This window comes from Phyllopteryx taeniolatus, chromosome 7 (assembly GCF_024500385.1).
Source record: "Phyllopteryx taeniolatus isolate TA_2022b chromosome 7, UOR_Ptae_1.2, whole genome shotgun sequence".
Taxonomy (NCBI): domain Eukaryota; kingdom Metazoa; phylum Chordata; class Actinopteri; order Syngnathiformes; family Syngnathidae; genus Phyllopteryx; species Phyllopteryx taeniolatus.
Genome location: NC_084508.1, coordinates 26,629,568 through 26,853,276, shown reverse-complemented (window position 1 = coordinate 26,853,276; position 223,709 = coordinate 26,629,568). Strand labels below are relative to the sequence as shown.

At 41.6% G+C, this 223,709-nt stretch overlaps 4 protein-coding genes and 1 long non-coding RNA gene across 6 annotated transcripts in view; 4 read left to right on the top strand and 1 right to left on the bottom strand.

Moving 5' to 3' along the window:
• Nucleotides 1-13,697, top strand: part of LOC133481186 (glypican-5-like) — a 71,413-nt gene extending 57,716 nt beyond the window's left edge. Inside the window, exons 10-11 of one of the 2 annotated variants that reach the window (XM_061780263.1) lie at nucleotides 2,825-2,934; nucleotides 3,537-5,927. In XM_061780263.1, coding sequence (XP_061636247.1) covers nucleotides 2,825-2,934; nucleotides 3,537-3,626 — 200 coding nt within the window. In that variant the 3' untranslated portion in view covers nucleotides 3,627-5,927. Of the gene's footprint in view, nucleotides 1-2,824; nucleotides 2,935-3,536; nucleotides 5,928-12,498 lie in introns of those variants that run through there. The other variant, XM_061780262.1, reaches the window with a different exon arrangement.
• A 9,123-nt stretch (nucleotides 13,698-22,820) lies between these two features.
• Nucleotides 22,821-66,012, top strand: LOC133481060 (glypican-1-like). Its single transcript, XM_061779947.1, has 10 exons — nucleotides 22,821-23,365; nucleotides 53,964-54,122; nucleotides 55,189-55,406; nucleotides 55,956-56,129; nucleotides 56,801-56,966; nucleotides 57,046-57,176; nucleotides 58,819-58,959; nucleotides 59,321-59,451; nucleotides 59,782-59,957; nucleotides 61,892-66,012. The coding sequence occupies exons 1-10, from the start codon at nucleotides 23,023-23,025 to the stop codon at nucleotides 62,074-62,076; spliced, it is 1,824 nt and encodes a 607-aa protein (XP_061635931.1). The 5' UTR covers nucleotides 22,821-23,022; the 3' UTR covers nucleotides 62,077-66,012.
• Nucleotides 66,013-66,244: 232 nt separating this feature from the next.
• LOC133480967 (ephrin type-B receptor 1-like) lies at nucleotides 66,245-173,517 on the top strand. The gene is made up of 20 exons (XM_061779760.1): nucleotides 66,245-66,685; nucleotides 101,804-101,868; nucleotides 102,890-103,180; nucleotides 104,014-104,232; nucleotides 104,337-104,517; nucleotides 117,948-118,103; nucleotides 119,976-120,238; nucleotides 125,966-126,041; nucleotides 127,249-127,373; nucleotides 138,806-138,971; nucleotides 139,250-139,355; nucleotides 140,391-140,452; nucleotides 143,163-143,360; nucleotides 152,823-153,070; nucleotides 156,438-156,505; nucleotides 156,976-157,123; nucleotides 159,554-159,703; nucleotides 166,312-166,508; nucleotides 166,598-166,756; nucleotides 168,017-173,517. The coding sequence occupies exons 1-20, from the start codon at nucleotides 66,592-66,594 to the stop codon at nucleotides 168,126-168,128; spliced, it is 3,084 nt and encodes a 1,027-aa protein (XP_061635744.1). The 5' UTR covers nucleotides 66,245-66,591; the 3' UTR covers nucleotides 168,129-173,517.
• On the bottom strand, nucleotides 133,813-157,073 carry LOC133480968 (uncharacterized). The gene is made up of 3 exons (XR_009789408.1): nucleotides 156,980-157,073; nucleotides 147,907-147,936; nucleotides 133,813-135,248 (listed from the first exon to the last, which is right to left on the bottom strand). It is a non-coding gene; the product is annotated as an uncharacterized LOC133480968 (long non-coding RNA).
• Nucleotides 173,518-215,085: 41,568 nt separating the features above from the next.
• Nucleotides 215,086-222,947, top strand: si:ch211-262h13.5 (uncharacterized protein LOC571127 homolog). The gene is made up of 7 exons (XM_061780437.1): nucleotides 215,086-215,401; nucleotides 216,055-216,165; nucleotides 217,364-217,451; nucleotides 217,821-217,987; nucleotides 220,205-220,312; nucleotides 220,622-220,708; nucleotides 222,230-222,947. Exons 1-7 carry the CDS (start codon nucleotides 215,165-215,167, stop codon nucleotides 222,710-222,712), a joined length of 1,281 nt encoding a protein of 426 aa, XP_061636421.1. The 5' UTR covers nucleotides 215,086-215,164; the 3' UTR covers nucleotides 222,713-222,947.
• The last annotated feature ends 762 nt before the right edge of the window (nucleotides 222,948-223,709 follow it).

Genomic DNA, 223,709 nt, shown 5'->3' with positions numbered 1-223,709 from the left:
ATACGTGAGGAGTGTGGTTGGGGAGCTGCTCCATATGTAAAGTGCACTGAGACTTGGGGGAAAGGCAGACTACACCCTCAACTGGTTGCCAGTCAGTCGCAGGGCACATACAGAGACAGACAACCATTCAGACTCACATTCACGTTATTACTTAGTTACTCTTTCAGCAAGCAAGCCTATTTCTTAAAGCTTTAAAATGTGTGTGTGTGTGGGTGTGTGTGGGTGTGTGTGTGTGTGTGTGTGTGTGAAGTTGCCGCATTGGTGTTTTCTTGTTCCCACCATCTGTCCTCCTTAACCAGTATAAAGTTTGTCGCAAGTACTGCTGTCCTTCATTTGAACCTTCATGCCAGCTCCTCTGGGGATGCCAGCTGCGCCAGAACGGAGGTGTTAACTAATATGTGAGGCAGAAACTTTTGGCTGGCCTGAACTAAAAGTGACCTGGAGGCTGCAGGCTACAAATAAAATATACTCAGTAGCGTAAATTGTTATTTTATCAATGTAGAACTTCCTCCTCTCTCATTACTCATGTTGCGAAGGTCTTTACTACATCATGTGCAAGGCCTGTGACAGTGTTCATCACTCATCTAAGGTCATTTTTGTCTGCTCCATGTGGGTTATACAAGCTTGTTGCTAAGATGTAAGCCGACGCAAGGGCATATCAGAAGAGATTCAATGTTATCACCTGCTTTGGAGCAAATACAAAAAGATAATTAATGACTAATTAGAATTCCTATTACACTGTTGCATGTCTAACTTGAAACTAATGTTTTTAGATGTGATTAGTTGTTACATAAAGGATCAAGAATAAAATTACTTTATATCTATCTCAAGTATGATTAACCCTGATTTAAAAGTGTTGTAATGTAATAAATAATATACAGTATAATGCGTTATCACTACCTCCAGCAAGTGCCTAGGTTAGGTGTATTATATTTATCTGTTAGTTAATTTATTTAATTTGTGAATAGGGTTACACTAAACTCACACAGACAACGTGATGTGTCAATCAATACTAAATGTTCCCATTAATCGAGGGTGGTTCTGAATAAAAATGATGATACAAGAATTTATGGAAATGTTCCACCCCAGAATGCAAATGGAGCTGTCTGTACTGTATAATAGACATATAATCATATAATGACATGTAACTAGACAACAGCAAAACTATACTGTGCTGCAGATTTATTTGTTTGGGCTGTCATCTAGTAATGATAATGGAGAGGCAGTAGCCGCAAATATAATATGTTAAGAGTGCAAAGGCGGTACCTCAATAAATAAATATCCCATCACAATATCTTATTTATGTTTCCTACACACATACGTACAGTGGGTATGGAAAGTGTTCAGACCCCCCTCTTTTTTACATTGCAGCCATTTGCTAAAATCATTTAAGTTATTTTTTTCCCACATTAATGTACACACAGCACCCCATATTGTTAGGAAAAAAAACGGAAGTGTTGAAATTTTTGCAGATTTATTAAAAAAGAAAAACTGAAATATCACACAGCCATAAGTATTCAGACCCTTTGCTCAGTTTTTAGTAGAAGCAAGTATTGAGACTCCTCTTTGTCTGCTGTTATAGCTAGGTGAAAAGGTCTGAAATTCAAATCGGAAAGGTAATTTCCTTCAGATTTTGACAAACGGGTTTCTCGTAGGTCACTCATGGTGTAGTGGTACACTCGCCTGACTTTGGTGCAGGCAGCGTGGGTTCAGTTCCCACGCAGTGACTGTGTGAATGTGAGTCCGAATGGTTGTCCGTGTCTATATGTGCCCTGCGACTGACTGGCGACCAGTTCACGGTGTAGCCCGCCGTTCGCTCGAAGTCAGCTGGGATAGGCTCCAGTGCCCCGTGACCCTAACCAGGATAAGCAGTGTTGAGAATGGATGGATGGATGGGTTTATTGTATGTAAAATAGATCTGTTTTTAATTGTGTGATATAATCCATCCATCTATTGTCTGAGCTGTTTAACTTCACAAGAGTCTCGGGAGCGCTGGAGCCTATCACTGCTATCATCGGGCAGGAGGCGGGGTACACTCTGAAATGGTTGCCAGCCAATCGCAGGGCACACATAAACACACAACCATTCACATTCACACCTACGGGCAATTTAGAGTCAATGAACCTACCATGCATGTTTTTAGGATGTGTGAGAAAACCAGAGTGCCCGGAAAAAACCCACGCAGGCACGGGGAGAACATGCAAACTCCACACAGGCAGGGCCGGGGATTGAACCCCGGTCCTCAGAACTTTGAGGTAGATGCTCTAACCAGTCGTCCACCGTGCCACGATGTATGAAAACAATTTAATCAAAATATCTTTAAAATGTTTATCTTTTTTTTTTTTTTTTTTAAGGATAGGAAAAAAAATGGCCGCACTGTGATTGTAGGCTATGTCAACCACTACATTACCGAAGCCCACTCATCTTTTCATTTTACACACCACACCATTGCAAAGAATAGCCACAATAATACCATTTTTATTAAATTAATACATCACCCACACCGTAAGCCAAAACTGACTACTGGAACAGGCATTTTTATATATAGTACAACTCTTGTATTGCTCTCCTTCAGAGCTGACCCAATGGAATAGTGTACTTAAGAGGAAATTACTGTAATCAGCTGACGAGGGGTGGTTTGGATCCGCTTATGTTGCTGTGTTGTCAGCTGAGTCGTTGACTTTGTTGTATGTCTGACCTTAAATGCTTATGCTCAGTCGTTTTCTTTATCGCTGTGTGGTGTGAGTAAACAAACAAAAGTGCAGCTAAGAAGCTACTTAAACAGACAAATAATCATGTTCTCCTTGGCTATTTATGTGCTTAGGTATTGACACCGATGATTTATCCAGTGGTCACAGTCCAGTGATGAAGGACAGAGCGCCTCTTCATCCTCGTCATCACCGCATTCCTACTCATCTCAACTCTCCCCCACTGGTAGGCCATCCCTCGCATCCTCATCATAATTGGGAAAATGCAATTATGGATTTTGACCCGCGGCACGGTGGCCGACTGGTTAGAGCGTCAGCCTCACAGTTCTGAGGTGCGGGGTTCAATCCCCGTCCCCGCCTGTGTGGAGTTTGCATGTTCTCCCCGTGCCTGCGTGGGTTTTCTCCGGGCACTCCGGTTTCCTCCCACATCCCAAAAACATGCATGAACTGGAGACTCTAAATTGCCCATAGGCATGACTGTGAGTGCGAATGGTTGTTTGTTTCGATGTGCCCTGTGATTGGCTGGCAACCAGTTCAGGGTGTACCCCGCCTCCTGCCCGATGACAGCTGGGATAGGCTCCAGCACGCCCGCGACCCTAGTGAGGAGAAGCGGCTCAGAAAATGGATGGATGGATGGATGGATTTTGACCCTGGACTTCAGCTACATTCAGTCACATTGGGCCCTTTAAAATTGGGTCCTTTATCCTTTTCACATAAATTTGGTAGGCTGGTTAAGCAGTGAATATAGTATCTCATGTGTACATATATATTCATGGCATTCATCCATTATTCCCTTCCTTTCTCTCCACTTTATATCTCCTCCATCAGGTGCCTGTTACCGGTTCAGCCAGCATGCTAACTGTTGAACTACTACATTTGAGCCTGGTGACTGTCCCGTTGCTGCTGTCACCATGGTAACCCCGTTGACATCTGAGTGACAGCTTCAGAGACTGAGAAACAACCACGTTCTATGTGTGGTTGTTTAGTGTTTAAAATAACTTTGAGCACAGTTCAGCCTCTCACTGTTACTTTGTGGACAACAACGATGATTGATGATGATGATGATGGAAGATGGACGACTGAGTGAGCGTGAGCATTTTATATTACCTGCACTGACCTCATGTGTGCTCACTTGTATTTAACTTTCATAGCATAGATGGCACAGCACTACTTTTTTTCAAGAGGTGTAAATACAAATCTATATATTATATATTTATATAAAGAATTTATGTAGATGGATTTTTGTATAAATAGTGCTTAATATAGAAGACAGCAGACTGACTTGTAGATATTAATTGCATTTTTTTTTATCATCCACTGACAAGACAGCTATAGTTAGTAGTCATAGTAGCATAGTCACTATTAACACGACAGTGATGATTGATTAATTAATGCAAAAGAAGACAGAGACCCAGACATTGCTACGAAAAGGTGTGGAACATGTTTTCAAAATAGGGAAAACCGCCATTCACAGTGCTTTTATACTTGTACTTATGTCAAATAATTTAAGTATAAGTCTGTCCACGCAATTCCAACTACAATTTTCTTTACAAGCATGATAAATGTTTGAATGCTTCTAAAATGTGGGATGCATACGCCTTTTACTTAAATTAACGCACAAAATTGTACCTCCTCCAACAAATGGCTCATTAGTAGTGAAGTCTCTCAGTCGTCTCTCAGAAAAAGTTTTACTTTTCTTGTCATAGAACTCAATTACTATTTTCTCCTCAGTTTTATATGAACCTACTGTACTTTATATTGGGATGACAACACAACATCCCTCTTCATCAAAAAGTTAAAAATATGCATACTGAAGAATAGCATGCACTCTGTAGAAGAAAGGACATTAAATAATTAGGACAGGTAGCTATTCAGGGTAAAACACAGCCATCTGTCTGACAAATTTGTCTGCATTACAGTCATGTTTTCTTTTATTTCAATGGCTGGCTGGTTTCCAAAATGAATTAATAAAACACCAGGGAGAGATATTTGTCAGACTCAGCCAACATAATAAGGCTTTTCCTCAAATTTGGTGAACTTTATCAGCTTGTCCTAGTTTTCCAGAATACAATGGAGCATAATTGAAGTCACACTGAATCTATATATGGTAATATAAACTGAATGTAATTCACATTAATTAGGATTATTCCAGCCTTCTGGGTCTTTGTTACGTTCCCAAACTGTGCACAGCACAAGTGGAATGCTGATGAATATATTCAAAAGACTTGCAAGTTAACCAACAGAAGGACACTTTGCATATCTGTCAGTGGGTGACTGACTTTCTTTTTAAAGGTATCACACTGTTCTGCATGTATTATCGTACTGGGAGTACTAACATGACTATAAATGATTTACCAGAGATGCATGTAGAATAATTTCTGCTCCTATTAGTTGCTTTGCCTGAAAATCAACCTGCCAATACTATCAAAAATAAGAAATGTCTGGCTCTGAATTAATTAGCCCACATTTCATTTGATGTTCACAAATTAGGTGATTGAAACTGTTTGCCCAAATTATATTTCAGATTCAAGCCACACATCTTTTGCCAGGTGACTCCATGACTAAAATACCATTACTATTATCATAAAATACCTGGACACAACACACCATGTTAAATTCAACTTAAATTGATTTGGTTGTTTGATTGATGGCGGCACAGTGAACAACTGGTTAGCACATCTGCCTCACATTTCTGAGGACCGGGATTCGAATCCCGGCCTCGTCTGTGTGGAGTTTGCCTGTTCTCCCCGTGCCTGCGTGAGTTTTCTCCGGGTACTCCGGTTTCCTCCCGCATCCCCAAAAGGTTAAGTGAAGACACTAAATTGCTCGTAGGTGTGAATGTGAGTGCGAATGCTTGTTTGTTTATATGTGCCCTGCGATTGGCTGGCGACCAGTTCAGGGTGTACCCCGCCTCTCGCCCGATGATAGCTGGGATAGGCTCCAGCACGCCCGCGACCCTAGTGAGGAAAAGCAGATGTACAGAAAATGAATGGATGGATGGATGTTTGATTGTTTGTTGGTTTCTGATGCGGCTGCCACTGTATGGTAAGACATGTAAGGCAGGTGATGTAAAATACAAAGGACTTCTGAACGTGCATATAAATATAACCAAACACCAACTACAGGTATTGAAATGACCAGTCTTTCCACAATGCAAAAATACATTGCTTCTTGTGCCAATGTGATATTCTACATTAATAAACTTTTTTAGAGAAACAATTGCATTTTGTCATTCATACATTCTACATATTTGACACAAACTGACAAAAAAATCTTAAAACTGATTAAGCTTCAGTTGATGATTCCTTTCTATAGAAAAACGTACATAACTAAAACAAACAAAAGACTGTGTCATGTTTTGTTGACCTTTTGGATTTTCTTTTGGATTGTGTTTTGTCAGTTTACCAGTCAGTTTATTGTTTCCAGCCAGTCTTATTAGTTCGCTCTGTAATAGACATGCTCTCGTCAGATGGCACCATAACCCCCAACCTCGGACTGGGGCGGCATCCCTGTCTCCGCTCCCCCGCCAAGACAGACGGCTACGGGCATGCCTGGTTTATTTCACACGGACGCTAAATGAATTACCAGCCAGTCCGAAGGAAGTCATCAAAGCGGAGACTAGGAATCCTGACTCCTCACCCGGACTTTAAATCAATTAGCAGCTACCCCAGAGTACCATCAGAAGACCCCCTGTGTGCAGGGCCCAAGATACCGACCCAAAAAGCTTGAAAATCTACTGGTCACGCATGCCACGATAAAAGTTCAAAAGGCCATTTGTCCTTTTGAAATGCAACTCGTTAAGACCTCTGGGACAATGGATGGGACACGAGCAACACCCACAGGCGGTGGATAGCTACTGCAACTCCGGGAGAACTAATCACAATCTGCACCGAATTTGAATGTTGCATGATATTTTAAGAACTTTGCATAAACGCTCCCAGTGTTTATCATTACAACAGTGCAAAATTAGTGATTGTATTTCTGCAAATTTCATGTGCACGTGACAATGCAAAGCTGGAAACTGGTCTCATCTCTCACCTCACCTTGCCGAAGACTGAAAGCCCCACCTCTGCCACGAGGTGGTGAGGACACATCAGACGTCTCCCCGCTGCAGGGCACCCTGCCAGCGCCCCGAGCTATCCTTTTGGGTGACTGGGGAGCTCACGTGCAAGCTCCGCTGGGAAGGAAATGGGCGGTGCACGTCCGCTTCGAGCATCTTGCGAACAGCGCACCCGGGCTTCTTTCGTGTCCTGCCCTCTGTTGTTTATTGTTGTATGACTCATGTCATGTCGCTTGTCGTCTGCGGTGGTGAATCTAACACAGTATTTGTTTTTGGGATATGTTGATTATCATTTTTTTTCTATCCCTTTTGTCTAGTACCTCTTTATTTACCTGTAGTACAATTGCATTTTTATTTTGGATTCCCCTGCATTCCTGTCTTGCGTTGCCTGCCTCCCTGGGCAAGGGTCCACCTAATCTTTTTACCTCCTCTCCAAAAAATCTAAACCCAGCTGACACTAATACCATAGCTCATACCTGGTGTAGTTTAGTTTGTAGCGCATCATCAAGCAAATTATTATCAGTATTAAAACATTATTCACATGAAAATACATGTGGAAATGCTAACAGCTAAAACATATATTGTTTTTATATATTTGTTTTCTTTGTTTTACCATTGGAACATTCATTCATCTTACATTCCGCTTATCCTCACTAGGGTTGCGGGCATGCTGAAGCCTATCCCAGCTATCCCAGGGCGAGAGGCGGGGTACACCCTGAACTGGTCGCCAGCCAATCCTAGGGCACATATAAAGAAACAACCATTCACACTCACATTCACACCTGCGGGCAATTTAGAATCTTCAATTAACCTACCATGCATGTTTTTGGAATGTGGGAGGAAACTGGAGTACCCGGAGAAAACCCACGCAGGCACGGGGAGAACATGCAAACTCCACACAGGCGGAGCCGGGATTTGAACCCCGGTCCTCAGAACTGTGAGGCAGTCGTCCACCGTGCCGCCACTATTGGAACATTTAAATTTTAAATTATTACGCTTAAGAGAGTTTAAGCTGACAACCTTACATACTTTATATACTGAATACCACAAAAGGGAATCCGCACCCAGCTCTTTCACCTTTGGTCATTTGAAAGAGTAGTGTGAATGGATTGGCATAGTCAGGAAGCTGGCAAAGATTGCCAGGCTGGCACAGGAAGCTGAGTCAGTTCCTCTGTATTCGGGTGGAGAGACACCTTGTTTGTGCCCATGCTCCAAATGACTGCTCAAAGTACCTACACTTATTGGCGTCATTGGAGGAGAGCACTTCCTCATTCTACTGGTTCTCTATTGCTCATGTAGGAAATGACAGTAAGGCCGGGACGGGCATAATTGGGAGGAATGCCACACCTGAACCTGAACCCAAGTGAAACTCTCTTATTGGACTGTGTTTGTTATGAATTGTCCATAACAAACACCATGTTCAAGCATATCAGTGTCAATACATGCACTTGATTCCAGGGCACCTTAAGACACAGTTCAATGATCGATTTCATTGACTTCATAAGGCAATATAACTCAGGCGTGAGAGGAGTTCTGGTCCACCATCTGGCGGCTGAGGAAGGGGAAGCATTTCAACATCAAGACTGTATAATGCAGATGGGACACTACTGACCTTGACTGGGGACACTGTGGGTCGGTCGGTGGCGAGTATATTTTGAACACCTCCACAATTCCACAGATATGTCTTTGAATGAGGAAACAGAGTCAAGGGACTCTGAGGTGGGCTCTCCTATCTCTTGGGTTGAGGTGGTTAAAAACCTAACCGGTGGCAGGGCCCCAGGGGTGGATGGGATCTACTCGGAGTCCCTAAGGGCTCCGAATGTTTTGAGGCTGTCTTGGTTGACATGGCTCTGTAACATCGTGTTGACATCCGGGACAGTGCCTCTGGATTGGCTGACCGGGGATGGTGGATCCCATTTTTAAGAAGTGGGGCCAAAGGGTGAGTTCCAAGTACATTCTGGAGGTCCAGCGTGGTTTTCATCCTGGCCGTGGAGCAGTGGACCAGCTCTACACACTCACCACAGTCCTTGAGGGTGCATGGGAGTTCGTCCAACAGTCTAAATGTGCTTTGTAGACCCGGAGAAGGCGTTTGACCGTGTCCCTCGGGGAGACCTATGGAGGGTGCTTTGGGACTATGGGGTACCAGACCCCTGATATGGGAATTTCTGTTGTTCTACAATGAGTGTCAGAGTTTGGTCTGCATTGTCAGCAGTAAGTCGGGTTCATTTTCAGTGGGCTTTGGCCAAGGCTGCCTTTTCCACTCATTCTGTTCAAGTCTTTATGGACCACCGTAATGATAATGAATAATGATGAAAACGCTATCAAGATCGTCAACAAATTGTAATCATTTATTTGAATGATTCCTAGGAAACACCCCTCCTTGTAATTTTATGAAAAGCAGCGCGTTTCAGTACTCAATTCAAAAATATTATTAAGACATAACTTTAATTAAATGCAGAACTAATTAAAAGTAATGCATAAAGCTCACTGTGACTTGTTAGGCTTTCTTACTAAAACTTAAGTAAAACTGTACAAAACTTTTAGACGAATGTGACCCAGTTATGATCTCAAATGTCCTTTTCCTATATTTATATTCATTCACGACAGTGCCTTCGTTCAAGCTTTGAGAGGAAAACAGCTGATGCAAGAGAACAAGGGAACACTATCCTGCTGAATAAGAGAAGACAAAGGCTGATAGAAGGAGGGCTGAGAGTTGAAGAAGGTATACAAGAAACAAGGACGATTGCATTAATGATTGACAAGGAAAAGATGGAGAGAAAATAAGCGCTGCAGCATGACATCACATCACACATGAAATTAGAGCTCATAGCAAATTAAGCCTCCCAGTGTCATTTTAATGTCAGTTCTCATGATTTTAGGGTAAATTGAGGAACAAAATATCTAACATGGCGGCACCGTGGATGACTGGTTAGCACATCTGTCTCACAGTTCTGACGACCCGGGTTCAAATGCGGCCTCGCCTGTATGGAGGTTGCATGTTCTCCCTGTACCTACTGCGGATTTTACTCTGGTTTCCTCTCAAATCCCCGAAACATGCATGGTAGGCTAATTGAAGAATCTAAATTGGCTGTATGTAAATCTATAGTCCGTGCCAGTGGTTGTTTGTTTATATGTGCCCTGCAATTGGCTGGCGACCGGTTCAGGGTGTACCCTGCCTCTTGCCCAAAGATAGCTGGGATAGGCTCCAGCACGCTTGCGACCCTAGTGAGCATAAGCGATATGGAAAATGGATGGATTGAATATCTAACATTACTTTGTACAAGCACTGTATCTCCTTGTATAGAAAAGCCAATTAGTCTAAATAGTGTCAGGATTACATCCTGGCGACACACAGGAACCTTTTAGTCTTGTTCTCCACATAGCTGATTTCCATCTGGAGTTTTGCATTTTGCATTTTACGTTTACTTGATGGATCTCTAAATTGGAGATTTACATTACATTTTTTGGAGGGTGCTGGCGAGAGAGAATACGGCGTCCGTGTGGAAGGGTGGTTAGCACGCCTGTCTCACAGTTAAGAGGTCCCAGGTTCGAATCCCTCCTTGCGTGGCTTTTGTCCTGGTACTGTGGCTTCCTCTCACATTCCAAAAAGATGAAAGTCAGTTTAACAGAAGACTATAGATTTGTCATATGTGTGTGTGTTCCGGGTTTTGTCTTCCCCCCCTGTTTCACACACACCTGCTCCTGTGAGCATCTTCACCACCTGTGCCTCGTTCACCCTAATTACCCCTTGTATATAACCTCGTGTCTCATTTCCTCTCGTTGCCAGTTCGTTGTACCTTGTCGTCGCGTTCCAGAATTCCTTGTTTCCACGTCATAGATTCACAGTAAGACTTGACCCTGTTCCGATTATCGACCTTGTCTCTTTGCCTCATATTTTTGGATACTGTTGCCTCTCTTGGATTGCCTGCCTGTGTACCGACCTATGCCCGTCTATTAAACCTCTCTTTTTGGAAACTGTCCATTTGTTTTGGAGTCGTGCATTTTTGGGTCCTATCCTCTGTTCCGTTCATGACAGAACGAACTGGCCAGAACATGGATCCAGCAGACTCAGACCCGGTGCGCAAAGCCCTTCAAGCGCAGGGTCAAAGCCTCTCGAAGCAGGATGAGCAGATTGCCGCCCTCCACCTTCATCTAGAGAGACTGTCAAGGAATCAGGACAAAATGATGAGACAGGTGGCCTCGCAGTTTGAACTTCTTTTGAAATTTTTTCAAGAGAAGGAACCAGTTGGCACCACACCCAGTACTGCCACGGTATTTCCGTGTGAAGTAGTCACCATGCAGCCACCTGCCACCTCCGCTGCTGTCTGCCCACAGCTCTCTCGACCGGAGAGGTTCTCTGGAGAATCTGGGAACATTAAGCCGTTCATCACGCAGTGCGAACTCCACTTTGAGCTGCAGGCAGCTGTATTCCCCACCGAGCGGGCAAAGATCGCATTCGTCATTTCCCACCTGACTGGTCGTGCGGAGGCGTGGGCTACTGCTGAATGGAGCCGCAATTCCGCCGCGCGTCATTCATGGGCTTTTTTCGTCAAGACTATGGAGCAAATTTTTTAATTTTCCACTCCTGATCGTGAGGCAGCTCACTCCCTTGTCACCTTACAACAAGGCAAGCGCAGGGTGTCAGATTACGCGATTGAGTTTCGCATTCTAGCAGCTGAGACTCATTGGAATAATCGGGCGCTACTCGATGCCTTTTTTCAAGGACTATCCCCCGTCGTCAAGGATCATTTAGTCTCGCTAGACCTGCCAACCGACTTGGACACTCTCATCGCTCTCGCCCTCAAGATCGACAGAAGGCTTTTGGATCGCGAGCTGGATGGAGATCGGCGGAGGGATGCATCACCGCGCACTTGGAGGACGAGCCTCGGTGAGCAACAAGGCAGATTCCCTGCTGCCAGTCTCAATCCACTGGCTAGCGTCACCACGGATGAGCCCATGCAACTGGGCAGGTTCCGTCTCTCCCCTGAGGAACGTCAACGCCGGCTGAGGGAAGGGCGGTGCTTCTACTGCGGTCAGTTGGGTCATTCCGTGAGCAACTGTCACGTCAAAGTTGCCGGTAGCCAGGGCACGGGAGAGGTGAGTCTGAATTTCATTAAGGAAGACCCTACACGGGTTCTTCCTAAAGTGACACTATGCTCTCCTGATCAAGAAATTCATACACCTGTATTAATTGACTCTGGTTCTGATGCAAACTTACTCAACTCCATCCTTGTTAGACGTATGCACCTTAGAACCTTTGGAATAAAACGCCACCGCAACACCTATGCTGCAGACGGCAGTTTTATGGGCAAGATCACTCACCGCACCCAAACACTCACATTGACATTCCCTGATTCTCACTCGGAACGTATTAGTTTTCATGTTTTTGACGCCATGAATCATGACGTTATCTTAGGGAACCCATGGTTGAAATTACATAACCCCCACATTGACTGGTCCTCTGGGCAGGTTATGTCATGGGGCAGCAATTGCGCCCGAAACTGTTTCAAGCCGCCACGTGATGTTCAGGGTCGATAGGTTCGCAGGACACTCCACAGACCCCATCTGGGGATCCTGATTTATCTCAAGTGCCCACCTGTTATCAGGATATTAAAGATGGTTTTTCCAAGTCCAAGGCCAAATCCCTTCCACCCCACAGACCTTACGACTGTGCTATTGACTTGCTGCCTGGAACCACACCCCCACGAGGGAGGTTGTTCTCTCTTTCAGGGCCGGAACACAAGGCCATGAAGGAATACGTAGAAGAATCACTGGCAGCCGGGATCATTCGCCCATCTTCATCCCCTGCGGGAGCAGGATTTTTCTTCGTGGACAAGAAAGACAAGACCCTGCGACCCTGTATCGATTACCGGGGTCTCAATGAGATCACGGTAAAAAACAGGTACCCTCTTCCTCTCATCTCCACCGCCTTTGAGTTCCTGGAGGGAGCCAAGATTTTCACAAAACTGGACTTAAGAAATGCATATCATCTAGTCAGGATAAGGGAGGGGGATGAATGGAAAACAGCATTCAACACACCAACGGGACATTATGAATATTTGGTAATGCCTTTTGGGCTTACTAACGCTCCAGCTGTTTTCCAGAACCTTGTCAACGATGTCCTGCGCGACATGTTGAATGTTTATGTTTTTGTTTATTTAGATGATATTCTGATATTCTCCCCGGATGAGGAGACTCACATTATTCATGTCCGCTCTGTTTTGCAGCAGTTACTGCAGAATCAACTCTATGTCAAGGCTGAGAAATGTGAGTTCCACCAGGCGTCCGTTTCTTTTCTTGGTTTCGTCCTGGCTCAAGGTAAAGTCAAGATGGACCCTTGCAAAGTCGATGGCGTTATTAATTGGCCTACTCCCACGTCACGCAAAGATGTACAAAGGTTCTTAGGGTTCGCTAACTTCTACAGGAAATTCATCAGGAATTTCAGTTCTATAGCCTCTCCTTTGCATGATCTTACCTCGCCACACAAACCTTTTGTATGGAACCCGCTTTGTCATGCAGCTTTTCAAAGACTTAAGTCGAGCTTTACCTCCGCTCCCATCCTTACTTTGCCAGATCTCAAACAGCAGTTTGTGGTAGAAGTCGATGCGTCTGATGCCGGAATAGGAGCAGTGCTCTCCCAGAAATCTCTCAAGGGTGAGAAGTTACATCCTTGAGCGTTTCTCTCCAAAAAATTTACCCCAGCTGAAAAAAATTATGACATTGGCGACCGTGAACTGTTGGCAGTCAAGATGGCTTTGATGGAGTGGAGGCACTGGCTAGAGGGGGCACATACTCCGTATTTAGTATGGACAGATCACAAGAACCTTGAATATATTAAAACTGCCAAAAGATTAAATGCGAGGCAGGCTAGATGGGCTCTTTTCTTCTCTAGATTTAATTTTACGTTATCATACCGACCGGGTTCTAAAAATGGTAAGCCAGATGCTTTGTCACGCATTTTCTCCGAGGAGAGTTCTTTGTCCGACCCTAAGACTATTTTGCCTAAGTCATGCTTCATTTCCGCTTTTGTTTGGGACATTGAGACTGCGGTTGAAGGGGCTCTGAAAGACACTCCTAGCCCTGAAGATTGCCCCGAGAACAGGCTTTATGTGGTTCCGACCTTAAGGGGAAAAGTCATCCACTGGGCTCACACGAACCGAACGGTATGTCACCCAGGCATTGCCAAGACGCTATCAGTGGTCGAACAGCGCTTTTGGTGGCCTAATGTTAGGAGGGATGTTAGCGATTACGTCAATGCGTGCCAGGTATGTGCTGCTAACAAGGCCTTTCATCAACGTCCTTCTGGGGAGTTGCGACCCCTGCCAATACCACAACGTCCTTGGTCAGACATTTCCGTATACTTTGTTACAGGATTACCGGCCTCTAAAGGCAATACCACCATTCTTACAGTTGTTGACAGGTTCTCTAAGATGGCGCACTTCATTGCACTTCCAAAACTCCCCTCAGCTAAAGACACTGCCGAGCTAATGATTAATCAGGTTTTTAAGTTCCATGGTTTCCCCAAGAATGTGGTGTCTGATAGGGGTCCCCAATTCATTTGGAAGGAGTTTTGTAATCTCATAGGTGCTACCGTCAGTCTGTCATCCGGGTTTCATCCTGAAACCAACGGCCAAACCGAGAGGCTGAACCAGGACCTGGAGACGGGGCTCCGATGTCTCTCTTCACAGGAGCCGCGATCCTGGTCTCAGAAACTGGTTTGGGTCGAATTCTCCCACAATTCCCTCCCCTCTGCATCCACTGGTCTATCGCCTTTTCACGTTGTGCATGGTTACCAACCATCTCTGTTTCCTGCCATAGCCCCAGAATCCACAGTTCCAGCGGCATTAACCTTGGTGAGACGCTGCAGGAGGACCTGGGAGCGAGCCCGCCAGATGCTGCTGCGCCAGGGACGGTCCTACAAAGCCGCTGCTGACCGTCGGAGGACACCGGCCCCGAACTACAAAGTGGGTCAGCGAGTTTGGCTTTCGACCAAACATATTCCACTCCGGGTGGAGTCCAAGAAGCTCGCTCCCAGGTTCGTTGGGCCCTTCCCCATCACAAAAATCATCAACCCTGTCACCGTGAAGCTGAGGCTCCCAAGGTCTATGCGGGTCCACCCTACTTTTCACGTCAGCCTACTCAAGCCAGCCCGGGAGTCCCCTCTGGTCCCGCCTTCCAGGCCCCCTCCTCCCCCCCGGTTTATGGATGGGGGCCCTGTCTTCTCTGTGAAGCGGCTGTTGTCATCTCGTCGGAGGGGCAGGGGGTTTCAATATCTGGTGGACTGGGAGGGCTATGGGCCTGAGGAGCGTTGCTGGGTACCGTCTGCATTTATCGTGGATGATTAACTCATTCGGGACTTCCACGTTGCGCATCCAGGGGCCCCAGGGCCGTCTGGGGCCGGCCGTTAAGGGGGGGTACTGTCATATGTGTGTGTGTTCCGGGTTTTGTCTTCCCCCCCCCTGTTTCACACACACCTGCTCCTGTGAGCATCTTCACCACCTGTGCCTCGTTCACCCTAATTACCCCTTGTATATAACCTCGTGTCTCATTTCCTCTCGTTGCCAGTTCGTTGTACCTTGTCGTCGCGTTCCAGCATTCCTTGTTTCCACGTCATAGATTCACAGTAAGACTTGACCCTGTTCCGATTATCGACCTTGTCTCTTTGCCTCATGTTTTTGGATACTGTTGCCTCTCTTGGATTGCCTGCCTGTGTACCGACCTATGCCCGTCTATTAAACCTCTCTTTTTGGAAACTGTCCATTTGTTTTGGAGTCGTGCATTTTTGGGTCCTATCCTCTGTTCCGTTCATGACAAGATTAGATTGATAGATTATAGAATGTGGTTATGAATGGTTGTTTGTCTATGTGTACCCTGCGATTGACTGGCGACCAGTCCAAGGCGTACCCCTCCCCCACCCACCCCGTTCATTCAAAGGTTCTAGCTCACCCTCAACTCTAATGAGGACAAGCGGTATAGGAAATGGATAGATGGATAAAACATAGATAAATACTATAATCAGCATTCATTTCAAAGGGGTTTAATATTGTTTGGAGGGGGGTAACAGAATGTGTTTTTCACATTGCATACGTTTTTCCACTTCAACAAATGCTGTTAACTAACACTTAAACAAAACAAATAGTCCATATTCACCAAAACAAAAGTAGTTAAACATATGGGGGGACTGCTAACATTTAGGGCACCAAAGAAGTATTAACATCTTAATCCATGCTCCATTTCAGCAGGCATTAATGTGCACCAAAGCATCAACGAACAACAGAAGAAGAAAAAGGACCCCCTTTTGCAGACTAGACCAAGGTCGATTCCTCTCAAAAAGTCACTGACAAACTTTGCTCTTTAAGTAGGTGAAATTCAAAATACATTTAACATTTTTAATTATACTATGTGATCAATTAGCGATGAAATAAATGAATGAAATAGTTGACCAAATTACAATCTGTGTTATAAATGCCAACTACGGCTTTAAAAGAAAAGAAAAAGACACAACAACAGTATTAAACAGCTTTAGAATTCAAGAAAACACAACACCCAACTGCTCAGCTCTGTGTATCATTCTTATCCATGAGTGCTGAAGATACAGTTTGTAAGTCCGGTGATAATTACCCATCACACTCGCTCATTTTAGTCCTTCAACCCTGAAGGCAAATCAAGTTGAAGGAGTTTGACAGTCCATCATCTGCCACGTGCGCGTAAGAGAAATATACAGGATTTACTGAAGCAATCAGGCATGTTTTGCTGAAGGGCAATGCAACAGTTTCTGTGTGAACGTCTTGAATCATCCCAATTCACCCAAACACTCTTATTATTACGCCCATCCCCGAAATAGTTCAAATTCCTTAAAACTTCTATGTCATCTTTGTTGTTATGCCGCTTTAAAGTTGACCACATTGTTTATTTATGCATGATGTTGTTGTAAAGCCGAGTCTGATGACAAAATCATCAGTTGCAGATATTTGGTTATAAATTGATAGGAGAGTTAGCATTCGTTTTTGTCTTTGAGAGGGGATGATCCAATGGGAGCAAAATACGTACTGTAATAAGTAAAATCTTAATAAAAATATAGAAGAAGTCAAACAAAAAAAGAACAAAAGGTGATTGGATGACTGACCGTGACATGATTTTGAAACATTGTTTGTCATTACTGTATATGGAAATTATACATTCATGTACAAAACTGAACTCAGTGACAGTGTATGAATGCATTTTGAATGCATGGTGAGAGGTAATTTAAATAATTCAAGATTTACATAAAGCTTTTCTACACAACTTTAAGATGCTTCTTTTAAATAATGAAAATATTTTATTAGTTCCCTATGTGTCTGAAAAGCTACACTTTATTATTATTATTATTCCTCTCTTACATTTACAATAACTTTCTACTGCATAGCGATCTGAATTAAGATGAGATTTTTCAGGTTGGAGCCAGTTTGTGTTGGCCTGGACCCCAGCCAGTAATTCACTCCAGTGCCATTATGTCAATGTTTATTGGTAGTGGCCTAGTGATTTTATCTTGAGTGGCAGATAGTTTGGACTGGGAGTGGCAGGTAAGCTATTAAAAGAGACATGGCTTCATCATTTATATGATTTATTGTTTATAGGTGTGTGTGTGTGTGTGTGTGTGTGTGTGCGTGTGTGCTTTATACCAGCCAATGATTATGGACCGTTTCTGCTGTCTCTGCAATGATAGTATATACAGTATACTATCACTATATTTCATTGATGTTTACTTTCTTTTACCCATGACAGATGCTACCAAAAATGACTGATGAATGAGCTTGTGAAAGATATATTTGTCATTTTGACTACCAAGCTTGATAGTAGACTGACTACTTACAAGTAAAGGGCGAAGAAGAAAAAAAAAAACAGGTTCTAGCAGGCTTCCCAGCTTTGATTATCTTTCTCTTCCTGACATCTTCATGCTTTGGTGCTTCACAGGTATGAACTTGGAAACAGAGAGCCCATTATGTCTGCATAATAATTACATTTGAGAACATGTGTGAGCAAGGTCTCAAGTATGCATTGAGAATAAATTCTAAATCTTGGATTAGTAATTTATAATTTACTCACTTTGACACGATAGCCTGAGCCAACATTAAGATGATTGCAGACAGTTGGGACTCCTCAATATTCACATTGTTACATGAACATCAGTTTCGATTCATTTGCAGGGAGGTTTTAATCTGGTAAGAGATTGGGCTCATATTGAATTTCTGTTGATGAGAAACACAGCCAACTCATCCTTGGGATGATGAATTAAATTACTGTTTTTATTTTCCCATGACAGCAAATCTGGATATGCATCTCATCATAAGATGGCAGCATTGTGAGGGTGTCTTTAATTTCACAATGTCCTCGGTAGGGATGGGGATTGAAACCCAAGAATCGGTGAGAACTGGTTCCAACGTTTACGATTCCATGGACCCATTTGCTGATAAGTGATTCTTTCTTCAATCTTATTCAGAATAATGACATCAACGTCCACAATGTGCAGCAAATGCAACACGTGGACCAACTGACAATTGTAGAGCTCTATGTCTGCAACTAATCTTGCTATTTCTAGATAATAATACTACTAGTATTAATTGTCAGGGTGCCAGATTGCCACCAAAAGCAACAGTAAACACGACTAACATCGACAGCAATTTAATCATAAACAACTAAAAACAACACCACTTTAAATATTATACCCTGTCTGTACAAACAAAAATGTGAATTTTAACACAGTCAAAACACGATACAATTGTTTTAACTATGGCAATGCACTCTGGGAAACAGCACAGGCAAATTTTCCGGACTTTTGACTGAAATCGGCCCTGTCAGAAACTGCGACTGCCATAATCACCATATGGCCCAGCTAGCCTTCATGGAACCCTAAGCGATATTTATTTTGGGGGTACACTGCTGCAACTGTGCCACCCTGACAGTATTGTTTACATTACCCCAGGTGCGTCATGCAGAGTCAATCGGGCCACATAGCTACCCTACAGCTAATTTAATGCCAGACCAGTAATTATAGCATAATTAAAGAATGCATTTTCTGTAGAAATTCCATTTGAATGCTGAACATCTGTCAGCAAACTGAAATACTGTACTATGGAAATGATTGAATTGTTGAAATATAGAATCTGAAACTTGAACTTCAAGTTTCTTGGGGTGGTTCAAATCTGTGAAGAAATATGTACAGAGGAGGTAAATACAGCATTTAAAACATCCCACTAACAAGCAAACAGGTACTGGGTGGAAAAACGCTGCTTACTTCCCAATGAAACTTGCTCTAACATTTCTGGAAGAGGCGCAATATGGCTTGACAACCAATAGTTTCAAGGATTCCTTATAGCTGTATGTATCACATGAGGAAAGTGCTATCCTTTTGAAGGCTTTTGAAGACTTTAATTCAGTGGACACATGAATTACTGGATGCAATTGATGTACAAGAATGCAAGCAAGTCCCTACCAAGGACACTGCTCTCCATTTTGACTCAAATAGGACACAAGGTAATTATTCAGGCCCCATTGTATGTAATTAAGTGCTGGCGTCCTGTTGTGGGTTATGTAGCTACTTTACTCCCACCAGAAGGTCTGCATCATTTCATTGCACACAAAAAAACTAATGCAAAAACATTGAAGGAGCTCCTAAACTTTCCAGAGGAGATGACAGCAGCCCAGTTAACAGTTTCTTGTTACCTAAAAGGTACACCAGGGAAATTGATTGCAACACTCTCCAGCGTTTTCCTGCGGTTCTGGACTGGGTCCGATCTCTGGGACAAAACCATATTCATCGAGTTCATAGAAACCACAGATTTCCTCCACCGTCCAACGTCTCAAACGTGGATGTGTATTAAAGCTTCCCATTGGTTAATACAGCTATCCAGATTTTCGCAGCCAATTTAACAACATTCTCACAAACTCGACGTGGTGTAGGTAGTTGTAACAATAACTTCAACACCTATGTAACCTGTTGTATGAGGAGCTGTCACTCAAAACTGAAATACTCTCAAACATACAGAAATACTATTATACACAGTACTGAAATGCACACACACACACTATGGAAACTACCAAAAACACTCACTCACTACTTCTCTCTCCATAATCTTGAATTATGTCCGTAACAATCACTCTTACCCTTGTGCCTTTTTTTATTATTATTATTTTTTAATGTGGTCCATTTTATTTCACCTGCTTTTAAAGTGGTGTGTTTTTGTTTTGAACTGTTTTAGTCAACCAAGTTTGTACAAATTGTTCTTATGTTCTATTTTTTAATTTCTTGATTGTATCCATCTGCACTTAAACATTTATGAAACCCATCCATCGATCCATCCATCCATCCATCCATTTTCTTTACCGCTTATCTTCACCAGGGTCGCTGGCTGCTGGAGCCTATCCCAGCTATCTTCGGGCGGGAGGCGGGGTACACCCTGAACCGGTCGCCAGCCAATCGCAGGGCACATACAAACAAACAACCATTCGCACCTACGGGCAATTTAGTCTTCAATCAAACTACCACGCATGTTTTTGGGATGCGGGAGGAAACCGGAGTGCTCGGAGAAAACCCACGCAGGCACACATGCAAACTCCACACAGACGGGGCCGGGATTCGAACCCCAGTCCTCAGAACTGTGAGGCAGATATGCTAACCAGTCGCTCACCGTGCTAGTTTATAATGAGACCAACCATAGTTATTTGACAGTTTATAGTATTGGAAATGTGTGATTTGTTATAGAAGACAATTCTTGAGCAAACATTGGATTGTTTTAATTTCTTCCACAGTTGTTAAAACGGAAGCACAGAAAAAAAAACATTAACAATAGAATCATGTTCAAGCCTGCTTGGTCTTCTTGTGTAATTTGTTTTAATATCAGATTTATGATGCCATTGCGGCGGCACGGTGGCCGACTGGTTAGAGCGTTAGCCTCACAGTTCTGAGGTGCAGGGTTCAATCCCCGTCCCCGCCTGTGTGGAGTTTGCATGTTCTCCCCGTGCCTGCGTGGGTTTTCTCCGGGCACTCCGGTTTCCTCCCACATCCCAAAAACATGCATTAATTGGAGACTCTAAATTGCCCGTAGGCATGACTGTGAGTGCGAATGGTTGTTAGTTTCTATGTGCCCTGCGATTGGCTGGCAACCAGTTCAGGGTGTACCCCGCCTCCTGCCCGATGACAGCTGGGATAGGCTCCAGCACGCCCGCAACCCTAGTGAGGAGAAGTGGCTCAGAAAATGGATGGATGGATGATGCCATTGCCAGTCAACAAAATCGATCCCAGCTTCCAAGTCATAACTGGAGCCAACCTGGCTCGCAATAGTCTATTTAAATGTCTCTCGGTAATAGTGATTCCTTGCAATGCCAAACATTTCAGGATGTTTTTGTAGCTCATCCACAGCCGAAAATAAAGTTTGCTCACGCTATCACTGTCCATTTTGTAGCTTACGACCTTTAGCCTCGCCTCGACCTTCAACTTCGATAGAGGGTGCGCTCGATTTGCTTACCCTGCTGTCCAGTGTGGAGCCGCCGCTACTTTGTGCACACCCCTAACACTATTTCGTGACCACAAACAACTACTTCGTTCAGAAAAAAATAAAATACAATCAAAATAGAATACAGCAAACTGTAAGCAGCTTCAATTTTATCAGCAGATTGTTTGGGATTTCTGCATTTCTAAGGTGTCAGTCAGACTTCAGGGTTGCCGTTTGACCTTTCCGAGTGCTGCTGCTGGAAGGAGGAGAACAATGCGAACTACACAGAGTTTGAACCCAGCTTGAAGATTTCAAGCCTCTTGACTGTGAGGCATACATGCTAACCAGGTCACTGCGCTGCCCAATAAGAAGAATATAACAATAAGAAGAATTGTTAAATTTATTCCAAAGCAGCTCAATGGATTACTGGTTAGCACGGCTGCCACACAGTTTTGAGGTTCAGGGTTAGAATCCCGGCTCGGTTGGGATGGGCTCCGCCCCACCCTAACAAAGACAAGTGGTAAACAAATGACTGACATAAAATGAATTGCATAGGTATTACTTATTTTTTCAAGATGGTTGTATTTCTGAGATGCTGTCTGGTATGAGCATTGATTTATTTATTTTATTTATTATTAGCATTTATTCAATATCTTTGATATCCAACTGAAGGTCCATGTACTAGTTCACTCTTTGTCCTCACTAGAAAATCAAAAATGCAGTAGTAGAACCACTGTGTCTTACAGTTAATGTCCCCCCCCACTGCTGCATACACTACTATATGATATTTATGTACATTGTTAGGGCAACTTTGTCAAACTAGTAGGACAATTACATGTTACTAGTGAGGAAAACAGTGCAATAGTTGACAAAAAAGTGCACTAGTTGACAGCTGTGTGCTATTAGTACAGCTAGCACTTCACTAGTAGTACTAGTAGCACACAGATGTCAACTAGTGCAGTTTTGCCTCACTAACAACATGTAGTTGTTCTACTAGTAGGCCAAAGTTCTCCTACTAGTGAGGACCAAGAGCATACTACACGGTTCTTGATTTGGATAACAAAGATATATTGAAGCCATGTATTCGACATTAAGGATATCAAAGCTGTTTGAACATTTGTTCGATATCGTTTAATGTCGTACTAGTAGTCCAAAAGTGGCGAGTGTGGTGGGGGAAAAAAAACGTTCCTACTACATCATCGGTTTACTAGTGCGCCCTTGTCGTTGTACACTGGAAAAAAGAAGTCATTTTACACCTGCTTGTTCGAATTAAGTCAATTCAATTGATTTGACTGAATTCCAGCATGAATAGTCTTAAGGACAAATAGCATACTAGTACAGTACATGGACTTTCAATACTTTTTTGGGGGGGGATATCAAATTAATGATCACCCAGCTTTCGATAATCGGGAACAGACAGGATGAGTCATTGGAAAATGTGATGAGAATACAGATCCATTTATCACGGCATCTAAAATCCTGAGAACCTGCAGAGAGACAGAGAGAGAGAGAGAGAGAGAGAGAGAGAGAGAGAGACGAGCATGGCACCGCACTAATTCTCAGCACCAACTCGCATTCGTCGACTTCATCTCAAAAGTCGAACGTTATTAGCACAACATATCCGTAAAGCAGCAGGGTTCAAGGCGACTGTGACAGAGGAACACCTACTCTCTCTCTCTCTCTCTCTTTGTCTCCGACATCCCTCCAGCCCCCGAAGGAAGAAAGAGAAGAAGAGGAGGTGTACCTGACACCTTAGCCGCGCCTCGTTGTTCCTCCAGCCGCCATGTCATCTCGCCCCGCCCAGTATTCCACTCCACACTCTGCTTATCCCTCCGCTAGTTCCACTATCGGGGCACATCGCCAGTTGATCGGCCGCCGCCCCACAGTGCTCTCACTCAGGCGGGGACTCTTTGAAGGACTGCCGACGTGTCCAGAAATGCTTTTTTCCCCCCCTGGCGGATTTTCTTGGACTCCGCTCGAGAAGATGCTCGTCCCGCTGCTCTCTCTGCTGCTGGGTCTGACCGGAGCAGCGGGGCCGGCACCGGACAGGAGCTGCGCCGACCTGCGCCAGTTCTACACCGGGAAGGGCTTCACCCTGGCCGGAGTACCTCAAACGGAGACCTCCGGTGAGATTAGAAAGGAAACATTGATGTTTCTACACAGCCACCCTTTCTTTAAATGACGTCTCTATTGACAAGTGTGACTGAGTCGCATTATCTGACTTTATAATTCCAATTGCGATTTCTCTGACCAGCACCCTGAGGTCGCACCGTGCTCAGACGCGATAGTAGGAGTAACCCATGTAAATAAATAACAATCTGATTATTGCCTTTTACTCTGGGCTTTTTTTTTTTAAACTGTATGCAAAATAACATGACCATTGATTAAATAGAGAGGAAACATTTATTATACATTTAGTTTCTTTTTTATGACTCAGTTGGAATTGCAGCAGTGTGTAAGCCAATGTCCCTGTATGTGCACATTTGGACATACAGTATATCCTGTATTAGTGATCTCTGACTGAGGCATAAAGTCATACAGTAAGTGATGTTTGTCTGTGCTAGCACTAACTCATTATAAGCAACAAAAGCCAAGCTGGGCTGAACAGGAAATGGTGGTTCTACTGGGCCATCATTTTCAATCACTCTTCAATAATTATTTTATATTCTTGAATCAATCAGTCAATTACCCTCCATGCCAGGTAATCAATCTGACTGAGAACTGGTCAGTCAACCTGTCAGTGACACACCAGTCACAGTTCACACGTTTGGATTAAACTGTGAGAAGAGAACACATAGGACATTAGAATGGCTTTTGGCTTGAAGGCAATCATCTGTGTCTTCCGTCATTTAAAGGTGGACAGCGGCAGAAGCCCGGGAAGAAGGAGACAAAAGACTGTGATACGCTTGTGTGCAAGCTGTGTATGATGCGGAAGGTCATTCACATATGTCTTGTGTGGTGGGATATGAAGTAGTCGGTGTGCGTGGGTGGTTGATGCCGAACCAGATACCAACACTCAGACAAGAGGGAAGTGTACAAATGCGGCGAGAACAAGTAATTCATGGGCAGACGGAGGCAGGAGGGAAAAAGACCAGAGGATTGGCAGAGGGATGAAGCCAGAGAAAGGGAGGGGGGGACAGAGAGAGAGAGAGAAAGAAAAAAGTGAGTCACTCAAGGTCTCAGTGGGTGCTTCAGGGATTGCCAAGGAGGAGTCCAGACACAGCTCGCACCCTTTCTCTCCATTAAAAACTCATCTTTTATTGACAGAGGAAGAACACAATGCCTTAGTCCCTCGGACCACGATCTGCTCTAGTTATTTGAGCAAGACTTCTGCCTCCCTTTGAAAAAATTGAAACTGACAAGCAGATAGGCATAGAATGTTAGCGACAGGCAGTAGAATTCCCCAAAAGAGAGGCGGCTGCCCATATCGCCCATATGAGAAACCGCCCCTGAGCATGTGACTGCCTTCGAGATTAACTAATCACATTCAAACTCATGTTAAATGGGAGTGACCACATACCTGCCCACATTTAAAGTGCCTCTGATGAACCCCAAATAAAGTTGAGATGTTCTAATATGCGTTTCCTGACATTTTTGTAGTCACATCTTACAGCATGACCCATGGTGTGCAAATACCTTCCACAGCATCAGAGGAATTTCATCGTTCAAAGGTATCAGTGAGAAGAAAAACAATCATTTTTAAGGCATTAAATAAACAATCCAACACAGTGAACAGTCATCATCAAGTGGAGAAAATATGGCACAACAGTGACATTGCCATAACTGGATGTCCCTCTAAAAGTGAAATAAAAAACAAAAAGAAAACTCCTCAGGGAGGCTGGCAAGAGCCCAGGAGCAACATTGAAAGAGCTTCAGGAATTTCTGGCAAGTAATGGCTGTTTTGCACAGGTGACAACAATCTCCCATCTTCTTCATATGTGTGAGATATGGGGTAGGGCTTCAAAAAGGGAAGCCTTTTCTTACAAAGAAAAATTAAACTGTCTTGAAATCTCCGAATAGCATGTAGGAAAATGCACTGAAAAAATAATAATGTTGACCATTTTGGCCAGAATTCCAAAAGAACACCATACCTACAGTGAAACATGGTGGTCACAGCGTCATGCTTTGGGGCCAATTATCTTCAGCTGGAACTGAGGCCTTTGTAAGGGCGGAGGGAATTATGAACGCTTCCAAATACCAGTCAGTGTGAGCACAAAACCTTCAGGCTTATTGAGGGTTAATCAGAGGCCCTTTAAATGGTGTGCAAATAGTTGTGTGTTAGCTCTTATTTAACATGAGTTTGAATGTGATTTGTTGATTCTAAACACAGCCACATCTCCAGTTACAAGAGGGTGTTCACACTTGTGGAACCACATTATCTCAGTCGTCTATCTGTACTTCCCGTGTCTAAAAGATTTTTCATGGGTGTTACCAAATGTCCCTCCCCCCCCCCTCCCATGCTTTGCAAATGGCACCCTTTGAAAAGAACACTTAAACATACTCATCATCAAACTCAAATCTGGTGGAAACGCTTCCCAAAGTGTCTTTTCTTCCTTTCAAAACGCCTAACAAAGCAGTAAACAAATGCACAGATGTTGCAGCCCTGTGCCCTTCCTGTGCGTGGAATTTAGAGGAACAAACAGCCTCCTAAATATTTGGGACAAGATCCAGCTGTTGCCAGGTATGCTGCTCCCTGAATTTGAGAAGCATTTAGGTCATGTTAAGAAATGTAGATATACAGAGATCCTCCACTTAATTTACACCATGAAAAAAAAAAAACATAAATTCAATTTCAATCAAACAAATGCAGTGTACAATACAGAGGTGCAGTTAAAACATCTGGGAACAATTTATCCTCCATGAAAACAATCATTTTCACAAGTGATTTACAGTCAAGTAGTCAGACTACCAACTGTAGTAGCTCTAACAGTCAAGGATCTTGGAGAGTATTTTTAGCTCTCTTCATGGGTTTGCTTTTGGCAAAAGCAATGAAGATTGTAGTTGTCCTGTTCAAAAAATGGTGTCAAGCCTGTCTATTAGTGACCAGTGATGGGAGTAACAGTGTTATAAATAAACAGCATTACTAACTGCATTACTTTTTTTTCAGTAAAGCATAATCTAATTATGGTAATTAATATATATTTTTTAATAATGATAATGCCATTACCAAATAGTGTGGCACGTTATTTCAATTATGAGATAATTGAAGCTGTTTTCATCAGACCAGCAGGATCTCTAAACCGAGAAACATTTTTTGGTGCTATTTTTACTGTTTTTCTTCGTGAAACGGCACAAGACAACCACATAAGTGATGATGACTGGCTGAGGTAGAGTTGAACTTCACTGTGAAACCTCCGAGATGGCGGGTGTTGTTGACACAAGTGCAAGCAAGCAGTCACACACCCAGCGAGTTGAGAAAAGTACAGTAAGTGAGTTGTGAGGACTGAGGAAATGATAAACAACATGCATGATGAGCCTGGTTAAATCTACAGGTAAGTAGCTTTCTTTAAGTAGAATTACAGACATTACTTTTCCATGAACAAAATTAATGGAGAATGTAGGAAATGCATAGTATGCTGTCGACAAAAGTTCTTCTCCATGTCAGAGCAGAGCAATTTCAACCTGATGAAACATATTTAACCGGCACATTCTTCTACAGAATTAGTGACCATTAATGCTGACGACGAAGACAGGTGACAACCAAAACAAATGAAGCATAGTTTTTCGACCCCACATTTTGTCCCAGATTGAGCCTAACAAATGTGGCAGGAATGTATAATGGAAAGGACGTATTGCCGTTGACCACCAGTGAGTCGGACTCATTCAAAGCACTATTCCAACAATACCGGTCAGAGTAGGGGTACGCATGCCATATAAACAGACATTCTCGAATTATATAGACGCTCAATAACATACAATAATATACAAATTTCTAAAACATCTATTGTGTTTTATTAATATTGATCCACGTTATGTTGTGGTTTCAAGTCCAATAAATATTACGTTAAATGGAGTACTGGTCTATGCAGTAATTTACATTATTTATACTATCAGTAATTAAATTAACACTGTTAGGGACGAACTGAGTTTAATGTGGCATGCATGCTGTAAATACATGCCTCAAGGGTTTCTTCTCACTCCCTACTCACATAGCCATTGTCACACACGTTTAATGCTATGTGAATGGAAGTCATCCTATTTCCTGTTGTCTGTCCGTTTGTCTTTGTGCCCGCAAGCATTTTTTTACGTTCACACATTGTAGCCTTCACTTGCCAATGGTTAAGTTGAGTTCATCTTTTAGTGTGTGTGTGTGTGTGTGTGTGTGTTTAAAAGTCAGTGAAAGCCAACATCTCCAAAGAAATTTCATTCACAAATGCATTATATTGCAGAAAAGCGTACACCCATGTGATCAGATGACCCGCAGCAACAAAATGAGACCATTTTGTTTCCTGCTTACTGAGAATTCGACAGTGGGTTGCACTGGATTGTGTTTGTTTATTGGATGTTGGTTTTATGAAGAACCACAAAAGATTAGATAATTTCAATTAAAATTTAAGATGATAGTACTTGTTTTATGACCATTAATACTTACAGGTTTGGTCACAAGTGCAATAAGACTTAATAAGGCCTGTCAACTCGAGAGCCTTCATTTTTTTTATTGTGATCGGTTGCAATTTTATAAAAGTACCCAATATAATTTTTAAGGATCAAAATCTGGTATTCTGGTACCCAACTACTCTAATTGTATTGATTAACTGTCTGAATAAATATGTTTCAGTTCCCACTCAGATGTGAATGTGAGTGTGAATGGCCGAAGTCAGCTAGGATACACCCCCCACCTCTCTGTGACATTTAACATGATAACATATATATATATATATATATATATATATATATATATATATATATATATATATATATATATATATATATATACATATATATATATATATATATATATATATATATATATCCCAGCTATTGCAACCAGCAATATATATATATATATATATATGGTTGTAGAATATATCATTAATGTCCTGTGGTGGTTGAATAAATTTGCCATTTGAATCTTGTATGGGCACGGTGGGCGACTGGTTAACACATCTACCTCACAGTTCAGAGGAGCGGGGGTGCAAAATCCTGGCCTCACCTGTGTGGAGTTTGCATGTTCTTCCCGTGCCTGCGTGGGTTTTATCTTGGTACTCTGGTTTCCTCCCACATCCCAAAAAACATGCTTGGTCGGTTGATTGAAGACTCTAAATTGCCCGTAGGTGTGAATGTGAGTGCCAATGGGTGTTTGTTTATATGTGCCCTGTGATTGGCTGTCGACCAGTTCAGTGTATCCCGCCTCCCGCCTGACGATAGCTGGGATAGGGTCCAGCACAACCACAAGCCGAGTGAGGATGAGTGGTTAAGAGAATGGATGGATGGATTGTTTTAACTTTTACTAAAAAAAAGCAACATTCTGTTCATGTTTGGAATTGTTATCATTTTGACAGATATTTTTTTCTGTGCGCCAAGCAAGTTATTTTAAGATAAAGTCTGGTTTTATTCGCATTTATGTGTACCCCACCTCTTGCCAGAAGCCATCTCAGTTACCCTTAACCCTAATGAAGACAAGGACTTAGAAAATGAATGGATTGACTTGACAAGATTTTGAACAGTATTACCAGTATTATTGAGGAGAATATACATATATATACCGGTATATCTCATTGCAGTTACTGTATCTCAGTACATATTAATTGAAGAGGGTTTCCCCTTAATTAAAGATTTATATAAGGTGTGGCTCTTATCTCATAATAATTAAATAAAATTTGTAATCATTATGAATTATATTCATTGCGTGGAAATAATTTTTGATAAATCATGCTTTGAAGCATGTCTGGCAATATTGGGTGCATGACAGAATATGGCTGCAGCCAGCAGAGTTGCTGTTTATTTAGTGTCAACTAGTTTGTGGTCTGAAAAATCAGCCATCAGAAGATAAGCTAAGGATGTTGAGCTACAGCAATAATGAGAGTTGATGTGCCACTTTTTGTTTAGTGTTATTTCATTTAAAATGGAATATTTGACATTTTTCAAGATTATGTGATTAATGTGTGAACATCAAACATTAAATTGTGGTACATCAGGTGGCTTTATCTGCATAGTATCTCTAAATATCCCTTTTCCCTATTTCAGCAACTGCATTTTGTCCTCTAGAGAGGGTGAGGTCTGCAATTAATGTTTGTGAAATTGACAGGTCTGGGTCTTTTTTTCTCAGAATATTAAAAATAGATTGCATTTTAAAAATAACCTCTTCATTTATTTAAACATACTGTCGTACTTTGTACTTTGCTATATATTTGTTGCTGCCGTTGCTTCAAGACACAGCAAGGACACAACGCAACCTCATTAATTTAAATTAAACAAACCGTGTTCTTAAGGGTACTGTATCAATGGATCATGCCAATCCTCAAAATATAAACAATATATTATATGAATATACAAACTATATGTAAAATATCCTTTGCACTTGCAGTCTTGAACTTGGTCCCGCTCCCATCCCCCTTTTCAATGTAAGAAACCAAATGATTAAAACAATATTTATTAGAGTGTGACAAATACACAGCATAGTGAACTAACATGGAGTGTTGCATACAGTAAATGTAAAAAAAAGATTGTTGCTGTATGTGATTGTGGTACTGATTACCAATTGCTGATTAGATTTTTGCACGATAGCAACAATTAATCTCAGAACGAGAAATATCAGAACCACCCTAGCAGCATCCATATTATCACAGAACTGAGAATCTTTGCACTAAAATTGAAATGAGTAAAAACCCATTATGTTTCTGTCTCAAGTTCATGCCTCCTTACGTTGTTTCCTTACTTTTTACCTCCACCTCCTTATCACAAGCAATTTATACTGTCTCCTTCTCATCCATACCCTTCACTTAGCTCAATTATTTCCAATGCAAAACCAGGTTTTAATTGTTGTGAAATGTTTGAAAACTTCTATTCATAGGCTTAGTAAGCACAGTTGGGTAGAGTAGCCAAATGTTGTACTCAAGTAAGAGTATTGGTACTTTAGAATAATATGACTCAAGTAAAAGTAAAAAGTAGTCATCCAAATATTTACTTGAGGAAGCGTAAGAAAGTACTCAATGCAAACCTACTTGTAACTTGTGAGTAACTTCTGATTTTTTTTTTTTTTTAATCAGAGCATGAACATCAAATAAAATAATAATATATGGGAGTCGACACACACCTACCACCATTTAAAATTTTAAATGCCCAGAAACCAACAACACATGCATTGGGCCCTACAGAAACATTATTTGCTTTATTCATTTAAAGGACTTCATGAAGAAGCTGTTTGCTGACAAGATTTAGGGATTGTGTGTGTGTGCGTGTGTGACACCATAGGATAGTGCTAATGTTGCCAATATCATTTAAAGTACTCTGACAAGTACAGTTTATCAAAAATGTTTCTTGAGTAAATGTAGCGCATTACTACCCACCTCTGTTAGTTAGAGCTCTCTGTGCCATGAGAGGTACACATAGGATGCACACAAGCTGCAACTGCAGTTTCTGTAATCTGTACGTTTTTATGGGAGCGGGTGATTGGCCTACCGCCCACCCCCAGCATTCCTAGGTGGTCACCCATCCAAGTACTAACCAGGACCGAGCTTCTGAGATCAGATGAGATCGGCCACTCCCAGGGTACAACACGGGGACACATCCCTGTTAGTAAATATTGTTTGTGTTTATGTTGACAATCGATGGATTTGTGCAACTGCTAACAGACGAAACTGGTCAAATAATACATATTTTAGCTTTATATATACACACACACTATTGCCAAAAATATTAGCTCACCTGCCTTGACTCACATATGATTTTAAGTGATATCCCATTCTAAACCCATATGCTTTAATATGGTGTTTATCCACCCTTTGCATCTATAACAGCTTCAACTCTTTTGGGAAGTCTTTCAACAAGGTTTAGGTGTGAGTTTATGGGAATTCTTGCCCATTATTCCAGGAGCATATTTGTGATGTCACACACTGATGTTGGACAAGAAGGCCTGACTCACTGTCCAGTCGAAGTCAACCCAAAGGTGTTCTATCGGTTTGGGGGAAGGACTCTGTGCGGCCCAGTCAAGTTCATCCATGTTTATGGACCTTGCTTTGTGCACTGGTGTACAGACAAGTTGGAACAAGAAGAAGACATTTCTTAGTATGCTGAAGCATTCAGAGTTCCCTTCACTGGCGCTCAGGGGCTAATATTTTGGACATTTCTGTCATGAATTGGCCAAAAGCCAGTGAATGGACTTCAACGCAGAACAGCTTGAAACAGTTACACAAGATTTATTCAAAAAATTTGCACATCACAGAATACAGCAAAAACGAAAAACAGCAACAGCAAATGGCTGTCGCGAACAACTAGAATCAACAATACCAAAACCTATGCGCGCCTGTGTGCTAAAGTAAAACTAACATGAAACAAAAACCAACGCAGACAACTTGCAGAGGTGAGAACAAAAGAATACGAGGAGATCTACTCAAACAAAAGGTGGTGGACGGCAGCTGAAGGGACGTACCAATGAAGCAAAAACAAAAATCTATCTACAGTACAAAAAGTCAAACCAAAAATCACAGAAGTGCTTAAAACCCAAAACTAGTAGTACTTATGGTACACCGAGGCAAGCAAAAAACAGGAACACAAAATCACAGTAGTTCTTAACAAAACACAAAACTTAAGCACCACTGGAAGCGACAAGCTATGGAACGACAGGAACAAAGACTGGGAGTTAGAGAATGACCACAAGCAAAATGGCTATAAAGGCAATACGCCAGCACATTCCTTCAGCATGAGCCAAACTTAAATACACCAACAGCTGTTTGAAATCAGGTGTGACTGTGGCTCCGCCCAACATCACCTAGGCAATGCTGCGGGCAGAGACGGGAAAGCATTACCAGTCAGGCACAAAAAAGAACATTTCCAACTTTGTGGGAACAGTTTGGAGATGGCCCCTTCCTGTTCCCACATGACTGTGCATCAGTGCAAATATCAAAGTTCATAAAGACATAGATAAGAGAGTTTGATGTGGATGAACTTGACTGGCCTGAAGAATCCTGACCTCAACCCGATAGAACACTTTTGGATGAATTAGAGCAGAGACAGAGCCAGGCCTTCTCTCCCAACGTCAGTGTATAACCTCACAAATGCACTTGGAGAAAAATGGTCATAAATTCCCATAAACACACTCCTAAACCTTGTGGAAAACCTTTCCACAAGACTTAAAGCTGCTGAGGGTGGACCGATGTCATTAAACTTGATGGATCAAGTATTGGATGTCACTTAAATTCATATCTGACTGAGTCAAGGCAGGTGAGCGAATACTTTTGGAAATAAAGTGCCTACTGTCAACAGAATAAAGATGCACATTTTTCTGCAATTATATTCCATTATTTCGATTATCTCAAGCAAAAAGTCCTTGTGTAAGTACAATGAAGGATGCTACTTCAGCAGACTGTTTGTATGACATCTTTGCATTTAGATGTACCGGTACTTTTTTTTTGTTGCAAAATAAGGAATAATAGTTGGTGAATCTTGTTCAGAAATAGTCATGTCAATACTATATGTGATTGATGGATTTTCTGTGTGTGTGTGTGTGCCTGCGTGCATGCATGCGTGTGTGTGCATGTGTGTGTATGCATGTGTGAGATAGTGGAACAGACAGGGAGGTGCTTATATATTTGTGTGAAACATTACCAGACTAAAAATACCCTTTTCTACCACAGACCAGCCCTGTCTGCTGCCCACCAAGTGCGTGTGTAGTGTGTATGTGTGTGTTCAAATTGTACCAACCTCACGTATAATACTGTAATTTTAGGTCATTTCTGGGAGTAGGCAAATGCACTCGCATTAACTATTGCATTTACTTTATTTCACTCTGTAAAACTGCCAAATGTGCCAAATGTTATGAGCCACACTGGGGAAACATCTGACTGTGCAAATTTGTGCAGTCATAGGTGTATCACTCAGGATGGGGCATCGGTCACAGTGGCTATTTTTGATTTAGCATTTATTAGCAGCAGACTGCAACCAACCAACAGACTGCAATTTGTGTTTCTGTCCAGACAAAAGTATGAAGAGACCAGGCACTGCTGTGTGTGTATATTTCAAGATACAAACACAAAGTGACAAATGTGAAAACTAGTGAGCTTGTATATTCTGTTGCAAGGTCAGCATGTGTTTGATGCCAGGTTGTGAACTAGAAACTGCTCACACATAGATTAACTGATCAGGGATTAGTAGGAGATTAGACATCAACCCTTAATCCAACAGCACTGTTATAGTCCTGGTGGTGGAGAGGTGGCAAATAAAATGTGGGAGTATGGGTGTTTTTGTGTGTGTGCCTGGGTGTGTCACTGAACTATCCACAACACATTTGCCAGCAGTTTAGTACTTGTTTGGGTGTGGTTGGCATGAGAATGTGTGCGGTAAAAACATGAATATGGGCACATCAGAGGCAGATTGTTCATCGCTGTTGGGGGCATCAAATCTCTTGGACAAGAAGAACATTATAGGTCACAGTATGAGGGTAGCCATTTCCAGGTCGAGTAAAGAAACTTGAAATGCACAACTGCCTGATCACAGACACGTGGGCTGAAGGACTTGTACTGAAGCCTAAGCAGAAAGTCTTAACACTTGCAGATCAACCTCTGCTGCATGATGCTGATTCACACGCTGGGCTGGTCTCAACCCTACTATTACTAAAATATTTGCACTATAAGTACTATGTAGCAATGCAATTGATTAACATTATTTTGTGGGGTAGTGGGTTATTAAGCAGCAAAAAAAAAATAAAAATTTTCCTATGAACCACACAGGAGCTACCATGATTGGCTGTGACATCCTAATCTCTCGGTGAAGGTGTGTTCATTTTCGGAGAACCACAAACAGCTTCAAATTGTTCTGATTGTTGGATAGATTTGATTGTTGCGATAAAATAATAATGACAAATATGACACACAGGGAGTAAAAATGAGACACTACATGGATGCGTTTCTGTGCATAGCGACAAACAAAAACATCTGGTGCACTTCTAGTTTGTGTTATCACAGTAATGCGTTTAATAGACCTCCCCGTGTGGGCGTTAAAATCGCAGACAGATAAACACAGTATGCAGTGACAAATCATTGTTCATTACATAGCAGAGGACAGAGGCTCTCTCAATATGCAATTTTAATGATTAAATAAAAAGAACTCTGTGGTAAAAAGGATGGCAGCCTTATTGAAATACAAATTACAGATATAACATAGAAGAGTGCAGTTACCTAAACCGCAGCTTTTAATTTCCATCTTCAGTAATTGTTAAAGCTTGTTTAATTACACCACAGAGGTTTGAGGGAAATAATTATAAACTGCATCATTAGCTGAAATGTCTCCCATGACAACTGTACAGTTTGGTATATAGATGTTCATGCAATAATATGATATGTGAAACATTTTTAACTGCCAAAATACTGTACTCAAAGAATTGAATAAGAGGGAAAGTGTCACATGTACTCATTATTTGTTGTGTCTTTACTAAATAATTTGTAGCTGCAGAGATGGCCTGATCGGTTCAAGTTGTTACAATATAATAGACTGTGCTGTATTTTACCTGAATAAAGTTTGGTAATTGTTTTAACCTCCACAGCCCCAAAGGTTTGGAACTTCACCAACATTTTTGGGATAAATATGCTTCTTAAACCAAGAAGTGTCCAGTTGCCTCTATTCAACTTTCGCAGATACCTCTAAAACCACAACAAAAAAATTGAAGGTCAAACTGTCATGGTTTATGACATCATGCAAGATCAGTGTATCTTGCAGGACTTCAGCAAATGTTGCAGGACATCTCATGAGGCTTGATTTTAATGCGCATCTATTATATGCTATTAACTTCAGAAATGCATTTTGTGTTTTCTTCCTGACATGATTGTCAGTTTTTATTTTGTGAAGCCACAACAGAAGGGCACCAGTTATGGGAGCGATAGCTATGATACACGATGAAGACCTGATGAGAACTCAACGCACAATGTGGAAAAGCAATATAAATGCCTCGATCCTGGCTGCTCAGTACAATTTTGTTATTCGTATCTATGAAGCATAAACCTTTTCCCATCAAGGCAATGTCAAGTCAGCTTGGTTTCTTATGCAAATGAGTCAAGGGGTCTGTCATTTGGTATGAATAACTGTTTGGAATGTACACCACAAAGTCAGGAGCGTAAATGCAAGGGGATTGCATCCCTCACATGCATGATCATCACTGCATTTGTTGTACGTCAAAGGGTTAACTTAGCACACATTTAACAGAAGTTTTAACCTACAACTACACTTGCATTGCATTTAAAAATGTCAAAATGTTACATAAAACATACCATACACACATGTACAGTTAAAGGTTTTATTATGGCGACTGTTTAATTCTGTAACACATGCTTTCATTGATAATTCATCTCTACATGGGGATTTTGGGGGGGATGGGAATTAAAAACAAATTTGAAGTTGACCAGTTTCACGGGACCTATAGATTTGGATTTTGAAGGATTTTATACGATAATCACAGTACCGCATCCTTTCAGTTAACAGTTTGAGCCACTCTGCACTAGCTTGAGGGAGGACTGAGGTTAGTGAAATGGAAAGTAGGGCACTGTGACGACTATGCACACCCTCTAGTATGGGTGTAGATAACCACTAAGGAGACTGTCCACATGCCCTTGCCTAAAATTATCAAAAACCACAGTGGATGACAATGAAGTGCTGTCTGAAAGGAAATGGAAGATGAGTGCGCCACCACTTTTCCACCTCTCTATTTAAAGACCTTGTTTCTTAAATGAGATATAATGATGATCTTTCCATGCCATTTATTGTTTAGAGACTCTTATTAACTGGCATATTAATTGATGAAAGCAGCACAATTGTGTAGTGGTGATTTTATCTAGTCCCTGTATCAGTCTATCAATTTAAATCTGAGGGAGCCATATAAATATACAGTATAAATATATAATATTTGTGTAAATTGTATGAAGCTGTGTCTGCATACACATACTACCATTGTAATATGCAGTAACTCTGACCCTCATTGTAATTTGGCATGAAGTTATACAATAATCCTACTAACCATACACATGATTAGCAAGCAATAATGATAATGAAGAAAAGCGGCATAGAAAATGGCTGCATGGACTGTAAAAATGAATTTGTGGCATTTTATAGAGAGCTCTTCACTGTTACTCACGGTCATAAATACCTGTTTATATATATATATATATATATATATATATATATATATATATATATATATATATAAAGAGAGAGAAAGAGATATATACCGGGTGATTTAAAAGTAACTCCCTATTTTTAAGTACTTGTAATTTATTTCTGAACTATAATTCTGACAAGAAATGAACATGAGAAGAAAGTGTATTGCATGGAGTTTTATTTAAAATTCGATATGGGCGCCAGCATTAGCCACCAGTTTCTCAGGACGCATTAACTGATTTCACAAGGAACTCTTGTGGGGTGGAAGACATAACTTCTAACCCTTCAAGTTCTTCCAAAGTTGTTGGTTTGGTCGAATAGACTTGCTCCTTTAATCAAGGAACATACACAAAAAATTGAGAAAAATATTACAACATATGAATAAATTATAAGTATTTTAAAATAGGGAGTTACTTTTCAATCACCATATATATATATACTATTTTATTAAAATATCGTTAGTCAAATTGTATTAAGAAATGTATATATATATATATCCATCCATCCATTTTCTGAGCGGCTTCTCCTCACGAGGGTCGCGGCTGTGCTGGAGCCTATCCCAGCTATCATCGGGCAGGAGGCGGGGTACACCCTGGACTGGTTGCCAGTCAATCGCAGGGCACATACAAACAAACGACCATTCGCACTCACATTCACACCTACGGGCAATTTAGAGTCTCCAATTAATGCATGTTTTTGGGATGTGGGAGGAAACCGGAGTGCCCGGAGAAAACCCACGCAGGCATGGGGAGAACATGTAAACTCCATACAGGCGGGGCCGGGGATTGAACTCCAGTCCTCAGAACTGTGAGGCTGACGCTCTAACCAGTCGTCCACAATGCCGCCATATATATGTATATATATATATATATATATATCACTAATTCATACAAACATACAAAAACATACAATTTCCTCAATCCTTTATCAAAATATCGTTAGTCAAATTGTATTAAGAAATGTTTGCTACAGAATTACATGAGTGGGAGTATTTAGTACTGGATTTTCATCATTTTGTGAAATGTGAACATATAGTATGAACACCAAACAGTACACACTTGAGAGTTCTTGAACTTTGCGTCAATGACAGTCCTGATGGTTCTTTTCCTCTGGCCCGGAGGACACAACTTCCACAATTTCCAAAAACAATTTGAAATGTGGACTCGTCAGACCACAGAACACTTTTCCACTTTGCATCAGTCCATATTAGAGGAGCTTGGGCTCAGAGAAGCTGGCGGAGTTTCTGGGTGTTGTTGATAAATGGCTTTTGCTTTGCATAGAAGAGTTTCTAGTTGCACAGTTGGATGTAGTGCCGAACTGTATTTACTGACACTGGTTTTCTGAAGTGTTCCTGAGCCCATGCGGTGATATCCTTTACACATTGATGTCGGTTTTTGATGCAGTGCCGCCCGAGGTATCGAAGGTCACGGGCATTCAATGTTGGTTTTCGGTCTTGCCGCTTACATGCAGTGATTTCTGCAGATTCTTTGAGCCTTTTGATGATATTATGGACCGTAGATGATGAAATCCCTAAATTCCTTGCAATTGTACATTGAGGAACATTGTCCTTAAACTGTTCGACTATTTTCTCACGCACTTGTTCACAAAGAGGTGAACTTCACCCCATCTTTGCTTGTGAATGACTGAGCAATTCAGGGAAGCTCCTTTTATACCCAATCATGGCACCCACCTGTTCCCAATTAGCCTGTTCACCTGTGGGATGTTCCAAACAGGTGTTTGATGAGCATTCCTCAACTTTCTCAGTCTTTTTTGCCATCTGTCCCAACTTTCTTGGAACGTGTTGCAGCCATAAACTTCATAGTTCATGATTATTTGCTAAAAACAATAAAGTTTTATCATTTTGACCATCAAGTATCTTGTCGTTGTAGTGTATTTAATCAAATATAAGTCAAACATGATTTGCAAATAATTGTATTCTGTTTTTATTTATGTTTAACACAACGTCCCAACTTCATTGGAATTGGGGTTGTAGAACTATTGGATGCTAGGTTGTAAACCTTGTGTATTAAAAGTCATGACGTACTCTCTTGATGAGGCGTTGTAGGATGTCCTTCTCCAGTGTTGTTACATAGCACACTAGTGAGTTGGATGAAGCAGGTGATAGTTTAAAATGGTAGAAATGTGTCATACATAAGTACACATTAATACATTTTGTGTTTTGTATCAATCCACTGATTTTATTTGAAATAATTAAGGTAAAAATGGGTCATATTTTATGTTATATTGGAAAATATATTGGCAGGTCAATAAAAGAGAAAATGAGACATTACTAGATACTTAGCTGCAGATAACAGCTTTTTAATGCTCTTGTTCACCCATTTCATTTTGCTACTCTCTTTACAATTGAGCTTTCTCACCTTGTCATCCTGCTTTCATTTTCATTATATTGCTTTGTCATCTCACCTCTCCCTTGCTGTTTCATCATCACGCCTTTGTACCGCTTCGCTCACTTCCCTTTTCGGTGGCTGTTAAAGGAACGTTTGCAGGAAGGTTGTGTGGGACGTTGAATCACATACAGGTTTCTTTAAAGGCTGCAGAAAGTGCACGATGGACAAACTGGCACAAACATCGGTATCTCATTTAGGTAATAAGTTGCCATAATCAGTGACAGGTTTATTGTAATACACTCATTAGGAAAGGGAAGCAGTGAATAAACTGAAGGGAATCAATTCAAACCATTGCTCCATTTTTACTGCTCGGCTACTTTGATGTGATGTATGATGGCTGAGCCAGTCCAGACCCCTTCAATCAGAGTGCTAGAGTTCTGAAGTGGTTCTTATTCTCTGCTGCTGTTTATCACTGATTTTATTTTCCATTGGTCATACAATAACTATCTGCTGATTTTTTGTTTTTTTGTTTGTGTGTGTAAGACTTAAGTAATCACTGCCTTGTATTAATTCCCTTCCCAAGGGGGAAATCAGTTAAGTTACGATACAGACTGTTAAATAGTGCAAAGTCACTTCCTCCCTGACATGATTTTATCTCAGCATGCGCTCACAAGTTGGAAAATTTTGAAGCTTTTAAATAATGTCATGAAATTTTATCAAATCCCCCAGCAGTAGGATCCAAGACATTTTAGGCCATAATGATATTTATGTGTCAATATAGTTTTTTCCAGCTTCACACTCTTGCTCTCATTAAAGCTCCCATCAAGTGTACATACTGTCATGCAACTTTAGAAGCATACAGTATCATTCAGAACTTTGAATTGTATGACCTTGCACATTCTACCAAATTGATTTTTTCAGTAAATGCAGTAATTTGTATTACTTCACACCACTAGTTACAGTACTTTAAACTGTAACTAAATTTAAAAAAGCAAAGTAAGATCTCTTGAGCAGTACCGACCAGCCATTTAAGAGATTTGTCAATTATTATCTATATGCAGCAGCTGAAATAAGTATTTAACACATCACCATTTTTCTCACTAAATATATTTCCAAAGGTGCTATTGACATGAAAATTTCACCAGATGTTGAGAACAGCCCAAGTAATCCATACATACAAAGAAAGTAGAACAAATAAGCTCATAAATTAAGTTATATGTAATAATATGAAATGACACAGGGAAAAGGTATTGAACAGGCTAACTGGTATTTATTTAAAAGCGTTTGTTTGCAATGACTGGTTCAAGACGCCTGCTGTATGGAGAAACTAGTCACATGCATTGCTCTGGTGTGATTTTGGCCCATTTCTCCACACAAGCAGTCTTCAAATCTTGAAGGTTCCGTGAGCTTCTTTTATGGACCTTGAGTTTCAGTTCTTACCATAGATTTTCGATTGCACTCAAGTCAGGTGATTGGCTGGGCCACTCTAGCAGCTTTGTTTTTGTTCTTTAAAACCAATCCAGTTTCCTTGGCAGTATGTTTTGCATCATTATCCTGATGAAATGTCCACCCTGGTTTCATTTTCATCATTCTCGTAGATGGCAGCATAATTTTGTCAAGATGGTCTCAGTAGATTTTCCCATTCAACCTTCCTTCAATAATGTGAAGTTTACCAGTGCCATTTGCTAAAAAACAACCCCACATCATCATGTTCCCAACTCCGACCTTCACTGTTGGTATAGTTTTTAGGGTGATGTGCAGTGCCATTTCTCCTCCAAACATGGTGTGCATTATGGCATCCAAAGAGTTAAATTTTACTCTCTGCAGACCAGACTACGTTCTCGCAGTATTTAACTGGCTTGTCCAAATGTTGTTCAACAAACTTTAAATGAGCTTTGACATGCTTTCTTTTTCAGCAATGGGGTCTTGCGTGTTGAGCGTGCATATTTTCCCTGTTTTGCTTGTGTTAACAATACCTGCTAATTCCAGGTCTTTATGAAGGTCTCCACAGGTGATCCTGGGCTCTTTGACAACTCTTCTGAATATTATTTGCACTCCTCTGTCAGAAATCTTGCGAGGAGCACGATGACGTGAGTGTTCACACGCACTCGCTTCGGATACATACTGTATCCGATTTATATCCACATATAAAAGGGTCAGATATAAAGAACATGAAAAAAAATCATACACGTGTCACATTGGACAAAAAAAATAATTATTGACCTGCAGTGTGAACATAGCCCAAGTGTTGCCATGCCAATGTAATCTGCCCAGGGCCGTCAGAATCCCGAACGCTGGCATAGGACACATAGACACTATAAACTATTGCTGTCTTTTTTAACCAATCAGATGTTAGATTCACAACTTTCACGTCTCTCTCCGCCTTCGCTGAGGTGCAGAGTGATGTCACAATTTTTCCATCCTCTGAGTGGTTGTTCAGAATTAATTCGTCTCATGGCGTGTCCAACCTCAAACTCGGTAGGATTCATTAGGATTCGTGTGGTTGCCTTAAAGATGGACGAATATCATACATGATTAAAAATGTGCTTTCAAAGTGGACTTTTCAAGAAAACCTGGAAACGGTTATTTGCTTCACTTCCAGAGCAGCAAAACTTGCTAGTTTTGACTTCTAGCTAGCTCTGACTACCCAACAGAAATATAGCTTTGTGCAGCAAAGTATTATGGAGTTTGTTTCAGAGTCGGGTTTTCGTGGTGTTGGAAGCAACATGGTGGAGGAAGCAGGGGAAGACAAAGCAGGGAGACAAGGCAGGAGTGCAAGAATCTCAAAATGGCATTTAATTTAAAAACTAATAAAGGCAAACAAGGATCATGGAGGGAAAAAAACATTAAATTAACACAGTACAAAAAAACAAGATTCCAAGTAACAAAGAAACACTAGGCGTAAACTCACGACATAAAACATAACATGACGAGAGAAACGTGACTCACAGCAACAGACTACAAATAAAAATAAACCAACAAGGACTGAAAGACACCAGCGAACTAAATACAAGTAAACTGACAAGACAACAAGGAACACCTGGACAAGACACAAGTGGCTGGAGGGGGCCGATAGGTTGACACAAGGTAGAGGGCTATCGAGAACAGGTGGGAGACAATAACCAAATGAGCAAACAAGATGTGAACATGTGACACAGGAGAATTTGACAAAAGCATGAAACAAACTAAATAATCAGAACCAAGTCAACAAAAACACAGACCATGACAGTTTTTCTATAAATAATATGCATCTCTGGTGAGTATGATGTTACTAATGGTTTTTATGCTTTTGTCATGTTATTAGAACTGCTATATTATCGTGTATAGGTTGTACTTTTTGGGAGATGATGTATTAGAAGAACGGTTTAATTATGTTTCTTGCTTTAGTAATATTGGCATTAATCCTCAAATACACTAAACACCTCTCTGTCTCTCTCTCTCTCTCGCTTTCTGTAATGCCACGCATAGTTATGTTGCCTTGTTGTACATTAATTTGCGACATGATAGCGGTGGTATGAAGAAGTGAATTTGGACACTTAAGGCTGAGGTCTGAAATGCACTCCACACCACTGGTGAGCGGGTACCCTTATTAAATACAGAATGAGCTGGTGCTCACCGCTGGCAACTTAAATATGTCTGTGAACCTCATGTATTTATCCTCATCCCTGATCATTCGTGTGCCCCCAAATAAATGTGTAATAATGATGAAGGTAATAATAATAATAAGGATATTGCGTTCAATGAATTTATTTCTACAATGATTCAGGGGGTTTGATGCCCACTGTTCACATATTTATGAATGGAATGTATCTGACATCCACCACACATGTCCGTGAAGCTCATGTATCTGTCTGACGGTGCCCTGGTTGAATTCACCAAAATCGCATAAGCCAGCGGTTTACCTACTGTGACAGACACAGGTATCTGCCTGTGCCTAGGGCGACGCTAAGCTAGGGAGGTCATAGTCATCAGTGCATTCCATGTGTGCTGACGGCAAGAAAACTAAAAGACCAAAGATGCCGGTACATTGTACAATGCGGTACAGTCAAAACAAGGTAACTGGGAGTAACCTTTCAAAGGTTACTAAAAAAAACATGTTTTTGCTTCTTTTCAAATAGTGATAGCACACACTTTGGTGTTGAACAAAAAGTAAACCTCACAAAAATCAGTTGAGAAATTAGCAAGTTACGACTCAATTTCAATCAGAATCAGAATCAGAATCAGAATCATCTTTATTTGCCAAGTATGTCCAAAACACACAAGGAATTTGTCTCCGGTAGTTGGAGCCGCTCTAGTACAACATACAGTCAATTTACAGAACACTTTGGAGACATAAAGACATTGACAAAAAACAACAACAAACAACAATTGTGCAAAAAGATGCAGAGTCCTCTAGCACTTAGAGCAGTTTGAATGGGTAATATCGCAATAGTCCAGTGCAATGACCATTGTGCAAAGGGCACTGAGACTTCAAGGAGTGTACGCGGTTTAAAGTGACGAGTAGTGCGATAATCTGGGACAATGGTTGTGCAAATGTTACAGATACTCCTCAATCATTGTGCAAATGGAGCAGATGCTACTCTGGCATGAGTGGCCACTATATGCAAATAGTGCAGCACGGCGAGACAACTACAGTGAGTGCACGAGTAATACATAATTGGCCCCACAGAAATGTGACAACGAACTGAAGTCAAAAAAAATAAAATTGCCAGCTTGTTGTAATGGAATTGTAAGTTAGCTGTTTAAGAAGTTGATTGCAAGAGGGAAGAAGCTGTTGGAATGTCTACTAGTTCTAGTTTGCAATGATCGGTAGCGCCTACCTGAGGGAAGGAGCTGGAAGAGCCGGTGACCGGGGTGGGGAGGGTCCGAGAGGATTTTGCACGCCCTTGTCTTAGTTCTGGCAGCGTGCAAGTCCTCAAGGGTGGGTAGGGGGGTACCGACAATCCTTTCAGCAGTTTTGATTGTCCGTTGCAGTCGGAGTTTGTCCTTTTTTGTAGCAGCACCAAACCAGACTGTGATGGAAGAACACAGGACTGATTCGATGACCGCTGTGTAGAACTGTCTCAGCAGCTCCGGTGGCAGGCCGTGCTTTCTCAGAAGCCGCAGGAAGTACATCCTCTGCTGGGCCTTTTTGAGGACGGAGTTGATGTTGGTCGCCCACTTCAGGTCCTGGGAGATTGTAATTCCCAGGAACTTGAAGGTCTCGACGGTTGACACAAGGCAGCTGGACAACGTGAGGGGCAGCTGTGGCGAAGGATGCCTCCTGAAGTCCACGATCATCTCTACAGTCTTGAGCGTGTTCAGCTCCAGGTTGTGTCGGCCGCACCACAGCTCCAGCCGCTCCGCTTCCTGTCGATATGCAGACTCGTCACCGTACTTGATGAGGCCGATGACAGTGGTGTCATCTGCAAACTTCAGGAGTTTGACAGTCGGGTTCGCTGAGGTGCAGTCGTTCGTGTAGAGAGAGAAGAGCAGCGGAGAGAGGACACAACCTTGGGGCGCCCCAGTGCTGATGCTGCGTGTGGATGAGGTGGCCTCCCCCAGCCTGACCTGCTGTGTCCTGCCCGTCAGAAAGCTGTAAATCCACTGGCAGATGGCAGGTGAGACGCTGAGATGGAGAAGCTTGGATGAAAGGAGTTCAGGGATGATGGTGTTGAACGCTGAGCTGAAGTCCACGAACAGGATCCTCGCGTAGGTCCCTGCACTGTCGAGGTGTTCTAGGATGAAGTGCAATCCCATGTTGACTGCATCATCCGCAGATCTGTTCGCTTGGTAGGCAAACTGCAGGGGGTCCAGCAGGGGACCTGTGACACTCTTGAGGTGGTCCAGCACAAGACGTTCAAAGGACTTCATGACCACAGATGTCAAAGCGACAGGCCTGTAGTCATTCAGACCCGAGATTGCAGGTTTCTTGGGGACTGGGATGATGGTGGAGCGTTTGAAACAGGATGGAACTTCGCACATTTCCAGTGATCTGTTGAAGATCTGAGTGAAGACTGGCGCGAGCTGGTCCGCGCAGACTTTGAGGCAGGATGGGGACACGTGGTCCAGGCCTGCCGCTTTGTTAATCTTTTGTTGTTTGAAGATGCGTGTCACATCCTGTTCATGGATGGTTAACGCAGTGGTCAGAGGTGTGATTGTGGTCGCGGGTGCGGCCGGGTTGGTGTGTGGTGTGAAACTGTCCTTTTCAAATCTGCAGTAGAAGGTATTCAAGTCGTTGGCTAGTGTGCTATTGTTCTCAGCTTGGGGGGATCGTCGCTTGTAATTAGTCAGCGACTGGAATGCATGCCAGACTGATTTAGAGTCGTTTGCGCTAAACTGTTTTTCCAACTTTGCTGTATAGATCCTCTTTGCAATGTTAATTTCTTTGGTCAGCTGGTTTCTAGCTCGATTATACAGGGCCCTGTACCCGCTCTGATATGCGTCCTCCTTAGCTTGGCGAAGCTGCTTAAGTTTAGCAGTGAACCACGGCTTATTGTTGTTGAATGTGCGAAATGATTTTGTTGGTACACAGACCTCTTCACAGAAACTGATATAGGATGTGACAGTGTCCGTATATTCATCCAGGCTGCCAGCTGAATTTTCAAAGACACTCCAGTCTGTGCAGTCTAAGCAGCTTTGAAGTTCCATCTTGGCTTCATTTGTCCACTTTTTGACTGTTTTCACTGTAGGCTTCGCACATTTAAGTTCTTGCCTGTACGTCGGTATTAAGTGAATTAAGCAGTGATCAGACGAGCCCAAGGCTGCACGAGGTATAGCACGGTATGCGTTTTTTACCGTAGTGTAGCAGTGGTCTAAAGTATTATTTTCCCTGGTAGGACAGTCGATGTGCTGCTTGTATTTAGGGAGTTCGTGGTTGAGTTTAGCTTTGTTAAAGTCCCCGAGAATAATGAGGGGTGAGTCGGGGTGTTTTTTTTCAATTTCGTTGACTTGATCGGCGAGCGTTAGCAATGCGGCGTTCGTGTTAGCTTGAGGGGGAATATAGACGCCAGCGAGAATGAATGATGCGAACTCACGTGGGGAGTAGAATGTCAATGCATTGCCTTTGATGGGATCGTCTACCTCCCCAACATGGCTGCCATGTAGTCACGTCGATGAGCCGGGCTGCTATAGTGCGCTTCAGTATCTAGTTTTCATATTTATGGCGACGGACTTTGACGTGGGCCAAACAGGCTAAAATTCAGACTGACTTCGCCAAGGCCACACCCTCATTACACCAGTATGCCCAGCTTGGTGGAGACCAATCTCCCTAATTGGCAAACACACGCAGCAAGCCTTGCGCTTGCACGAAAATCAGGATAAGCCAGAAGTTGTGCCCCGCCGCAGATGCCGTGTCGACGAAAATAAAGCCCTCAGTGTGTGTCTGTGTGTTAGGACAGTCTACAGACTAACACACATAAATTCTACTTGTTTTAATGTACAGCCTAAGAGTATTTAACATCAAATATCTATGAGCCTTTTTGGTGTGTGTTTAGAAGGATTAAAACTCCCAGATACATTTTCCCAACCAGTGTGTTTGTGGCATGAACTGCAGTGACCTGATCTTCTAAATTGCATGTCTGGTGACCTTGATCCACCTAATTAAGACCACAAAGGAAAGTGGGGGTTAGGATTAATTGTAAAGCTTTTTTTGTGTTTCACAGCAGTGTGCCTTAGTTGGATCAAATACACGTTTCACCGTGACAGTTTCTCCTTCATCACAAGAAAAGAAAAATATTGCCAGAGACAACGACCACAAAAGTATGTACTGATACAACCTGTAGTGTCAGCTTGTACAGTGTATAACATGAACATGCCCTTATTAGTAGAACTTGATAATACTGAAGACCCTGCGTAAAGTTTTGCATTTGCTTTCCAGTGTGTGGGTTTCTCCCATGTCCAGTTTATCCCACATTCGAAAACATTTAGAGGAGACAAATTATGCTTCACAATTGAAAATAGTTCACAACTGTTGAATAACATGGCTGGAATTTCCCTTAAGATTCTAGCATTTCCCTCGGGATTAATAAAGGATCCATCTGTCTGTCTGTCCGTCTGTCTGCTTGTCTGTCTGTGTGTCTGTGTGTCTATCTGTGACATACTTTTGTCAAAATACACTGACGATTAATAATTTTAGCATGCTACACACCCTATGTATTGCCTAGCTGAAATTTGTTGAGCCTTATCGCAATTCAAGTAAGTGAATGACTGTAAATTTCACCCCATATACTCCTGGGCCATTGGTGAGTCCATCCATTGTAGTTAACAGGATAGCCAGGGGTGGTGTTAGGGCGCTACAACAAGGTGAGTGACTTCTATGTGCTGAATCTGAGCCCAGAGTGTGGAATAAAGCACGCACCCCTAAAGACAAAACAATAATTTCCACTAGTGGAGGCATCACTTTAGACGCAAGACTCTGTACACTTAAAAAAATATTTTTGGGATCTTAGAATGTGTTGCATGCAGCTGAAAAACTGGCAAACACAAATACCAAAATCTTTTTGGCTCTGACATAATAGTGGTACACACTGCGTCCGGTCGGGATCTTTGCCTCGGAAGCTAGGCTGGCTTCCAAGCCATGGGCAGAGAAAGTTGGTATGGGGACAGATTGTTGGATTTATCTTACCCAACATTATAAAAAATAGACACAAAAGGAATGAAGACACTGGTTTCTTTTTCTCATGAGGAGGGCGTATGGGAGATTGTTCAGATCACAGCCTCTCAACACGCTCTAACCAATCTCTCCTGTCGCTCCTGCATTTATTTGAAAATAGGAGGGTTTTTCCCAGACATAATGTTCTAAACAATAAGACACAACACAAAACATTGGACCAACACCTGTCACGTCCCCGACCACATCCGATCACGTCCTTGGTCCAGGCGCCCTTCCATCGGATGATGCTGAGTCATCTTTTTGAAGGCGAGACATCTAAAATCGTCCATAATACTAATGCAAGCTAAGCAAATAAATGATAACTTCTAGAATATATTTAACACAGATATTATGTAATTCTGTGGAATAGACAAAACTTGCAAAAGAATGGCTCGCTCTGAGACACATTTTCAGAAATAAATGCCAGTTTGACAAAGTAGAAATGTCAAATAGCTTTTTTTTAAATCACATTGCAGTATTTCTTGAGCTTGTCATCACAAAAAATATATATTTTCAATGACCTCAAGACATTTTGATACCATGAATGCTTTGGTGGGGGATTTAGTTTAGCTCTGCTCAGCCAGGGAGTATTAGTAAAGGTAGGCCTGCTGTCCTTTATGTGTCACATAGTCAATGCAGAATTTGTTCTCTGCATTTACCAATCCCTGACTCGGAAGCAACTATAATTGTTGTAGTTCATACAATTCTCCAGAAGAATATCAGCGCTATCCCAAATTCTGAGTCCACTTTTCAACATTATGGGCTCTATTTGCATTGGAGCACAAAAACTGGGGCTATCGGTGCAGCGAGGGTATGCCGTTGGAGAGGTGCCTGGCGGAGTGAGGTTTTGGCTGCAAAAGGTCGGTTTACACTTACGCCTGGTCGTACCACATCAAAATTTTGGCACAGCTGGTCAATTTTGGTGAATTTGATCAGGGAACATGCAGGAAAACAGATGTGTGGTGGATGAGAGAAGTCGTTCAACAGCGTGCATCGAACCCTCTGAATCATAGTGCAAACCCCAATTGCAAAGAAGTTGGGATGTTGTGTAAAACCGAAATAAAAACAAAATACAATGACTTGCAAATCCTTTTGAACCTATATTCAATTTAATACACTATAAAGACAAGATATTAAATGTTCAAACTGATAAACTTGAATGTTTTTATCCATCCATCCATCCATTTTCTGAGCCGCTTCTCCTCACTAGGGTCGTGGGCGTGCTGGAGCCTATCCCACCTGTCATCGGGCAGGAGGCAGGGTACACCCTGAACTGGTTGCCAGCCAATCACAGGGCACATAGAAACAAACAACCATTCGCACTCACAGTCATGCCTGCGGGCAATTTAGAGTCTCCAATTCATGCATGTTTTTGGGATGTGGGAGGAAACCGGAGTGCCCGGAGAAAACTCACGCAGGCACGGGGAGAACATGCAAACTCCACACATGCGGGGACGGGGATTGAACCCCACACCTCAGAACTGTGAGGCTGACGCTCTAACCAGTCGGCCACCGTGCCGCCTGATTGTTTTTAGAAAATAATTATTATCTTAGAATTTTATTATATATTTTTTTTTTTTCAAATTTTCACTCATTTTGAATTTGATGCCTGCAACCAAAAAATCTGGCACAGGGGCATTTTTCCTTTCCTTTTAACAACACTCAATAAGCGTTTGGAACTGAGCACACTAATTCCATTTGATTTGTAGTTGGAATTCTTTCCCATTCTTGCTTGATGTACAACTTCATTTGCTCAACAATCTGGGGTCTTCGTTGTCATATTTCCCCCTTCATAATGCACCACACATTTTTAATGGGAGACAGGTCTGGACTGCTGGCACGCCAGTTCAGTACTTGCACTCTTTTACTATGAAGCCACGCTGTTGTAACACATGCAGAATGTGGCTTGGCTTTGTCTTGTCGAAATAAGCAGTGAAGTACCAACTAAGACGTTGCTTGGATGGCAGAATATGTTGCCCCATAACCTTTATGTAGCTTTTAGCATTAATGGTGGCTTCACAGATGTGCAAGTTTCCCATGCCATGGACACGAACACCCCCCAATACCATCACAGAGGCTGGCTTTTAACATTCCTGATGGTCCTTTTCTTCTGTGCCCTTGAGGACTCGACATCCATGATTTCCAAAAACAATTTGAAATGTGGACTCATCACCACAGCACACATTTCCACTTCCATCAGTCAGTCCATCTCAGGTCCAGAGAAGCCAGTAGTGTTTCTGTTTTTTTTTTGATGAATGGCTTTCACTTTGCATGGTAGTTTTAACTTACATTTGTACAAGTTGTAGATGTAACGACAAACTGGGTTCACTGACAGTGGTTTTCTGAAGTGTTCCTGAGCCCACGTGAGACTCTCCACATTGATGCAAAATTTTTTTGCAGTGCCACCTGTGGGATCGAAAGTACGAGCATTCAATGTTGGTTTTCCGCCTTGCCTCTTACGTGCGGAGATTTCTTCAGATTCTCTGAAATATTTTTATGATATTATGGACCATAGATGATGAAATCCCTAAATTCCTTGCAATTGTTTGTTGAGAAATGTTGTTCTTAAACTGTTGGACAATTTGCTCACGCAGTTGTTCACAAGGTGGTGAAACCTGCCCCATCCTTGCTTCTGAACAACTGGGCCTTTTGAGGATACTCTTTTTATACCTAATCATGAGACTCACCAAATGTTTTTTAAGCATTCCTCAACTCTTTTTTTGCCACTGTCCCAGCTTTTTTGGAATGTGTTGCAGGCATCAAATTCAAAATGAGTGAATATTTGCAAAAAACAATCAAGTTTATCAGTTTGAACATTACATATCTTGTCTTTGTAGTGTATTCAATTGAATTTAGATTGAAAAGGATTTGCAAAATCAGTGTATTCTGTTTTTTATAATGTTTTACACAACGTACCAATTGGGGTTTGTAGAAGTCAATGTATTGAGTGCACTATTATTATTATTATTATTGTCATCATTATTATTATCATCTTTATTGCATTTTTAAAAACGATTTCATGTACATTTCATGTAGTCTTCTATCATGGTGGCTTTTATTTGGTAAACCCATTCAATCAAACTGAAGCATCAAGGAGTGACAAGGTTACCAATAGTTTTACTTCCACCCTTATCACTTTCCTCTTTCTGTTTACCTACGAATGGTTTCTATCTTCATGTATCCTGCAATGCTTATTCATTTCATCTAAACAAGACGAGAGGCAGGAGAGACTAAATTATGTAAACCAAACGAGTTGTGGACCTAATTGAATACATGCTGACACTGGAGAGCAGCAACAATATGAGCAACACAATCGGATACAGAAATAAGATTTTACTCAAGCTAAAACCTGTCCCCTCCTGTCTTATTTCTTTTCGCTGTTCACACACTCTACCCGCACTTAGATGAGTTTTTTCTTCACCTCTTTACATTTAAGAGACAACCATTTATAACCTTTTTTATCATAATTTATTGTGTAATGACAACAACACAAACTTATTACATTACAAAGTACATGCCTAAATCATGTAATCTCAAAGACTCCCTTACAGAAACAGCTGTGTTCAATTTTCCAGTCTTGCCAGCTACCATTAAAGCACTAGCATGTGTTAGCAGATTTTTGGCTGTGCCACATCTATGCTTAGTTCTGTCTTTCTTAATAACTTGAGGGTTTATGGCATTACACTCACTCCTTCTTTTACCCAGCAAACCAAAAAATGCAAAAAGGCATCAATATGAGTCTGCGGGGAAACGCCCAGTGTGTTCTGGGGTTTCATGCAGAACCAAACAACCAAATGCTGACATTAGCATATGAGCAACCAGAAATGGTGTCTGTGAGGCACATATGTAACACTGATGGTGGAGTTTTCAACCTCATGGGAGGTCTTTCTCTTCCCTCTAACAAAACCAAATTGCCAAACTGATCAAAGTGAACGTTTAACTCAGTATTTGACAGTGTTGATGACTGAAAGGGGAGACTTCAGATGTGTTACTCAACTCCCATCTATAATCAGATAATAAGGGATACCTGTTTAAACTGGTATCAGATGGTATCAAGCAACTCACACTCTTATAAGATTTTCTGCATAAATACTGTACATACATTGTGAGGTGGAAAAACAACATATGTATCCATCATATATGTGCAGGGCACATCTAAACTAACAACCATTTGCACTCACATTCACACCTACGGGCAATTTAGAGTCTTCAATCAACTTACCACGGATTTTTTTTTGGGATGTGGGAGGAAACCGGAGAACCCGGAGAAACCCCACGCACGCACGGGGAGAACATGCAAACTCCACACAGGCAAGGCCAGGGATTGAACGCTGGCCCTCAGAACTGTGAGGCAGACGCTCTAACCAGGCCACCACCGCGCCGCCCCATTCGTTCATGTCCTCTGGTATTTGGAAGATATCTGCACTATTCTAAAACATCCTAGCCAAATAGAACAAAATAAAATGGTATTCCTTGTGTAATGACTCATATTCCAACGGGCTCGGCAGCCAGAGATTCTATGAAAGATTTATGGAGCAACAATGATGAAGGCATCTCCTCTTCTGCTCCACTTCTCGTGTTGGACAATTTATAGTCCCCCCCCCCCAAAAAAACCCACCCACTCATTCACATTTCCCAAGAAAATTGTACATTGCGACCCAAGATCTGTAGGACAGAAGTGCCGGATGATGCACAACGCTTTGGGCGTCTTTCTCACCCGTACCCTTCCCCAGACGTAGGCGCACTTCCACACATGAACACACATCATCCCTCAAGCTACTACCCTTCAAGAGGCTGATGCAATAGACAGCTTTCTCGACTGTCTGGCAGAATTGGTGTTATGTGAACATTTATTCTTCTCCTCCCAGACAAGCCTCAATAATCCCTGAAAAATCGAGCAAATATTTATGAATGCCAAATAATCTTTGATATTGTTTTTTTAGGTTACCATTTGGCTAATCAGTTTTAACCATCCAAACTACTGTTAACACCAAAAGATTAACATCACTTTTAGTTTTGTGTGATGTTTGATTTTTTAATACAATTGGGAAAATTCCTATCGGAAGTAAACCACGTAGTTTCTTTATTCTACGGCTACTTCATTGTCAGCACTTCACTGTAACTTCAGTTATGTTGACCATAAGAGAATGTAACAGTAATAACTGTAGTACTTTCTTTGCACAAAAATGATCAATTCTTTAAATACAATTGTTACTTCATAATTGGCTCAGTGTCCTCTAAAATTTTGGTTTATTTTGATAAAAGTGGACCACAGCTAGTTTGGTTATATGAAGGAAGTCATAAACTTATTGAGTGAAACCATCATAGTAGATAAAATACATATGTCTGCTTAAGTGTCCTGCTGGAAAAAAAGCAGTGATATTGATAGCTTTCTGCAGGGAAAGAATACTGTTTTAATCCAACTCTAGTTCTTTTCCACCGTTGAAGTGGTTTATTTGGACAGGTAAGAACACAGCAAACAAACTCTAGTGTGGACGTCATCAACCTCGGAATAGTTGCAAACACAGTCTAACGCGGTTCGCACGAAATGTGAATGTCACCCAACTTTGCTCGTTCCCTAAACCGCACTGCAGGTGCTCTTTGTATTGTGGGCATTGTTTACAAAGTGATCAACCAATTCAGATAAGAGAAAGTAAACTAAACGGGATCTGGGAGGAAGTACCTAGAAAAAAACCACAAAACACGAGCAGAAACACAGAACACAAAGACAGACCTTTAACCTCTCGACTGTGAGGCTGAAATGTCAGTTCACGCATCCACCACCATGCCGACCCTCAGTTAACGTGTTAAACAAATAAAAACAGAATACAATGATTTTTGGAACGTGTTGCAGCCATAAAACTCTAAGTTAATGATTATTTGCTAAAACAATCAATTTTTTCAGTTCGAACATTAAATATCTTGTCTTTGTAGTGTATTCAATTAAATATAGTTTGAACATGATTTGCAAATCATTGTATTGTGTTTTTATTTACGTTTAACACAATGTCCCAACTTCATTGGAATTGGGGTTGTAAGTGTTCCTCAATTATCCATCCATTTTCTGACCCACTTATCCTCACAAGGGTCGCAGGAGTGCTGGAGCCTATCCCAGCTATCATCGGGCAGGAGGCGGGGCACACCCGGAACTGGTCGTCAGCCAATCGCAGGGCACATATAAACAAACAACCATTCGCACTTACATTCACACCTATGGGCAATTTAGAGTCTACATTTAACCTACCATGCCTGTTTTTGGGATGTGGGAGGAAACCGGAGTGCCGAAGACCCACGCAGGCACGGGGAGAACATGCAAACTCCACATAGGCGAGGCCGGGGATTGAACCCCAGACCTCAGAGCTGTGAGGCAGACGCTCTAACCAGTCGTCCAACGTGCCACCGTCGTTCCTCAATTAATCAAATGTACTTTTTTCTCACCAGGTGAACATCTGAGGACCTGTCCCCAAGGTCCAACGTGTTGTACTAACAGAATGGAGGAAAACCTGGAGGGTCTAAGTGCACGAGAGACAGAGGCGCTGATCAGGGAGGCCGGCAGGTCACTGCAGGCTGCCTTCAACACTCTCTATAGAAGCTTTGACAGTAAGTAGGGTGTGTGTGTATGTGTGTGTGTTTTAGAATGAACTCATTACTAGATGAGCTTGACGAGTTTGTGTTTGCTACAAGCTCTTGGATGTGCTCTGCTTCAATCGTAATGGTGCATGTGTGAGGGGAGGATGTGTATGTCAAGTCCGTCAAGGGGACCCCTGACTGGGTGTTATAATGAGGGCAGAGTCAGGCAGACACAATGAAACATGATAAGCCGATCCCCTGAGCTCGAGGGGCACACACACACAGAGACGCACACAAACACGGGATGTCCCCTGGGGCAGGAGCTGGTTCAGCTAATGAGCAGTTGACCCACTGAGGTGGCAACACAGCAGATCTTAGAAATAAAGGAATGAAGAGAGGAAAGGGAACGAAAGAGAAAAAAGACATGACTGCAGGAAGACGGATGAATGCTGCAGGTGAAAAATGTGTTGTCTTTTCTGAGTGGGTCAAGATGAAGCAAAAACAACAAGAACAGGAATTAGGAGAGCAGGGGAAAGCCTGACCAGTCTGCATCAATCTGATGGCTTTTGGCAAAATTGATCGGACTTCAGTATGTACCCATCCAACTGTTTCAATGCGTCACAGCTTTGGATCACATGGAAAAAGACCACTTCTAACGCTGAGACCATGACCACCTGTCTATGTCCAAATCTATTTTCTAGTTTACAAACATATTGCAGATCTGAGTCACTGATGGTGCAGTAATGGTACATTTGCCTGATTTCAGTGTGGGTTCAAGTTCCCACTCAGTGACTGTGGGAATGGGAATGTGGATGGTTGTCTGTCTCTATATGTGCCCAGTCCCAGGTGTAGTCCACCTTTCGGGCGAGGTTCTAGCTCCCCGTGACCCTGAACAGGATAGAAAATGGATATAAGGATGGAGGGTTGTATACTGTATATGACAGTCTCTAGTTGTGAACTTAATTCAAGCCTTTAAACACGCTAAATTATACTTTCATTAATTTAAATTAAATGTTGAAATTTTTAATTAAAAAAAAAAAACTATTCATCAGAATCATGTCTGCCATTAATGGATTTGTCTTTGTCCTCCTACCAGCCTATTTCACTGAACTTCACCGTCGCTCTGAACGCTCCCTCCAGGAGGCGCTATCTCCCCTTGGTGCCCTATACTCCCAGAATACAAGACTCTATGGTGATTTGTACTCCGACTTGAAACGGTACTACCGCGGCTCTGCTCTTAATTTGGATGACACTTTGACTGAATTCTGGTCACACCTTCTGGAACGCACCTTTAAAAGCTCCACCCCCAGAGATGTGAGTAAGAACTCCATCCTTATAAGACATTTGAGGGTGGGCAAAGCGAAAAGGAAAACAGTACAATTATATTTGCAGAGCTCTTTTCCATATGAGATACAAGCCAATGCCATTCATTGTGTACATACCCTATTATCTTGAGACAGTCAATTGTTTTAATATGATGAAATTGTAAAAATGTGTAGGTCTAGGTAAATATATTTCATTTCACCAATAATAACCAAAGTGGAATTACAGTATAGTGTTTTGAAAAAGAGCTCTTCGTGTGGACTGCTGAGTTTGAATTAAAGAGGATGAGGTGTTAACAATAAGAATCAGACTCAGTCTTATTTGAATATAAAAATTTCCCTTTACAGAACAATTGCATCGCATGTAAAATTGGATAAATTGAACATAATCTTGTATTGCCACAAACACCTAACTCGGTACATTTCACTCGCACAAAAACAAAACATATATATATATATATATATATATATATATATATATATTTCACAAAATAGAAATGATGAACCTATATTATATGCGCCTCTGTCACCACCCTTGCAGGTCACCCTGTCCGAGGACTACCTTGAGTGTGTTGCTAAGCAACAGGAGACCTTGCGACCATTCGGAGACATCCCCCGGGATATGAAAGCAAAGGTTATACGGGCTTTTGTCACAGCCAGGTCATTTGTCCAGGGCCTGATCATCAGTGGGGAGGTTGTCAGAAAGGTTTCACAGGTGAGTGTGTGGGTTCTTGTATTACCGGCACTGTGGGAACATCAGTTCACATGCCAGCACTTACTTTTTGACTTGAAGGTTTGGGTTTGTGTTAGGGATGAGACTAGGTTATGACCCCAGAATAAACTGTGTTTAGCTGTATTCTGTTAAATTCAAAATACTTTAGTTATCATAGTTAGTAGTTATCATTAATCACAAGTATGTATGTATGTAGGTAGGTAGGTATTTATACGTCATGAAGTTCTGATTCAACAGAGCCATTCACATTTAGTTGTTTGTGTAGTGCAAAAAAACAAAAAACAGCTGAATTCAAACTTTAAATAATGTAATTTGCTAATTTCTTAAATTGAGAAGTTGCGCAATCTTAAAATAAGAAAAAGTCTTGCTCTTCTCTGGATTTTATGCAAATCCTTGTGCAACACATAATTCTTGCTTGTTACTAGCAATTAGATCTTAAAATTCGCTATACTGTAATTTCTTATTAAGAAAAGTTAGATATTTTTTTACTTAATTTGAGATAAAAATTTTCTAATGCAAAATTTGCTCATTAAGATTATATTTCTTTTTAGGCTTAAAATAAGAAAAATTTCCCATAAAAAAGTTTTTTTAGTTTTTTTTTAACTTTCTTATAAATCCTTTTTTTGCAGTGTAAATATGTAATTCCTCCCCAGGTTTCTCTGAGTCCAGAATGTGTTAAGGCCTTAACGAAGCTGGTTTATTGCCCGCACTGTCGCGGCCTTGCCTCTGTCAAACCATGTGCCAACTACTGCTCCAACGTTATGAAGGGCTGCCTCGCAAACCAAGCTGATCTGAACCCCGAGTGGCAGAATCTTATAGGTAAAAATAGCAAAATGTACAGAAACAACATGGAGGATAAAACCAGAGCGTATTCTCTTAATTAAAATTGTATCCTCAGATACCATGATCCAGGTGGCATCTAGTTTCAGCACAGAGCCCAGCCTCGATGTGGTTTTGTCATCCATCCCCGCTCAGATCTTTGAGGGGGTTCGCTTGCTCAAGGAAAACATTGACACCTTTTCAGCCAAAGTAAGTTTGTTTTATTGCTCTTGTCTTTATACAAGTAGAATATTCTTTTACGAACATTCTGCAACAGTTCGAATCAAGGCAACTGGACTGTTCTTTTTTGTTGAAGACCTTTCACCTTTCTCAACATTACGCCTTCCGTCAGATATTATGTCTGCAAGTATAAACCATCATGGTTAGTTTTTGTAGTTTTAATTTGATGTCTAATGATTCATCTGAATTTTTCCTCTTCTTATATTCTTACTTTGTAAAAACTTAAAATTAGCCGAGATCGGTGGTTGAACTCAAAGTACCACCAGAATGACCAAAATTTAAATACCAAAGCATTGTAGGCCAAAGTGTTCATCCTAAACCAGACAGATGTTTTATTTCCAAAAAGTGTGCTTTATATTACTGTAAGCCACTGTAACTATCCACAGTTTGAACATTGACACTGCACTTAAATATAGGAGGAAAAAAGTATTAAAATGTATTGCACATACAAGTAAAAAAATAAAAAATATTGAACCTAAATAGATGATTAAATGCAAATGTATTGATCTCAAAAGTTCAATACAACTGAACTGTACTTGGTCAGTGATTTCTTTTTTCATGTATCACTAGAGGGATTTACAGAATCACTGGCCTCGATAACAGCCAGGAAATCCACCTTTGACTGTGTCAGTTTCCCTCGTAAATCAGAACACTTTTTTTTTTTATCTGGCAGAGATGAAGCAGATAAGTCACTCTTAGTTAATTTAGGATTGTGAGTTGATTTATTTAGAATAATGACTATATAAATAGGCCGACTGGTTAGAGCGTCAGCCTCACAGTTCTGAGGACCCGGGTTCAATCCCCGTCCCCGCCAGTGTGGAGTTTGCATGTTCTCCCCGTGCCTGCGTGGGTTTTCTCCGGGCACTCCGGTTTCCTCCCACATCCCAAAAACATGCATTGATTGGAGACTCTAAATTGCCCGTAGGTGTGAGTGCGAATGGTTGTTTGTTTGTATGTGCCCTGCGATTGGCTGGCAACCAGTTCAGGGTGTACCCCGCCTCCTGCCCGATCATAGCTGGGATAGGCTCCAGCACGCCCGCGACCCTAGTGAGGAGAAGCGGCTCAGAAAATGGATGGATGGATGGACTATATAAATATTGACACACCTAATTTGATTTATACTCTTGAAATGTGAAAAAAAATAACATTGTCAATGTGCTTATGGTGACATCTAGTGGCGAATCATATACTTTATTTTTTTTCATAAACGTGTTCATACAGTAATCCCAGCGTTCCATGACAATATGAAGGGAAACGCACCATTACAACTAATAAATACACTATCTATCTATCTATCTATCTATCTATCTATCTATCTATCTATCTATCTATCTATCTATCTATCTATCTATCTATCTATCTATCTATCTATCTATCTATCTGTCTGTCCGTCCGTCTGTCTTGCTATTCTGCTATCTATCTGTAATTTGATCTTCCTATTTAACACAATTCTACTCTTCTACTTTGCAATTGTGTATTTGACCTAAGATACAATACCTCTGATACTGTAACACTGCTGGTCCAGACATACAGTACGTCAAGATCTCCTTTATGTATTTTGCAGTGAAATGCTTTAATGTGCTTTAAAAAAAACCTGTTTGTCCATCCATAGTTGTACCAAACATGTGGAAGTCCAGTTGAGCCAGGCACAGGAAGCCTGACGCTTGACGAGCCAAAGAGAACGAAAAGCGTCTCTCTGACTGCTTCAGAATACAAACCCTCTCCCGCTGCGGGCCTCGGACTCGAGATGCAGGTGTGTTCAGAATGTGAATTTCGGGATGAATGATTATTGTCATTGTGAGAGTCGTTACGGCTCAATTCTACCTCATAGCAAGACAGTTGCCTTTCTGTATGAACTTTACACGTTCTTCGTTTCTTCCCTGGCCTCTTTCCCACGGAAACATTCATACATATCTTAGATTACTGAAGACTACCATTTTTCTGTTAGTTTGACTGTCAACATGAATGATTGTCTGCAGCCTGCCTCTGATTTACTACTTTAGGTCAGATTGGACAGACTTCCCCTCCAGTGCTAAAACCGGATGGAAACATAGAGAGATTGATGTTTTCATTTGAATTTTCCTGTTATGATTCCATCGTTGTGCCATTCTCAGGTGTCAGATCTCTCCAGTAAATTAAGGGAAAGGAGGCAATATTGGCTCCAGCTTCCCATAGCACTTTGCAGCAAATTGGCAGCAGGTGGCGCCAACAAGGATAAATGCTGGAATGGCATTACCAAAGCCAGGTGGGAAAGAAACATGCAACGTACCATGAGCATAATTGTATATCTTTTTTTGAACTTACATAATTTCTTTGAAACACTTAAAGACACTTTTGCACATGATTGCAAACACATGCACATGCATGCACAAAGACGCACGAATACGCACACACATACGGGCATACTTACAGTATGTACATTAAGTGAAGGCTCCCACAAGATATTACATGCCAGCCCATTTTCAAATGTCAATTAGAAGTCTTCTTGGGCTTTTATGATATTTAATTACACTCAAAACAGCACCAGTTCCTCCTGTAAAATCACTTATATTCCCATCGTTTGTGCTCCCTGAAGATACCTTCCCGAGGTGATGGGGGATGGCTTGGCCAACCAGATCAACAATCCAGAGGTGGAGCTTGACATCACCAAGCCAGACATGACGATCCGGCAACAAATCATGCAACTAAAAATTATGAGCAACAGGCTAAAGAATGCCATGGATGGGAATGATGTGGATTTCCAGGATGCGAGTGAGTGGATTTTTGAAGGAAAAAAGATTTCATGTATTGATAATTTCCACATATAGTACATGGCACTTGACAACACACACGGTAGGTTAAATACAGAATGATGAATTGTCCAGACGTGTGAATTTGAGTGTGAATGGTTGACTGTCTGTACTGTATGTGCCCCTTGATTGGCTAGCGACAAGTTCAGGGCGTACCCTGCCTCTCGCCCGAAATCAGATGAGATAGGCTCCAGCACACCCCCAATCCCAGTGAGGATACGAAAGTTGAAGCTTAAATCTGCTTTGCTTGTTGACACGGAATTTATCGACTATGGCGAATTGACATTAAGGGTATGCTAATTACTATAGCGATCTGGCAGTCTAATCCTCTTATAGAGGTGTGAAAACACCACGAGTGTTTGGAATAAATTGCTCTACATTGCAGCAGTCCCAAATTCACAGAAATCAGTACAGCACTGTTCAAACCAAACTGCAGCTAGCTAATTTACACATTTTGTTAACCGTGAAAATGACCATTGTCATGATCGGAACCACTGTGGGAACAAAGGACAAAGTAATTTTAATTTGTCAAAAAAATCTGAAACTAAAAGTTTATGTAAGACTATTTCTCTGTTGTAACAATACTTTCATACTTTTGGAAAGCCTATTTATTTTCCTTGATGATGATGCCCTATCAGCATTTGTGGGATGTTCACCACAACTGAGTACGTGCATTGTGGGCCATGTAAAATGTACTAAATCGTCATTGCCTACTGTCTGCCAAACAGCTTATTCTGCTGTTGATGTGGACTGTTTCGGGCTCCGTACCCACCTGGGTGCTGATTTCCTGATTGGTACCTCAAGAAGACCAGTTTGTCACCGTTTCTGCACTTAAGATCCATGTCTTCTTCAGAATTGCAGTCAGTGTTTGCAGGACGCTATCGCACATTGATCTCTGCCTTCTTGCACTGGAACCTTAATGTGGACGAACGTCCAGATGCTGCATTTACTGTAGAAATTTGAGAAGGAAGGAAGAACGCTATGTTGATTCCTGCACTGAGTGACACCTATTGGTGGATGTGTTGCGATCGTGTGGGGCGGCAGCTGCATCACTGGAAAACGAAGTCTGTCGTCATTGGAGACAATCTCAATACAGAGATATCGAGATGAGATTCTGCAATCAGCGGCAATATCATATCTCTACAGTCTGGGATCGTAAACCGCCCTCCAAGAAGACAACACTCACAGGGCATTCTTCTCCAGCGACTACCTCCAGAGCTTGGGAGTAGAAAGAATGGAGTGTCCTGCCAGACAGTCTCGTCCTCAACCTAAGTGAACACTCGCAACACACAACCGCGTTTTATGTCTTGCGACGCATAAGATGGTTAGCACAAGCAGTGAAGATTCGGCACATTTTACAACATCACACCGTACTCTGCTGTGCTACTCACCCCACAAATTCATGTTCCTTACAAATGTGACATCCCGTAAAATAAACATGTTTTCCCAACCTTATAAAATGTATAAAGTCACATGATATGGTTTAGTAATGCCACTTCAACATAGTTTCTTGGCACCAAGATGCCACAAGATGACATCAAAGCTCTACTATTGTCTAGAGATGAAGCGCCTCAATTCATTCAAGATGCTACAAGATGGTGCCAAAGTAATGATTTAATTGCTTTGGCCACAGCACAAAAACAACAAATAGGTGAGTTTTTCAGTGAATAACAGAGGATAGAAAATCCACAAATAATGCAGGTGAATTCACAAGAGCCGAAACGCGAATAGCGGGGATTCATTATAATCAAAACTGTACATACAGTATCTGTGTCAAGAAGCTCAAAAGATGAGAGGGTGTCAACTTGAGCCAAAACATTTCCCAATACAACAGAGTGCACATTTATGATGGCGATTCAATACAGTACAAATGAAAAATGTGCTGTTTTCGCCTAGGTGATGACATCAGCGGCTCGGGAAGTGGTACGTGCCTAAGTGGTCAGTGTCCTCAAAGCAGACCAGGACTGTACGCCTACCCTCAAGACAACGAACAAGTCACAGGTGCAACCACATGTCCAAGCTGCCCGTCTAGCCTCCTATCGCTGCTCCCACTAGCTGTCCTGCTACTTTTTTGTCGATGATGCTCTGCCTTCTGCCAGACTCTGAAGCCCAGAGAAGAACTAGCTCATCGCACGGCGGCTAGAGTCAAGAGGAGGGAACATTGGATTAACTTTGCCAAATATGAAAAGAAAGTTTTAGGAATGATTTTGTGAAGAGGAACAAAAACTGGCAGTAACAACAGTCTTTGTTTGGTTTTGCTGTGTTCTACTATAGTTTGATTGCATTTGTTGAGCTGGTTTCAATGAATTCCAAGGAAGAAGATGAAGAAGATAATGAGGCAAGATGACTGACGATGAAAAATCAAGTGAATGTTCATAATTATGATTTATTGACTTCCTCCAAGGTCCATTGTGGTCCGACTCACCAGGAACTGAGCTTGGTGACAAATGCTGTGGTTATGTGGTGCATTCAAGGCTTTTTCATTTGATTTTGTTTTTATTCTACAACCCCAATTCTAATGAAGCTGGGACATTGTGTTAAACATAAATAAAAACAGAATACAATGATTTGCAAATCATGTTCAACCTATATTTAATGGAATACTCTACAAAGACAAGATATTTAATGTTCATACTGATAAACTTTATTGTTTTTAGCAAATAATCATTAACTTAGAATTTTATGGCTGCAACACGCTCCAAAAAAGCTGGGACAGTTGGCAAAAAAGACTGAGAAAGTTGAGGAATGCTCATCAAAAACCTGTTTGGAACATCCCACAGGTGAAGGCTAATTGGGAACAGCTGGGTGCCATGATTGGGTATAAAAGGAGCTTCCCTGAATTGCTCAGTCATTCACAAGCAAAGATGGGGTGAGGTTCATCTCTTTGTGAACAAGTGCGTGAGAAAAGAGTGGAACAGTTTAAGGACAATGTTCCTCAACGTACAATTGCAAGGAATTTAGGGATTTCATCATCTATGGTCCATAATATCATCAAAAAGTTCAGAGATTCTGGAGAAATCACTGCATGTAAGCGGCAAGACCGAAAACCAACATTGAATGCCCGTGACCTTCGATCCCTCAGGCGGCACTGCATCAAAAACCAACATCAATTGTATAGGATATCACCACGCAGGCTTAGGAACACTTCAGGAAACCAATGTCAGTAAATACAGTTCGGCGCTACATCCAACTGTGCAACTAGAAACTCTTCTATGCAAAGCAAAAGCCATTTATCAACAACACCCAGAAACGCTGCCGGCTTCTCTGGGCCCGAGCTCATCTAAGATGGACTGATGCAAAGTGGAAAAGTGTTCTGTGGTCCGACGAGTCCACATTTCAAATTGTTTTTGGAAATTGTGGACGTTGTGTCCTCCGGGCCAGAGGAAAAGAACCATCAGGACTGTCATGGACGCAAAGTTCAAAAGCCAGCATCTGTGATGGTATGGGGCTGTGTTAGTGCCAATGGCATGAGTAACTTACACATCTGTGAAGGCACCATTAATGCTGAAAGGTACATACAGGTTTTGGAGAAACATATGCTGCCATCCAAACAACGTCTTTTTCATGGACGCCCCTGCTTATTTTATTTCAGCAAGACAATGCAAACCACATTCTGCACGTGTTACAACTGCGTGACTTCGTACTAAAAGAGTGCGGGTACTAGACTGGCCTGCCTGCAGTCCAGACCTGTCTCCCATTGAAAATGTGTGGCGCATTATGAAGCGTAAAACACGACAACGGAGACCTCGGACTGTTGAACGGCTGAAGCTGTACATCAAGCAAGAATGGGAAAGAATTCCACCTACAAAGCTTCAACAATTAGTGTCCTCAGTTCCCAAACGTTTATTGAATGTTGTTAAAAGAAAAGATGATGTAACACAGTGGTAAACATGACCCTGTCCCAGCTTTTTGGGAACGTATTGCAGCCATAAAATCCTAAATTAATGATTATTTTCTAAAAACAATCAAGTTTATCAGTTTGAACATTAAATATCTTGTCTTTGTAGTGTATTCAATTAAATATAGGTTTAACATGATTTGCAAATCATTCTATTCTATTTTTATTTATGTTTAACACAACGTCCCAACTTCATTGGAATTGGAGTTGTATTACATATTGATTTTATCTGGTGATGAGGGTGTTTACTTAAATAACATTGTGTAAGATGTAAATTTCTGTATAGCCAGTATGCCTTATGCTTGCATACAGTACATTGGAAACAAGACGGGCACCATGGATGTACATTTATAGGTTAATACTAGAAATGAATCCCCTATAACCTGTGATGTAATTGTCAAGATTTCGTGGTGTGTGTTGGCTTAACAAATATTTGGTAGGATTTGTTTGGATTCCAGAACAATGATCCCCCTCCTTAAATGTACGAGATGTTGCGATTGCAAATGTTACTGTTTGAATCACCTTTGAAATAAGCAGTCGACACCAAAATCCATAAACAAAGCACAGACTAGCAATTTCCTGGAATCTATGATTTTATTTTGCTGTTATTACAGCAAACGTCACATTATTCTGCCACTTAGTTACCACACTGAGCGCATGTCACAACACACAACTCAAGAGGGTTTTTTTTCATTGAATGCACACGTGTGTTAATCCACCGATCCATATGATGTTTTACAAGTAGAAGCGACACATCAGGATTAGCGGAGGATAAGGGCACAGCAAAGTATTTCTTCCTTTAAAAAAAAATAAAATAAAATAAAAAATATAAATAAATAACTTGACTAAAGAGAGATTATGTTCCATACTTGTAACCACATGTTTGAGCAGAACGCCAGCAGTGGAAAGCCTCAAAGTTAATATCATCAATGGTAAAGAGTTTAGACTGGATAAACTAAAACAGATCATTATAGTCATTGCTGGAAGATATTTTCCCGTGATGCACAGCAAGAAAAAAAATGGACAATAATAATAATAATCTGTGCAGGACCAAATAAAACAAATAATTATTGTACAGCTAAAGCTTTCTGAACACATAAGTACATCTGTTTAAAATTTAAATTACATTTGACATCCAAAAGCTGATTTTTTTCTTTTCTTTTACACACATTGCCCTTCATGTTGTATCGCGGACTGTTTTTTTTTTTTTTTTTAAATAAAGATATGACAAATAACTATACTACATTTATTTTTCTTTTCAAAATAATGACAATGTTTTTGTGCCAGAAAATATATCATGGACTTGGCTGCCTTAATTTCAGTCTGCATGTTTGCAAAATATAGACTACTGTGGTTCTCCCAAACGTATGAGCCTCATCATGGAAATGGATATTTGATAGGGCTGGTTATTAAACTTTTTTTTTTTTTTTTTCAACAAATCTGTGTTCCAAATCACACATTCCAGTCATTAAACTTTCATTGTCGCAGTAAATTTTGTCAAGGCCAGTTTGAATGAAAACTGTTGTGTCCTTACAGTCATAACTGATGAGTCTCACGCAAGAAGATGCACACCAGCATAACTAGAAAAGTGAATAATGTGAGTAGGTCTGAAAAATTTCAGTCTGCAGGGTTCGTGTTTAATTTGGTCTGAAACAGTGAGTGGGCAGACCTAAATTAAAAGTGTGATCATGCATCTTGTTCTCCCATGCAAGAAAAAAGGTCAAATAGGATGTGAACAATGTGGCACTCATGGTATCATGTGGACTGTTTGTTTGAAGTTTTTGACCCTGATCATAGCTCAATTAACTTTGGTGTGCCTCGGCCTCTCTTATTCTCTGTAACAAATCAGCATTTGTCAGAAAACCTGTGTTGTTGTTTTTTTCAAAATTAATCATTCATAGGACAGGCGGTTTATAAAAAAAACAACAACAGATACTATATTGATGAAATACGTTGCCGTCTGTATGTCCAATTGATGTTTTTTTCATACGTACAATATAATGTGGATGTTCCAGGACTTATTTTATGCTCATGCCGTGAATTTCTGATGAGTATTTTATTTTCCCATTATTGTGGATTTTTTGAGCCACTGGTTGGACAATAAAACGTATGAATTGCTTATTTTAAAATGTAATTACTGCATCTTTTGAAAACTGCACAGTTAGACAAGAACTTTATGTGCGAAACATATGAAAATTGAAACCATGTGCCAAGATGCGTTTGTCGATTAATATATTTAGAATTTTTAGGAATTTCCTTTTCCAAGATGAAAATATAGTCATTTGATTGGTTTACGGAATAAAAGTTACTTAGTCACCAGGTGTCACTCGGGAGTCGCTCAACTGAATTTCCAGTCGACAGGCGTCTCGGCGCTTGTTGCTTTTCTTCCGTTTGACCACTTGGCGTCGCTGTGCCTGCAAGTGCTACCATGCGGGATCTGTCCATTGGGCTTTGAGTGGAGGTCAGGCGCCAAAAGGATGGTGATTGGTTAACGAGCCGCCATCGTCTTCTCTGATTGGCCAGAAAGGTGTGAGAGAGGCGATAATGGCAGGAGAGGGAGCAGAGCAGCGGTGAACAGTGTGTGCCTATTTGCGCTTCTGTGGACGTCCAGCACAGTGCTGCCGCTTCCCCCTCTGTCACGATGGAGATGTGAGTCTTCCAGTGGAATCAGTGGGATTTGGTTCGAGCTAGCCGGATAATGGTAGACGACAGGCAGATGCTGACTGTGGCCATGCTGGCCACTTTCGCTGCCGGTCTTCTGTGTGTGATCCCTTCAGTGTGTGCAGAGGAAGGTAAGGCTGCTGCTCACACACATTCTCTGACTGGAAACAAATTGGAATTTAAGGAGAAGAATGGGACCCTCAGACAATTCAATTCGTGATTTATTATTATTATTATAATAATTGTATTTTTATTTTTTTTTCCCCGCTGAGAAAATGTCAAAGAAATGTTAAAAAGCGCAAATCCAACTTTATATGGATTATATTGTTCACTTGTTCACTATCCTAATGTTCATGGGTGCTTTGTGTTGTATAGAACAGTTTGGCTACACAATTTAATGAAATCAAATTACAAGAGCTGTATCACATATTCTGCCTTTTTTAAAGAAAAAGAATGCAAATGTTTGATTGACATGTCATAGAGGTCTTAAATCAATGTTTATTATTGTAGCTTACATTGCTGTGAAACGGCCCTGCAGAATATAAGCTCTTGTCGAGACTAAATTAAGACAAAATGGAGTGCAGCATTTACCTTGACCTGGAATGATGCTGTTGATTCAATTTCAACTAGTAGGCGGCCGGAAGAACAATGTGAAGTCAGCTCAGGTCTGCATTTTGGATGGTGAGGTATTGACTGGTGTTTAATCGGGTCTTGAAGTAATGGTGGTTAAAATAGGGCGCACAACGCCTACTTGATTCGGTGTCAACTGCTGTACTTTGGAGTCACAACATGGACATCAGTTCTAGGTAGTTGCGATCTAATCTACAGGCAGACTGCCGCTGTGTCACAACTCCACCACTGTGGTCAATGTAACACTAACATCAAAACAGGAGTTCAGAACATTCGGAGCTTCTCTCATCCCTTCAGAAATTGTGCTTAAAAATCATAGACTGGTTATTGCTTGCTTGATTGATTGATTCTCATAGTTATTCAAAGAAAATGTACGCAAATGCCAATCCCTACTACCGGCAATTGCGAATTCACCTATTTGCGGATTTTTGGAGGGAACTATTCGTTACCCATAATTCACCTAGTCACTGTTTGTTTGTTCAGGTCAAAGCAATAAAAAGTAATACTTTGGTGGGAAGGAGTTTCATTCATTCATTCATTTCATGCCAAGTAGTTTCATTTTCACAAGTGTAGTGCTTTGCTGCCATCTTTTGTGAAACCTGTCGAAGGGGGGCAATTACTATTTTCACTCTTTGCGACAAGGTTGGGTCCCGAACACTGTAACTATTCCCGCTCTTAACTTTCACCTTCCTGCTGTTCCCTCTCCTTTAGACAATTTAACAAAAGAAAGCGGACAGATTTCTAGAGATGAAACTATGAAAATGTCATATCACAAGTATTGTGACCAAAATGGTCACAGTTATCGGTATTATCACAATATTACTAAATGCGAACAAACAAACCAGCTATTGCACCATTTATTTATTTCAATAATTCATATGGATTTAATTTGTTGTACGTGTTCTCAGTCCTTCCACCTCTAACACTCCTCCATCTTCTTACATGTAAACTGCCTCAGCAGCCTTCCCTGGTTTTTCCTCCTCTTCCTGCTGCTGACTTAAATAAAAATGTGAGATAAGTCCTCGGTGGTGTTCTAATGGTGTGTGTAATGACAGACTCTGGCGAGGTGCCCCCATTAGGGGGCATGTAAATGCATTGCGGGGCAGGTCTATATTCCTTGAACAGAACACACTTGTGTGTAGGAGACAGGTAGGAGGATTAGAGGAAGAGGTGCAATGTAGGTGATGGCTTGTTATGCAATTCCATGCTAGGTAGTTTGCCTAATAAACACATCAAAGCTAAACTGGCAGTTGGTATGCAACAAGATGTTTGGACAGAAACGTTAATAAATAAGGATACATGAGCTACCTCTGAGCCTCAGGTTTAGATGTTGGGATGTGCACCGTTGCCTTGAAATATGACACAGTAACAAAAGATGATTCATTACATATTGCAGGGCACAAAAGAGTCGGTCCAAATTATTTCATTCTCTTTTTAACAAGGCAATATTTTGAGCAGGAGGATGTTATGCAAGGCAGCTTGTTAAAAATGATTTATCTGGATCTGGAATTTGTGTGGGCCCGCTTTGTTTCCAGTATTGCATTTCTTTTTTCCTCCGCACATTTTGCTCTGATGTGCCCATATACGATTTCATCCCCAAATCAAATAATGTTTCTGCACTCCCATATGGGCGTGGTCATGAGAATTAGAAACACTGTGGTCCAAAGTTGGAACTTTTATCCCATGCTTGAACATTCATTCATTGAAAATGTCTGTGTAACATGTTGGAAAGTGACTTTAGCAGTCTTGCAGACACACTGGGTTGTTGATTGCAGTCCAAAAAGGAGAACAGGTGTCCTCACACATCTCCCGAGAATCTGTTGTTGGCAGAGCTTAAGCAAATTTAATGTTCTCCTAAATTGTCTGATCTGTTTTAGGAATGTGTTTTACAGATTCACTCAGTATTAAATAAAGAAAATATCAAAAAATGACAATGTTAATGTGTGTGTAGTCAGTTCTAAATGAACCCATTCCTTGAATATGTGCACATTCATGGAGGGCAATAACTGTACAGTATTCTAGAATATAAGCTTCAGTGTAAAAATGATCACGGAAGCATTTATGAATGGGTTGTTGTTTTCGTTAATATACTAATTGTAGTGTTGTGTTCTGTTATCTGCCGTTCAAAAAGATTTGATAAGATTGATCCGAAGAGGCGGCACGGTGGACGACTGCTTCGAGTCTCACAGTTCTGAGGACTGGGGTTCAATCCCCGGCCCCGCCTGTGTGGAGTTTGCATGTTCTTCCCGTGCCTGCATGGGTTTTCTCCGGCCACTCCGGTTTCCTCCCACATCCCACAAACATGCATGGTAGGTTAATTGACAACTCTAAATTGCCCGTAGGTGAATTTGAATGTGAGTGCAAATGGTTGTTTGTTTCTATGTGCCCTGCGATTGGCTAGCAACCAGCTCAGGGTGTACCCCGCCTCCTGCCCGTTGATAGCTGGGATAGGCTCCAGCATGCCCGCGACCCTTGTGAGCAGAAGTTGCTCAGAAAATAGATGGATGGATGATCCGAAGAGCTTTTACTGCATACCAAACAAACCTGAAACTCGTCAAAAGCTTGAAATCGCAGCAGGAATTCAAGGTGGAGGTGGGACAGCATCAGGGATCAGCCCTGAGCCCCTTCCTGTTTGCAGTGGTGATGGATAGGCTTACAGATGAGGGGAAAGTGGAATCCACATGGACCATGATGTTTGTGGATGACATTGTGATCTGCATTGAAAGCAGGGAGCAGGTGGAGGAACAGTTAGAAAGGTGGAGGTATGCACCGGAAAGGAGAGGAATGAAGATTAGTAGAAGTAAGACAATATATGTGCATGAATGAGAGGGGTGGAGGGGGAAGGTTACAGTAAGAAGAGATAGCAAGGGTGGAGGACTTGAAATACATGGGGTCAACAGTCCAGAGCAATGGTGAGTGTGGTAAGGAAGTGAAGAAACGGGTCCAAGCGGGTTGGAATAGGTGGAGGAAGGTGTCAGGTGTGTTATGTAACAGAAGAGTCTCTGCTAGGATGAAGGGCAAAGTTTATAAGACAGTGGTGAGGCCAGCCATGATGGACGGATTAGAGACGGTGGCACTGAAGAGAGAACACGAAGCAGAGCTGGAGGTGGCGGAAATGGAGATGTTCGCTCTAGGAGTGACCAGGTTGGATAAAATTAGAAATGAGCTCATCAGAGGGACAGCCAAAGTTAGAGAGCGCAGACTTCGATGGTTTGGAGACCTCCAGAGGAGAAATTGTGAGTATATTGGTAGAAGGATGATGAGGATGGAGCTGCCAAAATGTAATCGAATGTAATTAGTTGTATTACTTTGAGAAATGAATTGAAATAATTACACTACTATTACATTTTCAACAAGGTAACTTATAATCATAACCAATGACATTTTCTTCCCAACCCTGTAAGACAAATAACTTGTTTTACAATATATTATATTATCAATATTATATATATATATATATATATATATATTATATTGTTCTTATTCTATTTGTATATTAATATTACCTTTGTCTAAGTGGAGAGAGACTAGCAAAGTAAGAATTTCATTTTTTTTTATTTTTTTTTTTACTGTGCATATGACAATAATCATCTAATATTGTTCATATTGTGCACAAATAGCAATGACAAAATCAGTCTTGACCACACTCCATATGTAAATATAATCCATCCATCCATTCTCAACACCGTCTATCCTGTTCAGGGTCACGGGGCGCTGGAGCCTATCCCAGTTGACTTCGTGCGAAAGGCGGACTACACCCAGAAATGGTCGCCAGTCAGTCGCAGGGCACATGTAAATATAATATATATAATATAAAATCAAGTTGCATTTAGATTTCATTTATAAGTAATTCATTGTTATGCATGTACAAATCGTTTGGAGTAAAACCTTACACAACATCAGTCTGGATTCTGCAGGCTGGACAAGAAGTGGGGATACGTTTATCTTTGCTTGCCATTAGCTGGCAATGAACTTGCATACTGTGATAAGTCGCCACGCAAACTAGGTGAGGATGCGTCTTTCTTTCTTAAGTTAATTACTTGTTGTCCTCCTTTAGTAATTACAATACTTTCATAAATGTTGCTTGTTACTTGCCATGGAGGCTCTCCGGCGAGTATTAGTGAGTACACCAGCGCGAACTCCCAGACTTTTTTTTTTTTTTTTTTTTTTCACCTCCCAACATCCGCGCTGCTCTGTGAGTTTGCAGCTACTTCTGTCTATGTTTGTGTACAGTATTTGTGCGACTTGGACACCAACACGCTGGGCGCCGCCCTCATTTTGACACAGAGTTGGAGGCTCATGTTTTAAAGATGCCGTTTCTATATTCATGTAGTGACACATTATCATTGTGACAGACAGTTGAACTGAGGAAAAGTGGTAGCTTGGAAAATCCTTCACACGAGCACTCAAGCTTTTATGCCAGTGGGTCCTATGCAGTCTGTTTTCTAAGGCCTTAAGAATTCAATATTTATTTCCTTTCAGAATTTTGAGTAAACATGTTTGTGTTCTCCCATCAGGTACTTAAAACCCCGAGGGAATATTTACTTATTGCCTATAGAGACTCGTGGTCAATGCATTGAGCTGGGAATCAAATATGTCTTGTATTTGAAGCAGTACTCATTTATAAATAATTAGTTATTTCCAAGAAGACACATCCAATGTTAACTGTGATGTGATTAATGAGTTCTAGTTGTGTGAAAATATTTCCTTAACTACGAATCTTCACATCTTTGCTGTGAATTTTCACACAACTTAGCAACTTTTTCTAGGCACTGTTCAAATGATGATTCATGCACATTTTCAGAAATTCAAGAATTAATTAATGATTATATTATTTAAACTATTGTATTTTTCGAGTACACAAAACACAGCGTATGTTCTTTAAAACCAATGATGCTCTATTTGTGGTTGCAGTCTCATTTAAGTCCTTATTAAGGATGATAACAAAGTGAATACCAAGATGCAGTCAATTTAAAGATGCTTTAATAGTTATTTTACAAAAGTTCATGCCCTTTTAGTGCTTAGGCTACCTAAGAAAATATTCATGTTAGTAAGCAATTCAAACCATGACAATGTCTTTTTAATTTTTTTGTCATTACACGACTTTATAGTTCAGAGGTAAGAGGTTGACATCATGACAGAGAGATCATCTACTTTATAATGAGACTGAGTAAAATGTTCTCAATAGTTTGTTAGAATTCAGATTTTGTGCATTTGATTCAAAATGAGCAAATAGTATTTATTTTTGCCACATTTAGCCAACATATTAATATTTTGAGGTAGGTCTGCACGATTATGGCCCAAAAATAATCACAATTATTTTGATCAATATTGTAATCATGATTATCAATCACGATTACTTCTCATGTTAGGGAAAATGTATTGCACTAATTTGCACTAATTTTTAACAAACAATATGTGACAGTTTTTAGTTCAAAACTAATCTTTAAATAAGAATAAATGATAGATAAAAATTTTAAAAATAAATTTACCATGAAAGAATTCTACTTTTCCAAGGGCAAACTGAATAAATATGCTATTACAAAGTGCAATCACGAATTGCAACTTAATGGAAGCAAATGCAGTTGATGCACAGAAGGCAATAACATTAGGCTGTTAGCACCGACTTTTCATTTGAAAATCCCCTTTAGCCTGCTTGACCGTTGGTCAGTCGTGAAGTCGAAAAGTTGAAGTCAAGGCAGCCGCGACAATTGTTAATAGTGTCTTACCGTGACACGCCGCCTCTCCGCCAACGTGCTGAGAGAGCCAACTTCAAAATAAAAGCTTCATATATTACTACATTGGACATCAATGCAATTTCAGACTTTTATTTTGAAGTCGGCCTTAACCATACGTTCGCCCCCTGGTGGCTGGCTGACTATGTTGCGGGCACTGCTGCGAATAAAGCACTTTTCATATGCAGCCGTACCCGCATTTTAAATGTAAAAAAATAATAAAAAATCATTGACAATCAGGGTCATTTAATCATGGCAGCCAAAATCGCAATCACAATTCAAATGTGATTAATTATGCAGTCCTATTTTGAGGGTATGTGTTATCATCTGAGCTTTGTTGCGCTGCCATTAATTGAAGACTCTGTTGGAGTGTGAAACAGCAGAATCGATCACTGAAATGAGTTTTATTCTCGATTATTTCTCATAAAAAATAATTAGTGTTCATATACAGTTATACATCCATCCATCCATTTTCTGAGCCGCTTCTCCTCACTAGGGTCGCGGGGATGCTGGAGCCTATCCCAGCTGTCATCGGGCAGGAGGCGGGGTACACCCTGAACTGGTTGCCAGCCAATCGCAGGGCACATAGAAACAAACAACCATTCACACTCACAGTCATGCCTACGGGCAATTTAGAGTCTCCAATTAATGCATGATTTTGGGATGTGGGAGGAAACCGAAGTGCCCGGAGAAAACCCACGCAGGCACGGGGAGAACATGCAAACTCCACACAGGCGGGGACGGGGATTGAACCCCGCACCTCAAAACTGTGAGGCTGACGCTCTAACCAGTCGGCCACCGTGCCGCCCAGTTATACATGGACGCAAATTATACACCTGCGCATTCTGCATCAGGCATTGCATTATAAACCAGGGCAAATAGATTGTCTTCCAAAAAAATATATATATTATTGATATGGAACACAGCAGTGCTTAGCATGAAAAGGAAAGAAAAAAGATGAAAAATTTGGCACCATTGTTTTCTAACGTCAATTAATTTTATGCTCAAAGAACCACATCAATATGTCACCATGTTAGACTTTAAGGCAATGCCTTAGTCCTTAAGCCGCTAAGTCTTTAATTTTGATTGCATTTTCAACATGCAAAGGAAGCATCAGTTGCCCTTTGTTCAAGTCAAAGGGAAAATAATATTGCCGTACTCATAGACTTCCATCCATCCATTTTCTGAACCGCTTCTCCTCACTAGGGTCGCGGGCGTGCTGGAGCCTATCCCAGTTGTCATCGGGCAGGAGGCGGGGTACACCCTGAACTGGTTGCCAGCCAATCGCAGGGCACATAGAAACAAACAACCATTCGCACTCACAGTCATGCCTACGGGTAATTTAGAGTCTCCAATTAATGCATGTTTTTGGGATGTGGGAGGAAACCGGAGTGCCCGGAGAAAACCCACGCAGGCACGGGGAGAACATGCAAACTCCACACAGGCGGGGACGGGGATTGAACCCCGCACCTCAGAACTGTGAGGCTGACACTCTAATACTCATAGACTTACGTACCTAAATATATGTTTACCTCTTGGACTTCCCGCCAACGGGTTCAAAAGAAGAACAAAAGAGGCAGCTCCTTCTCGCCAGCACAATGGATGCATGTTCAAGTTCGTTAACCGCATCAACGGATGCAAAACCCAAAAACTGTTTTTGCTGTCATTTTGCCAATTTTGTTTTAACACACACACACCATTGTTGATTTTTGCAATGATGACTCTCTAAAAGACTCTTCCCCATGTTGTTTTAATAAAAGATGACAGAACTAATTACAGCTGTAATTTATCATGCCAGTATAGGTAAATACAAATATTATAAGCAATAAATAAGGGGGAAAAAAATTCAATTTTGACGCATCAATAATAATTAAATTGAATCATAGCCTTGTAAATTATGATTGGATTGAACAGGAACTGTCACATGTGCAGGTAATGGTGAGCAGGTGCGTTGTCATGGCGAAGCAGCCACAAGTTTTCCTGCCACAACTCTCACCTCAGGTCACTGATGGTGTAGTGGTGCACTCGGCTGACTGGTGCGGGCAGCGTGGAACCAGTTCCCACTCAGTGACGGTGTGAATGTGAGTGAAAAGGTTTACAGCCATCCATTTTCCGTACCGCTTATCCTCACTAGGGTCGCGGGCGTGCTGGAGCCCATCCCAGCTGACTCCGGGCGAAAGGGGGGTTGCACCCTGAACTGGTCGCCAGCCCATCGCAGCCGGGGTCACATATGAACAAACAACCATTCGCACTCACATTCACACCTACGGGCAGTTTAGAGTCTTCAATCAACCTAGCACGCATGTTTTTTAGGATTTGGGACGAAACCGGAGCAGCTGGAGAAAACCCACGCAGGCGCGGGGAGAACATGCAAACTCCACACAGGGAGGCCGGATTTGAACCCGGGTCTTCAGAATTGTGAGACAGATGTGCTAACCAGTCGTCCACCATGCTGCCAAAAGGTGTATATTAAGTGTAAATTGTTTTATAAACAGTAGGGTATTATGTATTTGCAGCAAAATATTAATTTAATAGTACCATCATTTTTGTCCAGGCCAGTTTATTTATTTGTTTATTGAAATTATGATGGACCACAAAAAAATAATGGCTTAGTTTCATTAGTTAATTTTCAGCAAATTAATCAGTTTCAAGTGATTTCAGTAACCATTGTGGCTTTTCCTTTCTTTAACAGAAGGTGACCAATAATTTATTCTACATGGGTAAATAAATTCAAATTCAAAGGAAGGCTATATTGTTGAAATAGCTGTCATTTTGACAGCGGCGATTCAAACGTGTCAAACATTTTCAGTTTTTCAAATCGTTTTATTTGTAATGAACAAAAAACCGTTAGTTGATCATTAAATGTAGTTGGTAGAAAACATAAGCATTAAAAGGTTTAATGAAAGATTACATTCATATTAAGTCCAATACTAGGTACAGTATATTGTGGGAGCAATTCATTCGTAAATAACCCAACCTGTGTACAAAATCTATGCGACCTCAATGGGTTTCAGTCACACTCTACTATATTGTACTTGAGATCTTTACATATAAGTCATCAAAGGGTTATACAATAGTGGCCATTTATTTATGTGCTACTTGTGAGTGGGCCCACTGCCAGCCTCTTTAGGACTTCTGTCATGGGCATATGGTCTCACAGGGAGCCATGCTGCATCATGACGTCTGTGTCAACAAAAGGAAAGGAAATGAGGACAAAATGGGTGTGAGATGTTAAAGAAATAACTGTGTGTATATATATATATATATATATATATGTATATATAAGGGGCACTGGGTTTCCCATAGATATGCATAAAATAAGAACTAAAATACTGAGAACAATTCATGTTAAATACTTTTAAAACAAAAAAGCAAGAAAAAAATTTGTAATAATTCCTTATTGTGTTTTTATATTTCATATGCCAATGACAGGGTATACCTGCCATGTTCTTGGTTCTACCAGTTAAGAATGTACCCCGCCTCTCGCCCAAAGATAGCTGGGATAGGCTCCAGCACGCCCGCGACTGTAGTGAGGATAAGCCGTACCAAAAATGGATGGATGGATCTTTATTTTCTTGATCATGATTTGATTTCAAAGTTTGTACAATGCTGAACGGTAACATTAGCAGTTACACCAGTGATAACATGAGAGGTGCACAATGGACCCCAATACAGTATTAACAACCACTAATGTAGTCCATCAGGGGTCACCGTGACAATGACAGAAATGCACTTTTCCTAATTATTACAAGGCACTGTAATAATGACTATTAAGCTGCTATTTAAGGATAATTATGCAACTTATTTGTGCAGAATTCTGAAGCTGTTCCTCGTCTGGTTTATACACAGCAAAACCAGGACAGCGTTGACAGTCAGGGGATTGACAATGAACATTTTACTTTGGCAGCTTTTCTCAGCACGACAGTACAAATGTCACATTTCCATCAAAGGTACAAAAAAAAAAAAAAAAAAAAATTGGTTCGATGCAAGATTCATGAAGACAATCAACTTTCAGTGCAATGTTTGAGTGGCTTTTTACTAGCTTGTAATTTAGTCGGGCAAATTGTCACTGCTGTGGCATTTTAATACAAACCAATTAAGAGCAAAAATGATGCGCTTAATTAATTTCAAGAGCCGATGTGCCCACATGTCCACTTTTTGAGACCTACACTGGTAGACATTTCATAGGATTTTACAGTAAATTACTGTAAACTTCAATTACAGTAATTTACGGGCAATGCAAATTGCAATCTTGTTCAAATTATCTGATGTTGCTCCAATGATAGGTCTCAAAATTACATTGTATCTTGCTTGTTTGTTTTTAATCATTTTAACTTTGCTAAAGGACTATGTTTTTTATTTGTTAATATTTCATTACATAAAAGAAAAAGAAGACGTTTACAAGAAGAATGCAAAATTGTAATGAAAAGAAGTACAGAGACAAATAAATTTCATACTTTTGGCCCCTTTTAAACATTTACTTACACCCCTCCTGGAAGCTGTCACCTTATCGTGGTGGAGGGGTTTGTGTGTCCTAATGATCCTAGGAGCCAAGTTGTCTGGGGCTTTATGCCCCTGGCAGGATCACCCATGACAAACAGGTCCTAGGTGAGGGACCAGACAAAGCACGGCTCAAAGACCCCTTATGATGACGACAAACTATGGACTCAGTTTTCCCTTGCCCGGTCGCTGGTCACCGGGACCCCCCTATGGAGCCAGGCTTGGAGGTGGGGCTTTAAGGTGACGGCCTGGTGGCCGGGCCTGCACCCATGGGGCCTGGCCGGGCACAGCACACTGCAGTGATGCGGACTTTGTATCGGTCCGTTGTGGTGAAGAAGGAGCTAAGACGAAGCTCTCAATTTACCGGTCAATCTATATTCCTACACTCACCTATGGTCACGAGCTGTGGGTCGTGACCGAAAAAACAAGATCCCGGATAGCCGCCTGACATGAGTTTCCGCCGCAGGGTATCCGGGCTCTCTCTTTGGAGAAGCTCGGTCATCTGGGAGAATCTCAGAGTTGAGCCACTGCTCCTCCACATCGAGAGGAGCCAGATGAGGTGGCTGGGGACTCCTGGACGCCTCCCTGGTGAGGTGTTCCGGGCACGTCCCACCGGGAGTAGACCCCGGGGACGATCCAGGACACGCTGGAGAGACTACGTCTTTCGGCTGGCCTGGGAACGCCTCGGGATCTGGGGAGATGGAAGTCTGGGCGTCCCTGCTTAAGCTACTGTCCCCGTGACCGACCTCGGATAATAGGTAGAAAATGGATGGATGGATGGCATTTACATACAGCGTGGCACGGTGGGAAACTTGTTAGCACATCAGTTTGCATGTTCTCCCCGTGGCTGTGAGGATTTTCTCCCGGTGTTCCGGTTTCCTCCCACATTCCAAGCACATGCATGTGAATGTGAGTGCAAATGGTTGTTTGTTTATATGTGCCCTGCCATTGGCTGGCGACCAATTCAGGGTGTACCCCGACTCTCGCCCGAAGATAGCTGGGTTAGGGTTTTTGTAAGCACCGTTTTGGAAGCAAATTCTTCACCTGTCAGCGGGGGCGGTGTCCCATACGCCTCACCTTCAAGTGAGCTCTCTGACCACACTTGGTTTCAAGGGCTACAGACCCGTTCGTCTAAGCCCTTCCCTGTGGAATTGGGATAAGACGAAGTAGAAGGCCTAAGGGGTAGAATTGGGATTCGCCCTATCTATCCACGCAGGCATGGAGAGAACATGGAAACTCCGCACAGGCGAGGCTGGATTTGAACCCGGTTCTCAGAACTGTTAGGCAGATGTGGTAGCCACTAGTGAACCGTGCCGCCTCTGCTTATTTTTAATTTTTTATTATTATTCTGATGTTTATTGAAAATGCAGTTGATAAGTGAAATACCTTGAAAAAATATTTTAAAAATGAAAAACCACCAATATTTCTGTATTTTCCAAACTATCCATCCATCCATCCATTTTCTGAGCCCCTTCTCCTCACTAGGGTCGCGGGCGTGCTGCAGCCTATCCCAGCTATCATCGGGCAGGAGGCGGGGTACACCCTGAACTGGTTGCCAGCCAATCGCAGTTTCCAAACTAGGTCAACACTAAAACGTTGGGAGTATCCAGACATGTTCATTTTATATGCAGTGGGTTTCAGGAGGATAGGAAATAGTAGACATTTAAAAGCATACATTTACACTGTGGGGTCTTGCCTCCCTTTTGGCCTCAATAGTAGCGCCTCCAGCAATACAGTATGTCACCCTGCAGTATATCAGTCTTCATATTGGCATGTTCAGGCTTCACACCGTGCAAGCATGTGTCTCTCTGTCTCCCCTGTTGCACCCTCTGAGATAGCACAGTTTCTCATTGAGCTACCGGATGCCTCCAAGACTGGTGTCGGTGGAACATCTGTCAACTGATTGACCCTCTGATAGATAAAAGCTGTCAGGGGAGATGGAGAAGATGCATGGTGGCACCTCTCGCATTTTCCCTTTATTCATGTCCAGCCTTCTCGATCTGTCTCAGAGGAGACTAACTGACACACATACTGACATAATTAAGACTTTTTAAACAGTTGACGCCTCTATTTCAAAGTCAGGGATGTCAGTTATTAATGAAGAGACAAAAGTACACCTACTAGGCAGTATGGGCAGTTTAAAAAAAAATAGCTAAAAAAAAAAAAAACAGACATAATATTGGCTGGTGGCACGTTGGCCGACTGGTTAGAGCGTCTCACAGTTCTGAGGACCGGGGTTCAATCCCCGGCCCCGCCTATGTGGAGTTTGCCTGTGTGGATTTTCTCCGGGCACTCCGGTTTCTCCGGAATAGGCTCCAGCACACCTGCCATCTCAATGAGGATAAGAGGTATAGAAAATGTTTGGATGGATGGTGATGCCGATCTACAAATATTTTAACAATTTTTAAACAAACTTTAATCCTAATTTGCACTGATTTGGCAAACATTTAGAAATTTTCTGAGATTAGAAAACCTGTGATTGGCTGGCGACCAGTTCAGGGTGTACCCCACCTCTCGCCCGAAGATAGCTGGGGTAGGCTCCAGCACGCCCGTGACCCGTGTGTATAAGCGGTACATAGAATGGATTGATGCATGGAGATTAGAAAACAGTGTGTCATTGATGGGGTAGTGGTGCATTTGCCTGACTTCGGTACAGGCAGTGTGGGTTCAGTTCCCACTCAATATGAACCTGAGTTGTTGTCCTTGTCCATATGTGACCTGCGCCTGACTGGCAACCACTTTGGGGTCTAGTCCGCCTTTCGCCCAAAGTCAGCTGGAATAGTCTCCAGCATCCCGTGACCCTGAACAGGATAAGCGGTATTGAGAATGGATGGATGGAAAACAAATTAGTGAATTGCAAACTCATTTATAGAACAAGAGAAAACTAGTTTAAAAAAAGAAAGGGGCCTCAAAGTGGAAGTCAGAATCAGAATGCTCTTTTGTTTTTGCCATGTATGTCAAAAACACACAAGGAATTTCTTTCCGGTAGTTGCAGCCGCTCTAGTACGACAATAGACAGCTATTGTTACAAAAAATTATTTTGAGACATACCATAAAAACAGACTAAAGAGAGTCACTTAGCAATAAAATGGTACCGGTAATGCTGATACAATTACAGTTGTGGAAATGATGCAGAGTCCTCTAGCAATTTAATGGCAAGAGGGAAGAAGCTGTTGGAATGTCTGCTTGTTTTAGTTTGCATTGTTTGATAGCGCCTACCTGAGGGGAGGAGCTGGAAGAGGTGGTGACCAAGATGTGGAGGGTCCAAGAGGATTTTGCACGCTCTTGTCTTAGTTCTGGCAGCATGCAACTCCTCAAGGGTGAGTAGGGGGTACCGACCATTTTTTTCGGCAGTCCTTATTGTCCGGAGTTTGTCCTTTTTTGTGGCAACACCAAACCAGACTGTGATTGATGAACACAGGACTGCTTCTACAGCAATACAGGAAACATGGAAATGTCTGTGGTCTCGTCGAGTTGGCGGCTGAATTTTGCCGGGATTGAAATCAGATCTGTAACTACTTGAGCCAAGATGTCTTTGCTCATGTCCTCTATTCTGTCGCTGATGGTGAAAGAGGAATTTAGGATAACTTCAACTTTTCCCAGCATGATATTCGCCATCTTCAACACAGCTGGTTTTATGAGTGTTTCACCAATGGTGTATGGTTTGCACGGCTTTGCGATCAGGTAAGCAACTTCGTACGATGCTGTGAGGATCGGTTTGCTGATGGGTACAAAGCCGAGAACAGGCAGAGTAGCCTTTTCATCGAATCTGGCTCTCTTCAACTTGAATTCAGCAAGTGTTGTGTTCTCTAGCATGGCGGGAGAAGCGAGTGCGGAACATAACATTTTACACAAAATATAATTGAGAATTTATAAGAAAAACACGTTTTTGTGCACATGAAACACATTCTTATGCACACAAAACACGTACTTGTACATTCAAAACATGTTTTTGCGATCGGCATTTATTATTACCATCCATTTCCATCCATCCATTTTCTACCGCTTATCCGAGGTCGGGTCGCAGGGGCAGTAGCTTTAGCAGGGACGCCCAGACTTCCCTCTCCCCAGCCACTTCATCCAGCTTTTCCTGGGGGGTCCGAGGCGTTTATTATGACGTAGATGGTATTTCCCATTACGTATATAGACAAGTCGACTACAGAGCGCACCAAATTCCCTGCAGAACAAGCAATGTAGCGTGTTCACCTGCAGCCAATGATGGCCAAGCAGGGCGTGTCATCACGACTCATATGAGTCGGGTGTGTGTCTTGACCATCTTATTCTTGACCTCCGCCTAACCCCTGAGACTGACTCACCGAACCCCTGGGGTTCGATCGAACCCAGCTTGAGAACCACTGATCTAGATCGTTCATGTGTAAACGTACCGTTTTAGTTTACAACCTCCTTCAGGACAGCAGTGGGTCTGAGAGAGACTTAAAAAAAAACCTGGACTCATACTTGTAAGTAAATGTATCATTCCTTTTTTATGGTGGTCTACTGTCTGTATTTTCTTTTTTGCTGTCTATCTATGTACATTTACCTTCAAGTAACCCATATCCAAAACAAATGTGCTCACATTTATTGAACACTTTCAACACAACCCTTATGCAGACGACACCAAAATGACACTGTGATCATTTACATTATGGTACAAATGCATTGAACTTTAAGTGGAAGAATGGACATCGCTCCCTTGTCGGAACATTTTTTTATGGACTGTTGCCACCAGTCAGCTTGAGAAGCCACTCGTTGCCTCCAGCAGTTGCCATCACTTCTGGTTCAGGGATTCCTAGCATCTGCTAGCATTTTTAAGTGCCAACTTGCAACGACAAGTGACGACTGCTTGCAGTGACAAGTGAAGCAGCAAATTGTTCAAGGACCTCAAAAATCTTCAGTCCCTGAATCAATTAGATTACTTGATTTATGTTTGAAACAGTTATGTTAAGGGTCATTGCTATAAATATATCGTGAAGTGGAGGTGCAAAAATATGATAGAAATAAACAAGTTTACTATGAGTAATTATGCTTCCACCAACAGGAGGCTTTTGGTCTCTTTAAAATATTATCTTTGGTGGATTAAAACAAAATACTATAGGAGAAGTTTATTGGGAGTCTGAAATCATCGCAAGTCAAGTTTTCTAACAGCTTGCATGTAGATGTACAATTACAGAAGGTCGAGCAGCATAAATTAATTTGTTCCAAAGCCTATAATGAAGGCTATAATGAACATTTTAGATTCAAGCTAGATGAACAAGGCCATCCTGCTAACACCAAACGAGCTTGTAATATGTCGAATTTGGATGAAGTCGCACCAAAAACTGACAACACAACATAAACCTCAAAGGGACAAAATCCATTTAAAACTAGGGCTGTCAAAGTTAAAGCGTTATCTCATGATTAATCACAAAAAATATTGAATTAATCATGTTTCAACTTTATTTTGACCATTTATGCTCCTTTACCTGTTTGGAACCACGGATGGATATCTGAAATGAGGTGCAGGTTGCTTTAAGGTCAGCGATCAGGTCAACGCTTACGCGACTACAATGATGAGTGAGGAGACTTCGACTGGTGTGCTCGGTGGCAAATTTTGCTTTGGAAGTCACCCCGATGGGACTTTCGAAAAAGCAAAGGTAATATGCATATATTGCAGTGCTGAACTCTATTCATCGGACCACAGGTTTGATATCAAAGCAAAATGTGGTACGATTTGTGGTATATTCGGCGCCTGTAAGTAATCGTGATAAAGACAAGTTCAAAAGTGTGATTGAACTGATTACAAAAATTAATCAATTGACACTAGGGCTGCACAATATTGGAAAAAAAGGACATTGCAATTTTTTAAAAACCTGCAATACATATTGCGATGTGAAATAATATAGGATTAGTGTTGGGGAAGTTCATTTACTACGTAAACGAGTTCACAGTTAAGTTCATCATTCCAAAAATGAACTTGTTCAGTTCATAGTAATTTTGAACTAAGTTCACTGGTCCAAAAACAAACTACTTCATATTTATTTATGTATTTATTTTCATTATGATGGTCTATTAGCCTCAAAATACCGGCATTTCATTTCCCGACTGTTGCCACCGATTCAGTCCACACTAGTAGCCAGCTGCAGCTTTCACCCTACAATTGAAAAAACATGAGGAAAAACTTTTATAGAATTGGGTTAAGTCAAGTCATTTTATGATTAGCACATGTGCAAATGTTAACTATCGCATTTTTTTCCGCACCAAATCGAATCGAGAATTGTATCACTCACATACTGAATTGAAAAGCCCGTAAAGATATTGTTTTTGAATCGAATCTAGATATTTATCAAATTGGCCTCATGCCAGAGAGTCCCAACCCTACTTGTTTATTAACTAGGACTGGGCGACATGGCCCAAAGTTGTATGGCAATACTTTTTTATTTATTTTAATTTTTTTTAGCTGAATGCTGATACATAATGTACATCCTGATATTTTGTCAGTGTTTATATTTAAGTAAAAAAAAAAAAAGACTTGTAAAATATACTGTAAGAAATATATTTTAGTTTGGTTTTTTTGTACAATGTTTTTTGGAGGAAAAAAGCAAGGGCAAAGACAGAGTTTCCAATTTGGTAGAATATGCAGCTGCACATCAAATGTAAATTAAAAGTAAAAAATAGTAACATCTCTGGGTCATGTTTTTAGTTTTTGCACCAATAACAGACTGATAGAGTGCAATAATGGGCTTTCCTCCCCTTCAAAACAAGTGCAACAGAGCAAATAGCAACAATAGGGCTTAAAGATTAAATACATCCTAAATCTGAAATGTTGACGCCCCTGCACATTTTCCCCATCTGAAGAAGATATTTCCTATCTGGTATTCTAGTAGCATATACATGGCTACTGATATAGATGTACAGTATGTACTTAATGTATATTTGTATGAATACATTTGAACCTTTATTCAGTTCACATAACAAAATACATGATTGTAAAACATTTCATGCCACAGTTTTGCCATAAACAGTTTTGTTTAATTTAACCAATTAGAATTTCACATTGTCAGCTTCATATAAACATGTATCTATGGCAACACATAATATAACTAGCCATTTAACACAGTAGCAATTTGCCCCCGACATGTGCCGCAAAGAGAGATCCACACACTAATTGACAAGTATAATTCAGCAGCTTGGTGATGAAGTGCTGACTCCAAGAAATGCAAGCCATGCTTTTACCGTCTCTGCAGAGACTGCTGTGCGCAGTTTGCACTTGTTTTTTTTTTAGATTCGTTGCTCTGCTCAACATGCAACCCTATATAACTATCTCTTTTCATCATCAATAAAAACAGGGCGTGTAAAGTATACTGTCATTATTAATACTTTTTATAGTTCCTGAAGAACCAAATTCAGTATTTTGAACATAATATTCACTTATATACAATACAGTGGTACCTTGATTTACAAGAGCACCAACCTAGGAGTACCTGTGTATATCAATAGATTGTAAAAGCACCGCCTACTCTGAACCATGTGTGTGCACTTTTTTGTACTAGTAGCAGTGTCAGGCAAGGTTTTCATAGAGAAAACAGAAACACAATACAGTATGTCATTTTCTTTATGTCTACTTTCTAAATGGCAGTACTTATTTATTTACAGTTAATAGCACACTGTTGTCTGCAATCTCAGTATTATAGTTTAACTGAAATGTGACAGAAGTAGCCAATCACAATCATATTGAGAAGAATCATAATGCTCAGTCGAACAGAGACATCTGCAACAGACATTCATCCATCTACACTTTTTTTCCATTTGTCCCGTTCAGCTTTGCTTCAGGTGAGCTGAATCTTATCACAGCTGTTTTTGTTTTTGGGTGTACTACAACCCCAATTCCAATGAAGTTGGGACGTTGTGTTAAACATAAATAAAAACAGAATGCAATGATTTGCAAATCATGTTCAACTTATATTTAATTGAATACACTACAAAGACAAGATATTTAATGTTCAAACTGATAAACTATTGCTTTTACCAAATAATCTTTAACTTGGAATTTTATGGCTGTAACACATTCCAAAAACGCTGGGACAGGTGGCAAAAAAGACTGAGGAAGTTGAGGAATGCTCATCAAACACCTGTTTGGAACATCCCACAGGTGAACAGGCTAATTGGGAACAGGTAGGGGCCATGATTGGGTATAAAAGGAGCTTCCCTAATTGCTCAGTCATTCACAAGCAAAAATGGGGCGAGGTTCACATCTTTGTGAACAAGTGCGTGAGAAAATAGTTTAAGGACAATGTTCCTCAACGTACAATTGCAAGGAATTTTGGGATTTCATCATCTACGGTCCATAATATCATCAAATCTGGAGAAATCACTGCATGTAAGCGGCAAGGCCGAAAGCCAACATTGAATGCCCGTGACCTTCGATCTCTCAGGCGGCACTGCATCAAAAGCTGACATCAATGTGTCAAGGATATCACCACATGGGCTCAGGAACACTTCAGAAAACCAATGTCAGTAAATACAGTTTGGCGCTACATCCGTAAGTGCAACTTGAAACTCTACTATGAAAAGGGTCATGTTTTTTGCATGACCGCTGGCGTTTCTGGGCCCGAGCTCATCTCAGATGGACTGATGCAAAGTGGAAAAGTGTTCTGTGGTCCGACGAGTCCGCATTTCAAATTGTTTTTGGAAATTGGGGACGTCGTGTCCTCCGGGCCAAAGAGGAAAAGAACCATCCGGACTATTATGGACGCAAAGTTCAAAAGCCAGCATCCGTGATTGTATAGGGCTGTGTTAGTGCCAATGGCATGGGTAACTTACACATCTGTGAAGGCACCATTAATGCTGAAAGGTACATACAGGTTTTGGAGAAACATGCTGCCATCCAAGCAACGTCTTTTTCATGGACAGCCCTGCTTATTTCAGCAAGACAATGCCAAACCACATTCTGCACGTGTTACAACAGTGTGGCTACGTAGTAAAAGAGTGCGAATGTTGTTAAAAGAAAAGGTGATGTAACACAGTGGTAAACATGACCTTGTCCCAGCTTTTTTGGAACGTGTTGCAGCCATAAAATTCTAAGATTATGATTATTTGCTAAAAACAATCAAGTTTATCAGTTTGAACATAAAATATCTTGTCTTTCTAGTGTATTCAATTAAATATAGGTTGATGATTTGCAAATCATTGTATTCTGTTTTTACTTGTTTAACACAACGTCCCAACTTCATTGGAAGTGGGGTTTTATCTCAATGGTATTACACCAGAACACAATGAGCAATTTTGATTTGCTTTCGCGGGCCACATAAAATGATGTGGCGGGCTGGCAGTTTGACACCCGTGTTCTCCGTGTTTGATAGTTTTGAATCTCAGCTCTGGCCTTCCTGTGTGGAGTTTGGATGTTCTCCTGTGCTTGCATGAGTTTTCAGCACTCGGGCTTCCTCACAAAAAAACAAAACAAAAACATGCATGTTAGGTTGATTGAACACTAAAACTGACGGCCAGTCCGGGGTGTACCGAGCCTCTTGCCCAAAGTCAGCGGGAATACTGCAGGGTCCAGCTCACCTGTGATCCTTAACAGATCAAGTGGTAGAAAATGAGTGGATGGATGATTGATGGTCTTTCAGATTGTATGAAACGGATAGATTTCTGCATTGAGCTGCCAGATATCCTCTTTTATCAAGTGAATACATGAGATCAGATTTTTTCTAGGTCATGAATGTTTTTACGCAAATATTAAGTGAATGAGATGGGAGGTCTGAGGCTTAGATTGACGCACAGAGAGAAAAGAAGGTCAAAGATCTGAGGGTGACTGCTTGCGTGCGAGGCTTTAAACAGCTTGAAAACAAAAAGTATATCATCGCTCTCTACGGCTCCTTTGCCATCATCTCAGCAATATAACCTCAAGGCAGAGGTTGGTGACTTGACTTGACTCAAGTGAGACTTACAGTGGGTACGGAAAGTATTCAGACCCCCTTACATTTTTCACTCTTTGTTATATTGCAGCCATTTGCTAAAATTATTTAAGTTCATTTTTTCCCCTCATTAATGTACACACAGCACACCATATTGACAGAAAAAAAACTGAATTGTTGAAATTTTTGCAGATTTATTAAAAAAGAAAAACTGAAATATCACAGCCATAAGTATTCAGACCCTTTTGTTCAGTATTAGTAGAAGCATCCTTTTGAGCTAATACATGAGTCTTTTTGGGAATGATGCAACAAGTTTTTCACACTTGGATTTGGGGATCCTCTGCCATTCCTCCTTGCAGATTTCCAGTTCTGTCAGGTTGTATGGTGAACATTGGTGGACAGCCATTTTCAGGTCTCTCTCAGAGATGCGCAATTGGGTTTAAATCAGGGCTCTGGCTGAGCCATTTCGTCCAGGATATCCCTGTACTTGGCCACATTCATCTTTACTTCGATTGCAACAAGTCGTCCTGTCCCTGCAGCTGAAAAACACCCCCACAGCATGACGCTGCCACCACCATGCTTCACTGTTGGGACTGTATTGGACAGGTGATGAGCAGTGCTTGGTTTTCTCCACACATACCACTTAGAATTAAGGCCAAAAAGTTATATCTTGGTCTCATCAGACCAGAGAATCTTATTTCTCACAATCTTGGAGTCCTTCAGGTGTTCTTTTTTTTTGTGGCAAACTCTATGCAGGCTTTCATGTGTCTTGCACTGAGGAGAGGCTTCCGTCGGGCAACTCTGCCATTAGGCACCGACTGGTGGAGGGCTGCAGTGATGGTTGACCTAGAACTTTTTTCCATCTCCCGCATGCATCTCTGGAGCTCAGCCACAGTGATCTTTGGGTTCTTCTTTACCTCTCACACCAAGGCTCTTCTCCCCCGTTCTGGTCCTCCCAAATGTCTTTCATTTCAGGATTATGGAGGCCACTGTGCTCTTAGGAATCTTAAGTGTAGCAGAAATGTTTTTGTAATCTTGGCCAGATCTGTGCTTTGCCACAATTCTGTCTCTGAGCTCTTCAGGCACTTCCTTTGACCTCATTATTCTCATTTGCTCTGACATGCACTGTGAGCTGTAAGGTGTGTGGCTTTCCTCATCAAATCTAATCAGTATAATCAAACACAGCTGGACTCCAATGAAGGTGTAGAACCATCTCAAGGATGATCAGAAGAAATTGACAGAAATCTGAATACTTATGGCTATGTGATGTTTCAGTTTTTCTTTTTTAATAAATCTGCAAAAATTCCAACAATTCTGTTTTTTTTCCGTCAATATGGGGTACTGTGTGTACATTAATGATGAAAAAAATGAACTTAAATGATTTTAGCAAATGGCTGCAATATATCAAAGACTGAAAATTTCTAAGAGGGTCTAAATACTTTCCATACCCACTGTAAATCGGCAATCGAAGGGCTTGGGACTTGCTTTGCTAAAATTTATGAATAACTCGATTTTACTTAAACTCCAGTCAAACATTAACTTAGCTTCATGCCGATGATGCGTTTGATTGCGAAGATGATTGTCAGTCTGAAAAGAGTTACAGAGGCATTTCTCAAGCTTTAGGAGGCCAGTGAACCACAAGGAGAGCCATTATCCTCAAATAAAAAACACATGGAGCAGTGGTGACCCTTTCCAGGATTGGCCTGCCTGCAAAAATTACCCCAAGAGCACAGCGACGACTCGCGCAGGAAGTCACAATAGAACTAGGGATGTCCCGATCCAACCTTTTCACTGCCGATTCGATATCGATATTGCAGCCTTGAATTTCGGCCGATACTAATACCTGTTGGAACTGATATCAGCAATAATCATACATACTTTACTTATTTTGTAGTATGGAAGGTTAGAAATGGCTTGATGAAGTGATATTACTCAAACAGAGAACAATAATCAGCAACAGTAGGTATGAGGAAAAACTGACCCATACTTTATGTAACCCATCGGTTCATAAAATAACTTTAAAAATACGACTGTAATACAATTGAATAAAATAAATAATATCAGGCGATCATTTCAGGGTGTACCCCGCCTCTCACCCGAAGATAGCTGGGATAGGCTCCAGCACGCCCGCGACCCTTGTGAGGATAAGCGGTACAGAAAATGGATGGATGGAAATAAAAAATATATTAGGAAATCCTGAAAAATAACTTCCATAAAACCAAATGTTAAATTGCAACATGACCACAGCTTAACTTAACATGAGCATAGTCTACATTTGAATAAATTAAATAAACAAATAAATTAGAAAACCAAGAAAAATAATCTAGAGTTTGAAGAATATATGCCAGGGAGTATTCTTAGATTGCCTGTTTGTATGTGTTTATACAGCGGTTGTGTACCAGTAGTCATTATTTTGAGAGCTTATTTTGTGCTGCAACTTTAAGGTTAATTTTTGTTAGCTCGTCAATAGTGTTTTTTATTCATTGTGTTAGCTTTGAGCTTGTGATTTTTGTGAACAAAAACAAAAAAAAACAAAGTCCGCGATGTATTTGAACATTCCGTAGGTGTAATTCTTTTTGTGATGTGAGTTTATTTTTACAGTGAACTTAAATTGAAGTGTGAAGAAGCAAGAAACATTCACTTTTACTCCTTGCTACTATGTTAGCATCTTAGCAACCTGTTGTTGTGATCACGTGATCTCTGCATGCTGTCCATGCGCTGCTGGATAGAAGTGCTGGAGCGGCGCATGGACTGGACTGCATGTATTAGAGTGGTAAAATTGGAACTTTTAGATCCAGTCTGGTCAAATCCGATACTCGTTTTTTTTTTTTTTTTGCTGACATCATACCGATTTCCGATCTTAAAGATCAAAATGAAAATAAAGGCTTGTCCTACTTTTGAAAAAATAAAAAAAAATAAAAATAAAAAAATATCTGAATGATTCCCAAGACTTTTGGGAGAATATTGTATGGACTGATGAGACGAAAGTTGAATTTTTTTTAGAAGGTATGTGTCTCGTTATATCTATCATATATGTAATGCAGCAAGAACATCATACCAACAGACAAACATGGAGGTAGTGTGATGGTCAGGCTGTTTTGCTCCTTCGGATCTGGGCGACTTGTTGTGATTGATGGAACCATGAGTCCTGCTCTTTACCAGAAAATCCTAAAGGAGAATGTTTGGCCATTAGCTTTTGACCTTAAGTTGACGTGTACTTGGGTTCTGCAGCACGACAACGATCCAAATCACACCAGCAAGTCAACTTCTCAATGGCTTTAAAAAAAAAAAAATTAAGGTTTTGGAGTGGCCTCATCTAAGTCTTGACTTGAATCCGATTTAAATGCTGTGGCATGACCTTAAAAGGCCATTCCTGGTCGAAGACCCTCCAGTGTTGCTGAATGAACACGATTCTACAAGGAAGAGTGTGCCATAATATCGCCACAGAGATGTGAAAGACTCATTACCAGTTATAGAAAAGGCTTGATTACAGTTGTTGCTGCTGAGGATGGCCCAGCCAGTTATTAGGTTTAGGGTGCCATAACTTTTCACACAGGACCAAGTAGCTATGAATACTTTTTTTCCTCTTTAATAAAATTAGTATTTACAGGTAAAAACTGCATTTTATGTTTAATGGGGTTCTCTTTGTCTGATATTTCCATTTATTTGATGATCTTAAACATTAAAGTGGCAAAACTATGCAAAAAAAAAAAAAAAGAGGTTCCCGCCTTGAGTGTTGGCCAATACCGATATTGATCCGATACAATATCAGCAAAAATCGTACATACTTGTATTACTTATTTTGTAGTATGGAAATAATCAATGCATGTATGTAGTCTATATTATTATGCATCAGTAATTTAAAAGTACATAAACAGTCAGATTTTTAGAACTGCAGTCATGTACAGCATAAAGGAGCGTTGCCATTTACTGTAGTTTCGCTGTTACTCCACCCGACAGCAGCGGGCACACCGCCTCCGCTTGCTCCTCAGTCGGCTTAAGCTGCTAAGCTGAAGCTCTCCGAGGCTTGTAAACACTCCCGAGTACGCTACGAGCCCAAAGTTACTGGATGATCGTAAATTTAACAAGTGCTGGCAATCATATGTTATTTTGCTGTGGATATTGAATATTTTTGGTTTTGTAGGCAAAGAAGATAGAAATACAGGAGTTAGGGCTGCATTACTTTGGAAACAAGTGACATTGGGATTTTCTTTAACCATGCGATATACTGTATATTCCAAAGTTAAAAAATAGGATGGGATAACACACACGTAATGTGAAAACCAGCTCAGATTTCTCTTTTTCCCTCTCTAGAAAAACTATGCTCAGTAGAGTACAAAAGTATACAGTCATTTGTATGAAGTCTACCTGTATTTAAATGCACTGTAGCATTGAGCAACAGTCCAGCCAGAGATCAAGTTAAAATCATATCTTTTCATGCCCAGTTAGGTGCTAATGTTATTAGCATGGCCAACCAGGTCCCTCTGTTGGTCACTTACAGTACCTGTATTAATATTACAGTTGATTGACTGCATATCAATACACCAACATTGTGCAGGACCCTGCAATGATAACACATATATGCATTTCGAGGACGATGCTCAAAAGATATATTTTGCAGCCCTAGCTGGAGTCGAGACTGGAATAGACTGCTTGTATCAGAGTGCTTTTGTCGGACATTTTAGGTCTCTTCTGATTTAATCCAGTACTTGTTTTGTGCTGAAATTGGACCGTTATCCGATATCAAATATCAGATCGGGACACCCCTACTTGTTTACGGCACTGTATGTGTTTGCTCAGTCAAAAGATCAGATTTGTAAGCAAATGTGCCAGGTCTCTGCTGGGTGCAGTTTTCATAAGAACCTCTTCCACTTCACTGAAAACAAAGCAAGAAAAACACTGATTATGCACTGCCGTGCTCTTTACAGTATTTGCACCACATTGATCACAGCATGCTACACTTCAGCTTCCTCTGTTTTTTTTTTATTTATTTGTAGCAGCATTACATGATAGATCAGAATCCTTGTGCATCTGTGATGCATCTAAAATTCTATTTCTTCCGCCATGGGCCATCATGGCATTTGGAACTGATCAAAAATCATAATGAAAACACCTGAAACCTTCAAATTACATTGTTAGATGCAGTTGTCTTGTTCTTGTTGCGTACACGTAATTTTCTCCACAGTGTTTTAAAATTATGCTTATTTTCTGCTGATACAATGTTTTAAAACTGCTGAATAGACTCTTGTGAGAGATCAGGGTGAACCTATTAGCTGATGTAGAATGTGAACATTAATGGATCAGACTTTGTACTTTTTGTACAAGGGGTAGTTCTTGTTGCTGAAGGGGCCTGGGGGCAGAAAATCTGGATTATTTTTTCTAAAGGCACCAGAGCACCAGTCCAGAGTAAATGCGCCGTAGTCTGTCTCTGCATTCTTACTATACATCGACCAGTTACAACATTATGATCCCTTGCACAATATACTGAAATTGTCCCAAATACAAGAAATGTATCAAATATATATATATATATATACATTAAATATTCTGCCTTTAGAACGATAATAATGTTCCGTTTTGATTAATACTGTCAAGTACAGTGAGGCCTTCTCTGCTAGCCTAAAAACTATCATTAGCACTCACCTTCATTTCCAACCTACATTTTTAACAATTGTACCATGGAATTGTATTTTTTTTTTTCTCTGACTCTCTGTTCTCTTTATTTTGTAACGTTTCTCTTGGCTGCACTGCTTCCAATACTTGGACGTTTGATTTAAAAAAAAATATATATATATATATTTTTTTTTTTAAATGTCCAATGAGATTTCAGCCTCTTTGTGTTGCAATATCAATGTAATTCTCCTGGCTGATTAGCAATGGGACTGTTGTTTCTTTAACCAATAAGATTTAAAATCTTTCCTCCCAAGCCCTTGATCACGTCAGTATTTTTCCACCCTCTGATTGGTTGGTCAACGCAAACCAACTTAGATTAGTAAAACACATCTGTAGCTATCTGCACATATTAAACAGTACCTTCAGCAATCAGCATTTCTGCTGAGTATTGAGTATTTTTATTTTTGTTCATGTTATTTGATAAATATTGATTCTGAACTGCACCAGAAAATTTACGTGGCGCAGTTGTGTGCTGTTGTATTGTAGTTTCTATAATTGTGATGAGATAGTGGCCGGTCTCACTGAAGGCCCGGGTGCCAAATGCACCACCCGCCACTGACCAGGGGGTTATTAAGAACCTGTTTATTATCGTAGTTGTAGTTTGCAACTGCACTGCATCACACTGAGCGCTGTTTCTAAATAAATACACCATGTGAATGTGCAGACTGAGACGCCCTTTTGTGACACTGTGTTATTCCACTTGAATTGGTCAGCAACCATCTCTGTGGGTAGTGTGACATCTAACACTCCAGGAGGGCTTTTAGCGTGTTTGCCTTGTGAACATGCATGCTTGTGTGTCCCTATAGGTGTTCTTCTTCCACAAAACCTGTCATTCTTTACGTGGCATTACACACAGTGTATGCTGTATTATACACACACAGACACACGCGTTCACAAACCTATATGTAAGGAGTAATTGGCACGCTTTGGACAGCAGAGTCATTTGGATGGGGAATGCAAGGCTAATTAGCATACAATGGTCTGACCTTACCATTTGTACAGCAACACTAGTTGATCACACACAGTAAAATCATACAATTTAGCAGCTGTTACGGAAGTAGTTCGATGTCTTCCATGTGGGCCTCAAAAAGTTTTTAACAGCATCTCTCAGTGCTAAAGTACCGTACAGATTCACCTGCTGGTCCTTATGCGATTGATTGGTTTAGATTCCATGATGTGGCACAGCATAGATTTAGGAGGTGTGGAGATGGGTGCAACCACAGCCTCAAAAGTAATTAGGCTGATTATATAGTATTCCCTACTCTGCACAAAGAGGTGTGTGCTGTTAGTTAGAATGATGAGCAATTACACTCTAATAAGCCTATACACCATGAAACATAAGACTACTAATTAGGCTTATCTTCATTTAATCATGAATACCCATATAATATTTACTTGAATGTTTGTAAATGCAAGCTGAATTAAACTGCAACATACCGCTGTCCCAAAAGGAAGGTTATATTTATTTATGGGATTTTGTATTTCTTAATTATTACCACCACTATAAATGAATGTGAACAGATTTGTGTGAAGTCTGGTTTGTATTGTAAGAACAAAACACATTCATTTGGTCAAAGTGAAAATGCAAACTGTGGATCGGCTTAATTTGTGTATCATACTCAAAAATTGTACATTTTTTATGTGGTACTTCAGTATGACGCAATGACTATTTTCCACTACACAGTACCAGCTTGGCTGGGCTCAGCTCACCACCACCTCAGTTTGCAGTGGTCGGTCTTCCACTTCAAAACAGTACTGGGGTATTCTCCTAAATTCACACAAACACTTTGCATTAAGCACATCAGACGAGACACGCTAACAAACAACAATGGAGGAGAACATGCATCTCCTGTATTTACTTCCTTCGGTAAGGTGATGAACCTATTCAAGGGGAGACTAAAAAGGAGTCTGGTGTGAAATATATGCAGCATCCAGCAACAGGTTTAGATCACGTTAACATTTTTATTTTTGTCATTTATTGCCATGTATCATCAAATCAAAAACAACAAATATGCTTCACCATGTTTTATATCATCCATTTGGTATTGTCTCTGTATTTCTAACCCCCGGATGACCATTTTCTACAAATAATACTGTATTATGTGCATTACTAGTATTGGCTGTGAATAGCGAAAAGTCCTGTGTTGTCTTCCTTTTGCCCACAGTTAGCTGGGTTAGATTCTAGCTCTTTGCAACCCTAAACAGTATATAAGATATGAAATGTATGGTTATTTTGTGTGTGTGTGTGGGGGGGGGGGGTTGTTTTTTTTGTTTTGTTTTTTCGTTTTTTTTTTGCTATATCTGTGTACTACTGGACACACAAGATAGTGCGCTCATTGGTCTTCGGATGCAATTGTGACTCAAATAGAGAATTCAAATACCTTGACCCAAATCCTCACTAAAATGTTATGAGTTGCATAGCAGCATGAAAAAGAAATACATATTCTCCCTGCCAAACCCTAAATCCAAAGCCTTCTTTGAGAATTGCTAATTCGTAGGATTTCCATGATTTATTATGTTGAATTTGTACCATCATTCTTTAAGGCCTGTTCTTTGTACACCAACTACAAAGACCTTTGGATAGGCTTAGAAGAATACCAAAAACTGAATGAATACCAAGAATAATAACTGTATTCTTTAGAGTGTTTTTTTCACAGAATGTTTGTTGACAAGACAGCACTGAATGCACTGATGCTACAAATTGGATCGTGACAATTGTTACTGTTTGAATAAGCTTTGCTCTGTGATTTCTGATAGTGGCATACATTGCGCCTGACAAGAATTTCATTTCTTCAAACGACCTTCATTCTCAAGGGAGAGCTGAAAAAAAAGTGGGTTCTGCTGTAATTAGGCGAGCTCACTGACAAAAAAAGAAACACCCAAAGTGAAGGGGGCAGATAAAAGACAGAGAGGAAGCGTGAAGGAGAGGATGAAGGTGGGGAGGGTGTGAGGAAGAGGGAGATAATGAGAAGCAGGGTGACAGCATGAACCAAATGCTGGAGGAGGAGGGCATGTGAAGAATCAAGTGGTCTGTTTGCCTGCGACCTCTTCAGAAGAAGAATCATCTTTTATTGTCATGAACATGCATGCACACGAAATTTGTTCTCTGCATTTAACCCATCACAGTGAACACATACACGTTAGTGGAACACACTGGAGCAGGGGGCAGCTGAAGCGCCCGGGGAGCATTTCGGGGTATCAATGTCTTGCTCAAGGACACCACAGCCGTGAGTCCAGGGGATGTTGGCGGATGGTCCAGTCGGGGTTTTGAACCTAGGTCCCCCATGGTGGCAGGCGATGATCTTAACCATTGGGCCACGGCTTCACAGTGTAATGTCATTCTCTCACCATGTTTTACTACAAAAGGTTGCATGATGGAGCTGGCAGCATGATGTGTAACTTATGTCAATCGTATCATTCAAGTGTAAATTATGCATGCAATTAAGTTAACCTACAAGCCATACAGGGATGCTTAATAGCAAAATTGTCTTTTTTACACCTGATAGCAGGTCACTTGCTGTTGTTTCACTAAAAAGTTTCCTCTTAAATGGTTTGAAGCTTATTTTAGCAAGCACATGTAATCAGCATTACAACATTTTAGCCCTGATATAACAGATAAATACCAGCAACTTATCCATCCTAAAAGTTAATAGTTTGGTTAAGATATCAATCGCAACTTCTATATGCATCAGCATCAGAGCTGAAATAGTTTACTTTTTTCTCTAATTATAGCCCACTTATTAATTCAGATTTACTGTCACGATACGAAGGTATCCGTTTTTACTGGACCCAGTAGCAAGCGGAGGCTGAGAAGTTTGTGGTGAATAATTTATTGGAAAAGAAAGTGGGAATTGGATCTCTGAGGTGTAATGGCGGGTTGTCGAGACGGGGAACGTGCGAGCGCAGGTGGAGACAGGCTTGAGAAGTGACACATGGAACGTCAGATGAATTTTGAGACATTGTGGAAGGTTTAGCTGAACAGATGTGGGATTGATGATTTTGGTGATAGGGAAGGGACCAATAAAGCGTGGAGTGAGTTTATGGGATTCGGTTTGGAGTGGGAGGTCACCGGAGGACAGCCAAACCATCTGACCCACCTTGTACTCAGGTGTAGGAGAGTGATAAATATCCGTCAGCCGCTTATTCTTTTGGGCAGACGAGTCAGAACCGCCCTGAGTCCTTCCATACTGACTGGACCCGTCACAGGTGATCCCTAAACCGCGGGAACTGCCACCGTATGCTGCTGTTCCTTAAACTGGGGAAAGGTCATGATATTCTTCCGGCACCCGGGAGAGGTCAACTGGTGTGGCAGGTGGTTGAGGTTTGATGGAGGGTGGCATGGTGCAAAGCAGACAGTGCGAGTGGCAGTGAGGACTCCACCTGGTGATAGCAAGGTGGGTCCAGTCTATGGCGGGGTTTTGCTTCTTGAGCCAGAGAATTCCGAGGACCAACGGGGTCTCATGGGACGATATAATGACGCCTCGCTTATGTGCTTTTTTTGTTCGTCTTTGGAGACATTACACGACTCACGTACACAAGGGTAGACTTGCTAAAGATCAGGGAGTCTACCCCGGACTTTCTTTCACCAACTTTTGCAAATCCGCTCAGTTTTTTCTCCGAGTTACTCACCGGGGGTGGGGGGGCTCCTGTCTTTGGCGCATGGAGACGTAGGCGATGAAGGGGGAAACGTGCCGGCATCCAAGTGAAGCTCTGCAAGAGAGGATACAGATTGCCGTTCCCGTCGATTCACCTTGTGAATCTACGCTCCCTACCCAACAAAAAATGGACGAGCTTCATCTTCTGACAAAGACCAGTAAAGACTTTGGACGTTCCGCCGCCCTGTGCTTTACAGAGACATGGCTTTGTGAGGCTTGGGGAGAGCTTGGGGAAGTGGTGGTTTCGCTCACCATGGTGCTCTCGGGTCGTGGTGAGCCTGGTCTCTTGGTCTCAAGGGGCATGTGGAGATGAAATGCCCTGATTTACCGCAATATATGCACAGTCGCTGGGTGACACGGCGCTGACGTTCCTGGGGTTCTAATCGGGTGTTGCCGAGTTGTTGGATGGGTTCATCTGGTGCAACGGGGGGTGACGAGGAGGCGGTCAGAGGTTCAGAAGCCAGGCAAGGCCCAATGCTCAGTGAGAATGTTATTTTACATGTTCTGAACCCATTCTCTTGTGCTCTTTCACGTAGCCGGTTGTCCAAACGAATGGATAACGAGATAAGCTCTTGGAGGGAGGAGGACTCGTCCCGGGCGGCTGGCTTATCTTTGAGCTGATCCGAAAGCCCTTTTAAAAATATACCCCTTAATGCCGCGTCATCCCACCTGCATTCACCTGGAAGTATCCTAAATTCTACTGCGTACGAAGCTACGGAACTAGAGCTCTGAGTGAGAGTAAGGAGGCATCGAGTGGCTTCCCTGCCCTGAACGGGGTGATCAAAAACTTTCTTTAGTTCCACAGAAAATGAGGTGTATGACGAGAGTACCGGGGAGAAGTTGTGCCATAACGCAGTAGTTTGCTGCTTTTCCGCGTAGGAGGTTAGTTACGTATGCTACTTTGGATTGTTCGGTGGGGTAGCTTAACGGTTGTAAATTGAATACCAGGGAGCAATTGAGGAGAAATTGACTGCATGGCCCTTGGTCCCCAGAGTAGGGCTCGGGCAGAGGAACATGAGGCTCTTTGTACGGGAGGCTGGTTGGATTGGAGGCTGCAGGCTCGGAAGGAGTACTTACGGGAGGGTGGTCGGACTGCAATTTGGCAGAAAGGATGGAAACTTGTGTGAGAGTGGTTAAAGAGTAAATGATTTCCTGGAGAGTCTTCCTATAAGGCGCCTTGGACGGTGAGTGCTTGTCTTTGCGCCTCCGGGGTTGCTGGGTCCATGCTGGCCAGAGTATTCTGTCACTACATGAAGGTATCTGTTTTTACTGGACCCAGTAGCAAGCAGAGGCTGAGAAGTTTGTGGTGGATAATTTGTTGGAAAAGGAAGTGGGAATTGCATCTCTGAGGGGTAATGGCGGGTCGACAAGACGGGGAACGTGCGGCAGACGGTGGCATGAGCAGGTGAATTACTTGGCAGCGTGGTCGAAGAAGACAGCAATGCGGGGAACACAAAAGGAGCACTGAGGACGAGGAAGAACAAGACGAGTCAGAATAATACAAATTAAGCATAGCTTCCGAGAATGTGCAAGGCCGGTGTACAAACGTTAATACTCTGGCGAGGATTTCCAGGATCTGGCCGGCTTTTATGCAGGCAAAGATGATGACGGCTGATTGAAAACAGGTGTGCGGCCAAGGTGGTGCTGATTACAGGAGAGGGAGAGAGGGACAAAGAGAGAGAGAGAGAGAGAGAGAGAGAGAGAGAGAGAGAGCGAGGCAAAGCACCACCAAAGCTCCAAACCAGTAACTAACAGGATAGCTCATGACATTTACAAAAATTAAAGATGCTACTCAAATAGCAATAAATGTAACTTGTAACCAATTGTACTTGGCAAAGGGGAGCCTAATTGTCAATTGTCAAAACACCATGTTTGGATTAAGTATAATTTACAGTTAATTCATGTTTCACAGTTTGTTGTTCTTTGTTAATTATAATTGTATACAGTACTCTTATTGTAAAGTGGGACTGAAATTTCTTTTAAAACTACTCTCCGTTATGTCATTTGCACAAAAAATGAAAGTGTATACAATGTACTGTACTGTACGAGAATTCTGGTCTATTAGCGACCAGCAGCTTTCTTGTTCTGTTGTGATGCAATTGCTCAACTGGTAAAGAAAAGCAGCAAAACACACTGAAAGGGAACATAGGGTCATAGAGCGTTGACAAAGGAGAGTATAGTTTGGCCAAAGATTGAATTGCACCCAGTGGATGTAAACTGGGACCTTGGAGAAAAATGGAGACGTGTACAGTAAATCAAAAAGTACTGACTAAGACAACATCACAATGTATATTTTTTTCCATAAAATTAATGTGGATTAGAGTTTATAATCTGTTTTTACCAAAATGTAACACTTGTTTAATTTGCTTGTAGTTTTCTTGTTTAATGCGAGTCGGCATTGTATCTCTCTTCAAATTAAAATATCTGCCAAGATTTGACCTCAAAGTTATGCACCAGACAGCACTTTGGCAAACTGCTGTTAGATTCATAACATATGTCAAAGGGAGCTGGTGAGTAAACATTTGTCCATAAATTAAAAAATAAATAAATAAAAACACCGAATGGAAATAACACTATGTACAATTTGAGGACGCTCGGTGGACACAATGTGTTGTATATGACTCGGCTTTACACGATCAGGATTTTTGGGGCCGATCACCGATCACTGATCAGCGAGTTAACAAAAAAAACGATAACCGAACACCCATCCAATCACAAAATAGAGGAATGTGTCTATTTGACCTGTTCATTTACTGTATATACATGTGTACTTAATTGCTAAAAAAAATTATATTTACAATAAATAATGTATCTTTTTTCCTCTACTTATGCCAGTGAGGAATAGTGACAGACAGCAAATGAATGGTCTTCTATTAGATGGCAGGAAGTAAATACAGTAATTAATGTATCCACTTTTTGTGACATTTTTGTTTGTTGGTGTGCCGTGAGATTTTTCAATTGTAAAATATGTTCCTTGGCCCCGTAAAGGTTGCAAATCACTGCTCTAGTCAGATTGTGTATTCTAATCAGTCAGGTCAAACCAACATTACAACATGAAGGAAATAATGGGTGCTTACTTACTGTAATTAAATTACTTTATTGTAATTAAATTACTTGACCCACACCGAAACTTTAGAGCATGGTTTGACAGAACGGCGGCATGTTTACGTACAACCGTTCGTGCTAGCACTAGCTTGCTAGGCTACGTAATGTTTTGTTGCCTGCTTGCGAGCCGTATCGTATTCGAAGTATGTGAACATACCTCAAGCGAGCCTTAAACGAACGTCCTCTCCTGTCCTGAGCAGCGTTGACCACCAACACGCATATTTCCCCATTCTGTTCTTATAATACAGTCGGCTTGCTCCACTCTTGTTGTCGTCGCACGGTAACGAGTGTATCCAGTCACATTTGAGTTGACAAGATAAAGCCCAGTGATTCGTAGAAAAACGGCATGCGGTGGTATCGGAGTACAAGATTTTATTGCAGTAGTCTGAGAGTGCAATCAGGAAAGAGCAAATTTGTCTGATCCGGGCATTACGTGTTGTCTGTCTCAGATGGGTTGCATGTTCCACACCGCCGACATGTTTTTTTTTTTTTAATAACTTTATTGGCCGTCAGATATTTCCAATACTATGCCAAAAGACACGCGACAAGGCTAAAAATAAACTAGCTTTTGGATTCATATATACTGTGCGCGATGGTGACGCGGAGTAAATGTCTTTTGCGAAGCCGATTAATGACGTAATTGATTGGATCGGCGAATTATGACATTAAAGCCGATCAGCATAAAATGCTAAATATCGGCCGACACCGATCAGCCCGATAAAATTGGTGTAAAATCTATATATGACAATGAATTTTCAGTTATGATTATATATTTTTCTTTATTGTTTTTGAAAGGAGGAAGTTATGACTGTAGTTCAACAAAGTTGTTCCTTTAGAACACAAAAAACAAGTTGAGATGAGAATGAACACACCTCTCCTGTTTGTGGCCAAACAGCTCACATCAAAAAAACAATTATTCAACAATCAATTCCACACAATCGACAGAATTCTTAATAATTAACTAATCAATCCTTATGCTCATCCTGACCACACACCATTAACTGCTTCAATTATAAACTCACTCCTAATTTCCTTTTCTGTCCTCTTTTGCATGACAGATACTGTGATGGATACAAGGACAGCAACGGCTGAGCTGGGCTGGATATCATTCCCTGCTAATGGAGTAAGAAAATTATTTTTTTTAAGAATGGACGTGAGCGTGAATAGACTTGTGTGCTGAAGTGTGAATAGTTTAAATACACTTCAAGGTGATCCATTATTGAGATGAAACACGATTATCAGTATTATCATAATACTGCTAAAATGAAATATAGTCAAAAAATACAGAGCCGTGCCCTAAAAGCATTGTTTTATTTTAAATACAAAAAATATAAAATATCAACTTTATTTCTCGAGCACTTTAAAGACAACTGCAGCTGTAGGAGTGCTGTACATAAAACATAATGCACAATAATTACAGTGAATGAATAAATAAATAAAAGTGCAGTCTGTAATCTGCAATCCCATTCACTTTTTTCACAGTGTCTATTGTAAACAGCAATAACCAAAATGTATTTTCTTACATGCAAGACCCCACAAAATACAAAATATATTTCATATTTCTTCATCTGTAGGTTAAAAAAGACACTACCCTTTTTTCTTTGGAGGTGAAAAAACATATAATTTAGGCTGCCTTGCAACGCACCCCTTTGTAGCTTATTAGATATTCCATCCATCCATTTTTGTTCATGGTCACAGAGAGTTGCATCATATCCCAGCAGACATCGGGCGAAAGTAGACTACACCCTGGTTTGGTCGTCAGTCAATCACAGAGCATATGTATATTGAGACAGACAAACATTGATACTCACACCGTCAATAAGTGGGAAGTGAACTCACTAGGCCTGCACAGAAGTCACCATCAGTGACCTCATTAGACCTCATTTTCTAATTAAATAAAGTCAACTCCATCTCAGGTGATGGTTTGTGTGTGTTTGAATTGTGTATTGCTGATAATGGATGCATAACCCGGTGCAGCACTGAACAAGACTGAGAAGAGATAAAAAAGAAGAGAGAACTCAGTTTAATCTAAGTCAAGGTTTGGTAAACCCATTAATCATTTAGCTTTCTCCTGTCTCCTCTCTCTCCGTGCTCATTCCAAACCCCACCTGCCTGTTTGATTCACACACAAACATTTTCCCCAGTGGGAGGAGGTGAGTGGCTATGATGAGAACCTCAACACCATCAGGACGTATCAAGTATGTAATGTGTTCGAGCCCAGCCAGAACAACTGGCTCCTCACGACATACGTTGACAGACGGGCAGCGCTGCGGATCTATGTGGAAATCCGCTTCACTGTACGAGACTGCGCCTCCATCCCCAGTGTCCTTGGTTCCTGCAAAGAGACATTCAACCTTTACTACCTGGAAACAGACAGGGCCGTGTCAGAGGGCATCAGAGGGGTGGACTACTGGGCAAATGCCCCCTTCCTTAAGGTAACTATAGAATTTACGGTGACATAAACAACAAACAAAACAATTAGTTGAAGGATTATCACAACTTTAGAAATGGTCGACTTTTTTTGCCTTGTGCTTAGTCAAAATTCAGAGCTTCAGGTACGCTGCCGTGCCAGGGAAGTGAAAAAAGAATCAGAGCCACAGTCACTGATGCACTTTCAGCCGTTTATTGAACGGGACAAAGAGTCAAACACAAATACAAAATGACAACACTTTCAAAGAGCATGGAGCAGATGCTCGCAATGTACGAATTGGCTGGTAAATGGCCAACCCGACAAATTCCTTTATGTTGTTTTTTTAATTAGCTTTTATTATGATTTGATATTTGTATTTCACAATTCCGTGCTAGATAAGTAAATAGTGGCGCTCAACCCATGAGTTTTGACAGCATGTTGCCTCCATGTATAGTGTACAATGCCGTGTCACCCCAGTGTGCAGTATTAGATCGGATCTGGCTATTTATGAACAAAGGAGTGACAATAGCATTGGTATCTACAGAAAGCTACTCACCGCACCAGCTGTTCAAATTTAACAATAACTTGAATGCTGACACAACCCTTGCTGCTGCTAACATTGTATTTTCTCTATTTTTTACAGATCAGTTTTTAAGGAGCTATTGCTTCCAACAAATAATCAGAAATGCATGCACTTCACCTCGACCAATTTTTTGGAAAATCATTTCTATATTTTGTGTTGTGATTTCTTGCTATCTCTCCTACTTTTGTGCTATTTGTTAAAAAGGTAATTCAAACAACATCAAAGGTTTATACTTGTGCTCGTTCTTCCACTCTTTCTTGATCCATTTGCAATAGGTGGATACCATTGCAGCAGATGAGAGTTTCTCCCAAGTTGATTTTGGAGGGAGGTTGATGAAGGTCAACACAGAGGTCCGAAGTTTTGGCCCACTGTCCAAAGGAAAAGGGTTTCATCTGGCTTTCCAGGATCTGGGAGCCTGCATGTCTCTCCTTGCTGTCAGAGTTTTCTACAAAAAATGTCCCAGCATAGTTCAGAACTTTGCTTACTTCCCAGAGGTACGCACTGTACCCAATTGCTCTTTCTAAGTCTCTTTGGTAACTTAGTTATTGTACTGAACTTAAAAATCTTTTTTTAAAATGTGTTTTAACATTTTTCCCAGACACTTACCGGCGCAGAATCCACATCACTTGTCATTGCCAGAGGAAGTTGTATTCCCAATGCCGAGGAAGTGGATGTGCCCATAAAGCTGTATTGTAATGGCGACGGGGAGTGGATGGTACCCATTGGCAGCTGCAGCTGTAAGGCGGGTTATGAACCAGACAGTGACAACTTATGCAGAGGTAAATCTTTTTTTACTTTTGAAGCTGATGAAGTCCAAAATGTGCTTGTAAAAAATTTGGGGAAAAAAATCAATATTCAAAGAATGTACAATTGATGTACAGCTTCAGCTGTTCAACAGTCCGGGGTCGTTGTGGTATTTTACGATTCATAATGAATCCTCAGTGCAAGACACATGAAAGCCCACAAGGAGTTTGCTAAAAAAACACCTGAAGAACTCCTGAAGAAATATGAATGTACAATTGTCTTGTAGACTAAATTAATCCGATATACAGTGGATACGGAAAGTATTCAGACACCATTAAATGTTTGACTCTTTTTTATATTGCAGCCATTTGCTAAAATCATTTAAGTTATTTTTTCCCCACATTAATGTACACACAGCACCCCATATTGACAGAAAAAAAACTGAATTGTTGAAATTTTTGAAGATTTATGAAAAAAGAAAAACTGAAATATTACACAGCCATAAGTGTTCAGACCCTTTGCTCAGTATTTAGTAGTAGCACCCTTTTGAGCTAATACACCCATGAGTCTTTTTTGGAATGATGCAACAGGTTTTTCACACCTGGAGTTGGGGATCATCTGCCATTCCTCCTTGCAGTTCCTCTCCAGTTCTGTCAGGTTGGATGGTGAACTTTGGTGGGCAGCCATCTTCAGGTCTTTCCAGAGAGGCTCAATTTGGTTTAAGTCAGGGCTTTGGCTGGGCCATTCAAGAACAGTCACGGAGTTGTTCTGAAGCAACCCCTTCATTATTTTAGCTGTGTGCTTAGGGTCATTGTCTTGTTGGAAGGTGAACTTTCTGCCCAGTCTGAGGTCCTGAGCATTCTGGAGAAGGTTTTCGTCCAGGATATCCCTGGACTTGGCCGCATTCATCTTTTCTTCCATTGCAACCAGTCACCCTGTCTCTGCAGCTGAAAAACACACACACAGCATGCCAGCTGCCCCCACCATGCTTCACTGTTGGGACTGTATTGGACAGGTGATGAGCAGTCCTTGGTTTTCTCCACGCATGCCACTTAGAATTAAGGCCAACAATTTTTATCTTGGTCTCATCAGACCAGAGAAGCATATTTCTTCAGGAGTTCTTCAGGTGTTTTTTTAGCAAACTCCTTGTGGGCTTTCATGTGTCTTGCACTGAGGATTCATTATGAATCGTAAAATACCACAACGACCCCGGACTGTTGAACAGCTGAAGCTGTACATCAAGCAAGAATGGGAAAGAATTCCACCAACAAAGCTTCAGCAATTAGTGTCACAAACGTTTATTGAATGTTGTTAAACGAAATAAAATAAAATGTGATGTAACACAGTGGTAAACATGACCCTCTCCCAGCTTTTTTGGAAAGTGTTGCAGCCATAAAATTCTAAGTTAATGATTATTTGCTAAAAACAATGAAGTTTATCAGTTTGAACATTAAATATCTTGTCTTTGTGGTATATTCAATTAAATATAGGTTGAACATGATTTGCAAATCATTATATTCTGTTTTTATTTATGTTTAACACAACCGCTGTCAGACTAAACAAACGAGAGGAAAACGAATAAATATGAGTGACAATCTGCAGTCAAGTCAAGTTTATTTTAGGCTTTACACGATCAGGATTTTTGGGGCCGATCATCGATCACCGATCAGCGAGTTTAAAAAAACGATAACCGATCACCGATCCGATCACAAAATGGAGGAATGTGTCTATTTAAATGACCTCTTCATCTACTGTATATACTTGTGTACTTAATTTGCTAAAAAAATTATATTTACAATAAATAATGTATCTTTGTTCCTCTTTTTATGCCAGTGAGGCATAGTGACAGAATCTGTCAATGTTGTGTGACTTTGATGAGCGCTCCGCTTGACTGACTGGGAGCATTTCCTGCCGACACGCTGCTTATATAGAGGAAGGCGGATGTGACTGAGGACAGCATGTGGACGTTAAAGGGGGAATGGTGCACGTGAAGGACACTAAAGGCACGCCCTCAGTAGGTATATAGCGCCGGTATGTGGATTGTGCAAAACAACATCGGTTTGGCTAAGGACCCCCAAAAATGGCACCTATGAAGAGACACGCTTACGAAGCACAGTTTAAACTGCAAACTATCAGTTACGCGGAGGAACATGGGAATCGAGCTGCCGCGAGAGAATTCAAGCTCAACGTATCCATGGTTTGCAAGTGGAGGAAGCAGGAAAACGAGCTTCGCCAAGTCAAGATGACGAAGCTGAGTTTCCGCGGAAACAAGGCGAGGTGGCCCGAGTTGGAAGACCAACTCGAGCAATGGATTAATGATCAAAGAACAGCCGGGAGAAGAGTCTCTACTGTCACCATTTGACTGAGGGCAAAAACGCTTGCAGAAGAAATGAAAATCGAACATTTTTAAGGAGGGCCGTCTTGGTGCTTTCGTTTTATGAAACGGCGCCATCTATCCACCCGGGCAAGGACTACCGTGGTGCAGCAACCTCCGGCGGATTACAAGGAAAAGCTGGCCATCTTCCGCTCCTACTGCAGTAAAAAGATTACCAACAAATACATCCAGCCCAACCACATCACCAACATGGACAAGGTGCCGTTCACTTTCGCTCACTTTTGACATTCCAGTGAACCACACTGTAGAGAAGAAGGGGACCAGCACGGTAGCGATACGCACAACGGGGCACGAGAAGTCGGCTTTTACTGTTGTTCTTGGTTGCCATGGTAATGGACAGAAACTGCCAACTACGGTGATTTTTAAGAAGACGCTGCCTAAAGAAAGGTTTCCAGTCGAAGTTATCGTTAAGGCCAATCAAAAGGGCTGCATGGACGCCCATCTCGCAGTCGCTGTGAAAAACCAAGTGCAGCAAATGAACTCGGAGCTTGCCATCATTCCAGGAGGCTTGACGAAGGAACTCCAACCGCTGGACATCGGTGTAAACAGGGCGTTCAAAGTAAAGTTGCGAGCGGCGTGGGAGCGATGGATGACAGACGGAGAACACAGCTTTACTAAGACTAGGAGGCAACGCCGGGCCAGTTACGCCACCATATGTGAATGGATTGTGGATGCCTGGGCTAAGGTATCTGCTTTGACTGTTGTCCGACCTTTCGTGAAAGCCGGCATCATTGCTGAACAGCCCCCCGGCAATGAGACTGACTCCGACAATGACGAGAGGGAACCCGGCATGTTTGATGGAGAACTTGTCTAGCTGTTCATTTCGGATACAGAAGATGAAGACTTTGATGGATTTGTGGATGAGGGTTGATCAAAAAATAATGGGAGTGCATTGTTAAATACTTCAATAAAGTACAACTACACTCAGTTTTGCTCCCGCTGCCTTTTTAAAAACATATGCTAGCATGCAGCCCAGTGATTGTAAAAAAACAATATTTTATTGCAGTAGTCTGACATAGTGCAATCAGGAAAGAGCAAATGTGTCTTGTTGTCTGATCCGAGCATTACGTGTTGCCTGTCCCACACCGCCAACGTTTGTTTTTTTTCCAAATAACTTCATTGGCCGTCAGATATTTACAATACTTGTCAAAAGACACGTGACAAGGCTAAAAATAAACTAGCTTTTGGATTCAAATATACTGTGCACACGACGACGCGGAGTTAGTCTTTTGCGGAGCCTATCAGGCGAATTATGACATTAAACCCGATCAGCCGATCAGCATAAAATGCTAAATATCGGTCAATACCGATCAGCACAATAAAATTGGTGTAAAGTCTAGTTTATTTGTCTCGCACTTAATCACAAATGAGTCTCAAAGGGCTTCACAGGCCCACAGTTGACAAAGATCAGTGAAATCACACTGATCTAAACCCCCCAACCTTATAAGGAAAAATTCCAAACCCCATTTGAGTAAAAAAGAAGAAACCCTAAGAAATGACCCCACTTGTGGGGATCCCCTGCCAGGATAACCAGGTTGCAATGGATGCAGAGTGGGCAACATTTATCACATACTGTAGTATGGTGCTGTACATTGTTAGTTAAAACAGCATAGGAATACATCTAATGAGATCAAGCGCCAGAGGTAGACATAGCAACCCCTCCGGGAAAGTGGTCTCCCTCAGATCTTGTCTCCGTCGGTTGGTGCAGAAGCATTTGAGGTCTTCGAGTAGTGGACATGGCTAAATAGAATAGAATATGGGTTCTGTGTCTACCCACCACGTCACATTTTGAAGTAGTGAAGTACTCAAAAATAAAGTGGTACATTCGCTTTGTGCCTAGCCAATAGGAGACAAGTCCCCAAAATGCGTAGCGGAGCTCCAATAAAGACAATACATTCTATTTTCCATGTAATAAGTATTATTCGATGAGAATGAGATGCATTAAAAAAAAAAAAAAAAGAAACACTTCGTACTATTGGTGGCAATTCAGCATCAAGCCACTGTACTTGTCAATAAGGTGTGGTGATCATTCCCAGTCCCAGCTGTCTTCGGGCAAAAGGCAGATTATACCCAGGATTGGTCTCCAGTCAGTCGCAGAGCACATAATAGATAAACCTTTCACACTCACAATCACAACTTTGTACAATTTACAGTCTTCAATTAGCCTTAAATGCATCTTTTTGGGATGTGTTGGGAAAAAGGCGTACCAAGAGAAACTCACGTTGAGTATGGGGAAAACATGCAAACTCCACTCAAAGATGTGTTTCAATGGATATTTAAACCCAAGTCCCCTGGCGATGAAGCAGACGTGCTAAACAGTAAAGTATAACCATACTGCCATGTATTATTTTTTTAATGTTGAAGTCCTTGTTTGGTCCATTAAACATCATCAATGATGCACCTCTCAAGGCTGAGTCATTTCATTCTGACTTGTCTCTCTGAAATCTAGTTTATCTACTTATGAATGAATAATCACAAGCCCAGAAACATTCTCAGATGTCGTTTTGCTCAAGGGAGCAACCCACAGCAGAAGAAAACTCGGGTGAAGATGGCACATAAATACTCATCCTTCAATCTTTCTCATTTGCGCTCCCTTTTTATCTGCCCTCTTTCCTCATTTCCTCCCTAAAGTAGTTTCTCTCATTTCTTATTTCTCTCGAGACTAATCCATTGTGTGTACCTGTGTCTGTATGCATTGGTCTTCGTGTGTATTTCTGTAATAAGAGTGTGTGTTTGTGTGATGTTCATGTACATGGGTTGAAATGATAAGTGAGTCTGTTTGATCCTCTACTAATTAGAAAAGAGCAAATTAGTTCTGTATTATCAGAGAAATGGAGATACAGGATTACAGTAGACATTTAAGGAAAAGGTAAAATGAAAGCTAAAAAGACGCACAAGTTCTCCTCTGGGACAGAAGAAATCAAAGTGGAAAGGTAAATTAAAATGAAAGGACAGACAATTTTAAATAACATTGCACCAACAATGTCTCATATGATGAGTAAATAAGTCTGGTGCTTAGTCAGAATGGTTACTTACTAACCACCGGATCTATTTATGCACATTTTCATGTGTGCACCTTTGAACATTGGTCCAATTGAAATCCCAGATTTTTCCTTCCATCCATTTTCTATACTTGTCCTCATCAGGGTTACAGGTGTGCTGGAGCCGATTCAAACTGATTTTGGACAAACACACTACACACTGGACTGCTCGCCAGTCAATCGCACGACACATAAACAGACAACCATCCACACTCACATTCAGTCCTATGGATAAGTTAGAGTCTTCAAAGAACTTAAAATGCATTTTTTTGGAATGTGGGGGGAAAATAAATAATTAATGAAGAAAACCCATGCAAGCCTGGGGAGAAACACAACACACAGAGGGCTCTGTTTTCGTAGACAGTGCATCTGCAGTGGGGCGCAAATCCCGGCGATTCTCTTTTCCATGCAACGGAAAGGCTTGCTGCGCATGTTTATCAATTTGGCAAACTTGTTTGCACCAAGCTTGGGCATCTGGTGCAGTGGAGGGAGTATCCTTGGACATGCGCCTGGCAGAGTGAGAATTTGACAGAAAGTCGGTGTAAATTTATGCCTGCTCAGACCACGTCTAACTGCCAGCACAGGCTAGACCTGTTGTACTCACACTATTTTGGTGAATTTGATTGGTACACAAATACTGAGGGCCGCGTACATATTTAAGTTGCCAGCGGTTATCAGAATCAGAATCCTCTTTATTTGCAAAGTATGTCAAAAACGCACAAGAAATTTGGGTCCGGTAGTAGGAGCCGCCCTAGTACGACAATAGACAGCCATTTTGACAATAAATATTTTTGAAACATAAAAACACACTACGGAAAGTCACTTAGCCTCTAGCAATTTGACGGCAAGAGGGAAGAAGCTGTTGGAATGTCTGCTGGTTTTAGTTTGCATTGATCGATAGCCCCTACCTGAGGGAAGGAGCTGGAAGAGGTGGTGGCTCAAACCAGACTGTGATGGATGAACACAGGACTGATTCGATGACTGCTGTGTAGAACTGCCTCAACAGCTCCTGTGGCAGGCCGTGCTTCCACAGAAGCCACAGGAAGTACATCCTCTGCTGGGCCTTTTTGGCTATGGAGTTGATGTTGGTCTCCCACTTCAGGTCCTGAGAGACTGTAATTCCCAGGAACTTAAAGGTTTCGACGGTTGACGCAGGGCAGTTGGACAGCTTGAGGGGCAGCTGTAGCGAAGAATCCCTCCTGAAGTCCACGATCATCTCTACAGTCTTTAGCGTGTTCAGCTCCAGGATGTGTCGGCCAGCTGCTCCACTTCCTGTCGATACCACAAGCTCATTCTGTATTTAATTAGAGTACCCACTCACCGAGTCTGTTGCCACATCAGCCAAGAGCAGTGACAATACTCCACTCATGCACGGATTGCTATGATTACGCATCATTCTCTTGTGCACAGAGACGTCGCCGTCGAGACTGTCAGTTGCACCACATTGAAAGGGAATGACAGGAGCTGCTTTGATTGACAAAGAATGAAGTCAGCTGTCAACACACCCACAGTTGTGGCGATCCGAGAGTGGGCGGGCTGCGCTGGTCTACGAATTTTACCAACGCCAGTCTAACCCGCCCCTGGCACACAGTTGCGCTGCCTGCCTCGCGGGATTTAAGCCGTTCATGAAAATTGGGCCCAGATTCTTAGGACTGTGAGGCTACTCATCACTGATTTTTGTTTGATTACATTCAAAACTTTGTGGTACTAATGTATGACCTACAGTGCTTTCCTTTCTACCAGTAAACAAATGAATAAACATTAATACAAACTGAGATTAATTTATTTAATGAAATTGCTACATGCCATTATGAATGCACACATTGTATGTTTTTGGGGCTATTCAAAAATGTAAATAATTTATTTGCCTTTTCAGCAAGCATGTTCTCCCCGTGCTTGTCTGGTTTATCTCTTGGTACTGCATCTTCCTCCCTTATTTCAAAAAATATGCATGTTAGGTTCAGTAAAGACTAAATTGCCCATAGGCGTGAATGTGAGAGGTGGTTTGTTTATATATGCCCTGTACTTGGCTGACAATTCAGTCAGGGTGTATCCGCTCGGCCTCCTGCCCAAAATCAGCAAGGATTGGCTTCATCTCACCCACGAGTGACTAAATGTCTATTTTTAGGTTTGGACATTATTTCAGCAAACTGTTGGTCAATTAAAAGCAAAACATAAATATTAATATTGGGTTTGCACCTGTTTATGGATCCAAAAACCTTGCAACAAGCTTAAAAATGCTGTGAATATTTAGTAAAAGGCACTACTCTTAGGTGTGTTTTTGGAGTAGTTAACAGTGGCAACATTCAGATGTACTCCAAGACCCGCTCGATATGTCATGACAATGTCTGTGCCGGCATATTGACATCCACCTGCTCCAAGTGCGTTATTCAACTCTTTTGGGGGGTTGTCGTTTATTAAGATGTCACACAACATACAACTGTTTCCCCCTCAACACGCAGCGCCTGCTATATATATCCATCCATTTTCTGAGCCGTTTATCCTCACAAGGGTCGCGGGAGTACTGGAGCCTATCCCAGCTATCATCGGGCAGGAGGCGGGGTACACCCCTGAACTGGTCGCCAGCCAATCGCGGGGCACATACAAACAAACAACCATTCGCACTCACATTCACACCTAGGGGCAATTTAGAGCTTCAATTAACCTACCATGTGGGAGAAAACCCATGCAGGCACGGGGAGAACATGCAAACTCCACACAAGTGGGGCCGGGATTTGAACCCTGGTCCTCAGAACTGTGAGGCAGACGCTCTAACCAGTCGTACACCGTGCCGCTGCTATATATAGTTATTATGAATTCAACAGTTTCAGTAATTATTAATAATGAAGTTTCACCTAACATTTTGGTGAGTGTGCGTCATAATTGAAAAGACATGAAAGTCAAACTCAGTACAGTGACGCAGACAGAGAGCAATATTTTAAATATAAGTAATCAGTTCCATGCATGTTCAAACCTGCCATCACTAAAGCTTTATTACTTGTACAGTCAATGTTTTAAGTACCACTCACCCATAAGATTGATTAAATGCAACCAACGCAATGATGACCATGCATATAGAAAAGGTTAGGTGCAAATCGCCTCGCAAACATGCTGCTCACTTTGCAATATACATTACATTCTTCTTGTATCAGCATTGTCAAACTTGAGTTCTCTATATTCTTCGTAAGGTGCACGGACAGATACGTGCCTCACAAGTAACATACCGCTAATTTGCTGTGGGGCGTAACGCCTTAAAGATTAAACACATTTAGGAATATTGTACTGAAAAGTCAGGACAGAGACATGTATCACTTTCCATTTCCAGTTCCATGGTCATTCTCCAATGTTCCATCACTAGTACCCTTATGTGGCAGCATCGTAATAAAATACAAAAGAGGAAAAGAAAACACTGCCTCAAGGGTTGGTAGTTACAGACATCTTTGAATGAGCTTTGAAAACGACGTTGGCAGAGTTGTGTCTGTGTAGACGACTAATAGCAGGATGTGTTGCCATGGTGACACACCCCGTTCATACAAACTCATTGTTGAAAAAATGACCTTGACAAGCCAGATGTCTGTCGGCCTATTCAAAGGACACACGCACACACATAATATGTGATGACAGTCCTGAAGAGATGACTTCAAAGGAAGACAGATTTGCAATTATGAAGGTGTGCGTGCATGCAGGACACTGCGTTGGGAACGCGAGAGGACGCGCATCTGATGAATGATGTTTGTGGGGAATAATTGTAACTTTAGATCTTTTGTATTATAGTTTGAACTGTTCTCTGTTAAATGACTTTGGTCAGATCTGCAGTTTCCAGTTTTGTCCCATTAATGCCTGAATGGTCCATTATTTAATTTAATTTATTGATTTATTTATTTAAAACATTTTGCTGCTATGTGGCTGCATTTTGGAATATGTAAAATAGTTTTCTCCATCTTAATGTACATAACCCCCCGTGCTCTGTAGTTTCAATTACAAGTGACAAATACAATACCGTAGCAGTCAATATCTGATTAAATGTACCGAATCAGCAAATATTTAGATCCGATGTAAATTCAATGGAATTGCACTCACAGGCACAAGCAGTTTCAAGGGCAGTAGGAAATTATTATGGGATGGAGACAAGTGAGTGAGTGAGCATTTGGGTGGGTTAGAAGGGAAGCCTCAATAAGATGCATCAATGCAAGGGGTGCACTGATGGGATGTAGCGTTTGTACTCTATTGATGTTACCTATAGTGCAATCTGTTATTTTGATTGCTTGTTTGGTGATCCTTGTTGATTTTATGGTGGCCACAAATGAATCAATGTACTGCATGGAAAAGGAGGTAGTATTAATGTGTTGTCAACAAATTTAAATGTTTAAAAAATCCTGCAAATAAATTATCCAGGCGACACGGTGGTCGACTGGTTAGAGCGTCTGCCTCACAGTTCTGAGGAGCGGGGTTCAATCCCCGGTCCCGCCTCAGTGGAATTTGCATGTTCTCCTCGTGCCTGCGTGGGTTTTCTCCGGGCACTCCGTTTTCCTCCCACATCCCAAAAACATGCATGGTAGGTTAATTGATGACTCTAAATTGCCCGTAGGTGTGAATGTGAGTGCGAATGGTTGTTTGTTTGTATGTGTTCTGCGATTGGCTGGCAACCAGTTCAGGGTGTACCCCGCCTCCTGCCCGATGATAGCTGGGATAGGCTGCCTCACGCCCGCGACCCTAGTGAGGAGAAGCGGCTCAGAAAATGGATGGATGGATGGATGGATACATTATCCAAGAATCTGTTAACAAATAAATGTAAATGTTTGACATTTGCAGCACAGTGGACGACTGGTTAGCACATCCGCCTCACAGTTCTGAGGACCGGCATTCAAATCCCTGCCTCGCCTTTGTGGAGTTTGCATGTTCTCCCCGTGCCTGCGTGGGTTTTCTCCGGGTACTCCGGTTTCCTCCCACATCCCAAAATCATGCATAGTAGGTAGATTGAAGACTCTAAATTGCCCGTATGTGTGAATGTGAGTGTGAATGGTTGTTTGTTTGTATGTGCCGTGCGATTGGCTGGCGACCAGTTCAGGGTGTACCCCGCCTCTCGCCCGAAGATAGCTGGGACAGGCTCCAGCACGCCCGCGACCCTAGTGAGGAGAAGCGTAATGGGAGGTGAATGAATGTTTGACATTTCCATACCTGAGATAAGGAAATCATTTATTAGCATATACACAGATACAGAACATTAACAAAGGTATTTTCTACTCTAAAAATGCTTGCCTGTAAACACTAATGCAGGTAAATGTTTTACCCTATTGAATTCTGTCGGCTGTATATAATTCTTAATGTCATATATTGTGTTGTTAAAGAAAAAGTGAATAGTCCCTTTTGGGGGCAATTTCAGAAATACAGTCAATATAACGCTGTCACAGAGAGACAAGATATCGACTTGTATAATGTGAGAAAGTACTCAAAACGGAGACTCCTTGCAGCTTCTGGGTGGTGTACAGTTTGCAAACTCTAAAAATAGTTATTACATTCTGTAGTTCAGTTACTGCAGCTCCAACTGCAGACAGTTGGAGCCAGGATTCGAACCAGCTATCCTTCGGTCACGGGACAACCCGCTCTTCCTACTGAGTCACTGAGTCACTGTGTTTTGTTCCTATGGACCTACTACTGCAATCCTCTCCAGTCTGTATCCATAATATAGGTAATGTTTGCATATGTAGTGTCTAAAAATATATCTGGATGTAGTGTTGTGCTGACATTACATCGGCAGAAAGAAAACCCTTGTAAAAGTTGTAAAAGGGAATCAAATTAGCACGCATAAATAAGACGGGCTCTTGTTTTCTTCACCTCACTGATTTCATTTTTACAAAGTTATTTTTTTTATATAGCTTCATAAAGTCATCAAAAATAACCATTTTAAAGTCTGGTGGGGCGGCATGGTGAGCGACTGGTTAGCACATCTGCCTCACAGTTCTGAGGACCGGGATTCAAATCCCGGCCTCACCTGTGTGGAGTTCGCATTTTCTGTCCGTGTCTGCGTGGGTTTTCTCCGGGCACTCCGGTTTCCTCCCACATCCCAAAAACATGCGTGGTAGGTTGATTGAAGACTCTAAATTGCCCGTATGTGTGAATGTGAGTGCGAATGGTTGTTTGTTTCTCTGTGCCCTGCAATTGGCTGGCGACCAGTTCAGGGTGTACCCCGCCTCTTGCCTGGAAATAGCTGGGATGGGCTCCAGCACGCCCGCAACCCTAGTGAGGAGAAGCGGTACAGAAAATGGATGGATGGATGGAAGTCTGGTGGCTGAACATATTCAACTACAAGAGCCATCTAGCTTTGACATATTGTATCAATCCACAGATGAAGCCCAGTTTGGAAATGGGACTGACATGAAGGACACTAACAATGTTCTGTTTTTTTCTACTGTGGCGTTGACATCCAACGTGGATGACAATGCTGCTGTTTTGCAGGTTCCTTCAGGGTAAAGGGAGCTTTTCGGGAGGGGCTGTGAAGAAGATTGAGGCGCTTAAACAGATTGTTGGAGACAGGGCATGAACTGAGGAGCTGCACTAAAGTGCCAGTAAAAGTCAGTCAAGCAGCCAGAGATTAAAAGTCAGTCAAGCAGCGAGATGTTTTGGTGCCGGAGTTTCTTCACAAAGTGGTTCCCTGATGGTTGAAATCCTCGGTGTGCGTGGACACATTTAATTGCAAAATATACAAAACAGTCCTTTACTATAGCCTACACTACTGTACCTGTATATGCCATTGCTTTACATAACGTGGGCTCTTACTAAACCCTTTGTCACATGTGAGCAATTGTAGAAAAACACAGATGGAACAAATTGTAATAGTAATTTACCAGAACAGGCTACTGCTTGCTGTTGAGTCCTCAGGGTTTTTTGCATGCTGTGTTCCAAGTAACTGTAAACCATTGTATGATATGATCCTAAGTGTCCAATGGGTGCCCCCACTGCCTCTGTGCTAATCTGTAATCACTGCGTTAATTGTAACTTTTTTTTTGTTTTTCCAGTAATAAATAACCCAGATAATCACACTATATACACTATTGTGTAGCACTGTTTTCAGAAATCCATACTATTGTTCAGGCACCACTTTATGTTATTTTTTTACAATTTATTAACCAACAAAGTTTTTAAAATGGCTTGCTCTCTTTGACACTGCAATGATTATGGCTTTTTGGTTTCCTGAAAACTGATGATTTTGGAAATCTTTCCACCCAACACCAATATGTCAAAAATGCATGTTAACTGAGACGCATGGGAGTGAATGAGTTCAAATGTGGCCTACTGATTGTGTGTTTAAATGCTCGAATTATTTGGTCAAGTCATTGGCATTGAGATTTACAACAGTCGATGGGAATACCAAAAATGGGGAAAGAAACATTTTTCATGTAAAGGACTAGGTTGTGACAAGTCTAATTTTCAACACAATTTGTTCGTGTATTTGTTTGTCCTGACACCTTGCGGTCTGGTATTTGATCTGTAAGCGATGGCCTTCATGAATCCTTGAAAAACAATAGCTGACAGTTATGGATTGGTTTAAAAACAGAATCCTAATGTACCGTGTATAAGCATCCAATCTACACTGATTCTATCCTCCATTTCAGCGCTCCTATTTTCTGAGGGGGATGGCGAATAATGAAACAGCATGGCTGCAATCTGAATTAGTTCTTGCGCAGAACATGATGCTCCTGAATGATGAAAAACTTAAAAATTGGGGCGTACCATCTTTAAGTATTCATAGATGTTTTTCATCTGAAAGGGTAAATTATTGATTTAATGGATAGAAAACATTCTGACCCAGATAAGAGGAACAAAGCTATAAAACTGCTGTACAAAGAAAATTAAAAGGAAAAGCTACAAAACATGTGTTTGTGTGTCTTTCCTAAATAACGCGCAGTCACCCATAAATCCTGTTCTATGCAACTGTCAACCCAACATATTCGGGAACACTGTGTATGAACTCGAGTAAATTGTTATAATATGAAAAGGTGCTCATTCTCATTTTCCCATTTCTTCCCAGCTTGTCCACAGGGCACCTTTAAATCATCCCAGGGGCCCGGATTATGTCAGCAATGTCCACTTAACAGTCGGTCCACCATTGAGGCTGCCTCCCTTTGTGGTTGTCGGAATGGTTACTATCGTGGTGACATGGACAAACCACAGGACTTGTGCACCAGTGAGTCCCTCTCTGTCAAACATCCATACAAAAAAATGTAAACTAAAACAAACTACTGTATATTTGGTGATATTCTGGACTGTAGTGATCCGAATTGAACATATATATAGTACTGTAAACACAGGACAAGACTGCCAGGCAAATGTCTGAGCAGACTGCCATTTCATCTGTAAAATTATGCAGAAGTTTAAGCCACAGTGCTGCTGCAGAGTCCCCATCTTTTCATCTGTTACATTCCACTGGCTTTTCATTGAAGTGAATATGTGTTTCGAGTGTTGAAGGGGCTGCATTGCTATGCAAGACGAGGAGCAGGGTTAGAAACATTCGCTCTCAGCTCCACTGAGACGTGGTGGAAGTAGGTTGAGACATGAATCATATCAGCCAGACAGAATGTGTGTTTGTGTGTGTTCATGTATGTCTCCTCTTAACTAAAGGATAAACAATCCTTCCTCCAACAGTTGTGAGGGCGTACAGGGTGTAACTAAATGTATATTGTGGGATTCTGCATTGAAATGTCTTTTTTTAGCGTTGACAACATAAACAAGGAGAATTTGCTTCCTACGTGCTCGTGTACTATGCTTAGATGTGCCCCGTCCTTGCTGACCTAGATAGAAGAACTTCATGGTTTTTAGGGAATTTAAAAGCTGGTTCATGCACAGTTCACTCACTTCATTTCACTCCTGAAATCACTGCAAATGCTTGATCATGAAAGGTAGCACAAGAAAAATTACCTAACTGCACTGTGCTGTGATTTTACCCAGGTTTCACTTGTATACTGATATGCAAATGATTTCGATCAGCATATAAATGACAAAGTTGCACACCAGCTTGACATGACCTTTTCCTCAGGCTTGTCTTTGCATTTTTACACCCATTTGACCCATGACATTTGAGTCTTCTTATGCAGCAACATATTATCCGACAGAATACAGCTCATGCATATCATCTTTGACTCTAAAATTCAGAATAATTGGGAGCCCATGCTGCTTGTGTGCCACCACTAATCATCTCTTGGGTTATTTCATGGTAGTAATCTCAAAGTAATATTAGAAATTATTCTGCCAAAGTGCTGAGTGAAACAATTGAGCGCTAACCCATTCTGACAACAGGGAAAGTACATAAATAAACTCAGTGCAACAATGGCAGCATGAGGACAAATCGATGCTGATGGAAAAAACATCAGGTTTTCACACTGAAAAGCTCTCGGGTGTCAAGGTAGTCAATGCACGCTGCTCCATTAATCGCCTGGGTGCCTTCATTTCAAGGGCAAACATAACCTAGTTTTAAACAAAGAACATTGTAAACTTCAATACAGAGTCATCATAAAATATAATTGATGAGAGGTTCCTACTTAATTTTTCAGTTCAGAATGTTTTATTACAGTTGAAAATCATCATTGAAAGCAAGAAAAAGTATACAAAAGATGAAGTTATTTAAAATAATAAAATTAAAGTAAGTAATGTTGGTCCCTTAACATTAAACGAGAGAAAGATAAAAAAAAACTTCATTTCAGTTAGCTATGCATGTTAAGAGCTCCTTTAAACTGTGTTGTATTTTATGCAATGCAAGGAGTGATGCAACAAACTAACAATATGTCATATGAGAAGCATGTAAATCTCATTTTTTCAAAAGCAAGTGAAAGTAGATGAAATATTGAGTAGAGAAACTCAACCGCTGTTGATCTTGTGTGTTATTTGTCTGATAATGGAGAATATTGTATTGTATAAAATGTTTGAATAAAAAGCATAAGATCCACCAAATTATTTTAATCTCAGGCTATTCTGTGATTTATGATGTCGTGAATAATAAAGAAGTACACATTAGGTTTATAGTTTTTAAATCTCACTCTCATACTCCCATTTCCCTCTCCAGGTGTCCCTTCGGGTCCTCGTAACTTGGTCTCAGTTGTTAACCAGACATCAGTGCAACTGGAGTGGAATCCACCGCGTGACATCGGGCACCGTCAAGACTTGTCTTACAACGTGTTGTGCCACCGATGTCACAGCAGTGAGCGGCGGCTCTGTCAGCCATGTGACGACAGTGTGGCCTATGATCCGGGCCGGAGGGGGTTAAAAGTAACCAAGGTGGAAATCAGCAAGCTGCGGGCCCACACATCATACACCTTCGACATACAGGTTTGTTGCATGACACGTACCATGTGGGCCTTTATTCAATTGTAATTCTCATTTGTATATTAGCATGTGTGACCAGTGTCGGAAATGACTCGAGTATTTGCGCTCCCGCTACTGTATACTACAGGTTTTCGCAGTAGGCTGTAGGCTATCAGATTCTGATGGTATGATAACCATAAGCTAAAATTCTGAGGTTTCACAGTGTCACGGTATTGCAATTACTCCTCTTAAATATATTATTTTGACATGTTTGGGTAAATAACTTCATAGGTACATTAGCAAATGTAAAAAGAATTATTATTATTTTAAATAAACTCAAAATGGAGTATGACATTAATAGTACTAATTTCCAACAGTAAAAGTACAAATTGCCATGTTAGTTAGCGATTCATCTGCCCCGATAGTGATTGTATAGTGTTAATTTCACCCATTTTAGACATGGTAGACTCTCATAGCTGGTTGCAAACAATCATTTTATGACAGTGTTATAGTGATATATTAATGTCACCTTGAATTATTCAGAGTAATGGGTGAATATGATCTGCTTCCTCTACCAAGCCGCGGTACCCTCACTGACAGCTCGCACCAACAACAGGAGGGGAGAGCTTGTGGCAGTTTGTCTGCACTCATGACTCAAAAAAAAAAAAAAACACTCACTCACTCTTTGAAAGTTTTAGCGGTAACAAAACTGTAATTTTTCCCTTTAAACACGTAACCGGCCCAATACCAAGTAGGTTTAGACCTGGACCTAGACATATTGGAACATTTTGACCTGGTCATTACAGTCGTAAATGTATGTACACCGGAAATACGTAGATGAATTATGTGCATTGTAACTCCTCTCATATGACACTACTCAGCCATTAAAGTAATTGATCCAGAATAGAGGCACTTTGTGAGTGAATGTGTTAGATAAAAAGTCAGTGGGGAAAAAGATAATGTTATTGTTTTCATAGCCATAGTGTATGTTTTTATATTTCATACAGTAGCTCTCTATGACAAACTGATATTCGTTTGTTGTTAATATTCCGCTCAGTTTGTAATGCTGTTTAACAATATTTCCACAAAACACACACTATCGTCAAAGAATATCATTTACATTTTGCCTTGAGATCATAATCATTCATAGTTTAATGGTGAATTTAGACACCTGAATGCATTACCCAGATTTGGTTGCTATGCCTTTGTTAATAGTTAATCATAATCAAATTATTCCATAATCCCAGGTAGACACTTTAGGATGCTTCGTTCAATGTAGTTATGCACAAATGTTATTCAACATAAATTTTTGACAAAATATTCAGGACTCGGGTTACCTCAACTGGTTCCCCTTTTCAGCGGCACGGTGATCGACTGGTTAGAGCATCTGCCTCACAGTTCTGAGGACCTGGGTTCAATCCCCGGCCCCGCCTGTGTGGAGTTTGCATGTTCTCCCCGTGCCTGCGTGGGTTTTCTCCGGCCACTCCGGTTTCCTCCCACATCCCAAAAACAGGCATGGTAGGTTAATTGACAACTCTAAATTGCCCGTAGGTGTGAATGTGAGTGTGAATGGTTGTTTGTTTGTATGTGGCCTGCGATTGGCTGGCAACCATCCTGCTGTCATCCTGCCCGATGACAGCTGGGATAGGCTCCAGCACGCCCGCGACCCTAGTGAGGAGAAGCGGCTCAGAAAATGGATGGATGGATGGATGGTGTTTTCGGCACCCCCAACATTCATGCAACTGCCTCCCTCAGCCCCATTATCTATACGACCATAAGGTATAGATGATGGTTTAAGGTATAGGTATGTATCATTTAGATACATAAAGATGTCTAACCTGGGATTTACAAGGTACAGTGTAGCAAAGGTTAAAATATCTGATTAGGTGGTTAATAAATTCATATATCTGATCATAAAAGCTGAGGTCAGATCTGATATTGATGCCTGTATTTTGTCAGTGTCTACAAATGTGTGGTTATATGTTGATTAAATTAAAAAAAAATGCTAAAATGAAATGCAGATCCGAAGGAAGCGGCTTCTGTGTTTGGCTTAACTGTGTTAAAGATGTAAGCTTAAGTTAAGTCAACATTGCGTTCAAAATAATCAATGGCCCAATAAAAATACTATTAAAAAAAACGAATAAGGCTTCAAGAAGCCCTTCGGCAACACTTTTTTCTTTACTCTTGATTTGCATATTAAATCTCCCCAAACTGAAAGCTGCATCACATCAAAGTTCATATCGTATCAAATCTTTTACAAGCTCAAGGTTTATTGGTAAAATGTAAAATCCATGATAGCTACTTTGAATGTGGGGTGTTTTTGAGGAAAGTTATGAAAGGTACTCTTAGAAAGTTTCATGACAAGTTCTTCAAGGATTATCTTAAATTCCGTTAAACAGCCTCGATAGTAAAATATCTCGTGTCTCATTAATTCTGCCGACAGCAGGCTGGATATCATTGCAAGGATAGAATACTTCATGTCCCAGATACCTGTGTTGAGTTTTTGCTTCATTTGCACATTGCATATATAGTTTATTAGAAATCACTCCTACACTCGAATCTTTTAATCTTTAACGCTGTAACTGAGTTTAAGCTTCAAACTTTAATCATGAATTGACTTTACCATCAGGCCTGAGTGCCTGCTTCAAGGTCACCTATCGCGTGACAAACACCTCAGTGTCCTTGTGAGCGCAGTGTGGGGTTCTGAAATAGTGTGTGATTGAACTGTGGCTAGCTCATATCTCCTCACATTAAAGCCACTTGCCAATTTGGTAGATGTCTTGATAAGATTTTTTAAAAGATTTATCGTGTTACTCTTGGAATCTGCTCTAAATTCACCATAATCTTTCTTCACTCCTTCCCGAGATCGGGGTGGGGGTACCACTGGGGTGACCTTCCGGGGAGCATTGATGGTGTGATGGTGACTTGCCCATGTTCCGTGGGTGCTGGGGCGGTGCCAGCTGGTGCCCGCCTGGGTCCCCCGCTCTGCCTGCTGGTGGGGGCGGTGGGGCCCCCCTGTCGCTCCTCGGGCCTGCTTTCTCCTTTTCTCTCCGTTCCTTGCATCCCGCTGTGGTCGTCTACTCGTCTACTCGTGGGGGGGTGGTCCCCTGCAGGCTGTGGGCCCTGCTGTGGGTTTTTTGTCCCTGCCTGGTTTTGGGAAGGGGGGGGGGGGGTGCACCTCCCACACTCAGGGGCCGGTAGTGGGTCCTGGCGGGAAGGTGTGGATGGTCACGGCGTCGATGCTTGGGGAATGGGTGGGGTGGCCCTCTTCGTAGGTGGTTGTCCTGCCTGATGGGCCCGACCTGCAGGTGCCATGCCTCTTAATCACTCACTTAGTACACACTCACGCCACTCACTGTATATGTTTTGGTCACTAATCACATCTGGGCACATATACATATCCAGAGGTTCCTGGGGGACTGGTATGGGGTTGGGAGAGTGTGGGTGTCAGTTCGGGTTTCAGCACGTCTGTGCTGTTTCCTGGTCCGGGCGCCCTGCCCCTCCGCCCTGCCTGCCCCCCTGGATTTTAATGCATCTCACACACTCATCCCCATGTTTTAATGCACCACATACACCCATCTCTGAGGGACGGTGGGTCTTGGGTGGGGGGGATTTGGCTGTTAGGCAGCAGTGCCTGCCAGGATCACTTACACCCCCTCCCCGGGGGGACCCAATGCCACAAAATTCTGTACATGGCATCATGAAAAAATAACATTATGTGTAAAAACTGAAGCAACATCTCAGGACATCAGCCAGGAATTTAAAGCGTCGGCATAAATGGATCTTCCAAATGGACCATGACCCGAAGCATTTGCCAAACTGGTTACAAAGTGGCTTAAGTATAACAAAGTCAATGTTATGGAGTGGCCCTGATCTCAATCCTATTGAAAAATTATGGTGGGACCTGAAAATATTTTTTTCCAAATGAGCTTGTGGGAAGTCTCCTTAGCCTCCCTCCATAGTCCCCGACTCCATAGGCCCCCCCCCCCCCCCCTCACAAGCCCCCCCCCGAACAAAAAAAGAGAACACTTGAAATATTGGGACCATAAAAACTGAACTGCAATATAGCGGGGGTTTAATATTTCCCAGAAACTACTGGATAGATTTGGCTAAAACTTGGTATGCACCTACTTATAAAAGTAGTTGGCGCAACAATGAAGTTTGGTGCTACACAGTTAATTCTACTAATAATTAATAATAATAATGAATTCTAATTATGGAAACAGTTATGATAAATGGTTGAAAATTCTTATTTGCATTAAGGAAAGTGTCATCCAAAAGCTCTGAAAATTTGAAGCTGTTATCTTAAGCTAATCTTAAGATTATGATTTTTTTTAATAACATCGCTAAACCTTCCCCTTATCCAAAAGTATGATTCTGAGAAATGATTATTATTCAAAGAAAGGGTCAAAGTTCATGATGCAATTCTTTGTTAAACTGAGGGTTGAAAACTAAATTAACTAGCCATCCATCCATTTTCTGTACCGCTGATCCTCACTAGGGTCGCAGGCGTGTTGGAGCCGATCCCAGCTATCGTCGGGCGAGTACTCCCAGAACTGGTCTCCAGCCAATCGCAGGGCACATATAAACAAACAACCATTCACACTCACATTCATACCTACGGGCAATTTAGAGTCTTCAAACTAAATTAACTACTTTTCTAATCTTAACAGTTGCGACTTGAGTCTAATGGAATAAATTAAACTGATAGGGAATGTCAACAGTACTCACCCGATGTCTAAAGGCATCGCCTGTGAAAGGAAGAGGGGCTTCAGACACATTGTAAACTTGAAAGAACCTCACCTCTTTTGTGAACATTAACTAATGTCACTAATGTATTGTAAAAAGCTAAAAGATAACACACGTACACGTATAACTACTTTTTGATCGTAAGAAGCTAACATAATCTTCACTGAGTGTTCCTTCTTGTTACATATAGATGGAATTTAAATGCATGGCAACCCAAAAGAAATGGCAAAACATTGCGGAATTAATATTTTGATGCTGGCTGAAATGAGCTTGACTGGAATGTTTTTTGGGAGGCCGTTATTTTTATTGACAATAACATCATGTGCGGCAGACAGGCCAGTACAGATTGACCAGTCTTTGGAAATTCATGTTGGTATTAAGCACATACAGTATTTACAGTGTTCATTTTGAAATGAGTCAGCTCAAGAGTGCGTTCCCAGCAGGTACGGAAGCAACTGTTCACTTAATTAGATCACAAACTGATAATATCAGACAACAGATTAGGGGTCGTCTGTAAGGAATAGAAAGCATGCTTTTGAAATCGTTTATCATCACACTCACTGAGTTTTTCATTAGGCAGACCTGCATAATCTGATGACATTCGGTACAAGAACTTTATTAAAAATTCTAATAATCATAATGCTCAGTTTTGGTTTCAAACTGTTAAGGAGCCATATTTGTATTGTTGTGGGTATAGTTTGCAGTGGGGCAGAGCTGTTGCATCGTACTGAGGATGCATCAACCCCCTTCAGTACAGCAAGCACTGCAGGTCAACACTACTGCAAACTACAATGGCAATAATATACTGTTAATAGCACAAAACAGATCAATTTCATCTTTTTCTATCACTGTCCTTGTATTGGATGTCATTAGGGTGTCCATAATGTTGCTGGCTTGAGAGTGTCTCCTTTATCTTCTCATATTATCCATTCATTAAATACCAAGGTTGAAGAAAAGTTCATGTATATAATGTAAGATGCTGATTGTATTTATATTCTACAGGCAGTCAACGGTGTCTCCAACAAGAGCCCCTATCCCGCCCAGCAGGTGTCAATCAACATTACAACCAATCAAGCTGGTGAGTGCAAAAGCATTGTGCTAGCGGACGCATGTGTGTGCGGCCATCTGTGGGGTGTGTGTAATCGTACCCTGGGGCACTGTGGATTATGGGAGTGAGGGATGGCTAGGGGGATAAAGGAAATTGAGCTGTAGCCTTTTAATTCATAAAACATGTTCTTAGCTTGTCATCTCTTTCCCTCTGTCTTCCTTTCTACACTGCCTCTCCTCTGTGTTGTTCGTGCAGCTTTCATCACGCTGTCCTTTTTGCCTCTGCCATCCTCTTAGTTCTCATTTTCTTTCTTGCCTTTAACCATTGGCCCTGCCCTCCTCCCAGTCCCCGACAGTGTACATCTCACAGACTATAAAGTCAGCCAAGTTACTGGTCCATCAATACTTTATAGAGAGAGACTGAAGTGAAATATCAACCCACATTAGATTGGAATGTTCCTTTTCTGATGGAAAACTCTTTATTTACCTCATTTCCAGTTTGCCAGGCTCATTGTTTCTCAATAAGTAATCAATTGCCTCCTTCAACAACTTCTGAGGAGATCGAAAATCAACTGCCAGATGCCAACCTCCCATGAATGTTTTAGCACTTAACGAAAAAAAATGAATTCCTTTTTACCTCTAGAGGGGAGGGCTTCTAAAACCATGAGCAAGTATTAAGCATGTAGCAAGAGAAATATTTAATTTCAAATATAATTTTTTTTTTTAAAAAGGGGTCCTTTTCAGAACATTTGCTGATGAAACTATTGCTATAGTTGCTACGGTCGAATATCACGAGCAACATAAAGCTGGTTAACAAATCAAATTATAAATTGCATGGAAACTCAGTATGTTTTTTTCCACTGGAATACCATTCATTGTGTATCACGGACACACAACTGTTATGTTGTCTGTATACGTTTCTCATCTCATCCCTTTACCTCTCAATGTAAATGTCATAATGAGATGGGGGGGGGAAAAAGTAAAAAACTCAGCAGCAAATCCATAAATAAGCAATACATTATGGCCAACAGTCACTGGCTCTTAAAATGGTGTGTTAAATGCATTATAAGCATTATTCTTGCTCCTCCATTAGTGGCCAGCACATTTTCATGATGGGGAAACATGCTTCCTCCTTGGTTGTAAATAATCTTCCATATGTCATTGCATCATTATTACCTACTGTATTTGCATAATTCTTGTATGCTAACTGTGTGCACCTGGGTGTTTATCGTTAACAGCTCCTTCAGAGGTTCCCATAATGCACCAAGTGAGCTCTACAAGTCGCAGTTTCTCATTGTCGTGGCCTCCCCCTGAACATCCCAATGGAATAATCCTCGACTATGAGATACGATTCTATGACCAGGTATATTTGCATGATTAATGTGTGCTATTTCCATACTCTTCACTGCCGGCAGTCCATTAGAATCGATAACATGGGCAAATCAAACGCAGCAACATCAATTCTCAATACAGTGGGAGTCGCAGCAGTGACTCTGCTTGCTCATCTTAACTCACCGTTTTTATTGCTGAAATAAACAACCGTTCAGACATCATGCATCACATATATGAGCATCTAACTAAAAACATGTGAAAGGGGGTGTCAGTGAATTGGCTCATGAAAAGATATGTACAGTAGATAGAATATTATCTTTTAAAATCAGGACATTTTGTCATCTTTCCTTCCTGTTTTTCTGTGTGGAAATGGTACACTTTAAGTTAAACTGAGAAATCACTTGCAATGCTAGTTTTTTGTTTTCCAATAGTCTTTATTTGAAATGTCTTTATTTTGCAGCCAGATTCCACCCAAAAAAATAATTTATAAAGACACGTTCATCAACATCCTTTTTTTGTCAAATTGATACGTAGCAATCTTGTCCCAAAAAGAATTACATTTATGACTACATGAGCCACACTACGTACGCTTTTGACATGGTTAAAAAATGTACACTACACACACAAAGAACACATTAAAAGAAATATTCATTTTAACACAGTTCATAATCTGGATATATCTGAATTATCTTTTTTTTTTGTCCTTTTCGGCTGTTAGGTCAAGCAGAATGGAAAATCTGTATCCCTTTTATGCTGGAACAGTTTTACTGTGTCACAGTGGAGTTTTTAAGCTTCCGCTGTTGTTTCTTAGTATTATAATAGAGGTTTATTGAGACTCAGACTTGATCAGTCGAACAGAACAAAGTTTCTAGAAGGGAGAGAGAAACAAAGAAAAAAGGCAAAGCACTAATTGTAAACAGGATGAGTGAAGTAAATCATTACATTATCTACAACAATGAAACATTAAATATGAGTGTTGCAAGGGACTGTAGTGCTACACCCTGTGAGGGAAGGACAGGACAAGATAGAACAGGACAAGGACAGAAGAAGAAGCATGCAGGACAACTGTCGTGAACCCAGCTGTACAACTCAAGTGTGGTGGCATTAATTATGTAAATTATAAAAGTCTACAGGACGAGAGTGTAAGTGAGGGCATACACAAGCAATTTGCATATTCATGAGTTATTTGTCGCAGTAAGTGCGTGACCCCACACCCAGTGAAAGAGTCCTAGGGTGTGTGCCTGCGGATACATGCAAGTGAATTGACACCGTTTTACATGCACAAAGACTGACAGAACTGTCATGTAATTGCTGTGGCCGCACCGCGGAGGTTGAGGACCCCTCCCAATCAATCGAGGGGCGGGATCAGGCCCAGGGGTCCACCCGAGAGCAGCCTGGTGGACGGGACACGTCCCACAGCGAGGGACCCACGGCTGTCCGTTGGCCCCACCGAGGTGCCCCGACAACTGGCAACCCAGTGAGCGCCGCAGGGACCCAATGCCACCCCACCAGCCAAAATCCCCCCACCCCCTCCACCACACCCACAGCCCCACCACCCAATCTCCCCTCCACCCCCAGGAGAGGCAGACGCACCCTCCCAACCCGCAGGGCCCGCAATGCAGCCAGTCGCCACCAAGCCCGAGGGTGGGAGAGTGTCCCTTGTTTGTTGGAAAGGAGGGTGGATAGGGGCACCCGACAAGGGAACGATAAGGGGGAGGGGAGGGGGGGGGGGGGGGGGGTAACCCAAGGAGCAGCCGCAAGCCATGAGAGGTTAGCCCCATCACCAAGCAGTCGTCCAGCCCTGGGGGCCCGGCCTCAGGAGCACCATCATGCGACTAAGTGAGACCCACCTCCCCCCCTGTACATCGGAATTTAATCAAGACACCCATACACAGTTAGGAACATATTGAGCTGGTTTGTGTGTGTCTGATCACTTTCATCAACAAACATTTAAAGGGATGCGATTTACTGTGTTCGAGAAACAATGCAGGGAACAAATTGATATTTAAAAACAAGTACACACTGAGGATCAGATCCTCGCGTACAAGCTTCAATTGGGGTTTACTGGATTTCAATGAAACACCTTACATGTAATGCTTCTGAAATCCTGTCTTGGTACATGTGCAGGAGTTATCGAGATCAAGCAATCCTAGATTCTGTTCTGCCTCTTATTGTACAATACCATCCTTTACTCAGAGATTATTTGTTATAGGGAGATATTTTGGCTATATTATGCAGAAGGATGCGTACAGTATGTATGACTTTCACACTAAAAGTGTCCACACTTGTCCTGTAGTTTAGTACTGTGGTCCGGTTCAAATCACTTGGTGTGTTTTTACTCACACATATCGTCCTCCTTTACACAGTGTTCACATTGGCATTATCATTGGACCAAAAGCTACCAGTAAAAAAAAAAAAAAACATGCATCGAGGCACAACTGAACCTGAGTCTGTATTTGCCATATTGCATGTCCAAAGTCCAACTTTCAAAACAGTGTGTCAAGTTACTGGACATACAGTCCTTATTTAATATGGAGATATACTATCAAAAATTGTTTTAAAAATTCCGCTGCTGTCATTTTAAGGCTGGTCCGTGTTTAATTTTCACACTTGAGCTGAAATAAACCAAACCGCACTAGTTTGTTTGCAAGCAGAACAAACCCAAGCCATGGTTGTCTGTCTTTGGTGCACAACAGGGTTCGGATGATAGCATTAATACTCAATCAAACAAACCCCACTAGAACTATTTTCAACTGAACCAAACCTGACATGTGGACTTCCATCTGCTAAAGGGGAAACATTCATTCTTTAAACAAAGTCTGAATAAATGGTATAGAGAAGGTGAGCTGGCTGGAGATGACATGACGGACACCATACCTCAAACACAACCCATATTATTTCCTGACATTTGCTTGCCCTTCCCTACAAAATTGAAGAAAATGTTTCGAGGGGAAGCAGCTGCCAGTCTCTGTGCTCATTTTTAATACAAAATGTCTGTGAGTCACTACATCAATAACTCACACACAGTCTAAAGAGATGTAGACTCCCATCGGTATCTTTTCCAAGACTCTACTGGCTTGCTGACTCAAATTTTCTAGCACAATACAAAGCAAAGCAAATGTATTTATACAGCGCAGTTCATATACAAGGTAAATCAACATGCTTTACATGATTAAAAGCATTTAAAAACAAAGAAAAAACAAAACAAAAAAAACTTCTTCTAAACATTTAAAATAAAGACAGAAAAAAATAAAGCAAAACAGCTAAATGCTGCTTTACCATATTTTGCTTTGGACTAGTACAAGGTACTGTTTGGCTGTAATTAGGATATGCTGCTAAGTGGGACAAAATTATACATTTTTGTGCTTTATTGATAAGGTTCAAACACTTATTCGCTCATAAGTAAAGATGTCCCGATCTGGTCACGTGATTGGAAATTTTTGCTGTTTATGCATTTATCAGCTGATCGGTATTGGGTGCTAAAGATTGGATCCTGAGGTACAAAGATACTGCCAAATGGAACAGTACAATGTAACGTTTTGCGTGCGTGTGGAAGAGTGAAATAGAAAACCATGTAAAAGTACACACAAGTGCTGGGAATCTACAGAAATGTTCCTCATTTGTTTAGTCATACAGCAGCTATTCATATTTGAAGAAAAGCTTGAGACCACACGTTCCCTCGTATAACGGGGTGAGTTGATTCACAAAAGAGGTACTATGGCGGCGACCAAAACAAAGGTGCTGCCTGGTGACGTCGCTTCTAGTTACAGTTGCCATGCTGTTAGTAGTGAACAGCGTAAACATGACGCATGCTTCTCGGGACAGCCATAATGTATGCAGTGTAAAACTATTTTAATTTGGAAAGCGATGAAAGTGCAACAGCAATTTGTAATGTCTGTAAAATGAGTGTTTTGCTTGGAACGGAGATTTCTGTTGTTCTTTCAGTAGTAGTAGTAGACTAGTCTGAATTCCGCACTACCCTGAAATAGGATTTTATTAGTTTTTATTCATGATTGAATGTGAAGCTACCTCTTAGAAATTGAGTCAAGTGCTCTAGTGTTACTTCAACAATGTTGCACTGTGTGAAACTTGTAGACTTACAGCCATATAAAAAAGGTATCATGTTGGAATAGTTTTATTCAAATAAAGACAATTTGGATGTATGCTCTTTTTTTCTTAATGAATAGCCAACATAACGGCTCGAGATTCATCGGTATCGGCAAATACCGTGACTTGCACACGGGCGCAAAAAAAAAAATTGTAATCGGGATATCCATACTCAAAAGCAAACTAATTTATTTTCCAATCTACATTCTTGAGATTCATTTCCGTTTTGCTAAATGTCTAAACATTGATTTATAGTAGCATCTGTTGTGTTTGAACCATAAAAAAGTATACTTTTAATGATTTATACCAATTGTATACTGATACCATTCAAATGATGCTTTTTACTATCTTGTTACAGTAGTGTTACCTTAATTAGCATTTCAGATTTTTTCAAATACAGTAAAATCCCAATTCGATTATTTTTCTTCCTTGACCCACAATGCACTTGTGTATCAGACCTATATATCATACCTTGATAAAGGAATAGCCCACGCACAATTTGGAGTACAATCAAAATTTGGGTGAAAAGAACGTTCGTTTGAACAACTTTTGACATTTCAACATCATATCACGGAAGTCGTCCGTAGAAATGGGCTGTGTATTCTGTCTGCTACACCTGCTTTTCTTCAATAAATACAATGACAAAAAAAAAGCACCCCAGTCGACCAACAGTCCCCTCCAAAAGTACTGGAACGGCAAGGTCAATTTGTTGTATACTGAAGACATATGGCTTTCAGATCAAAAGCTGAATATGAGACGAAAATTCAGAATTCCAGCTTTATTTCATGGTATTTAAATCGAGATCCTTTTGGTTGAACCTACCCACTTTTCAAGTGAGCAAAAGTATTGGAACGTGACTGATGGGTTTCTAGTTGCTGAGGTGTTGCCTTTTAGATTGATTGCTTAAACATTCGTGCTTGTTTTTGACTTTGGGTTTCGATCTATCAGAGCTATTGCACAAACATTAGGCATAGCCAATACAACAATTTGGAATGTCCTGAAAAAGAAAGAAACTACTGGTGTACTGAGCAACAGACATCAAACAGGTCGGCCAAGGGTATCAACAGCAGTTGAAGACAGAAACATTGTGAGAGCTGTGAAGAAAACACCCAAAGACAACAGTCATGGACATCACTGCCAACCTCCACAGGGCAGGGGTGAAGGTATCACAATCCACTGTTCGAAGAGTTCAAGAGAAGAAATATACAGACTATACCACAAGATGCAAACCACAAATCAGCAAAAAGAATCGGAAGGCCAGATTGGATTTTGCAAAGAAGTACAGAGAGGACCCACAAAAGTTTTGGAACAAAGTTTTATGGACTGATGAGATCAAGATTAACCTCTACTAAAGTAATGGAAAGGCCCAAGTATGCCGAAAGAAAGGATCTAATTACGAGCCAAAACACACAAGCTCATCTGTGAAGCATGGTCGAGGTAATGTAATGGCTTGGGCTTGCATGGCTGCTTCTGGAATGGGCTGACTAGTCTTTATTGATGATTTATTCTTCTTATTATGATGAATTTTGAAGTCTACAAAACCATTTTGTTTGCCAGGTTACAGAAAAATGTATCCAAATTAATCGGGTGAAGTTTCATCATGCAACAAGACAATGACCCAAAACCAAAACAAAGGACTTCATCAGGGGGGAAAAGTAGAAGGTCTTAGTCTGGCCAAGTCAATCATCGGACCTTAACCCTTTTAGCACCATAATAATAGATTTATTAGTTTCGCAGCTTTCAGGGGCAGTTTGAATGATTCAAATTGCACGACGTAGCGAGGACTTACGGTAATTTGAAATACACATGCGTTGCGGTGTCATCGGTGATCTCCAACATTTTAAAAGGGTTAACCAAATAGAGCATGTATTTTACCTCCTGGAGAGGAGACTGAAGCACCCAGAAACAAACAAGAACTGAAAGAGGCTGCAGTAAAGGCCTGGAAACGCATTTCAAATGAAGAATGCAACAGTCTGGTGAATTCTATGGGTCACAGGCTTGATGCAGTTATTGCAAGTAAGGGTTATGCCACCAAATATTGAATGTTACCGGTATTCACTTTATTTTAGTTTAATAATGTCTGTTCCAATACTTCTGCTCACTTGAAAAGTAGGTGGCTTCAAACAAAAGGTGTTGTGCCCTGAGTTGTTTAACACATCTAGATGTAAATACCATGAAATAAAAGCTGGAATTCTGAACTTTTGTCTCATATTCATCTTTTGATCTGAAACCCTGATGTTTTCAGTATACAACAAAAACAAAGGAATTGACCTTGCCGTTAATAAATATCCATCCATCCATTTTCTGTGCCGCTAGGGTCGCGGGCGTGCTGGAGCCTATCCCAGCTATCATCGGGGTCGACTGGTTAGCACATCTGTCTCACAGTTCTGAGGACCGGGGTCCAGGTCCCGGCCCCGCCTGTGTGGAGTTTGCATGTTCTCCCGTGCTTGCGTGGGGTTTCTCCAGGTCTGCCGGTTTCCTCCCACATCCCCAAAACATGCATGGTAGGTAAATTGAAGACTTTAAATTGCCCGTAGGTGTGAATGTGAGTGCAAATGGTTGTTTGTTTGTATGTGCCCTGCGATTGGCTGGAGACCGGTTCAGCGTGTACCCCGCCTCTCGCCCGAAGATAGCTGGGGTAGGCTCTACCACGCCCGCGACCCTAGTGAGGATAAGCGGTACGGAAGATGAATGAATGAATGAATGTTTGACAAGGAGCCCTGAGTGAAGATGAAGACAGCGACATTGGTTATATTCTTGAACTTGACTATAGCTAGCCAACCACAGACTGGTTCATTGCCATATGCTTGTCACTTGTGATCAAAAGTTAAGAGTGTTTTATGTTTAATGTTACATTATTGGTCGATTTCATTTCATACTTGACAGTTGATGTTAAAAAATGAGTTGTGTGATGTCTGACGTTACAATGCCACTTAGTATGTAGAATGGACACCCTACCAAGGCCAAACACAAATTGATTTGTGATGTGAGATTGGTAGAATGAGCCTGGAGTGAATGTATATAGCTGGGGATTCCTGTTCTCGTTAATTTAAACCCAAATATGCACTAATCTGTACTTTTAGTCGACCGCAACGTTGGACTTACGTGTCTTGAACATGTTTGAGGCAGGCGAGTCAAGCTTCCGAGCGTTCGGCCGGCCCGGTCTGCACAGGGAACAGGTGGATTTGGTGGAAAGGAAGAAGAAAAAGGAAAAAAGGGGCCCAAAAAGTTCCCAGGCAGGACGGCCGGAGCCCGGGTGTCTCTGCTCGCAAGACGTTCAGAACGGGCGCGTTGTGCCCGCTTCTGTCCCTCCGGGGTGAGCTTAGGTCCCCAAAAAAGGTAGCTCGGAGCGCTTGCAGGATGCTCTGCAGTCGGGGATGCTCCGATGTGTCCTCGTCACCTTGTGGTGAGGTGGGCATCCTGCCTGGGCCACTCTTCGGCAAGTTGGTCTGGTGAGACAAGAGCTGATCCAGAGAGCATAGCTCCGGCCGTTCGGGTTACCTGCGGGTGTCGCGTTTGTTGGTGAAATCCTCCGGGCTGGCTGGTGGTGGAAATTAATTAATTTAGCGTTCTAGTGCGAACTACGTATCTTTGGTCTCCGCTTTGATGCTCCGGGTGTTGGTAATTCACTTAGCCTCGGCATGCCAAAGCTTCTGATGATCATGGCTGGTGATTCACTTAGCGTCTGTATGTGAAGTTGAGTCTCGCCACTCCGTGGTTGTCTATCTCGGCGGGAAGAACAAGTCTCACCGGAGACTGGGGTGCTGGGTGTTATCTTTTCATGGCGTGTCCGCTACATCTGCAAATACCACACAGAAATGTCCGAGCCAAGAATTTTAGCATTATTGCTGTCAGGCAAACACACCACCTTTCCGCCCATGAAATGGGATGAAAATATAATTGTTATACCTTTTTTTTTTTTTTTTTTTCAAATTAACACATTGTAGTCTTTTGCCACTATTGTGTCATTTCAAGGTAAAAGATACTGATTAAGCAAAAAAATCTAAAAACTAACAAAAATAACTAAAGAAATTGGCCAATGTATGAATTGTTATCTTAACTGTGTATTAAAGGCTGCACCAGTACACCTATTAATGTGTCCAGTTGTTAGAGAGCAAGCAAAAACATGAAACATGTTTCAGAAAGCAAATAGAGTACTAAGAGCAAATTGTGAGAGAAACTTGATAAAGCAATCTGTCAAAATCAGGCCAGTGCTTGAAAGTTTAATTAAGGAACAAAATAACAAATGAAAAGCTTACATTTTGACATTTCACTGTTTGTTCTTTTGTATAGAATAAGATAAATTACAGACAAGCAAACTATGGCAGCTATTTTTCCACTTTTCTTATTCTGTCATCTCTTCTTCATTTCCACCTCCTCGACCCTTCCTGACTTCTTTATCCATTGCCCTCACTCTTACAGATAATGAGGTTTGAATTCCACAAATGTAATATGGCACAGGGTGGTAGAATTTTTTTCTCCAGCTTATCTCTGACTACCAGACCTTCCCAGATGGGTTGGCCCCAAAACCTCCCCACTGTGGCAGGCAAAAAGCCCCCCAACCACACACACACACGCACACACACACACACCTCAAATTAAGATCCAATTTCTGTGTTCACCTCCAATTTTAGAATTGTTAAGTCTTCACAAAATAAACATGCAAGGATATGATGCACCATAATTATCCATGTGTTGTGTCTTAGTATCACTGTAAGATCAATTTAAATTTTAATTGGTTGTGAATTCTTGGCTCAATTATGCTAACTGTAAAAAGAATATTTAAGGATACAAATATGAATAAAAGCTTCCATGTGTTTATCTGGCACAAGTTGTTTGTTTTAGGCAATGATAGTTACTGTAGGGAAAATGCATTAACCTTTCAAAGCCTTTTCAACTAAATTATTTGATAGTGTCTCTCATTCTACATCCCTAATCCTAATTTTGTGCCTGTTCTTTTTTTCCCCACCTGCTATCGTCTTTAAGGCCTCATTCATCCTTACACCATAATTTCTTCCCCCATCTTTCATGCTATGATGACACCCCCTCGATCATCTTTTCCCCTTTTTTTATTAAGCACCAGGATAACCTTTACTCGTAAGGGAAAGCTAGGGTGTGGTTCAGTTAGGGTTGAACCTACTAGCCCTGGGTTTATAGGATACGGCCGATAGTTCTGATATGTTATCAACAAAAGGAAATGGAAATTGAGGTTTTTCAAATGAAAACATACCTATGTGGACTCTATGTAATTGTAAATTAAATATAAGACCTGTGAAAAGGCAAAAGGAAGGCACAAGAATATTTCTGGAGTTTATAGTATATAGTAGAGGTGAGGAAACTTTTGTGCCACATTTGATTTTAAAAACCAAAGTTATAGGAAACGAAAACAAGTGAGAATGAGAATTAAAAAAAAAAAAAAAACTAAAGGGGCATTTTATGTTTGCAAAACTAACTATAATTATAGCGAAAATATCCTTTGTTTTAATTTCTGTCAATTTCATACATGAGCTTTCGGCGTTGATTTTAAATGTATTTGTTTCGGATTCACTGAGCCTGCACGTCGGTTATTCGTCTTTGGGGAAAATTTAGAGAAACGGACAACTGCCGAGAGTCTCAAAATGCTGCTGTTTCCCGCCACAAAAGGCAGATGTGAAAGCAGACGAGTTTGTCTCGCTGACACAGCAGGGGTCTCCTACTACCAACAACCCTTCAACAACAGGAGGAAAACTTGAAACTCATCACAATAATCATGGACTCAAAAGAGAAAAAAAAAACTGACAGGATGCACTTTGGCTGGAGATACAGCATGTAAACGCAAATCTGAAAGTCCACTTCAGAAGTTTGCAATTTAGCAACAAGGGAAGGAAAACATTCAAATAAGAACTTCATTTTTTTTATATAAGTTAAAAATATTAACATATTTTTAAAAAGGCCACAGTACAGCATGTGTCTCATGAATGGTTTTACTGTACGTTATGATTCATCTAATCTAACCTTAGAAGCAGTATTATGCACGTCACTTATTGCACTTCAAATTCTGTGGATCGTTATACAGTACCTGTATTTGATTTGCAGAAGGCCATTCATCTGTTAGAAAGTTAATACATTTTTTCAATGGGAAAATGGATCGATGGATGGTAATTTGTTGTTTTTATTACACAATGCTTATTGTGATCTTTTTGTTAAACTGCGAACTAAATTTGAAAAAGAAAAGAAAAAAAAGAAATAAAATCAACTATGGGAAAATCCTAAACTATTATAACCCTGTTTAAAAGATATAGCTCATCATTTATAGGTGATGGGACAGAGAGGATGGCTTAACATTGCAGCGTCTGGCTGTTCATACACTTAATATATTGTGTTCCACTTGGATAAAACTTGACAAGCGAATGCTAAAAGAGCTGAATATTGTAATATGCAATTTTGCATGACTTAGTCAGTACAGGGATGCACTGGCACCATTTTTTTAGACCGAGTAAGAGTACAAGTACTTACATTTGAGTACTAGCCGATACCGAGTGCTGATACTTGATAATGCCATCATGTTTTGCAATTGTGATGAAAAGGCATTTTAGCGTTTTAGTCTCATAAAAGGGTTGTCATCCGTGTCCTTAAAGTATCTCCACACGACTGACATGGAAAATGTATGTCAGGCTGTTAATGTGGTATCTGTATGTAGTATCAGAGCATGCCTACGGGCACCATGTTGGTGACCCCTGAATTGTAAAGTGTCGGCCTCGATACAGCTACATCCCTAAATCCGTGTAAATGTGTTAAAATATATTATGGTATACGGTGTACTGTATAACATGTAAAAAATAAATAAATAAATAAATGCAGACAGGAAGATGGCCACAAATGATTAAATAAACACACCAATAAAAACAACCCTGATTACAGCACTAGCTCGATCTGAAAATAGTACATCCTATAAATAAAACAAGATGCAAATCAGGTAAAACTGAGTGCTATTACTTGCTCATTTTGGTAAATTTCTGTGGATATAGAGCTATTTGAATAAATTAATATCATATAAACCAATTTCCAGAAGGAAGAAGCAGGAATTCTGTGTGCAAACGGGGGTGTTGTCATTTAAATCCAAGTTATCAGCTGTAGCTGTCTGGTGTGCAGGCAAGCTGGGTTCATGTCTGACTCACATTCAAGACTACCATTTACCAATTTGTCGCACAGAGTCTCTGCTCTTTGGAGATATGTTCCACACCATGACACAGTTGAAGCGTAATGCAAAAAAGGAGCACGAGATGAAGGTCATCATCGGTTTTGAAAATGTAGAAAGTTCAGCTGAGGGTCAGTTGTCTTTCTCTGACATGTTATCTCTCTGTACTGTCCCCACAGTCCCAGCATTCAGTGTCTAACAGTTCAGTGGTTCAGAGCAAGACCCCCAGTATGATTCTGGAGGGGCTGAGGCCCGGCACCGGCTATGTGGTTCAGGTGAGGGCCCGCACTGTGGCTGGCTACGGAGCTTACAGCAAAGAGATGCTCTTCCAAACACTCACTGATGGTAAGTGTGTGGGCCTGCAGCTGGAGTAGTGTGGAGGTGTGTGTGGAGGAGTGAGAGCTGAATGCACAATCAAGGGATATGAGAGGTTGAGCTAGATTGGAAATGGAATTTAAATCTACCTGACGTGTATGTAGGCTTTTGAAACATATTTAATGTGTTGTTCACACTGGATTTATGAAGTCACCCAAAAAATAATTCTTTTTGTATTATTTTAAGGGTTTCAACAATTCATATCAGTGCCATTTAATGAATGAACTTTGTCTTCTATGTTTTTTCAGATGAGTTCAAGTCAGAGCTAGGACAGCAGCTCTCCCTGATTGCAGGCTCTTTAGTAGGCGGAGTGTGTATTGTCTCTCTGGTAGCCATCACCATCATTTGTACCAGGTGATACACCCATAACAAATGCTTTTTTTTAACACACAGATCATCTCCATAGTCCACATGCATGACAGTGGAATATTCAGTGACACCTCATTCAAGAGGAGCGCCCAATTTATTGAAAACTAATTAGCAACTTGTAAAAGAATCTTTACTGAACATTGATAATGCCAATTAAGGCCGCAGGCAGAGATGAACAGACACACACACCCTTTTTCATGGCGAATCCTTATAATGATCGTCCAAGTTTACATTACATAGCATTGGCTAAAAAGCTTTGCAATTTAGCATCACCCATCTTTGTAGGATACTTGCTTGCCAATTGGGTCTCATTTATGCAAATTAACTAGTAGGAGTTCAAAAGTACCGGCCCTGTAATCTCCTCAAAATGTCTGCTTCAAACTAAAATGGCTGACTTTCAGTTCAATTTCAGGCATGGGTCCTTGATACTTCTGCATGTGTCCTGTTGTGATAGACATTCACCCAATTTTTTGTTGACTGGTGAAACTGGTCTCTGGGCTTTGTTGTTGTTGTTACAGTTTACCCCTAAAATACGTAAAGTACATTTTCACAAGGATACAGGCACTTTGAAAAAAATGGTGCTAATTTTACTGCAAACTCTTCTGTATGGCTTGGTAATTTTAGGTAGATTTTTAAGCTATAAAATGTCGAAGGTTTCTCTAGGTAGGTGACCTTCCAGGAATATTAAGTGACAAGCACTTGGCAGTGTGCCGTACACTGCAAGATGTATGTCCGAAGATCAGTTACCGTACTAAAATTAATATTAATAATTGTGTAACTAAGTTTGTTCACTCTATCTTGGATCGAAGTAAAAAAAACATCTGTGACATGTCAGCCAATAGTAGTGAATTACTAAGTTGTACTTTTTCCTCATGATATTTTTTGACATTCCAAAGCGCAACATGGCGTCAACTTCAGTTGACAAAAAGGCAACTAATTATCCCGTCTGTTTATCCATGTATCTTTGGCTGTATATTTACCTTCTTGTTTTCCCCAAAAATGTTTTTATTTTTCCTGCAGGAGAAGGCAATTGAAAGGGAGTGCGTATGGTGACAAGTTGCAGCAATACAATGCAGGTGGAGGTATGATTCACTGTTTATATTAAATACACAAGTATATGGTATAAACAAACAAACTGTATTTGGACATCAGCGTAATTAACCTACAGGAAAAAAATAACTGAAGAAAATATGGAGTCAGTCTCCCCTTTGTTGCTATTATAACTTCTACTCGTCTAGAAAGGCTGAACTGTATTTTGGAGTGTCTGAAAGAGATGAAATACTATTAGATTTCTATATCACGATGATCATGACCCAAAGTCGCAGGGTTAAAAGTATGGCCACAATAGTACTAGAACCGAAAGAATTACAAAACATTTCATTTTTAATACAAAAAATATAATATCAGCAATTTTTCTCATTAGAAATTGTAAATAACAACAACAAAAGTGACATTTCGCGCATGCAGAACCACAAGTTGACTTAACATGACTTGATAGTACTATGAAAACCATCTAATTATATAAAGACTTGTAAATAATCTCTTGAATTTTAATCAAATACAAATATTTGACCAAAAAAAGCAATGTTTTGAGACTTCTGGACCTGTTGACAGGTATTTTGCCTCACTCTTCATGACCAAACTGCTCAAATGCTCAGGTTTCTCCAGACTACGCTTCATCCAAATTAGGTCAGAGCTCAGAAGACCACTTTAGAATGGTCTAATGTTTTGTTGTTAGCCATTCTTGGGTGTTTTTAGCTGTGTGTGTCTTTATCCTGTTGGAGCACCCATGACCTGCAGCAATTCTGCTTCTGCCGTGCGTGAGAAAAAAAAGAACACCTTACCTCCTGGGAAATTTAGACGAGGCTTGGTTTTGTTCTGGGCTGCTATGTTGCAGCAGGCACATGGTGTCTTGAATGTGTGCAGGGTACAATTCAATTTCAAGAAAATCAAGGCATTCTGGAGTGAAGTGTACTGCATAATGTAAGAAAGCTTGGTCTCTGCTCAAGATTATGGGTCCTCGTATGGAACAATGACGGAAAACACACAGCTAAAACCACCCAAGAGCAGCTAAGAGCAAAACATTGGAGTATTTGGAAGAGTCATGACCTAAATCCCATTGAACATCAACAGCTGAATGAAATACCTGTTGACGGAAGCAAAAGTTTCACTGAGTTACAGTAATCGTTTAAATCCAGTTATTGCCTCAAAAGGTAGTGTAACAAAATAGACAGTTTGAGCTTCTGTAGTCAGGGAGGCGCTACAGAGGTCCACTGGCTAAAGGTGGTGTAGCATATATTAGTCAAATAAAAATGCAATTAATTTAGGAGAAAAGAATAAGCCGGAAGCGACGGTTCCGTTACTTCCGGTTTACCGTAATTTTAAGTTTAATTGTCAAACTCAAACAACTGTTACCTATTAAAGGGGCACCACGTCACTTTTTATGTGGATAAAATTGAGGGAAAGTGACGAGAAACCATTTTATCAGTCTCGTAATCTGAAGGCTGCTACACTTTATGAAATTTTGAGTTCTAGATGACAGAGGTTTACTTAAACTCAGAACACACACAAAATAAAACCGAGTGGAATTTTATAATATATTTAATGACATCTACAAGGGATCTAGAGGGAAACACTCAAAGGGGTCTAACTAAAGAAAGAAAATTGCATTAATAATGATTAAAAAAAAGGAAAATAGGCGTACAAAAAGGGAAATAGAACATTGTCTGTTGGACTAAAGTTGGAAACGCCAGGGTTTACTGCATCCAGTGTGGATGGGAGAGAGCGAGAGAGGACAAAGTTAAGATTTTGTCTGAAACTAGTAATTTCCCCGAAATTAGTAGGCACTAATGTTGCAGTCTGGCAAAAGTTTCGCCGCATCTACTCACGACCGTAGGCTCAAACTGGTGGGTGGTAGTCTCTCTCTCTGGAAGTAGCTCAGGAAGCAAGGTTACAGATTTGGTTGCAGAAGAAAAATATGTAGAAAAATAAAGCAAAACAAAAGAGGAGGAAGAATAAAAATTGTTGTTCGTCACGCCTCCTTGGGAGAGTTTCTCTTCCTGCCTTTTTTTGTGGCTCGCTGGCAATTTCAGAGCAATCACACTTGGCTGGGAGCATACCTGGTACCTTAGTAGTAGCTACTCTGATCACCTAGCGGTGGGCCACAGAGAGGTTGGGAAGTCGGCTCTCTCTAAACCCAAGGCCCGCGGTTACCGAGCCGTGCCCGAAGAAAGGCGTGGCCGAAGGTTTTGGAGAAACATATGCTGCCATCCAAGCAATGTCTTTTTCATGGACACCCCTGCTTATTTCAGCAAGACAATGCCAAACCACATTCTGCACGTGTTGCAACAGCGTGGGTTCGTAGTAAAAGAGTGCAAGTACTGAACTGGCGTGCCAGCAGTCCAGACCTGTCTCCCATTGAAAATGTGTGGCGCATTATGAAGCGTAAAATACGACAACAGAGACCCCGGACTGTTGAACAGCTGAAGCTGTACATCAAGCAAGAATGGGAAATAATTCCACCTACAAAGCTTCAACAATTAGTGTCCTCAGTTCCCAAATGTTTAGTGAATATTGTTAAAAGAAAAGGTGATGTAACACAGTGGTAAACATGACCCTGTCCCAGCTTTTTTGGAACGTGTTGCAGCCATAAAATTCTAAGTTTATGATTATTTGCTAAAAACAATCAAGTTTATCAGTTTGAACATTAAATATCTTGTCTTTGTAGTGTATTAAATATGTGTAGTGTATTTCCTAAGTGTATAATTGTGCTTATTCTCTGTCATTTATCAGAGGTGACACTGAGAACTGACATGTTTAGTGGTCCTACCCCCACGGTGACCTTCCCCACCCTGTCTGATGGTCACAGTTCACCGGGGGTCAAGATATACATCGACCCTTTCACCTACGAAGACCCCAATGAGGCTGTCAGAGAATTTGCTAAGGAAATTGACTCCTCATGTGTGAAGATCGAGGAAGTCATTGGCTCAGGTAAGCATTTTTATATACAGTGCCGTAGACAAAAACAAATATTTGGGCCTGCCTTCTCAAATTCTTATATTTTTGCATAGTTTCCCCACTTTAATGTTTAAGATCATCAAACAAATGTAAATATCAGACAAATATAACCCAAGTGAACTGAAAAGGCTGTTTTTAAATGGTGGTTTCATTACTAACCTTATAAATGCTGCTAGTGCTGTCACAAAGTGCAATCACAAATAGTAACTTAATGGAAGCAAGTACAGTTAATGCATAGAATGTAATAACATGAGGCTGCAAGCACTGACTTTTCATTTGAAAATCCCCGTCGTCAATATAATGACTTGTCAAGGACGGTACGTCTCTGTTGTTCTTCTTGACCATTGGTCTCTTGTGCACGGTCACAAACTGCAAAGAACTGCGCATTTGTAATTTCCATCTCTATTTACTCCCTGCGTTTTTTCATTGCGGTCAGGCCAGACAAATAGTTGAAGTCAAGGCAACCGCTGCAACGATTGTTAATAGCGTCTTACCGTGACACGTGCCACCTCTCCACCAACGTGCTGAGAGCACCAACTTCAAAATTAAAAGCTTCATATATTTACTACATTGGACATCAATGCCATTTAAGGCTTTTAATTTGAAGTTGGCACCGGAGCGCCATGCCGGAGCTTAATGAAGCCTTAATCATGTGTTTGCCCCCTGTTGGTGGTAGCTGGCCGAGTTAAATGTAGAAAAATGAGTCCATGTGACTTGTATTACTCAATCGTCATTAGCAGGGATGGGGGGACTCAAGTCAAATGACTTGAGTCGACTCGAGTTGCCAGTTTTATGACTTCTGACTTGCTTGCTTGACTTGACTCGACTTTGACTTAAACTACATGACAATTCATCTCGAGTTGGAAATATGCATTTGAATTAAGATGGTTTGCCTTTTTTTTTTTAAACAAACACTGGCAACACAGTGCATTGTTGCGGACTTGCCTGTGTGAAGTAGCCACCTGCATGAACAACGGTTGAAGGTGCTCCAAAGATAATACAATTCGGATTCAAGGATTATGTTGTTGATGAAATCTGCAAAAAGTGGATGGCAACCTGCATGGCTTGCAACTTGCGCATTAAAGACAACAACAACGCACGTCTGTCACTACAAAACTCACAAAGACAGGTATGTCAATTTAACAGTTGAGCTAGCTGGTCAAACATTACATTTCCTAGACTGGTTTGATACAAAAATAAAAATGTGATTGTGAACGTTTTAGTACAATTATGTAACGTAACTAGGAGTGTGACGGTTTATGATAATAGTCTGAACCTTTCCTTTCGGTTCATAGTCACGCAAACCTTTTTTCTCTCTGTCTCTCTCTCTCATTTACTAATAACATGAGGCAGTGTGCACTCTCGAGCGGAAAGTAGCCCCTAAAATATAACCCCAACTTCTGAATGCAGAAGAAATGAAGCGGCGTTGCTAGCGGTCAATTGTGGAGTTAAAAAAAAAAAAAGTGTGGAGACGTTTGCGGGCATGACGAAAGAGTCGCCGCTAGCAGATCGATAAAAATAGTCGTTGACAAAAGTTCGTTCCACCATTAGTAAGTACAGTACAAATCGTGAGTAGCTTGGTGTGACTATAATTTTCATACTACTGAAAGTGTTACCATTAAAATGTCAACTGTTGTGTCGGCTCTATGATAAAGTTATCTGCACGATGTTCTTAAAATTGAGACCATAGCATATGAAACATAACCATTAATTTAATGACGTTTGTCCAGAGTCAGTGCTTCTAAATATATAAACAAACAAACCTGACAGTGATTTAATTAAAGTCGAGGACACGGGAGGAATGCAGATTTTGTTCACATTACTTTTTTTGAAGGATGGCAACATTTTTGTTGTGTATTTTCCCCTTAATTATGAATCTCTTTCATTCTCCCATTCTTCATTAGCCCATTAGGTACACATCTAATTATATTTGACCAACAGAAAACAGTCTTGGCTTTTGCTTAATGTTCTCTTATAATTGTAGGAGTTACAAGCCTGTCGTCACAAAGTACACAACGTAGTTCACAAAAAAAACATTTTATTACCACTCCAACATATGTTGCGACTGGAACAACAAGTATTGCTTGACTTGCAACTTGCTTAAACAAAGTAATGACTTGACTTGCTATATATATTTTGGGGGGGGGGGGTTTGTTTTGTTTGTTTCTCCCCACAGTGACGTGGAGACTTGCTTGAGACGTGAAGGTTATGACTTGAGACTTGCACATGTGACTTACTCCCGCCTCTGGCATTATTCAATAGAGTATTGTAACTCTACCCTATATACTTCCCAATGTTTTTGAAATACAAATTGGTAATGCTTGTTGCTCTTTCCAAGAGACAGCCTGCCACTTGAAACGGCAGATAACAGTAGACTAAATAAACCAATTTTATGTGTCAGTGAGCATGAGGCGGGAACAAGCTATTCCAATTATTTTTGTGTGCTTTGAAGTTGAGAAAGATTTCCTTACATTTATGCTGAAACATCCACAGGAGTATAATAAGTTGTGTCAATGCAGCTATCTCAATATAAATATGTGTTTGCTGTGTAGCACTGAATTATTTTTGCATTTTAGCTGTCATAAGTGCAAAGTGAAACTTCAACAATCAGAGCAAGAAAGGAAAAAGTCCAATTCAAATAAAAACCGACCATAAATCCTTTCAGGGAGCGATGTTTAGACATCCATCCATATTACTACCCGCTTATCCTCACTAGGGTCGCGGGAGTGTAAGCGCCTATCTTGAGGCTGACTTGGGGCGAGAGGTGGGGTACACCCTGAACTGGACGGTAGCCAGTCACTGGGCACATACAGTATAGACAAACAACCATTCGCACTCACATTCACAACGACAGGCAATTTCGTCTTCAAGTATCCTAGCACGCATGTTTTTGGAATGTGGGAGGAAGCCGGCGCACCCGGAGAAAACCCACATAGGCACGGGGAGAACATGCAAACGCCACACAGGGGAGGCCAGATTTGAACCCAGGACCTCAGAACTGTGAGGCAGATGTCCTAACCAGTCGTCCACTGTGCTACCAGGTTTAGCCATATGTGTATGTTTTCACAATTTAAAACAGTTCTCAGGTATCTTCGTAAAATGTCGAGAATGTTTTCATAAAAATAGGCCATGGATCACATAAACAGTCAATTGGCAGTTGTCTAAATGTTACTTCAAATTTTTATGAATGCTATCAATTGAGACATTTACAACGTGCAAGGAGCACTATTGAACAAAGCAGTCTCAAGACTCGAGTAATGCTTTGTACTCTCAGATTAACTCTCAGATGACAGAGGAGTCTTGTGCATCTTAGAAATGTTTGCCCAACAACCACACTGAAGGTGGTCGTCAAACATTTTACTCTAGAAAACACTGTTTCTCTGCACATACTATGTATTATAAATGCATAGTTTCCAGCACATTTGGGGGGGGGGTGCTGAAGAACCCATAAAATGAATGCCAGCACGCCTAAAATTTTAGCATTTTTAAACAACCTAGAAAAGTGTAAAACCATACAGTACTTGGTTGCAACGTTAAATTTGAACAAAAATACAGCACGAAGTGCCAACCCCTCACCCCCTACCTTGCCTCAAAAATGGATGTTCCACCCAATCCCTTTTTGGACAGAGAGAAGTTCACATATAAGTATTTACAAAACTCAATTTCTATTCACTGCGATTGGCTGGCAACCAGTTCAAGGTGTACCCCGCCTCCTGCCCAATGATAGCTGGGATAGGCTCCAGCACGCCCGCGACCCGAGTGAGGAGAAGTGGCTCAGAAAATGGATAGATGGATGGAATTTCTATTCATGTGTTTTTCCTTTTGTGCATTGCATTAAAAAAAAAGTCCCCAAAAAGTAAGTCCAAGGTGCATTTTTGGTATTCATGATAGGGGGCTAGTTTACTCCAGAAAAAAATGCAGTCTTGTGTTTGTGTGCAGAGGTGCTGCTGTATCAAAATGAGTAGTCTATCCCCAGAAATTAGGGTTAATATATGTTAATTTTATGATTCCAATCCATTCCTCTTTTGCTATGGCTCAATATTTAAATAACCTTGCACTAACACGACAGTTTAGTCACAGACTTTCTCAAAAATGATCCCTTTCTTTCATAAATGTGGGAATTAAATTGAGTTAAAATGTACAAAACAGTAACATTTAAATTCTCCTGGCCAGAAACTCAGCATCCCTAAACCTCTAATGCAAGCATCACCCCATAAATGCATATAACATTGATAAATCTTAGATTTCTTTGTTGATTTTGAGTAAACTTCCTGATGATTTTGAGTATGACTCTAGCCTAAGCATCTGGACTTTTTTCACTCTGCAAATATACAGTGTATACCCTAACATTACTGTGGCAAAATAAACTCTACAAAATGCCTTTTTGGCAGATAGAAGTCATGAACCAGATTCAGAACCTCAACACTGAGAGGATGTTCTTTGGTCAGTTAGACAACTCTGAACTTCAGTCAGAAATTTCAGTTTCTCGCTTTATTTCTCTCGGGGAAAGGTTTCTTACCTCAGCCGGAGATGACAGCAACATAAAACCCTTGGAGAAAGCAAAGAAATATGAGTTGGAGTGATTTGACAACAGGCATCGTTTTCCTTTTATATATATATATATATATATATACACACACGCACGCACACACACAGAACTTTATTTAACTCGCCTCCCATTCTTCGTCTCTCCCAGTGATTCAGGCCCTCAGATGTATTCAACATTGTTTACCTTTTGAAAAACGCTAAAATAAGAGAAGCAAGGGAGGGAAAGCTGAGCAATTGATTGTGAAGGAAGATAAAAGAAGAACACACGCTGAGGAGAGGAACTCTCGCTCCAGGTTCTTGTTACGATCGCGTGTGCAGAATTTTAAACCCCAAAGCAGAGCCAACACAGTAATAAGAGCAAATAAAGTATTTATATATTCAACCAAGGGTGCACGAACAATGTGAGCAAGGATAATACAAAACTCGAAACTATGTAGCAAAAGGCTGACCCGAACGATAATCGACAAAAACACACCAGAGGTGGATAGATGGAGCGCGATGGAAATGGAAACTAGTTGCCGATAAAACAATTAAGTTCCTGGAGTAAACAAGTCCAGAGAACTGGGCAGAAACAAGATTGCAAAGTCTAATCTACACAAGAAAAGATAAGACTAGGACTAAGGAAAACCGGAAATTGTCATGGTCTGTGTTTTGGGTTTGGGTTGTGTTTAGTTTTGTTCCATGTTTTCCTGTGTTCCATGTTTGTCGTGTGCTCATTAGGTTGTTGTGTCCACCTGTTCTCGTCTATTTTGTGTCGACCAATCAGCTCTCTCCAGCCACTCGTGTCTTGTCCAGGTGTTCCTCGTTGTTTCGTCAATTTGTTTGTATTTAGTTCCCTGGGTTCTTTCAGTCCTTGTCGGTTCATTGTCGTTGTCACATGTCTTGCCATGTCATAGTCGCCAGTTGTTTTTGTCATCGTCGCCAGTTGTTTTTGTCATAGTCACCTGTTGTTTTATCATTGTGATTAAATATTATTATTTTGAGATTCCCGCACTCCTGCCTTGCCTCCCTGCTTCCCTGCAATTGGGTCCACCATGTTCTTGCCTTGCGTTCCTCGCCGTCGCCCTAACCATGTTCATGACAGAATGAACCGACCAGAACAGGACCCAGCGGGAAGAACATGGCGTCACCCTGGACGCCACCAAACTGCCTCCCACCGTCCTCAGCCTGCCATCCATACCTACCCTCCTCCAGTAAGCCCTATCATTCAGTCTTTTCTGTCCTTTTCCTCGGGTGCCCCCACTTGTCCTAGTTATTCACCATGCCCTACTATTGTACATCCACATGTTTCTTTAGATTCAGATTTTTCTGATTGTGAAGATGGCCCTGATTTAGTTAACCTCCTATCTGATTCTGACTCTGACACAGATTTAGATTTTTCTGGTTCCTTCCCTAGTTTATCCCGTCCTCGTCCGTTTTTGTCACGTCTCCCCGTTTCCAACCCCAGTGAGTCCAAATCCTTTCCCTCTGACCTTTTCTTGGGCACCCGTTTGGCCATCTACCCGGGACCGCCGCGTGGTGGCCAACGGAGGCGCCCAAGTAAAGGTCAAATTTTGCCCCCTCGTTTTTTCCCCCCTGTTCACAAATCACTTGATTTTTCACCTGTTCCCACACCTTGTTCCACGGCTCCAATTAAGTCACGTCTAGTCAAACCTGCCCCCAAGCCATGTTCAGTACCAGCCATTTTTCCTAGTTCACCTTCCCGAGACCTTGTGCACTCTTCCACTCCCGTACCCTCTACTCCCACACCTCAATGGCGGCAGGCTGAGGAAGCGACTGCAGCTCCCGTTCCGGCTAATCGGCAGCTGCGCCAGGCTCCCATTCCGGCTCCTCGGCAGCTGCGCCAGGCTCCCGCACCGGCGGCGCTCGTCCAGCGGCCGCCACCCATCCTTGCTCCGGCAGCGCTCGTCCAGCGGCCGCCACCCGTCCTTGCTCCGGCGGCGCTCGTCCAGCGGCCGCCACCCGTCCTTGCTCCGGCGGCGCTCGTCCAGCGGCCGCCACCCGTCCTTGCTCCGGCGGCGCTCGTCCAGCGGCCGCCACCCGTCCTTGCTCCGGCGGCGCTCGTCCAGCAGCCGCCACCCGTCCTTGCTCCGGCAGCGCTCATCCAGCGGCCGCCACCCGTCCTTGCTCCGGCGGCGTTCGTCCAGCGGCCGCCACCCGTCTTTGCTCCGGCGGCGCTCGTCCAGCGGCCGCCACCTGACCCTGCTCCAACGGCGCTCGTCCAGCGGCCGCCACCTGACCCTGCTCCAACGGCGCTCATCCAGCGGCCACCACCCGTCCTTGCTCCGGCGGCGCTCATCCAGCGGCCGCCACCCGACCATGTTCCGGCGGCGCTCGTCCAGCGGCCGCCACCCGTCCTTGCTCCGGCGGCGCTCGTCCAGCGGCCACCCGTCCTTGCTCCGGCGGCGCTCGTCCAGCGGCCGCCACCCGACCCTGCTCCGGCGGCGCTCGTCCAGCGGCCGCCACCCGACCCTGCTCCGGCGGCGCTCGTCCAGCGGCCGCCACCCGACCCTGCTCCGGCGGCGCTCGTCCAGCGGCCGCCACCCGTCCTTGCTCCGGCGGCGCTCGTCCAGCGGCCGCCACCCGACCCTGCTCCGGCGGCGCTTGTCCAGCGGCCGCCACCCGTCCTTGCTCCGGCGGCGCTCGTCCAGCGGCCGCCATCCGACCATGTTCCGGCGGCGCGCGTCCAGCGGCCGCCACCCGTCCTTGCTCCGGCGGCGCTCGTCCAGCGGCCGCCACCCGTCCTTGCTCCGGCGGCGCTCGTCCAGCGGCCGCCACCCGTCCTTGCTCCGGCGGCGCTCGTCCAGCAGCCGCCACCCGTCCTTGCTCCGGCAGCGCTCATCCAGCGGCCGCCACCCGTCCTTGCTCCGGCAGCGCTCATCCAGCGGCCGCCACCCGTCCTTGCTCCGGCGGCGTTCGTCCAGCGGCCGCCACCCGTCTTTGCTCCGGCGGCGCTCGTCCAGCGCCCGCCACCTGACCCTGCTCCAACGGCGCTCGTCCAGCGGCCGCCACCTGACCCTGCTCCAACGGCGCTCATCCAGCGGCCACCACCCGTCCTTGCTCCGGCGGCGCTCATCCAGCGGCCGCCACCCGACCATGTTCCGGCGGCGCTCGTCCAGCGGCCGCCACCCGTCCTTGCTCTGGCGGCGCTCGTCCAGCGGCCGCCACCCGTCCTTGCTCCGGCGGCGCTCGTCCAGCGGCCGCCACCCGTCCTTGCTCCGGCGGCGCTCGTCCAGCGGCCGCCACCCGTCCACGCTCCGGCGGCGCTCGTCCAGCGGCCGCCACCCAACCACGCTCCGGCGGCGCTCGTCCAGTCTGGTGGCCTGGATGGCCACCAGACTGACCTGAGGGGTGGACTCTGTACCCTCCTCCAGGCCCCCTTCCGCCCACCCTGGGTTGATGACTTTTTGGTTGTTGTTTGGGGAACGTCTGGGATCCGTTCCTTTAGAGGGGGGGTACTGTCATGGTCTGTGTTTTGGGTTTGGGTTGTGTTTAGTTTTGTTCCATGTTTTCCTGTGTTCCATGTTTGTCGTGTGCTCATTAGGTTGTTGTGTCCACCTGTTCTCGTCTATTTTGTGTCGACCAATCAGCTCTCTCCAGCCACTCGTGTCTTGTCCAGGTGTTCCTCGTCGTCTCGTCAATTTGTTTGTATTTAGTTCCCTGGGTTCTTTCAGTCCTTGTCGGTTCATTGTCGTTGTCACATGTCTTGCCATGTCATAGTCGCCAGTTGTTTTATCATTGTGATTAAATATTATTATTTTGAGATTCCTGCACTCCTGCCTTGCCTCCCTGCTTCCCTGCAATTGGGTCCACCATGTTCTTGCCTTGCGTTCCTCGCCGTCGCCCTAACCATGTTCATGACAGAAATACTTACAAGACAAAACAATTGCGAGACGAAACGTGGACGCAAAACACACGACCAAACGGGGAATGACTACGAGCAGCAATATTCCGGCAACTAGCTTCCATCTCCCCGGCGCTTAAGAACCTGCCTAATCATGATGCCTGGCTTGTGCGCCGGAGGCTCCGCCCATCCACCATGGCCTGGGAATGGAAAAAGCAATCAGCAGGCCCAGAGTCTGGAAAAATACAGTCTGCAACAGAACACAGGCTCATGACAGTTCTCTCTCTGTTCATACCAATTTCACTTTAAGCTTATAACTAAAACTCCTTCTGTAAGAAACACCTCCATAACTGTAGCACTTAACATTTGTCTCTCAAAAGACATATCATCAGATAGACTTGGCTATTTCCATATCCTCCACTTGTTCAACTGCTTCAACTCGTCTGCCCTCTGACCACACATTAATTCTTGTTCCTCGGTTTGCATTTATCTATGTCCCATCCTCAACCCCTCATCTTGACTTCTTTCTGCTCTGCCCTCTATGCATTTTTCTTTTTGTTGATTTATAACAGTGACAGTATATTTTAATGAGCACTAAGGTGGGATGCAGAGATCACAGTGAGACAGACTGTCATCCATTTCACATCACTCATCCATTATTTACACACCCATATATCTGGCCTGCGGGCTATTATTTTGAAGTGATATCCACTTTTCATCTACCTAAGTAATGGAAGGCTACAATTATTTTGACAAAGACATCCATAACCCAGGTGAGACTATCGTTGTACAACAGATTGTAGACATTCAACTTGTTTTTTCCTGCTTGGTGTTCTATCATCAATACAATAACGCATTTACTCAGTAACCTAGAAAAGAAAGTAGTATTTTTGCAAATTATTTTGTGAAATATTTACAGTGCAACACCTAGCCTAGGGGTTAGCACGTCCACAACTCGGTAATTCTAATCGAGCTCCAAGCATGTTTGATTGCCTTCCATGGAAACGTTTGGGTCTTAAGCCACTTCATATTTTCTTTCCCAGGTGAGTTTGGAGAGGTGTACAAAGGCCGCCTGAAGCCACTGGGCAAAAGAGAAATTCCTGTTGCCATCAAGACTCTGAAGGTGGGCTACTCTGAGAGGCAGCGGCGGGACTTTCTGTCTGAGGCGTCAATCATGGGCCAATTCGACCAACCAAACATCATTAGATTGGAGGGTGTGGTTACCAAGAGCAGACCCACAATGATCATCACCGAATTCATGGAGAATGGAGCTCTTGACTCATTTCTCCGGGTAAGTTACACTGTAATTTTTTTTTTAGCATCACACATGCATTTTTGAAAAGGCGTCCGGGAGGCATCCGAATCAGATGCCCCAGCCACCTCATCTGGCTCCTCTCGATATGGAGAACAGCAGTGATGCTTTTCTCATTCGGCTAATGTTGTCGTAAATGTGACGTCATGTTTTTTGTATTTCCATCAATGTAGTTCCGATTTGTGTGACACTTGCGACACACCATTGTACTTTTGTCTATGACATGCATGCCATCAGGGACATACAGCATTTAACACTAAAACCAAAGTGATTGCAAATGCCAGATTTGAAGGATGGTGGGTTTCAATATCAGGTGGGTCTATGGAACTAACCATGTTGCAATGGCGTGTTAGCGCCTGTCTCAGCAGCTTGGGGTGCATTTGGAAATAATAGGATACTGCCTACGAACAGTGATTTATTTGCTTGAGTCCAAAAATTCAAGCCAAATCAGAAACGCAGGAACTCTCTTAAAGGCAACGCAGGTTTAGAAACAGCCAAATAACGATAAATAACATAACTATGCAACTCCTACTTAGTTTCTTTTCCTCCGGTTAGTGATATTGTAAGGTGATTCACTTTCCTCTGTTATTTGAAATGTGAAAATTTCATTTGAAGAGAGGGATGTTGTTAGATGATTTATTTTTGCATTGATTTTGGTTATTGTATTTGTACGGAGTGGACCTATTTAGGGTAGATTGGTGGATGGATATGTTGTTAAGGGAATAGGAATCGTTATTCTCTCTCTGTGTGATGTTCATTCACCCACGATTTTCGACTCACTAGCACACCACTAAAGAATGCTACTGTTACAATATAATTTGCTGGATCGTCTCTCCGACGAGCCAGGTTGTGGGCGCCTCTTGCCCAATCGATTGCAAAGCAACACGATGCTCTGACAGGCGACGTACGCCGTAGCAAGTTGCAATACTTCTGCATCACGGTCACATGGGCCAGTCAGCCAATCAATGTATTTCTTGTCACATACCCACATGGTCACATGGGTTACGCGTCCAATCGGGTACCTTTACACTCAAATGAGGAAGTGAAGCACAGTAGCAGCCTGGCTAAGTGGTGTGGCTTCGTATAGCCATCCCAAAACTACATTTTAAGCACAACCACTTATTATTTTGTACCGAATCAAGACCACGACAACATCGAGGCACTTTTAGTTGTGCAATATCGTGATAACATGAATATTGTCACATCCCTAATATACAGATAAGTCCTTGGCAGATTCTCTATCTAATATAATAATATAATGTACATTATATACTGTATATAATAACAGATTTTAATCAAACTTGTACATTTATTGTAATATAATATAGTGGTTATTATCTGCGGGACGGTGGTGACAGGTTAGCACATCCGACTCACAGTTCTGAGGACCCAGGTTCAAATCCGACCTCGCCTGTGTGGAGTTTGTATGTTCTCCCTGTGCCTGCGTAGGTTTCCTCCAGGTACTCCGGTTTCCTCCCACATCCCAATAACATGCAGGCTAGGTTAATTGAAGACTAAGTTGTCCGTAGGTGTGAATGTGTGTGAGAATGGTTGTTTGTTTGTTTATATGTGCCCTGCGATTGGCTGTCAACCAGTTCGGGGTGTACCCCACCTCCTGCCCGCAGTTAGCTGGCTATCTAAGCCTACCTAAACAAAGTAGAAAATGGATGGATGGTTATTATCAGCTATGACTAATGACAACTTGAGGCCAATGTAAGTGACTAAAAAAACTATTTAATTGTATTTCTGTGGCAATTGCAGATCGAGTTGGAATCCTGCTAGTCATTAATTATGTATTCACTCTATTGCAAGGTGCTTTAATTTTTATTTCACACCAGGTATTCATAAAAAAAGGTCTGCGTGATAGGATGATTTCAGAAAACAATTGGTTGGGTTATTAATTTATTTATTTTCTTGGTGAAATATACTCGGACACAAAGAAATATACCCCCGTTGAGAAACAGATGGGCAGGGAAGGGCTCAGCAGCTTTTCCAGAAAAAGACAAAAGACAGAAACAACCGAATGCTTTTTTTTTCCCACTACACTTTCTCTTCTTGTGCTCTTTCCTCCCTGTCCTGCCAGCACGCCATCTGTCCATCACTTCGTCCGTTTGAGACCAGCCTCTTCTTTATGCATTGATAAAAACAGAAAGAGAAACTATTTGATGCTCTCCTCTCACAGTATGACCTCTTTTCACTCAGGAATCATCTGCTGACACATTCACATAAACACACGCATGCACACACACATGAATACACACACTCAGTCTCACATACACTGAATACAGTACACATAAAGGCACACAGTGATCAAGATTCAAGATCACTGGTGGTCCAGGTTATATGACCATTTTGGAGGGAAGAAAATCAATATACTGTAAACTGTGTGTAGTCTATCTAACAAAGGTTAGGCACTGTATTTTGGAGAAAATCCTAGATTTTGCAAACCTCTCCAGTGACAAACTTCAGAAAAAAAACGAAGCAGACATGAATGATTACAACAAAATGCATGACAAAGACAGGTTAGGGTTAGTTCACGTTCATTATTCAATTTTGATATTCAGCAAAATGCTTATGAGAACATCCATTCATCAATCCAACCATTTTCTGTACCGCTTTGTACCTCGGTCGCAGACATGCTGGAGCCTATCCCAGCTGACTCTGGGCGATAGGCAGGGTACACCCTGAACTGGTCGCCAGCCAATTGCAGGGTACAAATAAACAAACGACCATTTGCACTCACATTCACACCTACGGACAATTTAGAGTCTGCAATTAACCTACCCTGCATGTTTTTGGGATGTGGGAGGAAACCGGAGTACCCGGTGTAAACCCACGCAGGCACGGGGAGAACATGCAAACTCCACACAGGTGGGGCCGGGATTTGAAACCCGGTCCTCAGAACTGTGAGGCAGATGTGCTAACCAGTCGGTCACCCAAATAACTCCTTTCCTCCAGGTAGTACCTGAACCATTTGACCTGAACTATTGTTCCATTTAGTCCTACCCACATTTCCAACCATGCAGCTGGTTAACAGGACTGGTTAAAAAAAAAAAACAATTATCACGACTGGGCAAGACATTCGTTTTATATTACATTTCATTATTGTGATTTTTGTTTTTATTGATTAGTTATTTGTTGGAATTATTTTCACCTGTGCATTTTCCATCAGTCTGCAGATAATTGGAATTTATTTTATTACCAACCAGCTCACCTTTGAGTAAATGCATATGTTAGCTATGATAAATGTCATACTCGCATGTTTTCACCTGATAGACCTGCTGCTATGTGAAAAAGTCTGATAATACACAACAAAAATACTCTTGTCTTGCTAATGCTCTTCCAGCAAAATGACGGGCAGTTCCCAGTGATCCAACTGGTTGGTATGCTGAGAGGCATAACATCTGGAATGAGGTATCCACACACACACGCACACACAAATTTCTGCTCTAGAAATCCATTCATCATCAATCTTAAGAAAGAGGGATTTCTTTGGATCGTTTGGTAATTATGTGAAATTAGATTTATATGGAACCAACGCAATTCCATCTAGATGAGATTTCGTAGATACATTGTGGTAATTTGTAGTGCTCAACCATACAACAACGGCCTCAGATAAGCCGCTCCAACGTGCTGTGTATGTACAAAAACACAAACATCAGTACGACTGCCTTGTAATCCTCTACACTCCAGTCAGACACAAAGGCTGCCTGCTTGGATAAAAACACGACATGTACATGTTCATAAGCCTTAAATCCCAGTCCTATTTCAGGCAAAGATAACACGGAAACGCAGAGACACCAAATCTCATTACAGCTTTACAGTGGCCCAAGTAGCTGACAGGAGATAATACACGTGCACATCATCAATCATTTCTGTTGCAGGTACCTGGCAGAGATGAGTTACGTTCACAGAGACCTGGCTGCTCGGAACATCCTGGTTAACAGTAACTTGGTGTGTAAGGTGTCTGACTTTGGCTTGTCTCGTTACCTGGAGGAGGATACTTCTGATCCCACTTACACCAGCTCACTGGTAAGCACTAACACACACACACACACACGCTCAGGCTCACTCACAGTCTACATTCATGATTGAATGATGTGATTTGTGTTGCCCACCATCCTTGAAATGTCACTGAAGCTCATGTAACAAGTTTTAGATAATAATGATAATGACAAACTGTCAAAACAACAGTGACGAATCTTGACTCCCAAGAATATTTTGTAGCTAATTCCCATACAAGAGATAACTAACATGACTGAGAAAAAGAGACATGAGCAATTTGAAAGTGGTTTGGAGTTAAATGGTAAATGGGCTTCAACTGTATAGCGCTTCTCTACCTTCACCACCACCTTTCACCCAGTAGAATATATTGTCATATTAAGAAAGTAACAGCTCATTCATGAACTGATGAGGCGGCACCAGGAACAATTGGAGGTTCAGTATCTTGCCCTGCTAAGTGCAGGCAGCAGTGCGACGGTGTGAATGCGAGTGTGATTGGTTGTTTGTCTGTACGTGTTCTGTGATTGACTGACAACCAGTCTAGGGTGTAGTCTGCCTTTTGCCTGAAGTCAGCTAGGAGGGGTGCCAACATTCCCGTGACCAAAACAGGATAAGCGCTACGGAAAATGCATTGATGGATATCTTGCTGAAGGATACTTGGACATGGTCACGGGGGAGCTGGGGCTTGAACCCCCAACCATCAGGTTCCAAAAAAAAAACACCATCACCCGAGGCACCCCACCCTACTTAATTGCTTACACTCTTAATTAAACACAATTTGATAAATTGCTGGACATAAAAGCTAAACAAGCTGCTTAATTTTTAACGTGGGCTATGAAATCCAGTACAGATTTACATTACAGAATCCATTGGCAAAACCAAATTTAAGGGACTGACCAAATCTCACTCAGCAGAATGTTAATATGATACTGTCACACACATAGATGCTAAGTAGTCCATAATGTCATCTTGTGACATTTAATGGCTTTTCAACTGTACCTAAGCTACTTATTTTTTCAAAATAGATGAAATAGGGTGGCGTGATTTTTGTGGTTATCATATCCACCTCACAAATCTGAGGTTTGGGGGGGTTGAATTCGGGTTCCCTCTTTCCTGGAGTTTGTATGTTCTCCCTGTGCTTGCGTGTTTTTTCTCCGGATACTCTGCCTTCCTCCCACATTCCAAAAACATGCATGTTAGGTTAATGGAAAACTCTAAATTGTCCAAGTGTTAAAGTTGGCGTGACTGTTTGTTTATACTGTACATGCCATGCGATTGACTGACAATCAATCCAGGGTGTTCCCCGCCCCTCGTCCCCAGTCCCAGTCAGCTGGGAGATGCTCCAGCTCACCTATTACCCTAATGTAGATTCGAAGTACAAAAAATGAATGGATGAATACAGTAAAATACAGTTCAACAATTTATTTGACTGCAACTGTAGTGACTACATAAACACAAATCATCTACACCAGGGGTTCGCCACCTTTTTGGAGTCCTGGACCCCCTGCAAATTTTTGATCGACCCTGAGGACCCCTACCCCCACCCTCAACCCACCCGATATGTGTGCAATTTGATAGAAACTTCATTTTAAATTACATTATGGCCTTTAATTACTCTTTGAGGAAAAGGTGAAATTTCAGTTGTAACTTCCAAAACAAAAAAGCATATTTGTCCAGTAGCTTCTTGGCATAACAGAACAGCATTATATTTATGTAGTGTTTCCAGAAAATGTAACAAAGCGGAATTGTTATGCATCATCTTCCAAACATGTAACTAAACGGCATATTTATTCAGTAGCTTTCAGAAATATGTTAGAAAACAGAATTGTTATGCAGTAGATTTCAGAAATGCAGAATTTTTATGCAGTACATTTCCGAAATATGTAACAACTGAATTTGTATGCAGTAGCCTCTGGACATGTGTAACATCCATCCATCCATTTTATGGGCCGCTTATTGTCACTAGGGTCCCGGGCGTGCTGGAGCCTATCCCAGCTATCTTCGGGCGAGAGGCGGGGTACACCCTGAACCGGTCGCCAGCCAATCGCAGGGCACATAGAAACAAACAACCATTCGCACTCACATTCACACCTGCCGGCAATTTAGAGTCTTCAATCAACCTACCACGCATGTTTTTGGGATGTGGGAGGAAACCGGAGTGCCCGGAGAAAACACATGTGCCGTGCCACCACATGTGTAACAAAACAACAAAAACAAAAAAGTTTAAAATCTCAGTGGATATCATAAAGTCCCCTCTGTAATTTAAGTAAATGAACGTCAGTCACATTTGAGTAAAATAATCCTATTTTATAAATGTCATAGGATCGTTTTAAAAAGATATTTTATTTTCACGGACCCCTTGCAATTACACCAAGGACCACTGATCTACACAACAGATCACAGTTAAATGGGTGGAACCACATGCAGTTGTCACAATATACTGCCTTCTCTCTCTGTCAGGGTGGTAAAATCCCAGTGCGGTGGACAGCCCCAGAGGCAATTGCCTATAGGAAGTTCACATCAGCCTCAGATGTTTGGAGTTATGGGATCGTCACCTGGGAGGTCATGTCATACGGCGAAAGGCCTTACTGGGATATGAGTAACCAAGATGTAAGTAACATGCGTGACTGTAAGTCTGAGGTTGTGCGTTCTCACTCCAACTGGTGGCTTCACATCACTGTTGATTTGCACTCAATGTGTGGATTGTGGGTGTGCTTGTTTTTTTTTTTCCTCTGCAGTCTACTTGTCTGGTAAACACACACAAACCAGGACATCAATTTAAATAACATATAACTTTTAACAGAAGGTTACACACACATTATATATAATATATATATATATATATATATATATACACACACACATATATATATATATATATCAATCAACCTACCACACATACATACACACAACCCCAATTCCAATGAAGTTGGGACGTTGTGTTAAACATAAATAAAAACAGAACACAATGATTTGTAAATCATGTTCAACCTATATTTAAATGAATACACTACAATGACAAGATATTTAATGTTCAAACTGATTATTTTAGCAAATAATCATTAACTTAGAATTTTATGGCTGCAACACATTCCAAAAAAGCTGGGACAGGTGGCAAAAAAGACTGAGAAAGTTGTGGAATGCTCATCAAACGCCTGTTTGGCACATCCCACAGGTGAACAGGCTAATTGGGAACAGGTGGGTGTCATGATTGGGTATAAAAGGAGCTTCCCTAAATTGCTCATTCATTCACAAGCAAAGATGGGGTGAAGTTCACCTCTTTGTGAACAAGTACGTGAGAAAATAGTCAAGAAGGTTTAAGGACAATGTTCCTCAATGTACAATTGCAAGGAATTTAGGGATTTCATCATCTATGGTCCGTAATAACCTCAAAACGTTCAGAGCATCTGGAGAAATCACTGCATGTAAGCGGCAAGGCTGAAAACCAACATTGAATGCCCGTAACCTTCGATCCCTCAGGCGGCACTGCATCAAAAAACGACATCAATGTGTAAAGGATATCACCACATGGGCTCAGGAACACTTCAGAAAACCAGTGTCAGTAAATACAGTTCGGCACTACATCCGTAAGTGCAACTTGAAACTCTACTATGCAAAGCAAAAGCCATTTATCAACAACACCCAGAAACGCCGCCGCCTTCTCTGGGCCCGAGCTCATCTCAGATGGACTGATGCAAAGTGGAAAAGTGTTCTGTGATCCGACGAGTCCACATTTCAAATTGTTTTTGGAAATTGTGGACGTCATGTCCTCCGGGCCAAAGAGGAAAAGAACCATCCGGACTGTTATGGACGTAAAGTTCAAAAGCCAGCATCTGTGATGGTATGGGGCTGTGTTAGTGTCAATGGCATGGGTAACTTACACATCTGTGAAGACACCATTAATGCTGAAAGGTACATACAGATTTTGGAGACACATGCTGCCATCCAAGCAACATCTTTTTCATGGACGCCCCTGCTTATTTCAGCAAGACAATGCCAAACCACATTCTGCACGTGTTACAACAGCGTGGCTTCATAGTAAAAGAGCGCGGGTACTAGACTGGCCTGCCTGCAGTCCAGACCGGTCTCCCATTGAAAATGTTTGGCGCGTTATGAAGCGTAAAATACGACAACGGAGACCCCGGACTGTTGAACAGCTGAAGCTGTACATCAAGCAAGAATGGGAAAGAATTCCACCTCCAAAGTTTCAACAATTAGTGTCCTCAGTTCCCAAACGTTTATTGAATGTTGTTAAAAGAAAAGGTGACATAACACAGTGGTAAACATGACCCTGTCCCAGCTTTTTTGGAACGTGTTGCAGCCATAAAATCCTAAGTTAATGATTATTTGCTAAAAACAATCAAGTTTATCAGTTTGAACATTAAATATCTTGTCTTTGTAGTGTATTCAATTAAATATAGGTTGAACATGATTTGCAAATCATTATATTCTGTTTTTATTTATGTTTAACACCACGTCCCAACTTCATTGGTATTGGGGTTGTATATATCTATTATATTATATAAGTACCAAATATGACATCCAAATCCTTGCCACTGTTGAAATGTTTGCTTGTTAAAGTACATAAAGAACACAGCTCCCCCATTGTTTCACAATTCATCAATTTCTCACACTCTGATCAGCTCCCTTGAAACCTCACCTCTTATGCTCCGATGGCTACCCTGGAGCAATCGAAGCAGTCAGTGCAGTAGAGCCGTGACAGAGACATTTTTATAATGGCACAGACAGTGTAAAATAATGGGAAAAGTATGTTGTAGCACTGCAACTAATGAGGGTCTGGTGGGCTATTAAGTACGCATGAACGTCACACACAGCTGCATTACTCGCACACATGCTGGAAGCCACACCTATATCCAGCCCGCACACCTCAAAATATTTAAAAAACAAAGGGACTGAATTGAAATTGTCATTAGGGCTACCACAGGTGCGGTGTTCAACATGAATTAATCAGGAATCCACAAACCTGATGTTTCACTACACTTACTATTGTGATTGACAGCAGTGCTTAGAAAGATTTTTTTACCAGCACAAAGCTTAAGAAATGTGTCAGGGTCAAGTAGAGTTCCTTCAGAGCACAAATGTGCGCTGCAGCATTTCCAGTCGTGAGCGGCATGTCATTCCCCCAGCGTGCCACGCGGTGCTCTTACAAGTACATTGACACTAGCTTATAATTTTACATTCAAGGGGCAAAAAAAGAACATCAAGTATCATTTCAAGCTTTCTCGCTTCTGCTTTTTCAAAGGCATGAAAGGCAACTCTGAGCTTAAAGGCAAACGCTGCCAAGGAGGCTCGACTGAGAGGCAGAGTAGGCGGAGATGAAACAAGGTTTTCCAGGTCAATGATTTAACAAGGAGGCTGCAGTCCAAAAAATATTTTGCGCATAGACCTGATGTTGTATTGTTGTTGATGCCCAAAAAAATCCCAAATCTTCTTTACTACTTCAAAACCTGCAACTGTTAATGAAATCAAGACTTTGTCTGTTCAAAGCCACAGTACATGTTCAACATCAGAGACCACACCAGGTGCCACTGCTGTTTAGAGATGAATATCTTGATTTCCTGTGTGATTGCAAACGGTACCAGCATGAAGTTCTTACATGGAAATGGAATCCTCTTAACACATACAAGTTTCTGAAGAAAAATATCAATAATTTGAAGAAACTGGAATGACCAATGTAATATTGTTCATGTTCAAAGCCTTCGATTGGCTGGCAACCAGTCCAGTGTGTACGCTACGCTGCCTCTCACCCAAAGTCAGCTGGGATAGGCTCCAGCTCACCCACGACCCCAATGACCACAAGCGCTTTTAGAACATGAATAAATGGATCTTCCAAGCATTGTTGGGAACCATCACATTGATTACACCTTACTGATGTCAACAATATTTAGAACATAAATTCAAGCAAAACTTTCAAAAAGCAATCATTCAGAACAATCAATCGCAGGGCACATGTAGACAAGGGTGAACATAACAATTTGGGTCTAGTTCTCACAGGACTACCAGATGTTGTTTGGTGCTCATTTTTAAGACATAGTGCATGTTTCGCCAAAGTACGGCCCGTGGGCCACATCCGCACTATCCACAATCTCTGACTGGCCCTCGCAGTATTCATGAAGTCAACATAAAACGTGAAGTATGTGCAGATTTTATTTTGAGGTAAACGTATGTCGGCAGTGCAAGCAAACGAGCAACGGCTTGTATTTAGTGACTTTAACGACAATACTAGCAACTATTTTTTCCCCCAAAAAAACTGTGGTGTTCATGTTAGCAACATTCTTATGTTCCTGCACATTGGAGGGAAGAAAGGAATTTGCCCTGGTAATGATTTGGGGATCCTAACAAAGAACGCCTCAAATAAATTAGTGAATTATGATGTCAGCACATTTTAAAAATATAGAAAAAATATGGATAGGCCTACTTCAGAGATGTTTTTTGAGAATGTTGATTAAAGTGATGTAATGTTAATGTGTAGCTATGTCATTTTAATGTGACAAATAAAAAAATATATACATATATTGTGTACGGAAAGTATTCAGACTCCCTTAAATGTTTCACTCTTTGTTATATTATTTGCTAAAATCATTTAAGTTCATTTTTTTCCTCATTAATCTACACACATCACCCCATATTGACAGAAAAAAACAGAATTGTAAAAATATTTGGATCCATCCATCCATCCATCTACCGCTTAGCCGAGGTCAGGTCGCGGGGGCAGTAGCTTTAGCAAGGACGCCCAGACTTCCTTCTCCCCAGCCACTTCCTCTAGCTCTTCCGGGGGGATCCCGAGGCGTTCCCAGGCCAGGCAAAGGATATAGTCTCTCCAGCGTGTCCTGGGTCGTCCCCGGGGTCTCCTCCCGGTGGGATGTGCCCGGAACACCTCATCAGGGAGGCGTCCGTGAGGCATCCGAATCAGATGCCCCAGCCGCCTCAACTGGCTCCTCTCAATATGGAGGAGCAGTGGCTCTACTCTGAGATCCTCCCGGATGACCGAGCTTCTCACCCTATCTCTAAGGGAGAGCCCCTGCGGCGGAAACTCATTTCGGCCCCTTGTATCTGGGATCTTGTTCTTTCGGTCACGACCCACAGCTCGTGACCATAGGTGAGGCTAGGAACGTAGATCGACTGGTAAATCTTTGCAGATTTATTAAAAAAGCAAAACTGAAATATCACACAGCCATAAGTATTCAGACCCTTTGCTCAGTATTTAGTAGAAGCACCCTTTTGAGCTAATACAGTGTCTTAGAGTCTTTTTGTGAATGATGCAACAGGTTTTTCACACCTGGATTTAGGGCTCATCTGCCATTCCTCCTTGCAGATCCTCTCCAGTTCTGTCAGGTTGGAAGGTGAACGTTGGTGGGCAGCCATTTTCAGGTCTCTCCAGAGGTGCTTATTTGGGTTTAAGTCAGAGCTCTTCAGGCAGTTCCTTTGACCTCATGAATCTAATTTGCTCTGACTGCATGTCAGAGCTGTAAGGTCTTATATAGACAGGTATGTGGCTTTCCTAATGAAGTCCAATCAGTATAATCAAACACAGCTGGACTCCAATGAAGGTGTAGAACCATCTCAAGGATGATCAGAAGAAATCGACAGCACCCGAGTTAAATATATGAATGTGACAGCAAAGGGTCTGAATATTTATGGCTGTGTGATATTTCAGTTTTTCTTTTTTAATAAATCTGCAAAAATGTCAACAATTCCGTTTTTTTCTGTCAATATGGGGTGCTGTGTGTACATTAATGACGAAAAAAATGGACTTAAATCATTTTAGCAAATGGCTGCAATATAACAAAAGAGTGAAAAATTTAAGGGGGTCTGAATAATTTCCGTACCCACTCCGTGTGTATATGTGTGTATATATATTAGACTTTACACCGATCTGATCGGCGTTATCGGTATCGGCCGATAATTAGCATTTTATGCTGATCGGCTTCCATTTCATAAGTCGCCGATCCGATCAATGACGTCATCGATCGGCTCCGCACAAGACATTTAACTCCACGTCTTCATCGCGTATGAATCCATAAGCTAGTTTATTTTTAGCCTTGTCAAGTGTCTTGTTGCGCAGTACTGTAACTCTCTGACGGCCAATAAAGTTTTTTCAATCTTGTCGGTGAAAAAACACGTCGTCGGTGTGGGACTATTTTGCGGTGTCTCAGACAAACAACAAGTTAGTTGCAGTCTGTGCACAACTGAAGTACGTTGTGGGGAACGTCATCTAAATGCTTCAACACAAATTTGATCGAGCACCTGAAGAATGTACACGAGGAGCATGCCGCGTTCAAGCAACGCAGCGTGGGGTGGGGAGCTGCAAGACAAGTGTCAAACGGACTCAAACTCTGGACAACACCCATCCATATAGCTGGGACAGTGAGAAAGTTAGAGTAAGCATGTCATTAACAGTATGTAGTAAAATAATTTAATTGCAATAAAGTAATTTAATTACAGTAAGTTAGCACCCATTATTTCTGTCAGTTGTAATGTTGATTTGACCTAAAGTTATGTCAGTGGCCAATCCTTGAATGCCCCCTAGAGGTCATTGGTGTTTTAACTTTTGACTAAAATGCTAAAGAATAATTTGAACTGGGTATATGTGTATATATATATATATATATATATATATATATATATATATATGAGATTGTGTGTATGTAAATGTGTATGTGTATGTATATATATATATATATATATATATAATGTGTGTGTGTGTGCGTGTGTGATTTGGCACATTTCTATAGGGCAGCGGTCCCCGATCATTTTTGCACCATTGACCAGTTCCAAGACATTTTTCTGACCATTGTAGCCAGCCGTAAACCACGAAGCCAGCCACCTTGTCGGCGGCTGCTCCGCGCTTAGGTGCCTTCACCGCATCGCGAGTGTGTTTTCAGGGACACATGCTCACGGCTGCGCTTAATTGAACTGAAAAAGGAACATATCAGTTCATGAATTGATTCCTTTCAGTACTTTCACTGAAACTATTTGTTTGAACAAGTCGTAACACTACCACAGCCCTGTCTACCTCTCTGCCCCCCCAAAAAATGCCAAATGATTAGTATGCAAATGCACACTGACACATTTGAATATGGTGCGCTTTTAATATTTTCAGTGCGCATGCGCACATACATATAGACAAACAGGCAATCACACACCACTGTGCTGCCCATAATTTAAAGTACTGTCTAATTTTCCCCACGTCCCAGGTGATCAACGCCATTGAGCAGGACTTCCGGCTGCCAGCTCCCATGGACTGTCCAACAGTTCTACACCAGCTGATGCTGGACTGCTGGCAAAAAGACAGGAACGCTCGTCCAAAGTTCCCTGATGTTGTCAACATGTTGGACAAGATGATACGCAACCCTGCATCCCTGAAAGCCGGCACTAACAATGTTGCGCCAGGGTGAGGAGAAATTCAAAGGAAGTATGAAACAGTTCCAATGGCTTTAAAAATGTGTCTTTTCTTATACCTTCACATCTCTCCTCTGCCAGTCCTTCCCATCATCCTTTGTTAGATCGTGGTGCTCCAGATCTGAGCCGGTTGAGCTCTGTGGAGGACTGGCTGGCTGCACTTAAGATGACCCAGTACAGAGACTCCTTCCTGGGATCAGGCTTCACCTCCTTGCCACTCGTCACTCAAATCACTGCAGAGTATGTCTTCTCTTTTCAGCGTTTTTCCTTTTCTGCTCTGTCTGCCTCTCTCTGCATTCATCTCACATTGTTCCCATGCCAAGTGTGCGTCTCGTTAGCTGGAGATTTGGCAGGGAGGCTGCTGGCTGGTCCATGTGTGCATCTGTCTGCCGTTCAGAGCCTTCCCCCAGGCTGCCTACAAGCATCCAATCCTGCTCCCTTTTGTTATCATGTTGCAAACTGCCATCACATTAGATGAATGGCTCTATTTTCAAAATAATGATTATTCGTTTGGGTTCCATCGGCGCTATTACTAACTGCTGCTCATATTTCATGTGTTTTAATTCTGTTTCTGTTTGCAGTTATTTACTGTATTGCTGATTCTAGGAATATTTTGGAACTGGAATGGGAGACAATCGTACAGTTCAACTCATTCATATTAAAATTTCAAGTGGAAAAATATGTAGTACTAGTAGAAGCAGTATTGGTATTCATAATTTCAACTCAAAATCATCCATCAGGTTCCCCCCTCCCTTACCTTTCCTCTCTTCTCCTATCTTCATGACCCCCACCTAACCATGTAAAGTTTCCGAGAAACGTGTATTATTTTTTTTCTCCTCTGAGAGTGACATTTGATTTGTGTGTTGACCATATCACAGTATGTCGGCTACAATGTACAAGTAAACAAAACTGGCAACCCCGCTTCCAAATGGTCCACTAAGCCCTTTATGATTGTGTTGACTGTGCTTGTCATGTAATTGATAGTCTTATAGTCGACATAGTTTCATATATATTGTTGTTTTTATGAAATTTTAACATGCAGCTTGAGTTAGTAACTCCATTGAAGTACATACTGTATTGCTTTGATCTGATATAGTGGTCGGGGGGGCGTAATTAGCAAGTGCACTGGAGGCTAATAATGCTAGAGCATTACTTTTTTTATTATTTGCTAAAATTGCATTTGTGGGCCACTCGTCTGACTTTTGTGCAGGCAGCGGGGGGTTCACTGTGAGAATTTGAGTGTGAATGGTTGTCTATCGCTAAATGCCCTTTGAATGATTGATTGATTGATTGATTGATTGATTTGCAAACAGTCCAGCGTGCCTTTTGGCCTAATTCATCCAGGATAGGCTCCAGCTCCCAGCAACATAAGCAGTACAGAAAATTGATGGATGTATTTGCCAAAGCTAATGTAGAAAGAAGAGAAAATAAGTTTGTTTTTTAATGATGGCCATATATTTCTCAGCTTGACAATGTTTGTTTTATTCTGTGTTTTGTCAGAGACCTCCAGAGGATCGGCGTATCTCTAGCCGGACACCAGAAGAAAATCCTTACAAGTGTTCAGTCAATGAGGCACCACATCGATGACCAGTCTCCTACTGAATCTGTTTAGTTGCCACATTCATAATGGTTGGTTTTAAAGTATTCAGGCAAGGAGTGTGCCCTCTACTTTTACACACACGTGTCCACCCCTTTCCTCCTCGATTTAGCTTCCGAGATCAATTTCAATTTAATGCCTTGTGGAAGTTATAAAATGCACATTTGCAAGAGCCAATGCAAGGTCAGCATGCTCTCTAAGCGGTGAAAAAGTGACACGTATCTGTTCTTTACAACACCTGATCTGCTCTGACCTGAAGGGACTACAATCATAAAAGCCCATTTCCATCCATCCATCCATCCAGAAGGCAGTCTTTACCAACTTGGTAGTTGGATTCAAGGACAGTGCGGTCTAACGCTCCACCTTAAGCAGCCATCATATGAACATACTGGGAAGGGAAAAATGTTGAAAACTGTGCAAAAAGCCCAGTAAGTGGTTCTTGTGTAAAAATATATAGAGTATGTTAAAAAACAAGACTGTCAACTGCCACTACTTGAATGCAGGAGAACCCATGGTTAAGTGAGACTGTGACAATTTTATCTTCATATTGAAGAGTCTGTACATATTATGATATGGGGTGTTTCTTTCCTATTTGCTAATTTGTTTGATGACTGTGCTTGTGATTAGTATTCTTCACGATTAGCTTTTCACTTTTTGATGAAACAAATTCGCAGTCTGGTGCACAAACAGGTTGCATAGTTTTCTTGGTATACATTCAGTAATCCAATGAGTAGATCACCTCTTCCATGCAGAGGGTTTGCAAAAATTTGAAATTTGAGTACTTAAAATGACTGTTGTTAAAAATCAGCAAAAATACTCTCTGAAGCCCACTATGGGAAAATTAAAGTAAAATGCAATACTACAAGGTAATACCACAATTGACAGGAAACAAGAACACAACATCAACAGACATCAACCGAAATGTTCCTGTTGTGCACGAACTGCAGTGGGTCGTAAAAAGACATACAAGATAATCTTGTGATTTAGCTGCAACATTGACAGGAGGTCAACCATTATTTTCTCAGCTGAACCCATCAAAGGTCACATGCACAAATCAAATTTATTTCATACTTGTATGGATGACATCCAAAGGGTGATGATCATTTTGCACCAGGCAGGGCGAAACCTTTGCATCAATCTGTTTTTTACTCACAGGTCACCCGATGGGACATTGTCGATAGGACATTGTCGATGGGTCACCTGGGAGCCCTGACGTCAGCCCCATCAGACTGCTGTGATAGCTGCAAACATTTGCTTCCATTCTCTCTGGAAGAAGTGTTAAGTCGTTAGTTTTGAATACGTTTTGTTTGTGGATGACTGAAATCTGCAATTTGTCAAGCGCCACTGCTCCTCACAGCTTTCAGTCTTTTCCTGATAATGTTTGCAAATATTTGAATCACTACATTTTCCACTCTTAAGTCAAACATGGCTCCACTGGTGTGACCATATCTGCATGTGTTGCCGGGCAACCTTAGAATATTAAAAAGTTAAGTCTGGAATTCATTGATATATACAGTGTCAGCAGTTCGTCACCGCTGGGAAAACACTTTCTACATTGGTTCAAAGGTTTACTAACAAATTGAGATAATAAGCTCACAAATATGTGAATCCGGTAGTTCAGTGTGACTTGCCTGTTTCTCACTTTAAAGTATTAGCTTTCAAAGAACTCACGTCACTGTGTTAGTGGAAATAAACAACTGCAAAATTGTTACTGCAACAGAAGCAACAATATCTCAGGAATATGGTGTGTGAGTTTTGTTCAAGTGTAAATGTGACCCTAAATTGGTAATGCTTACACTACCCAGAGGTATTGGATATTAATAACTCAGTTTTAAGAATTTCAGAGTCCATAAAATCAAGCACGGTGGAGGACTGGTTAGCACATCTGCTTCATAGTTCTAAGGGCCCAGGTTCAAATCCGGCTCCACCTGTGTGGAGTTTTGCATGTTCTCCCCGTGCCTGCGTAGGTTTTCTCCAGGTACACCAGTTTCCTCCTACGTTCCAAAAACATGCATGGTAGGTTACTTGTAGACTAAATTGCCCATAGCTGTGAATGATGGCTTGTATGTATACTAGAATTGGCTGGCGACCAGTTCAGGGTGTACCCCCCCTCTCGCCCACCGTTAGCTGAAATAGATGATGATGCTCTTTTGGACCATAACTCATGGAGTAGTTAATAACCTCAAAAAACTAAAACTATAAACAAAGACAAAAGGAACAGAGTAAGACCACGAGATCATTTTACACTTGAGACAATGTGAGTCCCGCCCGGGATGCACAAGTCATGGAAACAATGAGTCCCTGCAATTTATCATCACGGAATACGGATACAGTAATCCTACGCTATATCACGGTTCTTGCTTCGGGGTCCCGCTAGATTGCAGATTTTTAGTACATGTTAATCTATTTTTAATACTATTTGCACAATATTTGTATGTTATCCATTGCTCGTTCTGTTTAGGCCTGTCATGATAGAAAATGTTTTTAGGACGATATATTTTCCCCAGGCGGCACTGTGGCCGACTGGTTAGAGCGTCAGCCTCACAGTTCTGAGGACCCGGGTTCAATCCCCTGCCCCGACTGTGTGGAGTTTGCATGTTCTCCCCGTGCCTGCGTGGGTTTTCTCCGGGCACTCCGGCAAAACTATCACGACAAACGATAGTATCGTTGTTTTTTTATGCCGCTGATATAATGATATTAGAGAATAATAATTCAAGTACATCCTTTTTAAGAACAATTCACTTCTAATTCCAATTCTAAGAAAAAATAACATTGACATTGTAATGTACAACAATAAAAAAAATCTTAGTTAAAAAATATATATATATAATTGACTCAGGTTCTGTTCCCAAAAATTTCACTTCTACAAATATTGGCACAGCGGTATAAACAGTCATGAATGCCTAAACAGGCAATATACTGCCAATCATGTTTTCAGTGGATTAAGAAAAAGACCCAAGTAGCAACATTAATAATAACAAAACAAGTAGATCAAAGCAACCTGTTTTAAAAGTCTGCAGCCTTTCTTTAGACGTTGCTTTGTCAACATGTTCACTAGCTATAATGTGAGTATACATACGCCATATTCACATTTGCATTTGCATTATTGGGCAAAGGCTTCCATAATTGCAAGCTGACGGGAAATGGAAAATGTCCCACCATGTTTTTTGTTCCCAGCTGAAGAAATTGGGTGGGATGGTTCTGCTTGAAATTGATTCCGTCACTTTGAGGTTTTAAACTGCCACTGACAGCTGTTGAATTCAAATATCCATGTTAACATGGAGGACTGGCAGTGAATGAGTTAAGTTGTGTTGTCTTTGACTTTGACTTTGACTTCGACTGGATACAAATTCGACATAGCAGCTCGTTGGTGTTCGCGGGATGGCCGCGTTCATCTGACTTGAATCCAAAATGTTCCCACATCGTCGCGGTAGCATTAGGCTTTGGGACTAATTCCATTTATGCCGCTCAATTTTCTGTAACTGCATCTGCCGGCTTGCGGTCAGAAAATTTAGCTTCGTGTATGCTAGAGCCCACACATTTCACACGCACACGCGTACACACGGCCAATCAGAGGCGCGCTCCCCACTCTTCACTATCTCTAATTGGTTTAGAGACCACGGTGAAACCCATCGTGTGTCTGCTTTCAAGTGGCCGAAATGCCACCTCCCCACCCCTTTCTGTTTCATTTGCTACTTCATCTTGTGCCAGTGCCGGCCCATCGGTGATATCCCGGTCAGCTAAACAACCACTTTTTGTTCTAACAACATAATTGAATGAAAAGGAAAAAGTCAGACACCATCAATCTTGAGTCTCAACCCAACCAGGTACATGTTGAATTGGCACTTTATTTTCTGAAAGCATTTTAAGTCGTAAAGCATGATTAACTGGAATTTTTGCACTTGATGACTAATCCTGGCATTTGCAGAATTTGGAATTTACGATTCTATGCTGAGATCCAGCATTCCATTTTCTTTACCGCTTATCCTCACTAGGGTCGCGGGCTGCTGGAGCCTGTCCCAGCTATATTCGGGCGGGAGGCGTGGTACACCCTGAACCGGTCGTCAGCCAATCGCAGGGCACATAGAAACAAACAACCATTCACACTCACATTCACACCGACTGGCAATTTAGAGTCTTCAATCAACCTACCACGCATGTTTTTGGGATGTGGGAGGAAACCGGAGTGCCCGGAGAAAACCCACCCTGGCACGGGGAGAACTTGCAAACTCCACACAGGCGGGGTTGGGATTTGAACCCCGGTCCCCAGAACTGTGAGGCAGATGTGCTAACCAGTTGTTCACCGTGCCGGCTCTATGCTGAGATGAAATGGAAAATACTGTAGAGAATGGGGAATTCAGGAGAAGAAGGTAAAGCTGAAGAAATCTAATTTATTTTCCAACAACAATGGAATAAACACAGTTGTGCTAAAAAAAGAAATGATGCAGCTCACAGGTGCATAAATGCTCAACAGGATTGCTTAAATTATTTCTACTGATGACGTTTGAGTAGACGCTTGTTGCCAGGCAGAGTTCATTGGGTGCATATAGAGTTCCTGGTTCACACCACATTAGATTTATTGGCAGCATAACTTGCACGTGTCAGAACTCTGAACTGTGCAGTGTGAACAAACACAGCGCCAAGACAATCCCACTGATGTCACGCAATCAGATAGTCAACCCACAAGGTCAGAGAGGGCCCCAGTGTGTTCCCCTCTGACGACATAGACACAGTTGTGCATGTATGTGAGCTTGGTGGAACACTGGAGGGGGACAAGTGCATGACTGGCCTCTGACCTCATGAGCACCAGATGCTCCAGGACCTTCTTAATATGTGACGTTAGAGCCACCAGCCATCATTCATCTCAGCCAGTTATTTTTATGGTAATATCCACTAATAAGCTGTCCTCATTTTTGGAGTGTTTTATTTCACAGTGTTCGAAAAAAAAAATGAAAATATCAGCATGATTAAACATGCTCTGGATGTATTTTTTGCCTTCTCAATTATTTATTCCAACTTGGTATGTGTTTCTTGTTAACTGACAAACTATTAAGGATGATGCCCTGACACTGTTTGTTGGTTTGTAGTTTAAAAGAAAAACAGAACAGTAAGCGTTACAGTCTGTCTTTATGTTTACCTACAATACTGTTTTAATTGTTACCGATAATTCAGTCACAGCATCTGTAATTTATTACAACACTGTACTATAATGGGTGTATGCGGACGGTGTATGTTATTGGGGTGTGTTTGGGGGGTGGGTGTGTGAGTGGGTGTATTATACTTTGTGTGCTGTTCAGTGTACTTAAAATATGTTTTGTGAGTGTCCAGGTTTGTAAATGTTATCTTTTGAAATCATACAGTTATAATGCACTGTTGATTTAATAAACAAAATGGTCAAGCTGTCTGTTTTGAAGAAACTGAGCCATGGATTCCTTCATTTTTAATGTGTAGTATAAAAATAATTTAGAAAGACCACTTGATACTTTTTATGTGTTTATCAAAAATGAAGCGCTTGACTAAGAAAACTATTTGTTACTACGTGACTAACTAATACAGTATGTGAGTTAGTAAATATAATAAAATGTTAAACTTAATGCAGTAGTGTGTACAACCTAAAAGATGAAGACCAAAGGGCTTTTATTTTCAGTCCGTTCAGTATTTTATTTTTCTATCTAGAATAAAATATCAGTCAGGAGAAAGGTAGAAACTGCAACTGCACTGAATTTATTACAATGTGGTTTGGAACATTGAGGAGACGGTTATCTAGAAATTGAGAAAATATGGACCCACTGACATTACAGAGAACTGGATGGCCATCTGAAATTGATGAAAAAAATAGAAGAAACTGGATCACAGAGGTGCAGGCAGCGTGGGTTCAGTTCCCACTCAGTGACGGTGTGAATGTGAGTGTGAATGGTTGTCCGTGTCTATATGTGCCCTGCGACTGACTGGCGACCAGTTCAGGGTGTAGTCCGCCTTTCGCCCGAAGTCCGCTGGGATAGGCTCCAGCGCCCTGCGACCCTAACCAGGATAAGCGGTGTTGAAAATGGAAGGATGGATGGATGGATGGATCACAGAGGCCCTAAATAAGCCTGGTAACGAGAATCTCGTGAATGCGCTATTTGTCTGGACTGCCGTATGTGGAACAGTCGTCTTTACTTGTGAAGTAAAACATTCTTGCAAGCCTGGCTAAATTTTGCAAAATAAAATACATTTTTTTCCCAAAAGGTTTTCTGGTAAAATGTCGAACCAGTCCAATTTTTATTTTTTTTTTATTAAATTTTTTTTTAAACACAAAAAAAAACATTGCACATCATCAAAAGAAAAATATTGTCGCAGTGGTGGGTGACAGGTTGAGCCTTGCCCAACCCACTCGCCATTAGCTCCACCTGGGCTTGATTACGCAGTGGCGCTACCTGCCTACTTGGGCATGCTTGGGTCAGTTTTCACATCATTGCCTGGCATTCATCTGACAGGGGCTCTGTCTGATGTGCATCACTTGTTTCCACCCAACGGCGATTTGTAAGGGAGGTTTGTGACTGCTATGAGGGAATCATTTTACATTGCATCAGGATATAACAGCCAGTGTTATTTACAGTACTTTCCGCCGTGCGCTTTATGTGCCGCATTGGTGGAAACTGAGTTGCCATGCTGTTCAAACATACATCCCATGCTGGTCCACCAACATTGCATGGTGATCTAGTAACATCCAATGCTGGGCCACCAACTTGACCAGCATTCCCATCCTGGTCCACCAGTTACACCAGCATTTGACCAGCACAAAACCAGTATTGATTTTATAAAAGTAAAAAAATCCCTGCTGGTTGGTGCTGGATTTTTTTTTTTTTAGCAGTGACGTGTGCTCGCTGCTGCCACAGTGAAGACAGTCAGTTGAATTTGGGCTGTGCGTTGTGCTGCCTTCGCTTGGGTAAGTCTGCTTTTTGTAACAAACTGATCAGTTCAATAAGATTAGCCATTTATTGAGTGCTCGCTTCTCTCTGTTCATCTCTTGTCCTCTCAGTGCAACGAATTCTTGACCAAATAGTATGGGTACGGGTCTGTGTGCAATTCCCGATGTGGCGTTGTCTGGTAATTTTCTCAACTCTCCTACGTTGTCGCCAGGATGCACAGTTGGAGGGTTGTTAGTGTTGTCCCTGTGATTGCTATGGAGGAGGAACTGCAGCAGCTCAAAGAGTTAGTTGCACAGCTAAAAGCAGACAACGAGCAGCTGTCCCAAGTGAGGCGTTCTTCCCAGGCCTGTTCCAGTAGAGCTGAGCCTTTTTCATCACTTCATGCAATAATACCTCTGCTGCAGGTGCCAGTCCCACTGGCACTGAACAGCTAATTGTCATACCCAGATGCCGTAGATGTCCCACTTTTAATGGTAGAATAGGTATTGGTGTAGTTGAATCGAAAGAGGAGCTGCAGGCATATATGCGAGCCCTCCACCTGTCAGTTCATGATCAGGCCTTCGTTTTTGACAATCTTGAAGGGGAGGCCAGAAAGGAGATAAAGTATCGCCCACTTGTGGAAAAGGAGGACGCAGCCAAGGCTTTGACTATCTTGACTGAACGTTATGGCTGTGTCCAGTCATATGTAACCTTGCAGCAAACTTTCTTATCCCAGACGCAGCAAGAAGGGGAGACATTGCTAGAGTTTTCCTTGGCACTGATGGCCCTCATGGGGTGTGTCAAACAGATGGCGCCAGATGGCCTGCCTAGCGGTGGGCATCTCAACTGGCTGTCTTTGATCTTGAGATCAGGTATCACTCCGGGTGCATCAATAAGAATGCTGATGCCCACTCCCGGCAGTATGTGACAGGGTCTTGCCTGGCCGACCGACCATGCACTACCCGGTACTGTAGTCCCACAACTTCCCCAGCCTGCTTCAGATTTGACCATAGTGGTGCTTGTAGCCCAGTCTTATTCTGAGGAGGAGGTGACACAGTAGCAAAAAAAAAGGGGGGAATGTGAATCTCCCATACTAATTTCACGGCAGGATCTAGGAGTTTAAACTCGTTTGTGGGCTTTCTAGTTCCAGGAAGTGCACTTCGAGGTTTATTTCAGGCTGAGCAGGGAGCTTTGAAAGGGAATTTGAAAGCCTCCTGCAGAGACGTCTCGGTATATCATTTTTCTATTGGCCCAAAGTTAGGGATAGTGTGACACCGCAATTATTATGCCTTCCTCCATTTTCCCCTTAAGTCTGCTAAAATAGCACTGAGAAGTCACTCCACCAACCCCTCTCCCATTGGAGGAGCTTTCTGATGGTAGCCCCTCACCGCTCCAGAATAAAAAGTTTTTCTCTCTGAGGATGCGATGCTGAGCATCAGACACCCTCTGACAACACGCTGCTGTCTCCTCTGCACATACACAATGAATGGGAATGTCGCAGGTGTCAGACGCCGTGCCAAGTGCAGTGTGAAAAGGCCATCAGAACTCCGTTACTTCCATCGAGATCCCTCTGCAGGTGGGGCAACGGGTTTACCTCAGACCTTGGTGTCAGGGGTCGACACAAGCGCCACGACAAATGAAGCGCCATTTTCCAGGTACTGAGGGCCCAATCAGGATACGGAATGGTTTACACCATTGAGCCTGTAGAGGAGCTGCATAGGGCTCGACAGGTGCACAGAGAAATGCAGGGAAATGTTGTGTCTGGTACTCACCCTCCAGTGCTGTCTCCACCGACTTCAGCAATGGCAGCAAGCTCCTTTGACTCCTTTGAAGATGGTGAGCTGCTCACCCGTGAAACTTCTGCACCCTTCATCACAAAAGCATCAGTCAAACCCTGCTGTGCTGGATTTGCTGTAACAACCCCAGTGAATCCTCCACAGCACTTAGGCCCAACTTTGGAACCCGAATTTTCCCACTTCATTACCACTACCACTCGTGGCCAATCCACTTTGACATCTGACTGGCCGCTCCACCGCCAGTCAACATTTAAATGTTCATCATCATTATCTCGCCATCATATGTAATGGGGTACTTGAACCCGCATTACCTGTGACAATCACCCAATCTGTCGTGTTTAGGCCTAGGTCCTTGCTTTGTAGTAAGTACCTCATTACTAGTAGTTTGTCTTTGAGGCGATGACGCAGAGGTTTTGGGGGGAGGTGAGTCTGAGCCTTGCCCAAACTCCACTCTGCATTAGCTGTACCTGGGCTTGATTGCGTACTTACTGTAGGCATGCTTGTGCCAGCTTGCACATCATTGCCTGGCGTTCATCTGACAGGGTCTCTGTCTGACATGCTCAGCTTGTTTGCACTGAATGGCGATTTGTAAGGTGGATTTGTGACTGGTATGAGGGAATAATTTTACAGTGCATCAGGGCATAATAGCGTGTTATTTTACCACATTACGGCGCTTTCGGTTGTGCGCTTTATATGTGCTGCATTGGTGGAGACTTTGAGTGACGTGTGCTGCCATCACCGTGAAGATGGTGACTTTGCTTTCCTTTGCTTGGGTAAGCTGTGGCAGTGGAAGCCACAGTTTGTGTCCTCATCTCCTATTTCATGCGCTCAGTGTAATTAACGCTCCATTGCGCAGTCTGGTGACGGAGGCTGTGTACCCCGAGTGAAGGCTGTATTTAACCTGCGGCCATGGTGCCGCCGCTTCGTCTGCACTGTTGTGTCCAATGGACTGATCCAGCTAACAGCAATGCCGGCGTGTGCCCACGTGGCGTCAGGTTTTACCATCCCACCACAACTACTGTTTTAAAGATAGTTTGTTTTCTTTTCACTTATTTGGGTCATTTATTTAGTTTCGTATGCAGCTGTGTGGTGTAAGCAATTACAACCTTTGGTCTATGTCTGCTTTTTTAATGTTACTTCGGTTTGTGGTTTATTTGTAGTTAGCTTTAGTTATTTATAGGACTGTCATGATAATAACTATATCGAATTATCATTCAGGAAATAAAATGGGCACAATGTTTTTTCCGGACTCGATAAATTGCCATTGTTGTGGTAAGCCGTTGTGCGGATCACACAGTGAGCCGACAGATTTGGATGGCTGTGTCATTAGCCGCTAGTGGACTCATGAAACCAGTACACTCTTGCCGGTGTTGGCTCCATCCAGTTCTCCACAAGCCACAGCCTTGCTCCATATGCAACACATAGATTCCCACAACAGAAACACTTAAGGGAAAGTTAACAGTTTATTTGCGGGCTAACGAGTTATCTCGCGAGCTAATGAATTAGCAAGTTAAGGTGGTCAACAGCTCGCTCCACCGCGGCGGCGTTGTTTGTTTGCTTCGCTCTGAGTTGTTGTGTATGTTAGTCCCCAATTAATACAAACACAGGAATGTTAACTGTTCCATTTAGCATAACCTCAGTGGTTATTCAGCCTGTACTTGACTACAGCGAACATCAACATATATTTAATTGACAGGTGAAGGGCTTGTCTTCAGCAGGCCAACCACACAGTAGCCAGGTTTACATGGAGACTTTTTTTGTTATTCCATTTGAAATCATTCCAATTAAAGATCTCTGGTCAACTGTTTACATGTGATGTGATCTATTCTGATCGGGTGTACACGTGCACTAAATTTAATCATAACAGCTGTGTGACATGCACACTTCGTGAACGTCATGTCATTTATCAAGATGGAGTTCCGTCGTCTATTCAGCACAGTAGTTGGGATTGTTTTTATACGTTTGATAAAAACAACTTATAAGTAGTTAAAAACAAGCTCTCCGTCACATACGAGTTTCGTCGGTAGCCGCCACATTTACGCCATGCATAAATGATGATTTCACCGTGCATTCACGTCAAGACGAAGCATGCGCCTCAGCAAAGCGGGGAGCATGGAAGGAGCACTGAGGACGAGGAAGAACATGGAGGTCGGAACAATTGCGAGAAATTGCATAGCTTACGTGCAAGTAGCGAGCCGGTGTACCATGGGTGAACGTTAATACTCTGGCAGTGGAGTCCTGGATCTGGTAGGCTTAAATGCAGGCAATGATGAAGGCTGGTTGACAACAGGTGCTGATTACTGGGAAGACAGAAAGATAGTGGGAGAGAGAGGGCGAGAGGGGCACAAGGCGCCACCCAAGCTCCAACAAAGGAACTGCAGGGCACAGCTCATGACAGTACCCCCCTCTCAACGGACGCCTCCCGGCGTCCTGCCCGGCTTTCCAAGGTGAGCCGCGTAAAAGTCCCTAATTACGCTAAGAGCGCAGTTGGAGACAGGCTTGAGTAGTGACGTATGGAACGTTAGCTGGATCTTCTGAGATTGTGTGAGTTTTAGCTGAACTGAAGTGGGATTGATGATTTTAGTAATTGAGAGGGGATCAATAAAGCATGAGTGAACTTATGGGATTCAGTCTGGAGCGGGAGGTCACAGGAGGAAAGCCAAACCGTCTGACCCACCTTGTACTCAGGTGTGGGGGAGCGACGAAGGTCCGCGAGTCATTTATTCCTCTCAGCAGACAGAGGTAAAGCCGCCCTGATGTCCTTCCAAAAGGACTGGACCCTTTTCAGGTGATCCCTCACCGCAGGAACCGCCACCACATGCTCCTGTTCCCTATGAAACAGAGGTTGGAAACCGTAACAGGCTATGAAAGGAGACATACTAGTGCCAGAGCTGGTGAGGGCTGGTGTGGGCATATTCAATCCATGGGAGGAATCTACTCCAGGAGGTGGGATTGCATGCGGCAAAGCAGTGAAGACCCGATTCCAGAGTCTGATTTGCCCGCGCTATCTGGCCGTTGGACTGTGGATGGTATCCAGAATAGTAAGAATAATGGAGTTCTCTTCAGAAGGAGGTAGGCCGGTAACGAAGTCCAAGGCGATGTGGGATCAAGGGCGGCTAGGGATTGGTAAGGGGCGCAGCAGACCAGCTGGTGGCAGATGTGAAGTCTTGCCTCGGGCACAGACGGAACAGGCTTGGACGGACTCCCGGGTGTCTTTCAGCAGGCTGGGCCACCAGAAGTGTTGTTGTACGAATTGGATGGTGCGGGTGATTCCGGGATGATAGGTGAGTTTTGAATTGTGGGCCCACTGAAGAATGTCAGAACGTGACGAGTTGGGTATGAACAGTTGATCGAGAGGTCCAGTCTTGGGATCCGGTTGAGTCTCTTGAGCATCTTTAACTCATTTAATGCCAGCCGTTTTTCAGAAATTGTGAGAGCCAGCTGCCAGCCATTTTTGACAATTTCGACTGATTTTGAAGACCTACAGAAATTTGTATTCAATAGCGACAGAAACAAACAAACACAACCCACCAAAAGAAAGATCTAACCCTCTTCTTTAATCAGAAAAAAGTAAATTTCTACCTTCTACCGTTCTTTTGTAAGCAGCAGTTGAACATAGGTAAGTTTTTTGAAAATACCTGTTTCCAAGAAAAAAGAGAGGGCTTTTTGTGAAATGATGCATTTCAAGCAGAACTTTCACTTTGATGCTATTTTTTTACTTTTATGATAGCTCAAATATCTAAACAATGTTTTCCTACAGTATAACAACATTAAAAAAACACAAAAAAGGGTATTTTGATTGCAAAGTAACAGTTTATTTACAAGTCTAACACATGCATTTTCTAATTGATGCTGCATGAACTTTCAAGTATGTAGAGCTGTGTGTGTGTGTGCGCGTGCGTGTGTGTCCGTGCGCATGTGTGTATGCATGTGTCTGTGCATGTTTGGGTGCGTGCATGTGGGACTTTTGGGGGTTCCCAGTCAGCAGATGACCAGCCATGAACAGCCCCACCACTGATTGATGCACCTCCTGTAAATGATAAAAAATAAACAATTAGTATAAAAATGAAACATATTATTGTTGCAGTGTGAAGTGGACAAGAAGATTTTTTTCACCTTTCTTGCCAACAGGTGTGGGAGTGCATCTGCTGGTTGCACCAACTGCAAGTTATAGAAATATGTACATTTACAACAAAAATAATATATATAAATATATGTATATATATATATATATATATATATAATTTGGTGCACTACTGTCTATAAATAAAAGAACGACAATAAAAAAAAACTCCTCCAATGCCCAGACGAGCATTGGAGGAGTGGAGGCATTGAGCCAGCAGCTCTCGGTAACCAACGTCACAGTTCTGTTTGGCAGGGGACAGACGACGATGAAAAAAAAGCACAGGGATGTAGTTTCTGGGAAGTGGGATCCCGCTACAAGAGAACGGCCCCCGCCCCAGTGTCCAAGGCATCGACCTCCACAACGAACTGGGGGGAGGGGACGTAAACCACGACACCATCACCATTACACCAAAGGAAACCACCAGTTTCCATTCATATAAAAATTAATATGGTTGAAATCATAAAGAACTAGTAATTTTCTTAATTTGTCCTTTCCTGATGCTTCATGTTTACAGTATTGCTTTTTAGAAGGTCAGACAAGGTAAATTGTGCTTATATTTAATAGATAAAAGTGTGTGTGTGTGTCATTGCAGCCCTTTGCTCAAGGTCTAATGACTGACAGTGTCAACCAAAGCCTGGTTTCTTTTTCTGGGGAGCACAACATAGAGCATGGTGTATGACCTCATCACATGCAGCAAAAGTCAGTGAAAGACAGAGAAAAAAGAAATGTATACAGGAGGAGAAGGAAGTGCTAGCATTTTGTCATAAACAGTGAGCCTTAGCCAAACAATCACACGCTTTTGTCCATTGACGGCTGCTCCAGCAACTCCCCAGATAAATAATTAACACCATTGTTTCTGGCCGTGGTCTACTAGTGTAAAGCATTTTTCTTTGGGGGCATCATTAAGAGTGAAGAGGAGACTTGTCTCAGCCTCACTCTCTTTCCATGTCACTGCTTCACCTCTCTTGTCCCACACATAACTCTCTGCAGGCAACCATGAATAGTGAGGCAATGTGCTGATCTATTATTGAGCAGCAGTCGGCAGCCACTATATCTATCTATGAGGATGGTAAAATAAATATGACAGTGGTGGAGAGACTAGTGCACATTTTATCCGAGCATTGCACTGTACAAATGTACAGCGAACAAAAGCGTACTGCTTAAAAATGGCTTGTAAATCAAACAGTCACTTTTGGATAGTACTTCCACAATCTCAGTAATTAAAGTACAAATATTAGGGTCATTCCATCAATATTTTTGAAAAATGGACCATCTATTTTATATATATATTTTTTATCGTTTTAGGTAATCAGGTAATGACCGTCATATGATTAGATTGTTCCAGCTCAACAATCAATGAAAAACTTATTACAATATTTTATTTGTCACATCATATACAGTGCTTATATTTTTGCATAGTTTGCCCACTTTAATGTTTGAGATCATCAATCAAATATAAGTATCAGACAAATATAACCAAAGTGAACTTAAAATGTAATTTTTAAATGGTGATTTCATTTATTAAGGAAAATTGTTTTTTGAAGCCATTCTGAAGTTGAATTGCTGGTGTGTTTTGGATCGTTATCCTGTTACAGAACCCAAGTGCACTTTTGAGGTCAGAAACTGATGGCTGAACATTCTCCGTCAGGATTTTCTATTAAAGAGCAGAATTCATGGTTCCATCAATCACAGGAAGTTGTCCAGGTCCTGAAAGAGAAAAGCAGCCCAACACCATTACACTACCACCACCATGTTTGACTGTTGGTATGAAGTTCTTTTTCTGAAATGCTGTGCTACATCTACGCCAGATGTAACGAGACACAGACCTTCCAAAAAGCTCAACTTTCATCTCGTCAGTCCATGTAATATTCTTCCAAAAGTCTTTCAGTCAAAAGAATCATTCAGAGTGTTTTTGTTACTGTTGTTGTTTGTTCGTTTGTTTGCAAAAGTAAGACAAGCCTTTATGTTCTTTTTGTTTAGGAATGGTTTTCGGCTTGGAACTTTGCCACGGATGCCATTTTCCCCCAGTCACTTCCTAATTGTTGTGTCATGAACAATCTCCTTAACTGAGGCAAGGGAGACCTGCAGTTCTTTAGAAGTTGTCCTGATTTCCTTTATGGCCTCCTGGATGAGTCATTTTTGTTCTCTTGGGGTAGTCTTTCTAGGCCGGCCACTCCTGGGAAGATTCACCACTGTTCCATGTTTTCTCCATATGAGGATAAAGGCTCTCCCTATGGTTCACTGGAATCCTAAAGCTTTAGAAATGGCTTTTGTAACCCTTTCCAGACTGATATATGTCAATTACTTTATTTCACCACTATTCTGGAATTTCTTTGGATCGTGTAATTTGTTCATGTTCTCACATGAATGTGCGATATCACCGCCAAAAACAACAACAGCCTTTGATCACTGCGTCTGACGCTCTTTAACTTGGAGGTGATCTGGGCTACCGTTTTGAAGCAGAAGCTAAACCTTGTCGTTGGTCATCACAAGTGTCTCCTTTCTTGCTTGATTTCTATTCCTCCCCATTGTTGCGAGTATATGTAAGTTGCATCGATGTCTTATTCTCAGTTCCTGGTGACTTCCTGTGGCAGCATTACAGTGCCATTTTGTGTGGATGCACAATTTTTTTTAAAACAATTCCAGAAAAATTTTAAAAAATAAATACGAAAAATATCAGCTCTGTTTCTGTGTGGGTGGGGCCTTACATGAACCTCACCCAGGTTTATGGCATGCCTTCTTTTTGTTCTCGTTATTGTACTTTCACCTCCGGCTCCGGCTCCAATCACTTCAGATTTCAAGATTTAAAACGAGTGTGAATGATCTAACAAATAGTGTGAACTCAGTTTTGTACTTAAAATATTCAACTGTCCGATTATATCAAAGTAAACATTATCTTTATAATTTTGTTTCGGTAAATGCCTGATTATGTCAGAAGAGAAAAAACACATCAGGCCTTTTTGTATTTTTCTGAGTGATGTGCTGCTGCATAAATACTATCTATTGCGGTTAAACGCAATGAAGAAGTAACAGTGTATGATACGCTGCAAAGCATTAGGGTTTAACTAACCCTTTTAATCAGATAGCTTGACTAGTCCTGCTTGAAAATATCAATAGGTTACCGGCTATGTATCTTTAATCACACTGGTAACCCAATCTTTGAATTATCAGAGGTCAGACGATCCCTGTGTGATCTTTGCTTTATCCGCATTTTCACACCTCTTCTTCTCTTGCAGTACTTCCTCCCACCCTATTGCCTCAACATTACCCTACCACCCCCTAGCTTTCCTGCTTACCATTGTTCTTTCTTCCCTCAAGTCTCTGAAGTCTATATTTAGCAGGTACTTCTTCTGGAGGGACTTGTGCTTGTATTGTCTTCCTCTGGTGCCCGCAATCCTGGCAGGATGTACTTTAGTTTAATATAGCGTTTCTATTTTTTTCTGATGTGAGAATCTACTAGAAAACTGCTAGTATAGCTACTATGTTTTCTCCCGAATGATGTTGCCGTCCAAGGGAGTGTTCTTCTTCCTGCAGTCCATAATCCACACAGTCAAAGCTAAAGGCATCCTTACAATGTGCTTTTCTCACATAATCAAAACCATCTAATTCGCAGTACCACAAAAGCTAGCTTCTCACGGTTTTCCTTATTGCTTGTTATTTTGGTTTTCGTATCGTCCACAAACATTTAATGGGCTGAGACTTTGCCCCCACTAGCTTAGCATCGCCATAGGCGAAGCAAAGCAAAGCTAACCAAATTTATTTATATAGCGCAGTTCATACACAAAAAAACAACATGGTCAATGTGCTTTACATGATTAAAAGCATTTAAAAACAAAGAAAAAAAAACAGCTTACAAAGATTTAAAAAAAATAGAGAAAAAAAAAAAAATACAATTAAAACAAGGCAAAGGCAAGCGGCTCACAGGGCACATCATAGCTACCTATTTTTCATATCAATGAGCCATGAGCTTACTTCCGGTTTCTTTTTTCTCTGTGTTCTCGTTTCGACCCAATTTACGTGTTGTCACTAACCTTAGGTTTTAAAAGTAGTAAGCTCATTTTAAAAATGTAAAGCACAGTTACAGTGTTTGTGTTTAAGAAGTAAGGAGTACAAGTAAAACGTTTCCAAATAAATAACCCAAGTACAGATACCTGAACACCTTAGCTGCTGCTTGATGTTGATGTACTTGCTGTTCTGAGTCAATTCTGTGTATGAGTTCATTCTCCAGGTGTCTTGAGGCGAGCAGCCAATCAGCAGCAAGGAAAATTTCAAATCACTTTCAATTTCACTGGGAATTTTAGCATCCCAATGCTACGTTTTTATCCATGGAAGCTGTGTGGTCTAACTATGTCATAAGGTAACATTGTTTTAACGAAGAACAACACATACTGTACAGTATTATTCTATCGTGAAATTTTCCTATATTTGTTGATATTCTTATTAGAGAATCGATAAATCATAAGTATCATAAAAACATATACTTTGCCCTGAAAAAAAAAAAACAACAACATTTCTGGGAAAGCCACAGGTCTGTTTTGCAGCGAATAGTTTATGTTCTACAGAACATTTTGTGAGTATATGAATTTACAGATGGTGAGTCGTACATTGATAAAGGTTGACTGTGTAGCTCTGCCTTCCCGATGACAGGTTTGTGACCGATTAAGGTAGTTTTCTATTAAGATCCATAAAGTTTGATGCATCCAATGCATGTGTTAATGAAATAACATGAGTGAGAGTCATGAATGCCTATTAATACTTGTAGTCTGACTTCCTGTTTTTTCTTTGCATATCTCGCCCCCATGGGTGCATGTGTGGAATTACCAAAATGTGTTAACCACTCACCTTTTATATTATTATATGGTTGTTATTGAGCAGGATGCCAAGTTTTACAGTATATTGAAGGATATTCTGCTGTGCTGAGTTCAGAAGCATGAATGCTATTTGAAATTTGAATGAATGTTCATTTATTGTTCATTGGCTGGCACTGTGGGTGACTGGTTAGCACATGTGCCTCACAGTTCTGAGGACCTTGGTTCAAATCAGGCCTCGACTGTGTGGAGTTTGCATGTTCTCCCCGTGCCTGCGTGGGTTTTCTCTGGGTACTCTCGTTTCCTCCAACATCCCATAAACATGCATGGTAGGTTAATTGAAGACTCTAAATTGCCCGTTTTGTCTGACATTGTGCGAATGTGAGAACGAATGGTTGTTTGTCTATATGTGCCCTGCGATTGGCTGGCAACCAGTTCAGGGTATATCCTGGGGTAGGCTACAGCATGCCCACGACCTTAGTGAGGCTAAGCGGTACGGATAATGGATGAATGGATGTTCATTGCCTTATAAACAGTAAGGATGCAATTTTAATTGGTAACACTTGATGAAACTCATGAATCATGTTCATCAGTTATACATTAAAGTCATAGGCATTTGTAATATTAGTTGGTGTCTTTTCCCTCCCGTCCATATTCTCCCCATCCTTCTTTTAACAAATCTGGTCTGTGGCCTGACTTGTACAGTCCCTGACCTTGTTAATATTTCAAATGGTTGCCAGCCATAGCAGATGCCTGAAAAGAAAGTCTTCACGTCATTTAACCTGCTGCTCTCACTATCCATATTTAGCAGCGGTGAGGCATGGAGCCTGGCGAGGGACATCCCGTCATTCCTCTCTCTATGTGCTGTATTTGCATTTATCTCGACTAAAGATCTGGATATCTGTGTGCATGAAAAAGGTTTGCCTCCTTGCTGTGCTAGGTACTGTAGCAGGGCCTTTGTAGACCACTTGTGGGCCCCAGACAAGGACTATGGCGGCCCCTACAAAAACCAAAAACCGAGAAGATGGATAAGCAAAGATATAATAGCTTCTATTAAATAATTGACATGTAAACAAGTAACATAAAAGGTGTAGTCAAGAAAAGTAGAGAGTAAAGACTTGTATGTGCCACAAATACTCAAAATTTGAGATCTGAATGAATAAACAGCAATTTGCCATTTGTTTAATGTAACATTTAGCCTACACCAGAAAATAAATAGCTTTCTTCCAAAAACAAATTAGTAATCAGGGGTCCACTGTTTACCTGTTCTGTGTCAACAAATTCATTGCATTTTATGGCAATGTGAGCACATCTTTTAATTGTTACTAGACAGGGATTAGCGCAGTGATTCTCAGTGTGGTATTAGAACCACGAGTGGCACATGGGCTTCCTCTAGTGGGACGCGAAAGAATAACCTAATTAAACGTTCAAACTTTGCACAATGTTACAGTGGCTTCAACTGTTTTTTTATATTACTTTTCCAGTACAGCAGACCTACATTCTGTGAAGTCCATCCATCCATCCATTTTCTGAACCGCTTCTCCTCACTAGGGTTGCGGGCGTGCTGGAGCCTATCCCAGCTGTCATCGGGCAGGAGGCAGGGCACACCCTGAACTGGTTGCCAGCCAATCGCAGGGCACATACAGACAAACAACCATTCGCACTCACATTCACACACCTACGGGCAATTTAGAGTCTCCAATTAATGCATGTTTTTGGGATGTGGGAAGAAACCGGAGTGCCCGGAGAAAGCCCACGCAGGCACAGGGAGAACATGCAAACTCCACACAGGCGGGGCCGGGGATTGAACCCGGGTCCTCAGAACTGTGAGGCTGACGCTCTAACCAGTCGCCCACCGTGGCGCCATTCTGTGAAGTAAGTTGTATTTAACTTTTAAGTACAGTACATACAAATGTTACTTTTAGAAATGTATTTTTTTCAAACATTTATTTAGGCACAATTGTAAAGTGTAATACATTTTAATTGAAGCATTAATTATGTACAGTTTTACTTTCCCACAGTGCTCATGTTGAAACTGCATCATATAGTGGCTTATACAAATATCATACAGTATGTACTCTTTAGGAATAAAAATCCTGTCTCATTTTCAATGAACACTTGGGCCTAGTTGTAGTCGGAAATGATTTTTTTAGTTGGTGCGTGGTGTAGAAAGAGTGAGAACCATTGGATTAGCAAATCAGTTGTTGACAGAAAACTAATATTATCAAATATTTATTGATTGGCAGGAAAGGTAGGCTGTGCATGATGTTTTTCTGTGTTTACCTCAAAAAATAATTTGCCAAACTGTTTTCATGTGGGCGGCACGGTGGCCGACTGGTTAGAGCGTCAGCCTCACAGTTCTGAGGACCCGGGTTCAATCCCTGGCCCCGCCTGTGTGGAGTTTGCATGTTCTCCCCGTGCCTGCGTGGGTTTTCTCCGGGCACTCCGGTTTCCTCCCACATCCCAAAAACATGCATTAATTGGAGACTCTAAAATTGCCCGTAGGTGTGACTGTGAGTGCGAATGGTTGTTTGTTTCTCTGTGCCCTGCGATTGGCTGGCAACCAGTTCAGGGTGTACCCCGCCTCCTGCCCGATGACAGCTGGGATAGGCTCCAGCACGCCCGCGACCCTAGTGAGGAGAAGCGGCTCAGAAAATGGATGGATGGATGGATGTTTTCATGTGATGTTTCTAGATACAGTGTAGATAATGGAAGAGTGGTTAACATTGCTGCCTCGCACTATCCATCCATCCATCCATCCATTTTCTGAGCCGCTTGTCCTCATGAGGCGTGCTGGAGCCTATCCCAGCTATCATCGGGCAGGAGGCGGGGTACACCCTGAACCGGTTGCCAGCCAATCGCAGGCCACATACAAACAAACAACCAGTCGCACTCACATTCACACCTACGGGCAATTTAGAGTCTTCAATCAACCTACCATGCATGTTTTTGGGGTGTGGGAGGAAACCGCAGTGCCCGGAGAAACCCAGCAGGCACGGGGAGAACATGCAGACTCCACACAGGCGGGGCCGGGATTTGAACCCCAGTCCTCAGAACTGTGAGGCAGACGCTCTAACCAGTCGTGCACCGTGCCTGCCTCGCACTAATAATGTTAAAATGTAGTTTGCATTTTTTCCTAGTGCTTGTATGTTAAGGTAAATGGAGAACTTGCCCATAGTGATTGTGAATGGTTTTATGTTATGTGTAAAACACCAGGGTGTCCATGATGTCTTTTTGCACAATTGTCAAAAAAATAAAAAATAAAATAAAAATGTACCGGCATTACCAGATAACTAGCAACCCTTTACTGCTCAGTGACTGTTTTTTTTGTTTTGTCAATGTCTTTATGTCTCCAAAGTGTTCTCTGTCTATTGACTGTCTGTTGTCGTTGTCTAGAGCGGCTCCAACTACCGGAGACAAATTCCTTGTGTGTTTTTTGGACATACTTGGCAAATAAAGATGATTCTGATTCTGATTCTGATGTACTAATTAAAGTGGGATAGGCTACAGCTACCTATGATTCTGTACAGTGTATGTGATAAAAATAGATGGATCCAAGGATGCACAGGTACAGTACGTACCTGATATTTATAATCAGCGGATAACTGGATAAATTTGGCACACATTCTGGTCAAATAATAATTGGTGCATAAACCAAACTTGCTGCTCTTTACTGTGAGTAACTGAGTTGAATTTGGCTGCCTTTACCAGGTTATGACAGGACCACACAAAGGTTTGCATGGTGTTGAAGTTCAGCTCTCAGTGCAGCTCCGCTCTCTCCACTAAGTGGGGGATAAAATACAGCAATGCACCAGAGTCCATATTATTCAGTGAATTAGTCGTTATTCTCATCTTCCTATGACGTATAATGAGAACTCCAGGGATGTTTGACCTCAGTGGTTTTGAAAGGTTCAAAGGCCATACACATAATGAGTTATACATTAAAAAAATATGTGATCATCGTTGGAAATTTCCATGTTTGGTACTGTATCGTAATGCATCTATAACCAGCATGTCAGGCTAACCGGGTTTTTAGTGGTAACTATATGTGCACTCAAGGAACACATTTTGGATGAAGCTTTCTACCTGCGCTGCAATGGTTTTGAAGAAGCAATCTCTGGCCAGCCACGTCAGTGTTACAAACCTCAATGGTTTGTTCCCAACCTTGGAAAGTGAAAAATAGCAGCTGTGACAATTTACAATTCTGATCCACTTATTATACTGTATTCCATTATACTAACTGCAATTTGATCATAAGGTTAAGCGGGCCCGTCGAGTCCCAATCAGATACCTTGACAGTGCATTAAGAAAGAGCATGCAACCAAATTTTCTCAATTTATTGTACATACATATGCATTTGTATATAGTTATACATACTAATATATACATGAAGAATTTATTTATTAACTTATTTCTTTTGGCATGCCCTGAATGCCGTTTAATTAGACTGTAATATCACATTGTGTCTCCTCGTAACAGCATGAAAGCATCTTTCTTTCTTAATCCAAAGTAGTTTTGGTGACAAAGACGCCGCCTGCAGCATTGTGTTGCAGAGGGAAGACTGTGTGTGAGTGCGCTCGTGTTCGTGACATACACGTACACACTGCATGTCTCTCTGTTCAAAAGTCTACCAAACCTATTACTGTTCAATTTTGCAAGAGCTTTTTCACCTTTGGATTATTTTGTTACATAGTAACATTTAAAATGTCAGAAAATGGATAAAACTAACCTTTTTCACCGGATCTCGGTCAGCTGAAAATCACACGATCGCCCCCGATTTTTGATCATGTGATCGGATTTGGACATGTAAAAGTGATTCAATTTAACGGACAATCGGCTTGGACGACCCGTCGACCCTACAAGTCCGTTCTATCGAGGTTCCACTGCATATGGATTCTTTTGGCTGTGAGGTAGATGCGCAAACTAAATGCCCCACCGTTTCGCCATAATCAGAACGTTTGATGAGACGAATGATCAATTTAAGTCTGAATCGATAATGACAACATACATGCTATTTAGTTTCTTTCCTTTTTTTTTGGTACCAACAACATTTTAATTGTGGTTGTATTAACAATAAAAGGCAATTTTCTTTGTTGTCAGTCGCGGTGATGAGCTACGCTTCAGTGGTGTCTTAAATGAGTATGAACCACTCTAAGCACTTCCTACTGATTTAATAAAACTGGACTGGTAATAGACACACACAACACAGCAACCTTCTTCAACACAGGTTCTGAAATCTGAAAGCAATTTCCCGGGATCAGAGTTGACATCATTGTACAGTGAGCAGGGTGCTGTCCATGGTTTTGAACATGTGTGTACGCGCTTTGGCACTTCAACCTCTTGACTGCCTTTATGCTGGTAATTCACTTCGAAAAACAGATCTCATAAGACCTTTTGCAAGCTCAATGAGCTAATTGATTGATTGTGTTGTCAGTTGCACTAGGTAGAGGTGAAGGGGCGGCTATTACACGCAAGCACAGTGAGCAGCACGCACGCTTCATGGCATGCGGTGCACGCTGCATGCTCGTGATTTGTCGTTGCACTTGGTGCCAGGTATGCACAGCGCACGGACTGAGGAGAGAGGGAGACGAGGGAATTAGAGTACTACAAGGATATACAACACAAACGCTGGTAAGCAGCATTCTAGTAAAAAAAAAAAAAAAAAAATACCAGGAAAAGAAGTAGGAGGAAGAAGGGATAAATAAAGATCTACAGGGCAGGCTTCATAAATAACTTACACATCAATGAAGGACTGTCCACCCATCAGTGCAATGGGAAGGAAAAAAAAATTGAAACTTTCAAAAATGAAGATGCCAGGGTTTCTACTGGAGCTGTTGCTACTGATGCTGCAGTGACTACAGCATCATGCGTTACACCACCACAACCAGAACAAAATTCAAAGTTAAAATTCCTTAAATGTTCAAGTGTATGTCATTATTTTTTTGTTCCTAATAATTTATTGTTGTAGTATTATGGTGAGTAAATAATTAAAGGAGTATATACGTAATAAACATAGAAATAGAAATTAAAAAACATAATGCATGTTTTTATTTTTTTACATTACTAATGTATTTTGCACATTATTTTACATTTTTGCTGGTAATAATTTAAGCAACTACAAAATCTTTTAAGTGAGCCGACCCAAAAGAGCCGGAATTCCCATCAGTAGTCTCTGGTCGACTGTGACCGATGTTACGTGAGGGTTATTATTTTTTTCTTCACATACAGAGTATCTCTCAACTCAAATGTCTATAAATTGTGAACTTAAGAACTCATCCATTTTTTTTTCAATGAAAAATATGCCTCGAAATTTATTTGGGAGTTCACACTGCTTCCAAATGTGACGTTACCAAATCTTGCAAGAAAACGATCGAACCTTTTATTTGGCTTTTTGTTTGTTTGTTAGGCTTTGTGTGTGTGTGTGTGTGTGTGCGTGTGTGTGTGTGTGAAATTTAGTCCCAAAGGAAGTCCAGGAAAACAAAAGGGTTATTGCTTCAGGAAATTTTGGAAATTCAAGACCTTTATACCTTTGAACCCTGAGCTGAATAATAAATATGGATCTTCACTTATACTTTTATAGCTTGGAAGTTGTAAATAATGACATACATTGGGACCCAAATATTAATGCAGCCCTATGGGGGGCACAAGTCAGTGCAAACTGTAGGCCGGTCCCAAGCCCGGATAAATGCAGAGGGTTGCGTCAGGAAAACCTTGCCAAACAAATATGAGCGTTCATCCAAAGAATTCCATACCGGATCGGTCGTGGCCCGGGTTAACAACGTCCGCCACCGGCGCCGTCAACCTGCAGGGCGCTGTTGGAAATTCAGCTACTGTGGGTCGAAGTCGAAGTCAAAGAAGAAGAAGAAGAAGAGGTGGAAAGCGGGTTCTTCGGCAGAAAGAGAAGAGGAAAACACAGAGCCTAGAACTGAATGTGGGGACTTTGAATGTTGGGACTATGACAGGAAAATCTCGGGAGTTGGTTGACATGATGATTAGGAGAAAGGTTGATATATTGTGTGTCCAGGAGACCAGGTGGAAAGGCAGTAAGGCTAGAAGTTTAGGGGGAGGGTTTAAATTATTTTACCATGGTGTAGATGGGAAGAGAAATGGAGTCGGGGTTATTTTAAAAGAAGAGTTGGCTAAGAATGTCTTGGAGGTGAAAAGAGTATCAGATCGAGTGATGAGGCTGAAATTTGAAATTGAGGGTGTTATGTGTAATGTGATTAGTGGCTATGCCCCACAGGTAGGATGTGACCTAGAGGTGAAAGAGAATTTCTGGAAGGAGCTAGATGATGTAGTTCTGAGCATCCCAGACAGAGAGAGAGTCGTAATTGGTGCAGATTGTAATGGACATGTTGGTGAAGGTAATAAGGGTGATGAAGAAGTGATGGGTAAGTACGGTATCCAGGAAAGGAACTTGGAGGGACAGATGGTGGTAGACTTTGCAACAAGGATGCAGATGGCTGTAGTGAACACTTTTTTCCAGAAGAGGCACGAACATAGGGTGACCTACAAGAGCGGAGGTAGAAGCACACAGGTGGATTACATCTTGTGCAGACGATGTAATCTGAAGGAGGTTACCAACTGTAAGGTAGTGGTAGGGGAGAGTGTGGCTAGACAGCATAGGATGGTGGTGTGTAAGATGACTCTGGTGGTGGGGAGGAAAATTAGGAAGACAAAGGCAGAGAAGAGAACCATGTGGTGGAAGCTGAGACAGGACGAGTGTTGTGCAGCTTTTCGGGAAGAGGTGATACAGGCTCTCGGTGGACGGGAAGAGCTTCCAGAAGACTGGACCACTGCAGCCAAGGTGATCAGAGAAGCAGGCAGGAGAGTACTTGGTGTATCTTCTGGCAGGAAAGGAGAGAAGGAGACTTGGTGGTGGAACCTCACAGTACAGGAAATCATACAAGGAAAACGGTTAGCTAAGAAGAAGTGGGACACTGAGAGGACCGAGGAGAGGCGAAAGGAATACATTGAGATGCGACACAGGGCAAAGGTAGAGGTGGCAAAGGCAAAACAAGAGGCATATGATGACATGTATGGCAGGTTGGACACTAAAGAAGGAGAAAAGGATCTATACAGGCTGGCCAGACAGAGGGATAGAGATGGGAAGGATGTGCAGCAGGTTAGGGTGATTAAGGATAGAGATGGAAATATGTTGACTGGTGCCAGCAGTGTGCTAGGTAGATGGAAAGAATACTTCGAGGAGTTGATGAATGAGGAAAATGATAGAGAAGGGAGAGTAGAAGAGGCAAGTGTGGTGGACCAGGAAGTGGCAATGATTAGTAAGGGGGAAGTTAGAAAGGCATTAAAGAGAATGAAAAATGGAAAGGCAGTTGGTCCTGATGACATTCCTGTGGAGGTATGGAAGCATCTAGGAGAGGTGGCTGTGGAGTTTTTGACCAGCTTGTTCAACAGAATTCTAGCGGGTGAGAAGATGCCTGAGGAATGTGGGAAAAGGGTGCTGGTGCCCATTTTTAAGAACAAGGGTGATGTGCAGAGCTGTGGCAACTATAGAGGAATAAAGTTGATGAGCCACACAATGAAGTTATGGGAAAGAGTAGTGGAGGCTAGACTCAGGACAGAAGTGAGTATTTGCGAGCAACAGTATGGTTTCATGCCTAGAAAGAGTACCACAGATGCATTATTTGCCTTGAGGATGTTGATGGAAAAGTACAGAGAAGGTCAGAAGGAGCTACATTGTGTCTTTTTAGATCTAGAGAAAGCCTATGACAGAGTACCCAGAGAGGAACTGTGGTACTGCATGCGGAAGTCTGGAGTGGCAGAGAAGTATGTTAGAATAATACAGGACATGTACGAGGGCAGCAGAACAGCGGTGAGGTGTGCTGTCGGTCTGACAGAAGAATTTAAGGTGGACGTGGGACTGCATCAGGGATCAGCCCTGAGCCCCTTCCTTTTTGCAGTGGTGATGGATAGGCTGACAGATGAGGTTAGACTGGAATCCCCGTGGACCATGATGTTTGCAGATGACATTGTGATCTGCAGTGAAAGCAGGGAGCAGCTGGAGGAACAGTTAGAAAGATGGAGGCATGCACTGGAAAGAAGAGGAATGAAGATTAGCCGAAGTAAAACAGAATATATGTGCATGAATGAGAGGGGTGGTGGGGGAAGAATGAGGCTACAGGGAGAAGAGATGGCAAGGGTAGAGGACTTTAAATACTTGGGGTCAACCGTCCAGAGCAATGGTGAGTGTGGTCAGGAAGTGAAGAAACGGGTCCAAGCAGGTTGGAACGGGTGGAGGAAGGTGTCAGGTGTGTTATGTGACAGAAGAGTCTCTGCTAGGATGAAGGGCAAAGTTTATAAAACAGTGGTGAGGCCAGCCATGATGTATGGATTAGAGACAGTGGCACTGAAGAGAAAACAGGAAGCAGAGCTGGAGGTGGCGGAAATGAAGATGTTGAGGTTCGCTCTCGGAGTGACCAGGTTGGATAAAATTACAAATGAGCTCATCAGAGGGACGGCCAAGGTTCGATGTTTTGGAGACAAAGTTAGAGAGAGCAGACTTCAATGGTTTGGACACGTCCAGAGGAGAGAGAGTGAGTATATTGGTAGAAGGATGATGAGGATGGAGCTGCCAGGCAAGAGAGCTAGAGGAAGACCAAAGAGAAGGTTGATGGATGTCGTGAGGGAAGACATGATGGCAGTTGGTGTTCGAGAGGAGGATGCAGGAGATAGGCTCTCATGGAAAAGGATGACGCGCTGTGGCGACCCCTAACGGGACAAGCCGAAAGGAAAAGAAGAAGAAGATTGGGACCCAAATATTGCTCACAGCAAGATAGAGATGCACAAGAAATGGACAAGCACATGAGACAGGTTTAAAAATATGATTTTTTTTGTTCACAAGCTGTATATAAATTTACCTGACTGTTTATCTCTCTGATTAACATAAGACTGGGCTGTGACTGTGTAGATTGTTATATAGGTAAGTGAATGCTTGGCTTATGGCATTTGCCAGTTTTTCAGAACAACAACATCGATCAGCAATCGTAGAATCAAATTTCAAAATGTCATAAAAAATAATTGGCAAATGGCATCGCATGCTGCCAGGTACTGAAAGAGAATTTCATGATACAGAAGATGTCCAGTCCATCCTTTTTCATTTGACGGCTTCCATGACAGCACTTAGGCATCGCTCTTACTGGGGACTCCAAAATAATCCACACTGCAACATTGAGATAAGGATGAACTTTTACGAGAGGGGATAAACTCTTAATTTTCTGCCGTGCAGTAGTGGGGGGTGCCGTGCAGGTAGCATATGCCACTTCTTTCATATTCAAATTAACTTCCAAGAAGTCAAATTAATGTACAAATTATTGCACCTGAGAAAGGCCCAAATAATAGCAATGCATTCGGACAATTGTATACTTTCCTTTAATTATTCGCTATATGGTTTAAGTCAAGGTAGAGCTGACTAATGCACCACTTAAATTTACTGTATATGGGTGTTCTTCCCCAGTGCACTGAACAAAAGTGGGCATCTGCGGTGAAGCGGTCCTGCATCAAAGGTCACTATGTGGAGGTAAGTAGATCTGTTTCATATCTGTTACTGATTGCATCTTGTATACACAACCATACATTTTTCAGTGTTTAGGCAGTAAAGATACTGGAATCGTTTTCAAACCCTCCACTTTGAGACCCATTTTCAAAGACTTGTGATTTTAGTCTCCAAAATGCTGTCGTTGTTGAAAGGCCCTTAAGACTCCAGTGTCACCATTGACATGCCTTTTGACTTCAAGTAAAGGCCATTTGTATGTCGTATATTAACAGTTAATAGTTAATATCGCTTCTCTTTACATTTGGAGTCCCTTCTGGCGCCGAGATTCAGCTGCCTGTTACAGCAACTCTGACTCACTTTCTCTTTCATTTCTTTGTTTCTTTTTTCTTTATTGTATTTCACCCACCCCATTTGCCATCTGTTTGGTGCAAGGTGTATTGTCAGAGAATATCGACACTATATGACTTTTTCCCTTTTCTTTCTGATGCTTCACCTACAACCGCGAGGAGCTACTGCCTTTTTTTGACTGTATATATATATATATATATATATATATATATATATATATATATATATATATATATATATATATATATATATATATATATATATATATATATATATATATATATATATATATATATATATATATATATATATATATATATATATATATATATATATATATATATATATATATATATATATATATATATATATATATATATATATATATATATATATATATATATATATATATATATATATATATAAAATAATAATTCTGGCACGGTGGGTGACTGGTTAGAGCGTCAGCCTCACAGTTCTGAGGTGCGGGGTTCAATCCCCGTCCCCGCCTGTGTGGAGTTTGCATGTTCTCCCCGTGCCTGTGTAGGTTTTCTCCGGGCACTCCGGTTTCCTCCCACATCCCAAAAACATGCATTAATTGGAGACTCTAAATTGCCCGTAGGCATGACTGTGAGTGCGAATGGATGTTTGTTTCTATGTGTCCTGCGATTGGCTGGCAACCAGTTCAGGGTGTACCCCGCCTCCTGCCCGATGACAGCTGGGATAGGCTCCAGCACACCCGCGACCCTAGTGAGGTGAAGCGGCTCAGAAAATGGATGGATGGATGGATATATAATTCTTGATCCTTTTGCTGACTGAAAGAGGCAGGGTACATACAGCCTGGACTTCTGGTCAGATAGATACTGTATGTACATAGCTAGATATGAAATTGATGGATTATCCTTGTGTAATTAAATTAACCATTATTCTAGCAAAGTCTTCTGGGGGATGTGTGTAGTAAATGTGTCACTGTTGGATGTGTTGTGGAGGAGCACGGTACAGCTTGTGCTCTGAGTCAGCAGATGAGAGTGGTACTTAATGTGGAAGTGACTAAAAGCTAAATGACAGTTCAGTAATGAAAAACTGCCAAAAGAGGTGCAGACCATGTGCAGTTTGATCAAGATACACCCGTCATCTGTAATCAGAAACAGAAACAGCTCTTAAAAGGTCATGTAGATTCAGTGACATCTCTGCATTTCATTTAGTATGTAAGTTGTTGAACAAAAGTTAACTTCAAGCATGAGAATTATTGCCGTGAAAGCTCAGATGGGTTGCTCAAGCTCTTATGAACCAAAATTGGATTCTCTCATGTTGTTCAATAAAGCACATGATAAAAAGGCATTCATCCTCAAAGCTAAGGAAAACTCTCAACAGGTCACCAGTCAAACATATGGCTGACACAGACACAGAAAGACCTCAGCAAAGATTTGGCAGCAAGAGCAATGTACTAACTACTCGCACACTGTACTGTAGAAGAATAATAACTAAACTCGGGGTTTTATTCACCGTAATAGTAAGGCCTACATAGTTTCTAAACTGTTATATATTATTTAATTTTTTTTTTTTTACCTGTCCTGTTTACCTGCACAGCCTTGCAGAATGGTGGCTCTGTATGCCTTTGTGCTGGAACACTTCTGCTGTGCAACAGGTTAGTTTGAAATACCCCTGCGTATTTATTTATTTATTTTATTATTCTGATGTTTATTGAAAATGCAGCCAGACAGAAAAGGGTTTTAGGGAACAGACAGAGGGATAGAGTGGACAAGGGGAATAGGGGTGAGAACCACAGCAGAACAATATTGAGACAGTCTAGATATTTGAACACGAGTAACATTACAACAGTCATTTGTCGATTGGGGAAGGACAACGGGTGAGGACATGCAACAACTCAACAAGAGAAAAGGATAAGAGAGGACAGAAAAGGGCAGCACAGGATGTGGAAAAATGAGCAAGGTAGTGTTCCTGACAAGTGTTGCGGTGGGATTCTTTTTTTTAGTGTCTAAACACCAGTAAGACCCTGTGAGTCGATATGTTAGTATAACCCGTGTTGTTGCTATTACTATTGTTACCCGGTCCCTGACTGGCAACCATTATCCCTAAACCGTGATTGTGTGTGGTGGGGTGTACTGCATTAAACTGTTATATTTTTATGTACAGTACAGTATATTATTGATAGCAATGACTGTGAAAAACTTAAATGCTAGATACACAATATGAACCACAGTGTGGTGCTGTGTGTATTATTGTCAATCTTTTCACAGATCCCTTCATATATACCAGTGTAATGCATTTTTTTCCATTCCAGTTGGCAAAATATATGTAGAAGGTACAAATATGTTGAGGCAGCCATGATGTTCGTATAGAGCAGTGGTCCCCAAATTACGGCCCCCTAAACAATACCAGAGACGCATTATGATTTTTTTTTCAGTCTGGCAACCAATGCACGGTATTTAACCTGCAGTGGACAAATGATTATTTTTTTGTTCAATGCAAAGGCTGTTTGTCTCATCTGTCGAGAGGCGGTGGGGGTATTCAAAGAATACAATCTGCGCTGACACTATGAATCCTGTCACAAAGACATGTATGATAGCTTGCGAGGCCAAATGCGAGCAGACAAACTCTCAAACCTAAAAAGTGGACTGTTAGCTCAGCAGAATACATTTGAACGTATTTCCTGACTTTTTTTCTGTGAAGATCCCGGAAAGGGTTATTAATATTTGGTTATGTGTGGCTTTATGGAAAACAATAAATGTTTACCTTTCGGCACCCCTGGGATCGTCACTCTTTTTCTGTTACAAATTGACCCCGGCCCCCCATCAGAGAAGGGAAATGTTATGTGGCCCTCACAGGAAAAAGTTTGGGGACCCCTGGCATAGATGAACTGAAAATGTCACCTTAGTTTCCCTGATGCACCTAACAGTTTAGCACACATTAAATTACCACAGTTCATGACAAGTCTCTGCTGTCAAAAAGAAGCCAATTACTGTGATGTTTAGTTTAGTCAAGACTACATTTTGGGTTCCTCAACAAAGCCTCTGTCACCGCCACCCTTACTGAAATTCATCTGACAAATCAGTAACACATTTTGACACACAAAAACTTTTGTTGTTGTAACATCATCATAAAAAAAAAAAAAAAATGACGTGAACTTGGGCCAATTATATTCTATTCACTTTTGCATGCTCATGTTGAATTCAGTTTGATGTTATTGTCTATCGCCACTCTTGACAAATTCTGTTTGATAGTATCACTTTGCTTGTGAACTCGCTTTGGAAGGAAAACACAACAATGCAGTGCAACTCAGCAAATCTAAAAAAAAAAAAAAAAAAAAAAACATAAAACCACAACGAAATTTTTTTTTTCACTTAATTTATTATAGGATGGGTATCATCTTAGTAACCAGGCTACCAACTCCCATTCCAGTCAGCACCAGGATCTCGTATCAAAGTCAAGGAAGCTACTTTGATTTAGCAGACAACAGAGTCAGTAATGATGTTCCCCCTCTACAGCTATTGCAGACCATGTTTGTTGGTCTTGTTTAGATGCATCAATCTCAATGCTGAAATGCAAGAGACCCCTGCTGCCTGTGTTCAGCATTCAAATTATCCGACAGTCAATTAGTCATCAAATTGAGAATAAATTAATGGAAGATTACCTTTTAATCTGTTGACAATGGCATATATCTATATTTCAGAAGAAGTATCACATCATCTGTGAGCAAACAGCAAAAAGGTCATTATGTAGCCGGAGAGAAAGCTTTTCCGTTGTGTGAATACTTTACATTTCTGAACAGTATTATGGAGGACATTGCAACACCACACACACAATACACTTCCTTTTGCATTTACACATGCGCATCCTTGCACTCTCTGTGTGTAGAAAACCCTCATTAATATCAAAGACATTTCTCTTAATTAATATGTCGACCCAGCCCAATTCTGCCTTCACACACAGCCAAAAACTAATTAGACCAAAGTTATTTTTAAACCAATCTCTGTTTTTCTGAGCATTTTGAATGTGTTAGTCTCCCCCATAACCTTATATCACTGCATTTATTGCTCAGGCATCAAACATTATTTGCCTTTCGATAGAGCATGCACAGAGACAGGAAAAGCAACTGTTGACATTTGACTCCTCACACTGTATATTTGGGTCATTGCAGTTCCAATTTAGTAGGTAGCATGCATTTCAAACTTGACTGACTGTCAAAACAAATCAAGGGGAAGACGTTGCCATCCTCTATGGACTCAGAATGCTAATGCTAAAAATAACACTAACAATAAAGCAATGTGCTTCCTTTATCAGTTGTGCCTTGATCTGTGCTGCGACGCAAACTCAAGAGACACAGGTGCAGGTACGGAGGGAATAACAACCTTCATAACATGATTTGTAGCCTCCATACTGTTAATTAATTGATTCAAAGACAGATTCCATGTACTTAGTTCAATGGAGTCTGTTAATCTCTGCCAGGTTGTCATCATTCCTGGTTAGAGTTTTTCTCACGCTTCCCATGTACCATACGTACTGTCGGCTAAACACTTGTATTTTTTTGTTTTGTCTCAAGGTTGAAATCAAGGTGTGCGTTTTCTCCACGTAGCCCGGTTTATTCTCGCATCCCACAAAAATGCATGTTAGGTTAATTGAAGACTTTAAATTGCCCATAGGTGTGAAAGTGAGTATCTGTTTGTGCCCTGCGACTGACTGGTAACCAGTTCAGGGTACCTCCCGCCTCTAGGCCAAAGTGAGCTCCAGCTCACTCGTGATTTTTGATGAGGACAATCGTTGTAGAAAATCGATGGATGGTGCAGCCAGAAGTTTTGTTTTAAGTTCTAAATCAAGACAGGAATATGAATGTAATGTATGCGTGTCAGTGTGAATAACTTAACTTAAATGCTTTCTTATTCTACGGTGGCAACTCATTTAAGTATTTTACATGTTGTATGTGTTTTTGCCTATATGTAAATGTCATTTACCCCACTGAGAGGTGAAATTGTGTTCGATATTTCCCGAATGAATGGTGTGACTCGAAGCATCACTCCCTCATGACAATTCAAAAGGCTTTAAGCCTGTTTTTCTTCTTTCATTGAAGACACAGTAACAATCCTTTATGCACGATCCAAATGTGTCCCAAAACACCGAAACATAACAAAGCTAAAACGTGGTTTGGATAGTTGTCAATGAATACCTTTTCACCTTATGTGTGTGCGTGTGTGTGTGTGTGTGTCTCGGTGGGTGCGTGTGTGTGTGTGTGTGTGAGAGAGAGAGAGAGAGAGAAGAGAGAGAGAGAGAGAGAGAGAGAGAGAGGGAGAAAGAACATAACACACCTGTCACTTCAAAGCCACGTGTAAGCACAGAGACCGTCTAAAGAGGGTCCACAGCGGGAGGTGCCCACTGAGTTCAGGGGCATTGTTCACACCTAATTATACATACAGAAACATAATGACTGGAGCTCATTATAATACCGTAAACCATGCATTGACACCTGGTCTACACCTGTAATCAGCCTTTTATAGTCCAAATTAGGGTTCAGTGTCTTGCCCAAGGACACTTCGACATGCAGCTGGGATTTAAAACAGGGACCCTTTGGTAGACAGTGCTGCACCTATTGAGCTGGATGGAGAGGAATGGGGCCTTGCTCAGGCGCACCTCGACAGTAGCCTGGAAGCAGATTAGCATCTCTCCAGTTGCCATTTTTACATTTGTCAACAGCTGGATAAACCCTCTGGCTCCAAAGCCCAAGTCTTTACAGTTAAGATACTGCTTGCTTTCTACGCTATCTCCTTCCATCCATCCATTTTCTTCTGCTTATCCGAGGTCAGGTCACGGGGGCAGTAGCTTTAGCAGGGATGCCCAGACTTCCCTCTCCCCAGCCACTTCATCCAGCTCTTCAGGGGAGGTCCCAAGGCGTTCCCAGGACAGCTGGGAGATGTAGTCTCTCCAGCGTGTCCTGAGACATCCCCAGGGTCTCCTCCCAATGGGACGTGCCCGGAACACCTCACCAGGGAGGCATACAGGAGGTATCCTAATCAGATGCCCAAGCCACCTTATCTGGCTCCTCTCGATGTGGAGGAGCAGCGGCTCTACTCTGAGCCCTTCCCGGATGACTGTGCTTCTCACCCTATCTCTAAGGGAGAGCCCTCACACCCTACGGTGGAAACTCATTTCGGCCGCTTGTATCCGGGATCTAGTTCTTTCGGTCACGACCCACAGCTCGTGACCATAGGTGAGGGTAGGAAAGTAGAGCGATCGGTAAATTGACAGCTTCGACTTTCGGCTTAGCTCCTTCTTCACCACAACGGACCGATACAGAGTCCGCATCACTGCAGACGCTGCACCGATCCGCCTGTCGATCTCCTGTTCCATTCTTCTCTCACTCGTGAACAAGACACCAAGATACTTGAACTCCTCCACTTGGGGCACAATCTCATCCCTGACCTGGAGAGGGCACATTTCTGTAAGTGTAAATTTTGTGAAATATTTGTTTAATTCTGAAAAAAACCCAAAAAAACCAACGTAAACTTTTTTTTTGTATCTACCATACTTCTGCTATTACACCAGTTTCCCCCTGTGATTTTCTGTGTTATTCCTCCTCTTTGTTTATCACGTGTGTCTGTGTGTCTGTGTGTGGGTATGTGTGCGCGTGTGTGTATATGTTTGCTTCTCTTTATTTTGTGTTGTGTGGGTGTGTTCTTCCCTTTCATAACGCTCTCCTGTTTTCTTGTGTGGTAGTTATCAGCTTATCAACTCTTTAATGTCAAAGATTTGGTAGGGATAAGTCACATTCCTTTGACTTGTTCAATTTTCTTTGTGTCAAGGATCACTTGTTCCATTCCTTCTCAAGTCTTGCTTCCTGTTTACCCAGACCTCATCACATACAAATGTTTGTTCGGTCAGCATGCTGCTCTCTAAGCAAACATATTTGACACCGGTGTTGATCACCATATATTCTTTTAACTGCACTCTACAGGAGTAATCAATACAATTTGCAGGGGACTGATCGAAACAGTTTTAAAAACAGACACTGTTCCTCTTCTACGACCTGATGTCCTTGGGGAATTACAAAACAAGCAGTCAGGTGGTAAATGTTCAACCAAAGCACCAATCCGAGTCTCTGTCACACAAAAAGTCTAGGCAACAAGGACTTGAAGACTTCCTGCAGGATAAAGGTTTTGTTTGTCAGTGACCTGGCATTCACCAGGCAAATCTTTGCAGGAGCTGTTTGCAACATTGCATATATGGGTGCCCAGGCAGTTTCCTCAGGAGCTTTAGTTCCACCTCGCATCGAGAAAGCTGAGGAAGACAGGGGCAGTGCGCCCGGAGTTCCCCAGAGACGCCGGAGACAGGTGGCAGGCATCGACGGGGTCCAAGATGCGCTGCAGAAGTGAATAAAGTTCGACAAAAAGCATCTGCTGCCATTTCAGCTTCAACAACTGACCGCTGCATTTGCCACAGCGACTTCCAAAACCCAGAAGAGGTGAGTTGGAATTACTGCCAGGAGTGGGAACAAAGTTCGCTTTACCCCATGCTCGAACACTCCCAAATCATGCCATGTCATGTTATCATGTCAAAGACTCAATATACATACACAAGCAGAGACTCAATCTGTGGAGTGACAAGGGTTAAAAACAACAAAAACGGCAACCAAGGTGAGAGTAGGAGGCAGCTAGCCACACACAACAGCGCTGACATCATGCCAGTGTCCCAATGTCTGGGGATCTGGTAGTAATTTCGTAAACCCCAATTCCAATGAAGTCGGGACATTGTGTAAAACATAAATTAAACCATAAAACAATTATTTGCAAATCCTTTTCAACCTATATTCAATTGAATACACAACATAGACAAACTATTTAATCTTCAAATTGGTGAATATTATTTTTTGCAAATATTTTTACATTTTGAATTTGATGCCTGCAACACCTTTCAAAAAAGCTGGAAATGGCTGGGAAAGAATGCTCCAACAACACCTGTTTCAGAACATTCCACAGGTGAACTGGAAAAAGGTGAGTGCCATGATTGGGTATAAAAGGAGCATCCCTGAATGGTTCAGTTGTTCACAAGAAAGGAAGGACTAAACAACTGCTTGAGCAAATAGTCCAACAGTTTACGAACAATATTTCTCAACAAACAATTGCAAGGAATATAGGGATTTCATCATCTATGGTCCATAATATTATCAAAAGATTCAGAGAGCCTGGAAAAATCTCAGATCCTAAGCAGCAAGACGGAAAATAAACATTGGATGCTATGACCTTCGGTCCCTCAGGCGGCACTGCATTAAAAAACAGCATCATTGTGTAAAGGATATTGCCATGTGGTCTCAAGGACACTTCAGAAAACTACTGTCAGTCAGCACAGTTTGTCGCTGCATCTACAAATTAAATAAAAACTTTACCATGCCAAGTGAAAGCCATATACAGTATCAACAACACCCAAAAACATCGCCGGCTTCTTTGAGCCCGAGCTAGTCTGAGATGGACTGACGCAAAATGGAAAAGTGTGTTGCTCTCTAACGAGTCCACATTTCAAATTGTTTTTGGAAATCATGGATGTCGTGTCCTCCGGGTGAACGAAGAAATGGACCATCCAGATTGCTATCAGAGCAAAGTTCAAAAGCCAGCATCTGTGATGGTACGGGGGTGTGTTACTGCCCATGGCATGGATAACTTGCATATGCTTAAAGGTACATACAAGTTTTGGAGCAACATATGCTGCCATCCAAGCAACGTCTTTTTTCAGGGACGTCCCTGCTTATTTCAGCAAGAGAATGCCAAGCCACATTCTGCACGTGTTACAACAGCGTGGTTTTGCAGTAAAAGAGTGTGAGTACAAGACTGGACTGCCAGCAGTCCAGACCTGTCTCCCATTGAAAATGTGTAGTACACAAGAGGCCTCTTGGCAAATAGCAGGTTACATTCCCAAAACATTTGTTTTAGATGTATTTTAAGAAGAAAACTTAAATTTAACAGTATGGTACTCTTTACAAACATGACAATGTCTGTTTTTCATATGTAAAGCGAGCCGATCTGCTTTTATGTGATTCCTCCTCATCCTATTCACGTGAATGGCTCACGTCTTCTGCAAACGTATCTCTGTAACTTCTCCGGCATAAAATGGATATCTTGTTCACAGCTTCAAATTGTTTTAAACACTCTTGGCTATGTGTGCGTGTGTGTGTGTGGTAATTGTTAGCATGTGTGGCTGGCTGTGGTGTTTTACCTATGGAATCAGATTCTCCATCGTATGCTTGATGGCGGCTGTGTGGTTGTTTCAAATATACAAGTCATTCTTTATAGTTAGCTTTCAAGCAAACTCCAACTGGTAGTGGCAATGTACAGCTTGAAGCCTCTTTAAAAAAAATAATAATACAAAAAATTAACTATATCAGCCAAAGTGCTGCCTGTTGTCAAGTGAGTACGTGGAGCCACCTGCCACCATGCAGACTCAAGTTTTAGCCAAAACTCTCCCGATCCAGGCCTCGCATTTTGAAAAACTTGTAAGTTGGGTCACTCGTATGTCGAAGCAGCACTGTATTTTCTTCTAGTCCAGCTGGCTGTCTGCTCCTTTCTGCATGAGTCATATTCAAGTGGAGGGTTAATTGGGATGACAGAGACCTTGTGTATCCCTATTGATCATGTGTTCCACTCTGCTACCCACTGACCAACACCTACACCACCCACCCCCACTCACTCACCACATATTCCTTTTTAATACCACAAACCATCTCAGGATCGATAAGTCTGCAGCATTGTTACTCTTGGGAGAGAGAAAGAGCATAAGAGAAAGGGAGTGAGCTTGTGTATGTGTGTGTGTGTGTGTGTGTATAAATTCATAGAATTTAAGTGTTGAGACATCTGTAATTAAAGTTTTAGATGACTGATCATGTGAATAAGAATTCAGAGGAAGCACTTTTGTGATGGTCATGCACGCACACTTTAAAAGGACTTAAATCATTGTGTGGAACAGTTATTTTCATGCAAATGTGCTCCATTTTAGGAGTCTGTGTGAACAAGGAGTTTTATGCCTTTCAGTAGTAAGAATGTGACAGGATATTAATAGCAGTTTTATTCATCTAAAACAGGTGTCAAACTCAAGGCCCGGGCGCCAATTCTGGCCAGCCAAATAATTTTATGTGGCCTGCGAAAGCAAATCATGAGCTCGAACTTCAATGGTTGCTAAAATCTGCATCAAAATTTCAAATTTTCATACAGTATCTAAAATATACAAAAATGTTTTGTTACCAAACCCTTTTTTAACAATAACTGCAACAGTAGTTAAACAAACTATTATCCACCACTTCTTATTTCAAAACTAGTTATCGATCAATTTGTTGTGTATAATAATAAATAATAAGTACGTAGCAATAAATCTGAGGGAAACTGTAACTAGTACAATGTGGCCCACAACAAAAATGAATTTGACACCCCTGATCTAAAGCCATTGCACATTAATATTTAACTTTTCTTCCCATGCATTGCAATTGTCAGGATGGAGGTCTTATTCATTCAAGGGAAATGAATCAGACAGGTAGAAAGTTTCTACCTGTCTGATTCACTCTCTCTCCAGGTTTCTACTAGAAACACATTTGAACACATTTATTCACAGCTGCCTTAGCTTGCATGTGTGCTGGTCCTATTTTCTTGTTTTAGTCATTTTTCAGTATCTCCAGAGGCTTCTCTCCCTGCAATCGGTTTTGACGCTTCTTTCCCTGGCTGTGAGCAACAATCAGACAGAGATTAAGGGGTGCCAAGCTGAGAGTCATTCTCAGACAAACACAGATACAAACTGTGGGGGAGTGGTGGTAAGATCCGAATTTAGATTTTACCCAAACCAGTAGTCTTCATTCTAACAAAGATTCATCCAGCTGCAGACAAGGAAATATGAATTTAAAAAAAAAGAAAAGAACATTCTTGAATACATTATATTTAGCTTTTTGCTGTTTTCCATACCCACTTTTCACATATTTTAGCATGGTATGCATTTTAATGTGTTTACATTGTAAATGTGATTGGTAGATTACTATCATATATGAATGGTGTCTTTACAGATCGAGGACTTGAAACTTGAAGTTGGTGGGGCTTTGTCCATATTAACGAAAGACAGTCTGCTTGAAGTTTGTGATTTTCTATGTACTGCGGGTTTGGAGTTTGAAAATGTGTCAGATAAAAGACGTTCCTCTCTCATCGCATATATATTAGAATGTATTTAGAGAGAAAAGAGTTAGCTGAACTTGAGGATCATGGCATGGTGGAACTACTGTTTTTAATTGATGATTGTCGCGCTGCAACAGGGTGTTGAAAGTCAAATAAAAAAAAAACAGGGAACTTTAAATGAACAACAGATAGAGCAGACCATTCAGCTTTAAAAGGCATTTAAAAAAATAAATGAATCAATACAGCTATCATTAGCATTGTCACGACAGGACAAAACAAAACAAACTAGGGAGAAAAACAAAACAGCCAATGGGGAAAGTAATAGTATTTACCGTGATTTTGTCTCTGCTAGACAGATCCCCCAGCCTCGGCTTTCATTACAGCAGGAAGGAGAATTCAAATTATTAGGTCAGATTGGTGAGTCTGGGCAGAAGGAGGATTTCACCTTCTCTAATTTTGCACACCAGATTGAGCAAGGGGTTTCCTGAACCAGAGCTCGGTGATGCAGTGATAAGAGACATAGCACAGGGTTGCAACTTTGTAGCTGTCTGGAGGGTGAAACCAAATTCACCTTACCTATCATGAGGCGGATTCTCAGATCTCACTACCAAGAAAAAGGCACAACAGAACTGGAGCAGCAGCGCACATCGGAGGTTTAAAGTAACAAAGAAACCACAAGATTTCCTGATACGTGCCTTAGATCTAAAACTAAAGGTTCTTTTTGCATCACAAGAAGCAAAATCTGGGCTAAGCTCATCCTGTCCTAGTGCAAAGTATGTTCCTTCATACTGTTTTAACAGGCCTGCAAAGTGAGAATGTATTATTATTCAGCCATACTTGCAACAAACAACAAGTGATGAGGTGCTCCTTGAGAAACTCAATATAGCCTGTGCCAATGAAGCAGAAAGGCAGAGTAAAAATAAACTACTTACCCAACAGTGACCAACAACTGTGCAATCAGTTCAGTCAATTTCTTGCATTAAAATGTGCCATCAAAGAGAAATTCTGAGATTATCTGTAGTATGCACCAATTTTTACTGTCTTTAGTGACAATAATACACTTACTTAGAGTCCCACCTAAAAGTATTGGAATGGCAAGGTCAATTCCTATGTTTTTGTTATATACTGAAGACATTTGGGTTTCAGATCAAAAGATGAATATGAGACAAAAGGTCAGAATTTCAATTTTCATGGTATTTACATCTAGATGTGTTAAACAACTCAGGGCAGAGCACCTTTTGTTTGAAGCCACCCACTTTTCAAGTGACCAAAAGTATTGGAACAGACATTATTAAATTAACTTAAAGTGAATAAAATTTTGTATTTGGTGGCGTAACCTTTATTTGCAATAACTGCATCAAGCCTGTGACTCATTGACTTCACCAGACTGTTCCATTCTTCATTTGAAATGCTTTTCCAAGCCTTCACTGCAGCCGCTTTCAGTTCTTGTTTGCTTCTGGTGGTTTCTCCCTTCAGTCTCCTCTTTAGGTAAAATGCATGCTCTATTGGGTTAAGGTCCAGTGATTGACTTGGCGGGTCTAAGACCTTGCGATTTTTCCCCCTGATGAAGTCCTTTGTTGTGATAGCAGTGTGTTTTGGGTCATTGTCTTGTTGCATGATGAAGCTTCTCCAGATTGGTTTAGATGCATTTTTCTTTAAAGTATGCATATAACGGCACACGTTGTGAAGTTACAGGTATCTCTCCTTTCTACCTGTTATTCGGAAGATCCCCAAGACTACCTATCAACCTCTTATTTGAGGCAGGAAAACCAGACCACCAAACATACATGGAGAGATGGAAGAGAGAAATTCAGGAAGAAAAACACATAGTACAAGAGAATGTGAAAATGTCAACAGAGAGCAGTAAAAGACACTATGAAAGCAAAGTGAGGACATCTCTTTTGTATCCTGGCGATCGTGTCCTTGTTTGAAATTTGACACCTCAAGGAGGCACCGGAAAGCTCCGAAATCACTGGGAAGAGGATATCCAAATTGTGATTCGACAGCTTGGAGAGAAAACCCCAGTCTATGAAATCAAACCTGAACAGATCAAGAATCTTGCACCGAAACTTGCGATTACCATGTGATCACTTACCTTTGGAAATCCAACCAAAAACAGAATCCAAACAAAAGAAGATGATGACACCTACAGAAAATACAGATCAAGAGGAATAGAATGATGCCATTACCACAGTGGCCAGTAGTAGAGCATAAAGTGTCATGAGCTGTGCCCTGCAGTCCTTTTGCTGGAGCCTGGGTGGCGCTTTGCGCTCCTCATGCCCTCTCTCTCTCCCTCCCTCTCTCTCTTCACAGTAATCAGCACCACCTCGGCCGCATACCTGTCATTGATTAGCCCTCATCATCACCTGCATATAAGCCTGCCTGATCCCGGAAACTCTCGCGAGAGTATTGAAGCTTCTCCCGTGGCAGAACGGCTCCCCATTTACCAAGTAAGCTACGCAATTCCTTGTCTTCTTTCTGAGCTCCGTGTTTCTCTTTGAATAATTTCATATAAACTGATTTAGTTCAGTATGTTCACTAAAAAGATTCCTTCTTTTGAACGAAAAATTTGTGAACGAAACAACACTAAGAAACACTACATCACACGGTCATTGATTAAAATGAGAGACTTCGTGGCCGGGCAGCAGCCCTCCTCATCACAATCTGCACTCACACCGAGCCCACGGTCATACAAAAACATTTTAATACTTCACAAAAGCAAACTCATGTGTTATTACATTGTCCCAAACTGTTTTCAATGATCCAGAACTATGAGCTATGAAATGAATGAAATATTTTATGTGTTTGTGTAAGTTTGTTGTGTTACCACAGTGGCGGATCACTTTATTGCACACATTACATTTGGCGGTGTCCTTTTCCGCTGTAGTAAAGAAAGTCCACACCGCGCTCCGCTTTCTCTCTGACTGTGCCCTTGCGTCTAGCTGCTCTCTGACTCTCGCTCTCTGGCAGGGCAGCCAGGGAGGGTGCTAAGTGTGCCTGAGCGTGGGGTGCGCTGTGGGTGTTTGCACAGAGAAACGGCGCTCTGAGGAAATTCGAGTAAATTGCTGGACGACAGAAGAGAAACTGCAGTATCGATCTCATCACGCTAGTATCGATCCGATACCAATATTCACCTTGGTATCGATACTATCGATATTTAGATCGATACGCCCACCCCTACTGTATATTAAGCCGGATATAATGTGCATCCAAACGTTACCTCCAATGCTGATGACCGTCCTTCTGTCACGAAGCATTACAGCGATCGATTTTAATTAAACAACTAAGCAACCCTACTGAAACGTATCTCACATCATTATTTTCAGTCCCTTTTGTAAAAAAATAAAATAAAAAATCCATACTTACAAAATAAGCGAGTATTACACTGCAGTTTCACAACACTCAAATATATTGAGCGTTCAAGTGTCAATAGATATTTCCAATACCTTAAATTGGTTAATCCATAAAAATAACAGACAAAGTGGGGACAGACCAATAGTATCGATTTGTGAAAAAAAATGTGAAAATTACCATATTTGGACATACACCATTTCCGCCTGACAGTCACAATATGCATAATTGGAAATGTAGACCAGCAAGCTAGTGGCTTTCAGATCACTCTGGAGTTAAATTAATTTTAGCCACTGTATAGTTTGCTCCACAAAAACTATGAAAGAATAGAGAAGTAGCCTAAATTATTCAAATCTTAGAGACAATGAACATGCCATCGAAATGTACTGCGCCACAGACATTGGAGGAGGAGGATTGTAAGAGAAGTTAAGATTATTAGTTAAAAAATAAAATTAGCTCTGAGAAAAAATGCAGATGCACACACTCTTGCTCATTTCCTTACTCACACATATGCACACATGCTGAGCATCCTCTGTGCACCAGGCTTTTCCTCCAGGGTGAGTTAGTAGTGCTTTTAAGTGGTGACATCAAAGAGGCCCGTATGGATGTATAAATGGGCTTTGAGGCCCAAAAAGTTTTACTTGACGTGAGTTTGATACCCTCAGTTAGACAAGGTCATGCATTAACTTCATGACTTATTCTTAATACTCTCTCTCTCACACACAAAGACACTCAGATATGCAAAAACATACAAATTAATACAAATATATTCATGATCATATGCACATGGAAGCACTAGCATCGCCAAAATGTAGCCCAGGAATTCCCTTTTTTTAGTTTGACTGAAACTAATGTCCACTTTTGGGGTTGGTAAAGGAGGTGAAATATAGCGTGGGTGATGCATCATAAGAGCTGTGGTTTGAAGACCCTTACATGGTACTACAATCACATTCTGTGATTGAGCCAGTAAGTTTTCTGTGTGTCATCATTGTAGCGCTTACCTTCTGCAATGCATTCTGAGATGGCTGAGTTGATTTTTTTTTTCTCTCTCTCTCTCCGATGGCTCAAAGTGTTTTACGGAGACATAGTTTGACAGACTGGCATAGAAAGATATAAAAAACAATGACTAGGTATACAACTCACCCTTACGCCAATATGATGAATGTAGTTGTTTTAATGGTTCACAATTGTAGGTGAGCATTGTAAATAAACTGCAAAAAAAAAAGTGGCGCGAGCACCGATATTCTCTGGCAATAAATATCACTGCTAAAACGCTTTAATAGCTGACTCACAGCGTGTCTGTAAAATATTTTTTGTTCAGTCTCTCTGTAGCTTTCTAGAAATCTCTTACAATATTATTAGTATGTGTAGCGTATATATTGAAACTGATTCCAAACTTAAAGTGCAATTAGATGTTTTACCTTCAGGGGATTGGACTCACTACAGCCTCTGGAATGTCTAAGAGGAAAAGTTCTTGAGTCAAGGGAAGAATACGCAGGTCAGATTTGACAGGCAATGCACACATTTAGAGTTGCTGTGCGTTACGTTATGTTAGGGTGGTTCAATTAACTACAATAAGACACCAGACGAGGTAAATTATATTGAAAAGGAAATATCTAAAGACACTAGCACAATAAATCTTTTTGTTTCTTTGTTTTATAGCCCTGTTCCCCCTTGAGAAATGCTGTATGTTCTTAGCAAGGTGTAAATCAAATGAAACCTGTATAAAGTACATGGCGTTAGACTACACTGAAATTCTATACTGATAAACACGGCTTGCATAATTAATGCAAGTGTTTAGACTATATGGAAATCATCTGTTCATATCTCTTCGTCTTCTCATATGAACTGTGAACAGCAGGGACCCAAGCAGGTCGATTGTATCTGGAGCCGGGCATCACTTCAGCCTAGCATCTCTCCATAAAGCAGGGGGGATGGTTCTGTGTTCACATCAAAGGAGGTTTGTCTAACTTGGGTTTGGCATTGTGCTGGCAGACCAAGTCCTTGGAGCAGCCTCGCTCGTTCTTATCTCCCCCCCACAGACTTTTTCTGCTGCAACACAACTGGCTACTGAAAACACTGGTGCATTCAAGTGTGGCTGTGCACGATCAAAATGTGCCCACTGACATCAGTGGTGCACAATCAAACACTTACACACAAGAGGTGATAATAACAGAATTGGTTATGCCATAAAGGTCTCGCCACTCTCGTGTCTGTTGAGAGATCATCCAGGTTCAGCATTTGAAATGGATTAAATGATCATCCAAACAAAAAGTACATTTGTATGAAGGAGCTTAAACTTGGACTGGCTCCCTGGTTCATTTTAGTATGAAGTATACAATTTTAACAGTCACTACAAAATCCCGGTGGTAAGGCCCCTCCATACTTGGTGGATTTGCTGTCATTTTATTGTCTTGTTCGGTCACTGCTGTGTGCTGACTGCCTTTTATTAATGTGCCTATCATGGGGAGGAACTAAAGGTAATAGCAGTCCATGGCCCACAAATTGTGAAATAAACTTCCTTTTGCGCTTCACTGGATATTTTTGAAAAGCAGTTAAAAGCGCATTTGCCTAGACAGGCATATTTAACCCACCAAAAGTGGTGATTTTATTTCTTTTACAAGATGAGACACACATTTCAGTACCACACGCAATCTTGTGGCCGAGTATTACACTGTTTGCGAAACAAGAAACTTTGGGTGGCAGAACGCAAGTGACCACCGCTGACCTTAAATGAAAGGAAATGGAATGAAAAGACAAAAACTTGTTTTGTGTCCTCTCGTAGCCCCCTTTCAGCATTGACGCAGAGTACTGCATGCCTCACCTCACGATTGTTTTAATTCTGTGGGTTTATGCGAACCGAACAGCAAAACTAAATATGTCACACACAAATGTTAAATAGATTCAGCCAACTATGAAAAATTAGAGTGCATATTAAAAGTACATTACATTGGAATTTGGAGACGTAAGGAGAGTCAGAAACAGGCAATTGCCAATTAGCCTGAGCCTAACCGAACCCAGTTAGTGAGGGATTGTGCAATCTGAGGTGAGTTAAGGCTGCTCACTGTCGCACTTTTATTTGAACAGGAAATGTGGAAATTCAGCAATTTTGACTATGAAATCATGAAGATTATTATTATAAACAAACAACCATTCACACCCACAGGCCATTTAAAATCTCATCATAATTCATCTGGTCAGGTGGAAGGAAGCTGAATTTCGTGGAGAAAACATGAAACATGAACGGGAAAACATAGATACTATAGCCCGGATTCAAACCCAGAACCTCTTAAGTATGAAGCATACAGGCTAACCACAAAATCACCATGTTGCCTATCCACAATCATTAGTTATCCAACCAGATTGTCAGATTAGGTGGAACCAAAGTGACTCTCGCTGTTCTGTCAATGCTTGTACACATATACGAGTTTTATTCTATAGTGGAGTAATAAACCTGGCTGGCGACCAGTCCTGGGTGTACCCCGCCTCTTGCCAAATGTCAGCGAGGACAGGCTGCAGCTCAGTCGTGACCTACGGTATAGAGGATTGATAGAGGGATGATGGGGATAATAAACCTGTCATCAGTGACTCATTAACCCAGTTTTCCCTGGTGAACCAACAGCCTCGTCAATGGATCAGACATGCAGTGACCTCTATTGGTGGAATGTACTCATTGCATACTGAGCCTCGTCAATGGATCAGACATGCAGTGACCTCTATTGGTGGAATGTACTCATTGCATACTGAGTGAGAACTACTGGAAGTGACTGAGTTTCCAAATACTTACTTAAGAGTAACACAATTTCTGAAGACAAATTGGAATAAAAACTATGTGGTTTAATGATTGCACGTATATTTTATGGTCAAAGTTCAAATAAGTGTTCAGTGTTCATTCACAAATGTCAGCTCTCTTCCGTCCAATAAACGTTGTCCTTGGCTTGATTTCAACATCCCTCCCTGTTTTGATTGCAAAAGTCAGTACACAACCGAGGCTGAGCACACAAGGGAACAAACTTCACTTTCATTTGAGCTTCGTTTCGCTGCTCCAGCAGGAACCTCTGCCATGATGCACAAATCCATTTCCACCTTTTTACTGCAATTAGCTTTGCTTTTTATTCAGATGATGTGTCTGAATGGTGAAGGCTTAGCACTGGTGCCCACTGAACTTGCTCCAGTTCCCTGCAATGACAAAGCTGTGGAGAAGGTGTCTCGTCTGGCTCTCACTTACATCAATGAGGATCGTGCTGAGGGGTATAAATTTGCCCTCAATCGCGTTGCCAATGTCCACCTACATGCTCAGGTAAGTGGGGACAAATGCTCGCCTGAAGCTTATTGTAAGGATGTTTCAGTGGGTTAATTAAAAAAAAAAAAGTTTAACCAATTGGATAGTTTACAATTTCCTTGTTTCGTTGTCCAATATCCATTATAATATATATATATATATATATATATATATATATATATATATATAGCCTACAGTCATTTTAAATAAAACTATAATTTGTTCAGAAACCCTAAAAAAGTACAGCATGGTAATGCTCGAGATGCTATCACCAAATTGAAATGACAAAATACTGTACATGATAAGTGCAGCGTCATCCTGGTTAATGAATCACAATATAGAATAGCCACATCATGCTCCCAAAGGGTTGCGAACAGCACGGAATGATATGAAATACATCTACTTGGCTGTTGAGGACTTTTCTGGAGAAGCTGTAACATCATTGCTAAAACCTTTTGGTGTTTAGACTAAGCAAAACCAGAGCTCACCCATATTTTGTCACATTTGATGAAACCTGAATTTGATGACCAAGGACACTTAATAATGATTGCACAGCAACAACTTCACAGAATACCTTTATATTGCTGCCATTCTGCTCATGAACCTGAAGCCACTGTGTAATGTTTGCATGTCCACTTTCCTTTTACTGGTGTTTGTCTTGTACATGCCAGGGCCCAGCAGGCAATGTGTATTACCTGGACCTGGATGTCCTGGAGACCAAGTGTCACATAGGCAGTCCAAAACCATGGAAACGCTGTGATCTCAGACCATTCATGGAAACAGTAAGAGACACACACATACAAACAGACTGTGCACCTTGACTATGCTTGTGAGGACCATGAGAGGAATATATTAATCACTGGGCAAACAATTAAGCACACCTTTGCAATCTAATGAGAACCAATTGAAGAGTTAGACAGAAATCTCTATTTTAAAAATCCTCTCAGTACAGTATTATGCTGTGCACCATTGCAAAATACAAGCACAGCAGGAATAACACACAATAAAGTGCAGACATCCACCAAGGCCAAACAATCCTAAAAATCTCCATCTGACTTGTGTGACTGAAAAATTCTGATTTGAAAGACCATAGTATTCCACTTCAGGCCTGTAATTTCATCTCCATCTGCACTGTCCTGCAAGTGGATTTTAATGGCAAAAAGTGAAAAAAAAAAATTCTTGTTTACATACCGTCACTGATGGTGTAGTGGTACACTCGCCTGACTTTGGTGCAGGCAGCGTGGGTTCAGTTCCCACTCAGTGACGGTGTGAATGTGAGTGCGAATGGTTGTCCGTGTCTATATGTGCCCTGCGACTGACTGGCGACCAGTTCAGGGTGTAGTCCGCCTTTCGCCCGAAGTCAGCTGGGATAGGCTCCAGGGTCCCGCGACCCTAACCAGGATAAGCGGTGTTGAAAATGGATGGATGGATGGATGGATGGATTACATACCTTAATTTGGATCATCACCGAAATATTCTGGTTTCTTCCTCTGCACATGACACCACCACAAAGAGTTATGGAAATGTGCTTTGTAGTTTAACCAATAAATGTTGATCAAAACAATACCTCCTAACTTTCCAGATTGGTGGAGGTAATAATAAATGAACTAAACGACTGCCTGCGGGCCAAGGGGGCACTACCCCACTAGATCCATCAGTATGTAATTCTTTCTTTGCAAATGTATTTCAGACTGTATGTAAAACGGTACCGATGATGCTGTGAAATTAATACTGTGTACACAAAAGCATAGCGTGGGCAAAGAGACCCAACTATTTGTTTACAGTACATGCAATTTAAAGAAAAACTTTACCATAATACTGTATGTCCCCTTTAAATTAATACCTCCGAGACAATGTCCATTAAATCTAATAGTTATCATGTAAGGAATATTTTTTTATGCACATCTTTGATTGGATGATGTAAATGTGCAGTCTAATTCTTGGAACTTCTCAATTCTCTTTCTCCTTTTTCCCTTTCAGCAAATCTCTGGTAACTGCAACACCACCATCCTCCACACATCGGAAGGTTACACCTACTTGTATAGTTATGACTGCACACTTGTGCCAGGTAATGTAAACATATTGATTGATTAGTTGTTTCCGACATAACATTCAGTCAGCTTCTGATATTGTGCTATAGATTCTCTTCTTACAATTAGGCTGTATGACTAAAATTTTCAAGTGATGATAAAATACAAATACATATTGTCAGAATACAAATTTATGTCCATTTGTAGTAAAGCTCAAAATAATTTTCCCTGCAACTGCTTTATTTTTTTGTGTACTTCAGATACTTTATATACTGTGAGAGTTTTGCAGCAAAGCATGTTCAAAGAAATTACTGTATTTCAATTTGTCAATCTTTGTGTAAAATTAATTGAATATTTCAATTCACACAAACATACATACCTCCATGATTATCCTCTTTTTCATCCAGACCCCGCAGAGAAGCTGCAACAGACATGTCCAACCTGCCCCATCCTACTTCCTGTTGACAGTCCACAAGCTGTGCTGGCTGTTCAGGTCTCTCTGGCGTCCTATAAGAGGCAGTCCACTCTGGGTGCAGGGCTCGGAGTGAAGCGGATCACCAGAGCTGCGGAACAAGTTTGCTATTTATGCACTTATTAGTTTGTGAGAGACAAAGCTGTGTGGCAGATTTTATTACAACCCCAATTCCAATGAAGGTGGGACGTTTTGTGAAACATAAATAAAAACAGAATACAATGATTTGCAAATCATGTTCAACCTATATTTAATTGAATACACTACAAAGACAAGATGTGTAATGTTCAAACTGATAAACTTGATTGTTTTTAGCAAATAATCATGAACTTAGAATTTTATGGCTGCAACACATTCCAAAAAAGCTGGGACAGGGTCATGTTTACCACTGTGTTACATCACCATTTCTTTAAACAACATTCAATAAACGTTTGGGAACTGAGGACACTAATTGTTGAAGCTTTGTAGGTGGAATTATTTCCCATTCTTGCTTGATGTACAGCTTCAGCTGTTCAACAGTCCGGGGTCTCCGTTGTGGTATTTTACGCTTCATAATGCGCCACACATTTTCAATAGGAGACAGGTCTGTACTGCAGGCAGGCCAGTCTAGTACCCGCACTCTTTTACTATGAAGCCACGCTGTTGTAACACGTGCAGAATGTGGTTTGGCATTGTCTTGCTGAAATAAGCAGGGGCGTCCATGAAAAAAACGTTGCTTGGATGGCAGCATATGTTTCTCTAAAACCTGTATGTACCTTTCACAATTAATGGTGCCTTTACAGATGTGTAGGTTACCCATGCCATTGGCACTAACACAGCCCCATACCATCACAGATGCTGGCTTTTGAACTTTGCGTCCATAACAGTCCGGAGGGTTCTTTTCCTCTTTGGCCCGGAGGACACGACGTCCACAATTTCAAAAAACAATTTGAAATGTGGACTCGTCGGACCACAGAACACTTTTCCACTTTGCATCAGTCCATCTTAAATGAGCTCGGGCCCAGAGAAGCCGGCGGCATTTCTGGGTGTTGTTGATAAATGGCTTTTGCTGTGCATAATAGAGTTTCAAGTTGCACTTACGGATGTAGCGCCGAACTGAATTTACTGACATTGGTTTTCTGAAGTGTTCCTGAGCCCATGTGGTGATATCCTTTACACATTGATGTCGGTTTTTGATGCAGTGCCGCCTGAGGGATCGACGGTCAGGGGCACTCAATGTTGGTTTTCGGCCTTGCCGCTTACATGCAGTGATTTCTCCAGATTCTCTGAACCTTTTGATGATATTTTGGACGGTAGATGATGAAATCCCTAAATTCCTTGCAATTGTACGTTGAGGAACATTGTCCTTAAACTGTTGGGCTATTTTCTCACGCACTTGTTCACAAAGAGGTGAACCTCACCCCATGTTTGCTTGTGAATGACTGAGCAATTCAGAGAAGCTCCTTTTATACCCAACCATGGCACCCACCTGTTCCTAATTAGCCTGTTCACCTGTGGGATGTTCCAAACAGGTGTTAGATGAGCATTCCTAAACTTTCTCAGTCTTTTTCGCCACCTGTCACAGCTTTTTTTGGAACGTGTTGCAGCCTTAAAATTCAAAGTTAATGATCCATCCATCCATTTTCTGAGCCGCTTCTCCTCACTAAGTTCGCGGGTGTGCTGGAGCCTATCCCAGCTATCATCGGGCAGGAGGCGGGGTACACCCTGAACTGATTGCCAGCTAATCGCAGGGCACATACAAACAAACAACCATTCGCACTCACATTCACACCTACGGCCAATTTAGAGTCTCCAATTCATGCATGTTTTTGAGATGTGGGAGGAAACCGGAGTGCCCGGAGAAAACCCACGCAGGCACGGGGAGAACATGCAAACTCCACACAGGCGGGGCCCGGGATTGAACCCAGGACCTCAGAACTGTGAGGCTGACGCTCTAACCAGTCGTCCACCGTGCCGCCCAAAGTTAATGATTATTTGCTAAAAACATTAACTATATTGTCTTTGTAGTGTATTAAATATAGGTTGAACATGATTTGAAAATCATTGTATTCTGTTTTTATTTAACACAACGTCCCAAATTTATTGAAATTGGGGTTGTACATAGCAATCTGATGAGTGTTTTGTCTGTCTTGAAATTGAGTATTTAAGAAGAAACTCATGAGCTCACAGCAAAATCCAATTTTGAGCTTTTGTGTACCAAGCAAGAAGCTAAATTATACCTATTATGTTGCACCACACCACCACTTTTCCTCTCTGCTACTAGGTGTGTGTATTTAGTGGTTGTTGCCATTTTCTCACAGTATGGGTTGTTTATTTCAGACTCTGCCAGTGAAAGCCAGATTTGTGGAATATACAGTTCAAGAGTGTCCAGAGGGAGTGACAGAAAGAGGCACCTGTCAGCAGTCGACACCCGCTTCGGACATTGAGGTTTGCAATGAATCAACTTCTACTTCTACGCCACAAGCAGGCCAAAAAATATTATAAATATACATTTGTACAAATAAACTCCCTACCTTTAATACACAACAGGTACCCTCGGCTGTAACGTAAATAACACCCTTGGCCTCTATATGAGACAATACACTAGTTCATTTTGCTCCTAAAACCAGTCTTCATTACCACTTAAGTAGAAGTATTGTATGTCAATTTTTTTTTTTAAATGTCCAATGTTATGGATTTTGCTCTCAACCACAGCATTATTATTAGTCTAGACATAATGTTATGCTTTGAACCTAGACTGCAGGCTTTTGTACAGCATCTGTACATGGAGACCTACATGCTCATCCAGACGTTCAAGTGTCCTGCGAGATGTTCAAAATACAGGTACAGAAACGGACACTTTTCACCACATCTTTAAGAGAATCAAACCAATGACTTGTGGACACATTTGAGATTTGGATTGCCACAACAAACTGCATTAGGTACATTTGAACAATGTCATGACACCCAGTGCAAGAACTATCAAATGTGATGTAGTTTGTAGATAACGGGATTGGCACTTTGACTTCAGCCAGGACATGTGATTTGAGTGTGTGTGTGTGTGTGTGTCTGTGTGCATGTGTGTGCGTGTATGTGTGTGTAGGTGTCTGTGTGTGCATGCATGTGTGAATAAATTCATGATTAAAATACTTGTTTAGATCATTCCCTTCCTGAATAAACAATTCAATATACAAAGATTTCAGGGAAGAGGGCAAAGTTTCACAACCCCTAGGTGTCCTAGTACTTCTGTATGTACAGTACACTGTTATGTTGAATGAATAAACTCTTTCAACTCCATGTGCCATCTGGTTGTTTGCAAAGACAAGTCATACTCTAGATTTTGTTCCCATCCAAATGAGTCTGGCTACAAGATATTGTGAGGACTACATTTGTGATAAATTGTATTAAGCTCTTTGCTTTTTAATTAGTATCTACAATTGCTGCGAATCCAGATTGCAATGTACAGTAATGAGCTTTAAACAAGAGCCCTTTTTCTTGCATTGGACAAGTCTGGGTCAAGCAATTGATTACTTGTCATGGCGGGGGTTTATCGTGGTGAGTGCAGGTGGAAGACAGGCTCACCCAAGCGCAGGGAGGGATGCGAGGCAAGGCAGAGTGCGAAGTGCTTAAAAAAAAAGTATTTATTTAAAAAAAAAAGGCCAACAAAGTTACTGTGTAGCCAAATAAAAACCAGAAACACAGGGGACACTCACCATCACGGATGACAAGCGACATGACAAATAACAATGACCAGAGACTGAGTGAATGAAAACAAAGAACTAAATACAAACACACTAAGTGTTTTAGGGTCAAACAAAAACCAAAGATGAACAAAAAGCATAGCTCTTGGCTGTGTATGCTAATAAAAGAGGAGAGATGATAGCACATTCCTTACACTCTGAACAAAAAACATGCTGGCACACAGCAAATTATAGAATTAGTTCAGTTGGAACCTAATGATCAGAGGTGTGCACAAAATATGTGGTAATCCAAATTCAAATTCAGATTCAGATTTTATTTTTAATTTTGCAATATATTCCACTTTGCTTGCATTGGGGCCAAGAGGTGCTGTGACCCAGGCATGATTTCTTGTGATCTTCTCTGGTACTTGATTTATATGACTATGCAGGTGTAACTATTGCTGAGTGTAATTAATATTTATGCATTTATTTGTGTGTATTCAATTGTTGATTAAAGATTGCATAACATTACATTACGCTGTAAGGTACTAAAACTAGTTAAGTCACCTGCACCTTTAAAGCAATATTGCAATACAATATTGCATGGCTGAAACTCTATTTATAAGCCATTTACTGGAAGTTTGTAACTATCTGTGTGACTTGAGCTGGTCTCTCCCTTCCTCAGAATGTGGATGTCCTTCGCCCACTGCAACCACAAGGTCACAACCTCCCCATACAGCCTCACATCCCAACATTACCTCCTTTCCATTACCCAGAAAAAGAGCAGCAGCCTTCCCATTCTGACCCCACACCAGTCCCTGATCCTCAACCAGCACCATTTGACCCCACACAGATTCTCCCCGGTCCTGTGCACCCTACACTTAATTCCCCAATCAGCTTCTCCTCATCTTCCAGTGAGTCTGCTGAAGATTTTTTAGATCGGCAGCCATCAGTCAATGGACCATTTGACTCATCCTCTGAAGAGATAAGAGGCCCTCTGGCTTTACGTCCACCATTGGACTTTCACTATAAGAGGCATGACCGCAAGAAACGGCAGGCCTTGACGGAAAGTTCACCATCCCACAAACCAACATTCCTGTCTGATTTCCCAAGTGGACCATCACCTTTCCGTTCCTGCCCTGGTCCTGCTCGATACACCACAGTTTAAAGGGCCAGTTTGTTTGTGTGATGTGTATTTGAGTGAGGATGACTTCCAGAGTAAATACTCTGCTCTCTGAAGTCACTTATCTACGCAAACAGCTTGTACCAAAAAGAGGGATACTATTTACATGGACAACTAGACTTACTCACAACCTCGAAAGCATGTTTTGCAACTCGATTCGAATGTATGGAGAATTTGATAGATGGAATTGGAAGCAATTAAAGTTTGGATTTGATCCTAACATTTGCCGGCAGTGCATGTCATGAAGACCATTTAACCCTGTGAATCACATTATTTAACAAAATGTTTTAATGTAGTTTTACAGAAACGCAAACTACATTAGTACTGCATTATAAAAGAGTACATACTGTATATTTACAAAAACAAAGTCAATATTACTACTTATTAAGGTTTGAGCAACTGTATATAAATTCAGTTTGGTGTAACATGCCACGCATATTCTTTATGGATATAAACCACCTTTCTCAAAACATGTTGACTTCATGTCCACTGAGGTTAAAAGTTTAAGATTTAGACAGTAGCCCATTTTAAGGTACCAACAGGGAATGGGTTGTTCAAGTCGACCAACAAGTTTTCTGGCTTCCAAAGTAGTAAGAGAAGCTGGATAGCACCAGAAAGGGGAAAGCAGAAACCGCCCGCCCCTTTATGCTGAAAGCAATTTTCATTTGTAGACACTCACATGGCTATCACAAAATATGTAATTATCTGTTTGCAGAAGTCGCGTCAACTGTGAACACGCACACAGAGACAGCAATGTCCCGCTTCACTGAGTTCTGTCTAAAAAAGCACAAGATGTGAAAGGCTCTACTATGAAATCGTTGATGTGCCAGTTTTCTGGAAACTGTGTGAAAGGGGCAAGTGTCAAAGAGCACTGATGTAAATGAACTACCTTAATCAGACTTTGGTCACAGTACTATAGCAGAAACAGTCCCTAAAACAAAATCCAAATCCAACAAGAACAAAGACTCCACAACGAGGCAAG

Excerpts from the sequence above, each read along its gene's own strand:
- LOC133481060 (XM_061779947.1), top strand. The coding sequence starts at position 23,023 with ATGTCATCTCGCCCCGCCCAGTATTCCACTCCACACTCTGCTTATCCC. Across the intron at positions 23,366-53,963 it reads ACCTCAAACGGAGACCTCCG|GTGAACATCTGAGGACCTGT; the intron begins GTGAGATTAGAA and ends TTTTCTCACCAG. Across the intron at positions 56,130-56,800 it reads TTGTCAGAAAGGTTTCACAG|GTTTCTCTGAGTCCAGAATG; the intron begins GTGAGTGTGTGG and ends ATTCCTCCCCAG.
- LOC133480967 (XM_061779760.1), top strand. The coding sequence starts at position 66,592 with ATGGTAGACGACAGGCAGATGCTGACTGTGGCCATGCTGGCCACTTTC. Across the intron at positions 143,361-152,822 it reads CGAGGAAGTCATTGGCTCAG|GTGAGTTTGGAGAGGTGTAC; the intron begins GTAAGCATTTTT and ends TTTCTTTCCCAG. Across the intron at positions 157,124-159,553 it reads CCACTTACACCAGCTCACTG|GGTGGTAAAATCCCAGTGCG; the intron begins GTAAGCACTAAC and ends TCTCTCTGTCAG.
- si:ch211-262h13.5 (XM_061780437.1), top strand. The coding sequence starts at position 215,165 with ATGATGCACAAATCCATTTCCACCTTTTTACTGCAATTAGCTTTGCTT. Across the intron at positions 220,313-220,621 it reads CACCCGCTTCGGACATTGAG|ACTGCAGGCTTTTGTACAGC; the intron begins GTTTGCAATGAA and ends CTTTGAACCTAG. Across the intron at positions 220,709-222,229 it reads GCGAGATGTTCAAAATACAG|AATGTGGATGTCCTTCGCCC; the intron begins GTACAGAAACGG and ends TCCCTTCCTCAG.